At 47.0% G+C, this 288,358-nt stretch overlaps 4 protein-coding genes across 5 annotated transcripts; 2 read left to right on the top strand and 2 right to left on the bottom strand.

Moving 5' to 3' along the window:
• Window positions 1-70,830: 70,830 nt before the first annotated feature.
• LOC119457490 (uncharacterized) lies at window positions 70,831-141,440 on the top strand. The gene is made up of 15 exons (XM_049670879.1): window positions 70,831-71,584; window positions 74,677-74,859; window positions 79,511-79,666; window positions 84,390-84,499; window positions 85,919-86,019; window positions 89,148-89,264; window positions 91,999-92,056; window positions 97,220-97,312; window positions 106,075-106,236; window positions 108,347-108,598; window positions 121,404-121,527; window positions 124,852-124,977; window positions 131,114-131,371; window positions 133,077-133,276; window positions 138,575-141,440. The coding sequence occupies exons 1-15, from the start codon at window positions 71,524-71,526 to the stop codon at window positions 140,330-140,332; spliced, it is 3,759 nt and encodes a 1,252-aa protein (XP_049526836.1). The 5' UTR covers window positions 70,831-71,523; the 3' UTR covers window positions 140,333-141,440.
• A 3,051-nt stretch (window positions 141,441-144,491) lies between these two features.
• Window positions 144,492-149,770, bottom strand: LOC119457492 (protein yippee-like 5). Of its 2 annotated transcripts, none has more exons than XM_037719078.2 (3): window positions 149,638-149,770; window positions 149,204-149,370; window positions 144,492-148,578 (listed from the first exon to the last, which is right to left on the bottom strand). In XM_037719078.2, the coding sequence occupies exons 2-3, from the start codon at window positions 149,362-149,364 to the stop codon at window positions 148,383-148,385; spliced, it is 357 nt and encodes a 118-aa protein (XP_037575006.1). In that variant the 5' UTR covers window positions 149,365-149,370; window positions 149,638-149,770; the 3' UTR covers window positions 144,492-148,382. The 2 variants fall into 2 exon arrangements, with proteins under 2 accessions (XP_037575006.1, XP_049526081.1); XM_049670124.1 differs by having other exon boundaries at window positions 149,691-149,709.
• A 202-nt stretch (window positions 149,771-149,972) lies between these two features.
• LOC119457491 (eukaryotic initiation factor 4A-III) lies at window positions 149,973-213,633 on the top strand. Its single transcript, XM_037719077.2, has 10 exons — window positions 149,973-150,148; window positions 161,327-161,399; window positions 169,498-169,760; window positions 179,348-179,428; window positions 192,687-192,828; window positions 196,817-196,955; window positions 201,509-201,624; window positions 207,813-207,920; window positions 213,332-213,459; window positions 213,549-213,633. The coding sequence occupies exons 1-10, from the start codon at window positions 150,010-150,012 to the stop codon at window positions 213,563-213,565; spliced, it is 1,206 nt and encodes a 401-aa protein (XP_037575005.1). The 5' UTR covers window positions 149,973-150,009; the 3' UTR covers window positions 213,566-213,633.
• Window positions 213,634-249,676: 36,043 nt separating this feature from the next.
• LOC119458429 (uncharacterized) lies at window positions 249,677-259,259 on the bottom strand. Its single transcript, XM_049670878.1, has 4 exons — window positions 259,186-259,259; window positions 252,080-252,115; window positions 250,795-250,983; window positions 249,677-249,711 (listed from the first exon to the last, which is right to left on the bottom strand). The coding sequence occupies exons 1-4, from the start codon at window positions 259,244-259,246 to the stop codon at window positions 249,677-249,679; spliced, it is 321 nt and encodes a 106-aa protein (XP_049526835.1). The 5' UTR covers window positions 259,247-259,259.
• Window positions 259,260-288,358: the final 29,099 nt, after the last annotated feature.

Raw genomic sequence — 288,358 nt, 5'->3', positions numbered from 1 at the left:
AAGAATTAAAAATATGCAAATGCCACGCAGCCGGACAGAACCAAGGTAATGTCGTTTGCCGTCGCTAAGAGATACTCCGCTTTTTTTTTTTGCATTCCGCGTAGTTACATAATTAGTCTTAATTAATTGATAAACTTCTCAAATATTATTAGATTAAATGTGTGAGTGACAGAATTGTAGCGCAACGTGAAAAACTCCCGATACAGCTTTTTGTTGCTCAATACGTGCTACATCAAAGTGTTTTTCTGAGTGTGAAAGAAGCCCGCGAATACACGCAAGGTGCTTCGAGCGGCCAGTGAGCGGCAAGTGGGCGGCACGAAAAAACGAATTCTCCTTTCCCCTGTATTTAGATACGAGCCCCCGAGCTTCCCCTTAATATTTTGAACCTTTAGTGTCCCTTTAAGAAGGCCGCTATTGTTGAGAGGGTAGACTGAAACCAACCCAGGATCAGACCTTGCTCAGATCGTTAAAGAATTTAAGGGAATTGCTGCCGACATCCAGGACATTAGGAAAAAGTGACTCGTTGTTTTAGAACCCGAATTAGACGCGTTAATAATACTGGGAAGAAAACCTGACGCTTGCTAAAACGAGGTTATTAGTATGAATCGCAAGACTGAAACATTTCAAAGAAAAATCGATGACTTGGAGAATCGCAGTAGATATTTGATTGGCTAGGGTATCTCCGAGGTAGACGGGGGATACAGTTAGAAGATACAGTTAAAGAAAAAATAATTCATGACACGCTTGATGTGGAAGCTGCAACTATTGAACGCATTCACCATTTAGGCAAGTCTATCGAAGAAACCAGGTCAGGTCCGTTATTTCTAAGCGTCTGAATTGGCGTCAAGAACAAATTTAGTAAAGAGAATTTGGGCTAGTTGGTATTGAACAGAGAGATGGTGCCTGACCCCATTCTTAACTGATAGGTAATTTTCGTCTTTTCTTGGGGAGAATCTTTGTAGATATTTTCCAAGATATGCCTCTTGTACTCCTTGATTACGCATGACTGCTGGTATCTCTACTGAATCAAATGTCTTTTCATAATCTAGGAAAGCCGTATAGAGAGGTTTATTGTACTCCGCAGATTTCTCGATTACCTGATTGATGACACACATCATATATATTGTGAGACGACGCCCGGGACGAAGGCAGAGCTCTTATATTGACACACAGCGCGAGACAGCCCACGAACACCAACCCGACAAAATGATGATGATTACGAGGATGGGTATATACACATGAAGACGATGATGAACTGCACAGTTAGCGCTCACACTAGCTTCCCCCCCTCACGAAAGCGGCCGGTAAGGCAGCGAGTCAGAAACGGTCGGAACGCCGAAGATACGGCTTCAGGCGAGAGACGTGAACAATTTCAGTGCTGCGGCAACGGCGGTCAGTAACCGAGGTAACAGGAGCTACGCGATAGTTCACGGCAGATGTTCTTTCAAGCACGGTATATGGGCCGCGATACCTGTGAAGAAATTTTTCACAGAGCCCTGGCACTCGAACAGGTGTCCACAGGAGCACTTCGTCGCCTGGGCGGAACGACATGACACGACGGGTCGCATCACAACGGACTTTCCTCTTGTCCTGAATGGTCGCGGTGTGGGCGCGCGCAATTTCGCGGCAGTGGGCGACGCGGGCGGTGAACTCCTCTGGTAGAGATGTGGATGGACTAGAAGGCGTAGAGAGAAAAGTGGTGTCCAAAACGAAAGACGGTACACGGCCGTACACGAGGAAAAAGGGGCTGTAGTTTGTTGTGCGTTGAACGGCAGTATTATATACAAACATGACGAAAGGAAGTATAGTGTCCCAGTTTGTGTGGTCGGGTTTCACATACATGGAGATCATGTCGGACAGAGTTCGATGGAAACGCTCGGTAAGACCATTGGTCTGGGGATGGTACGCCGAGGTGGTCTTATGGATGGTGTTTGAGGCTTGCAGGACTTCAGCAAGAACATGGGAAAGAAATGTCTTGCCACGGTCACTTAGCAGAACACGAGGGGCACCGTGGCGCAAGATAATAGCTTGCAGGACAAACTCGGCCACCTCAGAGGCCGCACCAGAAGGAAGAGCTGCCGTCTCCGCGTAGCGAGTGAGATGATCCACGGCGGTGACAATCCAGCGGTGACCCACGGGTGTAAGCGGAAGGGGTCCGTATAAGTCAATTCCCACGAATTCAAAGGGAACGGACGGGCACGGCAATGGTTGTAAAGGGCCGGCGGGAAGAGAGGTCGAACGTTTGCGATGTTGGCATGACGCACACGAACTGACGTACTTGGCAACACTAGTAGACAGGCCAGGCCAGAAACAGCGAGTCTTAATGCGGTCGTAGGTTTTATGAAATACTAAGTGGCCAGCCGTTGCGTCGTCGTGAAAAGCTTGTAAAATTTGCAGTCGAAGTGCGCGAGGGACGACTGGGACCCATCGGTGACCGGTAGGGTGGTAAACTTGCCGCAATAATGAGCCATCATGAAGTTTAAACCGTGCCAGTTGTCGTCTTAAGCGGCTGTTGGGAGGACGGGATAAGCCAGTGAGCCGGTCGATAATTGTGCGGCAGTACGTATCTGCACGTTGGAGGGAGGTAAGGTCTTCGGAAGACAGAATGTCGACCGAGGTCACGAACCGTACCGGGGCCATGGTTGTGGTCGGTTGGCTGGGCGGTGCCGAACGGAGGGAAGGTGAGACATGGGCATTTGGCGACAGCGGGCAACGAGATAAAGCGTCAGCATCTTGATGTTGCCTGCCAGACCTATATGTGACAGTGTAGTCGTACTCCTTCAAACGCAGAACCCAACGGTCGAGGCGTCCGGACAAATTCTTCAGGGAGGACAACCAGCACAGAGCATGGTGGTCAGTCACAATTGTGAATTGGCGGCCATATAAATAGGAGCGAAACTTTTGTATGGACCATACGATGGCGAGGCATTCTTGTTCGGTGATAGTATAGTTTCGCTCAGCAGGAGAAAGAGTACGACTCGCGTAGGCCACGACTTGCTCTTCACAGGCGTGGTTCCGCTGCAGTAGGACAGCGCCTATTCCATGCCCACTTGCGTCAGTGTGGAGGATCGTAGAGGCTGTGGGATCTGTGGAGATGGGTTTGCACAAGGCTTACCCTACGAGCGACGGTCAGGAAAGGGCACGACGCTCCTCCACTCCGCAACGCACAAAGGCGCTACGGCAGGGTTCGTCGACTCTCCGACACGGCGCAGAGAAGGCTCCGGAGTCAGATCGCCAACAAACACGGGTTTATTCACCCAAGGTACAGCTCAGTGCTACAGTCACGGCGCTTACGGGCCAAGGCTCGCCGCAAGACCGATCGAGTACGCGCGCCCGCTGCGCTAGGGCTAACCGGGTAGCGGTCCGCCAAGCGCGATAACGAGGAGTCGCGAGAACAAAGGTCTCATGTAACCACCTCGTTGCGAGCCTGAGAGCCTCTCTCGCGGCGAGGAAGCGCTCAGCGGACGAGAGCTCGGGTGGAGAGGGTGCCCGGGGGCCGCCGCGCGGGAGGCCAATCAGGGCGCGTCCCAGTGACGTGTCTCGCGGGGCAAGTCCAATCCCGGGGGGGAGAAGCACGGTTTGCGCGGGAAAGTAAGTCCGGCGCGCTCGCCATGTCCGCCATGTTGCCGTTACGGCGGCAGTTCCCGGGGATCGAGCTAAGCGCCACGCGCGAGCTGGGGGACGAGGCGCGGGAAGGCACCTCGATCCCCACAGATCAAAGTGACGAAGCATTGGTCCTGATGTGAGGCATCGCTTGAGGGTCTGAAAGGCGGCTTCGCATTCATCCGTCCAGGTAAAGGGTGTGGTCGTGGTCAGGAGTTTATGAAGAGGAGCTGCGATAGTCCCGAAGCCATGGACAAAGCGGCGGAAGTACGACGCTAATCCGAGAAAGCTGCGAAGGTCTTTAGGTGTGGTTGGTGTTGGGAAATGCTGTACAGCAGCGACCTTGTCGGGATCTGGCTCAATGCAGTGCTTGCTGACCACGTGACCTAATACTTTGATGCTGCGGCTCGCAAATCGACATTTCTTAGTATTGAGCTGGAGACTGGCCTTGGCTAGACACGTGAGGACGTCGTCTAAGCGTTCTAGGTGCTGGGAGAAGCTGGATGAAAAGATGACAATGTCGTCCAGGTAACATAGGCAGGTTTTCCATTTGAGGCCGCGTAGTACGGTATCGATCATTCGTTCAAATGTGGCTGGCGCATTGCACAGACCAAAAGGCATTACGTTGAATTCGAAAAGGCCATCAGGTGTTGCAAACGCCGTTTTCTCTTTGTCGGGCTCATGCATCGGGATCTGCAAATATCCAGAACGCAAGTCGAGGCTCGAAAAGTATTCGGCACCTTGTAAGGTATCCAAAGCATCGTCAATACGGGGCATAGGATATACATCCTTACGGGTAATTTTGTTTAGTGCCCTATAATCGACGCAAAAGCGTACCGAACCGTCCTTTTTTTTTAACCAGGACAACAGGAGACGACCAAGGGCTTGCTGAAGGCCTTATAACGTTCCGTGCGAGCATGTCGTTGACTTGGTCTTCTATAACTTCCCGTTCAGCAGACGATACACGGTAAGGGCGGCGACGAATGACGCGGGATCCATCGGTTTCGATGTGATGAGTGGCCATGGTTGTTTTACCCAAGCCATCCGAACACACGTCAAAGCAAGGTTGGTGTTTCTTTAAGACGGTCAGCAAGGCATCAGTCTGAGTTGGGCTCAGATCTGAACTCACAGTGGCCCTGAGAGCACTGGGTGAACCGTCCGAGGGCGCACAGTCGGCGAAGGAGGAAAGAGGCGAAGCAGTGACGACACATAGTGGTGCTGCGTCGATAAGCATGGCAACAGTGGACCCCTCCGGCAGCAGAAGTGGCTCTGATGTCGTGTTGTAGGCGGTCAGACTGGCGCAGCCGCGTGAGAAACGCACTAGACAAGAAGCGATGGCGATTCCCCGAAAAATGCAGCGCTGAGAAGGGGAAACCACTGCGTCGCCGTCGATATTTTCGCTTGATCTAATGGTGAGAATGCGGGCTTGGCCGGGCGGAAGAACAAAATCTGCCGCTGTGACAAGGTGGGGCGGCGAGGTATCGGCAGCATCAGAGAGCTCGGTGTCCGTAATATGTATCAGTGGTTGTCCGCACGAAATGACAGCCGATGCAGCTGACAAGAATTCTTATCCCAGCCTAAAATGATCGGATGAGCGCACGACGAGAGCACAGTAAACTGTATATGATGGCGAATTCCGTCGATGAGGACACAGGCAGTACACTGTCCGGTAGGGTAAAACGGACTGTCATTGGCGCCACATAATACCGGACCAAAATACGGAGTTTGCACTTTTCGTAGACGGAAGCATAGTTCGCGATGAATAACAGAGATGGCGGCGCCAGTGTCAATAAAAGCGTCGACAGAAACACCTTCCACACAAACAGCGAGTAAATTAGTCGGGCGAGCAGGAGGAATTGGGACAGTTCGCAAACAAGCAGTTTCTCCTCCAAAAACTGCAGCGTCTAGTTTTCCGGATGGTTGTCGAAAGAAGTGGAGGCAGGACGCAGGGGCGATGAAGTACGGCGGAACGGAGACGGGGAACGACGACGGGGTGAGCGAGAAGACCGGGACATGTTTTGGGACAACGGAGGTGAGGGTGAGCGACGTGACGAGGATATATAGGGTCCTGGAACGTAGGCGTCCGATCTGGGCACATAGTCTCTCTCATAGGCGGAATAGCCACGTCGTTCATCGTGCTGGCGCCGGCGGCAGAAACGGGAGATATGACCACGTATGCCACAGTAGAAACATACTGGGCGGGAAGGGCACCAGGTAGAGTCGTATGGTTGCACGGGGGCCTTCGCTGCCATCGAGTCCAGGTGGTCGCGGACAGCGGTGGCAGGTGCAGACGGAACTGGGACCGCAGGCCGCGAAGCAATCTCGGCGTAAGAAGCTGCACAAACAGGCGCAGGGGACCGGGCATGTGTGACACTTGGCATGGACGCCAGTTCTTCTTTAATGATCTCGCGCAAACTGGGAGGAGGAGGAAGGCGCAAAGACGCAATGGCGGTGTTGGCCGGAGCATGGCCGTGAAGCTCCTCTCGCACAATGATGCGGATGAGCGCTCGCAATGCGTCGGTGTCGGTAAGGTGAGCGTCGCAGGAGGCGCGTGGAAGACGAAAGGAGCAGATCGTAGCAAGTCGTTGGCAAGTCGTGATGATGTCACTAACGGAAGTGGGGTTCTCAATAACAAGGGCGTGAAATGCAATGGAGTTGATGCCCTTCAGGATATGGCGGATACGTTTCGCTTCGGGTATGTCACTCTGAGCGCGACGGCAGAGGGCCAGAACGTCTTCAATGTAGGAGGTATAGGATTCCTCGGCTCCCTGGATGCGGGTAGCGAGCTTCTGTTTCGCTACTTCGGAGTGCCCAGCAGATGTGCCAAATATCTGTCGCAGCTGCGCAGTAAATGCTGACCAATCAGGGAAGTCGCGCTCATGGTTGAAAAACCAAGTTTGGGCGACCTGCCCCAGGTAGAAGGCAACATAGCGGAGCTTGTGTGACTCGTCCCAATGGTTGCAAGCGCTCACCCTGTCGTACTGGTCAAGCCAGTCTTCCACGTCTTCGCCGCGAAGTCCAGAAAAAAAACTGAGGGTCGCGTTGCGGTGCGGTGACGGACCAGATAGGCCCAGCTGGCGGAGCTGAGGTAGTGGCAGCAGTGGATGCGGTGGTTTGTGCCATGGCTGGTGTTGGCGAGCACAACCGTCGACCAGAGCGGAGCTCCAGGGGTGACCGGTAGAGCAAGAGGACGGGGATATCAACGCACGCTCCACCACTTGTGAGACGACGCCCGAGACGAAGGCAGAGCTCTTGTATTGTCGCACAGCGCGAGACAGCCCACGAACACCAACCCGACAAAATGATGATGATTATGAGGATGGGTATATACACATGAAGACGATGATGAACTGCACAGTTAGCGCTCAAAATATATATTTATATATATATGCGGAATGTGTAAACCTCGATATCATCGCTGGTTAGAGAGAGCATTGTGAACGTATTTCCTGCAAGAGGCGATTCCTCCGCTCGCTATAGGCACGTAATCTGGCGCTGTTGTCAGGTGGGAAAGCTTGTGCGTCCGGTGCTCATTGGTCCCTTACTCAGCACTGCTTAATTTCTGAACGGAAGCGCAAACCACATATGTACATGGAGAAGAAGGACCACGAAAACACGGCGCTCATCTCACAACTGAACTTTATTGGAAAAGAAGAACGCATAAGTACGCACCAAGAAGAAACCACGCATGCACGATGTAAGGCAGAAGAAACAAACAAAAGGGACGAAAGCAGCGATCAAAGCCTCGTCTCCAAGATATCAAACTAACACTCATAAAGCGTGATATGCTGATACAATTCTCTTTCTGTTCTCTAATGAAAAACGCTTCAGTCATTTCGCTTGTGAACTGATCTTTGTGCTGTTTTAATACCGATGTCTCACTGAATACTGGAGCGCACCCGCAACTTTGTTGCAGGGTGTTTGCAATGAAATAGGTATACCGGACGATTGGAAAGTTGCAAAAGTAATACCCATGCTCAAAACGGGAGACACGCCGTCAGGCCAACATTTTCAACAAGTACCTCCTTGCTCGGGCACATAACTATGAAACATATCACCTCGTCAAAAGGGTCTCCGTGGCTGTTTATGAGCCATTACGCATCTTGCTGAATTTAGTTCATGACCTTGGGATTGTATATATATATATAACCACAGTAAAATTGATAATGTTAATACTTGATCTTGCTAAGAGATTTCATTCTGTTTGCCACAAAAATGTAATAACGAAACAAGAAGCCGTGCTCGGTAACTGAGGAATAGCCACTTTGATTAAAGACATGTCATGTCAACCTGTACCAGTAACATCGGAAGTTCCGTAGAGATCTTTATTTGAGCCATTGTTACTCTCAATATTTTATTAGCGACGTGGCCACTAGCATAGAGAGAGAGGTTTTATTAGAGGAAACGTAAAGATGCCGGCCTGAGCTTAAGTATTCGAATTAGCTCTGGCCTGCTGCTCTGCACAGAGGAAGGAGGACAAAAAAGAGTGACGATGAGCACTTGGTTTCCTCAACGTCTCGAGTCTAGTCCGGTGCTATTCAAATAGTCCACAGCATACCCTTGTTCCCCGTGTTGTGTGTTCACACATTGCGGACAATGTTTGCCTTCCTGCCAGCGTAGAAGCGAGCGTCCTCCGCTGCGACACGTAGCGATGCTGTGCACACGGGATGAGATGGGCGGCCATTATATATATAGCATAGAGTATGATGTATAAACTTATTTGCTGATCATCGCACAATTTATAGAGAAGTTAACCGTCACGATGATTATCGAATACATAACATATTCCTTAGTACCCTAGGGCATTGTTGCAATAATTATCAGGTGTCAGTTAATAAAAATAATAAATAAAAAAATCCGTGACCATAGCAGTCTCAGCCTTGAAAGCAGCCGTCGGACATGTGATTTGTTTTTCTCTCTGTGCGACAATTTCCATGAGTTGTAGGAGCTTGGCGTTTTGACATCAGTGTGCAGCTGCGCAGCCGACAGCGGCTGGAATATACTTCCAAAGTGCAAAAAGTGGCTAAGAAAGCTTCACATTAAACGTTGACGGTCTTGCTTGCAGCCCCGAATCGTGTGTCCTCGCTTACAGATCACCAGTGTTCCGCTTTATTTGTGCATAGAACAAGCCTGGGATGGAACAGCCTGTCTGCTGCCAGCGTCTCCATCAGGTATGCTTTGTTTGATCACATTGTGCAACAACTGCTTATGTAAACTATCACTTCTTTATGTTAACCCGCTCCTCTCTGTAACGCCTTAGTGGCCCTGAGAGTAATAAAAGGACATGAAATGAGAGAATAACATTGTGAAAATGCTGTACCATGTTATCAACCGTGGTCGAGCAAGGAACGCTTCGATAGTTGTCGTCGTCAGGGTCCTGAGGAATGCATTATTGAAAACGATGGGTCCAGCCTGACATACGCCTTGTGTTGGACTGTCTTCCCGTGGTACCTCTCTCTTGTTTGGATATAAAATGGTGTATGCTTACAAATGTTAATCAATGGTGTGTTACAAAACACCAACGATTTACTATTGGCGTCTTCGAGAGGTATACGATGGTACAAAAGAAGGGCTTACCGTTTGGAAGGAAACACGCCCTCTCACTCTTTTTTGAGGACCCCTCTTTCACAGCCGTCTTGTTGTTCGCTTCATTTGAAGGAACCTCGTGAGTTCCGTTCGCTGCATCGCAGACAGTGATTGCGAACAGAAGGCTCAAGACGACGATCCTCATGGAGGCAGAAAAATGAGCGACGTTCGCGAAGCTTCAGGAACACTTGGTGCACTGAGCACTGAGCTCGCACAGAAGCCTTGCGCGGGTGTGGTGGTGGCCTTGAAACACAGGATTCGGTTGGACGTCGTTAACTTGCACGATGGTTGCCTTCAGGGGAGGGTAACCGGGACAGATGCGTTGTTTTCAGCATACGATTAACTCGAGCCACGCAGGCAACACGGTCTAATTGCGCCGAACAACGCGGGTTGTAAAGAGCATAACGCGATTCCTTCCTATTGTGTAACGCATCCATAAACCCACTTGCTAATGAACTTGGTACACGTATTGTGCCGCACATTAAAAACGGTTAACAAAGAAAGGTCTTTGTTCGCTTCATCATTAAATCGCTGGGCTTCTCTTTCGCCCGTTCTCGTGGTTGCAAATCGCGTGCTGCAAGGCACGTTCGTCCCTTGTATAACGCAACCACCTCAGAGATGTGCTGGCTCTACGAAATTACGCAGTGGAACAACAAACACTGCTGAATTGTATCCTCGCTGCAACGTCGTCAGGCGCACCATTTCTTTAAGAATATACCTTTCTGAAACGTTCGGCTATTCAATAACGTTGACATCGTACAAGAAGGGTAAATAGGGTGCCCAAACTGCACCACCAAATTATCACATTGACAACATCTAGCATGGCGTCAGATAGGTTTTTAAATGGCTGACGACATCCAGCCGAAGTGATGGGCATTTCACGTCGACAACTATGTACCTTTATCAAGCCGTAAAGTTATTATCACTACCACGATTCTGTAATAATCGTAGCGTTAGAGGGAGCTGAATTTCTCAATTACGTATGAAACTGAGTGCAGGAATTGGTAATTTCCAGTTTGAGAGATAAATTAAGTATATACTGTTAAACAGAACACGTCCACGTTGCTCTTCAAGTTAGTGTCAGTGAGGTCGTATTGCGTGACCACTGCTTGAGTTAAGCCAACCGTAGTTTTAAATGCAAGAGATCGCTTCGCATTTTGCCAGCGTCATGAAGGGAACGTACGCGCGGTGACCAAAACTGTCAGAAGCTTACGCGCTCCTCCATGCCATTTCTGAAATTGTTAGACGATACACTCAGTGAAAGATTCTTTGTTCATTTTATTCACAAACATGTACTATGCACGAAATTTTCCCAGTTGGGACAGAGTGAGCTTAATTATTTCTTCGGGCGGGGCTTCGAGGCTCTGAGAGAACCAGGGGACGTCTGGTGGTGCTGCCGAGTCCAGGAACGCTTTGGACCACACAGGAGCGACGGAAGCGGACTTGGAGTACTCCAGCAGGCCGTTCAGAGACAGCGATGGGTTCGCGGGAAGTGGTGCGCTGTACTGACCCTCCGGAGGAACGTAAACCAAGACTGCTGGCATGGCCGGAGTCCTCAGTCCTTGAACGTCGGTCACAGCGAACGGCTGGCCGAAGAGGGGTACGAAGTACCTTGGGACCGCGCTGGTTCTGCTGTATGGCCTCTGGTACTGCCTCTGCGACGGTCCTCCATTGTTGGCTCTCAGTTGAGGAACGCGAGACTGCAACGTCGGCGCAGTTCCTCGTCGGTTGGGCGGCACGTACACGAAGAAGGCCGGCTGGTCGTCCCTCACTGCTCCAGGAATCTTAGACTTGAAATAGGACTTGAGGTGGTTGGGCTTTTTCACGAGGGCGACGACGTAGCCGTGCGACACCGGCGTCTTCAGCGTCGTCTTGACCACCCGGTCGTCTTCGGGGCGACCATTGAACGTTTCCAGGACGGGTGGATCCGTTTCCGGCCCGGCAATGTCTTCGTCCGGCAGTCCAGGACCGACCACCTCATCTTGAGGAGGCACTGTAGGTCCTGGCTGTGGCTCGGGTTGCGGCTGAGGCTCCGGCTGAGGCTGCTGTTGCCCTTGTCCGGACTGGTCCGGTGGCCAGGTTATTGAGGCAGTGACGGTCCTAGACTGCGGGCTGCTGGCGCTGAACTGTTTTGGAGCGTCGACATTTGGCCCGTTGCCGCTGGCTTGTTGGTAGACCACCTGTTGCGGTGAGTTGTCCTGGTACGGCGTTGTGTACACTCGTCCGTTCTGTGACAGGCTCACGGACCTGGTCGACACGGGAACGAGCGGCGTCCAGCCGTACGTTGCGATGGGTGTGTCCAGTCTCTGGCTGAACTGGCCTCCGCTGGCGAAAGCCAGGACACTCAGCAAGGAGAGAGGGAATATGCAGGGGCCCATTGTGTGACTCTTTGCCGGAGAGGTTTGCCTGCGTACGACTGTGGTCAGTTCGTGTAATATCGAACTCGGCGCACGTGGTCCCTTCCTTGGTAATCTAAGACAACGTACCGGACATTCACTGACTTTTTTGTGCTTTACATCTGATAGATCCCGCACTTGACGGATGCTGTTGTGATGACCCCCTGCAAGCTCCATATGTGTACATTCATAAAATATATAAACGTGAAAATTTAAGGAAAAAAAAGCGCACTCAGTCCTGCTCAAACGTATACGCGGTATAGGGCCCGCGTGGCTGGACCCTTCTTGCTCCGTCTTGTACATGGGCTTACTCGCGGTGGTGCGCAGCTCCGATGATTCGGGAACAAAAATTGTGAGGCCTTCCTTATCTGATGTCCAGGAGAACGACTGGTGCACTGCAAGTGCTCAGCCTGTGTGCGCGTTGACCTGTTTATATATATATATATATATATATATATATATATATATATATATATATATATATATCGAGCTGGGCAGGTTATGTAATGCATAGGATGGATAACCGGTGGACCATTAGAGTTACAGATTGGATACCAAGAGAAGGGAAGCGCAGTAGAGGACGGCAGAAAACTAGGTGGGGTGATGAAGTTAGGAAATTTTCAGGCGCAAGTTGCAATCAGCTAGCGCAAGACAGGGGTAATTGGAGATCGCAGGGAGAGGCCTTCGTCCTGCAGTGGACATAAATATAGGCTGATTACGATTATATATATATATATATATATATATATATATATATATATATTGTGACAAGAGTATTCGGCAGGTAGACTTGACGCAGCTTGACGGTTAAAACAAGCTGCTTCGTTCGAAACCAACCTAGCGCGAACCACACGATCGTCAACGTCTTCTTCCACAGTGGCTGGCACAGAGCTGGTGCCGATGTGCTTCGGTACAATATATATATATATATATATATATATATATATAATATATATATTCAAAATACAGTTAATAACCCGATGATACGTATCGTCTAAGTGTAGTTGTAGAACTTCAGAGGGAACTTCTTTGATGCCCTGTGAAGGTGCAAAAGAGTTCGCAGAGAATATTCTCATTGCCACGTTACTTCGACCACCGTTATAAAAGCTATCTTATTATGGACCGAACGGTGCATTATACACGTTGGCCGATGGACTACGGATAATGTTGCGTGCACGAACAAAAGTGCGCCCGGATAGTTGCGTCTGACACCCATTTCGCAGCCTAATACGTTAGTGCGCAGTGTGGTTAGTTTCCTATAAGAACTAAAGATAATATTATAAAGCCTTGGTGTCGCACTTAACACACGATGCTACCGTCCACACTATCTGGGTTTTTATCGCAATATATTATACTGCAAGGAAGACAGCGAATGAGCTGACGGTACTCCAATGAAGTGCACCGATTTGGCTGCGAGTGTGCGAAAACTAAATAAACGACATATGCATTTCCTCCGCCCTTCGAGACCTAAGTAACCCATTTGTGCGCAGCAGGAACAGTTAATCAGGATTATGTCAAAGACTGGCATATAGTTAGCTCAGTAGAGATATGAGTTTAGCAAAAAAAGTAGTCGAAATAACCCCAAGACAAGCTATAGACGGCTAGAATAGCAAGTACCAGCGTAGGGAAGGACCCACCCTGTTCGAAACGGCGTACGCACCTTCGAAGTAAGTATCGCAGCTGCCCCGCTGCGAGTCTGGAGGTTATAAGGCACCCCGCTGTGCCACCGTTAAATATAAAGGGTCCCCGATTTGGGGTCTGTGTTTACTTGGCGCGCGATGCGCATCATCAGGAAGTTGTTCGGCTGTTCGTCGGCTTCTCCACCGCAGCAGAAGGCTCTCACGGGACGCGATACCTTCTGGGTGCGAGAGTGTGGTCGGGACCCTCGCCGCAACTTTTGTCGTCTGCTGCAAGAAAAAAAAAAAAAAAAAACTAGACCATATATAGTGAGAATGGGTGGGGCACTTTGTCCTTTCTCTTGACTCGAAACAAAGTGAACATAAAGGCAAACTTTATGCTTGTCTGTTTTTCTACACAAAATAAGGCACCAGCGACGCGAGAGTGTGGTCGTGATCCTCTCCACAACTTTTGTAGTCTCCAACAAAAAAAGAAGCAGAATCCAGTGGGCGAGAAAGGGCAAAGAACGTGCCGTCCATTCCTGCGCATCGAAATGGTGCGAAGGTGAAAAACGGAAAATTTTTATTTCGGACACGCCCGAGAGTTTTTGCGCCGCTATAGGCTGTCAGCAAGGTACAATGTCTATCAGCTGTTACTCGAGAAATCAAGGAGCATTACAGAAGACGCAGGCTGCGCCTTGTCTTTGCTGGAAAAGTGGTAAGAGAGTGTTTGGAAGATATCGGTCTGAAACAAACACGAAAAAGGAGGATCAATTTGCTGTAATCACATCCGGCATGTGGCGGAAGGCATCGAGTTAGGCCTGTGAGACTCGGCCAATGCCACGAATTAGTTTGCAGAATGAGTACTCCGAACGTTCAGCTACCACGGAAACGATGGCTAGTGCATGGTTTTGTCTAAACTCGATATTTCTGGCTTCACATGTTCTTGTGGCTTTATTTACTACGCTCTATCTACTTTTATAGGCTTAAATTTCTAAATAATCGCATTTTTGTAAATGAATGAAGGCAATAAGACTCTGCGCACATGCGTAAACATTGCATGTCGCTTCATGTAAACGTGACATTTTCTTTTAAAATAATAGATCTGCAAGGGCACACACGTTCAAAGCCAGAACGACCAAGTTTATCCATGTACTACTAATTCTCCGGTGATAATGTTGATTTTTATAGGCATCCCATTTGAAACGGAGCGGAGACAAGCATCCTGCTTGACTTGATAAGGTTTTACTACATTTATCGCAGTCCAACATTTCACCTCCGAGGCTGGATGAACAGCGATGCCAACTCCCGTTGACACTAGCGTCAGCGGTGAGTATTGTAGGATGGGCTCCGTTATCGTCGCGCCACTATAGGTCGAACGAAGCGCTTGGAGATTGCAGGCTATCTCGAGACGTCCGCATGCGCGGACAAGCCGTGCGTGATAAAAAAGACGGTTTCGAAAGGAGCTTCCATACGTGCCTCTTTGAAGAAAGCAGCACGCCGACCGCGCTTCTCTTCAGGAGCCATCGTCGAAGGGGGCGATGAGCGTCGGCGGTGTCGCTTGGTAGGGAGCTCACGATTTTGCCTTTGTGTTCGACACCGTCGCAGTCGGAGATTTGTGCTTTAATGGCCGCGCATCTTCTTCCTGATGGCCGGACCCGTTCGCAGGTTTGAGATAAGGACATCAATTCTCGTGCGTCTTTTTTTTTTTTTTTTCGTCGTTGTCATTCGGCTAGGCGCATAAAGAACTCTGGTATACAGCGTGTTCTGTCGATCCCAGGATGTGTTTGGAATCGGGGACGCACTTCTTCTGCGCGAAGAACTATAAAACTATTTGCTTCCTGTTGAACGTGCACACCGACGACTTGCGCGTGGATTCGCTGCGAAGTTCGACTGAGCCGTGCGAAGTCTTCCTTGTTTTGTTCGGATTTTCTGTCTAACGTTAACAAAAAGAAAGCACTGTACTGTGACCACAACATTAATAAAAATTATCTCTAATGTATAGTTTAAACATATAAGATAAGCGAATCAACAGCGGTTGGCATTGAAGAAAGACAAGGTCTTCTTGGGCGCATTAGTGTACCATCTAGTTTGTTGTTTAGACTGCACTACTTTCGGGATCGGCCAACATTTTTAGACTGCGCTATCTCCGAGATCGGCTCACATTTTTCGTTGAGTAAAGCCACCCTTCCGGATTCGCTTTACAGAGAAGCTGTACACCTCTCGTTGGTCGGAAAATTTCGTGGCGTAAACACAAAACTCCAGGTGAACAATTGAAGGCAAACGGCATATTTTTCTTTGCACACACATATATACAGTGACGCCTCCACGCTTTCATATATAAAAGGGAGACCCGTCTAGCAACTCGTTCAGTTCATTCTAAGACTGCCATGGGTAGACCACGGAAATTAAAGACACCAGAAGAACAGCGTGAATACAATGCTCGACCATGTGTGGTGTTCGATACAGCTTCGCTGGACATTCACGTTCGCGGGGCGGGATGGCGGCCAATTTTTTAAGTGCGCACAGTTTGAACGAGCGCGTCTGGGTTGAATTTCGGCCTTTCTTGCGTTAATTAAACATTATTGCTGCTCCTTACATCGCACTACGTTAACTTTGTGCGCATATTTTTCGTTCCAAGCTTCATTTTGACGCCTTTTTCGTTGTCCTTACGTGCACTAGAAGGCCTCAAGTGGCCTTTCTTTCGACGAGAAGGTAATCCACCAGCGCTTTTTCCGAGAGGGCGCCAGCCAGCAGCACTTTCGGGGAGAGTGCATGGTCGGAAAGTGGCACCCTATACGTCGGCAAAGAAGTCCCTGTCTTCAGAAGATCGAGTCATAGACGCATCCAGCTTCAATAACGAATTGAACTCGCGACCTTTTGAGTTGCATTTAAAGTTCCCCTGCGAGCATTTCCACTCGACGTAACTAATCGAGAGAGGGCGTATTTTGTAATGCATGGCTATGACCAATATTTTTCCGTTGTTACTGTGGAGCTTGCCACCAAGGTTCGTACCACCTCTGACGTCACCATTATAACTCGAAATCGTCATGTTGAATCGACAACACCATTTAGAACACCGTACTAACACATTCAAGTTTTCATTTTTTTCCACAAACGATTATAGACAGGAACGGTTTGCCGCTATGTATGCTTCGGAACAGTGACTCATTCGACGCATTAACGTCATAATATGAAACACTTTTTTCCTTCTTTTTTTCTCTTTTTTGTCGCGAACTCTAGCACTGTTTTTTTTTTTCCTAAACTTGCAATGTTTAAATTGTTTGGAACATTATTGTCACTGCAATAAGGTGCTCATTGAACTTCCACGTTATATCATCATCAACATCAGCCTACACTTATGTCCACTTCAGGACGTTATATATATATATATATATATATATATATATAATTTTTTACTCTCTTTATGATCTGTGATGAATTACTGTTTTGATGTTTGTACCAGTTCTTGTGTAAAACCTTTGATATCCTTCCTGCATGGGCCCTAACTTGGGCCTGCAGTATTTTGTAAATAAAAATAAAATAAAAAAAGGTACACGCTCGCCATCACACTTGACAATTTGGCATTCAGGGCGTGACAAGTTCGCCGTCAGGCCCAGCAAGCCACACATATTGCCTGGACATCTATGGCACGTTTCTCCTGGAAATTGTGAATATCTATAAGATATCCATAGAAATACATATTACCTATTATAGAAGTACCCACAACTATAAAAAAGCTCAACCGTGTTATGTTGCAGGTACGTTGCACGAGGAAGCTGATTGTACATATAATAGCCATAAATATAGATACCGCCGTTTAATAATACAAAAAAAAAAATACCACGCCTGCGCGGCACACGCAGCACAGTCACAGCGTAAGCTAGACGAGCGTTTCGACAGTACTACCTAGTAATTTGAGTGAATGTGTCAGGAACGCGCTTGGGACGCCATCGCGCGTGCAAGCCGACGCGTTCCATCGCCGATGGCTAGCGCTATTCGGCCCAGCCAAACGGCCGACAATGCAACTACGGCTGTCACATCACGGCCGGCCGTGGTCACCTTCGCTCCCATTGCAACGCGCCCGACCAACAACTCCTAGGTGGCGCTGGCCCGACGCGGCCTGCTTGGGACGCCGTCGTGCGTGCAAGCCGATGGCTAGCGCCGTTCGGCCCAGCAAAGCAAGCGCTTGCATGGCTCAGTGCTAGAGTATCCGCCTCCCATGCAGCGGGCCTGGGTTCGATCCCGGCGGAGAGCGGGTACTTTTTTTCCCATGCGATAGCGGCTACTGGGCGGCGGCGGCATCATCGCGACCCGAAACGGTGATTGGAATGGGCCCATACAGCTTACGCTGTAAAATGCGCAATAAATACGCTACCAGGATCAAATTCTGTATATTCCCCCTTAATGTGGGAGAATAGCTTTGTGCGGACAAAAAGTACAACCGCCCAAATCTTTAACTAGCGTGCGCGAGCGGTGACTTCCTGTGTGCCAGCACCTTAAATTAAGAACAAACTTGCGAATGACTGTGCTATCTGACTATGCTCACAAAGCTCGTGAAGATAGCGTAATCATTTGTAAGTTTGTTCCTAATTTAAGGTGCTGGCAGAAAGTCGCCGCTCGCGCTCGCTAAAAGATTTGGGCGGCTGTACATCGCCTATAGCATTTCAGTCACCTCACTGAGAAAAATGAAAAGCCGTGCGACTAGCCGGCATACATCAGGACCTCGTGCCGAGTGTTTGCTATGTTGAACATCCGCAGACGCAGGGGCTGAGCAGCAAAAGAGGCGCGTGCGCACATGCAGACGACGAGGAAGCGCAGTGAACATCCCGCTTGGCGCCACACTAAGTTAACGACAGGTTCGAATGTACCAGCAAATAAGCAGGCACGTATGAGAAGCAGTCGTGATCGCTTCGAACTATAACTTGATCATGGATTACCAACTGGCCCCATCTCTCACATTGCTAACTTATAACTTGAACAAATGAGAAAAATATAATTATGTCATAAGAGGGGAAAAAAAAGGCCTGTGTGGAAGACAAATCCTCATGTGTGTTCCGAAAAAAAAAAAGTCTATTTGTCATGCTGTTACAACATACATTTTAGGTGCAGTAGACTCCGCTTAAACGGAACTCGAAGGGACCGGAAATATAGTTCCATTTATTGGGAGTTTCGTTCATGCTTTCTTGGTGTTTGACTGCCGCCATCATGATTCACAAAGGAACGGGGACACTAGGCAACGTGAACGCTGCCACGCAGCCGCCGATTCCAGGCATTGTTCCAGGACAGCGCAAATGATTGGATCTTCTTGGCTATACGGCATCACCATTTCAAACTCTTGTCAACCTATATACTCTTTCATATGGAGCGTGACAACCGATGGGATAGGTGCCGTTTCTGCTTAACCGGAGCTCCCAAAAAGAAAAGAAAAAGCGTTTCGTGTAAATAAATTTGTTAACATTGTTGCTATGAGTGGCCAACCAATGTTAGTACCCTCGTCCCGTTTATCCGGCATTTCCGTTTACACTAGTTTCGTTTCTCCGGAGTCCACTGTATTGTGGTCAGAAGCGCAGCGTCACAGCGTCGGGCTCCCACATTTCCCAACGAAAGGGCAGTCTAACCTGAGCCTATGGTGCCGCATTTTACTTCGCCAAAATTTGAGTGCCACATTCAATGCGAATCCATTTCGTGCGCAATAAATGACGGAAAATTTAGTGTTTTCAAAGATCTAGTCTTATAAAAGTTTCATTAGAAAATTTTAAATTGCACCCCAACACATATGGCATTTTAAATAAATCTTCAAGAAAACTTAAAGTGCTGCCAAGATATATGACGTCAGTATGTAATGTCCATAAACAGTCTAACGCCACAGTAGAATGAAAGTCAATAAGACGTCTGCTATTTGATATTTACAAAACGCAAGTCAGCGTAAGACGCCCATTAGATGTTATAAGGAGACGTAGACGAATGGATCATACCTAGATGTTGATAATTGAGTAATTGGTGGTTCACTGGGGGTACATCCCCTCTCGGGCGTCTTGAAAACAAATATCACCGAAAGCACACTGACGTCTTCACTTTTCTGATCCAAGTACTGCGTTTTCTTTCTTTTTTTTTTTCGCGACACTTTATAGTGAGCGTTCAGCATAGCGCTATAACTGTGTACCGGTCGCCATGAGGCCCGATTATCACGTTTGAATCGCTGAGCCCTGTACAATTAAACCTCAATTTAATAATATCATTGGGACCCGAGAATTATTTTCCTAAATGAAGAACTTCATTAAATCGAAAACGCCTAAAACACTCATGCGAATAACCTTATATTTATTCAAGAGCAAAAAACAGGAATAATGCATGCCATGAGTGCGAACTTACCGTAGACCCCTGAGCCCGCTGAGTGCGTCTTGTGTTCCTTGGCTAAATCACCACATGAAAGCGGCAAACCATTTGAACACGTCAACGGCGTCTGCCACCATTTACCCATATTGTACCCATATCAACCCCCCCCCCCCTACCCCCACACACACACACTTTCATTTACGTCAAATCGGGCGACACGATCAGTTCATTGCTTCGAACTTGTCAACGCATTATAGGCTCTCTGAATATGTGTCGGGGAATGTAAAGCGAAAATCCCGTCAAGTGACAATCTCGTAAAATCGGTTATCCTTAAATCTAAAGTTCACTGTAGTATGGACTCACTATGGTGACTCTTGAATTTCATTCATTGTGTGAAGAATAGGAGCTGGTGTTGGAGTTACAATGACATAATTCCAGTGTTTCCTGGATCCAATTTGACAGTAGATCATGGTCCTGGACTTGGACATTGCAGGACCTGGATTTAAACCTGGATTTAGCCAATGCGCAAAATTTATAATTCGGGGTTCACACGTTTTAGAGCTTAGTCACCACTGGCCAATGATTCGTCGTGCTGGCCCTACAGTTATCAAGGGAAACCTCAGCTTGGAACCAATGCTCGACAACCCCTTTGTCAAAACGTTGGCTTCAGGCCTTGTTCGGCCACTGTTTTTAAATAATAATAATCAATCATTTTATTTACCGTGCCCAGGAATTGTTAGATGCGGCCCGCCGAGCGCCTGCTGCCGCTGCTTCTTGCTGTTGTGCCTGGCGATCCTTCTGGACAAAGGGTGCTTCACCGGCGATCGTGCAGCTATGGAATGTCATCCACGCTTCATTGTTTTTTCGACGCAATATATCTGGCGACGAAACCAGAGTCGCCGCAAAATAATTGACAAGGGATTATGTGTCGCGTCTTCGTCTGTTCGACGACCAGATCTAACGAACGAGACAAGTTCGTTGACCCCAAACTGCAATGTGTCATCGGCCATGTGCGTCTCTAAACGGCAACGCCAGTCTTTCACTCGAGGCACCAGCGCCCACCTGTACAAGGACGGGACCTGGCGCAGACTACGGACCAGCAGACAAGGAACCTCCCTTCAGGGTGACCACAACCGCCGCATTCTTTGGAAACGGTGGCGGCAGTCAAGCCAACAATGAGCCAACGCTTTCAGTGGAACAGCGTCGACCCCGGTTTCACCTGAAATTGCATCTTCATGCATTGCATCGAGGGCGGGTCGAAGGTTGGACACCACAGGTGGAGTCTGGCGAGGTGATGCGACACCATGGCCGAGAAAAGCACATTGAATTCCCTCGTCGAGCGAAAGAGGGGAACTGCACCAAAAGCCGCAGCGCGGAGGTGGGAGGAAGCCATCCTGAAACTTCTGAAGCCATTGCACATTTTGCTGTTGTCTCCCTTCATATTTATTTTTCTTCTTGGCCTAATGCCGAAAAAATGCGATATACACCCAGTCCTTCGCCAAGCGTGAGAACTCTTCAGCACGCAACATCTCTGGTTGGAGGGGGTCGGAGGTTTCCGGACACCGCGACCTGGCAGAGGGCCGCAGCACGGCCGCTGGATTGGCCGGAGCTACCGGGCGTCCCGGTGACGGAAATCCAACAACGCGTGCATTAAAAGAAACGGCGGGGGTATATATCAGTAATGAAAGCAATGAATAAAGAGAACAATCGTGAAAAGTCTACATACAACAAGGCGCAAAAGCAAAAAGAGGGGAAGGGCTGTTGAACAATTTGTGAAACTATGACACAACAACGCAAAGCTCGGAAACGAATAATGACAGCTAGTTGTGAAAAATATCAAGATCGTGAAAGTAAGTGTTATACAGACTGTATTCTGTGGACGGTTGAGTGTTGGTGATGACAGACAGAAGCATGGAAAGTTCACTGGTGATCTTGCGCGGAATACGAAACATGATACAACAGTTCGAGGCCGGTGAGGATACCGTGAAGAAGTTTGAAAGAAACAGAAGGTCAGCGCGATTACGTTGGCAGCGAAGTAAGGGCAATGACAATAACCCGACAGTGCTAGAGCAAGGTCCAGAGTCCGTGCTAGCAAAGCGGTTATATATATGCTTAGAAAATTTTCTGGACCCGATCTATATTGGACCTAGAAATGCCATTCCAGACACAACACCAACAACGACAACAACACCAACAACGACGACAACACCAACAACGACAACAGCACCAACAATTGTTGGTGCTAGAGGCCGGATCTTTAGGCATTAAAAAAGCGCGTTTTAGGCGCCAAAAATAGGCAGGCAAAACAACGTTTTAGACCTCCAACATCGTAAATACAGGCACAATAAATTTTTACATAAATGAAAATAATTTCAAACGAAAACGTGCGCGACCTTTATCTACGACAGGAAAACAAGAAATGCTATTGCTTATGATGGCACAAAAGCGCAAACAGTTGAATATAGCCGCGCAATTGTCCCATAAAACTGCTGGACTAATGACGATCATTTATCGTAATACAAGCACACTGCTCATATTCATGTTCAATGGCCACTGTACTCGAGCGTTGCATAAAGTGAAACAAGCATGAAAAAGAATACTTGAAAGCTGGGAATACTGATTAAAAAAAGCGCTACTTTATGTCTGCCTGACGCAATTAAATTAAGACACAACAAAAACAGACAAATAATAAATGCAAGAGAAACTACACTTTATTAAGAAATTAACATGTTCTTACATGAGGACTGTTAGCTACAACTCTGGCAATTTTCTCATATACAATGACATTATCGGAATTGTACAGGCAAAACGCCCCAACACTGCCAAATACACTTCCGCCCATTTGAAGTGCACGTGTTTGAAGAAATCTGTTTGGAGAACACGCGGAACTTAGTCTAAGAATCACTGTGAAGATTGTGGAAACAATAGCGAACTACCACCATCTCCAGATTTTTGGATTCAAAATGGTTCCTCTTGTCACTGAGAATGATCTTGTACGCTGAGAAGGAACGTTCGACAGCAGTGAACACATTAAAAAGTAAATCACAAACAAAACAAAAGCCGCGTGCACATTAAATTTTTTTCTTTCTTCTTTTGCTCTTTACTCTCCTTTCCCCTGACGGCTCTCCGCGGTTTCGCATTCGCCAACCGCGGCGCGTCCCATTTCACAGAAGCTAGGGGTTGTTTTCCGAAAGTTGCTTGAACTAGATGACTAGCTAGGATGAACCCCATAGAATTCCGAGCAGTCAATGTTGCTCGGTAACATGAATAATGGTCTCTAACTGCACTCGAAAGCGAAACTTGAGGCTAAATAGTGTTCATATAGGCGCCGATATTGAAAATAGCCATTTATAGGCATTTATAGGCATTTAGGCACAAACGCCAAAATAGGCATTTATAGGCACTATAAAAACACTATAAAAGCCCTTCTTAACCTCTAATTCATGCTCATATATCAAAATGGGGCGATAGGAGCGCAAGGAACAAAAAAGGCATTTGCCTAAAATCCGGTCTCTGATGATAACGGTCGCTTCTGATAACGGCGCGGCCGCTATGGATGAAAATGCAAGAGTGGCGGCTCAACTGCAAGCGGAGTCGAGGGCTCGCAAAGCTACTGCAGCACGGCGACGCAGACAGGAAGCGGACCCGGAGTCTAGGGCATGGAGGAAGGAAACAAAACAGGAGAGGCCCTGACGTCACTTTTTTGAAGCCGGAAGTGCAGCCATGTTGGTGTGCTACCTCTCTTTGCGCCTCCAATCAGGGGTTCTGCAGCTCACCGGAGCTGATGGGCGCGAACTTTGAACTTGAATTGTTACGAGCCGTCGGAAGTGTGTGCTGCTGACGCGCGTCAAAACAAAGCCTACAAAACCTCTGTAGCAGTTTTAGTGAAGCAGACGCGCTCCTGTGTTTTTCCGTGGCACGTTGAAGAAGACAGCGAAGACCCGCGCCCTGATTGCTTGAGTGTATTTATTGCTGGCCGACACTCATACTCACAGACCCAAAACACAACTTTCAAGCTTACACACCAAATCCCAAAGTCAGCTTTTCTCGCGAACAAAAGGTGCTGCGGGATAGACACCGGCGGAAAAATCTTATCTCACTTTTCAGAGACCGAGAGCAGCAGCGAAGCTTCAGGAACGCGGTTGTCATGGCAACGTTGACATTTGGGGTACCCGTCCCAGTGCTCCTTTGCGAAAAACAGCATGTGACTTCCGCCACACCTTCTCCAATACGCTCATGCTGGCCAGGGCCTCTCCTGGGGTTTCCTTCCTCCATGGTCTAGGGTGAGGGAAGCTGCAGCAAAACGGCAACGCCGGCAAGCGCACTTTGGCGCTGAGCCGTGCTCCCTCAAGGGCTGCAGAAGATAGCGCCAACCTTTCCCTTTCCCTCAAGAACCACTTATCATCATCAAGCGCACCCTGAGCTGAGGGCTCGCGAAGCTCGCGCTTGAACCGAGCATCGGCGCCACCAACCTCAGGTAGAGAACGCTTCCGGCGTTTTGCCGCCGCTTCCCGCGCTCTCGCATGTACGGGGGATTCACGGTTACCTGAATGATCCCCCGGCATCATCATTCACTTCGTGGATATGCGGTGATTTTTTTTTTATAGTCTACTGCTATGTTATGAACATGAAAAACAATTTCTTGAATTTATATACCACGCCAAAAACTGCGTCTCCTTGTAAGTGAACTATCTCCTCATCTCCTCGTGTTTGCTATGATATTGTGGGAAGACGTGATGACCCGGACGTCACCCCACAAATGGTGACCCGGACGTGATGACCCGGACTCGGATGTCCTCCCACAAATGGTGACCCGGCCACGGCGCTCACCAGGCCACGGCGCTCACCGACCACGATGCAGCACGCCGGCCACGGCACAGCACACCGCCCATTGTACGGCACCGGCCTCGGTACAGCACCGGCCATGGTAATAAGCAGGCGCGTTCATTTGCAAGCGTTGCATTGCATTGCAAGCCTACATGCAATCGCTTGCATGTATGTAGGCTCCCTACGAGCCATCGGCGTATTAATCAACGACAATGAAAGTGGTCGCAGTTTCACCTGAAAGGCGAAGCATCAATTGCGATAGCAAATTTTTAGAGAGCTATACGGAGTAATGATAGTAGCTTTATCAGCTGTATAAACTTGGACATGCAGCAGCACCGGCAACACGCAGAACTAATGTCGACGCCGTCGGTGTTTTGCCCGCGTTCGCACAAAATGCGTGAGACGTTGCCGACTGTTGCAGGAGCCTCTGTTATAAATAGGCACTTGGTGCCACAGCTAAACGTCACCTCCCTTCCCTCCCTCTCCCCCCCCCCCCCCCACCGCCTTTCGCGCGTCGGAAGAAGGTGCGTTTGCTCTACATATATGGTGATTGTAGAGGACGAAAGAGACGCGTACTTCTGCAGCCCTTAAGGGAACACAGCGGAGAACGCGCGTTTGTTCTCCGCCGTGCGTTCACTCCCCGTGAAAGCGCGCGTCCCTCGCGCCCTTTCACTCGCACATACAGCGTTCGGCGGCGCGCGGCGACGATTTCATCTCCATTGACGTCATACGGAACCTCACGGCAACGGCGACGGCGACGGCGACGGCAGAAATCTACTTTGGAGTGTCCATATAATTGCTATCGCAATGAAATGGCGCCAAGGCACACAGCTCCGGGCGCCGCGCGCTCGAGCCAGAGATCGAGCGAGGAACGATCGGGCCAGTGTGTGCGGTTATTTCGTCTGTGCTCGGCCGATGAGTATAACTATGTGGGAGATCATAAACCACACATCTTCCCACAATATAAACTGCATTTCATTGCAGAGATGAAGATGGAGCTGCGTGTAGTACATTGCCATGTTGCTGCCGCGTCCGGTATTTTCACGCAATCTCAGTGATTTCGAAACACACCTCAATGTTGCTTTAGGCCGTCTGGGACGGCACAGAGGTCTAGGTCAATTAAGTGCGAAACTCCTCGAAAGCAGATAAGAATGTGAGTGAACCACTTCTTTACAGGGGAAACAAGGGGAATGCGGGAGATGGCGATTCAAGACGATTAAAAAGAAATATAATGCACTATACTGATAGTCGGTGGAGGAGTTTGAGGCAGCGCCGTGTGTTAACAGGTTGACGTGTCATGGCAGGTTCCTCTTTTCATGCAAGGGGTCTGGACAAGGGGGGGGGGGGGGGGGGGGGGTCTGCTGGGCTGGAGGTCAGTGAACTATCGTGCCTGACAGGGAGAATAAAAGTAGTGGCGGAAAAAAAATGGTGTTCAGAGGCACACACACAAAAAAAATGGTTGAAAAATTTGCCTCTGAATAACACAATCCACGTTGTTCCTATATTTGCTATCGAGTCCTTTCGCGCTTTTGAGATATCGCTGTCTTATTTATTTATTTGTTAATATGTTTATTTATTTGGGCACCTGATAATTTTTACTCTATAATCCTTTGTTCTTCCTCCGGAAAATAAACGAAGCCAGTGGCATATGGAATGCTATGACATGTAATTAAACTATGGCGTTATGGAATCACATTATACTTATGCTAATAATTCTAGTCATAAGTTGTGCTCAGGAATGGTTATATATTGTTTCATGTTTATATATGTGATGTCTTATCTTCTCAATAACTGACCTTTCGTCAGGAAAAGATTTCTTGATTGTATCTTTTGTATTAAATGTTTTACAAGGCGTTACATTGCTTTTTCATAGATGTGTACTTGTGCGACTGAATACGCACAAGAGACATGTATCTCCCTAACATGCATGTCATGTCATTTATATGCATAAATATATCGAGTTAAAGAAAACGACCGTGACAGCATCATGGTATTCGTACCATTTATGTAATGACATACATGCTATGACAAGCATGTGATATCACTGATATCATGAAATGAAATGCACTTGTATGTCTTGTCATTCATGTCATGACGCACATGACATATCAAGAAACCCATGTCATTTATGCCATGACACGCATGTCATTCATGCCATGTCATGCGTGCATTTCATTCACATCCTGATAAGAGGGTGTCCCAACTATCATGCACCAAGATTTAGAGAGAGAGAAATTTATTTACAGAAAGGCAGAGAGGTCGGCCTGAGCTGTAACTTGCTCTGGCCTGCTACTCTACATAGGGGAAAAGGGACATATGCAAATGCTATACGTAACCGGACAGAACCAAGTTGATGTTGTTTGCCGTCGCTTGGAGATACTCAGATTATTTTTTGCATTCCGCCTAATTACATAATTAGTCCTAATTAATTAACTCCAATATTATAATTAGATGAAAAGTGTCAATGATATAATTGTAGAGCAACATGAAAAACTCCCGATACAGCTTTCTGTTGCTCAATACGTGCTACATAAAAGTGCTTTTCCGAGTGTGAAAGAAGCCCGCGAATACATGCAAAGTGCCTCGAGCGGCCAGTCGCGCGGCAATTTCGCGTGTATTCACGGTCTTCTTTCACACTCGGAAAAGCACTTTTACGTAGCCCGTATGCCTCTCAATTATCCCGCTTTTTTCTTTTCGTTCCTCCTGTCTCGCGTTCATTTCAAATGGACCACTGTACCCCAAAACGAGCGATAAAACTGTGCGCGGGGTAAGGCGGTGGTGGGCGACCCGGCGCGGTTCGCGACAAATGCCCGTCTGGAAGACAAAGCAGACGATATACGGGCGGCTTCCTTTCTGCTTGTCTGCTCGCTCGCCCTCAGGCCTCCGTGCCCTACACACGCTGACCTGCATGCACGAGTCATCTGGGGGGGCTGGTTCCCAGAGTCGAAAAGAAAGCGACGCAGCTAGGTTTCCGTGATACCGCGCCCCAAGTATCGATTCCTCCTCGATGGACTCTCGCATACCTCGTCCGTCAAGCAGCGTTTCGTCGCAGATCACGGAGTCCGATTAGAGGCCTTTCTCTTCGATACTTGCTCGTCTTCCGCAGTTTTCGTCTGGCACGCGAGCAGAAGGCCATCCTGTGTGCCGTGCTGTGCTCGACCTAACGGTCGTCTGTTTGCGTAGATATGGGACACGGACGATTTTTTTTTTTTAATGAAGCTGATTTTTAAAATAGAATTCAACTGATGCGAAAGTGTTTTCCTCACTCTAAACGTTCGTACCGCGCGCGGGAAGAATAATGCTTCATCTTTACAGTAATATTATGTGTGGGCGTCCGTGCCTGTGTGTCTGTGATGTTCATATGGCTAATTAAAAACAGTAATAATTACTTTTTGAATTATTCAATTTCCGGCGCGGTGACATCACATCTGCCTAGTACAAACACTAGTGCCACTTTCGAGATATCCGTCTCAAAAAAAAAAAAAAAATGCGTTGTCGCTGCAGTTAAAGTCATCCCGAATTGTTTGACGTACGCCTTTAGGAAACTGTTCTCACACTTTAAGCGCGGATATATCGAAAGTGGTGCTAGACATACAATTTGGGCTAAGAAAACTTAACTTCACTACTTCTCGACTTCAATTTCTCAATCGCAAGTTGTGCACAAGTGGATAAGGAAAAAAAATATTATTTGGCAATTTCTTTTTTAACTAGATATCTGGACTTTCCAAATTTTCATGCAGGCAATTTCCACCTCTTCGATAAATGCACCTGAAAAGGTGGAATAACACCGCCGCAGGTGATGATAAACAAAATTGTTTCGAACTAAAAAAGAAGAAAAGAAAAAGACAACGGGTGGTACATCTATCAAGGGGAACCGCAAAAGCCGAAGCCAAGTCGCCGCTGCTGCTGTAGGCGATAAACAAGTGAATGCCTCCTGTACGCACATATATGCACGTCTGTGAGCTAGAATCATTGGAATTCGCCGCACCGGGTTGGCACTCAATCTTGCTTCCTGAATCCTGTGAATGTTCCGCGTTCTTGTATACATTACTTTCTTTGTTCTTTTTTTCATTCTGGGTCATTATGCCGAGTCACACTTCGGGAATTGACCGACTTCTTAGAAAAGAAAAGAAAACTCTGTAGAAAACACATTCGAACTCGAGGAACCAAAACAAGAGAGAGTGGATTTTATTTCAGCATTTTAAACGAATTTAGTGTTACTGTTTAGCGGCCTCTATAAAGAAAAAATAGTGCATGATACAACAAACTATTTAGTGTCCTACTTCCTTTCCATATATGTTATGCGTTTAGTGAATAAATTCATCAGTCAATTAACCGAGAAAGGGAAGTTGTAGAATTTTCGCCTTTTTAATTGGACATCTTCAAGAGACGGACATTTGCTGCGGAATGTAAATAACAACGTGCGTACAAGACAAAGGTATTAAACTATGTTAGGACATCACAGGTCCCGACACAAATGATTATTGAAAAGACTATTGCGGCTGGTTTCCGTTACACTGGCGTAGTTGTTTAGGTTGGTTGCAGCGCGGCCTCTTCCTTATAGAATTTGTCGAGGGATCAAATACATGAATATTAACTGCATTGCCATTGTATATTAGATGCTGCAAACGAATTATTGAACGCTACGCACTGTGAATATAAGTAATGAATGTATATTTTTTCATGAAAAATATATTCGTATGTCCCCAAAATTGTGGCAGAAATAACTGATATCATTGCTTCCGCATTTTTTGTCTATTTAATAAGTACAGAAAATATCATGGGAACTTTAGAACTATATCAGTTGAAAACCAGCAACGCAGTGCATGCAGCTGATATGAAAAACGTAAAGGCCATAAAAATGAGCAAGTGGAGGACAAATATTTTGATGAATCTGTCATTCAAGAACCTTGTTTACATTTTTGTACATATGCAATGGCCAGGGAAAAACCTCAAAGACGCTGTCCTTCGTTGCAATGGATTGCGCAGGAGCAGCTGTTACCGGTCGTGTATTGTGAGTAATTGCACCGAAATTATAGTCGCAACAGTGAGTACATGTAAAAAGCAGGAGTTCTGCAAAATATACATTAGAAATGCGAAGATAGAATGGAATATACAAATGCAAAGATAAAGGGCAAAAAAGTGTCGCTGGAAAGAAAGTTCACTACTTGTATGCACAAAACCTCGCAAAAAGATATTTAAGTATACGCTTAAGTCTTCAATAAATCTACGTATCTAAGCAAACGTCACTGTATATAATGCGTCAAACAAGACAAATAAACATGCTGCTCAGTCACAGATAGTAAACTTTACGCATAGAAAGACAGACGATCCAGGCAAGAAGAAAACTATGATCGCAGAAATCGTGATATGTACTTGGGCCATGTGGCGGTCGCGACAGCACCATGTGGGTGGAATAATGGAGGAATAATGCAGAAAGCAGTACGAAAATGTGTAATTTAACTGCCTGCAGAGCAGCAACAAATATTCTACACACAAAATTAAAGAAGGGTATTGCTTCGGTTCAAAAAAGACGTAAAAGCAGGTAGCCAAAAAGGAAAGAAAATGACAAACGAAAGCCACAGATGATGCGGCAAGTTGAACTACCCAATAAAATGCTGCGTGGGCCGGGCTTTCAATGAGCAAGCTCGGTCAAAATTGGTTATTGTTGTCCTCGTAATTTTCGTATTCGCATTATAATTTTGATCGTGATGCTAACTATTACAATAAACGACGAAAATTTCTGCGGTTTTAAAAGCTAATGAACAGTCATACATTTTCATAATTACGAGTTCTGAAGACACAGAGCTTTTTGCTTGAATTGATTTTTGCTGCTTCGCTGCCTAAAGGACAAACTTCACTCGGCGGGGAAGTTTAGCGAAGCGGTCAATGACTTCGGACACGTTGATGCCGACGTCTCTGTGGGCGTATAAAAGATCCAGCCTAACCATGCATTCCTCAGACAATGCAGAGTGCAAGTAGTTGTTTAGTAATCTCATGTTTGAAAATATTTGCTCTGCACTGGCAGTGGTCACCAGAAGGGTGACTATAATCTTCAGCAGTTTGTACACATTTACACAGAACCTCCAGTCGCAATGAGAGAGGAATCTATTCCGGTACTTAAACCTAAATACACTTCTTCGATGTCGTTGGCATCCTTGTTTAGGTACCTTGCACAAACAGTAAGCTGTTCGATTCCAGCAATATACGTCGTTTCGTCAGCAAGTACGGAGAAGCAGCTGCAGCGTTTACTTTTGCATCTAGGCTTTCTTTGATAATTTCACCAAAAATTTCCATAATTTGGTTTTGTACATCTGGGCTAGGCTTGAATACGAGGCATTACTGGGGCAACTTTCAAAATGGTTCTTCGGATATGTATCTGCACAATCAGCTCGCATGCGAAGAAGCGCTTTGAAAATACCAGTATTTCCAGCCGGGGCTTTGCTTTAATCCATTGTACCACTGTTCCTATGGCCACGGAGAGCCAGACTTTGTCGCCCGCAAAAAAGAACTGTTTCAATAATAGGCATCTACCTTTCTTTTGCTGCTGTTTTCTCTTATTTTACTTTGCCTGCCCTGGTCCAGCTGATCGATCACACCGGGCGCACTTCCTGAAAATGTTTGGAGAAGTTTATCAGCTACCAGCTGACAGTCACGCTGATATTTAGTATTTCATGTATGGAAAATTGCGAGCGCGTGCTTCCATCTCTGGAACGGCGTGAATACGAGGGCTCCAGTGCACGCTTGTTGGCCCAAGTTTATAAGAACATTAAACCCGTAAAGTTCCAGAATTGAAAACCTGAAGCACGGATTTGGAAATTGTCAGTGAACTTTTCGCATCAAAAGTTAATGAGAATTTTATACCCACAAAGTTTGCAATTATAATCCATGCACACCGTAGATTCCACGGCCGCTGCGAGATGCCGCGACGCGCCCGCTCGCTATCGAAAAGCCCTTTTTTTTTTATTGATATGATAGGAGTAGATGTTGACGCACACGTAAGGCGCCGGCTACTCCTTAACTCTTGAATACGTCTAACCTACAACATACAGGGTTTAAAATAACCTTCTCATATAAGCAACGTTTGCACAGCAACACGGTGAGGGAAAAAAAAAGTGGTACATACAATGTAGAAGTTCAATCACTCCACTGCACTGGAGAAGAAAGTCTCAAGAATATAAACAATAATGGCACCTTACAATACAGTCTCTAGTCAGCGGGTGGTGCACACATCGTGTACATGCATTTTCACATATAGTCACATTTTCACATATATAGTCAGCACAGAATATAAACATAAATCACAAATTCACAAATCATAATCACAACACATACAATCAATCATACATACAACACAATCATAATCCACAAACACATACACAGCTACATTGAAATAAAAGAAACATTATAAGCGTTAATAACCGCCAACAATGCCGCTCTCTTCGAGAAATGTTGTTAACGCTTTTAGAGCGCTCTTTTGCAAGGCCGTTGTTGACCAAGGGCCCAAAAGTTTCCTTAAACTGAAAGGTCTGCAGTCTAATGCCAATAAAGATGATTTAAGTCGGCGTCTTGGTGTGTCGTGATGTGGACAATCTAAAAGGAGGTGATATACATCTTCATCTACAAATCCACAATCACATTCGGGAGTTTCCGCACGGCCAATTCTATGTAAGAAATGTTTTGTGTAGGCAGTGCCTAGTCGTAATCGATGAATAAGGGTTTCCATATTTCTGTCTAATGACAACGGAAATTTGAATTCAATAAGCGGATCAATATGGTATAAATCAGAGCTCTTCGAATTCTGGTCAAACCACGTATTTCTACACATTTTAAAAGATGTTGCCCTTATGATACAGCGTAATTCATTTTTTGATATTGGGAGCGAAATTGCATCATCTTTGAGGTGTGCTTGTCGTGCTGCTTCATCGGCGGCTGTGTTGCCAGGAATGTTACAATGTCCAGGTATTCACTGGAATCTTATTTCATGCTTCTCTTGGCTTGCCTTCGTGAGGTCTCTAAGACTCTAAGAGTTTCATATATTATATTATCACTGATTGTTTTTGATTTTGTGCTGCAGAGTGATATGAGTGCCGCCTGTGAATCGCTGAAAATTACCCATTTTTGCGCATCTCATACTGAAGTTATAAATTTTAACGCACATAGGATTGCGAACAGTTCAGCCGTTGTGGATGAAGTCGCGCGAGATAACTTAAACGATTCGTGTTTATTGAGGCGCGGTATATAGAATGCTGAAGTTGACGAGGTTGCTGTACTGGAGCCATCTGTATAGACGTGTACGTATCCTGAATACCGCATATAAATCTGGTAAAGTGCTAGTTGTTGAGCAGCTTGAATGCACATGTCTCTTTTTCTGAATATGCCATCTACTGACAATTCGATTTTTGGACGAGTAAGCAGCCATGGAGGATATTCGACATCTGAGTTCCAAAATTCATTTCTTGGCAATACATGAAGATTTTCCTCAATTTCTTTATTAACATAACATCTATCTCGTTTCATTATGTCTAGAGCCAATGGGTGGTTTTTATTCTGTGTTTGAAGACGAAAATAATGCCGGCATGTTTCTGTAGTTCTCATAACTGGAAACGGTGATTGGCGAGCCTCAGCTATTACAAGGCGGCTAGAAGTCACTCGTGGAACTCCTATACATAAGCGCAGTCCTCTAGCTGAAAGTCTTTGAAGTCGCTCTTCTGACGTGTGTGAAATTCCGTGCAAGATGGGCGCGGAATACGCAATTTTTTGTCGTATTAATGCATTGTAAACAGTTAGCATGGTCGATACTGATCCACCCCATGATGTGCCAGCAAGTCTGCGAAGTACATTCACTATCGCATTGACCTCGTTTTCGAGTTTTTTTTATGTGGGGTACCCAGGATAGTTGCCGATCAAGTATTATTCCAAGAAAACGATGCTGTTTGACTATCATGTCCTTCCAGATTAAGAGTGAAATTTTTTAACTGTCTCCGAGTGAAGGGCAATACAGCAGTCTTCGCATGTGATAGAACCATTCCTCTCTCTCTCTCAAAAAGCGGTTAATAATATTTATGCCGTCTTGTAACGCCATCTGAAGTAATTGAACATTAGTTCCAGATGTCCAAATGCACACATCATCTGCATACAGTGAGAATCTTAATTGTGATGGCAGTCTTCTCGCTAAATCAGCCATGACGCAGTTAAAAAGAAAAGGGCTGAGTACACTTCCCTGTGGTACTTGGGAGGGAAAAGCCCTTGAAACTTTGTGCTCGGATTCTTACGTTATGTGGCTCCAAGCGCAGAAGCGTTGCCACGAAATCCAGCCAGATTTCGCAATGTTCGTACCGAAATGTCTGTTCGAGCATGAAAAAGACATTGTAGACAAAATCCCTAATGATTCCCGGCGCCGGTGGTTGTTTAGGTGGGCGCCGGGAAAGCATGTCGGGGGGGGGGGGGGGGGGGGGGGATGATGAAGCTTCATCATCTCCCTTACCATACCCTCACACGCGCCGAAACCTCTCAGATGGATGCCAACTCTTCGCACGGCACTCATGGACTGCCACCGCACGCCTCCACTTACAAATTCCTCCAATGGGGAGGGGTGGGGGGGTACACAAAATGGATGAGCTCGTTCAATTGAGACCATCGCAATCCACCGACCACGGTACGCCGATCCGCCCTCTCACGACTCGCGGCTGCGTTCCCCATTCCGTTCACGAACCCCGCACACGCACGTGACGCCATCCGAATAGCCCCGATTCCTAAACACGTGCTCATTAGCCGACACATGGGCAGCAGACGCGCTCTCGCTCAAGCGATGATGCGGGTATGTTTGGATACGGCACCAGCGATGTACCCACTCTCAACCGGATGCAGCCCGCTATTCCCAACACAACGCCATGAGTGTAGTTGTCACTGACAACTCAGGCACACAGGCGCCAGCGCAGCCGAGGCAGGAGCCATTTCTCTGGCCTTCCCTCACGCCCACCCCATTGAGAGCCAGAGTCCTAAGCCGCATGCCACTCCTTGTCCATTCCCCTGCTGTTTACCCGCACACACGCTCCCACAACGTTGAGCATTGTCTTGGACATTAGGAGTGTTTGCTGTTGGGCAAGAAGTTGGCACATGATTCTGGAAAAACAAATTGCGGCAGAACCCATCTCACGATTACTGGCCACGGTAATGGGTTAGCACTGAATCAACATAGCCACAAAACGTATTGCCACCGCCGGAACGAGTAATGTGTCTACTGCAGCGGGACTGGCGCTTCCCAAAGAATCCGCGCCATCTAGCGCCGCCGCCATGAAGCCTGCATTGCGCGCCGGTGCGTGCGAACGCTGAGATCCTCTGTGGCATAGAGTTTCATATTACTATAAGCCGCACATAGTACTTAGTGAAAAGTTGGCGAGAGGTTCATTGAGAAAGATAGAGAATAAACTTTACGCAAAAGAGCACACGAGCGTAGGTAGCTCCTCCGCTCTGCAGTGGGCGGTCCCCTCAGTCCAGGAGTCCAGCGGGCCGCCCTTCTCGCTCGGTTGACCAGATTGAGCTGGTCGTCGAGTCGGAGCTGGACAGCGCTGCCTCCATTGCCGTGTGGTGGGGTGTGTTATGGGTGCGAGCTGTGGTGTGCTTGCGCAAGTTCATACCATGCGGTAAAGCGTTGCGCATTGATCGCAGTGTAGGCATTTATAGAAACACAGCGCAGGGTGTATGGCGTGGTAGAGACTCAAATGTGGATATGTGTTTGGAGTTTTCGCCATATTACGGCTTGCTCTCGCGTCAGAGCATCATGAGGCGGCGGTAGCGTTCATCGTGAAAGGCGATAGTGTTGTAGGATGTGCGTGCAGGTTAATGGTATGGGCTCGGGATGGAACCACTCGGCGAGGCCCTCTCGCGGCTCCCGGTGTGCATGCGCTCGGGCGTAGGCGTGTGCCTGCTGATTGCCGCGTAAAGACTCATGCACACGATTTGTATGTATGGTGGGAGCTGGTGCGCTCCACTCAGAATGCGATGTGCGGCCCTAGAAATTTTGTCCCTGGAAAAATTTCTGCATGCCGTCTGAGAGTGCGTCAGAACTATGACGCACTCCCAGTGTGGTCTCGTCGTGATGGCTAACGCTACCATACCCAGTGCATTCATAGTGCAGCTCGGTAGAGCGTTGGCGTGAAAGGCATTCTTTGAAAAGCGGCACCTACCCAGTGCATTTGTGACGCAGCCTCCTAATGCGTCGGCTCCTTGAGGAGCACCTATGACGTGGATTGGATTTCGCCGAGCATAGAAAAAATTTAAGGAACCTTTTTCGTCATTAAAGAGCAGCACATTCCCAGTGGCACATAATTAGTGACCCAAGTTGGCATCAAAGAGGTTCATAGAAGACCAGCACAGACAGTCCTCCAAGTCGGCGTCAAACAGTTTCTTCGAACAGGGGTATCTACCCAGTCCCGCATCTTACGTGGGTCCTATTCCGCTTAGCATCGAAGAAATTTAAGGGGGGACATAGGTTTCAAAATCAACGTCCTTTTTTTTTCATGGATTTTGACAAAAATAGGCACATATATTTAAAAATGTATTCCTGATGCTTCCATACAATTTTCAGAGTTATACCTTGAGAACATTTTATTCACAAGAATGTTTCTCCTTCGCATTTTCGGGAGGGCCTGGGGAGCTTAAAAATTCAATGCAAGGTTTCTTGAGTATTGAGTGCATAGCGAAATGAGTCGAAGGTCGTGACATTTTGGCTTTCGTTTTCAACACAGATTTTTTTGGATTGTCATTTTATGTTACCTTTTATGAACGAATAGCCACATCATAAATTTATAACAAGTCAAGATAAGAAGCGAGACTGTCACGACCTGCACTCTAGCCCAATGGGCATGACCAAAAAAAAAATGTCACAGTTTCGCCCTAAAGGCGAAGCAATGAATGCGATAGCAACACAGCAGTGTCATACGAAGTAAGGTGAGCGGCTTTGGTAGCAATATGAATTGTAGTAAACATGAGCTGATTAAGTAAGCAGGTGTGCTGCGGCGTAAGTAGACCGACATGAAGAGAGACTCGATGACCACGAGAAGGCGCGTGTGAAACGGTGGTGTTGATGAGAAGCGCTTCCCGTGGGCAGCGCGTGCGAAGGGACACACCTGTAGCGCTGCACTGCCGATCCGGGCAGCATTGCATGTGTAGCGTGCGTTGGAAAATGTGGCCCGACTATTACTAACTGTGGTGTGAGCGCGCACAAACAAACATGAATAGATCACACTGAGTGACGGCAGACAACGAGTGTCAAAACGCTGGCAGCAAGCGCCGCAGCGGGCGAAGGTACGTGCGGTCTATCGCTTCAACGGAAACTGAGCGGCGAATGCACAGCGCATAAAGGTCAGAGCCGTGTGGAGATAAGAGACGGTGCGAGCGAGCGACGAGCGCGGTTGTTGGCAGAGTAGAAATGCCCCCCCCCCCCCCCCCCCGCTCCCTCCGGCGCTCGCTTCCCGCTTCCTTGCTTGCGCGTGGAAGATTGAGTGCGTTCGCTCTCCGTGACAGCGTGCGTCCCCGCACGCTTCCGCTCGGGCATACGGCCCGCGGCGAAGATTTTATCTATACGGAACCTCACGGCGACGGCGACGCCGACGGCAGAAATCCGGTGGAAGTGTCCATATAATTGCTATCGCAATAAAAAAATGTCGCAGTTTCATCCGAAAGGCAAAGCATCAATTGCGATAGCAAATTAGTAGAGAGCTATACGGAATAAGGATAGTAGTTTTATCAGCTGTATAAACTTGGACATGCAGCAGCACCAGCAACGCGCAGAACTGTTGTCGACGCCGTCGGCGTTTTGCCCACGTTCGCACCGAACGCGCGCGGCGTTGATGACTGTAGCCGGTGCCTCTGGAGGTGGCTTGGAGGTTTTCGAGCTTGGGGCAATTATATGGACACTCAAAGCGGATTTCTGCCGTCGCCGTCGATGTCGGCGTGAGGTGCCATATGACGTCAAACAGCGATGAAATCCTCGCCGCGCGCCGTATGCTTTATGTACGAGTGAAAGCGCGCTATGACCATATGCACTCCTGTCAGTTTTGGTATGCCAGTTTTGGTACCTACCAAGTTAACGAAACGACCATGGGAGCACCAAGACGTACGCGGCTGTTTCATGACCTACATGACACGCATGTCATGACATTTATGTCGTGACATATCATTTATGTCCGTCATATACTCTTGTCATAGTATGCCAATTTTGGTACATAACAAGTTAACGAAACGACCATGAGAGTACGAAGACGTAGGCGGCTAGATAGATAGATAGATAGATAGATAGATAGATAGATAGATAGATAGATAGATAGATAGATAGATAGATAGATAGATAGATAGATACTGTCAAAGTAGCAAATGTTCGCCAAGAAATGCTTCGCATTTAAAATCACCAGCCCTTCCTCTATCGAGAAAAAAAAAAAGGGGGGGGGGGGTAAGCGAAGCTTGTCATGTGTGTACCTGACCTACTACTTTTCCGTAGTTACGAGGCGTGCACCACCGTTGTCGGTTCCTGAAGGGCAAGACAACGCTGCCGCAGGCGTTCCGCTTCGTTTGCCCTAAATTCAGTGTCGGCGATTGTTCGCCGACGTTTCACCTCAACATCGCGCTCCCACAACTCGGGGTCCGCGGCTTTCGCTGACGTTTCGCCTGGGCTTCGGAAGCCGTCACGCTATAGAATGGTCACGCCGACGACGAGCCCTTTCCCGAGTGAGTTCGCGGTGCCGTTGCTCAAACGCAGCCTGCTCCTTGGCGGAACGCACCACGCCTTTGGCGTTCCCAGCCGGTCGCCCAGACTGATCTGTGGCAAGGGAAGCCCGGCAGAGTGCACGCCAACCCTCTTTCCTCCCATTCCCTCCCCGCGACACACCAAACGACCCTTATTGGTCGTGCACGTCACGTGATCCGGCGCCGGTTCGCTTTCCCCGCACCTGCTCTACTCTGGGAGAAGAGAGTTTTTACAGCGAAGCTGTTTATGCGGACCCTGTGGCGTCGTTGTGGGACTTCGCTAAAAAGGGGCCACGTGACCTAGTGGGAGAGGAGAGGAAAAGAAGAGCTCAACAGGGGGAAAGGCGTTGGAGTGACCCCTTTCCCCTGTGAGAATGCTGTGAGAGGGTGCAGATGAAAAGGAGAACGGGGAGGGGGGTTGAAGTAAGTCGCGCCGTCTAATACTCGCGTTAGATGGGGAGAGCGTGAGGCGCGCCAACCAGTAGCGGAGCCGTGCTCCCTCAAGGGCTGCAGAAGATAGCGCCAACCTTTCCCTTTCCCTCAAGAACCACTTATCATAGGAAAAAAGTAGGTGACCGGAGGAGTGGGGTGTGAGAGGAGTTCGCGTTAGCGTTGGTTTATATGCGGAGTTGTGGATTAGTGGTTCCGCACAATCAATCCCAGCTACAACTATGGGAAGACCACGAGTAGTGCGTACTCCTGAGGAAGAAGCTGCCTACCGCGAGCGTCAGCGAGAGTTGGCTGGTGAACGGGCTCGTCGTCGTAGGGCCGACCCCGAGTTGCGCGCTAGAAATGCCGAGTTTAAACGGCAGCGCTGGGAGGCCAATCCCGAAGGGAGCTGCGCCCGAGGCGCGCAGCTCTCTCTGCTCGCGAAGTTTGACTGGCATGGTGTAACACTCGGTGTAAGGAACACAGCTTCGCTGTTCGACCATCTTCACGGAGTGAAAGGGGTGGTAACATTTTTTTTTAGGGGCGAAGCTCCTTAGGGTGTGGGTCTGTCCCTCCTCTGTAGTAGTAGTAGTAGTAGTAGTAGTAGTAGTAGTAGTAGTAGTCGTCGTAGTAGTAGGTAGCCACGTCTACTTTTATGAAAAAAAAAAACACCGCATATCCACGGGGTGAATGATGATGAGTGGGCGAAGCTCCGGAGGGAATCATCGGTAAACCGTGAATCTTCCGTGTAATTCGCCCAGTCTCGCCGCACTAAATCGACCGATTGACTTCCACCAATGACACGCGCCATATGTGACGTTATTCCTATTTTATAACAGCGCCCTTCATTATAATTGCACCATCTCCCGCTTAAGGGGACGCCAGCACAAACGCGTTAGAAACGTGCAGTACTCTCTAGTAAGGGGGAGAGGCCACAGCGTCTTACGCAGCCGTTTACATATGCCGGAACGTGCACCGCGTTTGCCGACGCCATCACATGACTGCTGAGAGAGTATAACCCCCGTATTCATAAACGCTCCTCGACTTGAACTTGACTTGCCACCGCCTTGGGCAGCGCGTTCGAAACGCGTTGAAGGCGGTGGCAAGTCAAGTTCAAGTCGAGGAGCGTTTATGAATACGGGGGTAAGGCGGAGAGGCCACAGCGTCTTACACCAGCTTCTTACACGGGCCGTAACGCGCTAGCACAAACGCGTTAGAAACGCGCAGTCTTTCGTTAATGTTGGGTATTTATTGTCATCGTGGTGCGTGAGTCCATGTGCGCTTCATTGCTTTATTCTTTGTCGTGATGCATTTTATTTTTGGGACATTTTACAAAGAACTATCAAAAAGGAATCTCCTCTAACACCTTACGGTATCCGGTTCCTTCCTTTCAAAAAGACAATCAGTAATGCACCATATGATTTGTTTATGTTATTAGGACTGTATTCATTATGGAGAAGCCGAATGATCGACAGACATGCCGAGCCTCCCCGCTCGACAAGGTCTGTCTTTCGAGAAGAGGCTGCTCAAGTGCAGAGTGTGGTTACAACCTTTGACCCCGTTCCGGAATGGATTTCGTATCTGGACGCTTGTGTTTGTTTACCCGATTTTTGAACTTTCATTGGACTGCCTAGCTTGTGTGAATTTGTTTTTCATGTATGTGTATATGTAACACAACTAATTTTCGCATATAACTACTAATATTTCCATGCAATAAATAAAAAAATGTGGTTGATCCCTCTTATATAGGAATCGGTATAGAACACGAAAGTGAAACGTGTCTTCACAGAAGTAGTGTAATGTTTATTGCACATTGATATATAATGTCTATTGGTGTTTTGTGGCTAAAGCGCCCTTAGGCGTTGATGCACCCACGCTGACGCCTGGTGGCACGTCTCCTCCATCACGACTACCAACGTCGATGACCATGAGCAACCGTCGTGCATATGGAAGCTGCACTACGCTGCACACGCTAGCACAACGCGAAAGACGAAGCACGTAACTGACACACTAATACAACGCGCAAGACAAAGCACGTAACTGAATCGTCACCGAGTCAAATCAGCGCGTACAGCGCGTCGTAATTGCAGCCTCCGCGATCAACTTCAGAAACATTTTCAGAGCTAATTGCGGAGGCCACGCTCCGCTGTGCTGAGTACGGTGAACGCCACCTAGGTGGCGTTGGTAGTGCTTCTTGATGCCAGCGTCCCTTCGAATGCTGGCATCGAGGCGTCGTAGTGCTGAGACCACCGAAGCGTTCACTGTCGGTGCGCGTTAGTGTCATAATGCAGTACTTCTCTTTTCTGCTCGTAGGCGGGCGGCACCGCCCCGAGCAAGAGCGCGGGTACACGGAGGAGTGTTAGATATATAAGGCGCGTCTGTGTAACTCTTGTGCAAATGCGTTTGTGGCGCAATGGGTTAAACGCTCGGCGATCTATCGTCGCGGACCGAGAGTCGTGGGTTCGATTTCCAAATTTTGCATGTTTGTGGAACTTTTTCTTCTGGTTTTTTCTTTGTATTATGTTCGTGTATGTTCGTGTGACGTATTTCCGTGACGGAAATACGTCAGTGAAGTCTTGGTGGACCCCGGCATAAAACACTTTCGTGGTAAAAAAACCGCTTCGTGGCGTAGTGGTTAGCGCCGCGCGTTTGGAAGCGACTCCGCTGTGCTGAGTACGGTGAACGCCACCTAGGTGGCGTTGGTAGTGCTTCTTGATGCCAGCGTCCCTTCGAATGCTGGCATCGAGGCGTCGTAGTACTGAGACCACCGAAGCGTTCACTGTCGGTGCGCGTTAAGGCCGGAATACATGGAGCGAATAACCGGCGTCCGAGCGAAGAACTTCGTCGGGCGGCGAACGTCCGACGGCCGGCGTCAAGAAATTTGCCGTCCGCAGCCGATCTGCCTGTCCAAACATTTTCGTCGGGCGAACGCCGCCGCCGGAAGCGTCTAGCGCGCAGCGGTGGACGACAGCCAATCAGGAGGCACTAGTTCCGGTCGCAATGCATGCTGGTGTTTCGCGCGCGCGCGCCTTTTCGCGTCGTCTGCAATCGCGTTGGTGTTGCCGTGTCTGCATGTCTCTGCACCGATTGAGTAGTTCCTAGTATGATCTCTCAGGAATCGCGTTGTATTTGTACATCCCATATCCGCTGATCTGCGAGGAAACAGACAAGCAGTGCAAGCTCTCTACAACAACCTTCAACAGAAATCTTCTGATCTCAGAGGCCACATGCTGTCGTCATGCCTATCTCCCGACTTCCCCGATAGATGGCGTTGGCATCGGATATTTCTTTCGCTAGGCTTAGACGCGTCGAAACGAGAAGCGATCTCGAAAACTACTCAAGTTATCCATAATACTCTGTCGTCGAAGCGGCCTGAGACTAAGCGAAAGCCGTTTACGCAGTCATTTGCTTCCAACTAAGTGAATTCTACAAGGACAACGCCAAATTCAGTTCGAAGCGGGCGGCCGGACCGCCGCCAACACGGCGGCCAACGCGCGGCGGCGTTCGCCGCATGTATTGCAACACACACATCCTGCGTCGTGTCGCCGCGTCGTTACTTGACGCGTGAAGTTCGTCGAGAAAGTTCGCTCCATGTATTTTAGTGTCATAATGCAGTACTTCTCTTTTCTGCTCATAGGCGGCGGCACCGCCCCGAGCAAGAGCGCGGGTACACGGAGGAGTGTTAGATATATAAGGCGCGTCTGTGTAACTCTGTGCAAATGCGTTTGTGGCGCAATGGGTTAAACGCTCGGCGATCTATCGTCGCGGACCGAGAGGTCGTGGGTTCGATTTCCAAATTTTGCATGTTTGTGGAACTTTTTCTTCTGGTTTTTTTCTTTGTATTATGTTCGTGTATGTTCGTGTGACGTATTTCCGTGACGGAAATACGTCAGTGAAGTCTTGGTGGACCCCGGCATAAAACACTTTCGTGTTAAAAAAACCGCTTCGTGGCGTAGTGGTTAGCGCCGCGCGTTTGGAAGCGAGGGGTCCCTGGTTCGATTCCGCGCTACGGACACAACTATCGGAATTTTTTTAGGGGCGAAGCTCCTTATAGCGGCACCCGTTCCGTCCCCGTCGTTGTAGTAGTGTGTAACCAGTCTGAGAAAAATGAGAAAAAAATTCCGAAGTTGTGTCCGTAGCGCGGAATCGAACCAGGGACCCCTCGCTTCCGAGCGCGCGGCGTTAGCCCACTACGCCACGAAGCGGACATTGACAAATGCACCACGATGGCTATAAATACCCAACATTAACGAAAGGCCGCGTTTCTAGCGCGTTTCTAACGCGTTTGTGCTAGCGCGTTACGGCCCGTGTAAGAAGCTGGTGTAAGACGCTGTGGCCTCTCCACCTTACCTTCAACGCGTTTCGAACGCGCTGCCCAAAGCGGTGGCAAGTCAAGTTCAAGTCGAGGAGCGTTTATGAATACGGGGGGTATACTCTCTCAGCAGTCATGTGATGGCGTCGGCAAACGCGGTGCACGTTCCGGCATGTGTAAATGGCTGCGTAAGACGCTGTGGCCGCTCCCCCTTACTAGAGAGTACTGCACGTTTCTAACGCGTTTGTGCTAGCGTCCCCTTAAGCGGGAGATCCGATGATTCCCTCCGGAGCTTCGCCCACTCATCATCATTCACCTCGTGGATCTGCTGTCATTTTTTTTTTTCATAAAAGTAGACGGGGCTACCTACTACGACGACTACTACTACAGAGGAGGGACAGACCCACACCCTAAGGAGCTTCGCCCCTAATAAAATTCCGAAAGTTGGGTCCGCAGCGCGGAATCGAACCAGGGACTCCTCGCTTCCGCACGCGCGGCGCTAACCACTACGCCAAAGCGCACATGGACACACGCACCACGACGACAATAAATACCCAACATTAACGAAAGACTGCGCGTTTCTAACGCGTTTGTGCTAGCGCGTTACGGCCTGTGTAAGAAGCTTGTGTAAGACGCTGTGGACTCTCCGCCTTACCCCCGTATTCATAAACGCTGATGGCGTCGGCAAACGCGGTGCACGTTCCGGCATGTGTAAACGGCTGCGTAAGACGCTGTGGCCTCTCCCCCTTACTAGAGAGTACTGCACGTTTCTAACGCGTTTGTGCTAGCGTCCCCTTAAGCGGGAGATGGTGCAATTATAATGAATGGCGCTGTTATAAAATAGGAATGACGTCACATATGACGCGTGTCATTGGTGGAAGTCAATCCGATTTAGTGCGGCGAGACTGGGCGAATTACACGGAAGATTCATGGTTTACCGATGATTCCCTCCGGAGCTTCGCCCACTCATCATCATTCACCCCGTGGATATGCGGTGTTTTTTTTTTTTTTTTTCGTGACGCTACCGACACTTGTGAGACAATACAAGGTTCGCTGCAAAATTGGCTGAGGTTTAACTCTTGTAAACCTAGTTATCACGAGCGAAAGGCTTTCTTGGCTTGGTTTTGCAAAAACTATGCACACAGTGTTTCATTAATGCACGCTTCTGCGCTTGGTAAGCTTCTCTATGACGTGCTAATCTGCCCCCCCCCCCCCCCCTTGCTCCCGTGTTTCAGCAGCTAACTTTGCCTTTGCGTGAGATTTCGCAGCCTGCCGTTAGCTTCATCTACTGGGTGATTGGATTGAGCCTGTCGCTTGCGCTGAAGCGCACGCACAAACGGGCCAGCCGGCGCGCATCCATGGCGAGACTGAGCGATCAAGCGCCGGCGAAGCAGCCGTTAAATCCTCACATAGTCACCTGGTACCGCAGCCGCGAAGCTCCGAGCGAGCGCAGCAGCGACGCCTCTCCGCAGCGGATCACGTGGCGTGACGTCACACTTACCACACTTGCGCTCCGGCGGCTCACGGTCATTGCGACGCGATGAATGACCTTGCGTGACATGGCGTAGTAGAGCTTTCGTTCTAATACCAAAGGTCTAAATTGTCACTGTCGACTGTACGGTCTAACTTCAATTCATGGACGTCCGCTCGCTACCCTCCACCACTCCTTTTCTTCGTGGTGGACACTGCTATTGCGAGCGCGTCCGACGTACCATCGGTTTCCTCACGAGCGGTTGCTCCCACGGCAACGGGAAATCTCAGCGCTTGGGGTGGCTAGACTCCTGCAGCCCAGGACCAGATGATCCGCTTTCTCTTCTCCGCAAGCCCGGCACTTCGCAGCCGGCACTTTCGTCTTCGGGTGCTAGCGCCGTCGATATGCAAGAGTGCGCAGTGCTCCTGCACGAATCTCGAAGAGAATACCACTGCCATTGCTTCTGACATATACGTTTTCCACTGCAATGATTGTTTTATGGGTTCTGTATAATTGCCGCGTTCGTGTAGGGAGCATGGCGGACTGCCATAGCTCCAAACTCATCCCTAACCCTCACTGTATACCTTCGCCCACTTGCATTCGCTGTCTTCCTGCACGGGACGAGCTAAGAAGCCAAACTTTCGCTGGAGAGTGTAGTAAAAGCGTCTACTCCACTGTGTTTGTACGCACTTGAGATGTAGGCATCTGAACACTCGTCGGGCCCACCTCTCGTCGTTCATTAGCCTTAGACGGCCGTCGAATGAAATCTTGCTGGTTGCTTCTCCATGCTACCTTGTTGTCATTGTTTGTTGGCTTCTTATGATATGATTATATATATATATATATATATATATATATATATATATATTGTGGGAGAACGCCTCGGTCCCGCGGTTCACGAAAGCAGGCTCCAGCCTCGGCCGGCCACGCCCCAGGGCGTCCAGCCGCAGCTCGCGCGTTCCTCGCACCACTGCTCGCGCGTCCGTCATCTTCCTCGTCCACAGTTGGCTCTTATGCCACTATTCACGTCAGCGTTCCCACACTGCCCCTCCCTCTGCGAGGGCGTTGACGGCACTGACTGGCAACATGGCGGTCGAACCCGGCGGTATATTGGGATGGCTATATGAGTGTAGCGAGCGTGGTGTTATTGCAGATTTAAATAACGTTTTTATTAGAACCTTGGAACACTTTACATGGCAGGCTTTTCGGTTGTCAGTATTGTTGTCAACATCATTGTTGGGATCGTGACACACTGTTAAATGCTTTGCGCAGTAAACTTAAAACATCGATGTATGGGCCGTACCCGAAGCAACTGACGGGACGAATAAAGGATCAGTATCTGCCCCTTTCTAAGCTCACAACTGCTATTTGCACTATTGTATTTGTACCTCGGCACGCCCAACGCCACGTACACCCGGCCGCAAAAGTTTACGGACCACGGGATCTCAGAAAACGTTCAATTCTCTAGCAGCCTCCAGCAGTAGCCAGCAACACTGTATGCATGTAGTCCTCCATCACTGTATACGTTGTTAGCATATTCTAGTCGAGGCCCGAAATACAAATTCCAGGCTGCGTTGTGAGGCTGTGGAGATATTCAGCTTTTTCTCAGATTTCACGGTCCGGGCGGGGTCCCACTTGCAGACCTCTGAGAAGTTTAACCCTCCTGCGGGCACACGCGCTGGGAGAACCTTCGTGGTGGACCCAGCTATGGTAACCAAACTATCGACCCACACCTTTCCCTTTGAAACGGGAAGCCGTTACTATGACGGTCGGGTCCATTCAAAAATAGGCACTATCCATGGCCTCTTTATTTCCTCTATGGCGCCATCCATGGAGGAAGGCCTGCATTGTACTTACATTATGCTTGCATGGCGCCATCCATGGAGTTACAGTGAGAAACTCTATGGAGTATAGTGAGAAACTCTATGACGCCATCCATGGAGGAAGGAAAATATTTTTCCATAGAGTTTCTCACTATAAGTATTTTCCTTCCTCCATGGTAGAGTGACCTAGAATATTGGAGAGTGTCCAAAGCGCCGCAAGAATACATGGGAGGAGCGAGGACCTTGTGAACTCCCGCGCCGCGGCGCTGCTGCACGGAACCGCTCCCTAGGACCCGTGTGCTTTCTCCGCTGCGGAAGCCGCGCCAAGGCGGCGGGCGTCTGCTACGAGCCTGATATTTTGGTTGATATTAGCCAACATCGCGATAATTTGGGAAATATCAAGTACCACGTCACCGAAAGGTAATACCGCAGTGACTCACCGCGCAGAAAACGCGCTTGCCGGCTGTGAATACGGGTTTTTTGTCTATATCTTTCTAGCTCGCTTGGTCCGCGCTTACGCGGCTGTTCAAGTAACACATTCCGCCCGCTTACTTCATTTAGTATGAGCAACGTGAACGTGCTGCAGAAGAAAATAAGCTGGAGATCGCGATGATAACCAGAAGAACGTGGCAGATATGGCTAGCTCATGCTAACGCTTTTACACCCTATCGTTTCCTTTCTTTTATTTCATGCTTTATTTCGTTTCCTTTCTTTTATTTCATGATTGTTTTTTTTTTACAAGACTGCCTCCCGCGCTCTGCTGTTACTGTATTCAGGCGAAATCCTTAACTGGCTCTTGGGAAGCGGAATGTGTCCGTCGGCGGGGCCGCGGTACCAAAACTAAATACAAACCGGGTAACTCTCGCGTCTCGTTCACTTGGTATATATACTAAAGTATAGCGTGGAAACGCACAAATGTGTGACTGAGATGACTGCTGATGGGTCATGCTATTAGTAACTTGACATACTTGCATTCACGTCGCGATTAACGACAACAATATGACGTGTGGTGTAAACCCGCATTTTGGGCCAGAAATCCCTCTGATGGTGTGAGTGTGACGATAAGAACGTGTTGAATGCCAATCTCGATCTCAACGTGTCGAACTCACCCATATTTCATGAAGAACTGATAGCATAGGTAAAGGGTAATAATAATAGTGCCATGGGAAACGGTATAAATGAAAATATATTTACAAAATTATACAGCGAGTTGTAGCACTGCCAAGATGGCGGAAAGACAATCTCTTCAATCGTCGTCTTCTTCACCCCAGTGGTCAACGTCATCTTTGTCCCATTGCTCGCAGTCTCGTAACATTAACCTCCGGCCGGAAAAGCGCCGACCCGGCGCCTAAGACATGGTGGTGGGCGCGAGGTATGGCTTGAGGCGGGCCACGTGCACGACGTCTGAGGAAGGAGAAGACTTGGTAGGATCGAGCGGGGCTATTTCGTCAATTCTGTCAATTGTCGCAGGACGTGATAGGGGCCAGAGTATCTCCAAAGTAGTTTTTCAGAAAGGCTAACACGCCGAGACGGGGACCAGACAAGGACAAGATCACCCGCACTGAAGCGGGCGTCCCGGTGGTGGGCGTCGTACAACAATCGTGACTGCGACGCAGAGAGGCGAAGACGGGCAATGTGACGTGCCTTTTCTGCTGTAGCAATGGCGTCGCGCGCGTATTCAGTAGGCATTGCGGCAGGGGTCGAAATAAGTGTGTCAAAAGGGAGCGTTGGTTCTCGTCCGCATAGAAGATAGAAGGGAGAGTAGCCGGCGGTGTCATGGCGTGAGGAGTTATACGCAAAGGTGATAAAAGGTAGCGCAGTGTCCCAGTCATGGTGATCAGACGAAACATACATAGAGAGCATATCAGTGATAGTGCGCGCGATTCAGACGTTCAGTAAGACCGTTCGTTTGGGGGTGGTACGCAGTCGTAAGTTTGTGTTTGGTGGCACAAGAACGAAGTAAGTCTCCAATGACTTCAGATCAGAAGTAGCGAGCCCGATCGGTGAGAAGCTGACGAGGAGCGCCGTGATGTAAAATTATGTCTTGCACCAAGAAGTCGGCGATGTCTGTAGCGCAACTGGTCGGGAGAGGTCTTGTGATAGCGTAACGGGTCGCATAATCCGTAGCAACGGCAATCCATTTATTGACAGCGGCGGAGAGAGGAAAGGGGCCGAGAAGGTCGAGGCCAACACGAAAAAATGGCTCAGCGGGTATGTCAATAGGCATCAGGAGCCCAGCTGGAGGAAAAGATGGCCTTTTCCGGCGTTGGCACGATGCGCAGGCAGCGACATAACGTTGAACAGAACGGTAGAGACCGGGCCAGAAAAAGCGCCGCCGTACACGGTCATACGTCCTGGAAACACCAAGGTGGCCGGCTGTTGGGACATCGTGCAGTTGCTCGAGTACGGTCGTCCGAAGATGTGCGGGAACGACGAGTAGTAGTTCCTGTCCCTCGGGGTGCATGTTATGGCAATATAATGTGCCGTTTACAATGATAAACAGGCGAAGTGACCGGTCCGACGAGCCAGACTGCAGGCGGTTGATGAGATCATTTAGAGACGTGTCCCGCCGTTGCTCGTCACCAATGGGGCTGAAAGCGGAGAGCGAGAAAAGGCCGGGCGGTGTATCCTCCGTGGTAGCTTCGGGGGCATCAACGGGGTGTCGAGACAAGCAGTCGGCGTCCTGGTGTAGTCGGCCAGACTTGTACACCACAGTGTACGTGAATTCCTGGAGACGCAGAGCCCAGCGACCTAGACGCCTAGTGGGGTCCTTAAGGCTCGAAAGCCAGCACAGAGCGTGGTAGTCAGTGTTAACAGTTAGAGGCCGCCCGTATAAGTAGGGGCGAAATTTGCTAACTGCCCAAACATGAGTGAGGCACTCACGCTCGGTAATGGAATAATTACGCTCGGCAGGGGAAAGAAGCCGGCTGGCGTACGCAATAACTCGACCACAGCCACGTTGGCATTGGGCTAAAACAGCACCAATGCCATAGCCACTCGCGTCTGTGCGTATTTCAATTAGAGCATTGGGATCAAAGTGGGCGAGAATGGGCGGGGTAGTGAGTAGCGTGATAAGGTGTGAAAAAGCTGTAGCTTGAGCTAAACCCCACGAAAACGGAGCGTCTTTCCTGAGAAGATCTGTTAGTGGACGGGCTATGTCTGCAAAATTTCTGACAAAGCGGCGGAAATACGAGCACAAGCCCACAAAGCTCCGAACATCCTTGGCACAAGTTGGTACAGGGAACTCGATGACAGCACGAACCTTGGCGGTGTCGGGACGGACGCCAGTTGAATCTACGAGATGCCCGAGGATGGTAATTTGGCGGCGACCGAAGAGGCATTTCGAAGAATTAAGTTGTAGCCCAGCCGCACGAAACACCGACAGGATGGATGAAAGACGTGTGAGGTGTGTGGCAGATGTCGGGGAGAACACGATCACGTCGTCCAGGTAGCACATGCAGGCAGATAGACCATTTAAAGCTGTGCAACAGCGTGTCCATCATTCGTTTGAATGTGGCCGGGGCATTCCACAAGCCAAATGGCATAACTTTGAACTGATAGAGGCCGTCAGCTGTAACAAATGCTGTCTTTTCACGGTCCCTGTCGTCCACGGCGATCTGCCAGTAACCAGAGGTCGATGGATGAAAAATAGATCGCGCCGTGAAGGCAATCTAGAGCGTCATCAATTCGTGGAAGAGGATATACATCCTTCTTGGTGATCTTATTGAGATGCCGATAATCAACGCAAAATCGCCAACTGTTGTCTTTCTTTTTAACTAAGACAACAGGGGAAGCCCATGGACTCGCGGACGGCTCAATAATGCCTTTTGAAAGCATCTTGTCAACCTCTTGTTGAATAACTTGGCGCTCGGATGGTGACACGCGATAAGGTCGCCGGTGAATCGGAGGCGCATCGCCAGTATGTATGCGATGTTTGACGAGAGAGGTTTGACCTAAGGGACGGCCGTCAAAGCCGAAGATGTCGGAGTATGTGATGAGCAAATGACGGAGGTCGTCTACTTGGGAGGGCAGAAGGTCCGGGGCAATCATCTTTGTGATAGCGCTCTGTACCGACGGAGAAGTGGGCGCATCGGCGGACAAAATTGCTGACGTAGGATCAGGTGACAGTGATGAAATCTGGCACTCATCTGATGGTGACAGGGTGGCCAAAACTATGCCTTGGGGAAGAACTTGAGGACAGAGTCCGAAGTTCAAGAGGGGCAGGCAAGTCTGGTTGGTCGCAACAGTCACAACAGTGTGGGGAAAGGAAATGTTGTGCGACAAAAGGACACTGGTAGACGGAGTAATCACATAGTCACCATCCGGTACACTGGGGCAAGGTACAGCGACAGGTGAGTGCTTGGGGCGGCAAACGAACAAACTCGGCACAAGAGAGCTGGCTCTGGACTACGTCAGGAGCGTCTAGTGAAGCGGGGAAGTAAAGTTGAACGACACCGGCCGAGCAGTCAATTACAGTGATGTGGTCAGTCAAGAAATTGAGTCCAAGGATTACGTCATGAGGGCAGTGGCGAAGAATATGAAATAACACGGAAGTGTGGCGGCCAGCGACGCTCACGCGTGCGGTGCACATTCCAAGCACGGCCGGAGTTCCGCCGTCAGCGACACGCATGACTCTTCAGGTGTTATCACTTTGTGTAAGCGTTCACGGAGATCAGAGCTCATGATACAAATATGTGCACCGGTGTCGATAAGGGCAGTAACGGGTAGGCCATCCACTTTTACGGCAAGTTGGTTTACGTGCGCGGGCAAGGTTAAAAGAGGCTTTGCAGGTCGTGGGTCTAATGCAGCGTCTCCTCCGGGAGCTGCACTGCTCAATTTTCCTGGGAAGAGCGGTCAGAGGGGTGCGGCGATGAATAGCGGCGGGGCAGAAGGGACCGGGAACGACGATCGTGCGGAGAAGGTGAACGGCTGGAGCTGCGGGTTGGTACAGGAGCGTCTCGGAGCGGTGAGTTGTTACGAGCGGGAAGAGAGAGAGAAACAACTTTTTAAGGGCGAGACACACGATGCGATTTTGCGTGCGATCCGTCGTACGACGCGCGGCATCGGCCACCGCACATAACAAGTTCTCAACGTATTCTGCTGCATGCGGCGGCGGATCGCCGCCGCCGCCGCATGCGACCAACATGTTGGATATAGTCGTACGACTCCCCGATCGGTCGGACGGCCGCGGCCAATGACAGCGCCGCCAGCGTGTACGTCATGGTGACGTGGTAGAGCCGGCGGGGCGGGGCCGGCGAGCAAGTGCTCCGATCGTCCCGGTGCTTTTTTTTTATTGCGATAGCAATTATATGGACACTTCAACCGGATTTCTGCCGTCGCCGTCGCCGTCGCCGTGAGGTTCCCTATAGATAAAATCTTCGCCGCGCGCCGTATGCCCGAGCGGAAGCGTGTGGGGTCGCGCGCTATCACGGAGAGCGAACGCACTCAATCACCCACGCGCAAGCAAGGAAGCGGGAAGCCAGCGCCGGAGGGAGCGCGCGGGGGGGGGGGGGGGGGCACTTCTACGCTGTCAACAACCGCGCTCGTCGCTCGCCTCTTCTCTCCACACGGCTCTGACCTTTATGCGCCTTCCATTCGCCGCTCAGTTTCCGTTGAAGCGATAGACCGCACGTACCTTCGCCCGCTGCGGCGTATGGGCTCGCTGCCAGCGTTTTGACAGCCGTTGTCTGCAGTCATTCAGTGTGATCTCTTTATGTTTGTTTGTGCGCGCTCACACCACGCTTGTTCATTCAGTTAGTAATAGTCGGGCCAAATCTTCTAACGCACGCTACACATGCAATGCTGCCCGGATCGGTAGTGCAGCACTACAGGTGTGTCCCTTCGCACGCGCTGCCCACGGGAAGCGCTTCTCATCAACACCACCGTTTCACACGCGCCTTCTCGTGGTCATCGAGTCTCTCTTCATGTCGGTCTACTTACGCCGCAGCACACCTGCTTACTTAATCAGCTCATGTTTACTACAATTGATATTGCTACCAAAGCCGCTCACCTTACTTCGTATGACATTGCTGTGTTGCTATCGCATTCATTGCTTCGCCCTTAGGGCGAAACTGTGACATTTTTTTTTCCCGGTCGAGATGCTGGCCTCTTTGCCGCTGACAGCGTCACAAAAATCGGGTACACTTTTTTTCTGACACGAAATAACCTATAGGATGAAGTGAACTCAAAGTTGTGTATGTTATAAAACGTTGCGCTAAGTAGTAAATCTTTGACGTGGTATCGATTCGGAAGCGGTCAGCGCAGACGCCGCAACAGTCGTCTATGCGAAGCGGCTCGCCTGACTGGCGTGTTTTCTCATCGCTACCAACGGCGTCGGGAAAACTAATTGTATTGTCACTTATGAGCGACATAAATGTTCAGACGTTGATTGCGTTGACGAATATGGGCGCTTTATAACGAGCTGCGGACGGATCGCAAGGGCTGTCGACCCCGGATCCGACGGCCAGCGAGCTAGGCCTATATACCGTCTCCCAGCGATCGCAAGCTCGCCTGGCTTGATCGTTCGCTTTTGTCCGCGCCGATAAAATCAAATGTATCGCCATTTAAGCGCGACATAACTGTGTGCACGTTGTGCTGACCGACGTAGGAGGTTTATTACGAGCTACAAGCGGTCGTGTCGCAAGCGACACCGGTCTCGGATTCGACGGCCCAGCGAGCTAGGCCTGGCAGCTCCTAGCCATCGACGGCGCCCACACTGCAGACGCGGCCTTGCGGAAACACGTCTACGCTGCTCGCACAGACCAGTTTTTATTGTGATCGTTTGTGCGAAACTAGAGAACTGTGCAAAGACGTTTGTTTTCACTTTGCGAAGTTCCGCAGTATTCCGAGCGTCCATGCAGGGCCGCCGCTTGTGGGCGGAGCTACGCACCGCACGTCGTTCGTACCATGTGTCCCGAATCGTCGTATGCGGCAAGTCGGACTCCGACGCGTCGTACGACGGATCGCACGCAAAATCGCACCGTGTGTCTTGCGCTTTATTTGAATAAAGATCGTGCTTGGTTACTGTGGGTGGAGCCCCTCTTCCAGGGCCCCACTGCAGGAGCGGGAAACCGCAAGGACCGATTGTCCTCGCGGCGAATGTCAAAAAAAAAAAAAAATGAGCGAGGGGAGGACGGTTGGCGATACCGTCAGTGACGGGAAATACGTCCAACGCCGTGGCAATGAAAACATATGGGCTTATCGTCCTGGGTTCTCCACTGGGCCGGATCACGATAGCGGCGCAACGTTGCTGTATTTCTGTGAGGCGGAAGAACAGAACTGACCCGAGGATGAGGAAGGGAGGCAACAGGCTGGAGTCGTACGTTATAGCCAGCTCTTCCTTCACGACGGCTTCGATTAAAGAGACTGTCGGTCGGGAATCGTCAGAAGGGCGTGCGAAATAGGAAGGTGGTGACGCCGCCTCAATTTCACGACGGTCGACGCGGACAAGGTTATCGGTGGTCGGTTGCTGATTGGGCGGCTGAACGTCCGCGCAGGATGATGTAGCGGCCGTGTTAGGAAGTCGCATGAATTGTTGGGCGATGCGGCGACTCTTCAGTGCTTCAAAACGCCGGCATTCCTTGATAATGTCTTCAACGGTCGAGCAGTCCTTAAAGACCAGCAAGTTGAAAGCATCATCAGCAATGCCTTTCAGGACGTGACTTACTTTGTCCGCCTCGGTCATGGCACGGCCGCTGGATAAAAAAAAAAAAAAAAAAGGAAAGGTGCGGCCTGCCGTGTGCATCGAAAACGGTGTGATCCGCCGCGGCGCCACACGTCGGGGGCTGTTGTCTGTTCATCGGCATAGCAAATGCGTCAGGAACGCGCTTGGAACGCCGTCGCGCGTGCCAGCCGACGGCGCGTTCCATCGCCGATGACTAGCGTATAAAGCCCCTATATAGGGGCTTTACTAGCGTAGAGTCACTGGCGCCGTTCGGCCCAGCCAAGCGGCCGACAATGCAACTACGTCTGTGCTACGGCTGTCACATTCGCACAACGCGCCCGACGTGGCAGGCCGCACCTTTTTTATCCAGCGGCCGTGGCCATGGTGGCATCACCTCGGCGGCAAAGGGCGATAACGTCAAGGATGTACGACACGTATACGACTCCGTGGGAGATTGGGCGCGACAATAGAGATCTTTCGAAGCGGCGCTCTGGTTTCTACCTCAGTGGCGCTGTCCCACTGAGGTAGAAACCGACATTAGCGAGTGTCGGGTCCCACCGATTGTTCGTTGCGACGCGCTCCCAATCCGGTCATCAACGTCGGCGTTGTCATTGCCGCAAAAAGAGCCTGGGTCGCGGGGTTGGATCGAGATCACTGGTGCCGGTGTTGCGGTTGACGCAATACTCCCGCCTGTTGACATGGTGTAACACTTCCGCTGCGGAGTTCCGTCTCGAGTAGTACCCCAGCACCTCCACCAAAATGCCACGGGAAATGGTATAAATGAAAATATATTTACAAAATATATACAGCGAGCTGTAGCACTGCCAAGATGGCGGAAAGACAATCTCTTCAATCGTCGTCTTCTTCACCCCAATGGTCAACGTTATCTTTGTCCCATTGCGCGCAGTCTCGTAACAATAGTAATTATAAATTCCGGGGTTTTACATCCAAAACTCACAATATGGCTGAGACGCCGTATTGGAGGGCTCCGGTAATTTCGACCACCTGGGGGTCTTTAACGTGCACCTATAATATCTATGTACACGGGTGTTTTATGCATTTTCCCTCCATCGAAATGTAAACCACCGTGACCGGGAATCGAATCCGCGTCCTCGAGCTTAGCAGTCCAACCTACCAAAGCCACTAAGCTACCACGGCGTGTAGGTAAAGGGTACGCGAGAAATATACGCAGCAAAAAACAAGACAAACCAAAATAAATGAAACGCTAACAGTGCAACATTGTGTACGTACGCCTCATTTCATAATTACGAGCGAACGTCAGAAAACGAACGTGATGCTTTACGGATGTGCAACTCGTCTTCCACCTTCCTGTGTTGCAAGAGCGCAAACACTAAGCGAATTTTAGCATGAAAGTAACTTTAGGATTATTTGTTGCGTATGCTCACTGGTTTGCACACAGCAAATATACTTACTGATAAATAACTACGTACTTGTAGTTACGTAACAAAAGAGGCAACTAATCACCAGAACATAAACGTTTCATGTTTTACTGATTGAAGGTAACTATTTTAGGGATATGTAAAATCAATAGCGATATTTGTAGCGCATCAAAGACAGTAATTTTCAAGATGATTTTCCACTCAATATAATGCAAGCACAAACATCCTCTTCTTCTTCTTTTCTGGAGTTTTACGTGCCAAAACCAGTTCTGATTATGAGGCACGCCGTAGTGGAGGGCTCCGGATTAATTTTGCCCACCTGGGGTTCTTTAACGTGCACTACAACGCAAGCACCCGCGGGCGTTTTTGCATTTCGCCTCCATCGAAATGCGGCCGGGATTCGATCCCGCGATCTCGTGCTCAGCAGCGCAACGCCTTAGCTAACTGAGCAACCGCGGCGGGTATCACAAACATCCTCACGCGTCATGAATGCTTGTGTTTACGTAAAAAATCACACGTTAAGCAATAACTGTGATATCACGAGAAGTTACTTGTTGGTAATTTCAGAGAGTATTCACGGATTATTAAAACAAGGTTATTGCAGCAATAACTTTTGCATAACAAATGAGTAAATGGTTAGGCCAGTAGTAGCTACCTATTAATTTCAATGTTGAAAAATATATATTTGTTTACCTTTTTTATATATTTGTTTATGTATTGGCTGAAATGGGTTTTCTTTCAAATGTCTGAATTTTAAACAAGCTTCGCTCACCGTGAACTTTAAGGTACATCGTGCGCGAAGTTTGCATTGAAGCGATAGAGTACAGCAAGAATTGTTCGCGTACGCTATCTCTGAAGCGAAATAGGCCAACAATATTGCTGCGTTAGGGCCGTCTCTGCTCCTTCTCTTGTTTCCCTTACACCTTCTCTGCGCTCTGTTCATAATAAAGTATTGTCGAGGCTAAAAAATTCATGAATAAATACGACGCAGCATATGGCTCTCAACCACTACTGACCGTGAGTGAAAAGCGCGTAGTGGTGAGCGAAGCGGTCCCTACACGTGCGTAACAATTTCACTTGACTTCGCAAGTAATTTACTTTTTTTCGTCACTTTTATTCTTGCAAGCATGGTGCTCTTGCCCGCGTACCCATGCGAATACCGTTTTTTTCGTTCATTCCCTGGCGGGCTCGTTTAGGGCGTTTCTACGCACGCACACTTATCGCATTACCGTTCCCGAACTCTAGCACCGGAGCTAGTCCGCGCTGATGAGTTTGACGCGTTAGTTTTTGCATTCTCTTGCTGCCCAAGCACCAAGACAACGCTCAAAGATGGGTAAGCTCCATGCAGCACCACATTGTTCAAGATAAATAGACTTAGGGTGCTTTGCGTGGAAACTGAACGCAAAAAACTACAGCGCGTAGCAGACGACCCTCGCTTGAGCGCGAAAAGCGGGTGCGACTGTTTTCACAACAAATCCGCGCAGGGGCGGGGCCTCGCCTTGATGACGTGACCGTATCACCATATTCTTTTTTTTTTTCCCTCTCTGTTTGGCGGCGCGGTCGATGTGCGGCGCCTCAGTTCGGATAAGCTTAGGGTGCCTCGAGGCACCCTAGATAAGCTTAGGGTTCCTAAAGCACCTTTATGGGCTTTAAGGGTTCCTCGATGCGTGCGCCCCCCTCCGCCGCCGTGGAGGGTGGAGACAACCGCCTCGTCTGCTACGGCGTCCGCCATTACGATGCAGCAAGCAGTACTTTGCGCAGCTGCACATAAAGTTCGTTATGTAAAACGTGTGACACTTTAACGATATGACGAGAACACAAAGTTTTCGCATCGGCAGTGTGAAGGTCTCCGATTTACGTTCTGTAATATTTATTTTTAGAGCGGAATTTGCAGCCGGTCTCACTGGCAGCGGAAGGCTACTATCCAAGCCAGCTGCGTAAACACCTGAAAAACGCGTCTTGTTGGGCTATATATTGGTTGAACGTGCGAAACACACACACACCACACACACACACACACACACACACACACACACACACACACACACACACACACACACACACACACACACACACACACACACACACACACACACACACACACACACACACACACACACACACACACACACACACACACACACAACACACACCACACACACACACACACACACACACACACACACACACAACACACACACACCACACACACACACACACCACACACACACACACACACACACACACACACACACACACACACACACACACACACAACACACACACACACACCACACACACACACACACACAACACACACACACACACACACACACACACACACACACACAGAGTCCCATCGCATTTCGTTGTGTCTGTGTTTTGTGCCTTCAACGAAATTGTAAAAAAAAAAAAAAACATTCGTGTTTTCGAATCAGTCATCACTCATCAGCTACCCCATTTACGGACTGCATGCTGCAACGCAGGGTATTCTGAATTTTTTTTTTTTTTTTGTTTCGTTTACCGTCCTGTAAATGTGCTGATGGGGAAAAATTGTTGAATACATGTGAGATGATGTGGTGCTCTACATATGGCTTTTGTGGCATTAAATCATGGCTCTCATGCAGGCATTGACTATGAAACCTTGTTGAGCATGTTTTCCGCAGCAATATAGCGTAAACCGGTAATTGTTATAAAGCGGCCGGTCATCGATATCGTTAATATAAAGCGGTCACACGGCTTCTCAACGTAGAGGAAACGAAATGCATTCAATACATATAGCGATTTTCATGTCGTAGATTGTTGATGTCATTAACGAAACGGCCAGGAGAGCACAAAGTCGTAGGCGGCTAGATAGATAGATAGATAGATAGATAGATAGATAGATAGATAGATAGATAGATAGATAGATAGATAGATAGATAGATAGATAGATAGATAGATAGATAGATAGATAGATAGATAGATAGATAGATAGATAGATAGATAGATAGATAGATAGATAGATAGATAGATAGATAGATAGATAGATAGATAGATAGATAGATAGATAGATAGATAGATAGATTAGATACGCTCAAGGTTCGCATTTAAAAGCGCACAACGTAGGCGCAGATCTTTACGCACTTGCAGCTCATGCACAACAAGCGTTTAAGAACAGCGCATTTTGTGCTATCCAGAAACGAACGAGTTAAACACGCACGTTTACATGCCAGATATCAAGACTACAATACGGACAAACGCTACGGGAAATAGCGTGCAAATTAACGACTATTATACACGATGCACTGGTGATTGCGATTAAGCCCGATCGGGATCTGATTTCTCAACAATGATCGGCTTCCTTCTGCAGCTTGCGCAAGACAGCTGATCAGGATCGAGAAATTCGATCAGGATCAGGCTCGATCGCGACCAAAAGTGCCCGTGTCACACAGCTTTAACTCCCCAAACACAGAAAGGGCATTCAATACAATTCAGAAATTCAGCATGCAAGCTAATTGTGACTTTAAAAAAATGAGAAAGTCTGCCCCTGTGCTATTTACATAAATGCTTCAGAGCTGCGCTTCAGAGCCACCCTACCTCTGCGCCTCCAATCAGGTACAGTTCATAATCAGAAGATTATGCTGCACAAACAGGAACGGTCCGTGGGTTGCCACTTGTTGCTCCTGATCTTTACCAGCCACAGGAGTCGCCTCTTCGGATCTTTCGGAAATCTGAACATCTTCCAGCCATTTCGCGAATGGTTTGTGCACTGTGGCACGCAACACCCGGGCATTTTGCCCTAGAAGACGCCGCACACGTGTCTCACTCAACCAGCCGCGACAATGCGTGGGGTGCGCAATGGCGGCCGCCGGTCGAAAGGCGGCATTCACCCCTTCACAGAATGACTCCACCCTCCACGGCGGCGGAGGAGGGAACCCTAGATAAGCTCATTCCATGTGAGCGAGAAGTTAGCGCGTATCATATTCGCGGCGTGCGTTTTTTTGTTTCGCTTGTGAAAGCGCGGAATGCAACAATGAGCGAGCCTTCTGACCGACAGAAGGTGATCGAAAAGTACCTCAAAAGGTTACATCATCATGAAGACGGCTACTCCCATGGCTATCTGAAGGATGTATCGACTGTTTCTTAATGTTTCGCTCTGCGCGTAGATTTATCATTGAAAAACGCAGTAGTAATTTTAACCAGGGACTCAACCCGGCAGAACGACTTGTTTTCAGTTGCGGTTAGTGCGCAACACTAGACAATTGACTTGACTTGATTCGCATTTTTGAAGATGGGGTTATCAATGTTCTGGTTACCGATTCAGAGTTACCCTGGCACCGATTTATTTCGGTGTTTGTGGAGTATTGTTCTGGTTACCACGACATGACCCAATCCTCAGAAATTTTTTTTATAAACGTAAAAATTACTGAACTCTTATTTTTCGGTTTCAGTCATGATTAGAACCGCGCATGCAAGCTAATTGTGACTTTAATTTAAAAAATGAGAAAGTCTGCCCCTGTGCTCTTTACATAAATGCTTCAGAGCTGCGCTTCAGAGCCACCCTACCTCTGCGCCTCCAATCAGGTACAGTGTACTAGAATACCTTGGGTAGTGGAAAGAGCGCGCGGCGCGGCTTATGGAAGAGCTGTTGCCACTTCTGTTAACCGCCGCGCGTGGCGCTGGCGATGAGACATGTGTCCAGATCCAGAGACCACTCAGCACATCCTAATGGAATGCGACGGGATCCACCCAGCGAGAACCGTAGGTAACGTGCAACTCCCAGAAGCGCTTGGGTTTAAAGTGGAAGGAAACATAAACAGATCAGCCGTAGAGATCAGCAAGAGACGATTAGAGTACTGGTGGAAAAAAAGCAGGGAAAAGATGGATACGACCTGATCTCTTAAAATCATAGGCAGCGGTACAAGGTAAATTTTTGAAAAAGAAAAGTAATGAGAGGTATACAAAAATGCTAGATAAAGAACATGTATAGTATACCTGATTAAATCAAGCAGGCTAGGTGACTATTTGTCGCCGCCCCGTTTCAAAGGGGATGCAAATAAATCATCACCATCATCATCGTGTATGCTGCAGTAAAGATCCAGAAACCACTCAGCACATTCTGATGGAATGCCACGGGATCCACTCAGCGAGAACCGTAGGTAACGTGCAACTCCCAGAAGCGCTTGGGTTTAAAGTGGAAGGAAACATAAACAGATCAGCCGTAGAGATCAGCAAGAGACGATTAGAGTACTGGTGGAAAAAAAGCAGGGAAAAGATGGATACGACCTGATCTCTTAAAATCATAGGCAGCGGTACAAGGTAAATTTTTGAAAAAGAAAAAAAAAATGAGAGGGTATACAAAAATGCTAGATAAAGAACATCTATAGTATACCTGATTAAATCAAGCAGGCTAGGTGACTATTTGTCGCCGCCCCGTTTCAAAGGGGATGCCAATAAATCATCATCGAGGAGATCGCGGCCGCAGTAGCGGCTGTCAGTGAGGTTCTGGACACAGTTTCTCCTTCTTTTACCACGTTTCCGACACGTTAGATTTTCTTGCGCTATCGCAAAGTTCCGCAAAATCTATTTTAACGCCGTCTTCCGATTTCCACTTTGTTTACCGTAGAACAATAATCGGTGTCAGTTTCCTTTACAAAATTGAGATGCCGTATACCGCCTCTAAATTTTTACTTACACAGGTCTCGTCTCGCTGTGTCACCTCTGTTCTTTTTGCAAAGTACCTGAATCCATTGATCACTTATTCTTTCCTCTTGTGCCGCCGAATTTTAAGACTCATAACACACTTAGAAATTCCATTTCGAAAGATTAAATTCGCCACCGATTCTCTCTTTTTGGGGTGACTTCACTGGGACAAAGCCACAAGGATGCTTTTCTTGGAGTTTACAATTTCATAAGAGGCACAAAAAGAGCACCTTGCTGGATTTCTAGAATTATGAATTATTCCTATTGTTTAACTTTATTATTATTATTATTTGGTTTGTGTACATATAATACAAGGACACGAAGGAAATAGGGAGAGAGCAAGCTGACAACTGCCACAGAGAGGGGCACAACGCCTGCCTACTCTTTCAGGAGGAGGGAATAGAGAAAATGAAAACATGAGGAAAGAGGAAATGAAGAAATGACGGGGACACAGACAGAACAAAACAAAATACAAATAATGTCTATAAACGGGAGGCCAAGTCAATGTCCTTAAGAAAAGTTAGCAAGGCTCGATGGGCCTGGTCACGTCGGGAAGCGCACCCTCTTGGAAAGAGGCAATCGTCAAGGGTCGCACATTGCAGTCCAATAAGTCCATATTCCTTAATTAGCAATGCGCGTTGCTCAACGAATGCGGGACACTCTAAAACGAGATGTTCAAGTGTCTCACAGGAGCCACAAAATGTACACGACGGGCTGTCCACACGTCCTTGTCGGTATAGGCGTTCGCGCACCAACACAGACCCAACCCTTAACTTATATAGGCTCCGTACAGTCGAGTTTGCGGCTGCTCTGGCGCCATCTGGCGCAGCGACGCAACAGTGTTGGGAAGTGGGCGCCGCAGCTCGGCCGGCTCGATGAGTGTTCTTTCCCGCGCGCTACATTTAGTCTCGGCCACGGTTGAAGCCGTTTTGCTTTGTTCACCAGCCTCCTTATTTTTTTATACGTCTTGCGACGGTGCAATGGCATGCGCTTCATCGACAAGCGTCGGAGGTGAAAAAAAAAAAAAAAAGGCAAGTGGAACCGGTGATACTGCTGCGTAAAGGGCTGTCACAACCACGAAGGCCAGCCCGGGATAAAGTTGTACAGGTTTCCTGGCAAATCTTATGAGATCGAACGGCGAAAGAAATGGGTCGCAGCTGTGAGGAGAGTAAAGTAAGTCAGCTTCTTTGATATTTGTGACAAGGTTTTGTTCTGTAAAGCGTGCTACACATGTGCGTTTCACAGCTCGTTGTGCGACGCCAGCGGCCATGGCCAGCTGCTGAACATTTAAAAGAAATTTGTCACGACTTTGCTGATTTGACGACTGCTTGCCGTTGTCTTAGCATTCGGTATGATCAGCATAGCACTGGCATGTGCGATGAGCAATATTTTATGCCAAGGAAGCCTATTTTGAGCTGGCGAGCACTAACTCGACGATCCTCGTTTCGGCCGCTGGCGCTTGAGAGGCGCGGTTTCACATGGTGCGATTTTTCTTGTGATATACATTTGCGATGTATCATTGTAAAAGCAAAGCGCGTATGCAAGGAAAGGAATTCGCATGCAATATCGTATCTCGTGAAAGGGGCCTAATGAGCCTCGATCATTGTACATGATGAAGAACGAACATTCGCGTCATGTAAATTAAGATCGCCTAGTTAATAAATCTCGTTTATCAGCGCAGCAGGTGGCTCCGACTGGGTCCCAAACGAGTCAACGAGGATAGCATGGTCACTGCCACACGATCCAACAATCCGAATCGTTTAGCTCACTCGACATGAATGTGCTGACGACAGCCTACGAGTGAGCGTGTAGCTGCACGCGGTCCAGATCGAGCTGTATGACAATCTAAAGTAACAGTGTGACAGGGGCATCAAATGATAGGCCGCGGCGTACAACGCGCCGGAGCGAAATGAGGCATGCATTGCCAACAGTGAGGCGTCGATTAAAAATCGGTTTCAGGGTGTCACGTTTTCATGGTGCCAGTTTAGTGACTTCAATTTTAGTATAACAGTAAGCTTAACTCACGTGAAGGATGACGTCGTATACTTGCTTTCCCTGTTGCGAATGGCACTTCGCGTGAACGTCCACGCCGTCTTTCACACAAGCAACATGCGAAGCAGCGTAGAGCTTGTCTCCGCTGGTTAACGCTGCACCGTGAAAGTAATCGTCTATTCCTTTAATAGGCCTGAACCCCGCAAAAACTATTTGTGCCATCACAGAGGGCCACGCTTGTACTTTCACGTACACACACGCACAAAAAAAGAAAGCGGATCGCGGATATACGTGCGGCTTTCGGAGGCGTGTATACGTAGTTCCGAAATCTCGCTGTCTTCCCCCCTTCCCAGGTTCGCGCCGCCCGCCACATGCGACGCTGAGCATCGCGCCACCGCTGCTGCGCAGCAGCGCCGCCTGTTCACTGTACGGAGCCTATAGCAGTGCTCTAGCACGACGGGGTAAGCCTCGACTACTAACACGGGGAGGGAACGATCCGTCTGCAACACGCCGGTCTAGGTGCTGCTTTAGGAGGTGTCGGCGTGTCAGAAGACGAGCGTTTTCAAGCATGCAGGAAATGTCAGGGCAGTCACATTCGTGGTGGGTACAACTTGAAGCCAGGCGATCAGCCTCTTCATTTCCAGAGTTGCCCAAATTATGTCAAAATTATTTTATCTTAAAATTCTTTATGGTATTTTTCTAATTGCTGCTATACAAATTTAGTTTTTGTTTAAATTCTAATAAACATAGTTGAAATCACCTGATTATTGGCCAATCCTTCGTAGTGGGTATGAGACAACATTTGGGAGATGAGGTTGCAAGAGCCGGTACCCAGGATTTCGTGAGCTAAATGAACGGACGTTGTCGTTGTTTAAAGCCCCGAAAGACGAAGCCCAACGAAAGCAGTGGAATAGGAATTTGCACCGCAAAGACGGCGCCGGGGGCCGCTGCACATGAGCGTGCTTGCTTGGTTTTCAGGGAACCTTACTCCGTTCCTTTAAGCTTTCGATCGTGTGAACAGTTTACGCACACCAGCTTTGAACAAATTGTGTTGTGATTATACCTGGTGCCAGTAGCGCACCCAGGATCTCTGCCAGGAGGGGGGGGGTTGACAGTTTGCCAATACCATCTACAAACAGCACTAATTTCAATTTCTTCACGTGAAATTGTAAAAAAATGCGCTTTGTGCGTACTCGAAGACGATTATGCCTCTTACATCTTAGTTTCAGTACTCAAAGGCGCAAGGAAAGAAAAGGGGTTATACAAAAGGGTGGGTTAACTCGGCCTCAGGGGGGGGGGGGGGGTTACAACCCCCGAACTCCCCCCCCCCCCCCCCCTCCCGTGGGTGCGCCACTGCCTGGTGCACATGTCTTGAACCAACGGATTTAAATAAACAGTTGGTCTGTAAAAAGTTTTTTTCCTTTAATTTTGCATTTTATATGCTTCAGTATTAAATGAAACGATAGCTTCGTCTTGTGTTTGAGGAACAAGAGAAAACCGTAACAAAAGAGGAGAGGTTGGCTACTCCAGGGACCGGATACTCCAAAACATTACGCTGCCGTGGTGGCGTAGGGGGCTTTGGTGCTGCGCTGCTAAGCCCGCGGTTGCGGGATCGAATTGGAACAGTTCCAACGTTTTCACTGCATTATTGGCGATGCTGTCTGTTAGTGCCGCAAAGGCGCGTGCCTGTGATAAGAGAACTGGCGGGAGTACGAAGTGCCCGGACCGTGCACTCGGAACGTGATGTGTGCATCTCACAGGGGCTGTTCGTATTAACACGCCAGTAAATTGACGCAGACGTCACCGTTCCACGCAAGATCTCTTAAAACGACTTCTTACTGTAAGCGCGAAGCTTCACGCACTTCGTCCCTTGGCGCCGTCTGCTTAGCGGAGGTAATCTGACGAAAGCTTAGCCCTGCTGAAGCCATATTGCTTTGATTAATTCGCTCATAAGCTAGCAATGACATTTGCAGCGCGAGTACTACGCATAACTGCAGTAATAGACAGTTTTAGTTTAGCGTTAGCGTAATAGCGGGGTTACGGGAAATAGCGTTACCGTTCCGCAAACGAACTTTGCAGAAAGAGAGTTTTAGTATAGCGTGATAGCGTAGTTTACGTGCGCGACGCTATTCCATTACGCTTTGAATTTCGCATAGATAGGGCACCTAAGATATGTTTGTGTGCATCCGGAAAGTGCGAGAGGCAGCGCAATGGAAGCCAGCAGCGCGTTGTATTTTTACTTGCCATGTCCGCCGATCTGCAGCGAAACAGACAAGCAGTACAAGCTGTCTACCATAGCCTCCGAAATTCTCCAATCTCAGAGGCCATATGCCGTCGTCGCGCCTATCTCCCGACTTTAGCGACAGATGGCGCTCGGATCTCAGAAAAAAATTTCTCTCGTTAGGTTTAGGCGCGTTCGAAACGAGAAGCGATCTCGAAAATTCCTCAAGATTAGCCATAACACTCTCTCGGCGAAGCGACATGAGACTAAGCAAAAGCCGTTTACGCAGTCATTTGCTACGAACGAAGTGAATTCTACAAAAACAACGCCAAATTCAGTTCGAAGCGGGCGACCGGGACCGCCGCCATGTTTTACGTACACTACGTACACCGCGGTAAATAGCGTGCGCACGGTAAACGGTATGGGTCGGTTAGCGTTCTGCGCATGCGCACTTCGATCCCGCTATTCCGGTACGCCCGCTATTCCGGTAAAACTCTAATAAAAGAAAACTTCCGTGCTTGCGGCTGCCTGACCGCTTTCGAGCGCTTGCACCAGTGGTGCTCGATGATGATGATGATGATGATCTATTGGCATCCCCTTTGAAACGGGGCGGCGACAAATAGTCACCTAGCCTGATTGATTTAATCAGGTATACTATACATGTTCTTTATCTTGCATTTTTGTATACCTATCATTATTTTTCTTTTTCAAAAATTTACCTTGTACCGCTGCCTATGATTTTAAGAGATCAGGTCGCATCCATCTTTTCCCTACTTTTTTTCCACCAGTACTCTAATCGTCTCTTGCTGATCTCTACGGCTGATCTGTTTATGTTTCCTTCCACTTTAAACCCAAGCGCTTCTGGGAGTTGCACGTTACCTACGGTTCTCGCTGGGTGGATCCCGTCGCATTCCATTAGGATGTGCTGAGTGGTCTCTGGATCTTTACTGCAGCATACACATGTCTCATCTAATTCCGAATATTTGTTCCGATATGTTTTCGTCCTTAGGCAACCGGCTCGAGCCTCAAATAGCAAGGCACTGCCCTTTGTGTTATCGTACAGATTTTCCCTTCTAATTTCTTTCTTCTCATTCTTGTAAATCTCCATTGTCCTTTTCGTTTCCATTCTTTGCATCCAATTCACGGTCTCTATTTCTCTCACTTTCTTTCTGATGACCCCTGGTTGTCTATTTACAGTTTCGATTATCCTGTACTTGGTTGCCAACTTCCTTGACCTCTTCCTCCATTCTGTGTCCACGCTTTTCATGTAGAGATACTTGTGCACTTTAGCCGCCCATTTATTTTCATCCATGTTCCTGAGCCTTTCTTCAAAACTAATTTTGCTTTGTGCTTCTCTGACTTCAAAAGAGGCCCAACCCATGTCTCCATGCACTGCCTCATTTGTCGTATTACCGTGTGCTCCCAAAGCCAACCGGCCTACTGATCTTTGGTTAACTTCCAAACCCGCCAATATATCCGATTTTAAGCATATAATGGCATTTGCGAATGTTAGCGCTGGCACCATTACTCCTTTCCAGATTCCACGCACCACCTCATACTTATTGTGGCCCCACAGTGCTCTGTGTTTCATTAATGCTGCATTCCGCTTCCCCTTTATTTTCAGATTATCTTGGTGGTTGCTTGAGTAATTCTTTCCTTCGTTTATGTGTACGCCGAGGTACTTATATTGCTTCACTATGGGTATTACTTGCTGTTGAATTGACACCACGAAGTTACTCGTGTGCTCATTAAAGATCATAATCCCTGATTTCTCTGTGCTAAACTTAAGGCCTAGATTTGTCGCTGCGTTCCCACAGATATTCGCAAGTATCTGTAAATCTTTTTTATTGTCCGCTAGTAGCACAATGCCGTCTGCGTACATCAGTCCAGGGATCTTCTGTTGCACCATTTGTCCATTACGCATGTAGGATAAATCAAAACCTAATTCGCTGTTTTCCAGTCGTCTTTCTATGCCCTTGACGTAAAGCGTGAACAACAATGGTGACAGAGGGCATCCTTGCTTCAATCCTTGGTGAATTCCCACCATTTCATTTCCTTTTCGGCCTTCCCATGCCACTTGTACTTGGTTGTCTCGATATATCTCCCTCAGCAGCTCCACGAAATCGTCATCTATGCCTTCGTATTGAAGAATATCCCACATCCTCGGTTAGGAGCCGCTGGCGCCACCTGGTAGCGTTAACATCAAGTGCCTCACGCGCTGCCCGCCGCTCTTTCCACTACCCAAGTATTCTATAATATATAGTACACTCTAAATCAGGGGTTAAAGGGAAACTGAGACATCCACCCAAATGTAGCAATTTGCTACAATGGAAACCCAACCGGGTTCCTCGAAAGAAAGCCACGCAGTTGAAGAAAAATTCGTCCTGGTCCGGGACTCGAACCCGGGACCACCGCCTTTCCGGGGCAGCCGCTCTACCATCTGAGCTAACCAGGCGGCTAGCAGATGGCAGGGCGAAGTCGAATTTGTCGACAACTCGAAGCAAAGGCAAGTATATGACGTAATAGTTCAGCGGAAATCCTCTAGGTGGAGATAAGTAATTAAATTAAATTAGATAATAGTTCAGCGGATTTCCGCTTAACTATTACGTCATATACTTGCCTTTGTTTCAAGTTGTCGACAAATTCGACTTCGCCCTGCCATCTGCTAGCCGCCTGGTTAGCTCAGATGGTAGAGCGGCTGCCCCGGAAAGGCGGTGGTCCCGGGTTCGAGTCCCGGACCAGGACGAATTTTTCTTCAACTGCGTGGCTTTCTTTCGAGGAACCCGGTTGGGTTTCCATTGTAGCAAATTGCTACATTTGGGTGGATGTCTCAGTTTCCCTTTAATTACTTATCTCCACCTAGCGGATTTCCGCTGAACTATTACGCCATCTAAATCAGGGTATAGTGAACTAGAATATACTAATCAGGGGTTCTGAAGCTCGCCGGAGCAGATGGGCGCGAACTTTGAACTTGCACTGTTGCCAGCCACCGGAAATGTGTGCTGCCGACGCGCATTAAAACAACGCCTACGAACTTCTGTAGCAGTTTTAGTGAAGCAGACGCGCTCCTGTGTTTTCCGCGGCACGTTGAAGAAGACGACGAAGACCCGCGCCGTCATTGTTGAGTGTGTTTGTTGCTGGCTGACACTCACAGTCACAGACCCAAAATACAACTTTCAAGCTTACACGCCACCATGCAAAGTCAGCTTTATTCGCGAACAAAAGGTGCTGTGAGAAAGACACCGGCGGAAAAATCTTATCTCACTTTTCAGAGGCTGATAGCAGCAGCGAAAGCTTCAGGAGCGCGGTTGCTATGGCAACGTTGACGTTTGGGGTACCCGTCCCAGTGCTCCTTTGCGAAAAACAGCACGTGACTTCCGCCACACTCTCTCTAATACACATGCTACAATACACGCTCCAATACGTCCGTGCTGGCCGGGGCCTCTCCTGGGTTTCCTTCGTCCATGGGCATTCCCATGGAGGAAGTATTTTTTACCTCCATGGGCATTCCCTTGCATACCACTGCGCAGCAGCGCCACATTTCCCTCTAGGTTTTATAGTGTGAAACTCTATGTCATCAAGGCGAGGCCCCGCCCTTGCATGGATTTGTTGTGAAAACAGTCGTCGCACCCGCACCTGTTTTGTACAGCGTGGCCAGGATGCCTTGCGCAAATGTGGATTAACGTGGAGAAATACGGCGAACACCCAGCACGGGTGTAACATTAAAGAAACCTCAACATACAGCCTTAATTAATTGATAAACAATAGTTATTTCAGGTCACAGCAGGCACAGCGCGTGTACTACATGCATCACGCTCTCGCTGCGTTCTTGTTCGTGTCTCGTCAACCCGTTACATTACACCCTAACTAAGTATATTCTAGGCACTATACCCTAACATAACATATCGTCCTGTCCGTCGTGCCTAGTGCGCTCACAACGCGGCAGAGCTTGACGCACTTCGTGTCGCCGCCGACAGGTGGCGCGGTTCGCAGCGTCACCTGAAACTTTCCTACGCGTCGCGGTAGAACAGCTATCGGGTGTTGCTGTTTTCACCATATAAAAGTAAAATGCACGACGTGCAGCGCACGAAAGTGCTTTTGGTGCACCTTCGCAGTGTGCAGTGAAATAAATTACTATTGTTCCGGCTGATCTACATAGGGTTGGCGTTGTTTTGAGCCGGAGGCACGGATGAACTAGCCTTGCTATTCATATGCTGTTCTGTTAAAGGCCTGATACGACCGCTGCAGTCACGGAATGGGCACTCGAGTTTTTTCTGCAGCTGATCGATATTTGATTTAAATGGTCAGTTTGGTTTCGCCACAACGACCGCACATAGGTGTTTCCAGCACCACCGCGCCGAATTTAACTACGACTTAATTTTTTTTTCGCAGGTAAAGCGTGCCGCGCCTTAGACATTTTCACGGTGCCCCATCTATTCACGAAATATTTAGGTATCACTGCTGCACAAGTTAAGCTGGTTAGCTGGTTATTTATGTATTGCATCTTTCGTAACGTTAATGCGATATGAAATCGAAAGGATGAAAATACCAGGTACACCCGTGAGCAAAAGTATACGGACCACAAGGTCACTGAAACAACTCAATTTCTTCGTAATAAACATGCGTAAATTGAAATTGACGAGTACACTGGAAAGCTCACAATGCCAAGATTAGACTGCAGTCCTAAATTTCAAGTTGCATTCGCCGGTAGTTGAAACAACGGCTTTATCGCGTAATCCCTGGTCCGTATACTTTTGCTCACGGGTGTACATTTATGCAATACCAATGTTTATTTACAACGAAATAAAGAATGATCCCGGAAGCGCCGGGAGCAGCCGGTGAAAACTCCGAATAGCTACTGTCTTGTGCGCTTCGGCTTTTCTTCGCGGGTGCTTCGTCCCTTTCACACCTTTTCCTTTTATTCCTGGGCTTAGGTGTCGTCTTCATCAGGTACTGTGGTAAATTCGGAAGAATCGTGGGAACAGCGTTTTCTGATTGCAGTGGCAATTGTCACGAGGAATGCACACCTCTTTGCATTATATAAGGTGCACAAGTCCCTAATGATGAATCGTGGTTCGAAGTGTAACTCACAGACCGCGCAAGATTCCTCCAGTGTCTTATCTGCACGGTTGAGGTTCCTCTCCCATTACTTTCGCCATTCTTCATCACGTGGAACGCTGAGCAAAGACGCCTTTGGTGCATTTTTCACGCGACTGTAGCCAGTTCTGCACTCGGGTGCAAAACAGTAATTTCGACGGCGGCTAGCCATTCTCACTCACTCAGAGTGCACATTGAGTATACAAAGCGTCAAGCACAGAGGATACTGCTGAAAACGCCGGCGGGACTTGCAGTCGAGAGCCGACAACGTCGATATTAAGTGGTTTGTTTTCAGTAAGGAAAGGTTGGCGCTATCTTCTGCAGCCCTTGAGGTAGAACGGTCAACGTCGCGATCCAACAGAACGCACTCGATCCATACCAAGCAAGGGAAGTTTTCAGGATGGATGGATGGATGGATGGATGAGGCTGAACCCTTTAAATCGGGCGGTGACATACGCCACCTAGCCATGACTATTAAGATTATTAGGAGAAACTGGCGGCAGCGCCTCTGGCGGGCGCCTGAGCAGTCGACGCTGAGTGCGCCGTGGCGCCGCGGCGCAGGGATACGGCAGTGAGCACACTGCCCCTATTCTAGTACACTGTAGTCGTGCCCAACCAGCGCCGTTGGCCCAACCTTACTCCTGGCGGCGGAAGGTGGAAGTTTGAGGTGGCCTTCGCCTCGGGGCCCGTTGGGGCAACGCGGTGTGCATAGCTGTCGCTGTGTGGTCAGCGCGGGCTCTGACGCTAGGAAAGTTTTTTTGGTGAGGCCGCTGGATAGGCGTCGATGCTGTCCATTCGTGCGGAATGAACGTTTTCGCCACTTTCGAGCCTCGTGCGCGGTTTTCGATCACTGCCGCGCCGCTGGCTACGTTCTCGCGTCCCGCACATGGCACAGCTGTGGCTGCGGCGGCCGTGGTGTGCGTGCCCCGAAGTTTTGTTCTTGGCTTCTTTCTTGTTTTTGTTTCGCACTCAGTGCGTTGCGCAAGAAAGCAGCGCCTTGTTGCTGTGTTTGCGGTGGGACGAAAGTGCTGCTTGTGATGAGGCGCGGCCTGTGCGCTCGCGAGACAGACAGCGCCGTGAAGTTCTTGTTTTCGCATCGGCCGAAACCTTGAGTGCGTGTGTGTGTGCGTGCACGCGGGGCCTTTGTGGACCCGTGGAGTGAAGGGGTTTGCAGCGCGGAGACGTTCCCGCACCGGCGGTCGCGAACGGTGGGGAATGGGGCCGATGGCTTTCGGGGCGAAGCTCGCCGTCGAAGATTCTCCCCGATTGACGTGGTGAGCTCGACACAGTTGAGAGGAAGACCCCGTTTTTTGGAGCATGGGCCGAGGCGACGCCCGTTCGGACTCGGACGAATCCGTGCAGTGGGAAGAGTTTTTCGGTAAGTGTGTGCTTTATGATCAGCATCATTGAACTTTGCGCCCTTTCGGCTGCGAAAGTGCGCTACCCGCTGCTCAAGTTGCTGAACTATGAACCTTTGAAAAAAAAAAAAAAAAAAAAAAAAAAAAAAAAAAAAACCAGAAGCACTCGCGGCCGCACAGAAAGCGTGCGGAGAGCGAAGCTCGACCGCGCCGTGAGTTTTGTACGCGTGCGCGTCGAAAACCCTTTCATTTTTCCTCTAAAAGGTCCTTGCGAGCGCTTCACACGAGGCGCGCCTTGCTGGCGCCGGGTGGCTTCTGCTCGAGTGAAGCGAGTATGAGCGCTCGCGGCCTTGACATCGCGAAACCTTTCGTCGCCCCCGGAAAAAAAACGAAAGCGAGTGATATGGAAAGCGGAACTACGATATCGGTTCGGCTCATCCGAGACGACAGAACTGCGCGATTCCGTCAGCCGTCGACAGGTTATCTTTGCAAGAAAGTCAATCCTAAAAGGTCGTTTCGGTGTGTTGCTTTAGGATGCAGCGAAAGACTTCCCACCCAATACGCCCGGACCAGCAAAGCAGGGGAGGTATTCTGTAAGAGTCCACCTAGTGGGCATGCCCCTTTCATCGGCTGCTGAAGTGCTGGTTGGCTGTGGCGACTGGCTCCTGCTGAAGCACACCCCAGCCCAGCCAATCAGAACTTCACCAGCAGATGAAATGGACATATCCACTAGGTGGACTCTTACAGAATACCTCCCCAGTAGTCTATTAACAGTACCTGTCACTGTCTCGTTGTAAGCATGTACTATCGATCAAAAAAGTTTACGGACCAAGGGATCTGACAAAAAGCTTAATATCTCCGCAGCCTCAAAATGCCCCAGCCTGGTATTCCCATTTCCAGCCTCTACTGGTATACGCAAACAACATTGTGATTTACGGTTTTACTGGCCACTTTTAAAGGCTGCTCGGATATTTAGCGTTTTCTGACATACCATGGTCCGTAAACTTTTTTTTAGTCGATAGTACATATATATTGCGCATGGTGCTATGCAGTGTGAAAGTTGTGGCTGATTTGCTCACGCGTACTTCTACAGAATGAAATAAATGTTGAGCACAACTACACTTCCAGACAGAATAATTTTGTGAACACCCATTTTATTTTTGTCTGCACTTCAACTCTGCTCAAGTTCAGTAATGGTGTTTGTGTTTACATAACCTAGCTTCTGAGAGACGCAGAAAGCAGTGAAACGAATTCCTGCAAAAGATGTAGCGCAATGTTAGTTAATGTTTGGGCCTATAAGTTTGGACTTTCTTTAACAAAGAAGTGTCGAAGTTTGGGTGGAAGTTTGTAACCAAACATGCTGTGAGTAGTAGTAGTAGTAGTAGTAGTAGAAGAAACCTTTATTTGATGCTGTGAGAAGCTTTAATTTTGCAGGTTTCTTTGTTCATACAACATGTCCAGTGAGTATAGCACCTAGTAAGGCCTTGTTCCCTTTATGGTCCTCTTGTCATCTTCGTATAATTAGTGTTATCAAAATTCATCTCCAGAACAATCAAACCCTTTATTAACAACAGGCAATGGGATTGCACAAGATGTCTTGGGCTGAATAGAGAACCATTGCGAGGTTGCTTTCAGCCCAATGTCTTTCTTGCCTGCAATATTTTGTAGTTTCACGATACTTGCACACGGGCTGTATCAAAGTGTAAATACTGGCACACGCTTGTGAAGATAAAAGTGGCCCACAGTGAGAAGTGAGGCAACAAATCAGGAAAGACAACAAAGCTAACCTAGATAGATAGTGGGTCAGAGAAAAATAGATAATCTCCCTGTTAAAGGCTGATAATGGCTGTTACTATGTTTTCCTTTCTTCATTGAATAAGAACAGGAAGAAATATAAAAATATCTACTGAAAGGCTTGTTGATGTTAATGCAGTCAAGTCCACTCCTTATCAGGTGTCTGTAGGCTGAATGAAAATTATGAGGAAGTGCTGCAAAACAAAATATGATAAACTGGAGATATAATATTTTTGCGATCGGGGGTGCCACGGTACACCTCAGAAGGTAGAGTTTAATGAGGTTTAATTGGTAGGGCCCCTCGTGCATGCAATGCTGAATGCTTAGAACATTGATTGCACATTTCTGCTAGTCATTGTGCACGACTAGCAGGAAACAAGGTTAACCCTTTAAGGGGTGAATTTTTTGTACACAGTGCGGGTGTTTGCTTACAAGGTTTTTCCAAAGACATGGTCTCGAATGTTTCCTGTAAAAATTTCATATTTTTTCACGTAACATTTGTGAAAGTACTGATGAAAAGTATTGTTCTCACAGCCCAGAAGGTGCAAAAAAAGAAAAAAAATGTGTCGTTTTTTTGTATTGCTCCAGAAAGTAGAGAACAATTGGGATGCCTTTCTGTGGCTTGGAGAGCAAGGAGAAAAAGTCTTGAAAACTCTTCACTTTCTGCCTGCACCTCAACCAAGTGACAAATAGTGATTCCAGTGATCTTGTCACACACATATTGCGGTTCGGAAGTATACTTCCACTGCCCATTAAATATGTGAATTTGCAACAATGCCTGGAAAACACAATTTTAGGGTGTGTATGCTACTGTGCTGTGGCAACAATTTGTCGTACAGGCACTGTTACATGTTTAGAAACCTTTGCTTAGCATATTTCTGCAACTCCACGTGCATATGCCTCGTTGGTTGTCATGAACTTTCCAAAAGTGTGCTTCATGCATTGGTTGTCGGAAATACCAACCAGCACAAGATTGCCTAAATACTTTGTTCTGGCAGACCCGTGCACAAGGATGCGGGGATGAAGAAAGGATAGACAACTCTTCACCTGTACCCGTCTTTTTCTTTTTTGTCCCTGTATTGTTGCGCACTGCTCTGCAAGAATGGAGTACAAACTTGCCCAATCTTTGACTTTATGAAGAGGAGATGATATTGGTTTTGGCATGGTAGAGGTTGCTCCTTGTGTCGCTCACATCTGTTTGCCTGCTCCATAATCCATCTCACAATCAACTTGCCCATCTCAACTGTTACATCTAATTCGTATAGTGCTTGCTGTTGGTGGATGATGCAGCTTTATCCCCATATCCTCTCTGTGGCAGGCCCATCGCTTGACATTAGCGGCTCCCTGCTTGCTATGTACGACAGCCTGGCATCTGAGCTACGCTCGGATGGGTCCTCCTGCCCGCCGCCGACTCGCCCACCGCCTGCAGCTCGTCGTCCTCTCAGTTCTAGCTCAGACTGTTCTTCATCCTCTTCCTCATCGTCATCGCTCTTGCCTCCTGGTGCGTGCTTGAAATGAAGTTACTTCTGTCAATTGCATGATATGTGTACAGTGTACTTACGGCTCTCAAGGTGGGAAGGTGAACAAATAGACAGGCAAAGTGCTATTTACAGTTGAACCTTGTTGTAACCAAGTCATGTTTGACACAACAATGCCTTCATTATTTGCTATATTTAATATAGGTAGCTTGCACGTGACGTCGCGGACACTGCTTCTCACTGTGCTAGTACCCAAAGAATGGTGGCCACAATGACTTTATTGTACCATTTCACCACGCGTACATCATTTTGCTTTTTAACAGTAGCCGTTTTTCACCGGATTATTACTGTTATCAATCTGGAGCGTGTCGTGCTGTCACGTTTCTCCTTTATGCAGCTTCTCGACATGCTGGTACCCACAGGTGGTGTTGCCAATGCAAACCATCTACTATAAGCACATACGCTGCTATCAGTGACAAAGAAATTGTGATAGAGGAAAAGCTAACAATAGTTTTATTTATTTATTTATTTATTATTTTTTTTTTATTAAGTTACACCTCTGGCCATCAGCAACTTGCTGTGCCAATACATGGCAGACCAACAGTGATAAATGATAAATATTAATATGCAATTAAGTGATCCCTGGGATCACAGAGGATCGGCACATTGGCTTGCGGGCCAGTTAAGTGAGGCCATTGGCCAAAATGCGCGCACTTATCCGGAATGTCCCATTTCCAAATTGCTCTTGCATAGTATTTCACATTTGTGCTGCCAGAATACAGGCATTTAGCTGCAGAGCAAGAACCTTGCACTCGGCCGTGCAACGCTTGAAACAGCGAAGCTGGGCAATCGTAGCCCAGCATTTTCCAGAAGTACGCGCGTCTCGGAATTACGGCCATCACGGCGCGTTGCATAGCGCAGCTTGCAACACCGACACCGCATTTCAATGCTGACACTGCGTTCCAGGAGACCCGCTCCGTGAATGCGTCTCTCTCTCTCTCTCTCTCTCGCTTGCTCTCATAGCGCGCAAAACCTCTTCACCTTGCAGAGCACGAGCGTGCGAATGCACCAGCTGTGGACGAAGACGACGCTCGAGCGTGGCTGTATAGCCTAGTGGTTACGACGCTCGCTTTGGGACCGGGATTACGCAGGTTCAAATCCCGGGCCTCGGCAAGAAGGTTTATTTTGTTTCTTGGTAGTTTCTGGATATGCACCACAAATTAAGGCTGGCTTAAACAGATTTGCTGTTAATAAATGTTTGTTTCGCTATAAAACATGTCTCAAATCATGCGTTTTTGGTTTCATTATAGCAGTAGAATACTCAGTGAAATAAGACATTGCCAACCAAATGTTAGATTTACCAGAGTTCAATAGCTCGTTATCTCAGCGTTTATTATGCTATCGAGGTTCGACTGTAGTAGTACAGTCAAATGCTTTTATAACGAAGAGCTTGGGACCTGCAAAATCCTTCGTTATACAGGTCACTTCGTTGTAAAGATCGCACTGCGTAGTACTCACAATAGAGCAGGCTAAGCACGTTCACCAAAAGAAATACATTTATTGAACATGGATTCAAGAGAGACTTCGCGAAATATAGGTCATTAATTTTTCTTTGCACACATTGTCTGATAGAATGTGCGACCGACTGCAGCCAATGTTATTGTACCAAAATTCATAGTATGCTCCGTGGCGAAGCGCAGGAGCTAAGCAAAATAAAGCTGCAGATTGTGGAATGCTGCTATCGCTTCCCTTGTTGTAAAAATTCTTGGTCTGTTTGCAGTATTTTTATTGCTGTTGCCTTCATTGGCATTTGCGTCCTTTCTGCTTTAGATGGCTTTGAAGACATTGTTGGTCCTCACTTATTATTACATCATGATGTCATCTTGAATTGCGACATATTTGTCAGCCGTACAATGTACCAGTGGATGCCTTACAAGTAGCGTATGAGTTGAGTGACTTCTGGAGATGTGCAGCAAGACTACTTCTGATATTGGCACTCTGGTCAATTGCTCTGGTCAAGCAATAAACCAGCCATCAGAGATGCCTAAATTCCTTCATTGTACAGGCAAATTCGTTGTAGTGGCCTTCGTTGTAGAGGTGTTCACAATACATATAAAATATAGGAATTTGGCTGGGACATAGTCAGTCTTTCGTTATACAGGCCATTTTGCTGTAGAGACGTTCTTTGTATAGGCGTTCGACTGTAGTAGCTGTAATAGATCTTATGGGGCAAAAAGAAACCAAGGACATACAGGTACGCACAATGTTTTGTGTGTCTTTATGTCCTAGTTTTTATTGCATCTATCATATCTGTGTAGCCCAAGCCTCAATACTATTGCAGTACAAGAAGGTTGATCAATTTTAGCTATTTTAGTGATTTTTGTCCATTTATTTCTTCTTACCTGTTGCACCTTGACAGCTATGCATCAACTAGCCCAACAGTGTACATTGCTGGCATTGTACAAGACGACATCCTGGTTTCAAAGACTGATGTGCCTACCTGTCGAGCATAGTTGCAGTTGTAGCAGTTGATTCAAAAAGCACTCTCTGGAAACTGAAAGACCAGCAACTTTAGCCATTAACTCTATAATGGTCGTAGTTTATGGTGACCTCTTTAGACAGTGCCTTGTCAATGCAAGCTTCAATGTGCCCACTGCTTGGACAGAGAGACAGTGGCATGATATGGTTGAGGTGTACAAAGACCATGTGCTGGAGCACCATGTGCTAGCGCCTGTGTTTGATAGTATACATATGGCGTTGATTCACCAAAGGTGTGATACCCGTAATGATGGCGTGTTGAAATGGTGGTTGCGAGTTGCCTTGTGATGTTTTTTAAGGTTTCTTAAGTTGCAGAAGTGCAGGATTAAATTGCTAACATCGCACAATACTGCCATAACCATTGTGTTTCTCCCCTGTGGGTGCAAAGTATTACAGATATGCCCAAATATGTTTTGCGTAGAGACACATCTGGCAGTTTTAGCATAGTGTGAACACCTACAGCTCCAACCCCAGCCATCTGCCATCTCTTATTCCGACAGCAATTATACAGACACTCCCGCTGCAGGGTGCTGTACTGGCCACATGCAGTCTGTTTCAGCTGGTGAAAGAGAATGCAGAACACTGTTAGACAATATACGCTATGCTGGAGCATGGGCACATAAATGCAGGATCGTAAAACAAAATAAAGGGCTTTTTGCAGCACAGGAGACACTGGCCACAGCATATGTGTAGCTGAAGGGAGTGGAGAGGCTAAGGACCAGCGGCCAAGTGCACTCCCACATGTCCGTACATCAAAGCACCCACACACAGCTAAGAGCATAGCATTGGCCAGCAGAGCTGACCAGTAAGTGTGCTCAGCATCTAAGCAGATCCAGCACGAAGTTTTTGCTTGATTTTCACAATCGTCTTCCAAATGTTCCTGCCAAAATCATTTTTAATTTTTTTTTCAGAAGATGGACAACCTCTTGGTGTACTGCGTAAAATTTGTATTTTGTAGACAAAAGGAGCTGGGAAATGAATCAGGATGTCATGATATTGTCATGTAGTGATTGTGAAGAACCAGACAATGGCCCAACGAAACGCTTTACAGGGCGATAGTGTGCCCACTAAAACAAACAGTACTCAAGGCACAACGATGGCTGCGAGCACAGCCAGTTGTCAAAATCTGATCTACGAGTCAAGTGCGTAGGCTATTTATACACAATTCATCGTACATTCCAGCGTAATCGCTGGCGCTTGCATACGTTCCAGAATGTACACGACTATTTGTGTTGCGCATGCAATCTGATTAGACAAGATGCTTCCTCTATAGAATCTGTGATAACATTCGAGAAAGTTCCAATACATGAAGGCACATCTTGTGCCAAACGGTAACTTTATAACAGTTGTTAGCTAAATGGTCTCCGGAAAAAGATAAACAATGTACGCGTGCAAATATTTTGCACGCGTACATTACTGAAGAGGCCTGGAAACTCGTTTTGAACATAGTAAGAAAATGTTGCCGATCTGTAGAAAAAACTCCTGTGAACATGTCAGCCAAATATTATTGCACTGCATGCAACAGGGAATTTACAATATCGTGTCAAAAACAATGAAAAATTGCTTGCTCTCGCCTTCGCAATGTCATCATCGCTAGAAGCGAAGCCCACCAACAGCTATTGGCTGATTTCGTGAATGTGAGAACATTCTCAGTAATACTACTATGATATTATTGCTAATTTTAATTTAAGTTAATGAAAAATATATTTGTCTGCAATCTCAAAAAGACAGAAAAAGCATCACATCTTTGCACTGCTGGTTTACGCACATGTTGCTGCTCGTAGCTGCATGGCCTCCGATATATCAGCGGTTTGCTGCGTAGCGTAGATACCGTGACAAGCCCTCTCACTGGTGAGACGCTCAACTTTTGGACAGAACCTTGCCCCCTAGCCTCTAGCTTCCAGCGTGCTAGTGGTGATGAAAGGAATGAAAAAGTCGCTCATCGGTGCAATAATTGCGTCTAACTACGCTTGTAGTTGTGGTGGAAGATTCGCTTGAAAGATTTTTGCGGTGGAAGATTCGTAGGACGACATTCTTTAATAGTGAGACCATTATGCGCTTGTATTTGTCCTTTCCCTAACCCTTTGTTAGAAAAGATTTTCAGGGTCCCCTTTTTAATGGTTCTGTACCTTCCAGGACTAGGTGGTGTGAAGAAGTCTTACCTGGCAAGCGTCGAGAGCCTGGAAGATGATGTTCCTGCAGCACTTCGTGGGAACCGAGCACTCTGTCGTACTACGTTCGCCGACAACAGTGCTGTGGCCATGCACAGAAGCCTGCTTAGCCATCCTCATGGTGTGTTGAGCTATGGTAGTATCTACCTTTATGCCATGCATCCTCATCATCATCATCATCCATGCATAAACTGGGACAAACCAATCACTATGATCTTAACATACAAGCATCATTCTTAGCAAAGGGAGCTGTTGGGTGAGTTAGTACATACTCACTTATAAAAAAAGGCATGAAAAGAAATTTATATAAGGAAGATGATATGAATCAGTGCTCATTTATATCTATAGTTCTTTATTCTGGAAGGCACTTCAGTATACAGTTTATCCTCAATATAATGAAGGAAATCTAACGTTTTCTCACAGATATCGGCATGGAGTAACAAATATACCGGGTGTTTCAGCGAACACTATCAAAAATGTTTAAAAATGACCTGTCGGAGATAACACAATTCTAGTCCATGAGCTGGTCTACTCGAAGCGGCGGACATTACTGGCACAAAAATTTAAATGCATAATCGACAAAGTAACAAGAGTTTACTAATTAAGTTTTTAACTAATTACAGTAAAATCTTGTTACTACGAAGCTCACATTAACACTTCAGATAAACAAACTTTTCAGAAATCCCCCGCTGACTTCTTATAGTTTCAATGCAAAAATATTTCAGTACTACGAACTTCAGAATGCTGAACTTTTTGGAATAACGATCGTTATTCAGTTTCCGTGTCCTGTTCACAACGCCTCAGTAATATGAACTAAAATTTTAAAAATCTGGGGATTCTTAGATTTTCGTGTATCCAGTCATGACACCCGAAACAGGAGGCTAGCAGACGACAAGGCGCGGAAAGCGGATGCCGTGGCGCTTGGGTTTGGAAAACCTGAGATGGCGCCTCAGGACATAAAAAAGTACGCTTGCACTGCGCCTACTGCCAATTCAGGACCTCCGAGAGCACAGGGCGCACATTCGTCGCCCCTGGGTGGCACAGACACGGAGTGGCCTTCGCTGCCCAGTCAATCCACGGGCACGATACCATGCCATAGTGTTCCTCTACGTCAAGAAGTGGATTCTAGGGCTAGTAGAGCCGATGACCCTTTAGGCAAGTAAGGAGCTGAAAAGAATGACAAAGAAAGCGTTGAACAAATGCTGAAACACCTGCTAGAATCAATGCGCGTGATTCTCTGTGGTCGCCAGACTCTGGCCGCTAAAAGCGCCGTGCATGTCCTCGCCGTACTGGAGCAGCTGATCGCTGCTCTTTACATATTTTAATTACCTTTCTTGGCACCTGTGCTGCTTACGCAGGAGAAGCCCATACACAAGCTTCTTCGCGGGAAGTTTTTGTGAACTTTCAATTGCATTCGTTACTCCGTCCATGCTCCGGAAGGTAGACGACACTCTCGAATGATCTTTTTGGACTTTGTCCATAGCCATGAGGATGCTGAACTTGCCTTGACCGTTGTACATCCTTCTTCTATGTCATCATCACCCCTCATCCGGCCTTTATGTCCCCCCTCCCCCTGTGCAGAGTAGCAGGCTATAGCATGCTAGCTCAGGCCGACCTCTCTGCCTTCCTTCAAATAAATTATCTCTCTCTCTCTCGCTTGCACGCAGCATTGGTGGCATCAGCACGTTGGAAAGCTGTGCGGCCGCCTCTTGAAAGGACAATTGCCCACGATAATCACTCTACGAGTTAAGAAAAAGCCTCGAAAACAGCGCGACGATCATGAGAATCAGTGACAGCGGCATGTCACAAGGGTAACGGTTGTCGTGCACGCACACAGGTTATTTCGGCGCGCATTGCAGTGGGTCCGTTCCCGGTTTAGGACAGCGTCCTTGCGCTCTACAGTGACGCAGTGTGCCCGAAGGCCCCATGTGGACTGATAATGCAACTGTGCAGCTCAGTAGAGCAGTGGGACCAGCGAGGCGAGAAGGTGCGCATCGTGTCAGGCATCACTGCAAAATACTTTCGCTCTCGAGTCGCACTTTTTCGTTCCAAGGCAAGGTAACAGTGTGTCAGCTGAACATTCAGGCTAGTTGTTCTTTCTGAAAAGGTCCCAAAGTGATGATTGCCACGCGCAGGACCGTTCGAACGAGGCGACGATGCATCAGGTTTTGCGAGCGCATGTTCTGCCCAGACAAGTGTCGCCTAGCAACGGAGGCACATCTCGTCCTTTCTTTCGCCGTTCTTTCAGTGCGCCTCTTTCGTGCTTCTTTCTGCGGCCGTACTAGCTACGCCGCTACACGCGCGGAGAAATGTAACCTCCATACTGGCAGGGTTGCCACACGGTCACACTTTGTACTTTCTGGGTGGTGTCATTTACGCGCGCTTGTGCTTTGAAATAGTTCAGGTGCCCATCTCGAGCGAGACAGTTGCAGTGTCCGCGGTAAGGAATGTTAAAAACAAACAAGCTTTGGAGGCGACAGGGAACCTCCTTTTTGCCGGTAGTTTTCTTGGCGTCAGCGTCTGTTTTGATCGCGTCACTCTTATTACATGGTGCTTTGGTGGTGTGTGGGGCCGGAATCTGTGGTAAATAGCAACAGCGCGGGCCGAGAGCCAACAGCAACGTCTTCGTGGATAGCTCATATGGTGGCAACTTATGAACTGATAGGTTAATGGGAGGAATGGTTAATTTTGGGGCTTTCACCATAACGACTTTTCAGAATAACGAACCATTTACCGCGGTCCCCCGAAGTTTGTTATATCGAGATTTCACTGTACCTTATGGCACATAATGCAATTTACAAAGTCTAGCTGGGGAGTTCGCAAGGCGATCCACTTGACCTTTTTTTTAGTTTATTTCATCATTCATCATTAGTACAGAAGGAGGTCCCGGAGTTACAAGAACTGTCAGGGGGACCACCTCCTATTCGTAATTTAACAATATAGTAGTTATTACATTATGGCAACATAGCAGCGACAGACATCAGAATACACAAAGTTAATGAAGCAAATAATCAAATACAAGAAAGGTGCTTACAATAATTGAAGTTAAGTAAATACAAGCAAATGAAATAGATACTGCGTATGAATAAAAAAGTATGTAGTAATTGACACGTTATGGAAACATAGGAATGACGAATTTCAAAGAACACGAGATTATTGTAGCAGATAATTAGAAACAAACATATGCTTACAATACGCGAAGTACAAGTGAAATATTGACTATGCGACAAAAAATTTTAAATGTCTAAAAAGAAGGAGAAAAGAAGAAGAAAATGGGAGATTGAGAATAAAAAAATAAAAGCGAATACTAGGCAAATACAGAAACATTGAAAACTGGAAAATAAATTTGTATACAATATATGCTCATAGTAATGAGTCTGTAGCCAGTAGTGTCGTTAGTAAATATCTCTCTTGAATGTTAATGTTGTGCGGCAGGCTTTAATATGGAATGGTAGTTCCAGTATTTGAGCGAGGAAGTTCATTAATGTACACCAGGAAAAGTAAAGGGCCTAAAGGGGAGCCTTGTGGGACACCGTTAATGACTGATTTAGTATGTGAGAGTGAACCTCCGAAATTTACAACTTGCGTTGCATTAGTCGAATAACTGCGGATGAGCGAAAGAGCTGGGCCACGAATGCCCAGAGCTTGTAACTTGTAAGAAAGAATGTTATGACAGATGGTGTCAAATGCTTTAATGAAGTCAGACAATAGACAAGACAATATGGCTGTTTTCAAGGGCATGTTTTATTTTGTCAGTGAATGATGTTATAGCTATTTCAGTCGAATAACCTTTACGAAACCCGTGTTGTTCAGGCGAGAGAAGATTAAATTTGTGCAAGTAGTTTGTTAAATGGTTTACAAGTAGTTTCTCAATGACTTTGCTAAAAAAAAGATAGCATGCAGATATGGCGATAGTTTGAAATGAATTCTTTGCCACCTTTTTTTTTATTATAGGAGTTATTTTACGATTTCTAATATAGGAGTTATTTGACGAATTCTCAGGATGACACCACTTTCGAGATATTAATTCCCAAACCTTGCGGAGAAATGCATTGGCGTTCCAGTTACTTATGTGCTTTGATGCATAAAATGACGTTTTGTTAAGAAAGTAAGTGAAACAACAGTGCATTTTTTACTGCAAGTTTGACGGCGCATATCTCGTAAATGGTGTCAACAACACAATTCTTTTCAAGTGGACATGCCTTGCAGTCTCACCCGCTAGAATGTGTAACTTGCAATATTTTCCATAAGGTAATTAGTTAAAAGCTTAATTAGCGATTTTTTGTTAATTAGTAGATTAGACATTTCCATTTTTTGTGCAAGTAATGACCGTCTCTTCGAGTAGACCAGCTTATGGACTAGAATTGTAGTATCTGCCACAGGCAGTTTTTAAACATTTTTAAAAGTGTTCGCTGAAACACCCTGTATGCTTACAATGAATATCAGACATAATTTTAGGTATTTTTATGTTACATGCGATATTGTTATAACGAGGCTTGACTATATGGTACAATACACTGGGACCCAGACAGGCACAGTTACATTGGTCAAATGACAACACACATGGCTGTTCAGGGGCCTAACATGAACACACTAACACAATGTTGACACTTGCTTCTTTGACCATATGGAAGACTACATCACTACAAACTTTTGTTCTTGCAGTTTAATCCTTCTTTTATATTTAAACGACATAAAGACGTCTCTGTGCAGTAACTATTGATGGGACCTCTTTCTACATTTTGACATCCTTGTAGATATGTAAATTTCTATTGGGAAGATAAAATTCTGGAGATACGAAATAATGCAAGTGCTTGTCTTGAGATGTGGTTGGCGTTTCGCAGGAGGCAATGCAGGCTGTGGCCCTGACCAGCCGAGCTACTTGGATCGCGTTCTGCTAGAAGTGGTGGACACCGAGAGGACATATGTGCGTGACATTGGGGCCATTGTAGAGGTCAGTACAGCCCTTCTGGAAACAAGTGTTCTTGTTCACGCTACTTCTGCATGTTTTAACATGAGTCACAACATTCTCAGAGGCTTAATATTGGTCTTCAGAATTCTGTTTTTTCAGTGTAGGTGTGGCACAGTGTCGGACCAACTTGATTTCACAAGTTCATTTTGCTTCTTGTAGAGGTGTTTATACGAGTGACATTTCTTCATCTAGTGACTTCGACATTTGGCTTTTTTATCAGCACTTTATAAATGACCTTCTTTCTAGCATCAGATGCATGAAATAACCCCCCTCCCCCCTGCCTCGCGCTCGCGAGATTGAGCTGCGATTGTTGGCTGACCCTCACAAGCTTTCACTCGCATATACAGTGTATAGCGCGCGGCGACAATGTAATTGCGTTTACACTTTACACGGAACATCGCGGCGACGGCAATGGCAAAAATGCGCTAGGAGTGTCCATATAATTGCTATCCCAATAAAGGTTTCACCAAACAGATCACTTGACATGAGCTTGGGAGAGCCTGGTGTTTGTTAGTGGTTACCTGTGAGGGGTATTTTAACTAGTGACCAGGGGGCAGTACTTGTTTGTACAGTCAAATCTCAAAATTCGAACTGCCGGTTTATTCGAACTGACGCTGTGTTCCCGTCAAAGTTATGTGTATTTCAATGGGTGAAAACGCGCGGTAATTCGAACATACCGTGGACCGACAATACTCTCAGCAGTGTGCCAAATAACGCGGCAACACCTCCGACCGGCATTGCTCCGACACCGCCATAGAGCAAAAGCTTAGGAGAGACCCCGTAATGCAGCGGCGGAGGCCCAGTCCGGTCAACGAAACTGCCCACGCCAGCAAAGGCTCGCTTCCCGATAACGACAGAAAACTAAACTTCAGGGAGCGGGGTAAGCTGGCGCCGGGCCGGCTGGCGGTGCTGGCACCCACGCCGGCAAACGCTCGTTTCCCCATATTGGCAGAAAACGAAACTTCAGGGCGCGGGCTTGGTCTGCACCGGGCCGGCTGTACCTATGGCGGGTGCGCACAGAGACAGTCGAAGGTAAGGGAGCTGCGAGGGAGTTGAGAGAGAGGGCGAGGGGAGCCACCGAAGCGGCGAAGTTGCCGAGGCCAAATCCGCTTCCCTGCCGCCCTCCGCCCTCACCTTCGATGGTCGTCGCGTGCACCCACCCGTCGCCATGGCGGCGCCGTCCGCTCCCTGAAGTTTCGTTTTCTGCCATTATCGGGAAGCGAGCGTTGGCCGGCGTGGGCGATTGCGCGCCGCAGTATTTCACGACTCGCATCGTGCTATGGTGCTCGAATACTTCAAAAATACGTCCTTCTTTTAATTCGAACAAATTGTCGGACTCCTTGGAGTTCAAATTATTGACTGTAGTACAGAGAGGATTGAAGCAAGATTGTTTCATTTCAGGGCTACCTGAAGCCATTGCCACTGCTGACTGACAGCAAGATAAAGCCAGAAGAGCTGAAGAGTCTATTTGGCAACATCGAGAGCATCTATGCATTCAACAGGTCAGCCAACCGTTGTAGATGTCCTTTGTGTTTGTAAACAAAAGTGCTATGACACCAACCAGCATGCAGTAGTACCTGCAGAAAGGCTGTCACCCTCCTTATGCCAGTCACACCTGTTCATTCTATAATCTGAGGTTTTGTAACTTGATTTGGTCTGTTTAATCTCTATATTAACATTGCCAAGGCACTTTTTTTTTTCTTGTCAGGCACTTTAAAAGGACACTAGAGAGAAAAATTACTTTAGCTGTTCTGGTGAAGTTCCTTTCCACAGTATCAAAAAAAGTTAGTCCTACCGTGAGAAGCTTGGTAAGCCAGAAAAGGCTGCAGGTGACATTGCCATGCAGTGTTCCGTGACGTCGGGGATTTTGATGGCGGCTGCTTGGAGCTAGTTAATGTTTTATTGGTAAACATGGACTAGATTGGTATTCTAAAGCAGCCAAAGAGTGAAGTGAGAGAGCTTTCACTCAGCCACAATGACCCAAATACCAAAAAATACGTTGAAATCCATGACATCGTTGATTTGCTGACTCGGGGGTTTGGTAGCGAAATTAAAGAAAATGGAACTTTGACCTTCATTTGTTTGTCTCATAATCAACCTATTACCATGAAATCAACAAAGATAGAGTTTTGAAAGAATTCTAGATTGGTCTCTTTGGGCGTCCTTTAAGTAGTAATGCATTGTTGACGTCATAATGCAGAACTACAGGTTCAGAATGGATGTTTTGAAGGCACCACATACTTTGCCAGTTGTAAGGCAAATTATTTAACAAGACATTGACAAACAGCGCACCAAGTAGGAGCCTGGCTTGGGTGACTAGTCTTCATCTCTACGTTGTCTTCATGCTTTACGTCATTTTGTTGTCCTCATTGCAAATATGCATACAGTGCAAACTGACAAGGACATAGGCGAGAACGAGATGGGACACAGCACTGTCTCATTCTCGCCTCAGTCCTTGTCTCTTTGCACTGTCTGTATCGGCAGTGCTTTCCACTGCATTGCCTTTCCATGGAGATTTAATGAGGTCACACAATATTTAGTTATTAGTGGTAGTATTGGTATTTTGCACTGACGAAAGTACACAGGCCACCTGACAGATTTCATGCTGGCAAAAGTTCTTGGAAGCATTTTTTTGTGAATAAAGTCATCAAGAGTTGAGTGTCATCAAGAGTTTGCTACCAATAATTTGGACTCGGCAGGGGCCATCCAAAAGTCAGAATCATCGGGAGTCTTAAATATTGGATTGGCCAAAATTAAGGGACTTTATTTCACTAATGGCCAAATGAAACTGCGGTCAATGTACTTATCAAATCTCCATCCTCTGTCAAACAGTGGTTGACTGCTTCGATAGCCAAATGACCATGAGTTTCTTCGCAGCAGTCATTATTAACTGATTCACTCCCCTCCTGGCACAGACATGAAAGGCTGAGGTGGCACCACTTGAAGCTACTTGATGATTCTGAGCGACAAAAATTTCTCATGGCAGTAAAATATGTCGCTAAGAATCGTGTAGAATGTAAATGACAAACTGCCAATGTAGCCTTTGCTAGCCTTCACAACTTAGTGACTTAGCTTGGCTTCCCGTGGTTTTGGCATGGTTGGTGACAACTGGATTGACTAGACTTCGCTACATTTGATTTTTAAATGGCACCTGTGATGTATCGAAACAAGAAAATTGCTCTTTCTGCTTGACTCGGTGGCCAAGTGGTCGTGCAGGCGGAGTCCCAATTGTTGAACGGCATGCTTGAAATGCTTCCAAAATTTTGGTCATCTATGAAACAAGTCGCGGCGCTGCAAAGCTATTCGAATAATCAAACATGTCCAAATTATTATGGGAATGTGAAAACGCTTATGTACTTGGATTTGGGTGCAACTTAAGAAACCTCAGGTGGTTGAAATTAATTTGGAGTCCTTCACTACAGCGTGCCTCATAATCAGATTGTGTTTTTGGCATGTAAAATTCATCAATTAAAAATATGCTACAGAAGTTCTGAAAATTGTCTACTAATGCATAAGGATTCTTTAGCTCGGCTGTTACTTCGCTTTTGCTTTCTTGCTTTTCCGAGTTTATGCATGTCTACCCATCGCTTTTCCGGTACTAAAGAATGCTTGCGCATTAGTAGACAATTGTCAGAATTTCTGTAGCATTTTTCTTGCTGTCATGTCTATCATGTCTATCCTGCTTAGACCATATCAGAACGTTCCAAACACAATTCCATTCTATAAAATCATGGGATTACTATCTTCTTTTATTCCTGCATTCTGTACATTTTTTTTTTAATTTTTTTTTGTGTGAATCAGGCTACCTGCATTTCTTCTGTGGAGGCTGGGAACCTGCTTCTCCTTAGCGTTGAATGTCTCGCTGTTCCTGTGTCGCTGTAGCTGCTTCATCTTCATCATCTTTTCTTTCTCTTCTGTGCTGGTCCGAGTACACAGTATTTTCTTTTTATTTATTTTCATTTTACGTTACGACGTGAGCACGGTGACGCCACCATTTTTTTAAGGCTACCAATCATCTACTATTACTCTGTTATCAAATCTACCAATCAGCTATTCCATCATTCTTTATACTCCGCAATCCCAAAGCAGGCTTCTTTGCACACACACCAGTGATGCAGAAAGTAAGCTTTCAAGGTTGCATGACGAGGAGGGTTACAGTGGAATCTCGTTGATACGATTCTGCATAATACGTTTTTTGGGATAATACGTTTCTTTTGTTTTCCCGATAATACAATTTGGTTGGATGATACGATTTTCGGATGATACGCTTTATTTTCTGGTTCCTGTGAAGGTCGTATCAACGAGATTCCACTTCTCTTTTCTCTTTCATTTTATGTTTCTTTTATTTATTTATTTTTTCATTTTCCATTCTTTCCTTCTCGATGCTAAAGCTACCAATAATCTACATTTACGCTATTATAATGATTAAATGTCTTCGCCAATTATGCATTTATTTTGCAGATAAAGGGTGTGACACTTTTCACGTTATGGACAGATTTTGCTGGGGTACCCGCCAAAGAATACTTACGCATAAAAAATTTCTTTTTGAATTTTCAGTGTCGAATTAATCAGATGGGGACTGTAGTAGGCCAGCAGGTGAATTATTTGACTACTTCTCTTTTTCCTGCAGTGGGTTCCTGGAGCAGCTCGAAAAGTGTGGCTTTGACCCGGTGTCCATCGCTCGGTGCTTTGTGGCCAACAGCAGTGGCTTTTCTGTATACACAGAGTTCTGCACAAGTTATCCAACGTGAGCAGCACATCAGTATTCGCATGAGGGTAGCGTGAAGCATGTCATACATACAAGGTCAAGTATAAAACTTTTTTCACCACATAAAAAGTCTGCTGTAAATATAGTGTACATACGAACCAGCCTGTGTGTAAAATTTACATTTGAAGTAAGAGTGGATGCATCACAATATATGTGCAAAACTCAAAAGCTTCAAAGCAAACCTTTCTTTATGCGTTAGGTAGCTAGCCAAAGTAAAATTTACATTTAAGCCATCTGTGTGTAGGCAGTGTAGGCTTAAGTCAGTCTGGTTGAGTTCAAGAGTTGCTTTAAAGAGTGCGCTTTGGGCAAAGGTCGAATATGTGTTGAATAATGGTCAGCTCCTTTAACCCTTTGAGGTTAGAATTTTTTCGCCAAATGCGACCCCGCAGGGTCGATTTTTTTTTTCGTTAATTTAATTTCTTCGAAACAACCTATTTCGAAAAAATATAGTCGTAATTTTTTAAAAATGACAGTAAAGTGAGGAAAAAATTGTTTGTGTTGTAAAATACACAATGTTTTTTCATGAATAAGAAGATAAGCGCACTGAGAAATGGTTGTGTGCACGTCCGGAAACCGAAACAAGTGAGAAGCCTTCGTCTTATCGCCAACAAGGTGCAGAGCTTTTGTGGTCTCCAAAAACGGAAACGCAAGAACGGCAGCATCGTTTGTGTATATACGCGCCTGCCTGGGAACAGGTGCAATTGCGCCGCGGTGGGCGATAAACGATCGAGTAACAAGCGGTCACCCTTTGAGAGATTTGAAACCAGATAGCCATCAGTTTAGCGCGTGCAACAAGTGGGATCCGCTGCAGGAGAAAACTGTAACTTGCTGCCGGTGCCGCACGCGCGCGCACGCAGATGCGCAAGCGATAGCCGACGCGCCGTTGCCATAAACAAAAAAAAAAACGAATGGAGAGGCATTGGCGCAAGTAAAAAATTTCACGTGTTCCCGTCAAGTGGCAGCACATACCAAGCGAAAAAGTGATAAAAAGAGGCGCGCTTTTTAAATGTACAAGCGATAACGTACATGTATGCCATTGACCATTTTGAGGGTGTTCGCGGAGGCCGTACATGTACGGTATTGACCCTGAAAGGGTAAGTTTCGCCCGAAAGCCAAAGCATCGATTGCAATAGCAAATTAGTAGACAGCTATACAATGTAAGGATAGTAGTTTTATCGTCCGTATAAACTTGTCAACATTCGCTTATAAACTATGTTAACAAGCATGGTGTCAGCGCCCACAGGCAAACATGAACACATCACACTCAGTGAGCGTGGACACGCGCTGTCAAACGCCTGGCGTGAGGAAACGCCGCTGCAGCGGCGAGCGAAATGACTTTCGTGCTGTTTTTTATCGCTTCAATGCAAACTGAGCACCGAGAACACACAGCACGCACAACGCTACGAGCTGTCAACGCAGCTACATTGCCTAGACTCTGCCCCCAACACAGATCGCTTTCAAGATACAGCCCGCGCACCGCCGCGCAGTATGCATTTGATGCTAGAGTACAACGCCGCTTGCTATCGCTTCCTCCCCCCCTCACTCCCTCGCCTGTGCCTCGAGCGCAACGGAAGAAGGTGTGCTCCCTCCCTGCTTTTCTTTCTTGCGCGCATGAGATTTAGACGCGGTCGTCGGCTCCCGTTGCATGCTTTTACTCGCACATGCGGCGCGCAGCGACGGCGTTATCGCCCTTGGACTTTATACGGAACGTCTATGTGCCAAAACTAATTTTTGGGCCACAACGTGTCATAGACACCATCTTTAGATAGCAAATAGGGATCTCAAAGGCCATACTTCTGCTGGCGGAAACTGAAAATATGTCATAGGTCTCGCCCCCGGCACTTTGGGCGGCCAATGCCATCGTCAAGCCACCAAGCCATGCGACATGAAAAGTCAAAATGGCCGCTCGGGCCGGTGCGGGATAGCAGTTCGCAACGTATGATGCGGGAACGGTCCCACAGTTGTGACGTAACAGCGGGGTTACCAATGCATTGGGTTCTATGGGAGCTGTGCAGGGACCGGCCGAGAACGACGTAACAGCCAGGAAAACGCAGCACCCGGGAATGTAACAGCGGGGTTCTGCTGTATATATATAGCAATGCTTTCTGAAAAGAAAATAAACTGTTGGAAGTCAGCGCTCTGTTCTCTCTTCCTCTGGTGTCCTTGTGCTGTTAATCAAACTTTGAAGCATGTTATAAATAGGTTGATCTGTATCACCTAATAGAATAGTGAACATTTGAATAACTCGATTCATGAATCGTAGAGACCCATGCAGTGTTGCGTGCGCCACGGAACACTTCTTGTGCTCCGTGGCCGCGGTCGCCTCTGTTGTTACAAGGTTCGGCGGCGTCGACAGGACCGATTGAAACGATAACGAGACGCGGACAGAGGGAACGGCAGCAAAAGCAGCACAATTTTGCAATATCAGCTGTAAAATTTGCACTCTTGTAAGTTAGCCTGCTTATCTGTGTTGTGCCACTTTTGAGCTGAAAGGCTGTCTAATTTGATGCTTGCTGTGGGAGAAACAAGCAAAATGTCAAGGTGAAAATTGCAAGAATTTGAATGAAGTTTGGTCAGATACCGGTGCATATGCTTTTGTGTGCATTTAACACCTGATAAAGATGCTGTAGCTTCATTGGTCTTGTTTGGTACGCAGTCAGTGAGTTCCAGTATTTCAGTTCGAGTTTCATGAGCTGGAAATAATTTTTTGCAGGATGGTTTCAACCCTGACAGAGCTAGTTGGTAAAGCAGAGACAGCGGAGATATTCAAGGCAAGTGTTTTCATCTTTACTATCCTATCTTTTCCTGCATTGCAAGTAAACAGTGGCTGCATTAAGTCCATTACTTCCTTATTACATCGCCCAGACTGCCTGACAGGGGAACAAGAACGAAAAAATGAAATCAGTTCAGAACCAGATTTTCTGTTGCAAGTGATAACACTACATGAGAGTTGGCGCTACGGCAGCGACCCAGAAACCAAACGGGCTTGAAGTCAGTGGAATCCCCACGAATCAGTACGACCCAAAAAGCAAGACATGTTTGCTCAAACGTCTAAAAAATACTGATCGCCTTTTCCGGTGTCCGGGGCATTGTCCATTGAGTTCGTCCCAGCTGGACAGATGGTTACAGTAGCTGACTGGTTTTCCGGACTTCGCGGGGACTGAAAATTAGTCTGAAAAATTGAGCAGTCCGAAAAACCGAACAGTCCGAAAAACTCGCCCCCCCCCCCCCCCCCCAATAGAAAAAAATTACGAGGCTTGGGGCGGCTTAAGAAAAATGTTGCAGTTTCGTGCAAAAGGCGGAGCATCGATTGCGATAGCAAATTAATAGACAGCGATACGAAGTAAGGATGTTGGTTTTATTGGCCGTATAAAGCTGTAAATATGCGCTTACTAACTAAATAAGCACAGTGTCACGCGTGCACAGGTTACATGAACACATCTCGCTTGATGACCGCAGGCAAATTGACCTTCGCGCTGTCTATTCTCTCGCTTCAATGCGAGCGTAGAAAAAAAAAACAAAAAAAAAAAACGGCGCATGCGAAGCTACTGGCACTCGGCGCACGCCCTTTGTACCCGTCGTAGATCGCGGGCGCACACTTCCGCCACATAGCAGATCGCTTTCAAGATACGGTGCCTGCGCGGCAGCTCCGTCGGCAGCAGCTGCAAGAGCTGAATTCAACTTCCCACCGTCTCCGCCGCCTTCTCCCCGTGCCGTCCGCGCGAGCCTCCGGCCGCCTTCCTCTCTCGCGTGCGTGAGATTAAATTGCGGTTGCCAGCTGACTCTCGCAAGCTTTCACCTGCACACAGCGTACGGCGCAACCAAAACTTAAAAACTGTTTCCGCTTAAGTGATATGACGATAGTGCCGAGCTGACCCCCCCCAAAAAAACAGAAAGAAAGCAAGTGCTGCTTTTTGCAACGTTTTGTCGGCCAAGGAAGAGCGGGCATGGCCTCGGAGACAAGAGGATAGTGTACATCTACTAATCTTGAAGGCTATACAGGAGGGCACTGGAAGCCAAGCGCGGCCAAGCCAGCGGAAAATCCAACACGGCGGCCTCCAAGATCAGGTAGCGTGGCTAGGAGAGAGCGATTTAGTCCGTAAAATCGAATATTGGCACCTAGATTCGTCCGAAAAATCGGTCACGAAAATGCATTAGCTCTATGGGAATTCTGCCGGTACATCTATGAGGTCCGGAATATCCAACGAGTCCGAATTTTTGGAATCCTAAACTTCGTCGGCTACTGTAATCAATAAATTTACCCAGGAGCTTTAAGGCGCCTGTGAGAGGACATCCGAAGGAAGTGACTAGATCAGTGGTGAGTGGTGCCTTCATCATGACAATGCACACACTGCCTCGCTGAGCGGGCATTGGCAGCATCGCAGCAACGGACAGTCATTCCCAACCCACCCTATCCCCTGGTCCTGGCACCCTGCAACTTTTTTTTTTATTTCCCAGGATCAAACGAAATTTGAAGGGGCAGTGTTCTGATATGTACTGGTCGTAAAAGCATCTTCAGAGGTGGCATTCTACAGCATCACAAACGAAGAGTTCCTAGGATGCATCGAACAGTGGAAAAAACGAATTGATAAGTGCATTGCAGCTTAAAGAGACTACTTCGAAGGCAACTATTATTATTATTTTTTTTTGTCTTGAAAGGGAGTAAAAATGTTTATTCCGAAAAGGTTTGGTTATTTTTGGGTCCCCCCTTGTACAAGGCTTTTCAATGGATGCATGTGGACACACATATCTCCTAACAGCAACGCCAGAAAAGGCTATTTCTTTCCAGCAACAAGTGCACAAAAGCAGAAGCCTGCAGGATCTTTGCTGGCAAGTTCACAAAGTGCTAATAACCCGTGTGATAGCTGGGAATACAAGAGCACGATGTGAAGCCTCGAAAGCTATTACTTAACCAAGCATCTGCAGCAGTTTACGGCAGTCGGGGTTAGGTGGCGTAGCACATACCGAAAGGCATACACTCCACTGTTTTCATTTCATTCTGGTGAGGAAGTTTGTGGCAGCACCATTTTTATTGACTGAGTTTGCAGCGTTTCTGAGAATGCAATGCCTGGCATAGTTGTACAGCACAATATTATACAGTTAAATTACAGTCGAATCCCCCTACAATGAATGCTGATACAACGAAATTTCCACCACAATGAAACTTTTCCGATTCCCCGTCAGCTGCCCATAGAAAGTAATACAAAAAAAGTATCTTCATAACGAAGGCGTTTTATTCGGTATTTCCGCTTCAACGAACTTTTTGAGAACGAAACTGGGACTGAATTGAAATTGGAACTACCGAGTAGTCAAATTAGAAGGCCCTTCCAAAGCTGTGACGATCGTATGTCCGCTTGAACGACTTTTTCGCGAACGAAATGAACTTCAGAGTACTTATTTACGCCACTGCAATCCTTAGCCCCGCGTGGTCATCACGCGCCTGCGCGAGACTGCACGGGATCACCACAATCGCCGCCGTTTTCTGTGGTGTGTGTCTGGTCGAAATGGCTACACCAACGAAGCAGCGTAAATTTCTCTCTCTCGAGAAGGCACATATGATCGCCGAGGCAGAAAGCTGAAGGAAAAAAGTTAGCAGTTTCGCCCGAAAGGCGAAGCATCGATTGCGATAGCAGATTAGTAGACAGCTATATGAACTAACGATTACAGTTTTATTGGCCGTATAAACTTGTAAACATTCTCTTACTAACTTAATTACTAAGCATGGTGTCATGTGCGCACAGGTAAACATGAACACGTCTCGCTCGACGACCGTGGAAACTCGGTGTCAACACGCTAGAATGAGAAGGCGCGGCAATAGCAGTGAGTGAATTGACCTCTGTGCCGTCTCTCGCTTCAACGCGAACTGAACGTCGAAAGCACAGCGCACACGACTCTACTGGCACTAGTTGCACTTTGCCCACATCGCAGATCCCTTTTAAGATGAGGACCGCGGGGGCGCGCACTTTGTGCACAGTGCAGATTGCTTTCAAGATACGGCGGCCGCGCCGCAGCCGCTATTGTCAACATGATGCCAACGTCTCGTCGTCTGGGGAAAATGACAAACCGCTAGACATCGACTCCGGTGACTGCTTTGAAAGTACCTTATAGTAATGGATGCTTTTGACCTCATCTTAAAGTTATCAGAGCCCACGACAATGACATTGCGATGGCTCTCTTAACGGACCGTGAGACTTGCGTAACGCCTTTGCTTGCCGTGAAGCGTAAGAAATCCAGGCTGACCCACTTCTGGAAATAAAACTTTCGGTAAGCGCAAGCTTGCTAAGTTTGCCAACTTTGTCATAAATATGCAATGAAATTGTGATAATTCAAACCGCTTCGTTGCGACGATGCATGTACCGCAAAATGAGTGTTTTGCGATCGGCCGGGCACGTGCGTTGGGTTAGGCGTCGGACGCAATGTACGAAAAATGCTGTAACAGCGACGCGAAATGCAGTCTCTCGTGAATTTGACACTTTATTGACCACTTTCGGTACGTCTAAATCTTTGCACCCACGCCATCGCGAAGATTTCCCGGACGATGGTTCCGGTTTCGTCCGCGACTTTGCCGTTTGGCGTATGTATATACATACTAATTTCGTGTCAACGAAGTTCCTTCACAACGAAATTTTTCGCGTGTCTTGTGAATTTCGTTGTACCGGGATTCGAGTGTATAACGAAGTCAGTAAAATCGGCAATTTGTTTTGTTATATAGAAATTATTTTCTATTGAAATTTGACTCTTTATACAAATAAGTACAGTCGCCAATCCATTTTTCTTACACAGAAGGGACCACAAAATATTTCGAATTATCGGGCAATTAAAAAATGAAGACTTGAATGAGAAGAAAAAGTAATTTTGTTTGATTTGAGAGTTGGCGATGAAACATACCGTTTCATGCCGTATTGACGATATCATCACGTCGGCTGTACCAATTAAGTGAAGTCAGCCATGCTTTCGCATCCACTCAGCTTCCGCGGCTGATAGCATCGCCTCCAGTGGGACAACACTGTCATGAAAATCGCCCGCAGTGGGGGAGCGAATGCCTGTCTGCTTCTTGCTTTAACATGTCTCCAAAGCTCAAGATTACACAACCTCCAGTACTAAATGCGCGGGAAGACAGCACACATTAGGCCATGTATGCCATCTCAGCATGCCCTCTCTTTGCACACGTGGCAGATTATCTTTAAAACAGGGCGGGTGGTGCGTATCCACTCAGCCACACTGCCAGCCATGTGCTGCCACGGCCATGCTAGAAAACGAGATGCACACTAACCTGCCCCCCACCCCCATCGCACACGCTTGATCGCGTTACCACGAGCTCGCACCCCTTCCCCCCGTATCCTCTTGCTCGTGCAGGAAGACTGCCCTCATCAAGCCACCATCCTTCTTGCCTCACCCTCGCACGCTTTCATTTGCACACAAAGCATACGGTGCCTCGGGTGTGATAGGATCTTATTGCACTTGGACTTAACATGGAACATGTTTCCATTTATTGTCTTGGTATTTCTTTGTGGCGGCAGTAAAACTTTGTTATATTGAAATAGTGTAAAAACATAGTTTGTTATATTGAGGTTCTAAATAATTGGTGTTCTAGGGACAAAAAGTTACGAAAAGTTATGCTTTATTATATTGAAAATTTTGTTATATTGGAAGTTCATTATATCGAGGTTTAACTGCATGTACACGTTATAGAACTGCAAGCGTGAAGTTTAGATTTTGTTTTTTATTTCAACAACATCAATGGCAAGTTGTATGGACAAAGCAAAGAAAGCCAGATGTATCACAGACGAAACTTTTTTTTTGCCTCATGATTCTTTTTGTGTTCAGGGGTGGCATGGTTTCAAAATACAGATTAGGCTGAGTGCTCTGTAAATCTGGGCTTTTCTTTTGTTGGCAAAGGGGATAGAAGACACATTTGTTTCAATCTTGTGCAGGCTCGCCAGACGTCACTTCACCACAGCCTGCCACTGGGATCCTACCTGCTCAAGCCTGTGCAGAGGATTCTCAAGTACCATCTGCTTCTTCAGGTGAACGTTATTCAGGCTGAAGAGACCAGGTTGAACAGGCTGAGCTGACATTACTAAGTGCACATTTCATATTACTGGTGATATTACATTCTCTTGGAGTAAAAATCTGGTCTAATGCTAAGACAGCATCGGTTATGGGGGAAGTATTGTGCTAAGTGCGCTTTGCATTTGAGCAGTTACATTGCAATAAAAGAATAAATAAAAAGCTTTTCTCAGTTCAGTAAAAGCTTGTTTATTGGAATTTCACGGAGGCACTCACTGAATTTGAATTAAATTAAATGTGAGCTCGAGAAAGTGGTAAACAGAAGAACATACTTGATTATGAAAAGAGTAGGAGCACCTCTGGAAGCATCACCTTTTATTTACGAAAGAAATCAGTGATCTCTAGTAGTAGTATGCTTTGTTTAAAACACATTTGCGCCACTAACATAGTATTAATGCGCCACCAGACGGCACCATCGAGTGACAATATTGGGTAGTGTATATATACTTGGAATAAAATATTGCAGCAGAACCCATCTCATGATAACCATCTACGATAATGCGTTAGCATAGAATGAGTATAGCCACCATCAAAACGAGTTATGTATGAGGCATGTACTGCAGCTGTCGTACTCCTCTGTCGTGCTTCCCCAAGAACACTCGGGGTCATCGAGAGCTGCTGCCGTGAAAACTGTGCATGGCCTGCGAAATGCATGGTGCTGAGATACATGAGCAGGCGGACTGTCCTCTCTCTCGCTTCTTTCTGGACATGCTGCACCATCTAGTGGCACTGCCAAGAAGTCTGCACATGTCCTCTGAGATGAGAAGCGTGGCCGCACACTCAGTGGCACATACTCAGTGACCCAAGCTGGCGAGAAGTTCATTGTAACGTGGCACGTACCCAGTGCATTAATGGCACAGCTTGCTAAAGCGTTTGCGTGAAAGGCGTGCATTGAAAAGCGGCATATACCCAGTGCGTTTGTGGCGCAGCCTGCTAATGTGTCGGGTTGCTATCCTTGAGGAACACTTGTGACGTGGGCTTGTTTCCACTCGGCATCAGAGAAATTTAAGGGATGTTTCGTCATTGTAGAGTGGCACATACTCGGTACTCCAAGTCGGCGTCAAAGTGTTTGTTCGAACAGCAGTACCTTCCCAGTCCAGTGTCTACAGTGACCCGTGGCAGCGTCAAAGAGGTTCGTTAAACAGCGGCACGTACATTCACGTTGCCACTCTTGACTCGGTGACCCAAGTTGGTCCGATGGTTGGTTTCGAACTCTGTTACCTCAGCAGAGCAGCTTAATACGCTACCCATTCGATCACTGACTATCCAGTTACCAAGGTAGGTGGGAAAATGGTTAGATGCAAACATACAAAATAACAAAAAACAAAACAAACAGCGCCGTAGTTTGACTGAAAACCCGGTGGCACGGCAAAGATGTCAACAGTTCAGCGACTACTGTTTTCCAATGGGCCTCCACCCTGCCAACAAAGAAATTCGCATCGGGACGCTGCATTACTGCTGGAGAACCAACACGTCGAACATTTTATTTTCATTTCAAGCGTGCAGCCAAGACTGCAATGTACAGCGTCATTATTGGCAAGCTCGATGGGTACCAGGGTTGCCACTGGTGGCTACTTTTCGCCAAATTGGCGAATTTGAGAGGCCCGTGGCGATAAAAAATTATGAATGGCGACATGGCGAATTTCTGGCAATTTTCGGCTAAGGTCTCGATCGAGTTATGGGTTTTAAGCTCAGTGTTTTCCAAGCAAACGGGCGACAACATTCTCTCTAGTTTTCATGGTTTTAGACCCACCAGTAATAAACGCTGCTGGTGTATGTCCCTTCCCAGCACTCGCCGCTGGAGCCATCAGGATCCTGACACTTCCGATCTCAAATGCCGAAGCGGAGAGAGTCTTTTCTCATGTAATGTTGACCAAAATGGAACTTCGTAATAAGATGAAGATGGACCTTTTGGAGTCCATCTTAAGGATCAAGTTTGGCCAGCGTCTGAAGCAAAAGACATCGTCAAACTACGGGGTTACGGAGGAAGTGCTTTGCAAAATGACTGCAAACTATTCTGGGGCTTGCAGTATATCTCATTAGTGGTCCTCCTATGAAACCAAGAAAGCGCTTCGCGGTCATGGGCGGATATTTACGGCTGAGAGGCTGATACACGGTGTGTGTATGCAATAAAAGTGACATTCTCAATTGTTTACCTTGCGTGCGTGCAATAAAAACAATTGCTTAAGACAATTTACATTGTTTACCAGTTCATTTATTATATGCCTCAGACGCATCAGATAGACACGTGTGGACAGTGGAGATTTCATGGATATTTTAGCACGGTGGAGCCGATGGTGATGGGGCTTCTCCCTTTGAAACGGGCGGACACGTCTTTACATGTCCTTAGAGTTACTGGAGCTGAATACAGTAACTCTAAGCCATATACGTGTCGTGGCATTACGGCGCCATCTAACGGCTAGTTAGATGGCGTACCACGCGTACCAAGCACTCCCATTGTGAAGCGGGCGATGCAACTGGCATTGAAAAATGTCAATATAATTTCAGGGTTTTGGATGGTACTGTATTCTACGGGGTTGTACAAAATTGGAAGCATTTATTAATAGGTATTGCCATACACATCTGGTGTGGTGACGTTTTTGGCGAAATTAAAAGAAAAATGGCTACTTTTGGCGACTTTTTGCTCGTCGTCTGGCGACATTGACTCAAAACTCAGTGGCAACCCTGATGGGTACTTCGTACACCCCACCAACAAGCTGTGCGAGGGTGCAATGTTCAACAGTCGGGCGAGTCGGCTGACGTGTTCTTGAACATGGTGAAGCATTGCAATTACTCTTCACGGAATGTAGAAGAGCGATTGGTTTGCCACCATTTTATTTTGCTGCTATCCGAAGTTCACGTTAGAGGAAGCGCTCATTTATGTTTGCCAGGATGAAGACGTAGAAAAGGATGGGCAGATCTTTCAGTGGGCTCGCCAGTGACAATAGTGCATCCCGCAGCGATAAACATTGATGCAATGGAGGTCATGCGGTACCACCCACAGCAGCAGGCACGTATCGCAACTTCCATACGTGCAAGCAGTGCAAGTACGTCTTCGCATTGTGGATTTTGCGGATGGTCTTCCGGTCCATTTCCAAATGTCCTGCATGTCAAGCAACCTGCAACAAATGCAGAAAGAAAAGTCATTTCACAGTGGTTTGCCGTTCAGGCAAAAAATTGTCACCTATGAAATTGAGTGCAGTTGGTCCAGGCATCAACAGAGTCCAGGAATTAGCGACATTGCCGAACAGCACTTCTAGCAGCCGCCCTTTCAAACATTCTCGTTTTCTGTGGGAAAGCGCCATTTTTTTGCATAACTATTCATAAAGGCCATCTTTCAAAAATCTCTGGAGAAAATTGGTACAGTGCAGACCACTTATAATGATACCACATATGACGATATATCGGTTATAACGATGGGTTGACTTAAGAGTATCAACTTATGCATTAGGGCTATGGAGAAAAAAAACCCATATGTGACGATGTGTTATTCACTGCTTATCGGATATAAGGATTGAAAATTTACTTCTGGGCGGCGTTTTTCATGCAGAATAATCATGAAATTTGCGTTCCTAAGTTGCCCTTAACCGGGATTGGGGCAAAAAAGATTGCGTACGCGAGTTCATATCTGCCGCTATTACCACGCAGCGCGTCCCACCCGCGCGCTGATTGGGAAAGCTATAGAGAGCATTGCAAGTTGACGCAGCATGCACAAGACGGCGCCAACAGCTTCGCGTCACCGGCAATCGTGCAAGCGTCCATAGAAGAGAAGGGGGGGGGGGGAATAAAAAAAAATGAGAAAGCGATATGCAAGCGATGCCTGCACTCCCTTTACAATCTTTCTCTCTCTCTCAGCGAGCTCGGAAATGCGCTGTGGAAGCAGCGGTAGGTGTGCCGACAAAGCGCAACGCTGTGTCGCTTAAGACGAAGCTGCAAATTTTCCAAGACTTGAAGAAGTACAAGCTTGCGCAGTCAGTGATATCGACGATTATAAAAACTGGGAGCGCCACGATCATGAAGGCTAGAAGCAGTGGCCATGCCGATGAACGGAAAAGGCGGACTTTGTGCGCCAGGACGAAACCCCCATGGGTGAAACCAACACGGTGGAAGCCGCTGACAGCATGTCGCTACTGACGATGAAATACGTGGTGCTTCGATGGAGGAGTTTCTGAGTGCAGATAGTGCTGCCTCCACAATGGCACCAAAGTGCTCGGCACAACATTGGCCCGAGGTCCCTGGCCAAGCTCGGCCCAAGGTCAGCTGCAAAGCGTGGTCCACATTTGGGAATTGACACTGGCCTCAAATTGACCGACATGAATGACTAACCTGGCCAACTGTTAGCCACTGCAGGACCACGTTTGGCCCGGTGGTAATTAGCAAAATTTGGTAGGTCGTTCGTTTTATATATGTATTTGTTTTTTATTTGTGTTTGTAACCCAACCGCACATGCACACTAGTGTAAAGTCAGCACACACAAGTACAAAATTCAGTGAATGCTTTTCATCCATTTATTCAACAAAATATGTAAACCATACGTGGTGGAAGCAGTCAAGCGGGTTGACATGTTTTATTGCATGTGACTAGACTAAAAACTGTACTGCATAAATAGGGAAACACATTATATATGGTAGGGACGCTGCCTTGAAAGCACCACTAAATATAAAATATTGGTCGATATATGTACTGTAAAAAGTCTATACACTGATAACATCAAAAATCAGTTCAGTAAACCTAAGCCAAGTCAGTTAGTTGCGCCCTGCTATAATGGTCCTGCCTGCATGCTGCCTGCCACCTCTGAGAGCATTGCCCATCTTTTTATCTTGGGTGCCGAAGATCCAGCGCGTCAGAGCGGAGCTCACACCTTGCAATGAGACTTCGGAGTGGTTTGCTGTACAAGCACTCCGAAAATCAAGAAGTAAAACAGCATTAGGAATCGTTTATGTCGAACTGCCAGGCCACATTATCCTACATTTCAGATGCTGAGGAGCTAAAGTGCATGTGTTTCAGGAACAGTCCTACACTGGAAGAACACGGAAGCAACGTTTACACTGGCGTCTCCAGCTCGGCTACAATAGGATGACGCGTGTGACCTTCCCCCTCGGGCAAATGAGAATTTTACTTTGTTTGCTAACACTCGAACATGTATTTTTCATTCAAGAGTACTTGCGTTTTCAATGGAAGAGAATAACAGCACGGAGCGACAAAAGAACAGAAGTGTCTATGATGCTGGCATGCTGGCTAACTGATCCAGCCACCGCTTCTGCCAAGCGGTTTCGCACTCCAGTTGCATCCGCCACTGTAGCACAGTAAAATAAAGTACAAAAATGAAGTTTGGCATTAAAATTCAAAGAAACAAAGCTTAGAAATCTCCAGAGACTAATCTCATGAAGAATTCACCCAATATACTGCCAGTTTATTTTGATATATGCTATTTCCCCCGTGCCAAGGAAAGTGTTGGCCTCGCACCTTAAAACAAGGTTTTTCTGACCTCGCATTACGACCTACGTGCCTTTCAGGTCTCAGATGATGTTTTGCGACCCTATTTAAATCATGTACCAGCATCTCGACGCACTAGCTTGCACGCCGGAGGTACGTGTCCGTGGCATGATGGTTAGAGTATTGGTCTTCATGTAGATGGTACAGTGTTCGAATCTGGCCACGGGGAACGTTTTTTATTTGCGAACTTATGCAATTGAAAAATTGTATAAGTTTGGAAATAAATGAAAACGTTCATGAATGGTGTGAACTAGCCCCCGACCTTGTAATGAGATTGGTGCATGCTCATTTACCGATCTGCGGCAGCAGCATATGGCCCCCTGTCACCCGAAGACGTTGGGCCAAGCAAGAGGCCTGACCTTCTGCTGAAGTGATCAATCGCCAGGCATGAGCAGACCTTGGCCCTCGCTTGTCTGGCTGACTAAATCGGCTGCCGACTATTTCCTGACTTGTTATCAACCGTTGGCCATTGGTCACCTCCCATTAGGTCGTTATGCGAAGAGATCTCCGATGGGGCACAACGCCGCAACAGACGGGGGCATTGTGCGGCAGAGGCGATGACAGCAGCAGCTGTGACAACAAGATTGACAATGGCCCATCTTTGACACAGACCGCGATGTTCAGTCAAAGTGCAATCTCGTCGATTGAGTCGCTCACTGATTTCATGCACGCTAAACTATAGTCGCCAGTGTTTGCGCAGCAGGCGGACTCGATGCACACCACGGTTGTGAACCTGAAACTTCCGCCAAAGCATATGCAGATTTCTGAGTATTTCAGCGTCACGCTGTCATGAAGTACTGTGTCATGAAGCGTCAAGAAGTACTGCAAACAAGGATGACCTCACAAGACTAAAAGTCATGAAGTACTGGAAATACCGCAGGGAGCTGAAGCTCTGCAATGGTCTGCTTCTCCAAGGTGAGTGCCTTGTGATCCCTGAGGCTCTACAGTGGGACATGTTTGGTTCTGTCCACAAGGGCCACTAGGGCGTGAACCGTTGCTAGGCATGCCACCCGTGACTGTTTGGTTCCCACACGTAGGCAAGCACATTAAGACCATAGTGGGTTCATGTAAACATTGCGCAACCACAAGGTCTCAGCAGGCCGAGCCTTTGCTTCTAACGCCTTCAATGGAGCAGCGTTGGCAAAAAGTGGCAGCAGATTTGTTTTAGAAGAAAGGTCTAGACTTTCATCTGCGTGTTCACCCGTATTCCTGCTACCCAGAAGTTATGATGCTTATGCAGCACTTCCAGCCCGGCGGTGAGTCTGGCTGTCAAGAGTGTCATGGCTTGCTTCAGCATACCAGAAGCACTCTGAATTCTCGTCGCACCAGTTTGCAAGGTTTTCCAAGAATTATGGGTTTAAACATGTTACTAGCAGCCCTAGGTATCCCCAGTCCAACGGCGCAGTGGAGCATTTGTTGAAGACTGTGGAAGATCTTTTCCGCAAGAGATTTCTTGGAACTGTTGGCATTTCGTGACACACCAGGCGAGACTGGCTACAGCCCGTCCCATGTGCTGATGGGTCGGTGGTTACAAACACGTGTACCCAGGGGCCAGGGCAAGCTGTTTCTGGAACTACCACCACCCAGCGACGACAAGCTAAGGACTTTAACCGTCGCCGCACTGTGTGCGAGCTTCGTGACCTTTGCCCAGGAGACGAGGTGTGGGTAACGGATGCCGAGTGTTGTGCATAATTTCTCAGCAGGGGCCCAGCAACCACGTTCATACATCGTGGAAATCCGAGAGAGTTATCGCTGGCGTTTGGATCGATGATGATGGAGATAAGTTCGTTGTGCTACCTGTTGCTCAGCTGGGAAATTGACCGCCAGTGTGAGCCAGGAGCCAGCCATGACGATGCGCAGTTCTAAATATCAGCGCTTGTCCTTTGTTTCTCCCTTGTCTGTGTTTATTTCGTGCTGTTTTTTCACCGATGGATTCTGATTATCTGTGGCAGTCCTAATTTATGTGTGAGAAAATTTGCTTTCTAAAAAAAATACATGGGGTTCTATGGAGCTTGGCCGGACTGTGCCATTTAGTGTGAATTAACCGAAATCTAGAACTAATGAGGTGCGAATTAAACGACCTTTTACGATACAAAAATGTGCTGAGCTTGCTGTGTCCTACTGCAATGTTACTGTATGCTGTTTGATAAGTATATGCATTTTCATATATCTTCTGTGCAATTCTCGTGAAAGCGATAAGGATTCCATGAGAACAATGCATTATTTCTATATGTACAGTGCAGAGAACATGCAGTAGGGCCTTAATCATACAAAACTGTAGCGCAAAAAGGTGGAGCACATAGGAGGAGGATATATACCGGGTGTTCAAAATTAAGCTTTACGGAATTTTTAGAAATTGCCTGTGGCAGGTAGCGGACATTAGTAGCACAAGAAATCGACACACATATTAAACTAATTAACAAAAAATCACTAAATAACTTCTTAGTCAATTACTTTACGTCACATATTGCAATTTACGAATTGTAGCTGGTGAGCTTGTCAAACGTATCCACTTGGAATGAACTTAAAGAATGACACCAGTTTGAAGATATGTGCATGAAACTCGCCATAAAAATTTACTGTTGTTCCACTTACTTTTTTTACCAAAATGCTGTTTTATACATTGAAGCACAAAACTGACGGGAACGTCCATGTATTTCGTCCCAAAATTTGGGAAATAATATCTTGAAACTGGTGTCATCCTGGAAATTCATTTCAAGTGGATGCGTCTTGCAAACTCACTGGCTACAATTCGTTAATTGCCATATGTGTCGTAAAAAAATTAACTAAGAAGTTAATTAGTGAATTTTTGTTAATTGATTGTGTGTTTCGATTTCCCGTGCTACTATGTCCGCCTCATCGAATAACCCAGTTAAATAATTATGCTACCTGCCACAGGCGATTTCTAAAAATTCCGTAACGCCTAATTTTGAACACCCTGTACAGAGATGTTTACAAAATATAAAATTGCAAAGATATGTGTCATATTTTAGTACACACCACCATCAATTCACTGTCATGGACAGTGAATCATCTGCGAAGCACCAGAATTAATTGCCCTAAATGTTGTGGATCATGTCACAATAAGCAGATACGAACTCAAAAATTGTGTCATAATGCACTTTAATGCTGCAATGCTATCGCATTCTCATATTAGACAAAAATTCTTGTAACAATTTTTTCACTTTTCTCATGGCGTGATTTTGGAATATCTTGTACACAGAACATAGTGAAGCACGTGGACAAGGAGAGCCCAGGTTACCCTGATGTGAAGAATGCCTTGTCTGTGATGACGGGCATAGCGTACCACATCAATGACATGAAACGGAGGCACGAGCATGCAGTACGAGTACAGGAGATACAGTCACTCCTTTACGGATGGCAGGTAAGCTATGATGATAAAAAGAAATGCTTAATGAATAAAGCTTCTCTAATAATTTCAAACAAAGTGAAAGTGATTGTGAAGAAGTCCTGATACAAGAGTTTGAAGAAAAAGGTGCCTTCATCGTTTATTTGTATACATATGTCCTCTCTTACTTGTCAAATTCAAATGTTCAGTGCATTCATAACCGTATTTGCAAATCTGGTGCTGAATCCGCAATGCTTTTCCTTGGTAAGATTGGTTATCATTGGTAGGATTGTGGGAATGTTCAATATTTTCGAAAATTCAATCAAATATTATGCTATTTGATATTTGCTTCGGCTTTAATTTCAGTGTTGAATGTATTTGATGTATTCGAAACGAACAAATATACGTATTGTTCCGCATATAAGCTGCACCCCCAATTACAACACCCTGGAAAAATAAAAATGATTCACGCATGTAATCTGCATTCATGGATGCATGAATCGTCCGCATCGTATATTGGGCTAGTGGCTCTGTTGATGCTGATGGTTTAGAACTTTGCCCTGAAGATGGTTTTATGGCAGTGTGGCCTGTGCTACCATGAAACCACACCTCAAGGCAAAAATTATATTGCTGGGAAGCCACACCTCATGTCGAAATTGGCATAAAACCCACACCTCAGTTTTACCATTAAAGTAAATTTTTCTCGCTGAGAACGGTAATCTCCGGGATTGCAACTTGCAGGTCATGCTCAGCCGGGCTTGCCCGTGTGAGCCACGGTCGCCTTCAATCACTTTTTGGTCGCCAGTCAGAAATGGTCGTGTGATTTTCTCAAGTCGCAGGTGTGATTGAGGCTTTAGGGTCACCATAGAGGTGAGGCGCGTGTATGCTGACTAGTATTAATAAGGTTAGTAAGAGGCGATTGGAGGTTTGGTCGCAGAAAAGTAGGGGAACCGTAAACAACGGAGGTGTACAAAAACACAGTTCCCGGTAGTGGTTGAGAAAGTTTGGTGCTGGGAATTCTTTGTGTGTGTGTTTCGAAAAGATAGGTAGGACATTACGCAAAATAAGAACAAGAGCTTGATGGCACAACCCACCACCCCATTTCAAAGGGGATGCTCATAGCATCCATCCAGCCATCTACTGGTCAAGTTTAAATTATCTGTCGAAGGCAAACTTTAAGACCGAAATAATGAAAGTTTTCGCCCACAGAAATTTATGGGCACGAGCCGGGAAATTTGGTTGGAATCGAGCTACTGAGAATTAATATACTTAAATACTGACAATTAACAGAAAAAGGTAATTAACTGGAGTCAAATTAACGGAACTATGCTGTGAGTCGTCGCTGAATTTCTCTTACACAAAAGTGGCTGTAAAATTTTACGAGTTATCGGCCAGTCGGAAAAAAACGTAATTAGAAAAAATACTGAGAATTTCTTTCTGTGCATCTGAGCAAGATGTTTTACTGCTGAAGTAAAAAAATTGGACGACATGATGTCTTGTAAGGAAGTAGATACATATTAAACAGAATAAACAGAATGCCGAACAAAATGATGTTGTCGAAGAAGTTGACGTTTCACTCCACACGAAAGCCTTGTTCACTTCCATGTGAACATGGAAGCTTTCTTTCTGTAAACTTTCTTTGTGAACAGCGACATGACAATTGGCCGTTACAATGATGCAAGATATATTTTACATATAATATAAAGTAATAACACATATTTTTAATCATCTTTCTTAATGAAACTGGCACATGATCATCTGTCGTCAGTGCCAATTGCTTGAAGATTTATGTCGCCATCTTGTGAGGCTGTTGCTTGGCTGTTACCTTCGCTATCTTTTGGCAAGTAGAGTGGATGTTTATGTTTTATACAGTCATAAACATTTTCTTAGCCACAGACTATCAAGGGTAGCTCTGGGAAATGTTTTCCCTTTTTTTGTTTTTGGGTGGCAGTGTCCAAGCTTGCTCCATGACAACTTTGTTGAAGCAAAAATAGGCCCATCACAGAATTTCTTTATGGTGGTATTTTCGATGCATTAAATTCTATGGGGAACAGGGAACAAAGAAAACTTAATTGTGCCAGAAATTGTGTTGAACCAGTATTTGTCATACAGGACTGTATGCTCACCGTTGTATGACTTGTGACAGGGTGAAGATCTCACTACCTTTGGCGAGCTGGTGGCCGAGGGCTGCTTCCGCATGCTGGGTGCCAAGGCCCTGCGGCACTTGTTCCTCTTTGACAAGATGCTGCTAGTGGCGAAGAAGCGTGAGCAGGGTATCCTACACTACAAGACGCACGTGGTGTGCTCCAACCTGATGCTCATTGAGAGTATCCAAGGGGAGCCTCTCTGCTTTCAGGTGGTGCCCTTCAACAGCCCTGACTACCAGTACTCCTTCCAGGTGGGTGCGGGCTGTGCAGCTGTCGTAGATACCATGCCTCCATGTTATACACAGCGGGCAATTCCGCAGCATAAGTAGGTGACACAAGTAGTGCGCTCATAGAAGTCTCACTCAGTGCATCAGTGCTGTGCAGTCATATTTGATCTGCGACGATTTCTGCAGAATAACTACCGCACATACTACAACTTCTGGATGCAAAGTTACACAGAATCACATATTATTTGTGCAACTTTGTGGTTCCTGTATCGTGGCTGCAAAAGCGTGACTAGACCTAAGAAAAAGGTGTGGGGACACCACACAGGTGCTGACTGTCAGCTGAAGTTTATTAACAGCAAAGCCGTTTAAGCCAGCCATAATTTGTGGTTCGTATCAAGAAACTGTCATCATCAGCAATGAAGAAAGAAATAAAAGAAAATAAACTTTCTTGCAGAGGCGGGATTTGAACCCGCGTACCAACGATCCCAGGGCGAGCGTCGTAACCACTAGGCTATACAGCCACGCTTGTGGAACATACACTAGAATAGACACAAGGCAGGTGATTGGAGATCATAGGGCCTACAGTGGAAGTAAATAGAATATGTATACTGTTCATCAAGAGTGCCTGCCAAGTTGGGCTAGTCGGTTGAGCAACATTCTGAGAAGAGCAGCGCAGCAACAGGACCACTAAGAGGCAAAAAAACACAGCCACCTGCATTATTCCACCTTTTAGGGATCGTGTTGCTGCGCCGCTTTTCTCAGAATGAAAATATAATGATGATGATAATATAGCAGACGACCCAGGGCCAGAGAGAAAGGTTGCTGCCCACACCAATCACTTGCCACGAGGCTCTCATGCCCCCGAGTCTTGTTAGATTGTTAAGAAATTAAATTCTGGGCTTTTATGTGCCTAAACCACAATATGATTATGAGGCACAGCGTAGTGGTGGGACTCCGGATTAATTTCAACCATGTGGGGTTCTTAAACAAGAGCCAAATGCATGATACACAGGCTTGTTTGCATTTCGCCCCTATTGAAATGCGGCCACTTTGCAACACCAAAACCACTACACCACCACTGCGGGTTTGTGAGATTGTTCTAGGCCACTGAATTCCCAGCCACTTTCAATTGGGATTGTGCTGCGCTAGTCTGTTCCCTCCTTGGCCATCTCCGCAGAAAAAATATATCCTGTTTTGCAGTGTGCCACGTCTTTTTTTGTTCACAGTGAAATGGCTATAATGGCATCAGAAAATTTGGCTGTGGAAGATGTGCGAGTGTAACTGAAAAAGACTTGTTGCTTGGCTAGTTGGTTTATTTTGACTTCCGGCCAGTCCCTGCGTTTTTCTGGCTTTTCTTGCCTTTCTCAGCGTGTGAGTGTACCACTGTTGCCATTGATGTTGAACTGTCTGGAGAACATTGATTTTGTTTTATCTGGTGTAGCGTCCTATAAGAAGAGACTGTGGGCACGATAGCTTCCTACTGCACACGTATGCCTCAGTGCTTCTATCCTATGTGACATACTGGCCTGTGGGCATAGGACATGACGGTTATGTGTAGCAATAACAGAGCCCACAGATCGTGTTTTTCATATAGCATATGCTAGAAAATGGCAGGCCAGAGGAAGGTGAGACAGAACACAGCTTGGGCCCATTCACCATGCTGCCATGGTTGCCTTCCGTGCCGTTACCTTTTCTTTTCTTGTGCGAGGCTGATTTCGACTGCTTCTGCCATCTTCTTTGAAGGCCACTCAGTTTACAGTGGAATCTCAGTGATACGATCACACCCGATACGAATTTCAGGTTGATACAAATTTTTGCAAAAGTCCCGGCCCAAGTTCATTAACTTACAACTTTTTAAATTTCAAATGTTGCGAACTACTTTTTGAAGGGTGGCAGATTATACAAACAATCGAGCCACCACGTTATACCCGGTGGAGCCAGCGAGGACGCCCCTGCGCTCTGGCAGCGCCACACGCTGGCTGTTGTCAGGCCGGCAGAGTGGCAGCATTGATGCACCGGTCGTTGCACCGGTCGATGCGTTGGTCGATGCGCCGGTTGTCACTCTGCTTTCGCTCCCCTTCCCCCCCCCCCCCCACCCCCCACCTAAAAGAAGAAAAAAGAAGCTTTTGCTCTGAGCAGTATTATGCAACCTGTTGGCAGTTTTCAAACGCCTTACGACTTTATCAGGAGCCAACAGTCACAAGCGACCATGGGTAGCCTTATCTCTGTATTTCACGCCTTTTGTTGTCTTTGGCACCCGATGACAATTCAAAACTTTTCTACCTTCGCACCCATAGATCACACGATACGAAGTAGCTTTGCTGCCCCAAAGAAAAGTAAACAGATTTGCTTATCTTGTGCAAGTCATGCCCTTTCACCATCAGGCAGCAGCTAGGATGCAGCAACCAAAAAAATTTGCCGTGGTTGAACGCGGTTTAACCAAGTTTCTTGAGCTATAGCACGGTCTTGCTTGCTTTGGGAAAGGACACAAACGCTACGCGGCGCCGTCAGCAACTACCGCATCTACAATTGCACCACAAGACAACACAGACGCTACGTTGCTTCAACGCGAACTAAGCGTCGAATGCACAGCGCATGCGAAACTACCAGCACTCGGCGCACTTTGACCACATCACAGATCGCTTTCAAGATATGGGCGCCCATGCGGCATACGCAGCAGCCGCTGATAGTGCCAGTTTGACCTTGGCTGAGTTTAAAAGTCAGATTTACGCAATCAGGCATTTTATGGGTTTGTACCTGAAGTAGTAGAGCTATCGCTCTAATAAACTCAAGATAACCAGGCAGATTTTGAAATGTCTGCTTCGGAACACATGAAGTGCTCAGCTTACTGCTGCCAAAACATGCGCAAAACAAGCGTCCCAGTGATTCTAATTCGCGTCAGCCAATTTATTTATTTATTTATTTATTTACGGAATACTGCCAGCTCCCTTTTGGCAGCCAAAGCTGGGAGGTGTCGCAAAACATTGAAACAAAAGAAATGAGAATGAAGCAACTAACAATGCGTGGGAATAAAAAACAAAACAAAACAAAAAACAAATACACAATCTGGTTCATTATACACAGCTAAATAAAACATGCATAAGCAAATAAAGGATGGGTCATAATACGCTGACACAAAACACAAGAAAGCTGTCACGAAAGACTCAACTGACAGAAGATAGGCTACGTCATGTGGCAGTTTATTGCTGTCTGGGACGGATCTCGGAAAAAAGAAGACTGGTAGGAGTGCTCCCTGCGTGCCACGTGACTGCAGTGATGTATCACATCGTTAGTTCTCCCTTTTCACACTCGCTTTTGTTGCTTTTATTTCTGATCTCTCATGTTTACGGCAATACCAAGATGCGTGGTGCTGTGACAACACAAAGCAGCGCTCGCGCGATCAGCGGTGTGATAGCAACTCCAGAAGCCCAATTTCGAAGACAACAGACTAAAAAAGTACAGTGGTTTTTAATTCTGCTGCATATTTCTTCCAAATTTTCACCATGAGATAAAGTAAGGTCTTATGATTGCGGAGAAAAATAAATTAAAACGTCAGAAATTTTGAGAAAGTCTTCCATTTTATTGCCGTGTACCCGCTTGACTTTTGATTTCTCTTTATGTTCTTGAGTGACATGAATTTCAAGTGATACAAATTTTTGCGCCACTTGAGAGATTGGTATCATCGAGATTCTACTGTATAAGACAGCAGTAGCACGAACAACTTGATGATTCCTGTAAAATGCAAAGTGTGCAACACCGACTTTGGAAATGCCTTGCGTGGCAAGAAAAGAGGGGAAGCACAATATAAACTGAACTTCGGAGTGTGAAATGCAGACATGACACGGCCCCTTTACATTGATATGAGAGATAAACTCCTCGGCAGCGCGGAGGGTAGTTTGCCGCCTCGTACTGTGGCTTCACAGCCTGTCAGTTACGGTCACTGCTAAGCTCTTCTTAAAACTTCTCGTGGTAACATGCTCCCTGGGCAGCACGTTACAACTTCTTGTTTACTGTCGAACCCACTTATAATGATCCAAGATATGACTATCTATCGGTTATAACGACCACATTTCATTGCATTTACGATTTTCCGATCCTGCCTATTGAAACTGCTTTCAGATATAAGGAACTTTTTTTTTTTCAATTGCTTCAAATCTGGTCATGCTTCGAATGCTTCGAACCTGGTCATGGTAAAAGGAGGGCGCACACGAAGTACCAAAGCATGGAAGCACATGCCCCGCTTCCAGTTCAGCCGCGACGATGATATGGTTTTCAAAATGAGCGAGCAAATGCTGAGCACGGATTTTGGAAAGTGCGAGGACGGTCACTCACTTTCAATGCAGGTGTGTACGGCATAAACAGCATGGTACGGGATGTGCACTGGCACGTGCGCTGATGCTATATCGATTGCGCACTCTTATTTTTGCGCAATTTTTTGGGTGGCACCAAGTGCATTACGCCTATTTTAACGATTTGGAACGACCATCTGTGTCCTTTTGGGATCAACGGCTGCTCAAGCCTTCCTGTCGTTACTGTTGATATTCACATGGCCCGAGTCGGCGAGAATGCTGCGGCTGCACCCGCTGGTTACGGTTTGCAGTGACATTCTATCTTTCGAACATTGCTTTTTTTTGTTTTCTCCGGAAGCGACATAGATAATGGCATTTTACAGCTCTTGTGTGGCTGATGTGCAGTAATGCCGAGACCATGATGTCTGAGACTGTCGCAGAATGGTGGCATGCCATAGTAGTTTCCGAAGTTTACACTTCCGACCAACTAGAATGCTTCACTCTCATGTGCAGAATACAGTCATGTCCTGCTAGTAGTAAAATATAGCACAAGCTATCAAACAAAAAATGGCGGCTGCACTTGCTGTTTCAAAATGACAGGTGATCGGAACCGGGGGCTGTTTTTAAAGAGCTATATGACGCTGCATTTCATTCTTTATATTGACGTTCCTAACAAAAACTTGCAGCTAGGTAACTTGCAGCACTTGCAGCAAACTTGTAGCAAAAATCACACTGAAAGTATTGTTTTTGCACCAAAGTGCTGCCGAATTGTAACTGGTGGTGCCAGCTTCACTGCAGTTACCTTTTGAGCGTTTGAAAGGGCGAGTCCATCTATAACGAACTACTGATATAATGACCACCTTTTGCGGAACTATCGAGTTCGTTGTGAACGGGTCCAACTGTATAATCAAAGTTTGTTATAGAGCCCAGAGAAAGCTCCTTTAAGAGGAAGCTTGTACCTCGGAGCCAACTCTGATTTCCCTATTCAAATTCGTGTAAAATGCATAAATGCTATCATTAGGCAACCACTGAACCCATTTTAATAAACGGTTTTCCATTTAAGAAAAAAAATTGAATTCTACTGATAGTAGGAAGCATAATTTTCTTTCAGGGCCTCAATATGTTTTTACAAACATTTCCTCAATTTCGTAAGTTAGAAAAACAAAGCAACGAAGTTAACAAATTCATTGTCCTGCACCAAAAACAGATATTGCAGTTTTGTAAATGGCATCTGTTACAGCATGTAAAGCAGACAAATTTCAATGTATGAGTTTACAGCTTAAATGAAATTGTTACAATGCCTACGAGGATTTTGCAGAAGTCCTATTCACAAATTTATTTATTTTATTTAAGAAAATACTGCCAGTCTCAATGCCAGACTTTAGGCAGGGGTGAGCAATACATTGAAAACAACACGACACAGAAAATACAGAAGTGAAAAGAAACAAAGTGAAATGTAGAGCCAATCCTACTGCAGTAAAATAAAAATAAAGTATAAATCCTATAGAATGAAAGCCCGAATTACACACAAATCAAAACAGTTATGAAATACTACAGCAACATCAATTACCACCACGTAAGCACCACAGTAGTAGCAATTGCCACTTATATAACGTAGTAAAAATGGCCGGAACAGATACATACGCTGCTCAAAACCTTATGTCTAACAATAAATAAACAACTTCGGAAGTTATGCTCGCAAACAAAAGCAATGCCAGATGCCACACACAATGCAAATAATGTCGAAAGCAATAGTATAAGTACAGACGGAGCATGTTTTAATTAAACACGTCAACAAGTTAAATAGCAATAAAAGAAGTCACTCTGAGTGCATGGGGGGTCAGAACAAAGTCCACTGTAAAAATAAATCAAATAGAATTGTCTGTAAGACAGTGCAGGCAATGAGCAGTTATTATTATTACAATTATTGGAGCAGTCGAACCCACTTATAATCCGCTTTTGACAATACAGTCGAATTCTGTTAGTTCGACCCTGACGGGACCAACAAAATCGATCTGGCAGGTCGAATTAAACGAGATGCAGAAAAACTGCCAAAACACACCTCTGATTCATTTGGCAGTATTTGCCTTACTTCAGCACGCCCCCAAATAAAACTCACTCCCATTTTCCTTTTGTCAGAAATAGAAAAATAATGTATAAATAACATTAAAGCTTCTAAACAAAGCAGAAATCTAACGCTTATCAGATTTCTTAACAAAAAAAATGGGCAAAGGTCTAATATGTGTTGCACATTGGTGGCTGGTTTCCTAAAGTCAGCTTTGCCACACAGTTTTTTGAAGAGCTTTTATGCAGTTAAGCATACGAACATCGCAAAGGCGGTTTTGGTTTCATGTGCGATTGCACCATGCAGGCAATTTTCGACCCAATTCTCCAGGTCAATACTGGTAATACAGTTAAACCAATATATAACGAAATTGACAAATTCCCGAAAAACTTCGTTATAAAAAGGATTTCGTTATATGCAGGTTCGGCACGAAAATTCTAAAAAGACACGCTTACTGTATTTACTCGATTCTAACGCTCCCTCGATTGTAACGTGCGCCCGTTTTTCATTTTCGTCGAAGCACTCATCCTTGGAATGTTACACCAGGTACTGGATGCGTGGACGCGTGTCGTTTCGCACAAACGCGAGGCGTCGGAAACGAAGAGCGAGCAACGCGATGGCGTCGTAGCGTCGTATAGTGTCAGCTAGTGTCAGGTTAGTGAAGTGAAGCGCAGAGACTTGCGAGTAACCAAAGAGTGGCACTGCCAGAACATTGAAAAAAAAATGTTTTTTTTTTTTCCCCCCTTCGGCAACATCAACTGAAAAAGGAGAGTGCCGGCTTGGCGGGCTAGGCCAGCCGCAGCAAGCGGCGGGATCAGGTTTGAATGAAGGGACGGGGAAAGGTCACGCCCGCGGCGGCAAGATCGCCGAGTCGAGGGATGCAGGCCCGCCTCGCGCTCGCTCTCGCCTCGCAGTCGCCGTGAATTCGAGCGCGCGCCGCCGCCGCTTCGCATTCCGTCGCGGCGGAGAAGGTGCTTCCGGTTGCTGCTCACGCAAAAATGACAAAATTTGGGGCGAAATCTCTAGGTTGTTGGCGGGGAAAATTCGTTATTTTGAGGGGGTCTCCCGCTGCCACTTCGTTACATAGAGATCTCAAATACATCTGCTTCTATGGAGTAACGGCGGGGAATAGAAAAACTTCATTATATCCAGGAATTCGTTATATGGAGGTTCGTTATAAGCAGGTTTAACTGTACAATCAAGTAAATACTGTAATCACACATTGTGAACTACGGTTATGCTTGAAAATCCTCCTGGGCAAGCTGAAAATGGGCATTTTCGACGGGAGATGACGTGTGTTGAGTGCGTTCAGTGTACCCTAAACTTTGCTGAGACAGATGCTGTTGCTAAATGGGCCACTAGTGGCAGTGTTTGAAGTGCTGCATTAATTGCTCCAAACTGTTCCGAACCTGCTCTGAAATGGCGCTGGGAAATTTGATCACATGGTGATTACCAACTGCTGCTGTGGCAACTGTATGTGACTGATTACTTTTGCATTGTGATGCTCAGCTTTATTGACTTTGATCACATTTCTGCCACAAGAACTGGCATTTTAAATATATAGCTCATTTAGCTGTATTTTTGAACTTGACATGCAGACTGTTTTGGTGGAATGTGAAAGGGACTGAGATTACTTCGATCTCATACTGATTATCAACTGCTGTTTTGGCAACAGGTATATTTGGTTGTGGTTACTTATATAATGTGGTGCTCAGCTTTACCGGTTTGATCTCATTTCTGCCACAAGTACTGGTATTTTAAATATACAGTCGAACCCACATAACAATATTCAAGTGCCATGAAAATTCCATTGTTATAACCAATAATTGTAATAACTGGTTTGCATGAAAAAAAAAATCAAGATAGGGGAATGGCAGAGCTGTTGTGAGAAAACTACAATGGCGGGGAGGCCAGTGCCCCTCCCGAACACCTTCCTCCATACAGCTGCTGATTATGTTGACTCGTTTAACTGTTTAACTCTGCTTTCTGCACGCTCTGATCCTGATCGCGTGTAACAATTCGCAGCTGTCGGCGTTCAAGAATGGCACTGCTATAGTAAAACCTCGTTAATTCGGATTTCACGGGATCAAAAAAATGTGCGAATTAACCGGATGTCGAATTATCGAGGGTATCAAGAAAACAATAAACAAATGCTTTTTACGTCAACACGTGTTTATTTACTGAATGAATCAGCAGAATCCTGTTTTATTTTGCACAAAAGCAAAATAAAGCAAAGTAAAGCAAAATAAAGCAAAAGCAAAAGTGCAGAAGTTGCAATTCTCGTCATCTCTTGACTGATTAGCGCTCGCAGCGGCGAAGGCCTCGCGACTTCTGTCACAGCATGGCCGTGGCGTGCGTCTTATCTGAGACACGCTTTTCACTCGATTATCCCGAGTATTTTTTCTCCCCTGTTGCCAGGTCGCCGCCCATCGCAATGTAGACAGTGCTCTTCATCCTTGACAGCTTTGCACTGAGTAAAACCGAAGCTATTGCTTGCCATGGCCGCTGTCGACGAGATCATGGACGGCGACCTTGCGGTTCCGAAGGCGGCGCACGGCCGACGCGCATACCGCTGCGAACGAAATCGCGGCTGCTATCGTCGCGATCATGGATGGCGACTACGCAGTCATGAATGCACGCAGCCAACGCGGTGCTATGTGCGGCTGTAAACGCAAAAATCAAGGCTTTAAAGGAACAAATAGGCACAAAGCGTTCCGGCGTTGCTGTCATTCCAGTACGATTTTCACTGATCACTATAGGCGATGCGTATTCCGTTGCTTTGTTACAGTGGACGCTAACGTCATTTTGGCTCTATTACGGCGCACATTTGTGGCGCTCCGCCAGCCCCAACGTTATCAGCGCAGTTGACGCGGTCCATTTGTGCTTCAGAGGGGTGGAAGGGCAATGGGACAGAAGCGCGCGAGGCTGACGATGCGGAGAAGGATGGGAAACAGCGCGCGGCGGCATGCAACGGCTGAAACAGACGCCGCCCACCTTGGACGATTTTAGTGTCTGCTCATTTCTCTAAATAATGTTTATTCCTCCTCCTCCTCTTTTCAAGAAGTTTGCATTCCATTCCCAGTTGGCATGGACACCCAGTAGTCAGACTTCATCGTTGTAACTGATAATGCGGCATGGGGGCATTGTAGTAAGCAGGTTGTTTCACCATAGAAAGCATACAAAAGTTGACAGTGCAGCAGCTTCTCATTCTTATAGCCGATATATTGTTAAAACCGGTATCGTTATAAGTGGGTTAGACTGTATAGCTCATTTTACTACGTGTTCGATAACCATCCCTTTTCATAATTGTTTGTTCCTTGCAATTTGCATTTATTATTGTATGTGCAATATGTTTCGTAATAAATATTAATATTTGTGAGACGCTTCGGTGATGCTTTTAACTCCAGGAGTCGAATGGCATGTTTTGCCATCTGCTCCGAAAACGCTTATGGCTGCTCCAAAGTGTCATTTTTCTGCTCCGAAATTTGCTCCAAAAAGTTAACTGTCAATTCCATCACTGTAATGGGGTCATCATAGGGGTCATGCGTGTGCATGCCGACTGGTCAAATTCGAATTATCCGGCAAATGTAAATTTTATGATCGAAATAACAAAAGTTTGCGCCCAAAAGTAGGCGCCAGCTGGGACCTTCGGTCGAGATCGAATTAACCGACAAATCGAATCGACGGAAGACTATTGTATATCGGATATAACAATGCGCAGTTGATGCACTGTCTACTTTTGCATGTGTTCTATGGCAAAACAAACCGCTTACTACGAGGACGATTCAGAAAGTAATGCCTCCAAGCCCACTGCTTGGCCAATAGCATTGCAAACATTTTGAACTCTTTATCATTAATGCACTGATGTTTAAGATATAGAATGTCACTTGCCTCACCTTTCCCATCTCTTCTCGTTCCAGAGTAATCGCGCAATCCATGGCTTCCAGTGGTGATGTCTGGTTGAAACTGCGGACTGTAATTGAATTTCTGACTGCAGAAGGTTGTGTGCCCATCAACATTCATCACCGTCCGACTGCAGTTTACGGGGATGGCTGTGTTGACGTCAGCACTGTACGGAGGTGGGCAAGGACTGTGAAAGACCAAAATCTGGCCGCATCAAATCTCCACACAAGCCACAACTTTCCGCAGTCAGAAATTCAATCACATCCCGCTGTTTCAACTGGACATCACCACTGGATGTCATGGATTGCTCGATTACAGTGGAACCTCATTGATGCAATCTTCACGAGAATCGGAAAATAAAGCGTATCATCCAAAAAACGTATTATGCAGAATCGTATCAGTGAGGTTCCACTGTACTCAGGAACGAGAAGAGATAGGAAGGTGAGGTAAGTGACATTCTATAGCTTGAACATCAGTGCATTAACGATAAAGAGTTAAAAATGTTTGCAGTAACATTGACATTGGCTTGCAGGCATTACTTTCTGAATTACCTTTGAACAGTGCTCCCATGCGGCGTTATGGGTTATAAGAAATAAATTCGGCCACCGTGTATGTGCACTGAAAGGAAAAAGAACCCAAAGTCTATTAAAAAAAAAAGATACGGGAGAAAAAGAACTGTAAGCTGCCATACCCGCCTGTGTGCTACCCGCTTTTGCCACACCTGCCTTTGTGCCGCACACCCCGCACTCCATGCCTTTGTCACATTGCCCTGCACATCACCAGCTGCGCACACCTCTCTCCTATCTTGATTCTACCCCTCTGCTGTCGGCGCAGCCGATTCGTTTATCAGAGATGTGGAAGGGAGAGGAGCACACGAGGCTGGTGGTGTGGCGAAGGCATGCCGTGTGAGGTGCGGCAGCTTGTTTTTTTTGTTTTTGTTTTTTTGTGTGTGTGTTCTTGTTCTTTCTGAATTTCGCATTCTTTTGCTTTTCAGCGCAGACACTCAGTAGCCAGATTTAATTGTTATAACCAGTGATGTGGTGTGAGAACATTATAGGTAGCAGTTTATTTTACCATAGAACGCACAAAATTTCACGGTGCCAGGGCTGCTCATTGTTACATCTTAATATTGTTAAAACCGGTTTGACTGTACTCCTTTCTGTCTAATTAAAATGTTTGGATGTTGGTAGCTTCTGCATTTTTCTTGAAACCTGGTTATTACAACTATCGGTTATAACAATGGGACTTTTCGGCACTTGAATATTGTTACTGTAAATGGGTTTGACTGAATACAGTAGAACCTCGTTCATACATTTTGGGGAAAAATGCGAGAAAATATGTACTAATCAAGAACGATCGGAAGTCACTAAAAAGTTTACACTCAACTGTAGTTGACATCTACGTAATGCGAACTGTTGCACCACGAGATGCCGACGCAAGCCAAGCTCAAATGGCCCCGAGACGCACATTGTCCTTACTGTGGCTTTGGCAAGCTTACGCTGTGAAGATGCTTATCACAGTAGGGTTGGCAGTGATAGCTGGGAATTCGGTGTGCGACAACCCAGGAGGAGATTTGCTGGTACCGGAATAAGAGACGGTGTGCGCCGACATTTTCATGTGAGACGAGTAGGCGAGTATTGCAGGAAACCTGCTGCCGCAGACTACTGTTCTCGATTGCGCACACGTTGCGCTTTTTGTTTACATGGGATCTAGTGGGCAGAAAACATATCATAAAGTCCAATTTGGCGATCTACTAAACGTTGGTGTCGAAAGATCGGCTTTCTGGGAATGATGAACCGGTACAAAATAAGCGTAACTGTATTGGGTCTTCTTTTTTCATTTTTCGTGTTCTCGATTGCAAACGTTGACGCCGGGAAATTGTACGTAACGGGATCGTATCAATGAGGTTCCACTGTATATATATATTTCAGAGTGGTCTATAATACATCAATTTTGTCTGTTTCAGATATCTCAATAGATGCAGTCTACAGAGTTGTGATGTCATTTTTAATTGCTGAGCTTGTAAGTTTGTAAGCAAGTGAAATAATTTCTCCATTGCCGGTGTATTTAGGTAAGAGTTCCTTGACCTTATGACCGCCAGTTTTTTTTTTTTTTTTTTGCCAACTGCTATATGTCCCTCGCTGTTTTTTTTTTTTTTTTTCGTGTTGGTTCAGTGGACATTTCATGCTAATAGAAACTGGTTCTCTGACGTTGGTTTCTTTCAATTTTAACTCATCAGGTGTTCATAAATTGATGCACCTGTCAAAGTGCGGACAGACTTGCCATGACTGCTCCATCTGCAGTAAGAAATTTAACTAACAAGGTTTTCGTCTGTTTAGATGACCTCTGCATAGATGGCACAATAGTTAGGCAATGTTATTTTTGCACAAGTTGCAGCAGGAGAGGCAGGGAGTGTGGTTTTCTTAAACCCCAAAACGAATATACTTGGAAGTGGCAGGGGCTTTGCCCGAGCTGTCTCGGGAGTAGCAGTCAAAGGCGGAGTTGACCGAGTGCTCTACACGTGATGCATTTCATAGATACTTATGTTTACTATGTTTCCATGTGTGCGCAGGCTCGCAATCTCGAGCAGAAGCGTGAGTGGTGCCTGCAGCTGAAGCGAGCCATCATTGAGAGCTTCAGCGCTGTCATTCCCAGTCACGCCAAGCAGCTGGTGTTGGAGCTCGGCCAAAATGACAGTATGTGTGTGTTGCCTACACCATACATGCATGAAAGATTTCACATGCATGAAAGATGCATGCCAGTGGCTTTAATATAAGTGAATCGTCCTTATAAGGGAGCCATAACCATGGTTTGACTGAAAAAGTGCAGGGAAGAAAATCACAGAAACACATTTATTTTTTTTTTTTTTTTGACAGATGCACATGCAGAGCACAGAGAACTGTTGCAGCTTGTCAAAGAAATGTGATCCGGGATTTGTCGTCAGGGTGGTACAAGCACCTAGTGCTAAGCAGGCTTCACAGGCAAATACAAACATTTTGGCGGCACATGATGACTGGCTCCATGCCTGGAACAGTCCTTGCTCAGTGCACACACACTGCCTTAAGAAGGCGGGGGGGGGACACGGGTCTTCGAGACCGAAAAATCGCAGGAAAATCACTTTTTTTTTAAAGCATTATTTTTGGATTCTACAGTGTCTGATGCATTATCTCAGGAATTTTCACCCATCTTGGACCAATATTTTGGTCGTAATGACGTTTTGTATCACGTCGGCGAGCTGCATTTTTACTGATGAACACGCAAAAAAGGGCGTTTTTCCGTGATGTGCAGCTGCCGTTCTAAGTGTCCGATCGCAACCATCTTGGTCTTGTTTGAAAAAGCCACTCTTCTTTAGTTTTCGCGTCACCGCTACTCTGCGCTCTGAATGGCTATGAAGAAAAAGCCTGCAATGAAGTTGTCCCAATGCACAATTCCATTTGTCGACTGAGACACGTGACCGTAAGCACGCCATGCCATTGGCGGATTTTTGCCGTCGTTTGCTCGGGCCGCTCAGGCGTGTGAAACTCGGCACGAAATGGTGGCAAATTCGGTTTGCTATACGCCGCGAACGGAAGAAACGAGGGGTGTTAAACTTTCGATAGTGCGCAGTAGCTTTGAAAGATGCGGTTTCACTGAAGCCTCCTCCTCGTGACTGCGAAATAGGCTTAGCAGATGAAACGGTTCTGGCAGGGGCCTGTGTTCATTCCAGTGGCATTCCAGCACAATTACTGCAACCCGACAATTTGGAGCAGGTGAAGAAAACTCAAGAAAAAAACTGCGAGGCTGATTCTACGCCGGCTACTAAGCGAAAATCGAATTTTCTCGCTCACACTGAAGCCGCCACACTGATGCCGCCGCAGCTGCCTTGGATGCGCTAGCTGGAGACATGCTTCGTTATCGTAAGCCTCGATTCTATAAGTACTCTGCTGTCTTGTGTAAAGTGCAGGTTTTGGTGCCGCAGTGGGCAAAGGTGAACGGGACAGCGGTCTCGTTTTAGCCATAGTCATCCCGTGTGCAATCTGCGGCGATGCCGCGTCGGCGCGGAGTTCACCGTGCATATGCAGCGGCCAAACGTGCCCGCCGTTCCTCGTGAACTATCTTGCTAAGCACGACACGCGGAGCACCAGTAATTGGCAAACGGCAATGACATTTTTTTGCGATTAAAAATGTTAATCTCGTGCGCAACCTACGCTGATGCCACGTCGACCAAACGTGCAACCGATCCCTCGTGAACAATCTCGCTGCGCGCGAAATGCGGTGCACCAGTAATCAAGAAACACCACCTTTTTATTTTTTTATTTTGCGATATGAAGCTAAATGCATATGCTTGAAGTGCTGCAAGCAGATTACTACGGCGCTTACTAATCAATTCTGAATGTAAACATGCAAATAGCCTTACTGTATTGCACCGAGTTTAGTGTGTTTCTTTTTTTTTTTTCATTTTTGTCAAAACATGGTTTTTGGTCACTTTGCTTGTTTGCTGCATCAATATCTTCGGACCTAGGACAGCTAGAGCTATTCTTTTTTTTTTTTTTTTGCAGCACAAAGCTAAATTTGTTGGGAAGGCAATGCTGAGAGCATATTTTTAATTTTCTTCAACACCAAAAATTTTTATTTACATCTACGTTTGCTCTTGTTATTGATACTGTGAACACATAACTTCAATGGCTGTAAAATGACGAATTATTGTTCAATTTCGAATCAGCTTGCAGCGTTGCTATCCTTATGCACTGTAGTATCCAACTACAGTTAAACCTGCTTATAATGAACCTCCATATAACGAATTCCTGGATATAACGGGTTTTTCTATTTCCCGCCATTACTCTATAGAAGCACATGTATTTGAGGCCTCTACATAACGAAGTGGTAGCGGGAGACCCCCTCGAAATAACGAATTTTCCCCGCCGACAACCTAGAGATTTCGCCCCAAATTTTGTCATTTTGTGCGCGAGCAGCAACTTGAAGCACCTTCTCCGCCGCGACGGAATGCAAGGCGACGGCGGCGCGCGTAGCGCGCTCAAATTTACGGCGATTGCGAGGCGAGAGCGAGCGCACGTGTGCGTGCGTGCGAGCGTGCACGAGGCGGGCCTGCATCCCTCGACCTGGCGATCTTGCCGCTGCGGGCGTGACCTTCCCCCTCCCTTCATTCAAACCTGATTTCGCCGCTTGCTGCAGCTGGCCTAGCCCGCCGAGCCGGCACTCTTTTTTTCAAGTTGATGTTGCAGAAGAAAAAAAAAACGTTCGTTTTATTTTTTTTTTTCAACACACTGGAAGCACCGCTCTTTGGTTACTGCGCAAGTCTCTGCACTTCACTTCACTGACCTGACACTACATGACACTATAGGGCTGTCTATAGTCCGACGTAACGCGCGCGCACGCTACGTCATGTTGGCGAAAACGACCCCCTCTATAGTCGAGTGCACCGGCGCAGCCAATGTAACTGGCGGCTTCCGACGCGCCCTGACGGGCCCGGCGCTGAATTGGCTCCTGACCCAGTCAGTCCACTGCGCCGACCCACAATGCCATTTCGCGCGAAGAAATAAAGGCGCCCACGCTGCTTCGCCGACGGTCGCAGACAGCCGTTCAAAGCGGCATGCGGGCTTAGGATTGTTCTGCGCATGCTCTGAAGATAACAGCCGACGGCGCGCACGTCGGAGTATAGAGGAGATGGCGTTTCGGCTGGCGCAGCGCAACCGGCGTAGCGTGACAGGCCGCAAACGACGCTAGTCTGCGGGCCGATAACGTCGGACTATAAACGGGTCTTATATGACGCTACGACGCCATCGGTAAGTGGTAAGAATCGAGTAAATACGGTAAGCGTTTCTTTTTCGAATTTTCGTGCCGAACCTGCATACAACGAAATACAGCAAACAGGCATGGAGCGACAATGGAAGACAATGGTGCGTGCATGCTAGGAGATGGCTGATGAGCGCAGACCTACATGTGTGCTCTCAAACGGCTGGCATATGTGCTCCCTTTGAGCCACACTTGCTGCTGCATTCTTGATGTTGGCTGCAATGCAGGAGGCCTGCTGTGTGAGAGAGGACCGGTGAAGAAGACACTTGGGGCACCGGAGTACTTGAAGAGACGCAGATACGACCGGCGCAAGTCAGAGAGCAGTCTGCACAGGGCTTTGCAGCTGTCACGAGGTGAGATTCTGCCACTACCTGAATGGCTCCAGCCATGGAGTTTCTCACAGAGGGAACTTTGGTACTACTGTCTGCAGAGGAGTTGAAAGTTTAATGGTAGCATGGTAATGACAGGTACTGTAGTGAAACGACCCCACTGATATGTCTTTTAGGGAGCCATGGAAAAAGAATGCATAGTCGGAAAAGAAAGGTCATGTGTAGGAATGTGCAAATATTAGAATTTTGAAATATTTTTCAAATAGTGTTTGCTATTTGATTCCCACCAAACCTTTACTATTCGAAGTATTCGAAGTTCCAGAAAACAATACAGTCAAGGACTGATTTTCCGGACGCCTGATTTTTCGGACATGCCCAGTCATTTGGACACTATCGTGAAACCGCCACATACCTTATAGAGTCAGTGTATAAGAACGTCTGAAATTTTGGATGCAAAAAACTTTCGCCGTCTGATTTTCTGGAATTTTTGCCATGCCCGCAGGTCTGAAATGGCATTAATCAAAGCCACCACCGCCGCCATTTTGTTTATCTTGCCGTCTCGAACCGTCTCTTTCGCACGCAGATCCGCTGGCAGTCGTAGCCACCACCGCGGCAATGCTAAGCCTATCTACTGCAACGTTCGCTACCGAGATTTTTGCTGTTCGGTGCCGTGTTTTTCATTAAAACAATTCATCGCTGTTGGCAATGGCGCCGACTCCAGCTTTGTAATCCTCGCCAATGGCATTGAAGCTCGGAAAGCATGGCGCGTTGCATAATGCTGTTTTCTGAACGTCAGCTTCGTCTCAATACAGCAGTGTTAGGCGGTATACATTGAGTGGGAAGGGACAATTGTCACGGGACATGGTATGTATACCTTAATTATATGTGCATGCACCCGCCATCTCCTATCACAGTACGAGCACCGATACACCTAACAAGTGTACTGGCAGGCCTTCAGAGCTATTTTATGCGTTCCTCTGGCGATTTGTGCCCTTGGGGGCAGTAAAAGGCATGCATTCATTTTTTGGGGCTGCCCGATTTTTCGGATGTTCTTGCAGTTCCTAGGGAGTCAGATCTGGTGTTGACTGTATAGTGATATCATTCGCTAAAAATCAAATCGCAGCGCGTCTAAATGAAACGCTCAAACCCAATTCTCCTTGCGGAATAATTTTGACACCCTTCTAAGCCAGCAACAGCATTCACAGCCACAAGCACAAGCAGAAAGGCGTACTTGCATGATGTGACTCTACACAGAAAGGAAGACCCGTGTCGCTGGTGGCAGGAGCAAGGCGCAAGAGCTTACCCTTTGCTGGCTTACCTTGCAAGGCAGTACCTGGCTATACCAGCCACAAGCGTGTCTAGCGAGCACATGTTCTCGTTGTTCGGTGCAGTTACTAGCAGGAGGGCTTGTGTACTTCTGGGACATGTTAAGCAGCTCGCTTTCCTCTATGACAACATTCAGTGATTCATCTTGTAGCTATCCATTATGTTGAACATCTGTATTGGACTGTTATTTTTTCGAGGGACATATATATGTGGGAGTACACTAGTTGTGCAATAAATTAGCTTTTTTGGCCGTGTTATGCAATGCATTTTTTTCACTAATTTATTACTTGGAAGTATTAGAAAAATATTCATTTCGCACTCAAGCTTTAATATTTGAATTCCCACAGCACCCAAAATTCGCGCAGCACTAGTTACATCTAATACGCAGTACTTGTGACTACACTATTTATGAGATGAAAAGCTACATTGATACAAAGCTTTAGTTGAAGCTCCAAAGAAAGTAGGGGTGTGTGAGTACTCGAATATCACCCAATCGGAATCAAACAGTGAATGTTCGAGTAATTCGATTTGTGAATTGAATATCTAATATATATTTTATTTTTGGAGCATTCAATATATTTGGCATAGAGATTCGTGCAGTGCCACATGTCGGGTGCGCTGAGGAGCCTCTCGTGCACGATGTAACCCAAGTGAGTGTTTCACTTTGCGTTCGGCATAAAAAGAGCGCCGAGCGCGGGCCGTTTTGGGCAGCGGACTTTGTCACTTTGAGAACGGCATGGTGTCGGCTGGATGCGCCTCTGTCAGTACAAGGTTCGTCCATGTTGACAGTACTAAGCGAAAATGGTAATGTGACGTAGATGGGGAGAACGGCAGCAAAAGCAGCGCATGTTTCATAAAGTCCGAAAGCATCTGTGAAGATTGGGCCGATTAGCCGCTGATAGGCACGCAGATCATGTTGAATACCATCTTTTTTCTTATATAACCCACCACCACGCATAACCTGCACTCCCATTTACAACAGCCTGGAAAAAAAAAAGTATGTGCGTATAAGCCTGCAGAAATAACTGCATACAACAATGCTCAAATATTTGCAAAAACACATTGGTGGTCCAACTGCGCCATTTTGCTACAATTATACTTGTCTGCGCCTTGCTGCGCCCACCGAAATGCAACTTGCGCCAAGTGCGCCAAAGCACCACCTTTGCATTGGGCGCTACGTGGACATGCAGTAGCGTGGCCGATCCCTCCGTTTGTGGACAGACACGCGGCTAAGCATTTCGAGCATCGGCGACGCAGACTTAGCAACCAAGCTTCGCGCATGGAATCCTCGATTGGACACACAGTCAAGCCTTTCAGCACTCGATGTTTCCGAATTCGCGACTAAGCACATCGAGCGTCGGCTTCTCGGGCCCGCGGCTAGGCACTTCGCCCATCGGCACTTGGCACTGCGCAACTAAGCACATCGAGCGTCAACTCCTCGGGCCCGCAGCTAGGCATTTCGCGCATCGGCACTTGGGACTGAGCGACTAAGCCCATAGAGCGTCGACTACTTGAGCCTGCGGCTAGGCATTTCGCGTATCGCCACTTGGAACTGCACGACTAAGCACATTGAGCGTCGGCTTCTCGGGCCCCCGGCTAGGCATTGTTGTTGCACAAAATTTTTTTTCTGCATTTCTAGTTGCTTTTGTATTATGTCTGATTGCATAAAACTATTCTCAGTAGTTTACAAGTGCTATTTGCATAGGCAAATAAAGTCTGTTTGCTACGTTTTCTGCTCTGGGCACGCGAGCTAAATTGCTGCATCAGTCTGTCTTGCTTGTGTCCATTTGCTCTAAAGAAGTACTTAACAATTGGGTAGTAGTAACTTGGAGGTTAACAAAGAAGCTCGAGAACAAGTTAAGGACTGCACAAAGAGCGATGGAACGAAAAATCTTAGGACTAACGTTAAGAGACGGGAAGAGAGCGGTGTGGATTAGAGAAAAAACGGGGATGGCCGATATTCTAGTTGACATTAAGCGCAAGAAATGGAGCTGGGCAGGCCATGTAATGCGTAGGATTGATAACCGGTGGACCATTAGGGTTACAGAATGGATACCAAGAGAAGGGAAGCGCAGTCGAGGTCGGCATAAAACCAGAAGGGATGATGAAGTTAGGAAAATTGCAGGCGCAAGTTGGAATACGCTAGCGCAAGACAGGGGTAATTGGAGATCGCAGGGAGACCCTTCGTCCTGCAGTGGACATAAAATATAGGCTACCGGTGCTACCGAATATAGGCTAATTTTGTGCTACTGAACTGCTACAAAATGCTAATGTGGCTGCTCCTAAATCGCTAGAAAACAGCTTTTTTCTGCTCCTAAAATTGCTCCAATTCTTAAACTGGCTGGACCAACACTGAAAAACAGTTTCGATTTGCTGGTGCACAGCGACTCTGTTTCCCCCCTTATTCGGCGATGCTGATAAAGCTCGATTCACATGACGGACGTGATCCCGGATGAATCAACTGCATGACATGTGACAGGAATCGGATCACTTCACAGCTAGCATTCACACAACAGAGGATGACGTGTGGGGACCGCACGTGCCCATCTTCTTCCGCGTACTCTCGTCGTCACTTACGCACGTTTCGCACGCCTCGGGAGCCAGCGCAGACACGAGAGAGAGGCACTTTGCCCTCTCCCGGTTCTAACCCGCCTCTCGTGACTCGCGTACTCTCGCGGGAAGAGGGTAGCTATCCAACGGGCGGGCGGACATTCTCTTCGCGAAAAGGTAAAAAGAGATAAAAGTGCGCGACCGGGAGAGACCCGCTCTCTCTGGCGTCTCTACCTCTAACCTGCCGGAGCGGATTTTACCTGCTGCAACCCATAAGTGGACCTCGCTTGCGTGACTACCACATGCAATGAGGCAAGCCTATTTATTCCTTATTACAGAGTGGACTTCCCTCTGCAAGTGTGTCGTATTGCCCGCAGCAATAAATGTTGTTGAGTTGATTCGCTCGTTGCCTTATTTGCCCGAACTCTACGTAGCTGCGATTGCACGCGCTACGGGTTGGGGATCGTACCCCCACAGACGGCACAGACTGAACCGTCCTCACACATGCAGCGGTGATGGAGCAAGCGTGACCGAGCCAAAAATCCCGACGGTAATTTGGCGCTCTGCTGTACCTGTACACCATTTTGTGCATTGCTCTCTGCTGTACACAAAATGGCGACCCGTAAAGAGGAGGAGAATGGGCGACCACGAAAAAAGGGAGAAGGGATCTTCAACATGCAGGGGTGGGGAGAGGACAGAGTTCCCTAGGAGAACTTTGCCTTGGGGTGTGACTTCATGGCATCGTGGTGCTAGGTTGAGGGTGGGGCTCTCTAGGGTACAGTGAGATAGTATACCTAGGAGACAACAACAGCAACGGAAATAACGGCAGCGCGCACTGCGCTGCTTTGAAGCCACACTTCTGAGCGAACTGCACATAAAGCCTAGTTTACTGGTAAATTATTGTAATTTACGGCACGGGATATATGCACGAAAATACGGTACGTGGTCACGAACTGCGCACCGCTTCCACAGCCATCAATCTAACTCGCACGCGTGATCTCTGGACCGATCACTCGTGGCACTGCACGGGTCTCCACATTGAATATATCGCATATTTGAAAAACTGAATAGTAGATATGGGATTCTCAAATTGAATTATTCGAACATTTACTATTCGATTCAGTGAGATCCGAGTTTTTCGGTGATATTAGACCAAAAATGGCAATATTTTCATTTTGATACGTCACTGGCTGTGTCGCCGGCATCTCAAAACCGAAATTAGCGAAGTCGACAGTGCCCAAATGACAGCACAAGCCAAGCCGCTAAGTCGTAAAGACTGTATTTGCGATTTGCCCATTTTGTCGTGCAAGTTCTGTTCTGCTCTTATCATCCACCGTTCATGGCTGGCTAATCCCGTTGTTAATGCGAGCAGAGTGTCACTCTGATCACTTACGAAGTGCGAAAAGTGTGAAAAGGAATAGCGTAAAGCATGGATCACTAGAAAATTCTGATCACGGACTGTATATGCCAAAGGCAAGCGTATGTGCGTGTAGGAACGCGTTGACACACTTGGGCCGTATTCTCGGACAATCTCTTTCTCGATATTTCGCGTGACTAGCACCGAATGCATCAATGGGTTGCAGCCTTTCCGTGCTGTAATAAGATAGCATACTTGGCAATGTGCCAAGAATGCCGTCGATCGTAGACACCAATGCGTCTTGCACTAGTCACGCAAAATTGGAAGGTATACCTGAAAGGTGACTACTATCCGAGAATACGGCACACCTTTTTTGGCCACTAGTAGAATAAAATCACTGATTTTCTGGCAAATTTGGTATTTCGGACTCCTGATTATTCGGACCTGTTTGCGGTCCCAGTCAAGTCTGAATTATCGGTTCGCAACTGTGTCAGCGTATTGCGTATGTTAATTCCAGGCTGAGTTGCGAATTTTGGAGGGAACTCTTTTTAGACTACTTTGAACAATCTTGCAATCAGGCCGGCGTACATCAGCATTTGAAACCAATAAACCAGTGCAAAACAAAGCTTATGAATGTTGAAAAAGAAGGGTATGGAATGGATCGACCGGTCTGCTTGATGGAACAAGTCCGTCTCTCTAGACAGAGAAGCTTACATGGGCATTTTTAAAATCAGTCATTGTTCTACAGCATTAGTCACATTAGGCACTTGCATTGCTGTTTTGGGGGATTTATTAAGAAAGATAAATTCTACCTGCAAGTCGAGCTTGTGTCTCATGCTATTGCGCCATGTTCTGCATTATTTACATTTGTTATAGCTTCCATAATTGTCCAGTATCACTCGAGAGCTTTCTTTTATCTCTCTGCAGGCTCAAGAAAGGTGAGATCAACCACATATGTCCAGAGCTGGTGGGGTGTTGCTCAGCTGCAATGGCATCTTCGGAGGAGGTGCCCTCCTTGCCTTGCTTCTCTCACATCTTCGACAAGGCTATTGTGGGATTCTCCCCCCCCCCCCCCCTTTTTCACTCTGTCTCGTATCGCGTTATCTGCTAAGCAAGGGAGTCACAATACTGGCTTTCAGGGGCTAACTCTTAAAATAGGGCGCAGGATTGAAAGGACACTGAATTGACGGAAATGTAAATGTTGGTGCTCATAGAGCTCGATATGGAAGCGTTATATATTAGTAATGGGATTTTTGCTTGTGTGAGTGTGAACGCATAAGCACTGCAGCACATTGCTGTCATTGAGAGCATCTTGTTTGTCATTTCAGAAACTTGATGGGCCAATTAAGTGTTTAGTAGAGTGATGGGTGTGGCTTAAAGAGAGAGAACAGCGGTGTGGATTAGAGAGCACACAGGGTAGCCAATATTCTTGTTGAGGTCAAAGGAAACAATGGAGTTGGGCAGGTTGTGTAATGCATTGAGCTGAGATAAACAGTGGGTCTGTAGGATTGACAGAATGGTTGCCAAGAGAAAGGAACTACAGTCGAAGACAGCAAAGATTTACATAGTGTGATTTGAAGATGGAAGAAGTGAAGATGGTGTCAGCTGACACAAAACAGGGGTAAAAGCCAATTAGGGTAGACATTACTGAGACAGGCTTTTGTCCTGCAGTAGGCATAGCATAAGATCATCATTCCAGAAGTATAAATTTATAGAAAGGTTTATCTTATAGAAAGGTTTATATTATAAAAAACTCTATCCCCGCCCTTATTTTTTATTTTTTTTCTAGTGCACACGAGGCAGGCTTATGGCTGGTCACCGAAGTTTCAAATTGTACTCCGACTGCTATGCAAAGTGCAACCCCCAGTGACTGACTGTCAACATATTACGGTTGCCGACTGAATTTTTTCGAGTATGAACAGGGCCACAAAAATGTTCGAATACAGTGGACTCTCTTTAAATGGAACCTCAAGGGACCAGTTTAATTGGTTCCATTTATCAGGAGACAAAGCTTTTACCATTGCATGAATACGAAACCAGCCAACCACGAAAATGGTGTTCCATTGAAGCGACAGTTTCATTTAAGCAATATCCATTTATCAAGGTTCCACTGTAATTGGGCAGTCATAAAAACAAAAGAGCAATAATAAAATTGATTTTTTTTTATTGTGCCAACACAGCGGGAAAACTCATTTACAGAAAACTCAGTGTTGTGCTCCATTAAAAGAACATTTATTTTAAATGGCCAAGGCCATGGTTGCATTTCGTGTTCACCCATCATGCAACCCGACATGCTTTACTGGTGCTCGTGAAGTGCAGATACAGAGCATGCAGCCTTGACTTCGCAACACTGTCACATGAGGCTGTGCTGCACAAAATAAGTTTGGAGGTTTATTGGCTTTATGACCACACACTAGCTTAAGCCATTCCGCCCAGAAAGTGCAAACGCTGATGTGGTCTACTCGTACGAATATTTCAAGGGCAAACTCCCCCGCAATGGATCGCAGCCTACCACACCCACTGACTAGGCCTAACCAGTGCAGTTTCATCGTACAGTGCATCTTGTGAAATAACCTCTTTGGGAACTCGGGGCAATCAGCTGCCGAAAGTTTTATTGAAAGTTGGAGACCAAAGATTGTGATTTTATGCCAAGTGTATCATATGGTGATTACTATAATGCCATCGTTGGCAGGACAACTAGTGCCACCTAATAACGGCATTCAGAAATTAATCAGCACGTGGGTATGTGTGTGACGCTTGTGAACCTTTTTGTTTCAAATTTTCACACTTCAAATGAAGGCAGGCCTTACACGAGTAAATATGCTATCATTGGAATAAGACTGCAATGACTGTTGGGGGTTCGGGTAGGTTGTGTATTGTGTGCAGTGAGCAAAAGTGAAACATGTAGTCCACAATATGAATGCTCGCAGAATGTACTTTACTGTTGCTCATGATGCATTGAAACGAAGCTGTGCGTGCTACAGAAATTGTGCCTTGCAGGCTCGCCTCACCAAGTCGTGCTCTTGCCAGCCTGTCTCATGCCAGAGGATCAGTACATTGGATCCTGCAGAGTTCCAGTGCTGCCCGGAGGTGTGTGTACTGAAAACGTCTATCCCTAGCAGTGTTGCTGACCTCTACAGATCTATGCATTTCATAATTTTGCAAAAAAATTTACTTTTCAGCGAAAGAGGCGCTGTGATGTACTGCTGTACACATGCCCACAGATGTTTCCGGAATGTGTAAACTGTGGAAAGGCAGTTTTTTTTAAAGCATACAGCCAGAAATTTGTAGTTATACTCTACTCTCTATAATATAGCTGCTGGCAGATAACACAAACTTTCCTTTTCCTCTGCAACTGGAGCCAGGGTTTCTCATTGAACGTGCCTAGATTGTGATAGCTTGCAGTCTTCTCAAAGCCACTGATCCCTGCTCTGTACAGCCCACAAATGCTAAACAAGGCTGCTAGAAGTCCATCTCATGTGCTAGGTTACATATGACACTAGGTGTAATCTGCACTCATGATTGTGAATGATGTGGTGGGTGTCTCACTCAATGCTACCTGCTTGAGCCACAAGAAAACTCCTGCATTCAAGAATCTCTTGTGTGTGCCAACACAGTTTTCTAAAACCTCAATAGAAAACAAGCTGAAACACATGATAAGGCACTTTGAAGACAAGGTCTTCTTAGTTAACTTCGCACAAGTTTTGCATGTCTGTGATCTGGGTAGCTTGTAACCACTTCCAGCAAAAGAATGGCCTTTTCGCACCTCCAGAGCGTCGTGGTGAATCACAAATGGCATCAAAATGTAGGGCTCAACAAGACAAAAAGCGAGAGCTATTTGTAGAGTAGGTAAAATTAACGATATGGGTGTAAATGCTGCCAATATATTTACCTTGCACTTTAATCCTGTACAGGGTGCACTGCCGTAGATATAGAGATGTTAAGGTGAAGCCACCTTACGGCACACTGTTCTGGTATGGAACGCGTTGGCTTGGACTTCACAGGGCTCGCTTGAAGCCCATGGTGTCTGGAATGCCATTTAGCCGGTGCCCACAAAAAGCGAGAATTAGCCACAGAGTAGGTAAAATTAACTGTATGGACATAGTTAGCACCAATATATTCGAAAATTAGACTGTAGACTGCACTATCTCTGGAATCGAACCACCTGGCCTTTTGGTCTGCTCGTGTTTGCTGTATTCACCTCGAGATGGCGCCCAAGGGTATTTGCATTAGCGTTAGCGTTTTACTCCATTCCACTATTCTAAAACACTACCTTGTGCCGCGCAGTGCAGCCTTTCTTTGTGTTAGCGTTGCGTCGCACGCTAACGCTGACGTAAGCGTTTTCCGCTATACTAAACCTCCATAGAGATACAGTTGATACTGGATACATCAAACTCGGATATATCAAATTGTTGTCTATATCGAACAGTTGTGAAATCCCCTTGAAAATCTCATGCGAAAGTATAATGATGTACTTCGCATGCATCAAACTCCCGTTCACTGCCACATTCAATATATCAAACATGGCACTGCACCTCTGCAAGTGCGCTTCTTCCCACAGAAACGTTCGTGAGCAAAAACTAAGTGAACTTTTGTGTGTTTGGAAAAGCAAATCGGTGAATTCCCACTATTCACGATCTCGGGAAACTGTCTAAGCTGTGCTGAGATCTCAGATAAGGTTCAGATAGGCATATGTTATATTTCGAAATATCGATATATCGAACTATTTCGTTATTGCCTTCAAGTTCGATATATCCGGGATCGACTGTGTTCCTTATTTCCCCGAATCTAACATGCACCTTGTTTTCAGAAAAAAATGGGTCCAAAACTTTGCCTGCGCGTTACAATCGGATACGAAACCAAAGCCACATTCGCAGTGTTGGCAACAGCCTACCGTCAAACAGCATCATTCCCATCACAAAATGGCAACAGTGCACATTTTTGTGAAGGTTGCCATTCATTTTGTGCTCTACTACAATCTAGAGCGGTATTCTTGGCCAATAATTTTCTGAGATACTATGATTTTCGAGAGATTTCGCAGGATTCGGCACCTGATGTGTCGGTGTAATCGGCAGCCAGTGTTTGTGGCGCTGTGCTAATCTTGCTATCTGCACACAGTTCCAGAAATGCTGTTGGACGCATACTTCCGCAAGTCCAATGCAGAGTCTCGCGAAAGTAATAGTATCTCTCAAAGTGATCGCTTGAGATTACTGCTTGTGTTCTTGGTGTATCTGTGGCCAATGAAGCACAAATGGCGACGACGCAGGACCTCTTTCAGCATGACAACTCATTAAAAAAAAAAAGTAAAGAAAGCCCATCTGTGAAGATAAATTCTGCACATCGAGTATTTTCTGATCGTGAGCGTTGGGGGCATGCGGTAATCTTCTTTTATGAATCAGTGGCATGTTACATTCATGTGGACATTTACTGTCTTACTTTAAGCCTGCAAAAATTGGATGCGAATAAGATTGAAGGGCGTGTTAACAGCAGGTAAATACAGTAATCAACATTTATTTATAGAATTATTTGAAACACCATGTACGTTGACAGTTGGTTGACCCTATCTTTTTTGATTTGGTTTGCACATATAGTTAATGTACCTAGTTAAGTTGCACGTGTATGTCAAATTCCTTGAAATAACGAACTTCAGTTTAACAAAATTCTCGATACAGTATAGACCACTTATAACGTAACCGCTTATAGTGCAGGACCGGATATAGTGCGGTCTTTCCAGACTCCCGTTAATTTTCCCATAGCACTCCATGTATACGCGTATCGCTTATAGTGCAGTTGCGGGAAACGAAATACCGGTTACAGTGCGGCTGCCTGGGAGTACGGAAGTCAGTGGAGACGGCGAACGCTCCCCTCAAATGGGCACCCCAAGGAGTGATCGAGGAAGAAAGAGACGAAGTGGAGGAGAAGGGCACGTGGTGCGAACGAACAGCCAGTGAGGCTGAAACCAGAATCTTGAGTGCGAGTCGAGTCATGAAATATCACGGCGCGCATAGCAAGCGAGGGCCACGAAACAGCCAACGCTCGCTTCACGATAACGGCAGTAAACGAAACTTCAGCGAGCGAGCGGGCGGCGCCGGCAGGGCACGGCGAAGGGCGCACGCGGAGACCGTGGAATGTGAGGGAGGAGGGCGGCAGGGAAACGGATTACGCCTTGGCAACTCCGCCGCTTCGGTGGCTCCCCTCGCCCTCTCTCGTAGCTCCCTCACTTTCGACTGTCACTGTGCGCGCCCGCCGCCATGCAGGCGCCGCCGCTACAGCCGGCCCGGCGCCAGCTCCCCGAAGTGTCGTTTTCTGCCGTTATCGGGAAGTGGGCGTTTGCCGGCATGGGCAGTTTCGTTGGCCGGGCTAGGACAGCGCCGCTGCTTCCCTCTGCGCCATAGCCGCAGCGTGCAAGGTCAACACGTGACTAGAAAGTAGAGGAAGCATAAAGGAGAAAGAAGGGTTCACTGCCATTTTATACGCGTGGCTATGGTAGCGTGGCTGAGACGTTGGCACGTGCACGTATGTTCCGGCGCAATGCAGAATCGGCGACCTTGCCATTTGAGAGAGGGTGAAATGTCCGCTGCATTTTTTTTTTTTTTTTTTTGTTCGCGCGCGACATTGAGGGGTCTCCCCTAAGCTTTTACTCTATGGCGGTGCCGGAGCAATGCTGGTCGGAGGTGCCACCGCGTGATTTGGTTCAAATTGACGAGATTCGACTGTAAATTGAATGTAAACGTTCTAGCCGCATTCGTTGACTGTCGCATACGCGTGGCGGCTCGGTGCACATGTTTTGCATATGTGCGGGCCTTGAAAATTGTTGCTTTGGTTATAGTGCGGATATTCGCGTCTCCGGCGACTTACGTTATAAGCGGTTTACACTGTATAATGAAGTTATTTAAAGGGTCCCTGAATCACCCCTGGGGCTTGATGAAAAAACACAGTCAGCAGATAGCATACGCTGCTGTGAACATCTTAGCCAAGTTCTGCAGTCATGCGCCCACAAGCGGAGAGCAAAGTCACCTTTCTCTAAATGCTCTCTTTTTAAGCACAAGCCTCGTCCTCATTCTTTTCTGGACGCTTTATTTCATAATAAAGCGTCCAGAAAATGCAGCTGCTATTGGCCAATAGCTGACATCAATCTAGAAGGGTGTTTGGATCAGTGCTCTTCTTCCTACTGTTACTGTGTATATTTATTCACGAAGTTTAATAAACAGGCTGAAGTAAGGGAAATCTGCTTTCGCATTTCGATAATAATTACGTAGTTCTGGAAGAAGCCAACTATCGTCGGCTCACGCTTGGCCGCGGCCGCCCGTGTAGGAATGAAACTTCGGCCACCCTGCTTATCAGTGTTGTAGCCATCGGGTCTCGCTAATTTCGACTAGTTTTGAACACTCAACTAGCCTCGAACCACGTGAAACATAAGGTCAGACCACATGTACGCTTGCCACCACAAAGGCATACGGAGACAATAAATGGAAACTTCTGCAGATGTACATGGTCAAATGGTTGAATTACATGTGGCTGCTTGCGAACGCACCTTTTAAATCGCATGCCTTTGAAGTAACGTCGTGTTCTGTATAAAGTCCAAGTGCGATAAGATCCTATCGCGCCTCGCACGCCGTATGCTTTAGGTGCGAGTAAAAGCTTGCAAGGGCAAGTCGAGAAGGATGGTGGCTAGCAGCAAGGGGAAAGGGTGGGAAGGTGAGGGGGGCAGGTTGGCGTGCGTTCCTTTTCTAGCGCAGCTGTGGCTGAGTGCACATACGCAGCCTTCGTGACCTGCCTTAGAGGTAATCTGCCGCTTGTGCAATGACTAGGTGAGCTGGGATGGCGTGGCATCGTGCGCTGTCTTCCCACACATATGTGCGGGAAGATGGTTGCATAATCTCATGTTTCGGAGATGCATTGAAGCGAGAGGCAGATGAAGCATTCGCTCCCTGCTGCCGACGCTTTTCGTGATAGCGTTTTCCCACTGCAGAAAACACTATCAACTGCTGGGGCATAGTGAACACAAAAGTGTGCCTGGCTTCGCACTACTGATGTGAATACATTGTTGACACAGCATGAAATCATATCTTTTGTCGCCGACTCTCAGATTCAACAAAATGATTTCTTTTCTCATTCAAATTTGCTTTCTCAGATTGCCCAATATAATTCGAAAAATTTTGCGGTCCCTTCTGTTAAAAAAAAAATTCATCGGCGACTGTGCTTATTTGCATAAAAGATTGACTTTCAATATAATGAAGCAAATCGCTGATTTTGTCGACTTCACTACAAAATGTGAGAGTGAGTTAGAACAAAATATTAACACCTCACCTGTTCACCACACTTATGTGCCTCCTCCCGTTGGTTGTATTGCTGAGGTCTTCTTGTTTCTTTTCTTTTACATTGCAGTACACCCAATCTGGTACAGCAACAACCAGCAGCCAGAACTTGGGTCCAAGCTCACCCACTTCACCGAGATCCGACACCTCATGCTATGCAGGCAAGCCAGAAGCAAGGACAGTAGAAAGACTCGAATCGAGAAGTTCCAGTGAGGAGCCGTGGCCGCCCTGGAAGCAGTGTCCGAGAACTAGTGTGGACACCAGTGACACAGAAAATGAAGATGGTGCCTGCATGGTAGACGTACGCAGACTCCTCCGCTACAGGCCGTCTGTGCGCTCGCCAAGCTACCACTCCGAGGAGATCCCGGGCGAGTACGTCACTTTTGAGTTTGCTAGTCGGCACATAAGCGAGCAGTCTTACGGTGCCACATACTGCACTTCTGCCGGTACCGACTTCACCGCACTCTGGGCAAGGCTCGGTGCCCATGCTGCTTCAATTCCATCTTCTAGTAAACTGGTCCAGAGGAGCCACTCTTTCAGCGAGGCAGCACTTCCCGAGACTGATTGCCCAGAAAGAAGCAAGGCGGCGGACCTTCGACGAGTCAAAAGGGAGAACAGTGTACCTGAAGACTGGTTGAACAGCCTCGAGGAACACCTCCCTCCAAATGCCTGCAAGCGGTGCGGCTCACTCCCGCGCAGTTTCCGTCACGGCACCCCAACATCACCCTCCTCCGAGACTGGCTCCAAGATGCACCAGCTCAGAGCTCGCATGGAGCGGCTGCGGCTGCAAGCCCCGGAGCAGCGACCTTTCACGATAGCATCTGACCAGCCTTCCCGAGCAGACTTCATCGATGGACCCGGAAGCTACATGCCTCAAGGAAACCACAGCAGCCAGTTCAGCAGCCAGGAGCTGAACCCTGTGGCCAGTGTGGAAAACCTGGCGTCCTCTGTGGTTCACCCCGAGCATCGAATATACCGCCGGGATACTCTGCACGGTGGCTCCTGGCGCAACACGCTCTTAGGCCTGGGCACAAAGTTGACGCGCGTCCTGTGGTCGCCTAACCTGAACAATGGCCCCGCACGCAACGCTGAAGGACAACTGAGCCACGGGTCAAGTCGAGACAGCGTACGCAGCAACGATTCTCGACTGGCCCAGCTTAAAGCTGTTGGCTCGTTTAGCCGAGCATGTGCCAGCGTTATACAGTCTAAGGCAAGGCACCTTCCGCGGTTTTCGAGTCTGCATGGTGTCCAGGGCAACTCCACGGCTGCGGCACGAATTGCTCGGCAGCGAGAGCCTGACTATTGCATTCCTCAGACCATCCTCGCCATATTGAACAAAAACGAAAGTGGTGGCAACACTGGCAATCTGCAGCCAGAAGCTGACAGCAGCCCCAAGCCTGTGCCATTGATTCCACACCTGGCCAACGCTGTCCTGGAACTGGATGATGACACCGACTCCGAGAACAGCGATTCCTCGGCGGACAGTTACTATGAAAGGAACTTCGAGGCCATCGAGGACGTCCTGGCTGATGACATGTTTCGCGACTCCGCAATCTACAGCGATCCGGAGGAGGTCAGTGGCAGCGAGCATGAGGTTGCAGTGAAACCAGGCCTGTTGGCACGTAGGGCTAATAGCAACAAGCTCCAAGCTGTTGCAGAGAAGCTGCCACCACACGAGGATTCGAGTCAAGCTGACCAGCAGCAAGCATCCGCAGAGTCTAGTTTGTGCACATCATCCCCTGGGCCCGCACCAGTGGCATGCCGCCAAAGAGGCTGGGTGAAGCACATTGTCGACAAGTTCCAGGCAAATATGGCATCCAACTCCTAGTCCCCTCCCCGTGCACGAGTGCCTTTGAATGCCCTTGGATGGCAAAGTCCAGTGCAACGTAAACCAGCAACCAAAGAAAGCAGGGTCTCACTCGGTGCATTGATACTTCCAGCTCAGACCCGACAGGTGTGGCTGTCCTTGGCCAGGAGATTTGACTGTGCTCCAGTATGGCTCTGAACTCCACACAGAATGCTGTTGGTGACACAACTCACTTTCGGCAGTGCAGGTCGACTCACTGTAGTTGCACGAGCAGATTTGTCCCACTAATGCAGGAAACATCGCATCAAAACGGAATGTGCTCAGTTGCATCGCTTAGCAGCACACCAGACTGTCGTCATTGCCGTTGTACATTGGGGCCATTCCATCAGGCTCTGCAAAGCAGAAGCCTTTTACTTCGCTCACAAATCATGCATGTCAATTCAGACAGGCTAGACATAAGATGTGGCAGAGCTGCACTACTGCGTTGAGTCAGTGAGTCAGTATGCATGAATAGCCTTCTTGCTTTCAGATGACTTGGAACAGCGATAGCGTTAACTTAGACTATGCCGGTTGGAAAGCCATAAAGATAGCATTCTCTGTTGCCGTACTAAGTCTCGCTGGTAGTATAGTTATTTTGTAATTGTTTCTTTGTTTACACTCCATACGTGTTGTATGGAGTAATTGATAAGTGTTCCTCTATTCCCTCATGTGCAGCTTTTGAGGCAAAGCATGTTTTAGAGAACCATTTTTGTTTTTCCAGATGTGTAGTTTTAAACCGTTGCTTTTAGTCTTTTTTTTTTTTTTTTTCGTGTGAAATTTGCTAATTGGTGTTGTCTGATTTATCGTGTGAACTGAGCAGGATTCTGTTGTCCTTACGAAGCTGCAATATTTGAATAGTCCTTTCCCTTTTGAGCAACGATAAGTGAGCACAAGAGACTTGGAAAAAGAGCAGCTGCAGGAGTATGAACTTAATTGTTTGCACGTACAGCACAATGTAGAAATGCTGCACCTGTAGCTACGTACCATGCTCTAAAAGGGTATTAAAGGCAAATGTTAAGTCTAGCTAGAGTGATAGATGGTGCTTCTCGATATCTCCCAGAATTTTATTTGTGCCAAGAAAAAATGTAATTTCCAAAAAAAAAATATGAGATGTTGCTAAGTAGAGGTGATCACATTACAACGTTGGCATTGATGTGTCACACCTTGGCACAATGTAGAAAACCTGTGACGTGCCATGTATCTCTGAGGTCATACTCTGACAGGCTGCATTGCCCTTGGCAAGTAATGTTCTGCACATAGATGGTGCCACATACCTGCATTTAGAACCAACAGAGCATTGTAAAGATTTTGCATCAGCAAGTTAATCTGCAAAAAAGAATTCAGTAGAATAGGCCCAACTGCTCTTTATTTCATGTCGAAATGCAACATGAGCATCCTTTTATTAATAATATTTAACTGCTATTTATTAACTACTGAAAAGAGGGCAATGACATCATCATAAAAAGCAGGTACTCTACTTTTAAGTGGTGATGACAATGCTGTCCTACAATTCATTTTATTATTTCTTTTATGAAACCAGTGTTTTCAGTAAAGTTGATGTGTTGGAGCACTAGTTTATCACTTAAGCTTGACTCGATGTCTGCCTTTGGTAATACCCCTCAATGTTTAATGTTTACCTTGTATTCAACCGCAAATTACTTATTCAAATGTTCACAGGGAATTGAGATGAAGTTCAATGTTTCAAATTCAAGTTCACTGTTTCAAAGTCAAATTGTTGTAGCACATAAATTTGCTTGTAATTGCTAGACTTTGAATTTTTTTTGACGAATAGTAAGAGCTGATATCAACATTTCATACACCTGCAAAATTAGATTGCTTGAAGCATAGACATCTTCAATGAGGTTAGATTGGGTATGTGAACAGTGCAGAGGATTTTCTATAAATTATGTGAGTTTCAAAATGTGTTCTCAATCTGAGTGTAATAAAATTTAATTTTTTGTCCCTTTCAAGCACAGTAAGTAGACCAAAACTTCATTGCTTCACTTCTTTTGTAACTTAAAGTTATAAACATACTATTTCAGATTTTGAGTTTCGTCAATATTTGATCAAAAATCATTGTTTTCAGATCAGAATTATGCTTCTCTCAATTGCAAGGATTGAACATACTGTAGATGTTACCAATTTAATCAAAACATCATTTGCCTAACAATGCTTCTGCATCCCCTGTGTTCATTGAATAAGGAAATGGGACAAGGTAAAGCTTTATATCAAGAGAAATAGATAACGTTAATGAGCAAAAGTATCAGGCTTGCTACACCTGCATTATGACAAGCACAATATTTTTTTACAGAAAATAATCACAATGCCCTCGATTATGGGCATTGAAAGTAATATATGTCACGTGCCAACATTTAGAAGTTATATATAGGTAAGTATATTCATAGGCTGTTTTCGCCTAATGACTCTGCATGTAAATAGATTCTCTCATACAACCTGATTGAACCCATATCACATACGAAGGCGGTCCGATATCCTTAATTCAGCATTCCGTCACTCAAAACTCATCTGCACTTTAGCTGCTTAAATTAAAATTGATCACAAATGTCGCAGCTTGGGAAAGTTGGTATTCCATGAAAAAATGAAGTGTGAACTGGACACAGTCAGAAAAAGGCACACACACATACAAACAAAAGCACCTTTTTTTTTCTGTCTTAGTTCAGTTCGTACTTCGTTATTCTTTCTTATAGAATGGACCAATGTACAAAGCATTTTGTGCCACGATTCAGTCCTCATCTAACAGCGCATTCCATTGGGCTCATCAAAGCATAGAAAATTGGGGTGGGGGGGGGGGGGGGGCATGGAACATGTTCACGATGGTTTTATATGGAACCCATGAACAAGGGTTGGTCATGGAACCCAGGTTCACAGAATTTCCATATGAAACCCACGAAAAAGGCCTGCATTCGACATCATGCCTGAAACTAGAAATGCATAAGTTAATTGGTTGGTGACACAACTTTCAGCTTCGCCAGAGAAAGAAAAAATATGTAACAGCACGGTGAAAATTCTCCCTGAAACAGTTCAAAGTTCTTCGTTTGCTGCCATTGTCGTGTTTTGCATTTACATGACTAGGAACTCATAAGTGGGCATTGTCTAGCCAGTAAGATTATTGCAGGAAGCCAGCTACTTAATGCTACCAAAAGCACGGAATGAAATCAAATTGGATGTGCTCTAAGACAGATCAAATCTTGCTCAAGTGCCCTTTGAGTCGGATCATGTTTTCCACAAATGCCAAATTGTACGACAACATTTCTGGATGATTTCTGCATTGCATGTGGAAATGATGCAAAAAGCATTGAGCTTGCTTAACTGGAATGTATCCAGTTAGCAGCAAATGTGGATGCACTTAGCATAACCGAGGCATTTAAGCACAATAGTGCAAGCGTAAATGTGATCTGCGATAAATATGGTTCAAAGGGAGGCAAAACATGCAATGAAATGAGCTTTTCTATTTTTGATAAAGGTAGTATTTTGAGACTACTAGCACACGCTACGAAGGGAAGAATTGACTAGGTGGCTTGTCCCACCACTTCATAGGGGATGTGCATATCATCACTCCAGCTTACTTGGGAGCATAGTGTTATGCCGTGCTGCAGACTTTCTTGTGTCAAGTGCTGCACGCTTCACGAATATGGCAGACATCGCATTCTGTCTAGAAACATCTAACAAAATTTATCCTAGGCTTCCTTCATTCCAGCTTAGTCTAAATGCAACCTGACATAGCGCACATTACCTCATCCAGTTTTTCATGGTCATCACTGTTGCATTTCATTACACACGGTAATTAAAATTTCATGCAAAAAGATCATTTCCATTTGGGCATGGTAGCTCGTGTTGCTAATCGTGCTAGTGACATTTAAGGGACTAGAACAGCAGAGAAGTGAAGACTAGATTCCCTAGCCGGCACATTCTCATTAAAAATGCTCATAGTACCTCAGTGAGTTTTTACCCTGATTACATTTAATCGTGATGTCATTTTCAGTGGGCCTTTCTTTTCCATGCATGCAGTGTGTGATGCATTGAGACCAATGGCACAGCTCACTCTTTCATACTTCCTGTGTGCTGGTCAATGTAGCGTGTATGTATTCGCAAGCTGGTGGTGCTTTTCTACAAAACTTGGTGAAACAATTCTGGCATACTTTATTTTCGCAAGCCTTTTACACTGAAAGAAAACGAAAAACAACAAAAACAGATGGCCCATGTGAAAAAGATTGAAAGACTACATATATATATATTTTTTTGCAAGACATTGAGCACTGATCTCAGTCGTTACTTTTACTGGCAATGTACAGAAAGCAGTGATTTTTTTATACGAACAACTTTTTACAGAACATCTGAATACACCGACACTTGTTACACGGCTGTTTGATGCACGCACACATTTGCCGGTGGCTGCTATGTAAAGGGATTCTTGTGCCTACTTTCATGCCGTTATGCGACACTTTCCTAAGGCTGTTCCTGTAGCATTTGAAAGCGTGTCGGAATACATGCAAGTTCCTGATGTTTGGAAGGAGTTGAAACATGCCTTCGCGCTCTACTCTCATAAAAAATGTAAATGTAGATTGCACTGATCACTCAAAAGAAAAGTGTATACTCTGCAGTGTCAGACAGGGAAGTTGTTGCCTTGCTGTTCTGTGCACTTTGTGTCTTTTTTTTGTGTGTTGGTGGAGAACTATGGAAAAATCTAGCGGAGCACCTGGGCCGGTACGATACAACAACTTATTTCGCTCTGTTTCTTTGTGTTATTGTACATTTCATTTCATGGCAGCAGTACGACACCACTGTAGCTAATGTGGCAAAAGAGCCCCATTTCTTCCAACACTAGACCTCACTTAGCGCAACGGAAGGCTGTGCCACGGAAGTGGTTATCGCACTCCTGTAACAGCCCCCACTGATTTGTGAGCTGCAATGCCTGAGCATATACTCGGAAGGTGCGTTTCTCAAGCAACTTGTCAACATGAGAATCACAGAGCAGAGTTACAAAAGGGTTGACTGCTTTTTGAGGGGCAGCGTAGCGTTCAGCTTGCAGAAGTATGTCTGATAGAGGAGCTACCACGCATTGTGTTGGCGACTGCTGGCATTTGTGGCTTCTAGTGAGCTAAATAGAGAGTTTCAGCTAAGCATTCACATTCCTCTCTGCCTGGATCAGTGTAGCCTATCAATTTTCACGCAGCAGGAATGCCAGCGTGTGTGCACACAACACTCGTGCCAGCAGCGGATCACGTGGCTTCTTTGTAATTTTGAAGCCAAGCTGACTGCAAGTCCCACACTTATCAATAATGTGAAATCCACACAGCTGTCTGCAGTGCTCAGGCATCTGAAACGTGAGCAGATGGAAGTGGTGCTCAGCTAATCTAATGACAGTTGTGTGAATACAATCCTTCTGGGTGTGCCAAGCTTGGTACTGAATTAAGGCTGTTGTATTATTCCAGCCGCCCAGTTTTTCTGCTCCTCCTTTGTTCCGGTGACTTCCAACTTGCAAGTAGCGTGGCAGAATATGAATGCCTTGCCAAAATGCAGTGGTTTGTAACATGTAGGCCTTTTGTAGTGCTTTACTTTGCCATATTTATTACATTATGCGATGGTTGAGCACAGACAAGCGTGCCTTCCCCTTCATGAGAGAGGGGAGTGCCACTGCCCAGCAATGTGCAGTAACTCGGGACATGTTACAGAACATAGGATGTGGAAAGTCTGTTTCAGTTGGGCAACTATTCTGAAATGTGCCCGAGCCACATTACCACAGTTTTTAAGAGTTCGATTTTATGCTTTATTGAGAGAACATTCAATTATGTGTTTTGTGTGCGGACAATTACACAATGTTTAAGCATACTAGCAGTCAAATTACAAGTGTGAGAGAATCAATGTGATCAACCTCGGGAATGTTGTATAAACAAAGGAATACGGGTATAAATTGCTCTTCAGGTTAACCTGCAGGCTCTGTTGGTCTTATTTCACACATAGGTAGCATTCTGCAGTGTATTAATATGGCTTGATGCAAAATTTGCTTGCTCTATTCGAAAATATGTGCAGTCTACAGCCAGCCAAATAACGCAATTTTCTCAGCACAGACTTTCTACTCCTCTGGTGGGATGTGACGTGCATATGGTTCCTTTCAATCACCCTGTATCACATTTAGTGTGTATATTCTGCTTGAAACAGAAAAGCACTGCACCTAACTATTACCATGTGAAAAATGGCTACCTCTTAGAAAATCGGAGTATGGAGCAGCAAATGGTTTATCTGGAAGAGCCTGTTCATACCCGTTTTCCTTGTTTAGATGACATTTACTATTCTTTCATGTTAAAAGAGGACAGGCAAGGTCTGTGTTCACAAAACTCCTCCAGTGTAAGTGCATTTCCATGCAGGTGCAGCCATTCATTACAGTGATTTCCGTGATAACTAGATGATTGCCATGACGATGGCCAGAAAATTAGATCGCAGGGCTTAACATCCTAAAATAAATAACAGGCCATGAGAGATGCCGTAGCTGGTGGGTTCCAGATTGACCATCTCGGAGTTATTTAACTCACAATCAAAGCACAGTACACAAGCAGTTGTGTACTCCAACATTGGAATACACGATAGCCAATCACAGATAGCACGTGAAGAGGAGTTTTGTGAATGCAAACCCCAACATGGCGTTGTCTTGTTAGTCAAACCACCCTTGCAGCACAAGTCCAACCCATGGTGAACATTATGGTGTGGCGTGCATTGTTTTGTAACATTTGCCTTTTACTCTGGAACAAATCTGATGGCAGCTTACTTTGCGTGCACTTGTTACACTGCCATGTGTCTGTTTTATGCAGGCTTTTCCTGTTAAAAGTGCGTGCCATTAAAATACTCATAGTAAGAAAGGTGTCAGTGAGTTCTTGATGATGTATGTGTGTGTGTACACAGACTGACGGAACAAGCAAAGTTGGTTTGTATCATCGGATGTTCAAGGCAACTTTCAGGGTGGCACTCAAAGATGACCAAATGAAAAAAAAAAAAAAAATTTAAGCTGGCTTCTATCAGTGGAATTCAACAGCAAATTCTGAGTTGACTGTGAAGATGGCTGTCCCACACCTCTGTAGAGGTGATACTGCAGAGTTTTTCAATGGACTTTATGGAAATTGACTTTTTCAGAAAGTGGTTGTTAGCGTTTCATCCTGCTAGCACTTCAGTTAGTGTACAAACAGTTTCCTCTATATTCAGCCGAGCAAATTAGCTTTTGATAGGTATAAAGTAAGTTGTTACATTCCAGATTTTTGCACTTGTAAAGATGGTAGTTCTAGACTCTGTGAGCGAACTGTATTGCCAACAATGTTGACAAATGTTAAACATCATAGTAGACTTTACACAGTCACTGATATTTTTTTTGCTTCTTCAGAAAGTCTAAACATTCGCTTTTATTTTGTCCAGCAATGTGAAACTAGCACTTCAATCAGTGTACCAATAGATTTGTCAGCCTTCAGCCAAAGAATTAAGCTTTCAAAAGATATGAATGTGTGCATGCTCTATTCCAACATGAAGTGTCAAAAAAAGTTGCATCCCCAACAAAAGCTTTATGTGGAAAAGTTGTATGTACAGAACAGCATGCGTGGTAAGTGATCCCTTTTCCACACTGACGTGGCTCGCAATACAGAGGCAGCAATTGGCACTGCACGCTTCCCCCCCCCCCCCCCCCCCATTCACTGCTGTGAGATGCCAGAACATCAACTGCTCGAATGAAACTGGTCCAAGACATCACCTTGTCTGCTGTCTTTAGACCAAAATACAGACATTTCTTGCTGCATACAGAACCACATGATAATGGTCATTACTAATCCTAATAAGTGAAGAAGCAGAGGTGAATGGAAGTATCTGTCCTCGGGCTCGGAACAATGTCTACTGCCAGCACACAGATTTCGTTTCCAGTGCCGCAGTGCCAATCTTTAAAATCGGGTGCCAATAGCAAGCAGTCTGGAGTCATTTCCAGCCGAGGCTTGCCACAGTTGCGCCGTCACGGCTAATAGGGCGGCGCAGAAGCGGGTCAGTTGCCCATGTGCTCCTCGATGCCATCGCTCTCGGTGACAAGTGCCCTCTCAAGGATGACTCGTCCCTCCTTGTACCGCTGGCCCTCCTCAGTGGCAAACTCGTACACCCAGCCGAGCTTGGTGTCGCAGTTCTTGCAGGACACGTCGCGTACCATGTGCCGGCCCGTCAGCATCACTCGGTCTTGCACCTCGCTGCGTGACAGTGGTTTGTCATTGAAGGTGAGGTATGATGGCAAAATGTAGGCTGTGGCTGCATTCTGGGTTGATCACATTTATTGAGCTCCAATTGAGGAAGCCTCTAGTAAGCCTTCACAGTGGGCGCTATGTCATGCAGAAGAAAAAGCACCCTCGAAAGCGGCTGACCAAGAATGCAGCCACAGATTAACTCTGTTGCTGTGCAAGCCAGGGAAACAATTGAGTATAGTTCCATTCAGGTTCAAGTAGATGAGGCAAGCAGAGATGTCCCAGAAGTACTGCAATTTAGGAACCGCCACAGGGAGACTAGAGTACGCAAAAAAGTGGAGATAGGTGGTAGAGAATGGTGATTACATCTGTCGGAGCATTACGCCTCTTGTTGAAGTGCAAAGAACACGTGTCAACACCTTAATACAATTCCTCGTCGTTGCGACGTGGATCGAAACTAACCGTGCGTTGAACAGTTTGCAATCGCTAATTTCTCAATGCTATATTCACTAGCGTGCCTCACGCAAAGTGCTTCGAAAAAGCTGCCACAGTCGTGAACGCGAGCGTCGCAATGCGTTTGCTCAAGGGGCCTTCTAGAGCGCCAACCAACAAGGCCACAGAGCGCAGGCATCACCTGTAATTGAGGTTGACCACTTTGTTGAAGAGGAATGCCCTTCCCGTGGCTCCAGTAAATCTTGTACTGATGAGCTCACTGCGATTTGTCAAAATGGTGTCGCAGCTCGCGCACGAAAACAGTCTGGAACCTCCAATATGATCGAGGAAGATGCGACCCATGCTGACCTGAAAGAGGAAAAGAGAAGCTACGTTTTACGCCGTGCACTCGAGATGTAGAACGGACAGACTGCTGTCGATAGTGCGCAGATCGCTTGTTTCGATAAGCGACGTCTCAACGCCATGCAAACACTTGGCTGAGAAAGCTCGAACATGCAGCAAGTCCTTAATTAGACAGCTACAGAAATTAAAACATACTGCGCAATAGGCCACCCAAAAGCGAATTTAGCCTTGAGGCATGGAAAGATTGGCAAGTATGTCTAAAAGGACACGTACTGGTTACAGCCGAGGCGCTGTTAGAGCACTAACTCATACAATAAAGAACCAACTTTGCTGTCGCCAATGCAGAACCTCCAACCTCGTTCAACAGCTGTAGCTGGCTCGACAACAAACCTGACATTACGTCACGTTACGTCATCGTAAACGTCACTAAAAGTGGCAAATTATTTTATTGTTATCACATGAATTTAACACAATAGTATAAATCTTGCTCTAGTTTATGTATTTTATTAAGAAGCTAGATTAGTATTTGTGAAAACAAGCCATAAGCTTCGCAGGCTTCGCGCCTGTCTTCGGCCTGTCTTTAGGGCTTTAGGCCATGCCTAGCCATGCCAAAGCAAGACTGCTTGGAACGCACACACGATCAAAATGGCAGCCCGACGCCGTGTTGTGCAGGCAGAAGATTTATCGAATGTTGAGTTTGAAACTAGTGAAGATGTGGAAGTGATACCAACGTTCGACGCTGTCGGCCTCAGAGAGGACCTTCTGCGAGGCATTTATGCATATGGTGAGTACACACACCGGCTGCCCTGGACTGTTTGGCTGTTGGGCCTAACTGTGGCTGCGCCTTCGTGAAAACTTAGTGCTCGTGAGCTAATTGGAAAGCTTGTTTGTGTACTTGCAGCTTTTGCACATTAATTTGATTACGTCGAAATATTTGGAATAAGTTGTTATTATTGCAACGGTGTGGTCTTCTCTCGCTTGGGAAACCGTCGTCATTGGTGCCCTGCGAAACGGAGGAACGTGGCTTTGACGCGATGTTGTTTTAACCCCTGTCAATCGGGCAAGTTAAGTGCACTGTGCACTTAGGGGCCTTTTGTGACACTTTAGGCTACGCGGTTCTAAACGGGAAAAAGAGAGCGCACTCGCAGTAAAATAAAATGGCGACAGACTACGAGCGCGTTTTGTGAAGATGTAGCGTAAAAAGAAAAGTACTTCACGCTTGCGACTGGCGACCAGAAAGCTACTCGTGACGAACGATGTTCACACTGACAAATGCAACTGACGAGTCGCTAAACCGAAATGTCTTACGATATACCGTTCACGTCTCCTTTAAATGTCATCGCCGCGTAAAATAAGCGTCAGCGTATACAGACGTCCCGTTCCTTCGCATCTGATTGGTCCAGTTGTTCTGCGACTGCGGCACGGAGTAAGATAAGACAGGAACGCCGACTCCGCTCGTCTGGAAGGGACACATTCTGCAACGCCGGCTCCTGCTTCACAGCGTGTTCGCCAGACGGCGCTACGAATGAAGAAAAACTAGGGTTCCTCGATGCGTGCGCCCCCCTCCGCCGCCGTGGAGGGTGGAGTCATTCTGTGAAGGGGTGAATGCCGCCTTTCGACCGGCGGCCGCCATTGCGCTCCCCACGCATCGTCGCGGCTGGTTGAGTGAGACACGTGTGCGGCGTCTTCTAGGGCAAAATGCCCAGGTGTTGCGTACCACAGTGCACAAACCATTCGCGAAATGGCTGGAAGATGTTCCGAAAGATCCGAAGAGGCGACTCCTGTGGCTCGTAAAGATCAGGCGCGACAAGTGGCAACCCACGGACCGTTCCTGTTTGTGCAGCGTATACGTTATTGCCTTTCTGTGTTTGGGGAGTTGAAGCTGTGTGACACTGGCACTTTTGATCGCGATCGAGCCTTATCCGGATCGAATTTCTCGATCGTCATCAGCTCCCTTGCCCAAGCTGCAGAAGGAACCTGATCATTGTTGAGAAATCAGATCCCGATCAGGCTTAATCGTAATCACCAGTGCACCGTGTGTAATAGTTCATTTGCACGCTATTTCCCGTAGCGTTTGTCCGTCTTGTAGTCTTGATATCTGGCATGTAAACGTGCCTGTTTAACTCGTTCGTTTCTGGATAGCACAACATGCGCTGTTCTTAAACGCTTGTTGTGCATGAGCTGCAAGTGCGTAAAGATCTGCGCCTACGTTGTGCGCTTTTAAATGCGAAGCATTTCTTAGCGCACTTCGGCGACATTGAGCATATCTATTTATCCATCTATCCATCTATCTATCTATCTATCTAGCCGCCTACGACTTTGGGCTCTCCTGGCCATTTCGTTAACGGGATGTATACGAAAATTGGTATGCCACAACATGACTGCATGACGAACATAAATGACAGGCCATAACATGAAAATCAAAGCATGAATGTCATGAGCGGCATGATTTACGTGCGACGGTCTTGGTGCTCTCCTAGCCCTTTCGTTAATGGGATGTATGCTAAAACTGGTATGGCACAACATGACTGCATGACGAACATAAATGACAGGTCATAACATGAAAATCATGACATGCATGTCATGAGCGGCATGATTTACGTGTCACGGTCTTGGTGCTTCCCTGGCCGTTTCGTTAATGGGATGAATACGAAAATTGGTATGCCACAAGATGACTGCATGACGAACATAAATGACAGGTTATAACATGAAAATCAAAGCATGAATGTCATGAGCGGCATGATTTGCGTGCCACGGTCTTGGTACTCTTGCGGACGTTTCGCTAACTTGATATATACCAAAATTGGTATGACGAGACAACAATGTCTGACGACCATGGGTGACACGTTCTAATAACATGAAAATCGTGACATGCATGTCGCGCCAGCTCGAAGCCACGAGAATCAGTGGGAGTGGAAGCAAGACATGCGCAGCAGTTAATTGCAGTGAGTTGTAGCGCTTGTTCTTGAAAAAATTCTCAACCAAATAAACAATCTACGACATGAGAAATCGCTATGTATTGAATGCATTTTGTTTCCTCTACGTTGAGAAGCCGTGTGGCCGCTTTATTTTAAAGATATCGATGACCGGCTGCTTTATAACAGTTACCGGTTTAAGCTATATTGCTGCGGAAAACATGCTCAACAAGGTTCCATAGTCAATGCCTGCATGAGAGCCATGATTTAATGCCACAAAAGCCATATGTAGAGCACCAAATCATCTGACATGTATTGAACAATTTTTACCCATCTGCACATTTACAGCACGGTAAACGAAATAAAAAAAAAATCAGAATACCCTGCGTTGCAGCATGCAGTCCATAAATGGGGTAGCTGATGACTGATTCGAAAACACGAATGTTTTTTACAATTTTGTTGAAGGCACAAAACACACACAACGAAATGCGATGGGAATCGCGCGCGCGCGCACGTGTGTGTGTGTGTGTGTGTGTGTGTGTGTGTGTGTGTGTGTGTGTGTGTGTGTGTTTCGCACGTTTAACCAATATATAGCCCAACAAGACGCTATCTTAAGGTGTTTACGCAGCTGGCGTGTATGGTAGCCTTCCGCTGCCAGCGAGACCGGCTGCAAATTCCGCTCTAAAAATAAAGATTACAGAACGTAAATCGGAGACCTTCACGCTGCCGATGCGAAAACTTTGTGTTCTCGTCATATCGTTAAAGTACCACACGTTTTACATAACGAAGTCTACGTGCAGCTGCGCAAAGTACCGCTTGCTGCCTATCCTGGCTATAGGCTGCCTGCGGAGAGGGCATCATAATGGCGGACGCCGTAGCAGACGACGTGGTTGTCTCCACCCTCCACGGCGGCGGAGGGGGGCGCACGCATCGAGGCACCCTAAGAAAAACTCTGCAGCGGAGAGGAGCAAAGACGCGGGGGCCGCGGCGCCTGCTTGCCTATCCGTTTTGTCGTCTGCTCCGCGCACGCCCTGACGCCTGTAGCGCGCGTAGCTCTTGCGGTTCACGGAGTGACGTTAGCAGGAGAAACAAGTCATGTATCATGTTATTTAATTTATTTTATACAGGCCAAATACAGGGCATTTGTCAGGTGGCCTACATGGAACTTTACAAGGCACAGGAACGGAAAATAAACAAAGATGGAAAGAAAAACTATAGCAAATGGTAAGGCGATATAATGGCAGTTCGGGTGGTCTCAAGCAATGAAAGACGACAGCGAAAAGAAGTTTTACGCAAAAGCTGACGTTTATCACTCTTTTTTTATTTGAGCACACATCAAGTGCTAAGATGCTTCGCTTGCTTCTTTGCTTCTCGTGGTGCTTTTCGTGTCGCCCGGTTCTCTTGCGAGCAGAATCGCCATTCTCTATAAACATAATAGTTGGGAATTCCTGCCAGTGTTTCCTGCTTATTATTTCACAAGAGAAGCTCTGATTATGTGTCTGCATAACTGGCGGAATCTTCTCGAAGGCAAGGCTGAGAATTTACAGGGTAGCCAGCCGGTATTTACACTGGCTAACCTCCTTGTCTTTCTTTACCTTTCTCTCTCTCTACATTACGGCATGTCTCTGGGCAAGGAAAGGCACCTTCACTGTGTGTAGTTGAAGAGAAATTTAAATTGAGCTCCTCCCGTCCTTCCGCATTGGCGTCTTCTGGTTCCTCCTGGCATTCAGCATCATTGAGCTACGCCAGTCTTTCCTAAACAAATTGAAGGCAGGAACTGCTCCGCTTCGAAGTCGAGGCACTTTCTTTAGATCTAGTAGGACATCACCTTTGTCTTTGCTGAAGTAACTATCAAAAATAAGCTGCTTCTCGAAGTGTCGCACACATATTTTGTCCATTGCTTTAAGCGCTCGCTTATTTGAGTCATTTTTTGACGCCACTGGTGGAGTAGTTGAAGATCAGATGTCGAAGCGAAGAGCGAAAACTTCTCGCGTCCTTTGCCATAACCAGATTTACAGCTGGGAACAAAACACTGTCCTGTTGCTCAGTCTCTTCACGCACAAGTATCAAGATACCTTGTTCCGTCAGGCGTGAATAAACATACTGCAGACATGGTAAACAAAGCGAGGAAGACGAAAATTTCGCACCTACGCTTCTGCGTAGACATAGCGTAGTGAAAAACAAGTACCTCTGTTGTGTCTTTTTGTACAGCATCATTTATCGTCTGTTCCCTGTAAAGACATCTAAAAATGTTTCGTATGCGTGCAAGAAAGCGCTACCGCGTGTTTATTTGCGCTTTTATTATTTGTGTGCATACATTTTTTGTGTTTCATTGCTGTCAAATTTAGACGGCCGAGGCTCCACGTTTGTAGCAGACGACACGCTCTGCGGGTGCCGCGCTGCCCGTTCTGCGCCGCCGTCGCCGCCGGTCTCCGCCACTCAGCGCACGCGCACATGGAAGCAAGCTGTTGAGTTTTCCACGCGCCTCGACAGATGGCGCTACGCGATGTATAGTTTGCGTTGCACGGTTTGTCCCGAGCGAATGCGCGTTGCGCGGCGGCGGAGTCGGCGCTCCTGTTTATCTTACTCTGTGGACTGCGGTCGCGCGACTGAAAAATTGAGCAGTGAGCGACTGGCCCGAAACAGTCGCATTTCGAGAAAAGCAACGATTTACGACTATTTGTGACTGGTCGCTTTGCGACTAACTTGCTCGCGCGACCTTGCCTAGTCGCAAGTGTGAATGGGCCCTTACAAATGAGACCGACGAGTCGATAAACCGAAATGTCAACCGAAATGTCTCGCGATATACCGTTCACGTCTGCTTGCAATGTCATCGCCACGTAAAATAAGCGTCAGCGTATACGGACGTCCTGTTCCTTCGCATCTGATTGGTTCAGTTGTTCTCCGACTGCGGTCGCGCGACTGAAAAATCGAGCAGCGAACGACTGGAATGAAATGGTCGCCTTTCGAGAAAAGCAACGATTTGCTACTATTTGCGACTGGTCGCTTTGCGAAACTTGGTCGCGCGACCTCGCCTAGTCGCAAGTGTGAGTGGGCCCTAAAAGTAGTTCTTTTACGTTGTGTTATTAATAAAAACAAACTTAATCTATGTTTTTTCAACAAAAAACGAAAAAAGTTTTTCTTATAAGAGTGTGGCAAGTCAATGCCGGCCAAGAAAAATGCCTAGCCAACCCAGAACGACATAGCGGCGTGAGATGGCATTTGATCCTGCTATAACAGGACATGAGCGTGTTTTAGGCTATTATCTGTGCTCAAGAGCTGGTCAACCACTAAAAGCTCATTCACAACGGCGACTGGCAGTGGTCGCGCGACCAAGTTGGTCGCAAAGCTGCTCAACCAATCAGCGCGCGCCGAAAGTGATGTTGTGATTTTATCTGGCGTCCTCCACGCCAAATGCAATGTCTACGCCACCATATGCAGACTATACAGGCCGGTATTGGTGTCTTGTGATGCTGGGACGCAGCAGTTGCAGCGTGTCGAATGTACGCGGGCGCATTCGCTGGAAGCTAAACAGCAGGAAAAAAAAGCACAACACAAACCCTTTTTCCAGCTGCCGTTCGTTGGATGAGCACGCCACCCAAAGGTGAACCGCTTTGCTTTAGTATTATGCACCGAATAACACGCAATGCGAGCTAGAAATTACAACTTGCTCTCGATAATACTCGTCATGCGCACAAAGTTCGGGCAGGAAGCGGCTTGCGTGGCCGGTCACTTCGCGCGAGCGGAGGCACGGGCGCACCCACGAGCGTCGCGTTTTCTTTGGAGGCTTCCGCGCTGCCACAGCTGACACCCCGGCGGAGCACATCATCACAGGGACGACGTCTTCCTGTTCGCTCGAATCAAAATCCATGGCTGTTGCTGGAACGTGAAACCAATTTACACAGTGCCAGCGAAGTGTGCGCTAACTGCGTAGATCCCTAGAATTCTCGCTGAAGAACGAGAATGTCCGGGATTGCGACTTGCAGGTCGCGCTCAGCCGGGCTTGCCGGTGTGAACATCAGTCGCCTTCGGTCGCTTTTTGTTCGCAAGTCGCAAATGGTCGCGCGACCTCCTCCAGTCGCCGGTGTGAATGAGCCTTAAGAGTGTGGCAAGTCAATGCCGGCCAAGAAAAATGCCTAGCCAACCCAGAACAACATAGCGGCGTGAGAGATGGCATTTGATCCTGCTAGAACAGGACATGAACGTGTTTTAGGCTATTATCTGTGCGCAAGAGCTGGTCAACCACTAAAGGCTCATTCACACCGGCGACTGGCAGTGGTCGCGCGACCAAGTTGGTCGCAAAGCGACCATTTTGGGCCAGTTGTACGACCGTGGTCGCAAAGCTGCTCAACCAATCAGCGCGCGCCAAAAGTGATGTTGTGTTTTTATCCGGCGTCCTCCACGCCAAATGCAACGTCTACGCCACCATATGCAGACTATACAGGCCGGTATTGGTGTCTTGTGATGCTGGGACGCAGCAGTTGCAGCAACGTGTCAAATGTACGCGGGCGCATTCACTGGAAGCTAAACAGCAGGAAAAGAAAGCACAACACGAACCCTTTTTCCAGCTGCCGTTCGTTGGATGAGCACGCCACCCAAAGGTGATACAGCGGGTGAACAGCTTCGCTTCATTATTATACACCAAATCTCACGCAATGCGAACTAGAAATTACAAGTTGCTCTCAATAATACTCGTTGCCATCCGCACAAAGTTCGGGCAGGAGGTGGCTTTCGTGGCCAGCCACTTAATGCGAGCGGAGGCACGGGCGCACCCACCAGCATCGCGTTTTCTTCGGAGGCTTCCGCGCTGCCACAGGGACGTCTTCCTGTTCGCTCGAATCAAAATCTATGGTTGTTGCTGGGACGCGAAACCAATTTACACAGTGCCAGCCAAGTGCGCGCAAATTGCATAGATTCCTTTGAGTTCTCGCTGAGAACGATACTCCAGGATTGCGACTTGCCGGTGTGAACACCAGTCGCTTTCGGTCGCTTTTTGGTCGTGAGGCGCAAATGGTTGCTCAACCTCCTGAAGTCGCCGGTGTGAATGAGCCTTAAAATGAACTTCTCTGTTTTTTTTTTACGCATTACAATTTGTACCATTGAAACCGCTGGCGGCGAGGCCGAGTGTGTTCCGTGAAGGCACTTCGACCGGAGTACACTCTTCTGCGAGTGACACTTCACTTGCGATGTTTAGATTTGGCAAAGTGCACTTGAACCGAAGGTCCATTCGATTTGCCTGCACCACTGTGAACCAGTTCACAGTGGTTCACGAGAAGTTCAGAATTTGTGCAGCTCGGCAAAGCGCGACACTCGAAACGAATGCCAAGGTGCAGGCGTTATGTCCGACTAATGTGCACGGAGTGCGCAAGTTTGAGAGGGCCTGAACTGCAGGTGTGATCAACTTCTGGGGCGTACATATACACCACACTTGCGTGGATACATCAGACGCGCATAAGCGGGGTTTTAACGGCGCTTGCGCCCGTGTGCTGCATCGTCTGCTGCGCTGCTTGCACCTGTACACCTGCACCAAGGTGGCACCGACAGGGGAGTGGGTGCAGCAAAATTATGAACCAGCCCTGCACCTTTTGAAACGAACGGCGTGGTTTAGCGGGCGCCATTGCTGCACCGCTGAAACGAATGGCAGGGTGCAGCACCTCGTGAACTAGTTCAGGCGGTGCAGGCGAATGGAACGTACCTCGAGTGACACTCTCCTTAAGTGCAATTAACTTGGCCGCTTGACAGGGGTATTACTTTTCTATGCTACTATAAGCTTATGTGCACCAATGTCGATCACTGTAATTCGAATCTCTCACGTTAATAATAACGCTTCAAATAGACAAACCTTCTCAATCTAGCTAAACTTGTGTGTGAGGGAATGCCGATACGCTGTCTGGTGCCTTGGTGCCGATCCTGATCACATTATTTGGTGGTGATTTTCGCTGCTTCTGAGCTCCAAGTATGTCTCAGAAAATTTTAAACATGTTTTCTTGCTATAAGGAGACCTTAAAAAATGACGTTCAGGTAAAGCGATTTGCATGGTGGAATTTCTGACGTTAGGAATTACGTTGAATGATTTGTTCCGTCTGCCAGAGATATATCTAGACGGTCATGCTGCGGAGTGGCCAGCGAAATATTTCGAAGAATGCCCACACAGTGTTACCGTGCGACTCTGTACGCGTGGACATGTTTCTCTTTTGTTAACAGGTTCTGTTTAGGCCATGGAAAAAGAAAAAGAAGCAACGGGATGTGTTGCGTGCCTCAGTGCACCAACCCGAGGGGCGAATGATGGGATAAAGGCCGTCCCACATTCAGTGTTTTCCCTGCGTTTTCTGGCGTTTCATCACCCGGCGCCGCTCAGCGTCGACGCTGAGGAAGGCGCCAAGCCGAAACGTCGTGCTCAAGACACACCAGAAATCTCGCCGCCGGTGCCGGAAGCGGCTCGATGAGCACCGACCAATCAGCGCGTGGCCGCGGCTGCACTGCTGGCAACTTTTGCAAGCTACTTCCGCAGCAACCAGTTCGCATGCGCGCCACCACGGAATGCCAGTGTTTCGTCAGCGAGGCCGCGTCGTCTGAGAAAGCAGCCGCTTGTACCTTTGGGGAAGGGGGGGGGGGGCACACTACCGTGAATATTTTTTTGTGTGCCGTAGAACTATAAACAAGGCATCAAATCCTTAATCAGGAACATTTCTCATAGTTCACTTGAATGACATTGCACACTGTTTCTGGTTAAATCTGTCTGGTCACATGGTACGACGCTGGACTGGTGCTGTTTGCGTGCGTCTCATGTGGCTGGGTGACCTCTCCGGCGCTGTTGATGCAACATTGCAGAGAGACGCAACAGCAGGTGATGCTGGTAAAAACGTCGAATGTGGGGCGGGCTTAAGGCTTCATTCGTTTCCGCTGGACGCATGCCTTAAAAAGAAGTGGGCGGTGAAGGTCTGGGTTGGCAAGCCTGAGGCACTGCCAATGAAGGTTTGCATTGCACGCTTTATCGCCAAAGTGTGCGGAGCAAACCTCTCCTGCCAACAATCTTCGCTTTTGTCTCAGTGGCAGGCAAGACACGGAAGCAAACAAAAAATTTGGGCTATACGCTGAAGCGCGTCATCGACCTCACCAGGCTCGTTGCATTGGAGCATAACTATGTCCGCGCCGATCGCTAGGTCTCTGGCATATTTGCTTGCACTGACCCTTTTCTATTCAAACCGACTTACTGACTTAAACCGATAACACTGCACTCTAGCCTAAGTGTTTGTTCTAGCTACACTTCACTTCGCATACATCCTTCAGAAAGGTTAAGGGCATCATTCGCTGTAGAATAACAAGCACGCATGCACTTCTGGTTATGCATGCTAGTCATCTATATTTATGCAGGGCGTGAATAATTGCATTCAAGGCTCATTTATATTTACAGGGCGCACACGCCGTGGCAATATGTGCAGCCACTGCGGCTGCAACACACAACAGTAAACTTGAGTATGGGACGTCCCTTGAACGTGGGACATCTGCACACACAGTCATTGAATTGTAACATGTCTTGATGCTGCAGTAAATGAGATGGCCAGCGTTCAAAACTTCTTCGAATAGACACCGGATATTTTTTCCGTAGGTTTGAAGGTGTCCCATAATCTCTCGCAAGACCGTAGAGGCTTGGGCTAGTCGGTACATACTCGAGAGGGAAACGGCGCGAAAAAACACAAGAAGAAGACAAGAAGGGAGACACACACCAGCGCTGGTGTGTGTCTCCCTTCTTGTCTTCTTGTCATGTTTTTTCTCGCTGTTTCCCTCCCCATAATCTCTCCTAGAGTGAGCTGCTTTGTAAAAGGGAGCAGCATTCCGCAGCCGATGAGAATAAACACTATAAAAATAAGAATACACTCAGCGTGCTACGAGAATGAGAAATAGTCTGGCATGCTATGACGCGAACGCGCAGTTAAGAATTCTGATATTCTGTCTGCCATCATGAATCACCTCGTGCGCCACCTATAGTCCGTGTCCATTGCGAATAGTTTCAAATCTTACTTAACTCACCTAGAGCCTCAACTTTTCTTTAAATCGGTCAGGCCAACTTCGTCAGAATGTTAAACTTGAATCTCATTCCGTACTAAGTCAAATAATCTGCTCCATCACCTTTTTTTCGCTAGTTATACAACTGTTGAGTACATTAAATAAGTGTCGAAGGGCTTTCTTTTATTGAAAATTTCAGTTTTTATATGTATGTACACTTGTGTGAGTCTTTGCTCACTGAATAGCGAGGCCAGATCTAAAAACCCTCAGTAATTGTTCCTGAATAATCTTCCTAAAGTACCGGAAAAGAAAGAACTGTTATTTGAGTTAAAGCTTAATAAGTAAAGCAATTGGTTTGCAGAACTATCCACAACTGGAAATCTGGCTCCAGTGTATCAAAAATATTGCTACAGGCTATGTGTTAAGTTTGCCGTGCCTAAAACAGCATTATGAATTATCGACCCCAACCTAGCATAAATTGAATGTTGGGGATCACAGGGCTTGTTAGCAAGCAGCTTTCTTCTGCTTGGCTTAATAGAGCAGTTGCTATGCACTGTGTGTGAAATGGTCTTCCAGTTTTATTCTGCCAGCAAGCATTTACTGTTGCTGGTATGGGGCATTACAAGGAGGTTTGCCAGCAAGGAGGATGTGTGCCAGCTCAATAGGCAAGTGCATGAGCATACGTTGGTAGGCTGGTAAAGGGATACCAAGTGCACAGGATAAGTGGAATTGAAAGCTAGATTTTCAGTTATTAGTAATGAGTAGTTCAATGTCCAAGTAGTAGTTTCAAATAAAGATGTGTTAATCCTACCAAATTGTTGCATTAGTACGGGTTTTAAAATGTCACGTATATCCTAAAGCTCTGTTAAAGTACTCTCTGTTGGTTTGGAGCATCTGTTTCACTTTTTATTATTAATTTGGTGTTGATTTTCAAATGTGTGAACTGTACTACCTCAGAATTGCCAGTTGCAATGCTTTCCAAGGACGATTGGTAAAATGTGACTGGCACTAAGTTCATTGGTCTATGTTCTGTGTTCCAGGTTTTGAGAAGCCATCTGCCATTCAGCAGCGCTCCATCAAGCCAGTCATCAAAGGCAGGGATGTGATTGCACAGTGAGTGCACTGCATTGCCCATGTTTGCTCAGCATGGTGGTGATGAAAATGGGTTGCTTTCATAAACTGCTCTGTTTCATTCTATAGCAATTTGTAAATGTTATTCTAGAACAACTCCGAGAATGCCTAATCCGATAAACTGTCGTGCAGCATAATTGATATTTGCATGTGGTGGACCATGGGACAGTGGGATTAGGTGTAAAAACAGTATAGTGGACAGAGTTATCGCAGGTGTCATAATATCCAGAACTATTACCCACCTCCTCTTTCTTTCAAAATATAATTTTCAAAATAATGCATAGGATTGCCCATCCTTGTAGAATCACAGCAGATCACATTACCTTGTGACTTACCAGTGCAAGCTAGGAGAAGGTTGTAAGGTTATGAAAACCGGCACACAAACACATGGACAGAAAGAGAAGATAGGTAGGGGAGGGGTTTGAAGTATTCAGCCCCTTGTAAGCTAGAAAAAAATATATGCAGCCTAATTCAAGAGAGCATATAGAGGCAGTGGTGAGGGCAAAAGGGCCCTGCAAGATTAACCACAAGTCTCAGTTTACTTCTTGCAATGTCGGGGTCTTTTATTTACTTCCTTTGACATGTGGCAATGCTTATATTGGCCAAAGTGGACGCTGTATCAATGAAAGATTAACACTTTCGTGACCACGGGAAAATCAGTAGTTTTCAGGTGGTCTAGGAAATTTTTTTTTTTCCCGTCACAGATAATGCTTGATGTAGTAGTTTGTGTATAGTGTCAAATTGTGGAGGAGGAAATTATCTGCCCAATGGTATTAATTTCGACCAGTGTGTGTACGAAAAATACTACAAAAAATTATCAAAACAAGAAATTGTAACAAGAACGAAGAAGTTAGACTAAAATATCAACGCTACTTCGCACATGATACATAAAAAAATATTTTAAAATATTCGAAATATACATTTTGAGCATAAAGGCAAATGCAATAATCCTGCAAATATAAGCTCTGTATGTACAAAATTGTTTTAGATACATAGGAAAACATTGGCCCTAGTGAATTGCTGCGCAGCACTCCGGAGCGCGGTGCCAAGGTCCACTCCCAGCTGTCTCCGTACACAACACTCCACTTTATGCGCGGCCGCCAGCTATTAATTTAGGTCTTCGGTCGCACCCGAACGACGTTGTTACCCTGCTGATAAGAACTGTGACCTTTAGAACACGCCGATATACTTAGAGCAATGCGCCGCCGCGATGAAGAATGCGAAAATCACCGGCGGGAGCTTGTTGACGTTCCGAGGCGGTTTGACGCACTTTCACTGTCCGTACTGAAGTCTGACAAATCGAAGCTGTCCTCCAAGTCTGTGCTGCTACCATAATCCAGAAATTCGAGCCCAGGTGCACCAGAATGCATCGAAATTCGCCGTTCAAGGACTAAAGGTGCTCTACAAATCCCGCTCAGTGGAAAAGAGAAACACGAAAGCAAAACTGATAAAATAGCTTCTCTTTAACCCATTCGGTGGCGCTAGCTGTCCAGAAAAACTTTGAGAGCGCCAAAATTAGAATTTGTACCTTCAATAACATACTATCGATGGGGATAGGCACGGTCACGAAAGTGTTAAAAGAGCATGCGCAGAATGTGAAAAAATGCAGTTGTGCAGCAGTGTTTCAAGACACTATGATGTTGTCAAAAAACAAAGATGAAGATACTCGCAAACATAAACATGTTTGCATAATAAGACTGGGTGATAAATGCGCTAGTAGGCCGTTGTTCAGTGCATACAAGAAATAATTTATATACAGTATTGACCCTTTTCACGGAGCAGTTTGTTTTAGAGAAACGAGATGGCGCTCACGGCGGCGCGCCATACCTCTCCTCAGCGACCGCGCACGAATACGAAACCATTACCGCTTCTACCTTGCTTCTGTGCTATCAGCTGTCGGAAATGCAACTGAGTTTTCGCTAACACATTGCATGTGCTCCAATCGTGCTAGATTGAATCATGTGGATTGAAGACATGTGCAGTAGTTGGCTGCAAAAGTAGTGACTGGCATGTTAAGGAATAGAATGAATATGTGTGGCGAAGTTCGTGGACCGCTGCTGCAACTGTCCGAACGTGTTACCGGCACTTTGTGATGTCCGGCTTTCCTGGAGGATACAGAAATTTGCTCATCCGCCAGCCTCGTATCGCTAACCTTTAAAGAAAGGGCGTCATCCCCAGAACGTCGGCAAGAGTGAGTACCGCTCGTTAAACAATGACAAAGGGAGTAGCGCCACTTCCTGTCATAGTAAGTTTCGCGCACGTTATCTATACGCATCTGTCCCAAATGGCAGGAAAACTTTCGCCCACTCTATCGCTGACGTGTCAAGAATAAGTGAATGGGCGCACACTTGAATATATGCGCACTGTATACGTACAATAAATGACGGACTGCACCGATGGCGCACGAATGGTCGAAGCTGAATGTTTCGTGACGGTCCACAGGAGTAAGCGAGTTACTATCAGTAATGTATATATTTGCTACAAGGTATTACAATGCACAAAACAGCTACGTTTCAAGCCTTGTGCGCAGCAAGAACAAATCTATCGGAACTGAGCACAACCGCGAGCGCTTAGGCAGAAAATAATCAGATAGTGGCCGCACCGAGAAACGTCACTGAGTCAGAAACTGGCAAGCCACTGCTTCAAAATGTTTGCCGAATTAAGAACAAAGAGCAAAACACACTAATCCTGACTGAATTCATGGGCGGAATGTTTGGCTAGCTTGGAATACATATTTAGCCCCGCTTTTAGAACAAGCACCATATACGCTGCTTGCGCCGTTTGCACATAGCTTAATCAGCTCCGAAAGCACTTTTGCATGTTCTCTGAAGCTGTGATCAAAGCTTCGTGTCGTCCACCTAGTCACCGTCTACGATATCTCCGAAAACAAGAGGTTTTCTAAGCTGCGGCGGCGTCATACACTTCCATTGTAAACAAGGAGGCAACGGATGCAGTTTAGGCAAGCAATGGACGCGTCACCACGTGATCAAACATGGCAGCGCCTACGGGATCGCTGCGCAAAGGGTCAATAGACCACTTATAACGTAACCGCTTATAGTGCAGGACCGGATATAGTGCGGTCTTTTCAGACTCCCGTTAATTTTCCCATAGCACCCCATGTATACACGTATCGATTATAGTGCAGTTGCGGGAAACGAAATACCGGTTACAGTGCGCCTGCCTGGGAGTACGGAAGTCAGTGGAGACGGCGAACGCTCCCCTCAAATGGGCACCCCAAGGAGTGATCGAGGAAGAAAGAGACGAAGTGGAGGAGAAGGGCACGTGGTGCTAACGAACAGCCAGTGAGGCTTAAACCAGAATCTTGAGTGCGAGTCGTGAAATTTCACTGCGCGCATAGCGAGCGAGGGCCACGAAACTGCCAAGGCCGGCCTAGCTCGCTTCACGATAACGGCAGTAAACGAAACTTCAGGGAGCGGGCGGCGCCGGCATGGCACGGGGAAGGGCGCACACAGAGATGTGGAATGTGAGGGAGGAGGGCGGCAGGGAAGCGGATTTCGCCTCAGCAACTCCGCCGCTTCGGTTGCACCCCTCGCCCTCCCTCGTACCTCCCTCACTTTCGACTGTCACCGTGCCGACCCGCCGCCGTGCAGGCGCCGCCGCTACAGCCGGCCCGGCGCTCCGAAGTTTCGTTTTCTGCCATTATCGGGAAGCGGGCGTTGGCCGGCCTGGGACAGCACTGCTGCTTCCCTCTGCACCGTAGCCACAGCGTGCAAGGTCAACATGTGACTGGAAAGTAGAGGAAGCATAAAGGAAAAAAAAGGGTTCACTGCCATTTTCTACGCGTGGCTACGGTAGCGTGGCTGAGACGTTGGCACGTACACGCATGTTCCAGCGCAACGCAGAATCGGCGACCTTGCCATTTGAGAGAGAATGAAATTTCCGCCGCTTTTATTTTTTTCTTTTTTCTTTTTTGTTTGCACGCAACATTGAGAGGTCTCTCCTAAGCTTTTACTCTATGACGGTGCCGGCGCAATGCCGGTCGGAGGCGCCGCCGCGTGATTTGGTTCGAATTAACGAGATTCGACTGTAAATTGAATGCAAACATTCTAGCCGCATTCCTCGACTGTCGCATATGCGTGGCGGCTCGGTGCACATGTTTTGCATATGTTCGGGCCTTGAAAATTGTTGGTTTGGTTATAGTGCGGATATTCGCGACTCCGGCGACTTACATTATAAGCGGTCTACACTGTACTTTAACAGGCTCCTCACCAGGCCCCATTGCAAATTTCGGTTATACACTGCAAGCTGTAAAACGGCATCTCAGGAGCATCTTACCGAAATAATTTTTCAAATTGGTTCATTATTGGAGGAGATAAAAGAAATAACTTTTCTGTTGTCGTGCGGCCAGGAAGCAAGCATCACTGCCAACCGAGGCACACTCTGCCCCTAATTGTGTTCAAGTTCTTTCTGTGAAAAGTTCAGCAAATGGATTGCACCAAGCAAATCAACGTGACGCAGAATCCAGAAGCTTCAAAGTGTCGTCGGGGCATCTCACTTTCCTCATCAGTGCGCGCTAGTGATGGCGACCGTTGCAATGGCGGGCTTGGCGTGTAGCGGAAGAAAGGCGATGGAAGTTGTGGAGACCAAGAAGCAGGAACCGCAGAAGGGCACCCGTTGGTGGAAGATTGTGCTCGGAAGGGCAGGCCAGGAGAGGGCAGCTTTGGAGGAGCAGCGACGTCGAAACTGGCAGCGAGGAGTTTACATGAAAGCGAGTGAAAGGAGTGACAGGGGGGGCGTCCAAACGGCTTGCAGACTGGAGAGCAAATGAGGAGGAAGGCAGTGGCTGCTTTTATAGGGGGGGTGCAAAGGTCACGGAAGACTACGAGAGTATCGCACTGGAAAGCGCCGCAAATGCCGTGCTCAAGTCTGAGGTTGTGTTTGTTGTGCTCATTGTGGGTTCGCAGCGCGATCGTGAAAACTGAACGTTTTTTCAGTAGGGGCTTTGCATGATCACCGGGCAATTTTTTCCCCGAAGTGTGCAGCCGTGAAGTTTGCAAAACGAGAGTTTTTCAGCGCACCATTGTCGACGGCACTGTGCTAATTCTACGGTTTTAGTGTCGGTGTTTGCGCACCGTCGTGATCGCGCCATTGACAAATGTCTAGGAACAAAATTCAGTGACCCTACCACGCATTTATACCCGTGCCACACGGGCAAAGTAAAGTTCACTTTGAGCGAGTGCACTTCAGCGTACTGAGTGTCACTTTGGCGGTGCGCTGCTTCACGAGAAAGAAAAGTGTTCTTTCAAATTGATGGCCATGGCGACCGGGAGTCAGACGGGAAAGCATATATTTATTAATAAAAAAATGTGTGCACGAAACCAGTTTATTATTGTTAGAAACAACATTTACAATCCACCTTTAAAAGCACCGGCAACGACGGCAACTTGACCAGTAACAGTCAAAACGACTCGATCCGCCCAACAACTGTGCACTCATTATTCGGCGTGGTCGTGAACAGCCCGAAAGCGAGAGTAGTTTTTTTTGCTGTTCTTGCTGTTTTTTGCGGTGTGGCACATTTTATTATCTTGTAACATTAGCAATTTAAAACAATGTTATTAAAAATTACTCCTGACTCTTCTTTCAATATAACTTTATGTAGCTTCTAAGCATTGCTAACGAGGCTACACACTTCGCCGCCGCGAAGTGAGTTCGCCGAACACACTCGCCGGCGAGTGCGCTCTGCAGTGAGTGTCGCTAAGCGTTCCCATGTGGCAGCCTGCGATTGGCACTAGCCGCGAAGTGCACTTGCTCAAAGTGCACTTTACTTTGCCCATGTGGCACGGGTATTAGACCGTTTGTCCTAAGTCGGATGGCATGAATCGAGCACGACCGGCTCAAGAAAATCGCCGGGGAAACACCAGCTTGCATTGACCCGTCGTGTTGACAGCCTGTCGCAGCTGGTGACACTCGGGATTTTTTGTGTTTTCAGCAAGGTTATCGCTCGATTTGCATTAATTTGCACCGTCAGGGGATGTGTACCGCGCAGTAACACAGCGAGAAAGAAAAAAAAAAGGAGACAGGGCCCATGACGTATGCTTCATGCAGTCTTCTAGCTCTGGTATGAGGGAATACAGAGAAGCAATTTTGTTTGCGGGAGGCTTGACGGGGGCTAATCAGTCAGTGGAGAGAGTGTCTATGTTGGCGGTGACGCTCGCTTCCTGAAATCATGGGTTCGAGGCACGGAAATACTTCTATCCCAGCTATTAATGAACCAATTTAAAAAATTCTTTCGGTAGAACACTCCCTAGAGGGCACGAACAGCATATAACCAAAATTAGCTATGTGGCCTGGTGAAGGGCCCTATAACCGGTCTTCTCCCATACCATAGCGGAGGGACGAACGGCGGTGTCAAGCCCCACCTTCTCTTTCTTTGTTGTGGCGTTGCGCCTTTTGTGTGTAGTCATAGTGAGTGACAATACACGCACTGTGAAGAGGCATTTGTGCATGTGACTGTGACTCACTGGCTAGGAGCAGGCTTCCTTGCAAGGAAAGGTGCGCAGCGATTATTTCGAAATTTTGGCTGTTCTCGCGGTGCTCCGCACCATATTACTTTGCAGGCACAATCGTCCGTGCGTTGTATGTATGAATGTATGTATGTAGAAAAATGAGAGGCACAACTTTGAGGTTATCTTAGGTTTATTTACCCAACAATTTCGGTTGGTGGACCTGACCTTTTTCAAGGGATCCCTTGAAAAAGGGATCGTGTAGTGGATCTGCGTGCTGCAACCACACTCGCACAAGCCAAGGCAGTGTTCAGTTCAAGCCTTGGAAATTATGCGATTGCGGCAGAGGAGAGCACTAAAGTAAATGTGCTACTCAGTGCACTTGGTACAAGAAAAAACTGCCAGGTGCAGCTATCAGAATACCGTAACACAGCAAATTGATGACCAATTGACCAGAAATTTGCATTGCCAACAGCGCCCGTTATTTTACACTGAAAGAGAAAACAACATTGAAGCGTTCACTGTAGGCGGGGCACAGTAACTGGCACTGCCCTGCACCTTCAAAACTGAGGCGGGGAGAAAGTGTGCCGTCTTCCGTCGTGCGCATGATACCTGGGGGAGGACAGGGTGGCTTCTATTCTGGCAGTGGCTGCGTATGGCGTGGCTGCACGGGCCGTATGTTGAAAGCGATTTGCGATGGGGACAGAGTTATTTAAGTTGTGAGCACAGTGAAGTGTTGTCCTCTTTTCTCTCTCCGTGTGTTTGTGCGCTGGTTTTCATGATACAATCATACCAACTTGCCCAGCTTACATTGCTCCTAAGATTGTAATGTTTCTGCAGACTAAAGAATATTTTTACCCTTTGGGGCTTATCTTGTTCGCAAACAACCATCATCTATCTTGCATGCATTTTAACACACTGAGCTTGTGCTTTAACGACCTCCAGATGACTAAAATTATTTCAGTGCCCTCTATTACAGCGTCTCATAATCCACGTGCTGCATAGGCCGTGGTAGCTTAGTGGCATTGCACTGCTGAGCTTGAGGCAGTGAGTCCAATCCTGGTGGCTGCATTTCGGTGAAGGCAAAACGAAGAAATGCTCGTGTATTTAGATTTAGGTGCACGTTATAGAACCTCAGCTGGTCAAAATTAATCTAGAGTTCCCCACTGCAGTGTGCCTCATAATCAGATTCTGGTTTTGGCACGTAACACTCCAGAATTTAATTAATTGAACATTTTGGAGACAATCATCTCTTTTGATTTAAATTAAAATGTTTTAGATATAGTAGAGTGTTCTTGCTCAAGCCATTTTGTTTTTCGCCTTCTCAAGCATGTAGCTACAGTGCTCAGCAATTCAAATGGGACAGTTGGCCTGCATGGCAGCTGGTGCTTTTTGCACCTCTGGTGAGCACTGGGTGATCGCTAGGGAACCATATGCAGTAACAATGTGTCCAAAGGCCCTTGCTGTCATCGTATACCACAGTGCTGCAGCTCGGTGTCCCCAGCGTCCACTGGTAGCACAAAAAGTACCAGCCAGTATGCAGGCTGATTATCGTGTTTGAATTGATGAACACTGTAAATGATTGAAACAACTTCACCTGCCACTCTTTCTGGCAGGGCCCAATCTGGTACAGGAAAGACGGCCACCTTCTCCATCGGGGTGCTGCAGACCATCGACACACAGGTTCGAGAGACACAGGCACTGATCCTGTCACCCACACGCGAGCTGGCTGTACAGATTCAGAAGGTCATTCTGGCATTGGGCGACTACATGAATGTCCAGTGCCATGCCTGCATTGGTGGTACCAACCTGGGTGAAGACATCCGCAAGCTGGACTATGGCCAGCACATAGTGTCCGGCACTCCTGGACGTGTCTTCGGTCAGTAACTTCTCCAATGGGATCCTAAGGGAGATGTATTAGAACCGGTAGGGGATCTGAAAACTGTTCGATACTGCATCCATAATTCGAGATATAAAATATGCCTCTCTCAAGCTTATCTGAAATCTCCGCACATTTCGGACAGTCTCCTAAAATCACGAAAGGCTGGAATTTACCGATTTGCTGCTCTAAGGCTGTCTCAATACACAATACAGTCGCCAACCGATTTTCCGGACTTTGCGGGGACCGAAAAATAGTCTGTAAAATCTAACAGTCCGAAAAACTCGCCCTAAAAAAAGAAAATTTATGAGGCTTAGAATGGCATAAAAAAAATGTTTAATAATGCCCTGCCCCATACGACGCTTGGAGGTGATTAGATTTGCATGGATGTGCGCAAGACTGACGTCGTCTCCGCATACAGTCGACAAGAGCGTCACCGCGTTGTGATCTCCGCTAGCAGAGATCGCCATTTAGATCGAATAAACGAGCCCCGTTACTTCGCACATAGCCTCCACAATCAGCTCCAGCAATGCGTCATTCGCTCTGACCTTCCCATTCGGCAGGACCTTGAATAAAGCTGATTTCATTAATTCATTCCCACTCGGCACGTAGCCCGTCAGAGAAGTGTAATCTTGCTAACTCTGTAACGACTCAGCAACGGTGCGCTGCCAGAGCTGATCCCGGAGGCTAGGCTTCGCACCACTTGGCTCTCGCGAAGGCACAGGAGGTGGCGCCAATCACACATGTACGAAGCTGCACACGTCTCCGAGGCGCGCACACTGCGCGCAACATAGTAACCGAACTTTAAAAAATAATATTAATAATAATAAACGGACGCAAAGTGATTACAGTGCAGTCCACGTATAACGATGCCACATATAACGATATATCGGTTATAACAATGAGTCGACCTAAGAGTATCAACTTATGCATTAGGGCTATGAGGGAAAAAAAAAGCATATATACTGATATATTATTCACCGCATATCGGATATAACGATCGAAATCATGCTTCTGGGCAGCGTTTTTCATGCAGAATAATCGCGAAATTTGCGTTCCTAAGTTGCCTGTTCCTAAGACAGGGCGAAAGTTTGCCTATGCGAGTTCGTATTTGCCGCCATTACCGCGCAGCGCATCCCGGCCTTGCGCCGACTGTGAACGAAAGCCACGGAGAGCATCGCAAGTTGGCGCAGCGTGCACAAGATGGCGCCAGCTGCTTCGCGTCCGCGGCGGCGGCGGTCGCGCGAGCGTTCAGAGGAGAGGAGAGGGGGGAAGGAATTAATAAGCGAGCGGCGCCTTCATGGCCTACCCTGCCTTTACAATCTCCCGTTCTCAGCGAGCGCGGAAATTCGCCGCGGAAGGAGCGGGGAGGTGCGCCGACAAAGCGCCAAGCCGTGTCTCTCGAGACGAAGCTGAAAATTTAGCAAGACTCGGAAGAAGTACGAGCTCGTGCAGTCGATGATATCGATGATTATGAAAACCGGGAGCGCCACGATCATGAAGGCAAGAAGCAGTGGCCATGCCGATGAACGGCAAAGGTGGGCTTTGTGCGCCAGGACGAAACCCTCATGGGTGAAACTAACACAGTGGAAGCCGCTGACATTACGGAGTCCGAAAATTCGGTTGGCGACTGTATTTTTTTTTAGGTCACTCGCACTGTAGTATGATCATTTATATACTGATGTGATTTAGACACCACTTATTGCAAATTTTGGTTTTGTACTTTGTTATGACACGAGTCATAAGATAATTAAGCTTTCTAGGGAAAAAGAAATTTAAAAAACTGAGTAATTTCAGTACATAGCTTTTTGGGCTCTGTAGAAACATTAAACAATATTGCTTTTGGTACCTTATCCATACCTGCCAAGTCTCCGGGACTGACCATTTCTTCCGTTTGTACGGTTGACAGGAAAATCTCCCGGAAATAGCAGTTGTGCCCCATTTCTATCCACATCCAGCGCTTTGTCTGTACATATTAGCAAAAAAAAAAAACTCAATTCTTTTGGAATTTCGTCGCGCAAGGAATTGTTTAGAAAGTAGTAGGGAAACCCTACATGCGTTATTTCGTTATCCGTAGTGCTGCTCTTTGCACTGAAGGGTTTGTTAGGTGTCTCAGTGGTCCTTGTCTCATTAAGCTGGGGAGCGAATGCCGCGTTCCGCAACCGGCAACGCTAGACTCTCCATCGCTCTTCACGGTGTCAGCCACTTGGCGTTGCATAGGTCAACTGTCAGTCATAGATTTAAGCGAGGAGCACGAGTGCAAAAAGTATCTCTACTACTTAACTGAAGTGAGGCTGTGTATTCTGTTGATACCACAGAGCAATGCTGAGTGTGAGGGGCAATTTAGCATAGTGAAAAAGGCAAGAACACAGCTCCGCTGTAATGTAAGCCCCCCCCCCCCCCCCCTCCTGACCTGTCCCGGTCAGAAAATCTCCAGGATTTGCTTTCTCCAAACTGGGCAGGTATGCTTATCTTACCTAACTTGATGCAGAGCAGCGAAGGCTTGTCTAAGCCAGGCAGTAATGAGAGCTGGCTCTGTGTTCCAGATAAAAGCGTAGGAATCACCCATTGTGTGCTACCAGTCCATCTGGGAAGCTTCCATCCATTCTTTGTCGAGGACACTCTGGATGTATTCCAAGACTCATCGCATACAGCTAAATAGACAGATAAGCGGACAGCGACCATTTTAATGCTTTCCTGCATGTAGGAAAAGCAGCAGTTTTTAGGTAGTCTAGTAAATACTCTTTTTCCTATCACACCGAGCATGCTTGATACTAAAGTGTGATACGATGGGACTACTAGTCCCAAACATGTTTATTACAAAGAATGCGAGAAACAATATCCGAACAAAAACTTTGTAGAAAGAAAAGCAGGTTATATAAAAACGTCATTGTTGCTTTGCTCGGAATAACCTTTAAAATATTTCGCAATATACATTTTCAATGCAATATTCTAGCAAATATCTTTGCATGTAAACGTTTCTTGAGATATAAAACAAAATGTTAACCCTAGTGACTAGCCCTAGTTTTGATGCCAAGGTTGGCTCTCGGCTGTCTTTTCACACGAAACTCTGCTTCCTGCGCAGCCGCCGGCACATTATCCAGACTGAAAGTCGTTAACACACTGCAGATAAGAAAATGCAGGACAGCTTTATATCAGCGCATCGCAGCTTTGAAACGGTTCGGCGAAGAAAGTGAAACTCCATTCTGAAATCTGTGTCTGTACTGCTTCCAAAGTCCAAGCTCTTGTGCAGATGCATTAGAATCGGTCGAGCAAAAAAGCGAGGGCAGCGTTCGCAAAATGAAAACAGCATTTATTGAACATGAACACGCCGAGCTCAATCTACGTCATTGCTGCTCACCTCGTCGCTATCTTCCTTATCGCTGTCATCTTCAAACAGTGCACTATATTCAGTACCATCAAGCGCATTACAGATGCTGCACTTTTTGAAGGAGCGCAATGGGTCAATGTCATCCTCGTTGCGGTGCACGCAAAAAGCATCGCCCGTTGCCCTCTCCAAAGACTGGACGCTTTTCTCATCAATGCCGAAGTCCCACCTGGCTTGAATATTTGACGATGTCTCTGCGGCTAGCACAACTTTTCGTTAGAAAGCAGCACTATGGTGGCATCACCTGTTTGGTGCCATTACGATAACGCGGCACTGCACGCCGCTACTACGACACCCATCGATGCTACACCATACTGATACTACCAATACGACACGGGCCAAATAGAGATGTTGCTCGTGTGCTTCAGTTGGCTACTGGCGTGGCTAGTAGCGGCTACGATGCTGATTTTTCTAGATGGCGCTAGCTATGCACCATATTTATCCATTTTTGGTAAAAACGCGCATTTAAAAAAATATCCTCGAATCTCAGCCGACCCTCGAGTTTAGTATATAATTATATGAAAAAAAAAAAAACTATCGGCCTAGATTCGAATAAGTACGGTAACATTACATATATGTGCGAGTTTTCAGCACTATACAGTAGAACCCCACTGTTACGTTCCTGGGTGCTGTGTTTTTCCGGCTGTGTCGTTTTCGGCTGGTCCCGGCACAGCTCCCATAGAACCCAATGCATTGGTAACCCCGCTGTTATGTCGCAACCGTTGGACCGTTCCCGCATCATACGTTGCGAACTGCCACCCCGTGCCGGCCCTAGCGGCCATTTTGACTTTTCATGTCGCTTGGCTTGGTTAGGGTGACTAGAATGGGGAGGTGTGAATACAGGTGGTGCAAACGTGGCCCCCCAGCGCCGATGCCGCGGGGCGGCTTTGTTGACCGAGGCGCGGTAAGGCACACAGCTGAAATGAGCGTTTCGCCAGCCTCGGGTATCGCACGCTTTCTGCGAGCGTCAAGGAATAAGTCTTTATCATGAAATCAACGCTTTATCAGCCCACGTCATTACTCCTGTAAAATTTTCTGGGCCCAGTTCGCATTGCGTCGATAGAATCAAACGCATTTTTTTTTCCCCCATCAGGATCATGGGGGGGGGGGCTTTGGAATAATTTCGACCACTTCGAGTTCTTTAACGCGCACTGACATCTTACAGTACACGGATGCCTTGCATTTCCACTTCCTCAATATGCGACCGTCGTCCTCGAGGTCAGCAGTAATCACCCTATGCGTGCCGTACGTACGACCTGTAAACTGCAGTCATTACCTGATTACTTCTCGACGTACAAACCACTTTTTGCTAGCACTTGCAGACCTGTAGCATATCCTTTCGACGCTCAAATAAACAATTTTCTATGATTGCAGGAAGCAACACATCTCGTCATGAAATCGTTTATTTAAGTGAGGAAAACAACTATATGAGAAAATTTGGTCTACAACACACAAGATTTCAGTGTTTTTAGTTTATTCTCACTGCCCTGCTGAGTGACACCTTTCAGCAAAAAATGAATCCTTGTGACGCAATAAAAACGTACAGCTGATGCTGTCAGGGCAGCAGAATGCTCTAGGCAACTAATTTTTGGCACATTACCAGTTGATCGACTGCATAAACTCTGCCACAGCTTTCGCATGCGAACTGAATGCACGAGTGAGTTTGTTTTCAAGGACATTGAACAGCTAGTAGAATGATTTTGATGGATATAAAAGGCCCCCAAGGTCCCTTCTGTTTGTTCTTTAGATTCCACAACGGTTTCCTTGTGAAGCTGCCCAGCCAAGTAGATGCTACAGCTGGCAGGTCCTTCTCCAATGAAGAACACTACCATTTTGGTTAACACAACAGGCGCGGCATTTCGTTCATTGCAAACTCTGCAGTCTGGTAATGAACAATGTTGTTTTGTTTAAACTTCTGCAGTGACCACAGTTCCGAAGGCCGCTTAAGCTCAAATATTCGAAAATGAACAATTCTTCTGCGACTGGATTGGGCATTCCATCCCGCTGTATATTTGCAGCCTCCACGTCTGCCGGTGGGCATTCCCCCGTCTTGTCAATAGACAAGCGTCGCTTCTCTTGTAAGGTAATAATAATAATAATAATAATAATAATAATAATAATAATAATAATACTTTATTCGTACTCAGAGTTGAATATGTAGTCCAGGCATACAGGATCACAGAAGGCGGAACTGCCTATACCGGAGTGGTTTGCATGCTGTTGTGTCTGGCGGACCTTCAGGACAAAGGAGGCCTCATCGACAGATATGAAGCTATCAAGTGCTCTTCACGCTTGTCATTTCTTGCGGCCGGGAAGTGTCACCGTCAGTCACCTGGGACTGATGGATGAGCAATTAGTTCCCAGACTGCAATGGGTTTTTGGCCTCGTGCGTAGCTAAAACAGCAACGATGCTCTTGGTGTGTTTTGTGAAGCACCAGCGCCCGCCCGAACTACGGCGAGGCCCGGCGCTGACTGTGACACGCCAACCTGGAGTCCCCTTCCGAGACAATAGCCACCGCCCTCCCTGGGAATGGTGGCTTCCGTGAACTGACCGCCACGGAGAGGCGACTGGTTCTTGCAAGGGGCCAGCGTCAAGCATTCCCGTGGGAACCACATCGTTTGGTTCCCAAGGTGTCAACCGTTGCCTATACGCGGGGGCGATCAGGCGACATTCGAGGCGGAACCCAGCGGGAAACAATGACACATCATGGGCGGGATGTGGCGAACTGGGCGAGGAGTGTCATTCGCTAAAGAAGAACTAAAGTGTATTCCCTCGTGGAGTGAAAGAGGGAAACGAAAGGGATAAAACAGCGGGTCTTGAGTGTTATGGAGGACGCTCGACCATGTAGACGCTCGGAGATGTAAACGCGAGAACATGCAAATATGTTAGAGCATGTAGACGGCTCCAATATCATGGAGCTTTTCTTGTAAAATGCCAACATGTGCTGTGTATATAAAATGTTTTTCTGATCTCACTGGACTTCTTCTCCCGGCACCTGGCACGGCACCATCCATGAAACCTTCGTGGCCGCTCGGACTTCATAACAGTGCCGAACCTGGGACCTGTGGAGCTTGTCAGACATCCCTTCTCTTCTCTTTCTTTCGTCAGAGTCTTGCTAATGTATTCTGGCAAGTTCGGAAGCACTGTGGGCACGGCATCTTCTGAGAGGGCAGGAATGCGACGTGGTATCAAGACTGCAGTTCCATTAATAAAGTCGCGAATGATAAACCTAGAGGAAAAAAAAAACTGACGGTGGTGATCAGATTGAGCTAGCGTGAAAGGCCTCGTGAATAATACTAGGATGGCAATGCCGCGACGGATGCTGTGCAACACGCTATGTATCGCGAGAAACATCCCAAAACGGGCGCCGAGACCAACTGACGGCGAAGGTACGGAGGCGAGGCCGGCAGGCCTAGGAAGGCCGGTGCGGCTAAGCTTACCGCGCCGCGAGCGGCAGCGCCACATTTCCCCTGGTGGCATCGGTGCCCAAGAGGGTCACACGCGCCTGAAGGAAAGCACCGCCGGTATTCACACCTCCCCATTCTAGCCACCCTAGCTTGGTTGTTTGACGATGGCATTGGCCGCCCAAAGTGAAGAAGGGGGCGACAATTATGACGTATTTTCGGTTTCCACCAGCAAAAGTATGCCCCTTGAGATCCGTATTTGCTATTTAAAGATGGTGTCTATGACGCTTTGCGGCCCTAAAATTGGTTTTGGCTCATAGATGTTCCGTATAAAGCCCAAGGCCGATAACGCCGCGCACCATATGCTATATGTGCTAGTGAAAGCGTGCGAGGGGAGTCTAAATCACGGTGTAAAAAAGGAAGGTGATCCGACGGCGGTGCAAGGTGCGGCCACTTAGTGTGACTCTACGCACGCCGCTGCCGCAAGGGGCAGCACCTGTTCTGAGGGCCACTTTTTCGCTCGCTTTGCTGACGCTTTTATGGGCACGCGCGGCAGAAGTGCTTTATTTCAATGAATATATGTCGTTCGCCTGCTTAAAACAACTCTACTTGGTTGGAGGAACATCCCTTTATATTTCTGCCGACATTCCGAATGACTCCGACACGGCGAGCAGCGGTGAGCGCAGCGCGCCGTCTGCACGAGCAGACGACGCGTCTCTCTCGTGTTCGAAATGACGGTATTTTGACTGTAAGTGGCATGAAACCTTCTACCTGCTCAAGATTTGGCGTCTAAATAACGAAAAATTGCATACCTTTGGGTATGGGTGTTTAAATGCTGACGGAGGTCGTAAATTATCCACTGTTGTGCCGCTTCTCCAAGGCCTCCTGAACACGTGCTGCCCCTAGCGGCGGCGCTCACTTCCGGTCACACGAAGTGGCCGCTTTCTCGCCCCAGCGCGGGCGCGCCGTCGGAACACCTATCTTCTTACACCGTGGTCTAAATCTTGCGCGCGAAAGAAACAAAAACGGGGAGGTAGCGCGCCTTCTTCCGTTGCGCTCGAGGCACAGGCGAGGATGCGAGGGGGGAGGGATAGCGGGCATCGTTGCGCTCTGGCATCAACTGCGTACTGCGCGGCGGCGCGCACGGTCCCGTGGGCCGTATCTTGAAAGCGATCTGCCTTGGGGGCAGAGGCAGCTCGTAGCTTTGCACATGCTGTGTGTTCTCGGCGCTCAGTTTGTGTTGAAGCGATAGACAACAGCACGAAGGTCACTTCGCTCGCTTCTGCTGCAGCGCTTAAATTCCTCACGCCAGCGTTTGACAGCGTGTGTCTGCGCTCATCAAATGTGATGTGTTCATGTTTGCCTGTGGGCGCTGACACCATGCTTGTTAATGTAGTTAATAAGCGAATGTTTACAAGTCTATACGGCCAATAAAACTACTATTCTTACTTTGTATAGCTGTCTACTAATTTGCTATCGCAATCGATACTTCGGCTGTCCGGCGAAAGTACAACTTCTTTTCACACGTAAGAATAAAATAATATTGTGTGCATTTCAGCACTACTCCCATTTCTCAATTTTTCCTGTTTCCTGGCTCTTTCGTTTCCCGGCTCCTACGTTTTTTTGTTTTTTTCGGTCCCCTGAAAAACGTATCAGCGGGGTTCAACTGTACCTCGAAGAATAAATACTTTTTTTAAATTTCGGTCTTAGACCCGCCTCCCCCCAAATCTCATTTCTATTCTGAAAAAGCTGACACAGGAGACAGCTTCGTCAAGACAGCATCGAAGTGAGAAAATGCAAGCTACTCTGCGGTCCAAACAAGATGTGGCCGAGCAGAAGGCTTGGAGACTCCACAGGAAAGTTGCCTGCTCACAGGGAAACATAGTCACGCTTTCTTACATGCCTTTAACCCCTTCAGGTACCAATTATTTCTGACGATTCAAAATTTAGTTTCAGTACAGTTCTTGCATCTTCAGAATCATGAAAAGTGTTCAGCTCCAGAACGAGTTCAGTATTCGGTACAGTGGAGTCTCGTTGATACTATTCTGAATAATACGTTTTTCGGGATAATACGTTTCTTTTATTTTTCTTGATAATACGGTTTGGTTGGATCATACGTTGTTGGATGATCCGATTTTTGGATGATACGCTTTATGTTCTGGTTACCATGAAGATTGTATAAATGACATTCCACTGTATTTGCAATTCCTCAGTGCATTTTGCGTCTTTACAGAAAGGGAGCTCTATGCGATAACTCTCCACAGGAATGTCAGATGTGAGAACATAAACTAATTCATGTGTAGCGTACCTGGAACAATCCTATCCAGCCACTTGAAAAATGTGCATGATGTTCTGCAGTTGTGAACAACAATGAGAGAAATGAACCCGCTATATGACGACATGCTGACACCGTGAGCAAGCATGCATCCTTCTAACTCATCTTACGGAAGAACTCTACACGTGCTATTCAAACTTGCAGCTCGTGTCCAATCAGAAGTGTTTTAGGGACATATGCAGGATGTTTTAAATTCCATTATTTTCATCAGTACCTTTAATTTTGATGTACTATCTTGACGTGCGCACAGTGCCTGGAGGGGTTAATAAAAGGTGGCGTCGCGCTGCCGAAGCACCTTCTAGGTGAGAGGCAGAGGTTCTCTGGTTGGCTGACGACGCGCACCAGCGTACCGAGTTGTTGGGCTAAGGGGGTATAGCATGTGCAGTGCAAGATGCTTCCCATAGTGTGATCGCCAGGTTGGCTCAACATGCATTTACTCCCCTATTTTTCTTCGTGCAGACATGATCAAAAGGCGGAACCTGCGCACTCGTGCCATCAAGATGCTGGTCCTCGACGAAGCTGATGAGATGCTGAACAAAGGTTGGTGCGGCAACATTTGTACTGTTGATTATACCATGGACATGGGCACAGTGAGGGCTGGTTGCTATAAAACTTGAGTTGCATCCACACCTAATTTTGCAGGAGAAAATTCATTACAGTAGAGTCTCAATGACATGAGAATGAATTATAGTTTAACCCCGCAATAATGAAATCGGTGGGGATACCGAAAAATTTCGAAATAACACTGTACAAATGAAGAAATGGTCAGCAAAACAAAAACTTAATGACAAAATTCAGAATAATGATCGTTATGTTTCCTTGTCATGCTAACAATGCCTCAGTACTACGAACTAATATTCCGAAATCTGGGGATTCTTAGATTTCCGTGTGTCAATCACGGCAGCCGAAACAGCAGGTTAGCAGACGACAAGGTGCAGAGAGCAGACGCCGCGGAGCATATGCGGAAAACCTGAGACGTCGCTCGAGAAAAAAAAACAAAACACACACACGCTGGCGAGAACTTTTTATCTATTGCAGAGGCGACGACGCGTCAGGTTTTGCAAGCGCATGCTCCACCCAGAACAGTGTCGCCTAGCAAAGGAGGCGCGTCTCTTCCTTCTTTCACCCTTCTTCCGGTGCAAGACTCTTTCTTTCACGCTTCTTTCTGCGGCCATTACTAACTACGTGTGCGGAGAAATGTAACCTCCGTTCTATGCCAGGGGCGTGCCACACGGTCGCACTTTGTATGTTTCGGACGGTGTTGTTTACGCGCGCTTGCACTTTGGCATAGTTCAGGTGTCTGCCTCGAGCTATACAGTTACGGTGTCCATGACAAGGAATGTGAAAAACAAACAGCAAGAAACATTGCGCTTTGGAGGCGACATGGAGCTACCTTTTCTTCAGTAGTTTTCTCGAAATCAGCATCTGATTTGTGCGGGTCGCTCTTATTAAACGGTTCTTCGGTGGTGCGTGGTGGCGGAATCTGCCAATAACAGGTCGATGGCGATGCGGCTGTACATTTATAAAAAAAAAACAAAAAAGAAAGGCAGTCTAAACAAGCAGCACGTTGGCCACGACAATCGTGCCATTTTTGTAAACAAAGATGAAGATGCCCACGCAAGCGCAATGTGGTGATACTTTACGCAATTTAAGTGTGAAGCAAGGGCATTTGAGCACATTTTGGAGTCTGCTAAACCTGCACAAGTAGGTAATGTGTGAAAAGATCTCCCGTCAATTTTCATTGTTGCGGGATTGCAGTTTAGCAACATTTCGTTGTCGAGAGGTACGAAAAGCATTGAATCCTATGGGCGTTTGCCGGGGATACGAAAATATTTCGTTGTCGCGACAATTTCGTAGTCGTGGGATTTTGTTATTGCGAGTTTCGACTGTAGTTACTTGTGCAGGGCATAAACATAGCGGGACTTTGCACTTTGCATATGTTGTAGATCATGGGTTCTCAAAGTGGGTTCCGCGGAACCTACGGGTTCCGCAGGCCCCTGCTCGGGGTTCCGCGAGCCACTGATAAATTTTCCCTGGTCCCGCTCCCGACAAGTGTCTAAAACGGCGAACACGAGGTGCGCTTGATCCAAAGAACCTCCATTACCCATGCCCGAGTGTCAAAAAGCACATCACAGTGCGTAACAGCAACGCGCGAACTGCGCAATAAATACGCAAGCAGCTTGTAGCCACCCAACCTCTGAGAACGGGCAGCGCGCCTAAGCTTTCGCACTTGAATCTCGGAGGCCGTAACTTACCACCATGCGCCTTTCTCCTATTTGTAGATAGGGTAGGTGCCGATAGCGTGCGCACTGACCTATACATTGATCGGGAAAAAAAAAAAAAACGCGGAGCACTGCAAATGCGCGCCGCAGAAGAGCAAGAACGGCGTAGCGTCCAACCGAAACGAAGCGGCGCAGTCCGCATCGCCGTGGTCCTCAGCGGCAATCGTACGCGGCACGTGACTGACAGCAACGCCGAAGCGCTTCGTGCCTAATTGTGCCTTTAAAGCCTTTATTCTTGCGTTTATCGCCGCGCGTAACACCGCGTTGGCGGCTAGCCGCGTGCCTCCGTAAGTGCGTAGTCGCTATCTCTCATCGCGTCGATAACCACCGCAGTTTCGTCCGCAGCGGTTGCGGCAAATAGTAGTTTCGTTTTCACTCGATGCGCGCGTCGGCTGCGTGCCTTCACAACTGCGTAGTCGCCTCCCATGGCAGCGTCGATAGCGACCGCAGTTTCGTCCGCACTTCTTGCAGCGAAAGGTAGTTTCGTTTTGACTTGGTGCGTGCGTCAGCCGCCTGCCTTCTGAACCGCACGATCGCCGTCCATGATCGCGTTGATAGCGGCGCGGGTTCGTCGACAGCGGTTGCGGCAAGCAGTAGTTTCGCTTTTACTCAGTGCAAAGCTGTCAAAGATAAAAGGCACCGGCTACATCGCGATGGACGGACAATTTGTTGGCGAGCAGCTGAGTGGCGAAAAAATAATCGGGATGTGCGCCCGTTGGTGCAAAGCGCGTCTCAGATGAAAACGCGCGCCGCGAAGGATGTCGCGAGGCCTTCGCCGCTGCTAGCGCTAATCAGTCATGAGATGAAGACAATTTCAGCTTCCGCACTGGTCTTGTGCTAAATAGAAACAAGATTTGACGATTCATTGAGTAAATAAAAGCGTGTTGACGTAGTGCAGCATTTGTTTGTTTTCTTGATACCCTCGATAATTCGGTGAAATCAAGGGGGGGGGGGGGTTCCTTGGCACTTTATGGAGCTTAGCAGGGTTCCCTGGGATGAACGTACCTGAGAACCCCTGTTGTAGATAACCACAACTGGACTCGTTGCACTTGTATAGGATTTATTACCCGCTTCAACAAAGCTTTGCTTCACAAAAATACCACCATGCACATTGAATCTGCATAATGGTTTTTCTTTTCCCCTCTGTAATCACGTCATGTGTATTTAGGGTGTCTAGCGACGGAGAGAACCGGGAAAAGTCAGGGAATTTAGAGCCTCCGGGAAAAGTGGGGAAATTGTCAGAGAATTCGTCAATGAAGTGATACAAGTCGGGGAACACATTTTTCTTGGGGCCTGCCCACACTAATGACTCGGAGAGGTCTCGCAAATTGTTTGCTTGGAAACGATCACTTTGGACGAAAAGCGAGTGTTACGGGAATAGCACTTCCATAGAGGGACGATAGATGGTGTCCAAATCCCACTCTCGGCACGCTTTTTTAGTAACGAATGTTGAAGGTAGGGCTTTCTTACAGCGTCACGAGCCAGAATTACATAATTGAAATGAAACACGGCATGTTTTAAGCGTCACCTATTTTTGCGCCATCAATTGCGCACACTGACCTCCACTAAAATTAGTTAGCACTTCCTGGCTGCAGAGGCAGGTTTACGTAGCATGTCGACCCGAGCCATGACAAGTTTACACACAATAAATCCAACATGGTGGCGTCCTTGTTCAGGTCTTTTGTTGTACACTGTGACTGGGGATGTGTGATTTGTGAGCGTCGCATTTTCCTGCCGTCCCCGCATAGTGCAAGTTGTGTGTGACGATGACGGCGACTAGGAGCTTCTGTCATTTGAGGTGAACATATCTGCATATTTTTGCTGACCAACATGGGTCACAGTAGTTCGGCTCTAGCAAGAAGCACATTGCTGCATTGAATTTTCTCAAAAATGCTCTCCAGCCAAAGTTATTCTTTAAGAGCCCGACGGACGCCTTGCCTGGCAGTAGTGCTGAATCTGTGCCTGCGGCTACCGAAGTTGCAGTGACCACAGCTCCTGTGCAAGTGTCAATGGGTGGTTTTACAGCGAAGCTGTACAGTAAAAACTTGTTAATTCACACCTCATTAATTTGAACTTTTGGATAATTCGAACTGGCTCTCACGATCCGGCCACGCAACATAGGCATCTATGGGTAAACGAACTCGTTATTTCACACGCGCATCAGCCTCCATCAATATTTCGAACTGCGCGCTGCCACGCGGTGATAAAAAAAAAGTAACCCGCAGTAAGTGATTATGGTGAAGTAGTGCTTACCGAAAAAAAGAAAGAAGCGGAAAAGGTGCCGTCCCCTGGAGCGTTTTGTCAGCCAAGGAAGAATGGGCATAGCCTTCGAGACGAGAGGTTGGTGCGCACTCTGTTGATAGCGTGTGCTCCCAATCTTGGAGGCCATAGAGCGGGCCACTGGAAGCCAAGCCAGCAGAAAATCCAACATAGTGGCCGCCAAGGCAGGATAGTGTGGCTCGGAACGAGCGATTTAGTCTGGAAAATCCAACTTTGAGGCCTAAATTCGTCCGAAAAATCGGTCGCAAAATTGCATTAGCTCTGTGGGAGCCCTGACGGTGCATATATGAAGTCCGGAATATCAATCAAGACCAAAAATCTGTCTGCTACTATAATGGAGGCGTTAGGTGCACTCTTTTTTGCGCAGTTGTCTATGCAACACCACGTGTATTATGCTTATTTCAGCAATTTGAATTAACCATCTATGTCCTTCCACCATGGGAACAACGGCTGTTCAAGCGTTGCCATCGTTACTGTCGATACTCTCGTGGCTCGAGTCGACGAGTACGTTGCCGCTGCATCACGCGCCACCACCATACAATCTTGCAAAGGGTTGCTGGTTACTACACTGTCATCAGAAGATCACGGTTCTTCGGCGCTTCGTTTATGCATTGCTGATTGCTGATACAGATGACACATATAGCGACACAGATAACATAACTACTATACAGCTCTTGTTTGGCTGATGGGCAGTCGCAACTCCGTGACTGTGATGTCTGAGACCTTTGCAGAATACCAGAGCAGTTCCTGAAGATTACGCTTCAGGCCAGCTAGAATGCTTCACTCTCGTGTGCAGAATACAGTCATGGCCCATTGGTAGTAAAATATATAACTGCTCGAATAAAAAAATGGCAGCTGCGCTTGCAATTCAGAAATAAACAAGACATCGAGCACCATTTTGCCATTTCGAGGTTTAGATGGACATTTCTAACGGAAATTTGCAGCTAGGTGTGGGAATGCATTAAAAATGACACTGAAAATCTGGTTTTCTGACCAAAGTGCTGCCGAATCGTAACTGCCAACACCAGCTTCAGTGCCATTAATTTTTTAATGTTCTTAAGGGCCAGTCCTAAACCTTGTCAATTCAACACTCGTTAATTCGGAAAATTAGATAACACGGACTCGTCTACTGGTCACAGCAGACGTGTGCATTATTTAATCCTTTCGAACTCTCGTTAATTCAGATGTACCGTCGCTTACCGATTTTCCGGGCCTCGCGAGGACCGAAATATATTCAGAAAAATCAGTCAGTCCGAAAAACTCGTTCAGCCAAGAAAAAAATCTTTATTAGGCTTAGAGTGGCTTCAAACAATCTCTAATAATGCCCTGCCTCATACTACGCTTGGAGGCAGTCAGATTTGCTTGGATTTGTGCAAGAGTGACGTCATCTCCATATACAGTCGACAAGAGCATGCCATCGCGTTGGCGACCTCCGCCAACTGAGTTCGCCATGGAGATTGAAGAAACGAGCCATGTTTCTTCACACCGCTTGGCTCTCTTGAAAGCACAGGACGTGGATCCAATCACACATATGCGAAGCCGCAAAAACACACAAACATGTGACGTCTCCAAGACACACCTGCCCTGTGGACTCACCACGTGCATAATAGCGACAAAACTTTAGATAGCTAGGGGCATAGAGTTTCACACTATAAAACCTAGAGGGAAATGTGGCGCTGCTGCGCTGTGGTATGCAAGGGAATGCAGGTATATTGTGGATTCGGATTGGCATCGTTCTTGGAGAGCCAGAACGCCTTGAAGACGCGCCTGGCTGGCACCGTTCCGTCTGTCACAATGATTCATTTCCTGCTAAAACAGGACGTAAAAAACTGCTTTAGCTTTATTATTATACAAAAACGTGCTTTGTTTAATTTTGAGGACATAATATTGGATGCACAATTCTATGAAACGTAAAAAGTATCAGCTGGCTGCTAAATTTGGAGGGTAGACGACAAGATTCTCACTCGCTTTGGAACAACTTGTCATCTGTTCTTGCTTTTCTTCGCTTGATGCTGCATTGTAGGTGAGTAAACTTTATTGAGAGATGTAATATGGGTGAATGAAAGCCTTTTATGGTAGATTTTATTTTAAGAACGCGTTATTTGTGTAGCCATATCCACGTTTTAGACGAAGCCTCATACAACACCAGCCAACACAAGCCTCGCAGACACATATCCCGTCATTCCCATGGGGGCACGGCAGCCCTTTAAGAAACTCGCATAGGACGGTGGCGCCAGTTTACCCTCTAGGTGTTGTGAGAAACTCTATGGCTAGGGGGGAAAAAATCCTGCATTAAGTGATGGTGATGGTAGTGCTAACCAAAAAAAAAAACGGAGAAAAATGCCGTCCCCTGGAGCGTTATGTCAGTCAAGGAAAAGCGTGGGCATAGCCTCCGAGACGGGAGCATGACGGGCACTCTCTTTTGATAGCGTGCACCTTCCAATTTTGGAGGGCCACTGGAAGCCAAGCCAGTGGATAATCCACCATGGTGGCCTCCAAGATCGGGTAGCGTGGGTTGGAACGAGCAATTCATTCCGGAAAATCTAACTTTGGGGCCTAAATAGGTCCGAAAATTAGGTCGCGAAAATGCATTAGCTTTATGGGAAATGGGTTAGCTCTATCGAAAGGCTTATCCGTGTTACCGAGGGTTCCACGCGTGAAGTGCTTGGTCGCGAAGTCCACGTCACCGATGCTCGGAATGCTTAGCTGCAGATCTGAGATGCACAGAAACAGAGGGATCGGCCTTGCTTCTGGGATGTCCGCGTCGTGCCCATTGTAGAGATCACGGTGGTCGATACATTGAGAGCTCGCGAGGTGCAAAAAGCAGACGATGCCCCTACGAACAAACACCATATCAGTGGCGAAACGCGCTGGAGTCACGTGGTGGGCACAGGCAGTTGGCGACTCCAGAACAACCTTCAATCATATGCTTTTTGTGCGCTTGTTTCTGTATGGCGGGGATAGCTGAAGTGGCAGACTTGGGACGGAGGAATTTGCTTACCGATCAGACCAAGATGACGGCACTTGGTTACGCTCTTTCTTTCCTGATTTCTGCAAACTTTTTCGCCAGCTTGCCTGATACAACAAACTTTTTAGAGCACTTCTAAGTTGTTTTCAGTGAAGATAAGTGAAGGAAACAAATAACTAATCAATAAAGCAGGCAAAACAAAACATGTACCCGGAACACTTTCATACTCGCACATATGCACAAAAACACTATCTTACTTTAGTGGGCGTATAGAGTTTGAAAATACATCGTTTGAGAGGATCGTTGTGACATCGGATGGTAACTTGTTCCATTGGCTTATGGTTCTGGGAAAAAATGACATTTTAAACGCTTCAGTTTTGCAGGCTATTTCTTTAACCTTATTTTCATGGTCCAGCCATTGAGAAACGTAGCCAGGCTTGGAAAAATATTTCCCGGGGTCTATGCCTGTTCGAGAGTGGAATATGTTGTGAAAAAGTTTCATTCTGAGATATTTCCTGCGTTGCTGTAGTGATTCCCGACCGAGGCTTTCTTTTGCTCTTGAAACACTAAAATTCCTGGCATAATTTGAACAAACAAAACGAGCGGCTATGTTTTGAATCCTTTATAAACTGTTCATGTCACGTGCCGACCACGGATCCCACACAGCACAAGCATAATCCAGAACAGATCGGACATTTGATTTGTACAGTAGAACCCCGCTGTTACGTTCCCGGGTGCTGCGTTTTCTCGGCTGTTACGTCGTTTTCGTCCGGTCCCGGCACAGCTCCCATAGAACCCAATGCATTGGTAACCCCGCTGTTACGTCGCAACTGTGGGACCGTTCCCGCATCATATGTTGCGAACTGCCACACCGAGCGGCCATTTTGACTTTTCATGTCGCTTGGCTTGGTTGCTTGACGATGGCATTGGCCGCCCAAAGTGCTGGGGGCGACATTTATTACGTATTTTCGGTTTCCGCCAGCAAAAGTATGGCCTTTGATATCCGCTTTTGCTATCTAAAGATGATGTCTATGACGCGTTGCGGCCCTAAAATTGGTTTTGGCTCATAGATGTTCCGTATAAAGTCCAAGGGCGATAACGCCGTCGCCGCGCGCCGTATGCTTTCTTTCGCGCGCGAGACGCAGTCGTCGGCTCTCCTCGCACGCTTTCACTCGCACATACAGCATATGTCGCCGCGCGACGTATGCTGTATGTGCGAGTGAAAGTGTGCGAGGGAAGCCGCCCGGCCGTATGCTCAATGTGCGAGTGAAAGCGCGCGAGGGGAGCCGACGACCGCGTCTCGCGCGCGAAAGAAGAGCAGGAAGGAAGCGCGCCTCCTTCCGTTGCGCTCGAGGCACCAGCGAGATTCTACTGAATCTACGACGCTGCCCGCTACCCCCCCCCCGAGGGGGGGGGGGGGGGGGTAGCGGGCAGCGTCGTGCTCTGGCATCATACTGCGCGGCGGCGCGCGCACGGTCCCGCGGGCCGTATCTTGAAAGCGATCTGCGTGGGGGCAGATTCTACGCAGTGTAGGTGTGTCGGCGGCTCGTGGCTTTGTGCGTGCTGCGTGTTCTCGGCGCTCAGTTTGGGTTGAAGCGATAGACAACAGCACGAAGGTCACTTCGCTCGCTTCTGCAGCGGCAGTTTGGGTTGAAGCGATAGACAACAGCACGAAGGTCACTTCGCTCGCTTCTAGCGGCGCTTAACTGCACGTGTCCGCGCTCATCGAGTGTGATGTGTTCATGTTTGCCTGTGGGCGCTGACACCATGTTTGTTAATTAGTTAATAACCGAATGTTTACAAGTTTATACAGACGATAAAACTACTATTCTTACTTTGTTTAGCTCATCGCAATCGATACTTCGGCTGTCGGGCGAAACTACTTTTTGTCGCACGTAAGAATTGAAATAATATTGTGTGCAGTTCAACACTACTCCCATTTCTAAATTTTTCCTGTTTCCTGGCTCTTGCGTTTCCCGGCTCTTAGTTTTTTTTTTAAGGTCCCGTGAAAAACCTAACAGCGGGGTTCTACTGTACAATGATACCTTTGTCTCCAGTGGCAACTTTTTTGCATTTCTGTGCAGGAAACCTAGAATGCGGCATGCTTTAGTTGTGATGTGATCAATGTGACGGCTCCAAGAAAGAACTGGTGTGAAATAAACGCCAAGATGTTTATGCTCCTGAACTGATAATATCGTGGTTGAATTTAAAGAGTAACAGAAGTCATGAGTTTTTCTTTTCCTCGAAAAACGCATATGAACGGTTGTTTTTTCAAGTTAATGAGCATGTGCCACTTATTGCACCACTGATTTATCTTGGACAGGTCATTTTGTAAAACATTGCAGTCATGGGTAGTATGAACAGTCCTGTACAAAACACAATCATCGGCTAATAGGCTCATTTGCGATGAAATTCCGGAGCAAATATCATTTATATAGATCACGCCAGAGGACACATCAACTTCACGGGATGTTTTGCCGTTAAGCACAACTTTCTGTCTTCTTAAATTTAGGTATTCTTTTATCCAGTTAACAACAGTACTGTTTATATTATACATTTCTAATTTTTCTATAAGAGTGAGGGACAACATCGAACGCCTTCTTGAAATCTAGAAACAGTCAACAGAAAAACTTTATCCAAAGCTCCTGCTAAATCGTGCGTCAACTCAAGCAACTGTGTTGTGCAGGAAAGTCCACCACGGAATTCATGCTGCTGGGGGCTGAGCAAAGAGTGCACGTTCATGTGGCTCATAACATTACTGTAAAGCACATGCTCAAGCATCTTACATGTAACGTTGGTAAGCGAGATAGGCTGGTAATTCCTTTATGCACACCTTTATCCACCTTTATGCACAGGGACAACATTGGCAAGTTTCCAGTCATCTGGTAAAGAGATTTCTAGTAGAGATTTAGTAAAGATTACACAAAAGTATTTGGACACTTACCATGGGCACAAAGAAAGCAGTGCCGGTGACAACGCATCAGGCCCAGTTGCTTTAGACGCATTCAGTGTATTGAGAGCGGCCTCTATTCCTTATTGGTCGATCATGATATCGTCAATGGGCTTACCCAATACTGGAAATTCTAGAAACTTTTTTTCTTGCTCACTTTAAGCGCAACATAACACCTATTCAACGGCTCAATGGTAGAAACGGGTTTACACCGTGACATAGGTACAGGTAAAGCCATTCTATGAAAAATTACTCATCCTAGTTTGGTCGTTTTTAGCCTGAATGTCGCATTGATGCGCACAAAGCTGGCTCCACTATATTTACTAATTTACTATTTTACATTTACATTTTTATTTACATTTTTACATTTACATTTACAAAAATTTACATTTTTCTCAATGAATGTTAGTAGGGATTGTGCCAAAAGTGATTGTCGCTGTGCCATGTCGGATATTCGCCTGAGCCGAAACGGACCAAGCAACAAATGAAACACAAGAATGAAAGCCTCCTTTCGTTGATGCTGTCTTGGTAGTAAAACTAAATACACAAACCTATAGCATGCCATCATCATCATCATTCTGGAAGTTAGTGGAGCGTGTGTAGCTATGGATATAGCCGATGCGGTTTTCGAGCTTTTCTTGTATTTCTTTCTGGCTGATGTTCCAATGTACTGCGCTGTACGGTCTCATTGCTTGTTTTGCAGTTTGGTATTCCTCATAGCTGCATGACACGGAGCTCACTCAAGGAGTTCGTATTCATGTTTGCAGTGCCCGACTTAACCCCTTCAGTCACGAATTATGATAGACTTTCGATAAATGTATGAAATTTACAAATATTTATGCCAAGGTACTGCATGCTCCATTGAAAGCAAATCTAGGTAGTGGAAGGACTCCTTGTGCATATTATGATGACTCATTATAATTATAGAGTTATCGAATATCTGCTTAGTGATCAGTCAGTCATACTACGTTTCTTCATAAAATAAATTTAGTAAACCGCTCGAATTACATACACAATTTAATTATTCGCTGCAAGCATTACTAGAAAGGAAAAAAAGTTATTTCACAGCTGCTACCAAACCGCTTCACGTCGAACAGCCCGTCAAACACGGTAGTGCCTTCACCAAAGCGGTCGTCTATAGTGACACATTGCACTCAGAAATAAAATGGAGGTGCGTTAGGGTAAGCGGAATTTTCAAGTTACTATAAGCTTAATGTTCGCGATCTATTCCATGACACCACTGCAGAGAAATTGCGAAAATAAGTCGCGTACACAAATGTGTACGCCGTGACTGAAGGGGTTAATAAACACTCGACCAGAAATAATGTAAACTCTCAAGGAGTGTGTTCGATCATAAAAAATCCTCGGATAATATCCGGTTGCACATTGCTTAGCATAATTGTTTCAAAGTAAAGTAAAACCTCGTTAATTTAGATTTCAAGGGACCAATAAAAATGTCCGAATTAACCGAATGTCGAATTATCAAGGGTATCACGAAAACAATACACAAGGGCTTACTATGTCAGCATGCTTTTATTCACTGAATGAATCAGCAAGTCCTGTTTCTATTTTGCACAAAAGCAGTGCGAAGGCTGCAATTCTCGTCCATCTCATGACTGATTAGCAATTGCAGCGGCGAAGGCCTTGCGACTTCATTCACAGCGCGGCTGCGACTCGCGCCTTCATTTGAGACACGTGTTTCACTACTGCGCGCACATCCTGATTATTTTTTTGCCAGTGTCGCCAGGACGCCGCCTATCACGATGTAGACAGTGCTGTTCATCTTCGACAACTTTGCACCGAGTAAAAACGAAACTACCGTTTGCCGCAAACGCTGTGGATGAAACCGCGGCCGCTGTAAATGCAATCATGAATGACGACTACGCAGTTACGAAGGCACACAGCCAACGCATGCACGGTGTCAAAACAAAACTAGTTTGCCGCAACCGCTGCGGAAGGAATCGCGGCCGCTATCGGCGAGATCATGGATGGCGACTGCGTAGTCTTGAAGGCACGCAGCCAACGCGGTGCTATGCGTGGCGGTAAACGCATGAATAAAGGCTTTCAAGGCATGAATAGGCACGAAGCGTTCTAGCGATTCTGTCATTCATGTACGATTTCTACTGATGGCTACGGCGATATGAACTCTGCCGCTTCGTTTCGGTGGATGCGCCGTATTTGCTCTTTTTCAGCGCTTGCCGAGCTCAGAGTGGTCCGAATTAACGAGAGTTTCATTGCATTAAATAATGCATACGCCTGCCGAGACCAAAGGACGGGGCCGAATTATTCTGTTTTTTGAATTAACGAGGGTCAAATTAACGAGGTTTTACTGTATCTTGTAATGCTTGTATTCAACTGCTGACATATGTATAATTTGTGTATGAGTTAGGACTTTCTTTGCAACCCTGCACAATTGTTGGAGCAGGTTCCGCGGTTTTAATTTAATAGCCTTTTGCATAGTCCATGGCACAGCTATTCTGGAGAGATTGTACACATTAGAAGAAACCTCCGGAACTTCAGTTTAGTCGTGCATTTCCTTGTCACATGCTCTAATCTCCAAAGTTTTTTTTTCTTGCTCAATTGAAGTGTGCCTAAAGTGTAAATCGTGAAAGCAGGGTTTTGTCACGTGATATACGTACATTGTAATAAAAATAATGAAACCAGGTTGGTAATTTTTAGTCCGTGTGCCTTATTGATGCAGGTAAAGCCAGCTCCACTGTATTGATTAACTATTTCAATCAAAATTGAGACCATATCCGGTATAGAAATGTATGTTGAACACTGCACCAAGAGTGCTTTTTGCTGCATCAACCAGACTTTTACCTTTACCAATAGGTCAAATGACCGTTCCACCACTGCTGCCTTTGTCAACCTTCACCTCAACGGCCTTGGTAACTTGGACAGTGTTTCACTTCCAAGCAGATCATTGCGTTGGTGGGGTGGCTACCATAGCAGCTACTGTGGCCCTCCGGCACAGAGGTCTTTGTTGTGGTGTTGACAAGCACTTCCTATGCGCATAGCATGCTCAGGGGTGGTTGCGAAGCACCTGCTGTGTGCATTAGTTGTAAAGCAACAAATCAACAGTTGGAGATGCCGAAATCTCTTCATCGTACAGGTAAATTTCTTGTAGTGGACTTAGCTGTAGAGGCATTCACAGTACATTTAAAAGATAGGAATTTAACCACGACTCAGAATACGCCATTATACTAGTCATTTCGTTGCAGAGGCATTGGACTGTGTATCTGGCTGCCCTCATTATTTTGGAGTAAGATTTGTAATGTGGCTCTGTTCAATTAATTGTGCCTGGCCTCATCGCAGGGTTCAAGGAGCAAATCTACGATGTGTACCGGTACCTGCCACCATGCACTCAGGTGGTGCTCATCTCTGCCACCCTTCCCCACGAAATCCTGGAGATGACCAGCAAGTTCATGACGGACCCTGTGCGCATTCTTGTTAAACGGTGGGTCGTCTTCGATTTGCTCTCTGTGACCTTTAGGGCAAGTCAGTTGTTGATTATCATGGGCAATCACTGCACGAATGAAATAGGCACAAGACGGGCTACAAGTCTGCTTTTTCCAATCCCCATTGTTTCCTCTCCATTAATTCTCTGACCATTATTGTGCATATGACACTCCACAAACAGCCAGCCGTTTCAGTTGAGATGAGGTGAAGAACTGCTACTGGCGTAAAGTAGCACCCAGTTATCATTGTTAGGTTTATTTTTTCTTTGTGTTGTTATGCTGTTCCTGGCTAACACGTTTTCTTTTGCTCATGAATGTGTTGCTGAAAAGAGGGATATGCAGGATATGGCATGCAAGATTTGCCCTATATTCTGTGACAATTGATTTTTTTTTTCTTAGGACAGTAACATGTCATCAAGGTATACAGTGAAATCATGATATAACGAGCTTCACTGGGCCGCAGCAAATTTTTTTTTAATTCTGAAAGGTCGTTATAGTGAAATCCCCAAAATTAACCATTTCACCCATCAACCCATTAGTTGCCACCGAATGAGCTATTTATGAAAACGTCACTGTTGGGTCTCGGCCCATGCTGCTCCATGGATTCCGCCCCCAAGCACCACCAAAGCACCATATGGTAAGAGTGGCACACGCAAAAGAGACGCTGGTGCCAAGAAAACCACCAACAAAGTGGAAGCTCCGTGTCACCTCTGAAGTGCAATGTTTATTTTGGTTAGTTTGGTTTTCACATTTCTTGCCATGGGACACTGCAGCCGTCTCACTCGAGGTGGATGCTTGAACTATTCCTAAGTGCAACTGTGTCTAAACGACATCATCCATATAGTGCGACAGTGTGGCATCGCCGCAAATACTACGGAGGTTACATTTCTCACTGCGCGTAGCTGGTACGACCGCAGAAAGAAGCGCAAAAGAAAAGAAAAAGGAAGAGACACACCTCTGTTGCTGAATGACACTTGTCTGGGCGGAGCACATGCTCACAGAACCAGAGGCGTCGTTGCCTTCTCAATGAAAAAATATCCCCCTCCCGCGTTCTCCTTCAGTGCCCAGGCACGCTTTCTGCATCTTATTGTCTGCTAACCTACTGTTTGACTTCCATGAAGGAAACATAGAAATCGAAGAATCCCCGGATTTTTAAATACAGTAAAAGCTCATTAATTCGTATTCCACGGGAATGCTCCAAAAATTCGAATTAAACAAAATTCAAACTAACGAAAGTCAGAGAAAAAATCGCTTGGTTGAGGCGCGGATATAGCACGATGTAGCGTGAGCGCGCGCGCAAGTGCTAGCGAGAGCAACAGTCTATACTTCGATCCACTGGCGCAGCCAACGTAACGGGACGCGGCCAACACAGTCTCACGTGCCCAACGTCGAGATGGCTCTTGCTCCGTCCCCATGTTCTTCGTGCCGACTGCGCCGACCCACAATGCATTGCGCGAAGAAAAAAGGTGCCCACGCCGCAACGCCGATGGTCGCAGACATCCGTTCAAAGCAGCGTGAAGGTCGGGGATCGTTCTGCAAATGCTCCAAAGAGAGCAGCCGACGGCGCTTCGGCTGGCGCTGCGCAAGTGGCATAGCATGACCGGCTGCGCTTTCCCGCACACCGCAAACGTCGGACTATAAACGCACCTTTTAGTCCTACGTTTTCGGCACACGGGCGAGCGTCGCTTGCGGCCAGTCACGCTACACTGCTTGCGCTGCGCCAGCCGAAATACCGTCCCCTCTATAGTGAGATCAGCGCGCCATAAGCTGCTCTTTTTGGAACATGTGCACAATCCCCAACTCGCCCACCGCTTTGAATGGCTGTCTGCGCCCGTTGGCAAAGCGGGGTGGGCGTGTTTTAGAGCGCTTGCCACGGGAGCGGGCCCAAGATGGAAAGAACAACGCGGTGCGGACCGCGCAGTGCAACCAGCATGGCCAACGTGCTCCCGCGCACTAGCACTGTCGCCATCCACGATGGCGCGGAGTTGGAATTATCGGTGGCGGTGTGGGTTTCAGTGTGAATTAGCAGGATGCATTACATATTACTTTCAATACATTGTTGGACGAACCGCGGCAGCTACTTCGAATTATCCAAAATTTTGAACGAGCTTTTACTGTATTCATTGTCGGGGTGCGCACAGGTCCTTGAAATCCTTGAAAACCCTTGAAATTGAAAGTTCTGTTTTCAAGACCTTGAAAGTCCTGGAATTTCTTTTCCGTCCTTGAGAACCCTTGAATTCGTTGGGTTTTCACGGGGTCTGACAGTGCGACTCACATTATATGGCGGTTGAGGGTGGTCCCGGCAAACTTCATTGCTTTCCGCAATGCCGGGACCACAAAGTCAAACTTCCTGCGCGAGGAAGGAGCGAGTGCGCGTCTGCCGCACATTTTTCTTTTTTCCCCTCTGGCTTGCTTCGACTTCGGGGTTGGCCAAAAGCCATAAGTTGCTGGCCACAATGAGGCTCAAGTTGTGCCATCATGCTTATTTGTAACGAAAAAGCAGTTACATGAATCTTAACAGTTTAATTTGGTAGTATTTCACTTTTTTTTGGGGGGGGGGGGGGGGGGGGTTCGCCTTGGGTAGGATTTATTGGCTACCCACTAAAAACAGGTACAGCCTCATAGCCTCACATACAGCATACTGCCCATGGCGATGATGTTATCGCCCTTGGACTTTATACGCAACATCTATGTGCCAAAACCAATTTTAGGGCCCCAGCGCATCATAGACACCAACTTTAGATAGCAAATGCAGATTTTAAAAGCTATGAGCTCTTTGTGTTCTGTGCTCTTTTGCTGACGAAAACCGAAAATATGTCGTAGGTGTCGCCCTAGCACTTTGGGTGGCTAATCCCGTCATCAAACCACGACGCCAAGCGACATGAAAAATAAACATGGCTGCTCGGGCCGGCGTGGGGTGGCAGTTCGCAACACATGGGAGTGGGAATGGTCTCACAGTTGCGACGCAACAGCAGGGTTCCCAGTGCATTGGGTCCTATGGGAGTGATGCCGGGACCGGTCAAAACGACGTAACAGCCAGGAAAACGCAGCACCCGGGAACATAACAGCGCCGTTCTACTGTCAAAAGGTTTCACTGTATATTTAGCAGGCTATGCCAGCCGTGCTGTGTTCGTGTGGATTTGAAAAATTTACCCTTTGAGCTTTGGTAAAACAGTCGTTTACATCTACAGGAGTTCTTCTGCAAGGTGTTCCTAAGTTCATTGAAACAAATTATCGTATTCAATCTATCCTTTCGCGCACCTTTTTTCCAAGGAAATGGGTCCAAAAAGTGCCTGCATGTCGAGATTGGATATGAAACCGAGACCGCATTCGTGACCTTGGCAACAACCTACTGTCGGAACAAATTCCATCGTCATTACGAGATTACAGCAGAACAAGTTTTTGCGTGTGCTAGGGGTGATGACGTGGCACTTTCATAACAAATGCTCATTCAGTAAGGAGAGGTATTTTATATGCTGTGCTGTGCTGGTGGCAACAGAGCTGCATCAGTTTTCCGTCGTGCGAGTCTTTTGTGCATCGTAGGACAAACTGGCAAATTGGTTAGTCTAGACGTGAGTCGCCATCCGGTTTGCGACGGTTGTGGAGTTCATGGGAAAACTTGATACCATACAGAGGATCTGAAGGTTTTACCCATAGCGAGAAGGAGCTGAGAGTGGTGATGATGCAACATTAAGTGTAATTGAATTTCCATTATCTTAAAGTAAATTTGGCAGGTTTCATCTTTTTCAAATTGTGCAAATGTAAGATTTGGGGTGTAGATTATTTTTTTTACTTTGAGCTGTGAAGAACTGGGCGTGCCTTAAATTCGGGGGCACATAAAAATAGGCAAATGCGGTACGAACGAAATTGCACTGAGCAGCATGTAATGTATCCATGAAATTAACATGCGATGCACCTTTTATTGTGTTGCATAACTCGTGTGTCAGCACCTGAGTTTATTAATTCTGTGCTCTTGTTTGGTTTTAGTGATGAGTTGACCCTGGAAGGCATCAAGCAGTTCTTTGTAGCTGTGGAGCGGGAGGAGTGGAAGTTTGACACACTGTGCGACTTGTATGACACGCTCACCATCACCCAGGCCGTCATCTTCTGCAACACCAAGAGAAAGGTAGGTTAGCCTGATAAGGAGTGGAGGTGGTGCCAGTGTTTTGTGGAGACAATTGTACCGGCTTCTACTGGTCAAACTTGTGAAATCTCTCCTTACAGGGGAGAGCCAAGAAAATATGTTGCAATTGGGAACAGGCATATTCATCTGGAAGTATGGCGACACATTGCTGATCTAGATAAATTTAAGCCTCGTTAATTTGGCCCCCGTTAATTTGGAAATTTGGAAACGGCGTCTGGTCCCATCAAACATGTGCATAAACCTATGACACGAAACTAGTCATATTTTGTCATACTTCAGTTTCGTATAGTTGGCGGAGCTCAAAGGTACGTGAGGCATATAATATCGCTTTTGGCGTTCGGCACTATCTCTGCATCACTATGGTTATCGGCCCGGTACTTACAGTCTATGCTAGCTACCCTATCTACCGTATTTATTCGAATCTAGGCCGATAGTTTTTTTCAAATAATCACATACGAAACTCTAGGGTCGGCTTAGATTCGAGGATTTTAAAAAACGCGCCAGTTTTTAACTGAAACTGATAAATATGGTGCATAGTTAGCGCCATCTAGAAAAGTCAGTATCGCAGCCGCAACTAGCCGCGCCAGTAGCCAGCTGAAGTACACGAGCGACGTCGCCATTTTGACCTGCGTCATATCGGTAGTATCTGTATGGTGCAGCATCGGCGCGCGGTGGGGCGTTATCGTAATGGCACCAAATGGGCGATGCCACTATAGGGCCGCTTTCTAAACCAATACTGTATTTACTCGAATCTAACGCGCACTTTCAACACGACCCTAAATCTGCGTCGGCATTTCAAAATGGCCGCCTCGCACGCGCGTCGTGCTAGCATGCGGAAGCTTCCTCCGTGTGCTGCAGTACACGTGCTTAGGCAATAGTCTACCGTCTGTCTTCACGTTCTCAGCGTCTGCTCTATCTATCAGCATGAAGTACCGAGTTCATCATGATGCCGCATTTAAAATGAAAGTGATCATCTGTGCGGAGACGGACGGAAATCGGGCCGCATCACGGGCGTTCGGAGAATCCGAAACTTGCGAGCGGGACTGGCGCAAACAGAAGGAGAGGATTTTCGCCAGCAAAGCTATGCGGAACGGTTTCAGTGGACCGAAGCAGGACGTAATCTGCGACGATCCACTCTGGCGATACGATCAGGCTTAGCCCTATCTTGAAAGCAACCTGCGACGGGTAAAGTCCGCCGCGCGCCGTGTTTTCGCCGCGTTGAAGCGAGAGGCATGCTAGCACGAAGGCGCGCTTCGTCTCCAGCGTTTGACAGTTCGTTTCCGCGGTCAACGAGCGAGATTTGTTCATGTTTGCTTGAGCGCGCGTGACACCGTGCTTGTTAATAGCGGTCTACTAATTTGCTACTGCATTCGATGCATCGCCTTTCGGGCGAAACTACGACTTTTTTTTTTATTCATCGCAACATCAGTGCATCGGGAGGAAATCTATTTTTCCAAATTTTTCCTCACGGAAAACGGGTGCGCATTACAATTGAGGAAGCGTGAGAATCGAGTAAATACGGTAGTTGTGCTAGCCGTAGAGGCATCGTCAAACGTTCAAGCCGGGCGGAACTTCGGCATCGGTCTGTCGTTGGAGGGGGCCACGGGAGATTGTTTTTGCGTGCGCCGCAACGTGCGCTCCTTCCAAAAATGCAGCATCTCTAATGCGCTGGATGGTACTGAATATAGCGCACTGTTTGAAGATATCAGCAGTAAGGAAGATAGCGACGAGGCTAGCAGCGATGGTGACATAGAGTGAGCTCGGCATGTTCAAATTTAATAAATGCTGTTTCATTTTGCGAATGCTGTCCTCGCTTTTTCGTTCGGCCTACATTCGAGGTAAGCTTTTTTTTTTTCGGACTTCGAACTTTTGGGGGGTCGGCTTAGAATCGGAGTCGGCCTAGATTCGAGTAAATACGGTATATATACTTCATTTAGAGTGCAGCTCTTAGGCACGGCGAGCGGCGGCGGTGACATAACCGAGCAAACAATCGCAGCGGGCGATGAAAGTGGAGAGGAGGGTGCAGCAGAACCATGAGGTGGAAAGCTGAGGAGGGTATGGCGAAAGTGCAACGACGATGCCTACGAGATGGCGCCAGAGTAGCGCGCATCTTCCGGTAAATTTGTCAGCGGTGGCTACTGTGAATTGCGCCCACGCATCACGCGCGCGCTGGCTCTCGCGATCTCTAGATTAGCGAGGCAGTTGCGCCATGCTTCACTCCGTTTGCAACGTTCCACACGAGACAGATTGCCTGCGCGAGCCAATATATCACGAAAGGAAAACACGTATACAGCTGTGCTCAAATTTCGCATTAGGGAGTATAGTAATTGTCAGTAAATTTTTTATCTTTGTCTTCCCCTCTGCCATTTTCGACATGTGTGGTTGCTGAGTTGTGCAGTCTTCTTTGGTTGTTGTTTTTATGATGTTTATCACTTTACGTCAGGTTCGTGTACAATGATTGCGTAACTTTTTTGTGTGTGTGTTACTTAAATTTTGTTTGCCTTTTTGCGTTTACACATTTGATTGATTTTGAGATCGTGTGTGTACCCGTCGTTTCGCTGCTTTGCCACACGAGCCGTGCCACCATGTGCTCGCGTGCCCCACCGAAGCGGGTGAAGTATGAGGTGAAGGATTTGGCAGAGAAGGTAGAAATATTGAAAGCCATGAAAACAGGGGTGCCTCAACAGCTATTAATGAATAAATTCAGCGTGAAGAGAAGCATTTGCAAAACGTACATGAAGAAGGAAGTGCAGATTCTGCAGGCGTACGACAGCGACCCGAAACTTGAAACATTGTTACGATGGATTGCCGATTTGTGCACAGGCAGAAAACTATGCGCTGAAGCTTGGCATTGAAGACTTCAAGGCATGGGAAGGCTGTCTCAACCGATTCAAGAAATGACACCATCTGGTCTTCCGAAGCTTGTGCAGTGAGAAGGGGATTGTCAATGAAGTGTAGTCTAAATTTGGAGGGCCGAATTACCCTAGCTGATTATGATGCCTGCAACAATAACGCAAATGACTTGGCCCTCTTCACACGCAGCTGTATTATCGTATGCCAGATCATACCGCTTCTCTCACTCTTTAGAGGCGGCCACAGGAAATAAATGGCTCAAAATTTTACCCCACCTATTGAACACACGCCCCAACTTTTCGCACATCTTTCAGGAAAAGGGAGTTCAAAATGCAAGTAGATGTGGTATATCAAACTATTTTGCGATTCCCTTAAAGTTTAATATATCTGGGATTGATTGTAATCAGGTGCATTGCGCCATCCAGGAGTCAGAGACCAGAAAGTTGTCACTGTTTGCAAATGGTGTACATTTCAGTCGTTAGCATATTACTTTTCAATTTTTTCTTTTTTTTGCAGAAGTTCCCTTGGAATTTACCCTGCATAATAAATGCAACCCCCCATCTTTTCTTCGGTTTTTTTGAAAAAAAGTTTGTTCATTATGCATGTGATAGAGTAATAACTACAGTAACAACTTTGTGTCAGCTTTATTGGTGTTTTGTTTTGGAGCAGCATGAACCCCCACTAGACATTGTTTTCGGGCACTACTTTGAGTGCTTGGTGTGCCTACTCCTATTTTCCCCAGTGGAAACTGGCATTGCATTGCTGAACCCCACTAGACATTGTTTTTGGGCACTACTTTGAGTGCTTGGTGTGCCTACTCCTATTTTCCCCAGTGGAAACTGGCATTGCATTGCGTGGAGAGGGGGGATGCAGAGGACAAACCCTGGCATCAACGAAGGCAGGGCCAATGTACGTGCTACAGTGGGACACACTGATCTTGCACATTACCATTGCGATAGCAATTATATGGACACTCCAAACCAGATTTCTGCCGTCGCCGTGAGGTTCCGTATGACGTCAAAGGTGATGAAATTGTCGCCGCGCGCCGAACGCTGTATGTGCGAGTGAAAGGGCGCGAGGGACGCGCACTGTCATGGGGAGTGAACGCACGGCGGAGAACAAACGCGCGTTCTGCGCCGTGCTCCCTTAAGGGCTGCAGAATTAAGCGTCTCTTTCCTCCTTTACAATCACCATATATGTAGAGCAAACGCGACTTCTTCAGACACACGAAAGGCCGTGGGGGGGGGAGGCTACGTTTAGCTGCGGCACAAAATGCCTATTTATCTACAAACGTTGTGAGGCGAGAAGGTGGTAAAGACTTCCGACGCTGCTCGACGAGTGTCCCGTTCTCATCTCGTCGAAAACCTCCGAGCCGCCCCCAGAGGCTTCGGCAACAGTCACCAACGCCTCACGCGTTTTGTGCGAACGCGGGCAAAACGCCGATGGCGTCGACAACAGTTCTGTGTGTTGCCGGTGCTGCGGCATGTCCAAGTTTGTACAGCTGATAAAAGTACTATCCTTACTCCGTATAGCTCTCTACAAATTTGCTATCGAAATTGATGCTTCGCCTTTCTGGTGAAACTGTGTCATTTTTGGTCCAGCATTGAGTCCACCTGCAATGTTACTACGAAAAGTGGTATTCATGGTTTTTACAGCTATTTCGCGGTGGTGTTTTTCTGCAGGTGGACTGGCTGAGTGAAAAAATGCGGGAAGCTAACTTCACCGTGTCATCCATGCACGGCGACATGCCTCAGAAGGAGCGAGACGCCATCATGAAGGAGTTTCGCTCTGGCCAGAGGTAAGTTGGCCTCAAGCTGGTCATAAGTTTAAATGTAATGGTTTTTGAATTCAGGCTCCAATTTGTCACTGAAAATTTTAACTACAATTGTGGCATGAGAACTTTGCTCTTTATGCAAAATCACACTTTGCATACAGGCAGGGGTGCAACAGCTGCGCCAATTGCGCCATTTTTATACAACTTCGTATTTTTGCGCCGAGCTGTGCCAAACCGTGATATATGTCGAAATTGCACCACGCTGCGCCAAAACGCCCGACCAGCCACGAAATTTCTCGGTTACGATGACATTGCAATGCTCTTTTAACGGACTGTGGGACTCGCGTAATGCCTTTGCTTGCCGTGAAGCGTAAGAAATCTAGGCTGACCGACTTCTGGAAATAAAAGTTCCGGTAAGCGCAAGCTTGCAGTGCTTGCCGACTTTGTCATAAATATGCAATGAAATTGAGAATTCAAACTGCTTCATTGCGACAGTGCATGTGCCACGAAGCGAGTGTTTCGCGATCGGCCGGGCATGCGCTTTGAGTTACGCGTCAGCTGCAATGCACGAAAAATGGTGTAACTGCGGCACGAAATGCATTCTCTCGAAAAGTTGACACTTCATTGACCGCCTTTAGTACGTCTCAACCGTTGCCCCCACGCCATCGCAAAGATTTCCCGGACAGTGGTTTCGGTTTCGCTCGCGGCTTTCGTTCGCTCGTATTACACTGTACCCGTATTTTGCGGGCTATAACTCCCAGCTTTGTATAAGTTGCCTCCTCCTAAAAACGGCAGTTCTTCCGAAAAAACAAAAAACATATACTATAAGTCGTACTGGTGTACAAGACGCACTTGTTCGTTCGGTATATGATTCTAAAAAATAAGTGATGTTTCACTCCGTAAACGCGGGTCACGTGCAAGCGTATGGGTGTCATTCCTACTTAATTGCGATAGCAATGATAAGGCACACCGGGCGCATTTTTGCAATCTTGGTCGCCACAATGTTCCGTATAAAGTCCAAAGGTGATAACATCGTCTTCGTGTGCCGTATGCCTTATGTGCGATTGAAAGCGTGCAACAGTGAGCCGAATCGCGCACAGAGGAGGAAAGTGGGGTGTTATCGCGGGAGGGAGGGGTTGGCTTGTACTCTGGTAGCAACTGCGAAGTTTGCGCAACGGCGCACGCAGTATCTTGAAAGCAATCTGTAAATGTGACAACTTCGGGGTCGGTTGATTCGCAGTCGGGAATTTTTCACGCATGCGGGAATTCGATAACGCGTACGGAACCCATAGCAATTAAGTGGCAGAGGAGGTCAACCCAGCGTGCTTTGCGTGGTCATAGCCTCCAATCCGATTTTGACGGCAGTTTTGCTGGGGTGGGAAACGTACACAAGTCGTTTCCTTCCCCAGCAATACTGCCACAACGTACACAAGAAATGTACCGGCGAAAAATTCACAAAGAAACCGCGACTTATACACCGGAAAATGCGGTATAAACATACTAATTTTGCGTCAATGAAGTTCCGCCACAAAGAAATTGTTCGCTTGTCCCGTGATTTTCGTTGTAGCGGTACCCGACTGTGTGTGTGTGTGTGTATATATATATATATATAGTCGACTCTCGTTACAACGGACTCTGATAATCCGCAAAAAAATTGTTTTATCCGAAGTCCATAGTATCCGAAACTGGAGGCCACCACCGAAACACCAAAAGATTGTCAAAGGGTTGCTGCATTTTTCGACTACCGCCGGAACGTCGCAACACGACAGAAAAAAAACGAAAAAAAAAAAACAACGAATGGAATCCACTCACGAAGAAGTGCATGTGTGCTTTCCACATGTTTGGCTGATAAAGTTGTGTGCAGTGCACTTCCGGGGCGTAATCGAGGTCGTTGTTCGGAGCGCGTTCAATTTCGCCATGCGCTGCCTAAGTCAACTGTGCATGGCGAAACTGAACGTGCGCTCCAAACGGCGATCTCCGATCGCGCCCCTGCCCTCGCCTACGCTGCTCGTGTGAATTACCGTATATACTCCCAGAAATCCAATGCAAAGTTGGGTGGTGCATTTATTATGCAGGGTAAATTTTAGGGTGTTTTATGAGTAAGCGTTCTTTGTGAAACTGCTCCAAATTTGGAATTTACTGCTCAAAAACAGAGGGTTTTTTTTTCCCGTAACCTGCTCCAAATTTGGATTTTCCTACTCCAAAAATTGCTTCAAATCCTATTTTGGCTGTTGCGCCACTGATACAGGGGGTAATTGAGGAAAGGGGGAGTCCGATTCCTACAATATGAAGCCAACAGATGAAGCCAAGGAAGGCATTAGGGAAATTATGTTTTAATTGAAATTTTAAAATTTTATAGTTAAGGGGGGAGGCTACCTCGGGTACCAACTTTTTTGTTTGATATATCCTAATGAGATTTTCAGGATAGACTCATAGCAAATGCATTAGTAGAACTACAAAATTTTATGCAGTTATGTTTACTGCTTCTCAAGTTACAGCAATATGTCAGAATGGTGCACATGGTTTTCTCATTCCAGGCCTGAAGAATTTTCAAAAGGTGCTGAAACTGTGAAATTCACTATGATGATTCCCACATGGATACTTCAGGGCAAGACAGAGCCCTTTTTTTAAATTTCCTTGCTGAAAAATTGTAGCAGACCACCGAATTTAGTATTGGTGATTAGGACTTCATCAATGAAATTTTGGTTAAATATCACAAATCACAGACACAATATATAAAAAATTGCCCGCAGAAATTTATTCAGATACACAATAAAGAAAATCTTGTGGAAATCTGATGAGCGATTCCGTAGATATACAGTCGCCGACGGATTTTTCGGACTCCATAAATTCGGACTTGTTGGATATTCCGGATTTCATAAATGCACCGTCAGGGTTCCCATAGAGCTAATGCATTTTCGCGACTGATTTTTCGGACGAATTTAGGCCCCAAAGTTCGATTTTTCGGACTAAATCACTCGTTCTGAGCCATGCTACGCGTTCTTGGAAGCCGCCATGTTGGATTTTCCGCTGGCTTGCCCAGGCTTGGCTTCCAGTGGCCCGCTCTATAGCCTCCAAGATTGCGATAGGCGCACCATCCTCTCGTCTCGGAGGCCATGCCCACTCTTCTTTAGCTGACATATCGTTCTAGGGGAGGACACTTCTTTCTTTTCTTTTTTCCGACAGCACTGCCGTCTTATTCACTTTGCGAAATTCGTTTTTTCATTTTTTAAAGTTCCGTTGCTATTTTTATTTTGCACATAGTGTGCGCGCCTCGGAGACGTGTGCGCCTTCTCATTTGTGTGATCGGCGCCACCGCCAGTGGCTTCGCGAGAGCCAAGTGGTGTGAAGCGTGGCCACCGCGATCAGCTCTGGCAGCACGCCGTCGCTGACCTCTTACAGAGCATTGCAGAGTTAGCAAGATTACACTTCTCCGCTGGGCTGCATGCCAAATAGAAAGGCCGGAGCGAACGCCACGCTGTTCGAACTGATTGCGGAGGCCACGTGTGAAGTAACAGGGCTTGTTCCTTCGATCTCCATGGCGATCTCCGCTAATGGAGATCACCACCGCGGTGACACTCTTGTCGACTATATGCAGAGGCGACGTCAGTCTGGCGGAAATACAAGCAAATCTGATCGCTTCCAATAGTAGTACGAGGCAGGGCATTATTAAATTTTTTTTATGCCACTCTAAGCCTAAAATTTTCCCTTCTAGGGTGAACGAGTTTTTCGGACTGTTCGATTTTTCGGACTATTTTCGTCCAGAAAATCGGTCGGCGACTGTAGCTGGAATAAGTAGCATCACCAGCCAAAAAGGTCATTTTGAAAGAATGAGGTTTGAAAGTTTTGAGCACATATATTAGTCTAACATGACCCTGCAGCGTAACTGGAGATGTCCTTAGGCACTCTTTTCCTTTGCCGCCTTTCTACCTTCTCTTGAGATCGCTTCTTGGCCTTTTTCAAAATTTTTCGCCTTCACTTGTTGCGGTGGCAGCTTCAGGATTCCTCTCCATTGCTTTAAATTTCCGCTCCATGGCCGGCATAGCGCCAAGTCCTCGTTGCACAGCAGTGCGCTTTTTATCCGCAGCCTCTTTCTCCTCACACGTCAGGAAACGTGTTTGCAAGTGCACATCCGAGGCACATGAGAGGATGTGGAAGCCGCTATGAGCACGAGACACCAGGCGCACTCATCACAGCAAATTCTCGCACCGTTGGAGCAGGAGTCAATTTGCTAGAAGCGCCGACGCAACCACTCTCTCGCATAGGTGAAGCAGAAGCTACCCCACAAAAACCATCGGTGCGATCATCGTCTGTGCACGGGTGGGCGGGGAGCTTGGCTATGCGGACGAGCTTCATAGAACGCTTCCTCGCACCGAACGCATGTAACGTCCTGAGTTTCATCGGGTGTATCGTGACCAACAACCGTCCAACAATCGGCAGGCTAAACGCAACAACGGTCTCGTAAAAACGGTAGAAACTTGGAAAATATGCAAACGGCTGCAAAGATAGACGATAGTGAGCGGAACGCACAAAGGTTGCTGGCGATGGAGGAGCCGAAGCAGACGACGACCGGACTCATTATGCAGGAGACCACTACGTCATCGCGCGCAGCAGCCAATGGGAGTCACGGGGTCCCCCACTACCTTGAGGAGCGCGTGCTTCGCCCAATCGCAGCTTCGCGTCTCGGCCACGGGAAGCTTGATGAAAGTTCTCGCGAGCCTCCAATCATGAGCGATTTACGCCTCTCCCGCGCCGCCACCGCGAGTGGCGGGGGAAAAAAAGCAAGAACGCATGAACGAAACAACACCAAAATTGTGGAGTGGTGGAGAAATGGCGCTCACGCGAAGTTAGGGGTTTTTGAGCGCTCACTCGCCACTCAAGGGCTGCTGCGTCTTGTTAAAAACTTTATTTGAAATAGTTTCGCGATAAATTAGACGTTGGTATTTCCAGAAATAGTAGTTTATAAGACATACTGCCCGAATATGTGGTTTTCCGAAAATTGACTTTTTCTCTATTTTCCGGTTTTCAAAGGCCGCGTTCCTCCTTAACCCTTTGAAGGTCGAATTATTTTGAAAAAAACTTTCCCAGATTGGTCAAATTACTTTATTGCGGATATTGAATGTAAAAAATGTATAAAGTCGGGAATAAATAGTGAAAAAAAATTAGAAACAGTATTTTGATGTCGGCATCACTCAGAACTCCAAATGTTCAATAATATTTCAGAGTGTGGTATTCCTTGAAACACGGTTCTACGCACAGCTCCTTATCGCGCCAATCAAGGTAGCGCCAATCAAAGAGCAGCGCCAATCAAGGTAGAAATCAAGGTAGAGATCATTCGGCGGAACCGAAACCGCGTAAGCGCGTTGCCGCAGAGAGCAAAAATACCTCGTGATCGGCGCTGATAAACAAGCTAAGACAGCGCTAATCAAGATAGAAATCAACTTCCGCCGCCCCTGCAAGAGAGTGCCGACAGAGAGAAAACTCACGTTTGGCGCGCCTCCGTTGCGATCACGCGGCGCAACCGAAACCGCATAAGCACGTTGCCGCAGAGAGCGAGAATACCTCGTGAGCGGCGCTGATAAACAAGCTAAGACAGCGCCAATCAAGATAGAGATGAACTTCCGCCGCCCCTGCAAGAGAGTGCCGACAGAGAGAAAACTAACGTTTGGCGCGCCTCCGTTGCGATCACGCGGCGCAACCGAAACCGCGTAAGCGCGTTGCCGCAGAGAGTGAGAATACCTCGTGAGCGGCGCTGATAAACAAGCTAAGACAGCGCCACGCAATATAGAAATCAACTTCAGCGCCACTGCAAGACAGTGCCGACAGTGAGAAAACTCACGTTTCGCGCGCCTCCGTTGCGATCACTGCGGCGGAACCGAAAGCGCGAAAGGGGTGTTGCCGCAGTCTGCGCGACGCATGCGCTGAAACTAGAAATCAGTTCTGTTTATCTCCGCAAGAAGGTAGCACAAATGTCAAACGCTTCTTGTAAGTCCTAAAAGGTGGCAGCACCTCCCGGTAAGCATGCATCGTCATTATGGCGCGAAATTTCAAACGGAGAATTGAAACCGTACCCGTCCGGCAAAGACCTTGCGGGACAGAAAATCGCCGCCGTACACATACGGCAAAAACCTTCAAAGGGTTAAGTCAAATGAAACTTTTCCTTTGTGCTTCTGTGTGTCGCCCACTAAGCAAGCTTCATTGATACCTTTCAGCCGAGTGCTCATCACAACAGACATTTGGGCTCGGGGCATTGACGTCCAACAGGTGTCCCTTGTCATCAACTATGACCTGCCCAACAACCGAGAGTTGTACATCCACAGGTGGGTACAGTGATACAGTTGATGCTGAATACAGTCGAGTCCATTTATAGTGATTGCAGTTATACAAATGCTTCGTTATTACAAACGGTGGTGGCACAATGGTTGTAATTTTAATGCTGTCTATGGCAACATGTTTCAGAACGAATATGTCGCGGCTGCTAGCTCCTTTAGAGTGAACGCAGTATTACAGCTGTAGAAATCACAAAGGTTACAAGGATTGGACAAAGGTTGCCACGCATTACATTAAACAAATGTTGCAGTTTCGCCTGAAAGGCGATATCAAAGTACCTGCCGCGGTGGCTTAGCAACTCTGGTGTTGCGCTGCTAAGCACGAGGTTGCTGGATCAAATCCCGACTGCCGCAGCCGCATTCGATTGGCACAAAATGTAAAAACTAAATATCCCCTGGCAGTCAAAATTAATCATGAGTGCCCCACTACGGCGTGCCTCACTATCAAATTGTGGTTTTAGCACATGAAGCCCCAGAATTCATTCATAACAATGTACAGTAGAACCCCGCTGATACATTTTTCACAGGACTGTAAAAAAAAGAAAAGAAAACGTAAGAGCTGGGAAACGCAAGTGCCGAGAAACCGGAAAAATTGAGAGAGTAGTAGATAATTGCACACAATTTTACTTTAATTCTCACGTTTGAAAAAAAGTCGCAGTTTTGCCCGAAAGCCGAAGCATCGATTGTGATGGCAAATTAGTAGTCAGCTATACAAAGTAAGGATAGTAGTTTTACCGTCCGTATAAACTTGTAAACATTCACTTATTAACTATATTAACAAGCACGGTGTCAGCGCGCACAGGCTAACATGAACACATCACACTTGATGAGCGTGGGCACTCGCTGTCGAAATGCTGGCATGAGGAAGCACGGCATCAGCAGCGAGCGATGTGACCTTCGTGCTGTCTATTGCTTCCGCACAAGCTAAGCGCCTAGAACACACAGCACGCACAAAGCTACAAGCCGCCGACGTACCTACATTGCCTAGACTCTGCCCCCAACGCAAATCACTTGCAAGATGCGGCCTGCGCCCTCCCTCGCAGTACACAGTTGATGCCAGAGTACAACACAGCCTGCTATCCCTCCTTCCCCCTCACCCCCCGTTGTTTCAAGCGCGACGGAAGAAGGCGAGCTTCCTCCCCGCTTTTCTTCCTTGCGCACGCGAGATTGTCACGGTCGTCTGCTCCCCTCATACGCTTTCACTCGCACATACAGCACACGGCGCGGCGATGGCGCGAGAAAGACGTGGATAGGGTGGACGAGCAAGAAATGACAAACGCATCGCCCGTGTTTGTAGCAAGAAACAACAAACACATTGCCCGTGTTTGTCATTTCTTGCTCATCCACATCTTTTTCACGCTAGTTTTTTTTTTTTTTTTTTTTTTTTTTTTTTTTTAATGTTGGAACCACACTCTGATGTTTATATGGCACATCTATGCGCCAAAACCAATCTTAGGGCCCCAACGCATCATAGACACCACCCTTAGATACCAAATACGGATCTCAAAGGCCGTACTTTTGCTGGCGGAAACCGAAAATATGTCATAGGTGTCGTCCCCGGCACTTTAGGCAGCCAATCCCATCGTCAAGCCACGAAGCCAAGCGACATGAAAAGTCAACGTGGCCGCTCAGGCCGTCGTGGGGTGGCAGTTCGCAACGCATGATGCAGGAACGGTCCCACAGTTGCGATGCAACAGCGAGGTGGGTTACCATTGCATTGGGTCCTATGGGAGCTATGCCAGGACCAGATGAAAACGACATACAGTAAAATGTTGTTACTGCGAACCCCACATTAACAAACTTTTCAGAAATCCCCTGCTGACTTCTTATAGTTTCAATGTAAAAATATTTCAGTACTACGAACTTCAGAATACCAAACTTTTCAGAATAACGATCGTTATTCAGTTTCCGTGTCATGTTAACAACCCCTCAGTACTACAAACTCGTATTCCAAAATTTGGGATTCTTAAATTTCCGTGTATCCAGTCATTGCAGCCGAAACAGGAAGCTAGCAGACAAGGCGCAGAAAGTGTACGCCGCGGCACATGGGTCTGGAAAACCTGAGACTGTGCCTGAGGGGTGGGGAACTACGCTGGCACGCAGCATCGACGCGTCTGAAAGCGGGGCGGCCGCCTCATGACAGGCCAATCGCCCACACACGATAATCACTCCACGAGTTCCAAAAAAGACTCGAAAGCAGCGCAACGATCACGCAAAATCGGTGACAGCGGCCTGTCACTAGGGAAGCGGCTGTGGATCGCGCGCGCCTTACAGGTTCTTTCGCGCAAGTCTTTTCCATACCACCCAGCCCTCAGATGACACGCCGGCGTGCATTGCAATGGATTCATCCCTGGTTTAGGACGGTGCCCTTGCGCTCTACAGCAGCGCAGTGTGCCCGAAGGCCCCGCGTGGACGGATATTCCAGCAGCGCAGCTCGGGAGAGCAGCGGGGCCAGAAAGCCTGCATCGAGTCGGGCATCACCGCAAAATACTTTGGCTCTCGACTCTCGCTTTTTCGTTCCAAGGCAGAGTAACAGTGGGTGAGCTGAACAGTCAGGCGAGCCGTTCTTTCTGAGAAGTTCCCGAAGTGTGCGATTGTCACGCGCAGGACCGTTCGAACACTAGCTGAGGGGATGACTCCTCAGGTTTTGTGAGCGCATGTTTCGCCAACAAGTGTCGCCCAGCAACGGAGGCGCGTCTCTTCCTTCTTTCGCCCTTCTTTCTGCTTGCCTCTTTCACACTTTCTGCGGCTGTAGTAGCTACGTGCGCGGAGAAATGTAACCTTCATACTCGTGGGGTTGCCACACGGTCACACTTCGTGCTTTCCGGGCTGTGTCAGCTACGCGCGCTTGCGCTTTTAAGTAGTTCTGGTGTCCGCCTCGAGCGAGACAGTTGCGGTGTCCACAGCAAGGATTGTGAAAATAAACAATAAACATTGCGCTTTGGAGGCGACACGGAGCTTCCTTTTTGTCTTTGTTGGTAGTTCTCTCGGCCTCAGCATCTGTTTTGAGCGCGTCACTCTTATTACACGGTGCTTGGGTGGTGCGTGGCGCCGGAATCTATGGCAAATAGCAACAGCGCGGGGCGAGAGCCAATAGCGACGTCTTCGTGGATAGCTCATATGATCTGATATGAACTGATAAGTTAATGTGTGGAATGCTTAATTTCGGGACTTTCACTATAACAACTTTTCAGAATAACAAACCATTTTCCACGGTCCCCTGAAATATAGAGATTTTACTGTAACAGCTGGGAAAACGCAGCACCCGGGAATGTAATAGCGGGGTTCTACTGTACCAGAGAAGTACACGAAGTAAAGTTATATTTTTTGTAGGTTTTACCGTATTTATTTGCATAATAGACGCACCCACACTTTTGCAGTCAAGTGTATTTTTTCTTTCCTTGCGTAATGAACGCACCCTTAACTTGCTGCCGTGAAGTAGAAGAGACACGGTACGGTTTGGCATCTCTGGTATAGTGTCTGCTGGGTACGATTGTATTGAACGCCGTATGAGACGCCGAATCGTATCGTGTGTCTCCTACTTTTATTGCGATAGCAATTATATGGACACTCCAGGCACCTTTTTGCCATCGGCGCTGATGATCGCACCGTAATCTCTCCCGCGTCCGAGGGAGGAAAGCGGGGAGGAAACATGCCGTATTCCATTGCACGCATGGCACTGTGAGGAGGGAGCGGCGCAGCAACTGTGCATTGTGCGGCCGCGCGCGCCTGATGGTTGCTGCGATGGGGCTTTTAGCTACGCTGCGCTCTGTGTTTGGCGACCCAGTCTAAAGGAGGAAGCCCAATCTCCATCACCGACATGGTGTCGTGAATACACGGCGTTGATCGATACCTCCAAGTACCGATTTAATTGTGGTTTCTGCGTTTTCTTTTTCAAAAGTGAAAAAAAAAAGCATTTGCAGCACAACATGCTGTTCACCTGTGGTACGCGCTAACCGGTACGCATTCTATGAGCCACTACACCGTAAACGGGCAGCCAATACGTTGGGTTTAATGGGGACTCGGCCGGGGAACTGTACTTACTACGTGTTAACCATAGCTATGTCGTCAGCGTGTATGTATTAACAAGATTTTACTGTATATAGGTGAGAAGTCTGAACTCTTTGAAGAAAAATAGTTATGATTAGAATTTGCTGTTACTATATCAATGCTTTAGTCCATCTCAGATCATTAGTTATCCCGAGACCTAAATATTTGTATTGCGTGACCTCTGAAATGATGAGCAGCACGAGAACAAGGTGAGAGCAGGAGCTCCTGCTCTTTGCTGGCTCCTGCTTTCACCTTGTTCTCATGTTGCTCATCATCTTGAATTTCAATCTCCTGCATTCTTAGTGTTTTCCTGTGACCTCTGAAAGTGATACATCGCAGGTACAATACAGGAACTTGAGAGGATGTTTCTTGTACGTAATGGACTTACAGACAATTCTTTTCTCAATACCATCAAAAATCTTTTTGGAATGCTTCACTTAACTGGGCTTCGTGAACAGGCTTTTTGAAATCCGAATAAATTGCACAGTCATTCGCCTACAACTTGATTTTTACTATAGTGTGTTCTACAATATCATGTATATAGATAACAAATAAAAAAAAGATAAATAAGTTGACTATGGCGCCCTGAAGGACGCCAGAGTCAACCTTTGATTACGTGCTGAAAACACTTATTAACATAGGATGACAACCAGGCTTATATGTAAGCCTTGGATTTTTTATAACCTGTTAAAACTGAACTATTTTTTTTTATAAAAGCCTTGTCGGAGGCCTTGGAAAAATTCATTAAAAAATTGCATCTGTTTGGGAACAATTATTTATTAAAATTGTGAAGTCATGCAGTCTGTTTTCTTCGACCACGTCACTGTTTCATCAGTTTCATGACGTTAAGATGGGCCAACTGGAAATGAATGACTGCCGTGGAAGGGAGCTATCGTAAAAGCAGTATTGTCAGGTGCTAAAATGTGCTGTGTTATGCATTCCAAAGATTCTTTTGCTCTTCTAAAAAAATTTTATGGCATACGTGACTGTGTATGTTGCGCAGGCACAACATCTTCTATGCAAATATTTAAAGTTGTGCACCCCATTGAGCATATATTGCCTTAAAGATCAAGAATGGATATAACGAAGTAATTTTGGCTGCCCCTTCAACAACGTTTAACGGGGTTTTACTTTATGTTCAGTTTTGAAGGTGTGCACCCCTTTTCTTTATGAGCTTGTTGGTAGCTGCTGAGAGGGGAAGTTAAATTTGACCATAAAGGGAATTGCTCTAGGTTATTTAAAAGGTCCTCTCTAAGGAAAGGTAATTTATCTCAAATAGCTGGGAATGGTGGCCTAATGCGTCATCTAGGCATAATACTTCTTTATGGACTGTTTCTTTTGTTTGTTTTCAGAATTGGACGGTCCGGTCGTTTTGGTAGGAAAGGTGTTGCCATCAATTTTGTCAAAAATGACGACATCCGCATCTTAAGAGACATTGAACAGTACTACAGTACCCAGATTGATGAAATGCCTATGAACGGTAAGACCTTTGCTGGTTTACCTTGGGCTTGTCGCTGCCAGGCACTGGTGCTTGTTATCTAACTGCAACTTATTTTCTTTTCTTTTCAGTTGCTGACCTCATCTGAAATCTTCACTCAAGCCAAGCACATCATTAATTCATGTACAAAGCTAAATAAAACATTTTTCCTGTCTTCACATGTGGCCTCTTATTTTTCTGTCGCATTAAACTTGCATTTTGGGACTCAAGTTCACCAACTGCGTGTTTGATCTCATGCACAAGTCAAGGTGATCAATTCACTGCTGTGAAATGATTTAGCTGCAATTATAAGCTTTCTTTCGACGTGTGTTTCTATATCTAAGTTTGACATGCTACCAACTGCGAGTTTGACGTCACGCACAAGTCAAGGTGAGCAATTGACTGCTTGGAAAATGGTTTGCCTCAGAAGTTGTTTCCAACATGTGTTTATATATGTAAGTTTGATATAACTTTGGTCCAAATCAGTCTAAAACTTTCATTCTTACAGCAGTTCACACTTTGATCATTCAACGTCATTTTGATATGCCTGTCTCCTTCATAAATACATCATTTCATAGAGAACATACCTCTGACTCACAAAATAACTTAACAGTTTTAATATTTTGAAAACTACTTGTTGCACAGGAAGATAAATTGCATATTTGAATGCTTGTCAAAATACATAATACAAGTTTGATCAAAATGTGCCCATAAATTGAAGAAACTTTTTTATGTGGAGTGTCCTTTCTAATCTCTAGTCTCCTGTCACAAGTCTTGTTTGTCACTGCTACTTCAAGGATAACAAGGTTTTTCGGGTACATCGCAAGCCAGGATTCCTGGCCGAGCAAAAAAGTAAAAGCTTGTAAGGGTGTTTTTCAGTGTTGCATCTAGGTTTGCTATACTCCTTCAGTGTTTTGAAGAAATTATGGGGTTCCTCTAATTGTGGCAAGGATCCTGTATGTAAAGCTTGCCAAGGATGACCGCTGTTGCCTTAACGAAGACGAGCTCCGCTTGTCTAGAATGTTGGCACCGGACTGAGGCATGCCCTTCCTTTGCTGCCTCATTTCACTAGCAGGCAGCAAAAAATTCCATATCAACATAGGTAAGGGGACGGCTCTGGTGCAGTTATGAAGCAGCCACTATGGAAGTCATGACTAGTGCATGGTTATGTCTTGCAGTTTGCCATGGTTCCATTGAGAGAGCACACTGCAGCTTCTCTAATTGTTCATTTTATAGTTCGGTTGAGTTGCGTGTTAGCCTTCTGTCTACTTGCCATCATTCTTGTTGACGCACTGCCCTAATAAGGTTGCTGCAACTGACGAAGTCTGTGTCGACAGTAACGCAGATATCCCTCTAGTTTTTAAACTTTCTGGTAGGCCCCCAGCTACATCTCGCAGCGTTTCTCACAACCACGTTTTTGAGACGCGTTTCCACTGCAGGCATGCATGCTTTGGGGTGTTGTGCAAAGTTAAATACAAATTTCTACAATACAAAGTTAAATACAAATTTACGTGGCATTCTGCGTGAAAAAATTTGCAGCGCATTGTACCTTCTTAGTAGCATCAGCCATGGTGGAACGACCAGTGCGGTAATGATTTGGAAGTAACGATAAAGTGCCGTCTTGCTTCATCCTAGTACTAGCTGTGCTGTTCTTGGCTTTCACGCATCAGATTTGATGTATAAAACTGCACTGATGTAATGTAGTTATTTATGAAGGCAACAACTGGCTAGCAAGTGGGAATGCAGTGAGGGATATATTGAGCATGACACTAAGCATTGGCGTCGTTACATTTGTGCCCCTTAGCTACGTCATGCATTTAGTTTAGCATGCACGATGCTTATACCTTATGTACACGAATTTCAGTTTTTTTTTTTTTTTTTGTATACATTTCGAGAGCATCTCTTGTATTTGGAACCAAGCTTAGCGTGCAATGCCTAACGACCAAGCAGTGGCGCACCGACGGGGTGAGCGGGGGGGGGGGGGGGGGCGATTTAACCCCCCCTTTTGTTTAACCCCTTTTCCTTCCTTGCACCTTTGAGTACTGCAACTAAGATGTAAGACGCGCAATCGTCTGCACACTCACAAACTTGCGCAAAAAGCACATTTTTTTGACAATTGCCCATGAAGAAATTAGTGCTGTTTAGATGGTATTGGCAAACTAAGGCAAACTGTCAACCCCCCCCCCCCCCCGGCAGAGATCCTGGGTGCGCTACTACGACCAAGTGCCTGAACAGACCCCAGGAATGTCAACCTTCCGAGAGTCTTATATGGACAGTGAAGGGACACACTGTATCAGTTTAAATTGATTAAGTATTCTTAATGAACTCTACTTTCGTTGATTTTATTTTATTATCTTGATTATAAGAAAGCAAACGATGGTCAAAGATTTTTTTTAATTTAGCTCTGAAACCCGAGGACCCATACGTAAGTGTGACGTTACTGATTGCAAAATGTTTTTCCACCTTTCGGCACTTGTAGTTCCACAAAACTTCTTAAGTTCAGTCTTTGGCTAGAAATAGTTTTAGGCACAAAATAAGACTTGGACAAAGAATAGACACGGGACATTTGCATGTCCTTGGCTTATTTTGCCCCTAAAACCATTTCTAGCCATGCATCAACTAGCCCGACAGCAGACGTTACTCTTTGGCTCTCATGGAGCACAATGTAGTACATTTTAACTATAACTAGGCCCAAGCAGACCGTGATAATCCATGATGTCGGGGTGAGCTAGTGGGGAAATTTCAAGGTCTTTGGCTTTTGTGTCTTTGAAAACATTAATATAACAGTTATACTGGCGTGCCCTCTAGACAATCTTAAGGTTGACACGTAATTGGGACCATTGAGGTATTCTTGTTTATTCCAGTTCTGTTATTAAAATTGTAAAAAAATTAATCGCAGATATTTTCTTAGTTATAGCAAAGCCCACCCGAGCACCTTCACCATCTGTGAATACCCTTTCGTAAAATCGGAATTGCTTGAGACAGAGTTAATTTCTGGTGGTGCACCAGTACCTCCACATATGTTTTCGTTGCTGGGTCCCAAGCCGCATATGTCTACTTGAGAATTTGGTGCACATTATTCTGTCATTCATAAGTGCACATTACTGCCATTTACCCACAAACAAAGCTTAACGAGCCACACCTGTGCAATTCTATCAATCATGCCACGTCTTACAAATACCTGGGTTTTGAGTGAGTGAGTACGAACTTTATTTAGGTCCTGAGGAGAAAGAATTAAAGCGGGGCCGGAGGCCCCGCCAATCTATCCGGTGGCTCCACCCAGGTCGGGGCCGGTAGACATAGTCCTTCGGCGACGGCCCGGGCCCTCTGGACAGCCTTGAGCTGAGCGATGAGCTCTGTACTTCTGAGCGCTGAGTCCCAGGAGGACTGGTCAGGAAAGTCCGTGCCCGCGTTGGCAGGGCACAGCCAGAGCATGTGTTCGAAGTTGTTGTATTCGTGGCCGCAGTGTGGGCATGCAGTAGGAAAGTCTGGATTGATCCTGCTTAGTGTTGTTGGTGTGATGTATGTCCTAGTCTGCAACTGTCTGTAAGTGACGGCCTGTGCTTTCTTGAGGTTTTGGTGAGGAGGAGGAAAAATTCTTCGTGCTAACCTATGATTTGAAATGATTTCGTGGTATGATACAAGCGGGTCTTTATTGTCTAAATCCCTCCAGGCTGGGTTGAAGCGAGGGGGCGGACCGCAGACGCGGAATGTGAGTTCTCGCGCCAGTTGGTGTGCCCGCTCATTCGGATTACAGTCGGGAGGTCCGGAAATGTTGCCCATGTGGGCCGGGAACCATGTGATGTGTGGGGACGTGAGGTTATCTCCTCCCGTTTCTTGGAAGATTTTGTTGACCACCGTAGCTGCTTTCCTAGAGGACGAGGGCCGCCGAGAAGGTTCTGATGGCTGTTCTTGAGTCCGAGTAAATGACGGAGGCTTCTTTGCAGCTTCGAAGGGCCACCGCGATGGCCATTTCTTCTGCTTCGTGAGTGAAGTTGGTAACCACCGTGGCTGCGTTGACGAGTGATCCATGGGCGTCCACCACAGAGACCGCGTATGCGCCTCGATTCCAATATCTGGCCGCGTCAACGAAGAGGACTTGCGTTTCGTTACGATTAATGTTGCGAAGGATTGCCTTCGCTCTCGCTTTTCTCCGCCCTTCGTTGTGGGTCGGGTGTATTTTTCTTGGGATTGCATCAACGGTTATTGACCTCTTGGCATTTATGCATAGTTGCGACTTCTCTGGTGGCATGAAGAGGGGCTGTATGTCTGCTTCTAGTAATATCTCGATGCCCGCCTTTGTGAGTGAGAGCCGACTAATTTGGGCGTTTCGCTGTGCTTCAAAGAGTTCTGTTGCCGTGTTGTGTAGCCCCAATTGAAGGAGTCGTTCCGTACTAGTGTTTCTAGGGAGGCTTAGGACCTTTTTCAATCCTGTTCTGATTAGTGTGTCGATTTTGTTCAGCTCCGTCTTCTTCCAGTTGAGGAAGGGAGCGGCGTAAGTTACGTGGCTGATGAGGAAAGCGTGAAATGCTTTCATGAGGTTGTCCTCTTTCAGTCCGTCCCTTTTGCTAGCGATCCGTGATATGACCCTGGTGAAATTGTGGGTGCTCTTTGTGATGCGTTTTAGTGCCTCCGCGTTGTCATTGCTGTAAGCCCCAATGACCATGCCCAGGACCTTAATTGTGTTACACCTGGGGATGTTTCCTCCGTCCCTGGTGTGTAGGTGAACGGGGAGGAAGCTAAGGGGCTGTCTCTGCCTGGGGCCTTGTTTGCACAGGAGGAGCTCTGATTTGCTGGGGGAGAGCTGCAGTCCCGTGTTTGTAAGGAAAGCTTCCGTGGTGTCCAGCGCTTGCTGTAGGTTCTGCTCCAGAGTGCCTAGCGGGCCGCTCGTGGACCAAATGGTGATGTCGTCCGCGTAAATCGCGTGCCCTACCCCCGAGACTTTCGAGAGTTTGTTTGCGAGATCGTGCATTGCGATGTTGAAAAGAAGCGGCGAAAGCACTGACCCTTGCGGGGTGCCGATGTTACCTAGCATGTGCTTTCTGCTTCTGATTTGTCCGACGTTTATGGTGGCCGTTCGGTTATCCAAAAACGATCTTACAAAATTGTGGAAATTTACTCCGAGATCTAAAGTGGAGATTTCGTTGAGGATGTGTTCGTGCCTGACCGTATCGAAGGCCTTTGTTAGGTCGAGCGCCAGGATGCCTTTTACATCCCTGGATTTGTTGTCTATGACGGCGCTCCTGATGAGTAGCATGGCGTCTTGCGTGGATAGGGATTTTCTGAAGCCTATAAGATTGTGGCGGAATAGACTGCTTTCTTCAATGTGCTCTCCAATTCTATTGTGGATGGCATGTTCCGCGACCTTCCCGAGGCACGACGTAAGGGAGATGGGCCTCAGATTCTCTACATGGAGTGGTTTTCCGGGTTTGGGGATGAGGACTACATTGGCAGTTCGCCATTCGTCCGGCACCCCGCCTTCAGCCCATACCTCGTTAATTTTGCTCGTAATAATTTGTATGGCTTTGTCATCTAGATTTCTGAGTAGTTTGTTTGTTATTCCGTCTGGGCCGGGGGCCGAGCGACCGTTTAGGTCGTGAAGGGCGTGCACAATCTCCGAAATTTCGAAAGGACGATCCAGCAAGAGTTGAGGTTTCCCCTTATACTCGCGTGTCGGGTCGTCCCACGGTACAGATTTGTGCTCTACTGGCAGGTAGATGTCTGCCAGGGTGTCAGCAAAGTCCCGCGGATTCGTGCCTTCTTTCGTATGAAGATGAATGAGCCTTTCGATCGTTAGTCGGGCATTACTCTTGGTCGGTTTGTTGCTGTCGGTGAAGAGGTTCTTGAGAAGGCTCCACTTGCTGCCCCTTCTCATTTTACCGTCCGCCTCATTACAAACCTCGTCCCATTGCTGCGCATTCAACTTTCTAGAGTGTTCTTCGATCTCTTTGTTGATTTTCGTTAATTTAGACCTCAGCCTCCTGTTTAGCTTCTGCTGTTTCCATCTTTGTCTTAGCGCGTTCTTGGCCTCCAGGAGGTGTGCGAGTCTGGAGTCCATGGCTGGTACCTCTAGGTCCGCGCTTATTTCTTTAGTGGCGTTGGCCACTGTAATTTTCAAATTTTCTAGTAGGTCCTCGAAGGTTTCTATTTGTCTGTCCTCATTAGCCCTCATTCTTCTGAATAGATCCCAGTCGACGTAGGTGTACGTCTTGGGAGGAGTGGGTGTGATGCGGACGTTGATTTCCAGGATGTAATGGTCACTTCCAAGGTCCTCTTGCAGGTTGTCCCACGACCCCTCAGCGTTTCCGAGGAACGTCAGGTCCGGGGTGGTGTCCCTCTGAACCGAGTTGCCTCTGCGCGACGGGAACCTTGAGTCCGTGATGAGTTGCATGCTTAGGGTGTCCGCGCACTCGGCAAGGTTAATCCCCTTCCTGTCATTGGTGGCGTAGCCCCAGACGGTGTTGTGCGCGTTGAAGTCTCCGGCAACGATCAGCGGCCTGTCCTTTGCTTGCGACGCGGCTGATGTGAGAAGTTTGTTAAAGTTCCTGAGTCTGTCAGTCGGGGAACTGTAGACGTTTAGTATGTAAAGGTTGGTCTTTAGGGCCCGACTGGGAATTATTTCTGTGAGCATGCATTCCAGGCCTTTCCTGTATGTCGGGGTGCCCCTTTCCACAAAGCTGACGTCTTTGCTGATGAGAGTGGCAATGCCCCTGGCTTGTTTGAACTCGGGGTCCAGGGTCGGCCTGGAAACCCTGTACCCCGAGAAGGACATGTTTTGAATGTTCTTTTCCGCCCTGCACTCTTGTAGGATGATGACGTGTGGCTTTTCTTTACATGCATTATCAAAACATACCTGGGTTTTGGAACGACATCGCCACTATCATGGACAGCATACTGACACCATCTGCTCTAATGCTTCTTGTACCCTTGGATATTTAAAATGTAACCTGAAAACCACATCGCCTGAAATGAAAAACATAGAGTACCCTTGTGTATGACATGTGAATTGACATCAGAATATGCGTCATCTTGCACCTTTCCCAATCGTATCTTACCTGGGACATAGAAGCAATACAAAATCACGCTGCTTGGTTTATAACTTCCGAATACTCTCAAGAAATCAGCATAACAGCACTAAAACCCAATGATAACAGCTTGCCTCCTGCCGGATTGTCTCTCAACTATGCTTGCTTCACACATTTTATTACCATGCTCACTCCAAGAATTACCTGTTCACCCTTACGTTCATGTTCCCGCTTAAACCAGTCGTTGCATAGCTCTCAATATCATCTGCCATGAACACTTCATTCTTCCTTGACGCAGTAACCCATTGGAACAGCCTACCAGAAAATGTATTCTCATGCACTGACCGTAAATCATTCATCAAAATGTTAAATAACCATCTTGCCTAATCTCTGAATTATACTCCTCTCCTACTCCAACTTTACCCTAGCTACACAATGTGTAAAGCATTCCACAAAATGTTAAATAACCATCTTGCCTAATCTCCGGGTTATATCCTCCCCTACTCCAACTTAACCCTAGCTACACAATGTTTCCCCCATTTTGCAACTGTTTTTTTTTTTCTTTTTTTAAAATCTTTTTGCTGTTCTGTTCATCCCTCTCTTATCTAATGCCTCCGGGGCTTTAAGGCGAATAAAAGAAATTAATTAGTTTTTATTTCACTTGATTAGTGCATGCAGAAAGTTTAGTTGTCAGAAATGTACTCGGTTGGCTTTCGCTGTCGCATACTGCATGTGAGCATTAGAGGACAAATTTTCTGCCAGAACTACACTTGTATATTCGTATTCTGATACAGCAGTCAGTGGTCTACCTTCCATCAGATATTCCGCTATAAAAGGTCGCTCTTACTTTGTAAAACAAATCACATTAAATCTTGAAATATTCATGTTCATGTGCCATACATTGCACCATGCGAGCATAGCATCAGTATCTTTTTGCACAATTTAGTATCAGTTGCCCAATTCACATCACGATAAATGCAACAGTAACCAGTGTACAACCAAGCAAGATAAGAAATGTGGTTGGTGAGGTCATTAATATAAATCAGAAGCCGACGTGGCTCCAGAACAAATCCCTGGAGAATGCCAGGAAAGATTGGCAAGAGTTGACGTCAGACCATCCAGGACAACACTACTTTCCAAGACTCCAACTTAGGAGGGTGCTGGGAATGTTCATCTCAGCTCTCTTATTGTAGGTTCAAGAACGTCATCACGGTCACCATGACTGGCAATGCTTCCACTTATTTGCTGGTAAGAATTGACTTTGTCTCTGCACCAATCCTTCTTTATTTCTCATGAGGAAAACAGCTATTTTGACTGCATTATAAAAAATTATACGCTATTCTGACGATATCAGTGGCTTTGTAGTAGTGCCAGTTGTTTCAACTTGTGTCCATCTAAGCTCTCTCATTGCAGAATCAAGGATGTCATCTATCACGGTCACCATGACTGGCAATGCTTCCACTTATTTGCTGGTAAGAATGGACTTTGTCTCTGCACCAATCAGGGGCGTAGCCAGGGGGGGTCAAACCCCCCCCCCCCCTACTTACCCATCCTTTGTTTTCGTCGCTTCGCGCTGACATAAGTCATGAAACCGGTGCTACTATCACAATTTAATTCCTGGGCGCTTCCGTTTGGGTTGGTAATTTACAGCGAATCGTGTCTGCATGTGGAAAAAACTGTCACGGTGTTTGTCAAGGCTTTGACACTCAGTGAATTTTTGGGCGAGAACGTGGCGGCCGCATTCTGAAGCAACAAATGCGCAACAAATGAAGCAACAAATGCGCAACAAATGAAGCAACAAATGCGGCAGCCGCATTTTAGATGATGGCGAAAAGGCTCGAGGCCCGTTTACTTAGATTTAGGTTGCACGTTAAAGACCGCAGGTGGTCGAAATCTCCGGTATACATTTCCACCGCTTCCCTTCAGGTGCCGGTTAGGCCGCGCTCGCGCAGGATCTTAGGCTACGTTCACACTTGGTCTCGAAGCTGTCGGAAGCGGAAAAATCTTGCAAAAATCCGCCCGGCTAGGCGGCAAAACAGGCAGAAAAAGTGGCTGCGAGCCAAATCGGTCTCGGGCCGATTTTTTCGCCATGGCGAAGCGGAAACGCGGCGGAAAGTCGTTCTGCTTCACTGGAAGCTACACTAGCATGTAAACAAGCGGTCGTAAAATTGAACATGGCACCAAAAGTGTAGGCTGTAACGCTGATCGACGCGATCAAGAACCAGCCCTTGCTCTACGACAAGAGTGACACTAAAACGTGCTGTCAGCAATACTCGCGATAGTATTCAACGTCGCGCGACCAGAGGTGCGGCAACGAAGCCTTGGCGTGAACCAACTTCTCGCGCTTTTGCAAAGCCAGGCGAACCCACCTCCGCCGTTTCCGAGGTGTCCGCGTCTTCCGTTTATTCATTGTCCATTTCTAGAAAACAAGTAGGTAGAAGTATAGAAGCATTTCTTCTTCCACTTCCATGGCAGACAACAGTTAGGCAGATTCCTCGTTTGCGCTCCATAATTCTCCTCGCACGTGTACGGTATGTTGCAGAAGTCGCGGGGTGCTTTTCTCGTCGCGACGATAGATTGGGAGCGTTATAGGTCTCACGTAGGACGTTGTGATGGGGGAAACACAACGACAAACTTGCCGGTGTTTCCAGTTGGGCCCAGGATCCTTTAATAATGACACGGCAGACGGGAGCTTGCTACACGAAACACAGACTTTAACAGACACGCTAGCACGATACAGACTATTTACATACAGACGATTTACATGTACGTGGACTAGAGTCCGCGAATCGTTTGTCCTATATAAACATGTGCCTAGCACTCATGCGTCACCACTCGCCCGTGTGCCTTGTCGCTGCGGTGCCCGTGACGGTGGTTGTGACGGTGGAGCGTCGTTGTGGCTACGTCGCTGCTGTCGCGCCGCACCTTGTCGCGACGTGGAAGCAGGAAGAAAACTGCAGGCCGGTAGAATACCAGGCCACTGCTGTAGCTGGCCAGTAACGCCTGGCCTGTCGCGCCTCGGCCGCTATAACGTCGGGCTCGGTCGGCGGACAGGTAGCTCAGGCACCCCGGTGGCCAGCAGGAAGCACTGCACCAGGCCGCTATATCACAGCAGGCCGCTGGTACACAAGAGAGCAGAGCCACGAGCGGGATCCACGACCAGGTCCGCACGGTAGCAGGACGCCCGGTCGCCAGTCCTCGGGCTCGCTCAGCAGGCTGGTAGCTCAGGCGTCCCGGTCCAAGCAGGAAGCACTGCACCAGGCCGCTATCACAGCAGGCCGCTGGCGCGCAGGAAAGCCCAGCCACGAGCTGGATCTCCGATCAGGTCCGCACGGTAGCAGGACACCCGGTCGCCGGTACCCGAGCCTGGAGCCGCCGTTTTGCGAGCTTGCGTTCGAGGCTGCCGCTCGCTCTCACGCTCTGCGTGCTCTCTTCGCTTCTTCGTTCGTGGCACGTGTCGTCATCTTCCATTACCAGCATCACCAATCCTCTTCTTGTAGCCACAACACAATCATCATTCGAAGCAGGAGTTCTTGCCACCGCACGCCACTATCCACATCATCACAGACGTGTAGGCTTTGGCGAGCCCCAACACAAGGGCCAGCCTGGGTTTTAGCTGTGGTGTTCCCTTTGTACCCTTTGGTGTCCTGGAGGCACCGACAATACGAAATGATGAAATGTTATTACAACTTGTAAATAAAAGCTATTAAAGAAATATTATCACGCCTAGGCACCAACCTGTGACTCAGCGCTACCGCGCCCGTGTGCGGAGAATTACGGAACGCCAACGAGGAATTTACCGAAGGTCGCAGATGACACGCGAAGTTGCGTAAATGATCACTTTTGATGACGGTACGTGGGTCAAAGAATGAACATACCGCTCGAAATAATGCGATAATGAGCGCCACCACGCCGACAAACGTACGCAGACTTGATGGATCTGGACGAAAACGGCAGCGGCGGCCGCGGCCATAGCAAAACAAATCTGAACTTGGACAGGCGCGGAAAAAATTTTCCGGCCGCTTTGGCCTTTCCGCCCGCTTGCCGCTTCCCAAGTGGCAACGTAGGCTTAGTCTGCGCGAGAAACGTCTCTTGTTTGCGATTGCACCCCTACGGAAGGCTGGTAATTACTGTTGTGTTGTTGAATCCCAAACCAGCAATTACGGAAGGCTGGTAGTGGCTGTTTTGTTGTGGAATCCCAAACCAGCAATGTACACACAAAGGGGTTGATGACAGCAGTGAAATTCCACCGACTCGCAATAGAATGCACGAAACAGACAGCCGACAAGCATGAATTACTGCTGTGCACAGTACAGCGTAAGTAAACTCTTGTTGCAGGCGCTGACAGTTCTCGTCAGAGTTCACGCGTCCTGAGAAATTGATTATGTGCACTATGCACTGAACAATACCGGAGTTCATTCCTGCATCACTAGCACACCAATCAGTCGAGATTCTGTGAGGTACAAGGCCGCTTCCTGTTTGCACCGGCGTAAGTGAAGCAGAAATGAGTTGCACGCACTACTTAAAATGCGTACACATGCCATATCTGTGCTGTGCGGTGAAATATTCTGTACAATTCTGAATCTGTTGACGTAAAGGCAAATGACGGCTGCACGCTCGCACACAGCCGAAGACACAGCGGCCCATGCACTTGCCGCAGGAAATGCAACCCTCTCATATGAGGGAGCAGGGCGACGAAAGCTTCGAAAAAAAAAAGCCTTACGCGTTTTTGCGCGTATTTAAGTTTTCTAGCGCAAAGACGCAGCAAACAAGCTATTGCCATGGGAGTAGGTATAGCTTGGTCACACGTGCATTTTCACGCATATAGCCGTCCTTGACTTGTGAAACGCACTTCGCCCCGACGAGGACGACGCCACCTTCGCTTAACGGAAATGAACCATTAACGATGTCTTCTCCGATCGGATGGGTCGTCTCAAGGATGCGTTTTCGAAGACTGGTCCGTTGAGTGGCGCTATGAGGGACCGTTGCTCCAAACGCCCACTGTACCTGTCGTACTTACTGTATTTACTGAGCTTACTTTACGTTTTACTTAATTTCTTCACAAGCACACGCACACGCGAGGGGTGGGGGGGGGGGGGCGGTCTCATGTCTTTGATATACATGTATAGAGCCTGCTTAAACTACCGCTATTTATTATCGATCACGTGATCTAGAGGAAAGCAGAAGCTTGCCCCCCCCCCCCGAAAAAAATTTCTGGCTACGCCCCTGGCACCAATCTTTCTTTATTTCTCATGAGGAAAACAGCTATTTTGACTGCATTATGAAAAATTATACGCTATTCTGAGTATATCGGTGGCTTTGTAGTAGTGCCAGCTGTTTCAACTTGTGTTCATCTAAGCTCTCTCATTGCAGGGTCAAGGGTGTCATCATCACGGTCACCATGATTGGCAATGCTTCCACTTATTCGCTGGTAAGAATGGACTTTGTCTCTGCACCAATCCTTCTTTATTTCTCATGAGGAAAACAGCTATATTGACTGCATTATGAAAAATTATACGCTATTCTGAGTATATCGGTGGCTTTGTAGTAGTGCCAGCTGTTTCAACTTGTGTTCATCTAAGCTCTCTCATTGCAGGGTCAAGGGTGTCATCATCACGGTCACCATGATTGGCAATGCTTCCACTTATTCGCTGGTAAGAATGGACTTTGTCTCTGCACCAATCCTTCTTTATTTCTCATGAGGAAAACAGCTATATTGATTGCATTATGAAAAATTATACGCTATTCTGAGGATATCGGTGGCTTTGTAGTAGTGCCAGCTGTTTCAACTTGTGTTCATCTAAGCTCTCTTATTGCAGGGTCAAGGGTGTCATCATCACGGTCACCATGATTGGCAATGCTTCCACTTATTCGCTGGTAAGAATGGACTTTGTCTCTGCACCAATCCTTCTTTATTTCTCATGAGGAAAACAGCTATATTGATTGCATTATGAAAAATTATACGCTATTCTGAGTATATCGGTGGCTTTGTAGTAGTGCCAGCTGTTTTAACTTGTGTTCATCTAAGCTCTCTCATTGCAGGGTCAAGGGTGTCATCATCACGGTCACCATGACTGGCAATGCTTCCACTTATTCGCTGGTAAGAATGGACTTTGTCTCTGCACCAATCCTTCTTTATTTCTCATGAGGAAAACAGCTATATTGATTGCATTATGAAAAATTATACGCTATTCTGAGTATATCGGTGGCTTTGTAGTAGTGCCAGCTGTTTCAACTTGTGTTCATCTAAGCTCTCTCATTGCAGGGTCAAGGGTGTCATCATCACGGTCACCATGATTGGCAATGCTTCCACTTATTCGCTGGTAAGAATGGACTTTGTCTCTGCACCAATCCTTCTTTATTTCTCATGAGGAAAACAGCTATATTGATTGCATTATGAAAAATTATACGCTATTCTGAGGATATCGGTGGCTTTGTAGTAGTGCCAGCTGTTTCAACTTGTGTTCATCTAAGCTCTCTCATTGCAGGGTCAAGGGTGTCATCATCACGGTCACCATGACTGGCAATGCTTCCACTTATTCGCTGGTAAGAATGGACTTTGTCTCTGCACCAATCCTTCTTTATTTCTCATGAGGAAAACAGCTATATTGACTGCATTATGAAAAATTATACGCTATTCTGAGTATATCGGTGGCTTTGTAGTAGTGCCAGCGGTTTCAACTTGTGTTCATCTAAGCTCTCTCATTGCAGGGTCAAGGGTGTCATCATCACGGTCACCATGATTGGCAATGCTTCCACTTATTCGCTGGTAAGAATGGACTTTGTCTCTGCACCAATCCTTCTTTATTTCTCATGAGGAAAACAGCTATATTGATTGCATTATGAAAAATTATACGCTATTCTGAGTATATCGGTGGCTTTGTAGTAGTGCCAGCTGTTTCAACTTGTGTTCATCTAAGCTCTCTCATTGCAGGGTCAAGGGTGTCATCATCACGGTCACCATGATTGGCAATGCTTCCACTTATTCGCTGGTAAGAATGGACTTTGTCTCTGCACCAATCCTTCTTTATTTCTCATGAGGAAAACAGCTATATTGACTGCATTATGAAAAATTATACGCTATTCTGAGTATATCGGTGGCTTTGTAGTAGTGCCAGCTGTTTCAACTTGTGTTCATCTAAGCTCTCTCATTGCAGGGTCAAGGGTGTCATCATCACGGTCACCATGATTGGCAATGCTTCCACTTATTCGCTGGTAAGAATGGACTTTGTCTCTGCACCAATCCTTCTTTATTTCTCATGAGGAAAACAGCTATATTGATTGCATTATGAAAAATTATACGCTATTCTGAGGATATCGGTGGCTTTGTAGTAGTGCCAGCTGTTTCAACTTGTGTTCATCTAAGATCTCTTATTTCAGGGTCAAGGGTGTCATCATCACGGTCACCATGATTGGCAATGCTTCCACTTATTCGCTGGTAAGAATGGACTTTGTCTCTGCACCAATCCTTCTTTATTTCTCATGAGGAAAACAGCTATATTGATTGCATTATGAAAAATTATACGCTATTCTGAGTATATCGGTGGCTTTGTAGTAGTGCCAGCTGTTTTAACTTGTGTTCATCTAAGCTCTCTCATTGCAGGGTCAAGGGTGTCATCATCACGGTCACCATGACTGGCAATGCTTCCACTTATTCGCTGGTAAGAATGGACTTTGTCTCTGCACCAATTCTTCTTTATTTCTCATGAGGAAAACAGCTATATTGATTGCATTATGAAAAATTATACGCTATTCTGAGTATATCGGTGGCTTTGTAGTAGTGCCAGCTGTTTCAACTTGTGTTCATCTAAGCTCTCTCATTGCAGGGTCAAGGGTGTCATCATCACGGTCACCATGATTGGCAATGCTTCCACTTATTCGCTGGTAAGAATGGACTTTGTCTCTGCACCAATCCTTCTTTATTTCTCATGAGGAAAACAGCTATATTGATTGCATTATGAAAAATTATACGCTATTCTGAGGATATCGGTGGCTTTGTAGTAGTGCCAGCTGTTTCAACTTGTGTTCATCTAAGCTCTCTCATTGCAGGGTCAAGGGTGTCATCATCACGGTCACCATGACTGGCAATGCTTCCACTTATTCGCTGGTAAGAATGGACTTTGTCTCTGCACCAATCCTTCTTTATTTCTCATGAGGAAAACAGCTATATTGACTGCATTATGAAAAATTATACGCTATTCTGAGTATATCGGTGGCTTTGTAGTAGTGCCAGCTGTTTCAACTTGTGTTCATCTAAGCTCTCTCATTGCAGGGTCAAGGGTGTCATCATCACGGTCACCATGATTGGCAATGCTTCCACTTATTCGCTGGTAAGAATGGACTTTGTCTCTGCACCAATCCTTCTTTATTTCTCATGAGGAAAACAGCTATATTGACTGCATTATGAAAAATTATACGCTATTCTGAGTATATCGGTGGCTTTGTAGTAGTGCCAGCTGTTTCAACTTGTGTTCATCTAAGCTCTCTCATTGCAGGGTCAAGGGTGTCATCATCACGGTCACCATGACTGGCAATGCTTCCACTTATTCGCTGGTAAGAATGGACTTTGTCTCTGCACCAATCCTTCTTTATTTCTCATGAGGAAAACAGCTATATTGACTGCATTATGAAAAATTATACGCTATTCTGAGTATATCGGTGGCTTTGTAGTAGTGCCAGCTGTTTCAACTTGTGTTCATCTAAGCTCTCTCATTGCAGGGTCAAGGGTGTCATCATCACGGTCACCATGATTGGCAATGCTTCCACTTATTCGCTGGTAAGAATGGACTTTGTCTCTGCACCAATCCTTCTTTATTTCTCATGAGGAAAACAGCTATATTGATTGCATTATGAAAAATTATACGCTATTCTGAGTATATCGGTGGCTTTGTAGTAGTGCCAGCTGTTTCAACTTGTGTTCATCTAAGCTCTCTCATTGCAGGGTCAAGGGTGTCATCATCACGGTCACCATGATTGGCAATGCTTCCACTTATTCGCTGGTAAGAATGGACTTTGTCTCTGCACCAATCCTTCTTTATTTCTCATGAGGAAAACAGCTATATTGACTGCATTATGAAAAATTATACGCTATTCTGAGTATATCGGTGGCTTTGTAGTAGTGCCAGCTGTTTCAACTTGTGTTCATCTAAGCTCTCTCATTGCAGGGTCAAGGGTGTCATCATCACGGTCACCATGATTGGCAATGCTTCCACTTATTCGCTGGTAAGAATGGACTTTGTCTCTGCACCAATCCTTCTTTATTTCTCATGAGGAAAACAGCTATATTGATTGCATTATGAAAAATTATACGCTATTCTGAGGATATCGGTGGCTTTGTAGTAGTGCCAGCTGTTTCAACTTGTGTTCATCTAAGATCTCTTATTGCAGGGTCAAGGGTGTCATCATCACGGTCACCATGATTGGCAATGCTTCCACTTATTCGCTGGTAAGAATGGACTTTGTCTCTGCACCAATCCTTCTTTATTTCTCATGAGGAAAACAGCTATATTGATTGCATTATGAAAAATTATACGCTATTCTGAGTATATCGGTGGCTTTGTAGTAGTGCCAGCTGTTTCAACTTGTGTTCATCTAAGCTCTCTCATTGCAGGGTCAAGGGTGTCATCATCACGGTCACCATGATTGGCAATGCTTCCACTTATTCGCTGGTAAGAATGGACTTTGTCTCTGCACCAATTCCTTCTTTATTTCTCATGAGGAAAACAGCTATATTGATTGCATTATGAAAAATTATACGCTATTCTGAGGATATCGGTGGCTTTGTAGTAGTGCCAGCTGTTTCAACTTGTGTTCATCTAAGCTCTCTCATTGCAGGGTCAAGGGTGTCATCATCACGGTCACCATGATTGGCAATGCTTCCACTTATTCGCTGGTAAGAATGGACTTTGTCTCTGCACCAATCCTTCTTTATTTCTCATGAGGAAAACAGCTATATTGATTGCATTATGAAAAATTATACGCTATTCTGAGTATATCGGTGGCTTTGTAGTAGTGCCAGCTGTTTCAACTTGTGTTCATCTAAGCTCTCTCATTGCAGGGTCAAGGGTGTCATCATCACGGTCACCATGACTGGCAATGCTTCCACTTATTCGCTGGTAAGAATGGACTTTGTCTCTGCACCAATCCTTCTTTATTTCTCATGAGGAAAACAGCTATATTGATTGCATTATGAAAAATTATACGCTATTCTGAGTATATCGGTGGCTTTGTAGTAGTGCCAGCTGTTTCAACTTGTGTTCATCTAAGCTCTCTCATTGCAGGGTCAAGGGTGTCATCATCACGGTCACCATGATTGGCAATGCTTCCACTTATTCGCTGGTAAGAATGGACTTTGTCTCTGCACCAATCCTTCTTTATTTCTCATGAGGAAAACAGCTATATTGATTGCATTATGAAAAATTATACGCTATTCTGAGTATATCGGTGGCTTTGTAGTAGTGCCAGCTGTTTCAACTTGTGTTCATCTAAGCTCTCTCATTGCAGGGTCAAGGGTGTCATCATCACGGTCACCATGATTGGCAATGCTTCCACTTATTCGCTGGTAAGAATGGACTTTGTCTCTGCACCAATCCTTCTTTATTTCTCATGAGGAAAACAGCTATATTGACTGCATTATGAAAAATTATACGCTATTCTGAGTATATCGGTGGCTTTGTAGTAGTGCCAGCTGTTTCAACTTGTGTTCATCTAAGCTCTCTCATTGCAGGGTCAAGGGTGTCATCATCACGGTCACCATGACTGGCAATGCTTCCACTTATTCGCTGGTAAGAATGGACTTTGTCTCTGCACCAATCCTTCTTTATTTCTCATGAGGAAAACAGCTATATTGACTGCATTATGAAAAATTATACGCTATTCTGAGTATATCGGTGGCTTTGTAGTAGTGCCAGCTGTTTCAACTTGTGTTCATCTAAGCTCTCTCATTGCAGGGTCAAGGGTGTCATCATCACGGTCACCATGACTGGCAATGCTTCCACTTATTCGCTGGTAAGAATGGACTTTGTCTCTGCACCAATCCTTCTTTATTTCTCATGAGGAAAACAGCTATATTGATTGCATTATGAAAAATTATACGCTATTCTGAGTATATCGGTGGCTTTGTAGTAGTGCCAGCTGTTTCAACTTGTGTTCATCTAAGCTCTCTCATTGCAGGGTCAAGGGTGTCATCATCACGGTCACCATGATTGGCAATGCTTCCACTTATTCGCTGGTAAGAATGGACTTTGTCTCTGCACCAATCCTTCTTTATTTCTCATGAGGAAAACAGCTATATTGATTGCATTATGAAAAATTATACGCTATTCTGAGTATATCGGTGGCTTTGTAGTAGTGCCAGCTGTTTCAACTTGTGTTCATCTAAGCTCTCTCATTGCAGGGTCAAGGGTGTCATCATCACGGTCACCATGACTGGCAATGCTTCCACTTATTCGCTGGTAAGAATGGACTTTGTCTCTGCACCAATCCTTCTTTATTTCTCATGAGGAAAACAGCTATATTGACTGCATTATGAAAAATTATACGCTATTCTGAGTATATCGGTGGCTTTGTAGTAGTGCCAGCTGTTTCAACTTGTGTTCATCTAAGCTCTCTCATTGCAGGGTCAAGGGTGTCATCATCACGGTCACCATGACTGGCAATGCTTCCACTTATTCGCTGGTAAGAATGGACTTTGTCTCTGCACCAATCCTTCTTTATTTCTCATGAGGAAAACAGCTATATTGACTGCATTATGAAAAATTATACGCTATTCTGAGTATATCGGTGGCTTTGTAGTAGTGCCAGCTGTTTCAACTTGTGTTCATCTAAGCTCTCTCATTGCAGGGTCAAGGGTGTCATCATCACGGTCACCATGATTGGCAATGCTTCCACTTATTCGCTGGTAAGAATGGACTTTGTCTCTGCACCAATCCTTCTTTATTTCTCATGAGGAAAACAGCTATATTGATTGCATTATGAAAAATTATACGCTATTCTGAGTATATCGGTGGTTTTGTAGTAGTGCCAGCTGTTTCAACTTGTGTTCATCTAAGCTCTCTCATTGCAGGGTCAAGGGTGTCATCATCACGGTCACCATGACTGGCAATGCTTCCACTTATTTGCTGGTAAGAATGGACTTTGTCTCTGCACCAATCCTTCTTTATTTCTCATGAGGAAAACAGCTATATTGACTGCATTATGAAAAATTATACGCTATTCTGAGTATATCGGTGGCTTTGTAGTAGTGCCAGCTGTTTCAACTTGTGTTCATCTAAGCTCTCTCATTGCAGGGTCAAGGGTGTCATCATCACGGTCACCATGACTGGCAATGCTTCCACTAATTCGCTGGTAAGAATGGACTTTGTCTCTGCACCAATCCTTCTTTATTTCTCATGAGGAAAACAGCTATATTGACTGCATTATGAAAAATTATACGCTATTCTGACGACATCAGTGGCTTTGTAGTAGTGCCAGCTGTTTCAACTTGTGTTCATCTAAGCTCTCTCATTGCAGGGTCAAGGGTGTCATCATCACGGTCACCATGACTGGCAATGCTTCCACTTATTCGCTGGTAAGAATGGACTTTGTCTCTGCACCAATCCTTCTTTATTTCTCATGAGGAAAACAGCTATTTTGACTGCATTATGAAAAATTATACGCTATTCTGACGACATCAGTGGCTTTGTAGTAGTGCCAGCTGTTTCAACTTGTGTTCATCTAAGCTCTCTTATTGCAGGGTCAAGGGTGTCATCATCACGGTCACCATGACTGGCAATGCTTCCACTTATTCGCTGGTAAGAATGGACTTTGTCTCTGCACCAATCCTTCTTTATTTCTCATGAGGAAAACAGCTATATTGACTGCATTATGAAAAATTATACGCTATTCTGACGACATCAGTGGCTTTGTAGTAGTGCCAGCTGTTTCAACTTGTGTTCATCTAAGCTCTCTTATTGCAGGGTCAAGGGTGTCATCATCACGGTCACCATGACTGGCAATGCTTCCACTTATTCGCTGGTAAGAATGGACTTTGTCTCTGCACCAATCCTTCTTTATTTCTCATGAGGAAAACAGCTATATTGATTGCATTATGAAAAATTATACGCTATTCTGAGTATATCGGTGGCTTTGTAGTAGTGCCAGCTGTTTCAACTTGTGTTCATCTAAGCTCTCTCATTGCAGGGTCAAGGGTGTCATCATCACGGTCACCATGATTGGCAATGCTTCCACTTATTCGCTGGTAAGAATGGACTTTGTCTCTGCACCAATCCTTCTTTATTTCTCATGAGGAAAACAGCTATATTGACTGCATTATGAAAAATTATACGCTATTCTGAGTATATCGGTGGCTTTGTAGTAGTGCCAGCTGTTTCAACTTGTGTTCATCTAAGCTCTCTCATTGCAGGGTCAAGGGTGTCATCATCACGGTCACCATGATTGGCAATGCTTCCACTTATTCGCTGGTAAGAATGCACTTTGTCTCTGCACCAGTCCTTCTTTATTTCTCATGAGGAAAACAGCTATATTGATTGCATTATGAAAAATTATACGCTATTCTGAGGATATCGGTGGCTTTGTAGTAGTGCCAGCTGTTTCAACTTGTGTTCATCTAAGCTCTCTCATTGCAGGGTCAAGGGTGTCATCATCACGGTCACCATGACTGGCAATGCTTCCACTTATTCGCTGGTAAGAATGGACTTTGTCTCTGCACCAATCCTTCTTTATTTCTCATGAGGAAAACAGCTATATTGACTGCATTATGAAAAATTATACGCTATTCTGAGTATATCGGTGGCTTTGTAGTAGTGCCAGCTGTTTCAACTTGTGTTCATCTAAGCTCTCTCATTGCAGGGTCAAGGGTGTCATCATCACGGTCACCATGATTGGCAATGCTTCCACTTATTCGCTGGTAAGAATGGACTTTGTCTCTGCACCAATCCTTCTTTATTTCTCATGAGGAAAACAGCTATATTGACTGCATTATGAAAAATTATACGCTATTCTGAGTATATCGGTGGCTTTGTAGTAGTGCCAGCTGTTTCAACTTGTGTTCATCTAAGCTCTCTCATTGCAGGGTCAAGGGTGTCATCATCACGGTCACCATGACTGGCAATGCTTCCACTTATTCGCTGGTAAGAATGGACTTTGTCTCTGCACCAATCCTTCTTTATTTCTCATGAGGAAAACAGCTATATTGACTGCATTATGAAAAATTATACGCTATTCTGAGTATATCGGTGGCTTTGTAGTAGTGCCAGCTGTTTCAACTTGTGTTCATCTAAGCTCTCTCATTGCAGGGTCAAGGGTGTCATCATCACGGTCACCATGATTGGCAATGCTTCCACTTATTCGCTGGTAAGAATGGACTTTGTCTCTGCACCAATCCTTCTTTATTTCTCATGAGGAAAACAGCTATATTGATTGCATTATGAAAAATTATACGCTATTCTGAGGATATCGGTGGCTTTGTAGTAGTGCCAGCTGTTTCAACTTGTGTTCATCTAAGCTCTCTCATTGCAGGGTCAAGGGTGTCATCATCACGGTCACCATGATTGGCAATGCTTCCACTTATTCGCTGGTAAGAATGGACTTTGTCTCTGCACCAATCCTTCTTTATTTCTCATGAGGAAAACAGCTATATTGATTGCATTATGAAAAATTATACGCTATTCTGAGTATATCGGTGGCTTTGTAGTAGTGCCAGCTGTTTCAACTTGTGTTCATCTAAGCTCTCTCATTGCAGGGTCAAGGGTGTCATCATCACGGTCGCCATGACTGGCATTGCTTCCACTAATTTGCTGGTAAGAACGGACTTTGTCTCTGCACCAATCCTTCTTTATTTCTCATGAGGAAAACAGCTATATTGACTGCATTATGAAAAATTATACGCTATTCTGAGTATATCGGTGGCTTTGTAGTAGTGCCAGCTGTTTCAACTTGTGTTCATCTAAGCTCTCTCATTGCAGGGTCAAGGGTGTCATCATCACGGTCACCATGACTGGCAATGCTTCCACTTATTCGCTGGTAAGAATGGACTTTGTCTCTGCACCAATCCTTCTTTATTTCTCATGAGGAAAACAGCTATATTGACTGCATTATGAAAAATTATACGCTATTCTGAGTATATCGGTGGCTTTGTAGTAGTGCCAGCTGTTTCAACTTGTGTTCATCTAAGCTCTCTCATTGCAGGGTCAAGGGTGTCATCATCACGGTCACCATGATTGGCAATGCTTCCACTTATTCGCTGGTAAGAATGGACTTTGTCTCTGCACCAATCCTTCTTTATTTCTCATGAGGAAAACAGCTATATTGATTGCATTATGAAAAATTATACGCTATTCTGAGGATATCGGTGGCTTTGTAGTAGTGCCAGCTGTTTCAACTTGTGTTCATCTAAGCTCTCTCATTGCAGGGTCAAGGGTGTCATCATCACGGTCACCATGATTGGCAATGCTTCCACTTATTCGCTGGTAAGAATGGACTTTGTCTCTGCACCAATCCTTCTTTATTTCTCATGAGGAAAACAGCTATATTGATTGCATTATGAAAAATTATACGCTATTCTGAGTATATCGGTGGCTTTGTAGTAGTGCCAGCTGTTTCAACTTGTGTTCATCTAAGCTCTCTCATTGCAGGGTCAAGGGTGTCATCATCACGGTCGCCATGACTGGCATTGCTTCCACTAATTTGCTGGTAAGAACGGACTTTGTCTCTGCACCAATCCTTCTTTATTTCTCATGAGGAAAACAGCTATATTGACTGCATTATGAAAAATTATACGCTATTCTGAGGATATCGGTGGCTTTGTAGTAGTGCCAGCTGTTTCAACTTGTGTTCATCTAAGCTCTCTCATTGCAGGGTCAAGGGTGTCATCATCACGGTCACCATGACTGGCAATGCTTCCACTTATTCGCTGGTAAGAATGGACTTTGTCTCTGCACCAATCCTTCTTTATTTCTCATGAGGAAAACAGCTATTTTGACTGCATTATGAAAAATTATACGCTATTCTGACGACATCAGTGGCTTTGTAGTAGTGCCAGCTGTTTCAACTTGTGTTCATCTAAGCTCTCTTATTGCAGGGTAAAGAGTGTCAGCATGATGGTCACCATGACTAGCAATGCTTCCACTTATTTGCTGGTAAGAATGGACTTTGTCTCTGCACCAATCCTTCTTTATTTCTCATGAGGAAAACAGTTTTTTTGACTGCATTATGAAAAATTATACACTGACGACATCAGTGGCTTTCTAGTAGTGCCAGCTGTTTCAACTTGTGTTCATCTAAGCTCTCTTATTGCAGGGTCAAGGGTGTCATCATCATGGTCACCATGACTGGCATTGCTTCCACTAATTTGCTGGTAAGAACGGACTTTGTCTCTGCACCAATCCTTCTTTATTTCTCATGAGGAAAACAGCTATATTGACTGCATTATGAAAAATTATACACTATTCTGACGACATCAGTGGCTTTGTAGTAGTGCCAGCTGTTTCAACTTGTGTTCATCTAAGCTCTCTTATTGCAGGGTCAAGGGTGTCATCATCACGGTCACCATGACTGGCAATGCTTCCACTTATTTGCTGGTAAGAATGGACTTTGTCTCTGCACCAATCCTTCTTTATTTCTCATGAGGAAAACAGCTATTTTGACTGCATTATGAAAAATTATACGCTATTCTGACGACATCAGTGGCTTTGTAGTAGTGCCAGCTGTTTCAACTTGTGTTCATCTAAGCTCTCTCATTGCAGGGTCAAGGGTGTCATCATCACGGTCACCATGACTGGCAATGCTTCCACTTATTCGCTGGTAAGAATGGACTTTGTCTCTGCACCAATCCTTCTTTATTTCTCATGAGGAAAACAGCTATTTTGACTGCATTATGAAAAATTATACGCTATTCTGACGACATCAGTGGCTTTGTAGTAGTGCCAGCTGTTTCAACTTGTGTTCATCTAAGCTCTCTTATTGCAGGGTAAAGAGTGTCAGCATGACGGTCACCATGACTAGCAATGCTTCCACTTATTTGCTGGTAAGAATGGACTTTGTCTCTGCACCAATCCTTCTTTATTTCTCATGAGGAAAACAGCTTTTTTGACTGCATTATGAAAAATTATACACTGACGACATCAGTGGCTTTCTAGTAGTGCCAGCTGTTTCAACTTGTGTTCATCTAAGCTCTCTTATTGCAGGGTCAAGGGTGTCATCATCACGGTCACCATGACTGGCAATGCTTCCACTAATTTGCTGGTAAGAACGGACTTTGTCTCTGCACCAATCCTTCTTTATTTCTCATGAGGAAAACAGCTATATTGACTGCATTATGAAAAATTATACGCTATTCTGACGACATCAGTGGCTTTGTAGTAGTGCCAGCTGTTTCAACTTGTGTTCATCTAAGCTCTCTTATTGCAGGGTCAAGGGTGTCATCATCACGGTCACCATGACTGGCAATGCTTCCACTTATTTGCTGGTAAGAATGGACTTTGTCTCTGCACCAATCCTTCTTTTTTTCTCATGAGGAAAACAGTTATTTTGACTGCATTATGAAAAATTATACGCTATTCTGACGACATCAGTGGCTTTGTAGTAGTGCCAGCTGTTTCAACTTGTGTTCATCTAAGCTCTCTTATTGCAGGGTCAAGGGTGTCATCATCACGGTCACCATGAAACCCGCCGGGGTGGCTCACTCATCTAAGGCGTTGCGCTTCTGAGCAAGAGGTCGCGGGATCGAATCCCGGCCGCAGCAGCCGCCTTTCGATTGAGGCTGTTGCAAAAACGCCCGTGTGCTTGTGTTGTGGTGCACGTTAAAGACCCCCAGATGGTCAAAATTAATCCGGAGGTCTCGACTACGGCGTGCCTCATTATTAAAACTGGTTTTGGCACGTAAAACCCCAGAAAGAAGAGAATATCTATTTTATTTCGCCAAGAATTTAGTCACACACATATGCCGATTTATAGACGAGCTATAAATCGGCTGTTTCAACCAAAATTTTCAAATGTAGGCCTTCAGAGATATCGCGATGGCTTCTGCAGCACAATATTACTTGCGCTGGCGGACATCAGAAATCATGTGAATAATGTCAGCTATAGTTAGCTGGTCAACTAACTCCTGAACTTTTTGGCTATTGCAGCTAGGCATCCGGTTGCAATCATAGATTGCTGGCCAGTTATTAATAATGTATTTAAGTGGTTTATTCAAAAATAATAAAACAGCGACCTTCGGCCTCCTTTGACAACCTCTTCTGCCCAACGTCCTCTTGTCATGCCAGCCATGAAGCTCGTCAATCTGCGATAATATCTTTATACTTAGTGCCTGCTGTCTTGTCTACTTGTGTCTAGGGATGGGCGAATAGTGAATTTGAGGTTGAAAGCAAATAGCGATTTCGTCAAATAATTTCCAATCGAATAGTTCGAATAGTATATATCACATATTACAGTAAAACCTAGTTAATTTGAATTTCACGGGACCGGAAAAAAAAAATGTCCGAATTAACCGAATGCCGAATTATCAGGGTATCCAGAAAACAATAAGCAAATGCTTACTACGTCGGCACGATTTTATTAGTGCAATGGATGCGCAAATCCTTTTGCTATTTTGCACAAAAGCAGTGCGGCCGGAAGCTGCAATTCTCGTCATCGCGTGACTGATTGGCTCTCGCAGCGGCGATCGAGGCCTCGCGACTTCCTTCGCAGAACGGCCGCGGCGCGCGCCATCATTTGCGACACGCTTTGCACAACCGCGCGCACATCCCGATTATTTTTTCGCCAGTAAGCTGACCGCCAACAGATCGCACGGCCATCGCGATGTAGCCGGTGCTCTTCACCCTCGACAGCTTTGCACCGAGTCAAACCGAAACTGTTTGTCGCAACCGCGGCCGCTATCGACGCAATTATGAACGGCGACTTCGCGGTGGGTGCGGCCACGCTAGCGGCAAGAAGGCGCGCGTCATGCCGCGCGCGGCGAGCGATGCTGTCGCGCGCGGCAAGATTCACGAAAAGCGGCAGCAACGCGCGGCATACGCTCGAATGGGTGCGAGACCCATTTTTTGCGGCAGCCGCAAAATGAGCACCAATCAGAAGCGAGCTGCGCAGTTGTGGCGCCACCTGTCGCACAAGCAAAGAATCATAATGCATGGGCTCTGAGGTCGAACAGTGACACGCACGCCGTAAAATCTCAGAGGCCATGTCCAGTCAAGGGGGCTGTTTTTGTTAAGCCTTCCCACACCGCCACCGAGACGTCGACGAAGAATTCGCCTCGCAATGGAGGCGTTTTTGGAAACCGTTCGCGGATATGCGTGCCTCTATGTCAAATCGAACGTCGATTTTAAGGACAAAGAGCTGTGTGCCAACCGCTGGCACATGCGGGAAAGCAGAGTGTGCGCCTGGCTCTCAGTGTCCCTGTACCGCCATATAGGGCGCACCCAAAACTTTCTCGTCCGCTTTCTGGCACGTCGACGTTGCACAAGTAAAGAACAAATATTATAGTGTTCACAGTCACCAGTAGCTCCGCGTCCGTATCCGACATGGCTGAGCGTGGCCGGAAGTGGCGTAAAGAAACACAGACACTTCCAATGGAACACGAAACCGGCAGAAAGAAGAGCGCGTTGTCACGAGAAGTATCGAATGGAACGAGACAACGCGGCACTCCACGCGCCGTCGCCGCGTGCCGCAAAACGCGAGTGTGGACTTGCCCGCGCGAGTCTGCCGCGCGGGCACTTGCCGCGTGCGGCGTGTCGCGCGCGTTTTTGTCGCTAGTGTGGACGTACCTTATAGGGTACGGCCACGCTAGCGGCAAAAACGCGCGTTTTTGCCGCTAGCGTGACAGTACCCATAGGGGGTTTTGCTGCGTGCCGCGCGAAATGGGTTCGAGATCCATTTCTGCGACAAATGCCGCGTGATGAATGACCAATCACGAGCGTCGAGGTTGACGTCACGGAGACATGGCAACCCGACCGCTGCCGCTCCGCACCGGCTTTCCGATCGGCGATCGTCTCTCGCAGTTACATGGAGGGATTTGTGGATGCTTTCCGATCGTGGCCTTTCCGCTCACGGTGATTACGCGTTCCGAAAGCGCGCGAGATATCGCGCTGCTGCGCGGCGAGACGCGCTTGCCACGGTAGCTTCGCGGCAAGGCGCTGACGCGCGCGCTTTTGCCGCTAGCGTGGCCGTACCCTACGCGGCCGACGCACGCACTGAGTCAGATCGAACTACCATTCGCTGCAACAACTGCAGACGAAATCGCGGTCGCTATCTATGCGATCATGTATGGCATACGCAGCTTTTATTGCGATAGCAATTATATGGACACTCAAAAGCAGATTTCTGCCGTCGCCGTAGCCGTCGCCGTCGCCGTGAGGTTCCGTATGACGTCATTTGGAGAAGAAATCGTCGCCGCGCGCCGAACGCTGTATGTGCGAGTGAAAGGGCGCGAGGGGCGCGTCTTTCACGGGGAGTGAACGCACGGCGGAGAACAAACGCGCGTTCCGCGCCGTGCTCGCTTAAGGGCTGCAGAAGTAGGCGTCTCTTTTCTCCTTTACAATCACCATATATGTAGAGCAAACGCACCTTCTTCCGACGCGCGAGAAGCCGTGGGGGAGGGGGAGGGAAGGGAGGCGACGTTTAGCTGCGGCATCAAGTGCCTATTTATATCAGAGGCTCCGGCAACAGTCACCAACGCCGCACGCATTTTGAGCGAACGCGGGCAAAACGCCGATGGCGTCGACAACAGTTCTGCGTGTTGCCGATGCTGCTGCATGTCCAAGTTTATACAGCTGATAAAGCTAATATCATTACTCCGTATAGCTCTCTACAAGTTTGCTATCGCAATTGATGCTTCGCCTTTCAGGTGAAACTGCGACCACTTTTTTAGGCACGCGGCCGACGTGCTTATTGAGTCAAAACGAAACTACTTTTTGCCGCAACCGCTGCGGAAGAAACCGCGGCAGCTATCGACGCGATCATAAATGGCGACTATGAAATCCCGCGGCCAACGCGTTGTTATGCGCGGCGGTAAACGCAATAAAGGCACAAATAGGCACGAAGCGTTCCGTCGTTGCTCTGCGCTGAGGCATTTTTTTTATTAAAAATCCAGGTGGCGCCACCATCACTTTCTCCCGAGCCGCGTTTACATGAACGCGACAACTGGCGCATCGCATCGCATCACATTAATTTTCTAGTGCATCGCATCCATGTAAACGGGGATAATGCGCTAGGAAAGCGCGTCGCATTAATGCGTCAGGCAGGGGTGGATTGAGACGCGTAAGTCGACTTTCGCAATGCATGTAAACGCGATTACAGCGCATTAGGAATTATAGGAAATACAATTTGCTGTGGATCTGCTGGGCGCTCGCCGAGCTGCTTCGTGGCGTGACGCCGGAAGCGTCTGCAAGCGCTGCTTTGCGTTCAATGTGCGTGTGCCGCCACCAGCGCACCAGGGGTGATGCGCTACATGTAAACGCTAGCGCATCGCATTACACGTGATGCGCTAGGAAATGTGATGCGCTACTGTCGCATTCTGTCGCATTCATGTAAACGCTGCTCCGAATGAGTCCGGCTCGCCGGCCGGACGCTGGCCGCGTCGGAGACCCTACCGCAGCTGCATGGAGCTTTGACAGGCGGATACTCGATCGCGGTAACACTGAAATTATTCCCCACCTATCTATTGTAAATGGAAAAAGAGCGACGGAAAGAACGCAAACGACGCAACAACGACGACAGCTACTCAGCCCGCGAGCTCACTTCAGCCTATAAACGCTGCCGAAACAGCCGGAGCCAACGTTTATTGACCAGAGATTTAGAATAAGGCGGCGGCAGCGCCGCCACATTTTCCGCGTTTTTCGCTTCACCCTCGGCGCTTGCTAAGGCGTCCGCTGGACCCACTCCCCCATTCTAATACACTCTACGCCAGCCTTACACCCATGGAGGTAAAAAGTTTTTTTCCTTCCTCCATGCTTACACCACTAGTGTAAGCTGCCCACATTTTTTCTTGTTGTCACTTCGCGTCGGTTGGAGGAAAAGGGGCACGCAACCACTGGACAGATGCTCTGACGCGCGCCGACGCTCGCTCCTCAGCTGCGGCGCGCTGTTGCTTGACCATTGTGTCTTCAACCGTCCAAGTCCGGCCTAAATCAGCCTGCTGCATGTAAACTGAGCTTGAAACAACAAGTTAGTGATCTGTATGCTATTTTAGATATAAATACACGTTTGATTAATGAATTTGCGCCTGCCGCAATAGTTTCTTTTTACCTTTGAAGTAACTAGTGCACAATATATCGACATCAGCGCTTGCGTTCGCATCGTCGTCTGCAAGATGCTTTGCAAACACCTGCACGACCATGCCATATCATATCAAAAGCTGTCGTATGATTTTATAATTTTTTGTAGTTCATTCGACAGCCAACTATGTAAGAATTAGGTGTACACAGTATCGTTGAGAAATCTGTATTAGAAATATAATTATGCTTCTCATTATGAAACTGCAGCGCACACACAAGAAACGAGGGCACAAGGCAAAGTCCTCGTTTCTTGTGTGCGCGCTGCAGTTTCATAATGAATAGCTACCAACTCGCAACTCGCCCAACTTTCAGTACTTTTATAATTATGCTTGTTGGTGTATTAAAGAAAAGCGAAAGTGGGTTCTGCGAAAATCGGCAAAAGAGAATTGAAACACCTGTAGCGCTAACAAAAAGACAGAGCAGCTAAAATTTACCTGTATCGTTGCTTGTATCGTGATTCTTGTTTCTGTCTAATCTTTGCCGTGGAGCATCTCATTTATTTTTCTAGGTTGTTTTGAAGCATCAACACCGCATGGGGAGGCCTTCACATTGAGCGACATTGAGTGTATTGCTAGAAAAGATTTCACTGTGTAAAGGCTTGCCGTTGGGTAAGCATAGAAATAAATGCTTACGCATTTAAAAGTATGCATGGCTAGGGGGGAGGGTAACTTCCGTAGCTCTTCGGTTCGGACAAATATTGTTGGCGCGTGGGTTACAGCTATGCGAACGCATTCGCATCTACAAAATTTGTGCGAACCGATTCAGGGACCATTTAAGGTTTGTCGCTTCGCAATGCATCTTCGGCGCTGTGCCAGTGGCACGGTGGTCGGCGACGGGAATACGTGTCACATAAGCACGCTGTGCGTATGTGCCGCCCAGCCATGAACAGCTGAACTTCAGTATAACCTGCAAATGAATATTTTACAATGTAACGAATTCACAGTACCAACGCGTCATTATTCGTTGGTCAGCAGCCGCTAAAGCGTCATCTATACCTAAGCACCCCTTGGCCCTCTGTGTCAGGCTTGGTGGCGAAGCATATATGTAGAGACTACAGAAGTCAAAGGGGGGAAATGATATATTACTGCAGAAACATAAGAAAAATAATTATAGGGATCCGTGGTGTTGATTGACGGTAATTGGCGGGGATGTTGACGGCGAATGGTCAAGTTATTCAGCGTTTAGTGAAATACGAGAGTGGCGAGTTGATGCTAAACGTTACCTTGCGTGCACCTCTTGTTCTACGTGCACAGAACACACAGCGAGAAGTCTTTGCTTGAGGCGTGCACTATTGTTCATAGTCTGCGAGAAGGTTAGCACTGTCATTGCCTCACACGGCGCATCGCATCGTGCACGGCAGAAGACTTTATTTAAATTATGGGGCTTTACGCGGACCAAACCTGATTGATTGATGATCTGATTATCATACACGATGTATACGACACGAGCGTTTTTTCTTTGTTTTGCATTTCACCCGTTGAAATGCGGCTGCCGCGGTCGCGATTGAACACGCGACCTCGAGCAACACCAAAGTTGCCGCTGCGGGTACAGATTTGAAGGGTGCACACTCCGTGCACGGTATCGTTTAGACAGACGCCCTGCGTCAATTGTCCGCTTGACAACATTGTGTAGTGGTTATTAAGGCGAAAGCCTTATATGACTCATCGTTCAGTCCACCTTCAAAGTCCTTGAGCGAATATGCATCGACTACACGAGAGGTACAAAAAGAGGTACAAAAAGTCACGTGGTCACAGAGACGCGCTCGTGCTACTGCTCGCGCGTTCGTCATCGTCGTTGTTTTCCACAGCTGGCTGCGATGCCGCTCATCATGCCAAAAAAAGGCTTAGTTAATTAAGATAGAGCTAATTCAGACACTCGAACCGAAGAGCTTTGGTGTTAATTAGGGCGAAGTTAATTAAGGCACATATAATTAAGGTAGCGTCAATTAAGGCACTAGAATCCGCGACCTTTGGTGGGAGAAAACAAGTAACAAAAAGTAACGCATTCGCATGAGAATGTCAAGTAATTTAATGAATGTCTCATGAGCGCGCAAGCTCTCGCCTTCATCCTCTTGTGCGTATGTTAAAGTTACGGGCATTTTTTTTTTTTTTTTTCAGAAATAGCAGAAACGTACCGTGCCGTACTTTGAATATAAATTTATCTAGCTTGTCCGCAACTGCTGACGTGTCTATTAGTAGTAGCGTCTCCTTGCTTTCTTACGTCGCCTTCTCCCACGCTCGCGTCCCCCCCTCCCATGTATGCGAGCTGCCCCGAGTGAAGAGTGACAAGTCTCTTATTCACTCCTTTCATGACTGCGTCGGTTCTACTCAGCTCCTATCTACCATTCTATCTACCTCTCCTCTGGACTGGTGTAAAGCTTTTGAAGTTTTTTTTTTTCTGGTTTTTTTTTTTTTTTTTTTCTAAGCCCAACTTCCCTCTTAAGTGCCATCGCTGTAACACGACATGCGCCAGTAATGGTTTATTCAACTGGAATATCAAGTATGTTCTAGTTCACTTGTCAAAACCACGGCTTGGTTATTTTTCCTCTTTCTTTCTAATTTTTTTTTTCACTGCGTTTATGTATTAGAGCACCAGGGTGAGTGTTCTGCAATATATTTGTTGTTCTGTTTTTCACTGCCTTTATGAATTACAGAGTGACACGCTGAGTGTTGTGCAATATCGTGGTCTGGGCGGGGATTGGCGCATTGTCAGGCGCATTCAGTTGCCTTCTCGCCACCCCTTCCCGCTGAACGAACCACTGGATTAGATATGTATGCTTGAATTGATGATGAAAAAATAAACTTCAAACAAAATTATGGGCGAGTTTGGACGAGCAGTCAAATATCGCTATTTGCGAATTGAAATTCGCCGATCATATATCTTATTGTGCACTCGGTCATCATGTAGGTACTGCATGCTCCGATGTGGTGGCTTGGGTAGCAGCGGCAGTGTGTTGATTTTCTCGCATCGTCCCGCAGCGTTTCTGGCAGGACGTCCACTCGGGGTGCGTGTTTGACGGGCACACAGAGACATTCCAGCGCCTGCAAGTGCGGCCGTCCCAGAAGACTCGGTGCCACCGATCCTTCCATCTGCAGGGCTGCGTGGACGCCGTCGTACCGCACCGTGCGCTCAGTCGACCTACGGTTTGACACCCGCCCAACCCCTGAGTGCCATCGCTATCTTAAGCCTCTTCTTTAGCCAGTTGTCACTATTTTCGTACGTGGAGGCTGAAAGGTAGATAGGAGAGCTGATATGTTGTTGCTCTGAGACTATACGTGTCTTAGGGCAACAACATATCAGCTCACCTATCCACCTTTCAGTCTCCAAGTACGTACGCTAGCCACTCAAAGTGTGAGTGCATCCTGCACTCAATAAACATTAAATTACGCAGTATTCGGGTAGTGCGCTGCGTGCTGAACTTTGCGACATCACATGAGAGACAATGCGCAACGACAACACTTCATTCAAGGACTCTTGGAGACGTCTGCTTCCACAAAAAGTCTCAACATTCGCAGAAGCAGAGTCATTTGAGTGCATTCAAAACAGCTAATGTCCACAAGACTGTGTCCATTTGTGTGCTGAGCGAGATAAGTGTGACGTTACATTGCTGATGTTAGTAGAAGTGAAACCCCACGTGTATGCTGACCGTTGGTGCCATGGCTGCCGCACTGGCGCTGGCAGTGAGCGAGCGTGTCGAATCCACGCGTCGGCCGAACCAGGCAGCGGCGGTCGGCTAGGCGGAGGCAGCCGCGACCTCTCCGGTGCACGTAGTTGGCCGTGCGGTAGTCGCCCCGGCACGGGCACGCCTCGGCTATGGCACACGGCTCACTGCCTGCGCAGCGCAGTGGTGGTGCGGTGACGTCTTAACGTATCCCTATATATACCGGGTGCGCAAGGTATTTAAGGACACGACTTGGAATTACCATAAACGCTAATATTCGAGTTCTATCTATCTAGGCGCTTTACTTCGTCCACATCAACCCCTCTGTCATCTATCCTTTTCACTCAACTCTTGACGTACTTGCTCTCACAGAAGTGAACGCTACATCGGATGCGTCATGACATTTCTTGCTACCGGGTTACCAAAGTTTTTCTTACCCTCGTCCACAAGGAAGAGGCGGAGGCATCGTACTCTTTGTTAAAAATACTTGGACCATATGTGAAGTTAGTATTTCTTTTACTCAGGCAGAAGTAGTTGCGCTGTACCTGAGTTCACCTTGGTTGTCGTTAGTTCTCCTTACAATTTACCGCCCTCCGTGTTGTAACAGACGAATATTTTGAGCTGAGCTTGATTCCGCGATATCGTCATTCTCCCGCGAAGAACATGTGTGCATAATCAGCAATTTGAATATTGACATTCTACAACCCACAGTGGCAATGGTCGCAGATTATCCGGACACAAAATGGGGACTAGAGACCAAAATCCATAGCCCAACACGTGAGGAATTCTTATCTCGGCAACTGGTTGCGTCTTGCATCGATCACATAAACGTGCCCTCTCAAAACCTGTCTATGCGGTCTGCTGTCGTTGAGGTTAAGCTTGCAGATCACTACTTTGTTTGCTGCTCGATAAAGGACGGGTCCAGCCGATTCGCATCTATGCGCAGCCAACAAATGATATCAGTACTTGATCATAAGCGCATAGATGAGCGCATAGCAAAGCACGATTAGAATTATTTAGTCGAGAATGTGTCCCCTGCTGACTTATATGATAGCTTCGTCGAAGTTTTTCGTTCACACAAAAATGATTCCTCACGCATGGTACTAGTTAAGCAACGAAATTTAGACAATATAAGTGGATGTCGCCCGTATTACTTGAGGCCATTAAAGAGAAAGATATCTGCTCTGGGCTAAATCAAGGCGTGCCCAAAACTGCTCTGAACTACGAGTGAAATTTAAATATGAACGAAATCGTGTAAATTCCATGATTCGTCTGGCTAAGCGCAACCATTTTCAGGCTAAATTTAATGATGCGCGTTTTAACAGCAAGAAAACATGGTTGTTGGTGAATAATCTGAAAGGAATGAGCGCTGCTATTTATAATGACACCTAATATATATTTCGTGAAGATGGACAGAACATAGCAAACGATTTTAACAACCTGTTCTCTCTGTCTCATGCCTCTCAGTGTGATGGAATTTGCTTTCCTCCCTGATGTAATCGAAAGCGATCTAAGGTTTATTCTTTTTAGTCTTAAAGGGCCCCTAACCCACCCAGAGGTCGAAATTTAGTTGTGGTGTTGCAGTTGTGCACGGGTCTACAACGAACACGTAGCCGCGAGAATTTTTCGAAATAGTTGCACGCGTTTGATGAGTTACACGCTGAGTTGCACGCGTTTGATGATCTAAACATGGCCCTCGCCCAAAGTAGGACGTAGTTCAGCCGGCGCACCGCCCGCAGCACGATCAACGGGCCAATCGACTGCGAAGCTGCGCGCTTCCGCCACCGGCGATGAAAACATCTGCTGCCGCTTCTGTTCCAAGCGAAATAATTTTCCCTAGATAAAGTGATGCGTAAATTGTACATTTTATCGGTTTATCGACCATCGACTGTCAAACGTTAAACATGAACGAGAGCTCCGATACTTGTCGAGCTCAGCTGCAGTGCACGGCTACCGACGGGAGACGAGCTGTGCTCGCATCGCAGCCGATGGCGCCGCTAATATACGCGTATTTTCTTCTTTGCAGTGGCGCACCGACGGGGGGTCTGGATAGGCCAACACTGTCGCACTCTGTTCGCTCAGCTAATCAGACCGCTAAGCACGACTGTGTTGGAACGCGAGCGATGTGGCACTTGCGTTGCGGGCTGTAATTACCGATTCGCAAGGGCGCACAAGCGAGCAACACGACGAGGAAGAGCACGGAGCGCGCGTACCTGCTAGCAGACAAACCGGATGTCGTAGGTCCTTGTTCGACCAATGGGCATCGTCACCGACGCTGACATCACTGACATCACCAGATTCACCCTGCTGTCATCGTGACTAAAGTCCCTAGCAGAAAATATAGGGACTTTAATCGTGACGACCACTGGGGATACCGGAAAGGCCAGGAGAGGAGGACGGCATTTCTTCTTTTTTTTTCTTTTTTTTTTCTTTTTGGCGCGCTCGCGGCGCGTAGCGATGCAGCGTTTGGCATCGTTGATCGTGACGGCATTCTCAACTCGATGCGCGTGTTTACTTCAAATGTATACCGTTGACTGTAGTCACCCATCGCCTCGTCCAGTAACCCGGATGGCTCCCAAATATGTGACCAATGGAGATCTCGCGCCAGCTCAGGGCGTATAAAATCAGCCCCGTACGGTCCCTGACAGCCCCATACTCTTCCCACTATCGGGACTTGACCTTGCCGAGATCCAACCAAAGACGCTGCGCGCTGAGCTAAGCAAGGCAGTGAACCTTACCGAATTTTAAACACAAACAACCACTGTGAACATCCAAACAGACAAGCACCTTGCAACAGTTCATCAAGTCCTCGTCGGTAACCCAGCAGCTCCCAACAAATTGAGAGCTTGCACCGTACAAGGCAAGTTGCAACTGGCTCGTATCTGATGTGGCACCTCCGCAGGACTCGTGCAAAGGCGTGATCGGCAATGTCGATCCGTGCACCGTAAGCGAAGATCTCGTGCGAGGTTTCTGGGACCTAAGCCAGAATGATGGGCAGCATTGCCACCACGCCACCATCACTTTCGAGGAATCGAATAAGTCTCCCGCTGGTTCAATTACTGCAGAGGAATGTATCGCTGCACGCTTTAATTTGTTTTTGTTTTGCTTTTTTTTTTTAGTTTTGCCATGTTCGCTCTACTATTCGCCACCGAGTCGGCATATGCCCTCGATCGGATGGCATCATGAATTGTAGGAAGCACGGGACCACCCTGGCTGTCCAACTCTGAGCAAGAGCATGCTTGTCGACTGACATGCCTCGGAAAATATCACTTTGCAGACGATCCAAACTGCGAAGCTCGAACTGAAAGTTGGGCGAGTTAGAAATGAACTACAGTGCGCACAAAAAAAAAAAAAGGGGGGGGGGGGGGGGGGACGCGGACACAGTTAACCAACAAAACGCTGTAGTCGCAAATCAGTTTATTTTGGGAAAACGTCGTGCATATATGCATCAGCTGACGCGAATGAGCATGTGCAGAACGATGCTTTATGATTAAATGAAAGTTTCATTGAATGATAGAGCATCATTCAGCACATGCTGTCAGCTAAACTGAGTGGCGAGTTCAGCACCTTGTTTGTTGACGAGGCCTTTTGTGCGCGCTGCAGTTCAACAATGCCAAGTCCCACTCGCTGCACCCTACGACAAGCAGAATACCAGATGAGTATAAAGCAAGGTATCGGGGCCCTCTTGGAAAACCACCAACAGCCATACGTATGCCAGAGGCAAGTCACTTGACAAGCGGCATCCAGCACCACAACGCGAAGCCGCAGCTGCAGAAAGTCAGGGAGGTCTATCTCCGTGGTCGAAACCACAGCCACGTCCCGAGGACGACCAACGGTGAGCCAGTCACTCGGCATAACCCTCTCCCCACTCATAACCGCCCATCAAAAGTATTAGAGGGCCCCTCACCGAGCCGCATAGCAAATTTTGTTTATGCGCTGGAAATTGTTACGTGCCCTATCTCTGGGGAGCGTTCTGTCGCAAATGTTTTTCGAGTTGGTTTATTATTAGCAGAGATAGGAAGTGTCGCGAACCCATGGTGTTCAGGAGGCGACCCAATATTCACTCTTGCCCCGTCTAGCCTCCGCAAGCGAAGTTCTCCCCTTCCGGCATGGCGAGTCTCGCGTCCCGGCCCGCTTCGGCTCGGACCTACATCGGCGGATTTTCAACGGCGGCGACGGACCGGGCCTCGTCTTGCCGCGGATGCTTCGCTCTAACATCGAAAACCCTCACCATAGAAGACGTTGGCGACTGGCTAACCATTCGGCGCCGCCGGCAGCGACCGAAAGACAACCCACAAACCCCACAGCAAGTTCCTGCCAAGCGCTCTTCAATAACCGCAACTTCGTCAAAAAAAGGCACTGTTAAAGGGGTGAACGCGCATACCGTTCTGGCAGGTGTGACGGCACTCGTCCATCGTAGCGAAGCGGGCGCCCCCTGCCAGGCAGTACTCCTCGGGATGCCACGGCTGGCACCCTCTGGTGAGTGTGCAACGGTAAGCCGTGGACCGGCAGTTGGTGAAGCTTCCCACGCAGATATCGTCCTCCACTGCGACCCGGCGATGGATCCAAGGCTCTGTGCGGTGGCGAAAGGAGTGTGCTGACTGCTGCTGTCGGCTCTGCCATTATAACCGCTCCGGCCATGTGCACGGCCTTGCGAAGCCGCGCAAAGTTGTCAGGCAGGGGCGTAGCCAGGGAAGGGTGCATTTATATTTGGCAAAAAACGATGTTCGACAACACCCGGCTGCCCCGCCCCGGGTAAAATCCCTGGCTCTACCACTGCTGCCAGGTAGCTGAATGATAGAGGGGTAGCGGTTGGCTAAAGCTCGTCTATCAAGATACCAGTGGAAGCCAAGCGTCTGCACCTTGGCGACCCAGGAACATTTCCAGGGCTTTGCGTATCAAAACCACTCTGCTATGAGGTGGGTGTCCGTTCTGCATGGTGCCTCTAACGGAGTGGTTTAGCATAGCATAACCGTAATACCGCTTAGACCGTGTGCTAGCATTGCGCGTGTCACGTGCAAAGCCACGCCGTTCATACTGCTGGTGTGTCTGAGCACATGCAAAGCAGCCAGGTAGTCGAAATGGTAGCGATTTTGTTAAAGCCCTAGTTGGTCAGACTTGTAGAGAATACATAACTGCACAGAATTCTCTCTCTGGTATTTGTTATTCAGAAGGGCGCTGACTACAATTATATGCAGACAAATAGGAGTTTTACCCGTTGTTTACCAGCGCCCGTAAGATAGGCTGTGAAACAGCACTGTGCTGGTGTGCACACTGGTAAACAGCAACTAATTTTTAGTTTATCATAATTGAAATTAGAAATAATCTGGCAAGACATCATCACGGAGGTATAACATTGATCGTTTTTGCCAGCTCCACAGAAACGTCTCGTAATGATCTCATTTACTACCTATTGGTCTCATGCTACTACAAAGGTTTCAAGTTAAAGCGCAGAAGAACGCAATGCATTGAATTATTAAGCAGTTAATAATTTTGTTTACAAGTTTTTACTTAAGGTGGATCGACTTGTAGTGTCCTGTATACGCTCACAAGGTTTCGTACTGTGCAATGCTTGTTTTAAACTGCGCTTTTTTTCTGTTTTCACCTATTTATTAGTTTATGTCGCGCGTTACTTGACGCTTCATGCTGTACGCGCTCAAATTACTCACTTGCAAAGATGCCTTCCTTCGAGTCCACGGTCAGATCTGCAAAGTGATTCGGCACCAGCGTGGTCAGGCATCGAGTAAATGTTTCACACAATAATATCGCCGGCCTTTATTTTATTGTTCGATCAATCAATCACCTTTGACGATTGCATCGACATGATAAAAACATCACTAAAGTAATAACAAGGGAGACCCCATCTCAGCCAAGGCTATTATAGTATAGTATATATTATATTATAGACCTTTGTCGAAAGTGTGTGCCTCTCGATCCTAATATTAATCAGATCTTTATTCCACAACGTAGGAACAAAATTAGCGTAGCTTGCACTGGAGGCGCAATGCTAAAGAGAAAGCGGAGCTGATGGACACTTAGCTAGTCCTGGCTTTTGGGCTAGGCTAAGCACTACCAAGTCATCTTCGGCGTTTTCCGGAATTTATTGATTATCGATCGATTATTGATTAGCTATTTATTGGCTATCGATTGGCTATGGCAAGGTATTTGGGCTAGGCTAAGCACGACCCAGTCATCCCCAGCATTTTCCGGAATTTATTGATTATGGATCAATTATCGATTGCTGTTAATTGACTTCGTATTTGGGCTAGGCTAAGCACTACCAAATCATCCCCAGCATTTTCCGGAATTTATTGATTATTGATCGATTATTGATTAGCTATTGATTGGCTATCAATGACTAAGCTTAAGTAGTCCTAACCATGCCTAACCAGCCTGAGCCAGACTTAACGAGGCTCAGCCTCACTAGTTCAGATGGGTCTGTACCATTGCGCTTGGACCCTTTCTGCACTACCGCCAGGATCGGTCCACATTTCTTGTCCGCGACAGCCGGACTAATGGCCGGCTTAAACAGCTCCTCTGTTAAAAAATAGCACGCAAAAACGTTCGTTCCAATAGCCTTTCTGGCTAATATATTGCCCAACACAGGAGATGTCAACTGAAGGTCAGTGGCAAGCCTATAAAAGAAAGTCGCAGTTTTTTTCCGATATGCGGGGCATCGATTGCGATAGCAAATTACTAGACAGCCATACGAAGTAAGGATAGTAGATTTATCGGCCGTATAAACTCGTAAACATTCGCTTACTAACAAAATTAACAAGCGTGTTGCCACGCGCCCACAGGAAAACAGCAACACATCTCACTCGAGGAGCGCTGACACTCGCTGTCAAAACGCTGGCGTGAGGCAGAGCGGCAGCAGCAGCGACCGAATTCTCCTTCGTGCTGCCTGTCGCTTCAACGCGAACTGCCCTATGCGGCGAGAAGACGGCGCACACGAAGCTATCACCATTGGCGCACCTAGACTTTGTACGTACTCGTCGCAGATCGCTTTCAAGATGGGGCCCGCGCGGCCGCGCCTAGCCGCTTCATACGCAGCCGCCGCCATAGTAGAATCCCCCCCCCCCTCCCCGGGTGTTTTGCGCGCGGTGGAATACGGCGTGCTTTCTCCCCGCCTTCCTCCCTTGCGCGCGGGAGATCAAGCCACCATCGGCCCACCCTCGCACCTACAGCATACGGCGCGCGGCCACGGTGTTATCGCACTTGGACTTTATACGGAACGTCACAGCGACGACGACGACGGAAATGCGCCTGGAGTGTCCATGCAATTGCTATCGCAATAATTCCGATGGCGCTAGGTTCAGCACTTTGAGACGAAGGTTTGTCAGTACAACATCTTTTGGGTGTTTGCCAACTTTCGTACTTTCTCAGTGTCACATTTTACGAGTGTGAAACGTATGATATAGAGTTTCTAGAAGTACGAAAATAGGGAGCTTAATATTTTGCGCATCCAAAGTCTGGGGGAGGCAAACTGCCTGGTTTACAATGGATGCAAAGACGTAGAAAGTAAAAGGGGTAAGCAGGGCGTGGGCTCTTTAGGTTTAATGTTTCTTTATGCTGGTAGCTGCTGGCGGACGCAAATGCAAAGCAAATTCCCCAAGAAGTGAGTAGCGCTACTATTCTTGAGACGTCATGTTGGTGCATGGAATACGCGCCAAGAAAACCCGCCGCGGTCGCTCAGTGGCTATGGTGTTGGGCTGCTGAGCACGAGGTCGTGGGATCGAATCCCGGCCACGGCGGCCGCATTTCGATGGGGGCGAAATGCGAAAACACCGCTGTACTTAGATTTAGGTGCGCGTTAAAGAACCCCAGGTGGTCCAAATTTCCGGAGTCCCCCACTACGGCGTACCTCATAATCAGATCGTGGTTTTGGCACGTAAAACCCCATAATATAATTTTAATTTTAATACGCGTCAAGAAAGGGCAGCCGCGACTGCATGCTAAGCTTGCGGTCACGTGTCCATGACTAGTCTCCTTCGGATGTTTGCCGACCTAGTCGTTACACGTGCCAGCGCCGCCTCTATTTTTTCAATGCCAGCCAGATGCGGCCGATCCAACGGTTCAGCACCCTTTCCTACTCTCTCCCGTCGGCTAGCACTCGCGCCTGCTTTACGGTCGTGGGGGAGGATCCTACTGGCGTCTTGATATAGAGGCTAGAAGGGTTCTTCTAGCCTCTATAGTCTTGCGCTGGAGTTTGATAGGGTGCCTCGATGCCAGCGCCGCCGTTGAACGGCGGCGCTGGCATCCAGGCACCTATTGAGGTATAGTAGCGGCGTCTGGTGGCGGCGAGAAAAGTTATATATGGGTATATACCAGCTTGGGTAGTATTGAGCCCTGGCTGTGGCGAAGCACGTTTCTGGCCCGAGTTTTTCGTCGATTCGCGCTTTTTTCTGCCGTGTTGCGAGTGCGAAAAGGCTCGTCACTTCTCACAGACCACGCTGTGAGCTGGCCGCAGCCTAGTTTAACGAAAACGGACTATCCGTGTGCCGTGGGACGTAATGCTGGAAGCAGAAGGAATCGGAGACACCGATCCGGAGGGACCTAGTTCAACCTCGAAAAAGCGTCACCGTCGTTACTGCTGCGTCGTGAGCTGTCACGAGCAAGAAGGCCTGAATCCCAACATCAGATTCTACTGTTTTCTATCAAGGTCTCACGAAGCGGAGCGTCGGGCGCGCTGGATAACGTCACTACCTAACTACGAGCAACACAGGTTTGAGAGTTAAATGTGCTCATCCTTGACCTCAAGTCAGCACGTTGAGGCAGCGCAGCAAGGCAGTATTGATTACAGCACATCGATGTTCGAGCGCTGTCTTGAAAAAGCTAGCTACATCAAGCGAGCAGCGCACGAGCTCGCGCTGCAGCGCGATTCGCACGTAGTACGTTACTGCGAGCTCATATGCATTGCATCAGTTATTTATCAGTTGCTAAAGGGACAGACGGCAGCTATGCAGTCGACAAAGATTGCAGGAGGCCCGCCGTTTCACGGCATGCTGAAAGAGCGCTGCCGTCGTGGCGCGTACGATCGTGCGCTCGAGCACTTCCGTACACATGATGTCTGCTTATCGCTGCTGTGAATTCATTTATAGGAAGCGTTTGCGCGCGTTTGTGCGCCTGAATATAGCAGCGTGCAAACCTTACCTGAAGTTGAACTTCGTACTCGACTCGCTTCACTTGCGATTGACACCGCGTTAAAACTTCGCCGCTTATTTCTTGAACGGCGTACACGTATTCGGCGTTGCATAATTTTTTGCTTTTACGTGGCGTGCCACCCCTGAAAAAAATCTTCGGCGGCCGATATTCGCTGCAGACCGTGGTACAACACAACCGAAAGTGGCGGGTCCATATTGTACACGCGCTTTCCGAAGCAGATGACCGAGCTTGGTACTGTATACCCAGTTTAGGACAGAGGGCGCTCTTTAGCACCATTTTCGCAGCGCCCCCTGGGCAAAGCAGGAGCCCCATAGGGACTCCGGAACGGCAGCGGCGCGCGCTCAGTGGCTCGAGACGCACGAGTGACGCAAGCAGTCGTACCAGGGGCGTAGCCAGAAATGTTTTTCGGGGGGGGTTCACCGGCCCGACCGGGGGGGGGGGGGGGGGGGGGCAAGCTTCCGCTTTCCTCTAGGTCACGTGATCGATAATAAATAGCGGTAGTGTAAGCAGACTCTAGACATGTATATCAAAGACATGGGACCGCCCCTACCTCCCCCCTCCCCCCCCCCTCGCGTGTGCGTGTGCTTGTGAAGATATTAAGTAAAAACTAAAGTAAGCTCATTAAATACAGTAAGTACGACAGGTACAGTGGGCGTTTGGAGCAACGGTCTCTCATCGCGCCACTGAATGGACCAGTCTTCGAAGACGCATCATTGACACCGTGCGATCGGAGAAGACATCATTAATTGTTAATTTCCGTTAAGCGTAGATGGCGTCGTCCTCGTCGGGGCGAAGTGCGTTTCACAAGTCAAGGACGGCTATACGCGTGAAAATGTACGTGTGACCAGGCTATACCTACTCCCATAGCAATAACTTGTTCGCTGCTGTCTTTGCGCTAGAAAACTTAAATACGCGCAAAAACGCGTAAGGCTTTATTTATTTTTTTTTTCGAAGCTTTCGTCGCCTCGCTCCCTCATACGAGAGGGTTGCATTTCCTGCGGCAAGTGCATGGGCCGCTGTGTCTTGCGCTGTGTGCGAGCGTGCAGCCGTCATTTGCCTTTACGTCAACAGATTCAGAATTGTACAGAATATTTCACCGCACAGCATAGATATGGCATGTGTACGCATTTAAAGTAGTGCGTGCAAGTCATTTCTGCTTCACTTACGCCGGTGCAAACAGGAAGCGGCCTTGTACCTCACAGAATCTCGACTGATTGGTGTACTAGCTATAGTGATGCAGGAATGAACTCCGGTAATTTCAGTTATTTTGCCGGAGGGGGCTGGGGCCCGACCAGCTTTCCGAAACCTACTCATATTTATATATATATATATATATATATATATATATATATATATATATATTTGTTTTATTCACAAGTTCTCCAGTTTGCTTACAGAAAACCAGAAGGGTCAGGACTGAGTCACAGTAGCGGTAGCGCTGAATAATAGCGGTAGCGCTGAGTCACAGGTTGGTGCCTAGGCGTGATATTTCTTCAATAGCTTTTATTTACAAGTTGTAATAACATTTCATCATTTCGTATTGTCGGCGCCTCCAGGACACCAAAGGGGCAACGGGAACACTACAGCTAAAACCTGGGCTGGCCCTTGTGTTGGGGCTCGCCAAAGCCTGCGCGTCCTACGTGAGACCTACGCTCCCAATCTATCGTCGCGACGAGAAAAGCACCCCGCGACTTCTGCAACATACCGTACACGTGCGAGGAGAATTATGGAGCGCCAACGAGGAATCTGCCTAACTATTGTCTGCCATGGAAGTGGAAGAAGAAATGGCTTTTATACTTCTACCTACTTGTTTTCTAGAAATGGACAATAAATAAACGGAAGACGCGGACACCTCGGAAACGGCGGTGGTGGGTTCGCCTGGCTTTGCAAAAGCGCGAGAAGTTGGGTCACGCCAAAAAGGCTTCGTTGCCGCACCTCCGGTCGCGCGACGTTGAATACTATCGCGAGTATTGCTGACAGTACGTTTTAGTGCCACTCTTGTCGTAGAGCAAGGGCTGGTTCTTGATCGCGTCGATCAGCATTACAGCCTACACTTTTGGTGCCATGGTTTTGGTGCCCGGTGCCATTTTACGACCTGGTCCGGTTGTTTACATGCTAGTGTAGCTTCCAGTGAAGCAGAACGACTTTCCGCCGCGTTTCCGTTTCGCCATGGCGAAAAAATCGGCCCGAGACCGATTTGGCTCGCAGCCTGTTTTTCTGCCTGTTTTGCCGCCTAGGTGAGATTTTGCCGCTTCCTACAGCTTCGAGACCAAGTGTGAACGTAGCCTAAAATCCTGCGCGAGCGCGGCCTAACCGGCACCTGAAGGGAAGCGGCGGAAATGTATACCGGAGATTTCGACCACCTGGGGTCTTTAACGTGCAGCCTAAATCTAAGTAAACGGGCGTCGAGCGTTTTCGCCATCATCTAAAATGCGGCTGCCGCATTTGTTGCTTCATTTGTTGCGCATTTGTTGCTTCAGAATGCGGCCGCCACATTCTCGCCCAAAACTTCACAGAGTGTGCAAGCCTTGACAAACACCGTGACAGTTTTTTTCCATATGCAGACATGATTCGCTGTAAATTACCAACCCAAACGGAAGCGCCCAGGAATTAAATTGTGATAGTAGCACCGGTTTCATGAATTATGTCAGCGCGAAGCGACGAAAACAAAGTGTGGGTTAGTAGGGGGGGGGGGGGGGGGTTGCTGAAAAAATTTCGGGGGGGGTTTGAACCCCCCCAACCCCCCCCCCCCCCCCCTGGCTACGCCACTGAGTCGTACTATATAGAGTAACTGTATAGGCTCCCTTCAGGGAGCTCCCTAAAGAGAGCCTATACAGTCGTACCCTCTGGGTAGCGTCACATCGCGGAAACTCACTGAACTAAGGCGGACGAGCGGCTCCCATTGCGGAGCGGGCGATTGCACTGGCATTGAAAAAATAGAGGCGCTGCAGGTGCGGTACGTTTCCGAGGATTTTCCGGATCCATCGGAGGCGTCATCGGCGTCCGCAGTGATCGGCGGTGATGGGAACCACATGAAGCTTCCTTCCGACTCATTTTCGGCGTGGCATCTGTACCGGTACCGGCGCCGGCGGCGCGACCTTAAGCTGCGCCCTGACTATATGTTCTGCGTATATTGCATGGTACGCATTTCGGCCATGATGACCTGTAACGAACCTAAGCCTTCTCCAGCCGAATTCGTTCCGTCTGATTGACGCATTACGTGCGACCTCATGTAAATTATTGTTGGCATGCATATTTTCCGCGGCAAGTCAGTATACCGCGGGTTATCCACTCTAATTCGGCTAAACCACACGGAACACATTTCGGTGTTAATCACATCGCGCGATGTGGACGTTCCGGTGCCGTGCGAAGCTGCGCTGGGTGGTGCCCGTGCTTGGAAACTATATATATTCTAATGTGAACACAGTACAAGAGAGCAGCGGGCAGCGTTGGCAGCGTGTCTCAACCAGAGCGGCTCAGGCAATCTCGAGCTCGCGCTTCCCGGATGACTGGCGATGTGGCTGCAGCGCCGGGCATTCGTCTTCACTACAATATATATATATATATATATATATATATATATATATAATGTGAAAGTGTAAACTTATACCTTGCCGAGTGGCCAGAACCACGAGTGTTGTCTCCGGCTTCTCAGTCAGGTGGCGCATCATTGGACCTGCAAGGGGAACCCGTCGCAGTTTGTTCCACCAGTGGCTTGCGAGACAGACGCGCTATCCGAGGCACCTCAGCCGCCGCGTGCTTTTCCTCGGTGCGACGGCGCGTCGGGTGTCATGCAATCGAGCCGGGTAGGCTGCCTAGAGCCCTGCGCTCCAAGTGGTCTGCTGGGCTTTGGAGGCAATCAAATGTCAATGGGAGCGGCAGCGCGGAACGTTCGCTTTGCGACCCGCGAGTCCTCTCTACGGCGAGTCCTCGCCCACATAGAACCAAGTGCGTTGCTCATGCGGAAGTATATAGAGGTGTTGGCACCACTTGTGTTTGGTTAGCTAATGTCTACTGGAATTTATGGTGCCCATAAAACTACGAATTCGTGCAATACGCTGTTAGCGCGGTCAGTGCGTCGACATTTTGGAGATACAGTGACCTCTTTTTTTTCGATTAGAATTTTTTTCTGTAAGCAAAGCACTGCAATACTTGAAATTCTTAATGTGATTTGCTGTGTTTAATGATGTTGAGCTTGATGGGTCTATATACAAGGTGTCCCAACTATCATGCACCAAGGTTAAAAAATATGCAAATGCCACGTAGCTGGACAGAACCAAGGTAATGTTGTTTGCTGTCGCTTGGAGATATTCAGATTATTTGTGCATTCCGACTAACTACATTAGTCCTAATTAATTAATCAATTTCTCAAACATTATAGATTAAAAGTGTCAATGAGAAAATTGTAGAGCAACATGAAAAACTCCCGATACAGCTTTATGTTGCTCAATACGTGCTACATAAAAGTGTTTTTTCTGAGCGTAAAAGAAGCTCGCGAATAGACGCTTTAAGTGCCTCGAGCGGCCAGTCGCGCGGCAATATTGCGTGTATTCGCGGGCTGCTTTCACGCTCGGAAAAACACTTTTATATATTGAGCAACATAAAGCTGTATCGGGAGTTTTTCATGTTGCTCTACAATTTTCTCATTGACACTTTTTAGCAAATTATAATATTTGAGAATTTGCTTAATTAACACTAATTATGTAATTCGGCGGGATGCAAGAAATAATCTGAGTATCTCCAAGTGACGGCAAGCATCATTACCTAGCTTGGTTCTGTCCATGCAGCTACGCGGCATTTGCATATTTTTAAATCTTGGTGCGTGATAGTTGGGACACCCTGTATAATGCACCGAAGCTCGCGATGTGTATAATGCAGCCATCCTTTTCGCTCTCGGTTGTATTCTTTTCTCACACCCACGGTCGGCCGATTGCTGTCATGACGCAGGCGGATATGCGCAGTTTGCGTCAAGCTAATGGAGCGTGGAAGGGCAAAGAATTGGGATGAGACATTATCGCGGCCAAGTTCTAATGTGTGGTAGCCTCGTGCCTCACCGGTAATGAGGTAGAAAGCCACGGCCAGGACAACGATGCTGAACAGGATCACAATGATGGCCACGGCACGACGCTTCCAGTAGCTCCACATCATCGTCGTCGTGCTGCGCGCACATGTCGGCCTCATTGGTCTTCACATATATAGTATGCTCGCACTGGACACCCAAAATAACTCACAGACACGGCGCTATGTTCGTGTTCTCTCCTGTGTCCTTGTCTTACTCGCGGTACACCTAGTATATTCCAAGATGACATACCAATAAGCCCGCATTGCGATACAAGAATGAATGGACAGCACCAATGACCTCCCCACCTTCGCCACTATGTTTGGTAGGGACAGGCTTGTGAGGACACATATAAAGAAGAGCTTTAAAGGGACGCTAGTGAGGAACGAGGTGTATTAATCACGCTTCTGCCAGTGCAAAACGACCACTGCATACCGCTAGCGAAGGCGTGGTATTGAAAATTAGGAAAGACACACCAACGAAATACGGGGGGGTGCTATTAGTCCGGATGTTTATGCACTAGCTCGCCGTGACGTCATCAATTCTGGCAACGTCGTCGTGCTTATCGATAAACAAGGACGGTATTGCATTCAGAAAAAAAAAAAGATTAGAAGTTTCCACGACGTTTCCTCAGATTTGTTTCCGTCATTTGTTTCCGTGTGAATGCAAACACGACACTTATATATATTGTTACGGGAAAGAGGTCTAAAATATATTTACAGGGATATTTACAATGCCGCCACTGGCATACAAAACATACAAGATGGCAAAACCAATCCGCGCGACATTAGAGAGCGTCGTCGTCTTCCGTACTGTCTTCAGCTTCGCCTCGAGCAGCGCTTGGTAACATGACCCCCGGCGGCGAAGGCGCCGTCCCGGTGCTGGCTAGATCGTCCGAGTTGTATCGCTTGAGGCGGGTGACGTGTACGACATCGGTGGAAGGTCGACACGGGGTGGAATCGAGGGGCGTGATTTCATATGTGACGTCGGTCACTTAGCGCAAGATCCGGTTAGGGCCAGAGTAAGGGGAAATCAACTTTTCGCAAAGGCCAACTCGCCGTGACGGTGTCCGAAGATCACTAGGGTTGAAGTGGGCGTCGCGGTGACGGGCATCATAGAAGAGTCGTTGCTTGTCCTGCGAAGCGGTAAAGCGCAGGCGTGCAATCGGGCGTGCCTCTACGGCTCTGAAGATGGCGTCACGGGCGTATTCGGATGACGAGTCGAGAACGGCGGGAATGAGGGTGTCAAATGGCAGCGTGGGATTTATTCCGTACAAGAGGTGAAACGGAGAAAAACCAGCAGAGTCATGTCGGGAGGAATTATAAGCAAATGTTACGAAGAGCAAAGCGGCGTCCCAGTCATGATGGTAGGCGGAAACATACATAGCAAGCATGTCTTTGATAGTTCTATTAAGACGCTCTGTGAGGCCGTTGGTCTGAGGGGTGGTACGCCGTTGTCAATTTGTGCTTTGTAGCGCAGGAGTGCAAGAGGTCCTTGACAATCTTCGAAATGAAATAGCGGCCCCGGTCTGTGAGGAGCTGTCGAGGAGCGTCGAGGTGAAGTATAACGTCTTCGAGCAAGAAGTCCGCGACGTCGGTTGCACAGCTGGTTGGAAGCGCCCGAGTGACCGCGTACCGGGTCGTGTAGTCGGTATCGACTGCTATCCACTTATTTCCGCAGGTAAATAGCGGGAAGGGGCCAAGAAGGTCAAGGCCAACCCGAAAGACCGGCTCCGATGGCACGTCAAGGGGTTGAAGGCGGCCAGCTGGGAGTACTGCTAGTTTCTTGTGGCGCTGGCACTTTTCACAGGAAGCGACGTAACGGCAGACGGAACGGTAAATACCGGGCCAAAAGAAACGATGCCGAACACGGTCATGCGTCCTAGAGACTCCGAGGTGACCCGCGGTAGGCACATCATGTAGCTGTGTGAGGACAGTTTGACGCATATGTGTAGGAATAACCAAGAGCAGTTCAGGACCGTCAGGGTGCATAATGTAGCGGTACAAGACGCCATCCTGCAGCACAAACATATGCAGAGAAGGAGAAGGTGTCTCAGAAGTCAGCCGAAGAATGACGTCTCGCAAGTAGGGGTCACGGCGTTGCTCATCTCCGATGTTCTGAAACGCAGTAAGCGACAGCACGCAGGTATACTCGAAGCTGTCGGAAGCTCCGGTGGGTCTACTGGATGGCGCGACAAGCAATCGGCATCTTCATGCAATCGACCGCTCTTGTGCAGAATATTGGGAGTCGTAGCGCCCACCGACCGAGACGCCCAGTATTTAGGGATGAAAGCCAGCATAAAGCATGATTGTCGGTGATAACTGTGAACGGCCGGCCGTACATGTAGGGGCGAAATTTAACCACTGCCCAAACGAGAGCAAGGCACTCGCGTTCAGTAATGGAGTAATTACGCTCCGCTTGGGACAGAAAACAGCTAGCGTACGCAATAACACGGTCGTAACCTTGCTGGCGCTGAGCCAAAACAGCGCCGATTCCATAACCGCTGGCATCGGTTCGAACTTCCTTGGAGCGGTCACGTCAAAATGGGCTAGAACTGGCGGTGAAGTGAGCCGCATGGTAAGCTCAGCGAACGCAGTAGCTTGTTCCGGACCCCAGACGAAAACCGCGTCTTAATTTCTTGAGAAGTTCTGTGAGAGGGCGCGCAACGTTAGCGAAATTGCGTACGAACCGGCGGAAGTATGAGCAGAGGCCCACAAAACTCCAAACGTCGTTGGCACAGGTCGGCACGTGGAAAATCTTGACGGCGCGAACTTTCCCAGGATCGGGGCGGACACCGGAAGAATCGACGAGGTGTCCGAGGACATTAAGTTTCCGGCAGCCGAAGTGACATTTTTATTGATTGACCTGAAGCCCATCCTTGCGGAAAACAGAAATAATGGTCGAAAGACGTTTGAGGTGCGTGAAAAATGTTGGTGAAAAGACAATAATATCGTCGAGGTACCACAGGCATATTGACGATTTAAAACCGTGAAGGAGCTAGAGCGTCCATCATACGTTCAAATGTAACCGGGCCATTACATAACCCGAACGGCATCACTTTAAACTGATAGAGACCATCAGGTGTAATAAATGCGGTCTTTTCACGGTCCTAGTCGTTAACTGCAATCTACCAGTATCCGGAGCGAAGGTCTATCGAAGAAAAATATTTTGCACAATGTAAACGACCGAGGGCGTCATCTATCCGCGGAAGGGGATACACGTCTTTCTTTGTTACTTTGTTCAGATGGCGATAGTCGACACAGAAGCGCCAGCTGTCATCCTTCTTTCTCACGAGAACGACCGGGGAAGCCCAAGGGCTACAAGAAGGCTCAATGATATCTCGGGCAAGCATCTTGTTGACTTCCTTCTGTATGACTTGGCGCTCAGTAGGGGAGACGCGATAGGGCCGTCGGTGGATCGGGCTGGCGTCGCGGGTGTGTATCCGATGTTTCACAATGGACGTTTGACCCAGTGGCCGGTCATCGAGATCGAAAATGTCCCGGTACGAGGCGAGAAGGCAATGAAGTGCGTCCGCATGGTGGGCCGGAAGGTCAGGAGCGATCATTGTCGAGAAAGGTTCTAATGCTCTGGTTGTAGGGTCCGAACCAGCAGAGGTGGAGGACGCAGTATCACCAATCAAGGCAGAAATGTGGTAGTCGGAAGCCGGGGTCAAGGTTGCAAGATATATGCCCTGAGGTAGCACTTGAGGACAGCTAGAGGCCGAAATTCACCACAGGAAGACAGGTGGCATTGTCTTTATGCGGACTACCGTGTGGGGGAATGCGACGTTCTGCGCCAGGAGGACGGTGGCTTTGGGCGACACGACGTAACAGCCGTTGGCGACAGGTGGATCGGGTGAAACGGCAATATAGGTCACGGCTCAGGGAGGTAGGTGAACGTAATCGGTGGAGCATAGTCAACTCGGCGTAGGGGCCGGAGGGTCAACGGCACATGGTAGTGCGAGTTGGACAACACCCACAGAGCAATCAATAACGGCCGAAAGTGCCGACAGAAAATCAAGGCCTAAGATTTGTGTGGGTACTGCTCCAAAACGTAAAACAGAACAGAAGTATGGTGTCCGGCTACAGTGACACGGGCGGCACACATCCCAGTGACAGCTGGAGTTCCACCGTCGGCTACGCGGATGACAGCGAGCGGGGCTGGAGTGAGGAGTTTATTTAGGCGCGTACGGAGGTTCGAGTTCATAACCGATATGTGTGCTCCTGTGTCAATCAGTGCTGTCACAGCTATACCGCCCACGTCCACGTTGATAAGGTTGTGATGGCCAGGTAGTGTAAGCAGGGGAATTTCGGGTCGGGTCGTCATGGCAGGCTCACCTCTCGGAGCTGCACCCGTTAGTTTTCCGAGGAGCGGCGGGAGTGAGGGGACGGAGAGCGACGATGCAGAGGCGAGCGGGAAACACATGAGCGTCGCGAAGGGGAACGGTTTTGTCGTGCGGGCAGAGATGTTGGAGCGGTGCCTTCTTTAATGCGTGGCGGCGGGCTGGGTCTGCCAGGCGGGCGTCGAGCATTGCGATAGCTCTTCCAAGGCTGCGTGTTCCAAGAGCGGCGACAATGGCGAGAAATATACCCAACGCGTCCACAGCAGAAACATATAGGCCTATCATCAGAAGTTCGCCATTCCTCCGGGTTCCGATAACGAGGACAAGAGTACGAACTTCGTGGTAGATCGGGTACGCCGGGTAAGTGGTGTAGTCGGGTCTCTGGGCTGGGCTCAGTGACTGCAGTCCGACATTGGCCAACTTTTGCCGTACAACGGTCTGGGTTATGGATATTGTTGCGTGGGAGTCGTATGGGCCGTGAACCTGGGTAGGAACAGGAGATGCAGCTTCAATCTGCCGGCGGACGATGCGCATAATACTGTCGGATGCAGGCGGCACAGGTGGAAAACGGAGGTCCTCGCACGTACATGTTGCAGCCGTATTAGGAAGGCGAGAAAAGTTCTGAGCAATACGATGGCTTTTGGCTTCTACGAATCGGCGGCATTGAGCAATGATGTCCTGCACTGTCGAAGAGTTCTTGAAAACGAGGAGCGTAAACGCGTCATCCGCGATTCCTTTGAGGATGTGCGTGACCTTTCCCGCTTCTGGCATCTTCTCGTCAGCCTTGCGACAAAGAGCAAGCACGTCATGAATATATGTCACATAGGACTCAGTGCACGTCTGAGCTAGGCACGCAAGGTCTTTGTGCGCGGCACGCCGGCGGCCACAATCAGTGAGCCGGCGACTCACAAATCAGCGAGCTTTTGCTTGCACAGGTCCCAGCTGGTGAGTTCCTGTTCGTGGGTCTCGAACCAGATGCGTGCGGTTCCCACAAGGTAAGATAGCAGGTTAGCGAGCATGACGGTCTGGTCCCAATGATTGCTCGCGCTCACCCGTTTGTAGAGTTGAAGCCAGTCTTCAACGTCGGTGTTGTCTGTGCCGGAAAAGGTACCAGGGTCGCGCGGTTGTGCCAGGATGACGGTGGGCGCGGTTTTCGACGCGCCCGAAGCATTCTCGTTTGGAGCTGGCATTGTCAATGCAACCAAGGAGCGCCCGCTGCGTAAATCCGTTGTGCTTCTTGGAGTATCCCGCACCTCCACCAAAATGTTACGGCGAAAGAGGTTTAAAATATATTTACAGGGATATTTACAATGCCGCCACTGGCATACAAAACATACAAGATGGCAAAACCAATCCGTACGACATTAGAGAGCGTCGTCGTCTTCCGTACTGTCTTCAGCTTCGTCTCGAGCAGCGCTTGGTAACTCATATATATATATATATATATATATATATATATATATATATATATATATTCACAATACCTCCAAAGGCCCTAATTAGGAGGGTATTACATGGGAGGGGGGGGATCACATGCGCACAGGCACTGGTTCCAGATTGTACTTATACATCATAATAACAACAAAAGAATATACAAAAGTTATAATAGAGTGAAACACATAGGTAATGCACAAGATAAGTCACAATTATTGCAGAGAAAACATTAGTACATATTAGGTGAACATAAGGCAACTGCAATGAAAAGCAAACAGCAACAAACATAGAAAACTCTGTAAAGTGCAATAATAATAATAATAATAATAATAATAATAATAATAATAATAATAATAATAATAATAATAATAATAATAATAATAATAATAATAATAATAATATTATGTGGCAAGTCGTGAGCGAATTAGATCTTGAAACTTCCGGTTGCGTGGCAATGTCTCATGGTAAGGCGTTCCATTTAGTTATTGTGCGCGGTAAGAACGAATATACATAATGGGATGACTGGCAGTTAATGCGTTTCACTTTGTATGGATGGTCACGACGTGGAAAGATAACTTGTGGTGACTGAAATAAATCATCATGAAGTCATGGGTGGTGATAAAGCTTATGGAAAAGTTACAGGCGAGAAATTTTACGGCGAAGTGCTAAGTTGTGCAACTCAGCTTTATTGTTTAAAGAGGTGACGCTGGTGTCAGGTGAATAATCTGAAAGAATAAATCGCGCAGCACGGTTTTGCAAGGCTTCGATGTTACTGATGATATAGGTTTGTTCGGGATCCCGAACAAACAATATATATATTCTAGAATATACATATTCATTTAAGAGCTGAGAGGTCATGACGCCAAATGTGATTGTCTGGGGTCAGGTGAATAATCTGAAAGAATAAATCGCGCAGCACGGTTTTGCAAGGCTTCGATGTTACTGATGATATAGGTTTGTTCGGGATCCCGAACAAACAATATATATATTCTAGAATATACATATTCATTTAAGAGCTGAGAGGTCATGACGCCAAATGTGATTGTCTGGGACGTTATAGCTGAAAAATTTAGAAGGGACAAATAACGCAGTGACAGCACTGCGCAAATATATATTTTACTTTTAGGTGCGTATCCATCGTAATATTGCAAATCATAAAAATTCAATTTTGTAAAGGCATATTATATAGCTCTTAAGGTCGACTAAAAAAAGAAATAAGTAGTGCGGTGTACACTTCGTATGACATTTCTGGCGGGTTTAGTTGAGATCCCGAACGAATACAACTTTTGTGGCATTCCATAACGATGCGTGCGTCACCCTGGCGTTCTCCGGAGCGCCAGGGTGACAGTACTTTGCCTCGGAGACAAAAAGGAATGCCACTTAAATGTTATAGATAGAGCCTGCAATTACATAAGTTTGCGATATTGCTTCTTAATATTCAAACACCTCTTCATTGAGTTGCCACCGTCTGCGCTTGCCGTGGAGAATTTCCACGAAGCTCTAATCGTGCACCAGTAGTCACTGAGGGTACAGCGCGAACTGCAAGACGCGTGTAGGACAGCGCGCTATAACTACTCATGTACACAACAGATACCCGCAGTATATCTATACCTATGGGCTCGACCATATTTGATCACGTGACAGCGCCCGCCATTGAGCACCCTTTGAGAGACGTTTGCTCTCTAGTTTACAATGGGCCCGGCTCAGACACAGCCGGCCAACACGTTGAGCAGTAGACGGCACAAGACTTTGGGCAAAGCTGCAGAGGTAGTATATCATTTATTTATCCGTTCTGCCGGCACTGCACTCTTATCGTGTGCAAAATTAGCGGCTGAAGGCGACGAGTGTAGCAGCCTTAGATTCGCTTTTACCCTTTAATAAATATTCTGCTCTTTACAGCCGTAAATTTGTAGGTCTCTTACGACCGTGTGCCCGTTGTCGTCGATAGCTGTATATGTGCAACAACGTCGTTCGGGATTAGGCTTGTGTGTGCGCGCAGAAAATGCCTTTGTTTGCGGTCTGCTCCGACCAGGGTGGCTGGGTCCATGTAATTCTTGTCGCCAGCGCTGATCAGATAACTTTGGAATGCGTTTCTGATTGTTTACAGTGCGATTAAAATGTATTCGCGTCCGCGTGGACAAAAATGTTGCAAATGGCCGAGCGATCGCTGTTTGATTCCCCGCGCAGAAAGAAAACTCGCGGTGCCCGCCTATTATTCCACGTTTTACTTGGCTGTTATGTAAAGTGAAGTCGCTCGAGTCATAGTCGCACTTTCGTGGAGAGGACGTGACTTGCATGCGTATCGAAATTCAACGTTCTGTGATATTTTGTGCCAGAGATGGCGGAAACGCTGTGTTGCTGAATATGGTGTTAGCCTGGCAATCATTGCCGGTAATTTCCGGGAATTGGCGAGCTGGCGTATAGATCTTGTGGTTCTCGCCTTGCGGAAAGGTCTGTATGACGAACAGGCGTAAATACTCCTGTGCAGCTGAGGCCGGATACCACACATTCGACTTCTTGCAGTTCAACACTTCCACATTCCAGATGAAAAAAAGTATGCTAAGCGATTCCCGGTGGAACCTTGCCATGGAGCGGCTTTCGTTCAATGGCCTGTGGCCGCCTCGGGTGCGCGGTTCGCAGACTGCTCGCTTTGAAAGGTCTATCGAGTTGAGCTCACCGTGAGTGCAGTCATGACTGCTTCCGATGCAACACTCCGCGCGCTGCGTCGAATTGGCGCTAAAAGCGTCGTCTGCTCTTCCGTAATTTCAGCAACGACGACCCTGGGCTGAACCTGCGGTTGAACTCGTTCGGTTTGGGTTCGTTACTAAGATGGCGGAAACAATATTGGTTTGGTTCAGTTCCCGTTCAACTGAAAATAACTGTTCAGCTCTTTTTTCGGTTCAGTCGTGGTTCGGTTCGACATGGGTTATACATGCTGAGTGTCACCTTTTTCCGGGTCAGAAGCGTGTGGTGGAGTTTGTGCAGCTTTGAAAACATGCATCTGCCATTACTCCTATAAACGCCACAATTTGATTCAGCTATTTTTTTTTCTAACTTCATTCAACTTGGTTCAGCCTTTTCGATCCCGAGGTCACCTTTACTGAATAGGGAAATCGGAGTTGGTTCAGAGTTCTTATTCCCAAATTATCATTGCTAAAGACAGGGAAACCTAGGTAGACTTTCTCACACAATATGGTGCGCAGGCAGCGCCACTGCAGGAAATTCAAAATGCCCTCTGCATCCTATAGCCAGTCGCGCGAGACGCCCTTCGTGCAGTTTTTTCATACGTGTCGGGACGGTGCCGCGATGCTCACCTTGGCGTCGCCGCGTCTTCTTCCCTCCATGCCCTAATGTCCGACCGGTACGGGTTCTGCACCAGCCCCCATCCTGTGCGATCCCGAGAGACAAACGTTGTGCCATTTCACCCCATTTCACTCTTGGTGTACAGTCAACCGCAACAGTTTACTGACGGCGGGATCTGAAAAAAAAAAAAAAAAAAAATCCGAGTATCTCAGCAGCCTCACTACGCCGCCTGGTATTCTCACATGTGCGAACAACATTGTGAGGTACGGTTTTACTGACTACTGTTACAGGCCACTCCGAAATTCAACGTTTTCTGAGATCCTGTTGTCCGTAAACTTTTGCGGTCGACGGTACATGCGCGCGTTTTGTTTCTGTAATTTTGTCCAGCAAGGAAAACAAAGAACTGCACCTACCCAATTTGGCACCGTTTCAATTCAGTGGGCAGACTTTTGCTATGTTGAAGCTGCTCATGCACTTGACAAGATGTCGACGTGCCGCGTCGCATTCTGTCGGCAATATCGAAGGCGTAGTATTTTCTTCCTCACAATGTTTGTAGTCAATTAACAACTAAGCGAGTGATTTCAAATCTATGAAAAAGAAGAACACGACATGACCGGCTCCAATATAATGTCACATTTAATTACTCCATAATTGCCAAGATTCGCTAATAAGTGCACAAGGAATCATTGTATCATATTAACTTCCTTTTTTGATGAAGGATGAAGCACATTAGAATAAAATTATGAAACTCTGACGCATTCTACATAAGCTGTAAACAAGGTATATTTGTCCCCTTCAGATGCTCTAAGTGATTCAGTTGACAGAACTGTGATGTCCGTTTTTAATGCAAAGTTGCATATTTAAAAACTCTGTGCTTCCATTTTTTTTTTCACAGCAACAATTTCTGGCACTTTTTGTGAAAATCTTGATGCCCTAAACAAAAATTCTGCTTCAGAAATCGGTAGAATTTCGGTCGTATTAGGACCCCTTTTATTTTTGATCTATATTAATGATACAATAGATGAAATCCCCGATGATGTGCATGTTAATTTATTTGCAGATGACTGTGTCATATTTAAAAAAATAGCTTCACGGAACGATCACGCATGCTTGCAGAAGTCAGTTATTGCAATTTCCGATTGGTGTAAACTTTGGGGCATGGAAATAAATGTACATAAAACAGTCTTGCTGCGAGTAACACGGAAAAAGGAACCTAGTATATTTTCTTATGTTCTAAACGATACAAAAATAACTGATGTTGAAAAATACAAATACTTAGGCGTCACATTCACTAACAGATTCTCCTGGTCAGACCATATTTCCCTTACATGTTCAGCAGCTTTGCGCAAATTATGGTTCTTGAAAAGGAAACTTAAAAATGCGCCGGTAAACACCAATATTTTAGCATATAACACATTCGTGCGATCGAAACTTGAATACGCGGCGGTTGTATGGGATCCTCATACCAAGAAGGACATCATGAGTTTGGAACGTGTACAAAGGAAGGCCGTTAGATTTATCTTTGGAAAATATAAAAGAGAGGATTCCCCGTCCCTACTAATGCTTAGAAATAAAATCAGTTCACTAGTACACAGGCGTAAAGTTAGTCGTCTCCAGTTTTTACCAGTTTTTACATGACATCATAAATGGAAAAATCGGGCTTCAATTGCCTCCTTATGTAACGCCTCTTAATGCTCGAACAACAAGACATAGACACAACCTTTCCCTTACGCCAGTATGTGCTCAAACAAAATCTCACATGAATAGTTTTTATCCGCGTACTATAAACGAATGGAATTCCCTCCCTGTTGATGTACTACAATCAGCGAACTTCACAAATGAGTTAGAAAACTATTTGTCCCATAAATTATTACAACCATAAGCAGTATTTGTACCTATTTTCTCGTTTATTTATGTGAAATTTCGTGTATTTAGTTATGTCTAGTGCCCGATTGTTGTTGGCACAGCTTTTTTTTTTTTTTTTCGTTCACGTATAAATTCAAATGTACGGTTCTTTTTCTTGTAGTTACATATTACATTTTGATTTTATAACGTGGCCATGGGCTGCATCCTTTTCATGCACTGTTTAAATTTTCCTATTTTTTTTGTCATTTCTTGTCAACTGTATTGCCCCTCCTGCATGGGCCAGTATGTTGGCCTGCGGTATGAATAAATAAATAAATAAAATTTGCCTGTTTCTCAAATGCAACAAATTTTATTCAAATCGATTCAGTGGTCGTCTATTGAGAGTGTTTCACATGCAGTAAAAGAGGAATGCTGTTGGTTCATTGCTAAATCAATTAGGTCGTATTGGATAGACTAACTGCATGGAGGTCAGTTATGCATGGTGCCTTCAAGAGTTCGACACGAACCGACAACTAAAACTACATATATGTGCTGCATAAGACGTCTCGCATGCATCATTTTTTTTTATTTGCTTGGTCAGAGTCTTTGTCAAGCCAATTAGTTGCTTTTTGACTGTGCCCATAACCTCACGTATGTGTGATGTAATGTGGAAAAAAACAATACTCGATTTGATGCAAATGTACGCTATTCTCTATATGCAGTTGTGATAGGCTGGGCCTTGAACGTGTATCACTCACATGTGCATATAGTGGCTGCTAGGTTTCAGCTTATACTGTGCTCTTTTTACATTACTTGTTTACCTCTCATGGCGTACTCTGGCGTGCTTTCAAGCTTTCGCTGTGTTTTTAATAGTTTCTTAGTATTTGCTGCCGTTATCTTTTAGCTCACCGCTCAGAAATTTATGTATATCATTAGAACCTGTGTTTGCTGTTTTATATTCACGGATAACCTTCTGCGACGAAGAAGAAAAAAAAAAACCTACATGGACACAGTTTCTAGACATGTCTCACTGCGTCCGGCCAAGTTTGGCATGCGCTTTCTGTTTTAGTTTCTCAGAGCAGATACTAAATCAGCTTAGCTTGCTGCTACTTGCGACGATCTCGCATTCGCCAAGACGCGGGAGCGAAAAAATAACATTTGATACGCGTGCTGTAGTAGGTAACCCTTCATTGCCACAGAAAGTTTGGGATCCCACATCCTCCAGCAGCCGCCCGTGCCAAATGCTAGTCAGTATATGAATTGTATAAACAAATAACTAAGTAAATGTCTCTGTGGTAGTTTCATTTCGCTTGAGGCTCAAGGGAGGCTAAAGGCAAACACGGAACTTATCCCTTATATCATTATATTGATTAAATATTGAGGGTCGACTTTGAGCGTAGATGATTGAAAGTAGGCGCACGTGTTGGCAGGCTGCAGTTGCGAAACGAAACTTTTACCGGATGGCCTCCTGGACTTGTTACCCTGTTGCTGGTTAAGCTCCCAGACCGGTGGCAATGGCCTGACGACGGCGGCCACGGACGGCTTCCGGGACAATTCGCGCCTCGGCGGGGGACCGGGCGCTAACGCCATGTCCTGAAACAAAGCGCTCAGTGAATTATATAAATGGCGTTGTTTTTATTGCTCTTATCTTTTTCCGTTATCTTCTCTCTCCCTTGTTTCGTTTTGTTATGCTTCTGCTTACGTCATTCGAGATTGCCTTTTCATTTCTTGGGATCAGGTCGTTGACTAACTGTTGACTGCGTTTTGCTGTTGCTTTTTTAAAGCAAAGCTGTCTCTTACTATCCCCTCGGGGTTGTTTCGTATCAGTAAGTACGCGAGTAACGTTTCTCACCGAACAGGCGAGTTAAGCAGCGTTAAAGGTTGACCGACATAGTAGTATCAGTGAGCGCGCACATCTGTTCCAGTGCGTAATCACAGTGCCGCACTTCTCTGTGCATCTAATCAGCATTTTTTTCGTCGACGAGCATCACACATGGCCTTCCTCGTGACACAGACAGCCAACCGCTAAGTTCTGGCGTTTTACGGGCCAAAACCACGATCCGGTTATCAACAGCAACTACAGGCGATAAGGCTGTGTTTGTGTCATACCCTACTACTGCTGTCTCCTTAACTGAAACAAGCTTCGCTTAATTTATACTCGCGGGCAGAGAGAGAATAACATTTTATTGAATGAGAAGGAAAGGGGTGATGGGAACGGGTGGGTGGGTCCCTATTCCGAGACTCCACTGGCCAGAGCTACTCGCCGGGCCTGGTCGAGTAGACCCCTCTGGGTCTCGAAGTCCGCGCCGGCGAGGATGGTCGCCAACTGCTCCCTATTTGTGAATTTGGATCCAAACAGGTGGGAATTGAATTTTGGAGGTCTACTCGTGCATTCCTACGTTACGTGGGCGAGAGTTGGCTTCCCCCAGTACCACGGGCAGTGGCCTGGATAGGCCGTAGGCCAAATGGCGTGCCACTGCCTGAGGTGCGGGTAGGTATTTGTCTGAATTAGCCTCATATCCCGGGCACCCACTCCGCTCAGACTCGGGTGGAGCCCCGCGTATGTATTGCGTCCCAAACGCCGATGCACAAGGATGTCGCGTGGAGACGTCAAAGGACCCGATCGAGGTGTCTCGGGCTACACTCTTGCTCGGCAAGCCAATTCTCGAGCGAGATCATCTGCCCTTTCATTTCCCGCAAACCCCGCGTGGCCCGGGCACCAGATGACACTGTGCGTTTCTCGGAGCGTGTGACCTAGTATGCGTAGGGCACACGCCGGTACTCCATAGAGAAAAATACTTTATGGGTACTCTGCCTTGCATGAACAGGCGACAAGCCACCTATGGGTCCGTGAGGATCACAGATGACTTGCCGGCTGTGTCTTTGGCATAGGTCGGCAGTGTGGGAGAACACTCACTCACACTCACTCACCATATTTTTTTCCAGGCCCCGCACTCACTCACGTTCACACTCACCTCCACTCACACTCACAGCACTCACTCGCACTCACTTCCACTCACACTCACTGGCACTCACTCGCACTCACCTCCACTCACACTCACAGACACTCACTCGCACTCGCACTCACTTCCACTCACACTCACTGGCGCTCACTCGCACTCGCACTCACCTCCACTCACACTCACAGACACTCACTCGCACTCGCACTCACTTCCACTCACACTCACTGGCGCTCACTCGCACTCGCACTCACCTCCACTCACAGACACTCACTCGCACTCGCACTCACTTCCACTCACACTCACTGGCGCTCACTCGCACTCGCACTCACCAAAATTCACGCGGGCAAAACGCCGATGGCGTCGACAACAGTTCTGCGTGTTGTTGCTACCAAAGCCGCTCACCTTACTTCGTATGACATTGCTGTGTTGCTATCGCATTCATTGCTTCACCCTTAGGGCGAAACTGTGACATTTTTCTTATGTTTACCGCTTTTTATTATTTCTTGCTTTGTATATGCGTATGTTCATTTATATGTCTGTCTGCTTTATTAGTGTCGGCGTTAATGACTGTACAATTGATTTACTGTAACCCCCCCCCCCCCCCCCCTTGTGTAATGCCCGGAAGAGGCCTCTAGGGTATGTGAATAAAAAAAGCATGGTAAAGAACCCTAGGCTGTTGAAATTAATCGGGAGCCCTCCAATTGGCGCCATAACCCACTATGCAGTTTCATGGGGTTAACCTCTTCCTCCTCCCCCAAATAATTAACATTACTGGGGTTCTTGCTTGATTAGGTTTTCGTTGGTTGGGTTCTCGTTGACAGCTGTGTGCACGTTTCTTAATTTTTTTTTTCTTTTTCGAGCTAGCATTGGATACGAGAACCTGAAAAAATTTTTAACATGTAAAGAAGTTCTAATCTACAAGATAGCTTCTAAAGGAGTTCTATACTCGCTGATGTTTTTTATGTCTTACAAATTCTATACTTCTAGAAATTCTTAAGAAAAACTTCGAAAACGTACGAAAGACATTGTATAAAATAAATATCTGTTAACAGCATATAAAAGTCTTCTAAATTAGAAAAGAAATTCTGCACTCTACGTTCTTTGTACCCCCAGAAGTTATAGTTAAGAAGTTCTTTAGAAAAGATGCAGAAGTCTAGTGTTACCTAGAAGTTCTATTTCTAGACGTTCTTTAGAAGACCTCTAAACTAGAACTTATAAATAGGTGTGTGCGAATACCGAATGGCAGATTTCGAATCGAATATCGAATCGAATCGAGAAGTTCGAGACGCTTCACTTCGCGAACGCCGGTAGCGCTAGCGTATGGACGCACACGGAGCTATCGGCCCTCGGTGCGCTACACTCTGTCCGCATCACAGATCGCTTTCAAGATAGGGCTCGCGCGGCCGCGCTATCAACCATTTTCGCGGAGCAGTTTGTTCTAGAGAAACGAGATGGCGCTATCGGCGCCGCGCCGCGAGCCTCACACCAGCGCCTATAGATGGCACCACGCTACCGCTAGCGCTTGGCTTCTCCCCCCCCCCCCCTCCCCACGTTCCATCTAGCGGTGGCGGCGGTGGCCAAGTGGCCACAACTACAGTGCATATTCTAGGCACTGTAGCTTTACTAAGGATGTCGAGCCGAGTTTCGCCGTCGCCAGCAATTTGACCTTCATTTGACCGCAGCTGCGCCGTAGCCTTGGCAACGCATCACGTGACTCGCCGCGCCGAGGTCCACTGCCGCCGCCGGCTAGGCGCATGCGCTCTCCGCAGCTGGGTCGCCGCCTGACCACATGACTCGCCGTGCGCCTGGCCGTGCCCCCCTCCCCCCCCCCCCCCCCCCGCCACGCCTCGTCGGTGATGGCGGCGTGATCGGGGGGGGGGGGGGAGGCGTACTCTGTAAGAGTAGAGTGTCCACTTCGGCTGTCGCCATTGGCTGCCGCTTCACGAGCGCGAAGGTGCCAGCCAGTCTCCTTCGCGCTCGTGAAGCGGCAGCCAATGGCGACAGCCGAGGTGGACTTACAGAATAACCCCCCCCCCCCCCCCCTGGTGTGTGTTGAGCACGGCGTTTCGCCTTGGTGCCTCCCTCAGCGTCGACGATGAGCGACGCCGGGGGACGAAAGGCCATTAAACGCAGGGAAAACGCTGAATGTCGAGTGGCCTTACGAGAGCGATGCCGGGCCGTCTTCTGTGAGCGTTGCGCGGGAGCGGTAGGCTTTCAGCGGTAGTCAGCAACTGGTGTCTGACCACCCCGCGGATATGGCCTGGCGAGCTGCTTCACTGGAAAGGCTCCGGAATGCCAAGCGCGAGAAGCTAGCGTCGCAGCAGAGATTCCGAAACTTTAGGAGGGTGCGGACGAATCTCACTTGCGCTCCGTATCTTTTTGAACTTTTTTGAGCAGCTGCTCTATGTACAACTTCTAATTTCGCTATGGACTTTCGGTAGGACACCATGCACCCGCACGGACCATCGGAGGAACCGGCAAGTCACGATTTTCTTGGCATTTAGCCGTTTTCACGCGTACCACACTGTTCTGCCGCTGGGCCAATTGAGGCATAGCTCAACTACGGACCTTGCATCTGCCCGGAGGCGACAGTTGGGCCTAACCAGCCCAGCCCGAGAAGACAAACATGGTATACTCCGTTAAAGGCGATAATATTGACCTTGCGGAGTTCAACGATGGAACGTGGCAACACCCACGAGGCTCGTCCGACCCGCTCGACCTGCAGAAACGTTGCGGCCGCAATAAAGCTGACCGTCCCAAGAACGCCGAAGAAGCAAACAGTGAAGGCGCTACCACTCTGACCAAGCGCAAGGCACGCCCGCCGCGTCTACCACGACGCAGACCCATGCCTCGCCTACCCGAAGACGACTATAATATTGTGCTATGCTGACTTGTGGCATTGGGATAATACGCTAGCAAGCTTGAGTCGCATTCTGCGAAACGCACTATATAGCCATGTTTGCGCCAACGCGACAGTGGCGCATCGCATCCATTTAAACGGCGATAATGCTTGAGGAGAGGGCAAATGGGTGGACGTAAATCGCATCCAGGAAAAGAGGAAAAGCGAGACCGGCGATGTGCTCTTGTGCGGCGTCTGGCTTGTTTCGGACAAAGGAGGACGGGCCGCGTTGTATGGCTAGAGTATACGATGCGCAACCGTCGCAGTCATGTAAACGCGGCTATAAACGTAGCTGTGAGCCAAATAAGACGCGAATAACAGAGCTTTGGGCTCGTGCGTCAGTGTGTTTTGCTTTTCGTTATATCTGGCAAACACTTCGAAGCAGGGGCCTGTCATGTTTCTGACTGAGTATAGTTTCTTGGTGCCGTCACTATTGGATTGTTTATTTTATGCCTAACCACTCGCGGTTGTGCTAAGTTTCGATAGATTTCTTCTTTCTGCGCACAAGGCTTGGAACGTAGATGTTCTATACTTTGTCATAGTTTGTAGCAAAAACTTATTATGGCTAGTCACTCAATTACTGCGTGGACCATTCGAGTTACAGAATGGATACCAATAGAAGGGAAGGGACGCCTGAGAACTAGGTGGGGTGATGAAGTTAGGAAATTTGCAGGCACGAGTTAGAATCAGCTAGTGCAAGACAGCGGTAATTGGAGATCACAGGGAGAAGCCTTCGTCCTGCAGTGGACACAAATATAGGCTGATGATGATGATTGCACGCGTCTTCCCTCTACTGTCCCACATTTTGCAACATGAATGGAGCACAATGCGTTAACGAACACCCAGTTGGATTTCCGACAGCTGATCGCACAGTATAGCAGGGCAGCAACGGTAATGGTTTCGTATTCGTGCGCATTCCCTGAGGCACGCACCGCCCAAATCGCCGTCTCCTATACCTCTAGAGCAAACTGCTCCGCTAGAAGGGTCTTCTATATACTCGCGTTTACTTGAACGCACGATGGTATAGTGCATCGTGCATCTATGTATAGTGTGTGCCATGTAAACCGGCATAATGCGCCCCAAGAAGGGGGCACCGATTTCATACGAGACCAGGGTGGATGGCAGCAGTCGCATTTGGCTATGCCATCACCCTGCACGTCGGAACAAGATGATGCGCTATAGAAAATGCGATGCGTCGCTGCCGCACTCGTGTAAACACGCATTTTGTGACATCATCACGTATACGTTAGGGCCCGCTTCATACCTGTGCCATTTTCGGTAATCGTCAGGTAGACGGTGACGCCTGCTAGGGCAGCGACTGCGAAACCCACTTCTTCTTCCTCTTACCCTGCACCTCAGAGCACCTGCAAGCACGCGCAATGTCGGGTTCCACTGCGCTGATCACCCGCTACGACAGCGCCACGTTCTGCGGTGTCCGATTCCGCACTTAATTATGAGGAAGCTTTACCGGAGGAGCTACTATCTATAAAAATAAAGTATTCCCAGATCCCACCCATCAGAAATTGGTTAAAGCGAAGCTTTCATTTGTATTTACGAAGCGCGCTGTTATTGATTACCGACCGAGCGTCGGTCGTTAGTGAAGCCCCTCTATACACGTTTTTGCCGACCATGCAAATCAATATCGGCGATGGCGCGTCGATGGAGGCGGGGCTTTAGGAGGTAAGGCATACGGGGCCGAAATTTCCCGGGAAGCGCACCGCTGAGTATATATGAGGGCTAACATGGTATGCGCTCCCCATACCTGATTAAATCAAGCAGGCCCCGTTTCAAAGGGGATGCCAATAAATCATCATCTCATCGTTTGGCGGCGGGCGCTCAAATAAAGCGCCGCTCGGGCGCCCTTCTAAACGTTTCGCTGTGTCCCTTCAAAGCGAGGCAAGCAAGCAACTGCAAAATGGCTAGTCCACGGAGAACTGCGTACATGGAACGCTTTGCACACACCTTAAATTCACAGTGCAATGCGCGACCACCGAATGCAGTCGTTGTGTAGTGGAGTCCGCCGAGCTCGAAGGAAACACTCAGATAGATTCATGTATCCTGTCCATAAGACAGCAGCCGATTTCTGCTGAATACAGCGACCGCATGTATTCTTAAGGAACGGTTGCACGTGCGCGTGTATGTTATCGCGCGATGTTTCCATTTCTCGGCGAGCGGCACCACCTGCGCTCCGTTTATTGTTAATTCGTTATCATTCGGGGAGTGTAGAAGTGGACAAACGTGTGTGTGTGCGTGTGTGTCGAGGCCGCCTGTTCGCCAGCCTTCTCCGCGACTCCTTCCAACCGCCTGCAACCACGATTGCGATGATTCAGGCCGTTGTCAGACAAGAATTTCAGAACATGAGTCTGAACTCCGTGTGTTCATCGACTCAACGCAGCGTTCCCCAGCCCTCCTCGTCCCCGGCAGTTCTTTTGTCACGTATCGCAACCCGTCCGAATGGCGTACCCCTAATGACAAGCATATCTGCTCCCACTGCTGTCGCATCGGCCACGTCGCTCGTCACTGCCGCAACCAATGGCCACCGCCGCCTCGGACATACGCCGGCTCTTATACCCGCGCCTTTGGACCTGCTGCTCCGTATGCCACCCGCCATGAACCAGCCGACCTTCGCTACAGTCGCTCGTCCTCGCCTCGACGCCATCAGTCTCGTTCGCCCCAACCCCGTCGATCCAGCCGGAAAACTAGGCACTGCAGCTTCTGGAGGTGAAGCTGCGTTGTCGACCCTGCCCTCAAACCTTGTGCTCATGTTACTTACGAACCAAAACCTTCTTGACTCTACACTGATCGTCACGTCACTACACGTCACTAAACTACACTACACGTCACTACACTGATCGATACAAGCGCCCATCTTTCCATTATGAGTGCTGCCTTCCGACAACGACTCAGAAAGCCCCTCACCCCAGCGTCGGCACGCGTCGTCCGCGTTGCGGATGGCGGTACTGTCCATACATCGTCGGCATGTGTACGGCACGGGTCAGCATCACCGGCCGCCATACTCCTGTCCTCGTCACCGTGATTGATCATTGCCCCCACGACCCATTTCTCGGACTCTGCGCATTCTGCTCTTATTGACTGCTCTGCCAGTGCCCTTCGCCTTGAGTTGCCGATTCTCGCAGAACCTTCTGGCGCAGCCCAGTGCCGCTTACGCCCTACCGGCTTTATACGCCTGCCACCAAAGTCAATAGACTATATTGATCTGTCGTCTTCCCCACCTTTTCCTGGCGGCAAGTACCTCATCACTCCTCTGCAGTATGGCGTCACCGTGCCTCACAGTGTTCTTACTATTACTGCTAACCGCACTCGCATGCCTGTCTTTAACTTTGGATTGGCAAAGCAAATTCTACCGCAAGGTATTTACCTTGCCAACGTTGATTGTCTCGGCGACCATCAAGTGTCAGCTTTACCAACCGATGGTTCTTCCTAGCTTAGCAGGCCCCTCGCGCCAGCCTCAGGCGCCAATCCCAACATACACAAAATGGTTGCGGAGGGCCTGTCCTCTGCGCAGGCTGAAGACCTTTGCCAAGTTTTATCGTCCTACCGAGGCATATTCGACTTCTACGATCGCCCTTTAGTCCAGACGCTCGCGGTCAAGCATCGCATTCTTACTGGCGATGCTACGTCCGTTCACCGACGACGATATCGCGTTTCTGCGTCGGAACGCCGAGTAATTCAAAATTAAGTGAACAACATGCTCGATAAAAACATCAATGAGCCTTCTTCGAGTCCCTTGGCATCAGCTGTGGTGTTGGTTAAGAAGAAGGACGTGACGTGGCGCTTCTGTGTAGACTACCGTCATCTGAACAATATTACTAAGGAGGACGTCTACCCGCTGCCACGTATACGCGACGCCCTTGACTGCCTCCACAGTTCCAACTATTTCTCTTCTTTTGATCTTCGTTCTGGATAGTGGCAAATTGCTGTTGATGATATGGACGGAGAGAAAAACGCGTTCATAACACCCGAGGGCCTATACGAATTTAAAGTAATGCACCTTGGATTATGCAACACTCCTGCCGCCTTTGAGCGTATGATGGGCTCCTTGCTCCAAGGTTTTAGATGGTCCACATGGCTCTACTACCTCGACGACGTCATCGTGTTCTCACCATAAGTTCTACACTCACATTGAGCGTCTAACAACTATACTTGATGTACTTCGAAAGGCGAAGCTGCAACTCAACTCGTCAAAATGACGTTTTCGCTGCCGCCAAATTCCTGTCCTGGGCCAACTCGTCGACGCTTCCGGAGTACAGCCTGATCCCGACAAAACTCGCGCTGTCCGCGACTTTCCGGCGGAATTAGGCGGAATGCAAAAAATAATCTCAGCATCTCCAAAGGACGGCAAACAACATTACCTTGGTTCTGTCCAGCTACGTGGCATTTGGATAGTTTTAATGTTTGGCTAAAGTTACGTGGGACACCCTGAAGACAGTTATGTCTGTCGTACTTTCAGATGCTAAATACGGATATTTTGCACTGATAGAACGAGGCTGAAAACTGCAAGTTACCTGGTCAGTGTGTCTTAAAATAAACAAATGAGAGTTCCGTTCGTGAGTCGAGATGCACCTTTCTCTTTATAGTTAGCTGACACGTGTGACAAAGGTCGTCTGCGTCCGGTGACGGAGTTTCGAGAGAGGGGAGGAGGTTCTTTAATAACTATAGGGGTATAGGGGTATGTTGCTCCAGATGAGTATGATGAAAAATGAAATGTTTTAATGCACAGTGCACGGCACAGATAGACAACGTACACAAAACACCACCGCCACAGCACTCATCACTAAAGTATCTCATCGAGACCACAAGTGCATGCGCGTTCATGCACACTGCTTCTGCGGTGCCGAATGGCGAACCAGTTTCGCAATCCGGATGTTGGCTGCAAATATAGGCTTGAAAGCAGCTCGTGAACGAAAGAGACCGCGTGGTCGCCGTTACTCCCAGAGCCGCCGGCTATGCGTCATTAAAACTGTGCACCGCGCTTGAAGCCGTAGACTCGGTTAGCGTCAGTGCAGCGAACGCTTACAAGAGTGACGGTTCAGAGAGTTCCATGACTGCATGCTGACATTAGAACGACACAGAATGAGTGAAAGAAAAGGAGACAAGAAGAGACAGGTGTTGTGCTAGAGTACCAGTTCAGCGTTACGCTTTAAGTTTATGTTAGCTAATTTTGAGGTCACTCATACGTGATAAGAGTTGTATTGGATTCTCTCAATGCGATAGGGTGGTGACTACTCCCCGAAGAACCCATTTCACGATGAATGTCGATTAGCATTGAAGCAATGTAGCGACACTCCACCGCCGAAGCGAGTTGTGTATGAGCCGTGTTTACTGCATAGCGGGCTAACGATTCCCAATGGTTGCGGCAGGGAAAAAGTTAAATAAGCGGGGCCATCAGTGCGGCAGCTAGAAGGGAGCCTTGCCTTCTCCCTCCTTTACTCAGAGAGACGTGCGTCCCTACTTCGCACTGCTATGTTAGGAGTCCGTACTGGTACGAACCACCTTTCAGTGTCAATATATGTGGAAACCGTCCAGTGTCACTCAAACTCGCGCCTTTCGTCGAACAGAGTGGCCTTTACTCGTGCTCCAAAAGAGGGCAGCACAAGTCACCTTCAGCGCCTGATATAAACAAACAATTTGGCGGCAACCAACTCGCACTACGCGTGGCGACCAAGGCGTAAGTTTTTCAAATTTTCGGAATTTTCTTGTATATGGAATACAGCGGGACATGGCACTGTCCTTTGTGACTCACTTATGTTTCAATGCCGGCTGACGGTCAAATCTAGGAAATGGGACGTTAGGATGCTCACACATTTTCTCGACATTGCTGTCTGCATTGGGTGGGTCGAATACCGTCGCGACGCAACAGCTTTGCACCTACAACAAAAAGAGGTGCAGTCTCTCCTGTCTTTCAAGCAGGATGTAGCCGAAACATTAACCAGATCTAACCCAAATCGAGATGGTAGCAGGGAATAAACGTACAAAAGTAGACCAGCAGATCCAGAGACTGGACCAGCCGAGCTTCCAGACGGCGACACGAGAAAATGGTTTTGACCACTTCCCAGAATTTTGTAAAATTGAAAATGCAGTACGATGCAGGAACAAAAATTACAAAGCAAGGTCGAGAGTTTTGTACATGAAATGCAATGTTTTCTTGTTCCTGCAAGAGTAAAATTGTTTGTTTTATTTTTACCCTGCCTACAACTAATGTCCACATTTGTGGACACTCATTTGTACCATTTGAAAATGAATTTTTTTTTCACGATTTTTTTCTATGCACTTCTGAAACCATTTCAAGTAAAATGTAGAAAATGTTTGTTTTATCGCGATTGCATTTATATGGACACTCCAAACAGATTTCTGTCGTCGCCGTGAGGTTCCGTATAGAGTCCAACGGCGATGAAATCGTCGCCGCGAGCCGTATGCTGTATGTGCGTGTGAAAGCGCGCGAGGGACGCGCGCTTTCACGGGGAGCGAATGCACGGTGGAGAATAAACGCGACTTATTCCGTCGCGCTAAAGGCCGTGGTGGGGACGGGAGGGAGGGAGGGGAGGCGATGTTTAGCTGCGGCACCAAATGCGTATTTATATAAAAACGCTGCGAGGCGAGAAGGTGGTAAAGACTTCCGACGCTGCTCGGCGAGTTTCCCGTTCTGAATCTGATCTCGTCGAAAACCTCCGAGCCGCCCCCAGAGGCACCGGCAACAGTCACCAACGCCGCGCGCGTTCGGTGCGAACGCGGGCAAAACGCCGACGGCGTCGACAACAGTTCTGCGCGTTGCTGGTGCTGCTGCATGTCCAAGTTTATGCAGCTGATAAAACTACTATCCTTGCTATCGCAATTGATGCTTCGCCTTTCGGGTGAAACTGCGACATATTTTTTTTCCTTGCCTGATGATGATGATGATGATGATGATGATGATGATGATGAAATGAACTTTAATTTTCGAGACGGTGTTCCCGAGCGTTTGAGCTGTGGATCACTCTAGGTGGGAGGGTCCCTCATTCCAGGAATCCTCTGGCCGCGATTGCATCCCGGGCTCTGGCGACAAGACGTCGTTGTTCGTCCAGGGCCGGGGTGGAGATCTTGGCCTCCCACGTCTCGGCGAGGAGGTTCACGTCTTCGGACGTTCTATGTTTGGTATGTAGTTTTCTTGCCTACATTTTTTTTCGGTAGTGAAGAGGTTAAGTGCGATTTGTACCTCGCTTCTCTGTCTCCTTACAGCTTACTGTGAAGCATGAAGCGGACGAGTTCTAGAACGATCGACAGTTTCTTCAGTCCAGTAGCCAAGATAACTGTCCAAGTTTCCGTTCAAACCAGTCGTACGGAGAGGTCATTTCCAGCCCGTTCTTTGCTACGCCTAGATGAGAATGATGTGAATGCTGACTGCATGCAGAATGCCGAATATGAAAGCGAAAGATCGGGCGCCACGCTGTTGACAGACAGGCACTTCCTTAGTGGCGGGTTCATTGGACATTGGAAACTTTGCAGAAAAGCAAGTTGACAACTTCTCTAAGAGGCGCTTGTTGGAGCCCCATTGGCAGCCGCCAGAAAATTATAGCTTCCCACACTCCGCCCACAAGAAAGGCGGTAAAGAGGAGAAGAGATACTTGAGCCACTCGCATTTGCTTAAATTTAAGTGGCTTGTTCTATCAAACAGTCAAAGAGGTCTCTATTGCAAATACTGCGCGTTGTTCGCAACGGCCAGCGTAGGAGGAGGCTACCAAAAAAATTGTCCTCTTCAAAAACTTGGGACGAGGCCGCTCAAAACATTTGCGAGGCTACTAGACAAGGATGGTAAACTTCCTCTGCATGAAGCCAGCAGATACCGCAAGGAAGCAGTGGAGGCCGGAAAGAACTTTCTTGCGTGTGCTGATGCACCAGAAAAAAAAAAAAGGGGGGGGGGGGGGGAAATGTCGCCAACCAAGTTCCCAACCAGCGTATTTTCCAAGTGACTGAGAACAGAGACTGCCTGCTACCTATCGTAAAATCCATCATATTTCTAGGGCGTCAGGGCATACCGCTTCGTGGACATAGAGACGGTGGCACTTACGCAGGAACCCTTGCCCAATTACGGCAGGACCCATCTCCCGATGACTGTCGACGGTATAATGCGACTAGCATTCAAGCAATGCAGCGACACATCACAATACTGAGCTCACGTTTATAAACTATAAAATACTTGGTGGTCATTCTGATACTTCGGCTATTTGCGACACACACTGTCTTCGATACCGCCCCGCTTTACTATGCTACACGCTCGCCATGGTCGCCCATGAGCAGGGCGGTATGGCGAAGGCTGGCCTCTTCGTCGGCGCACTGTGGCTCGTCACATCTCCGCGGTGCGCGGCCGCCCGAAACGTGTTCACTAAGGCAATACGATTCCTAAAGCACCGACCAGCATTTGTTCTCATAAACTGCAGATGGGCTATGCAGCTATAGGTTGATGTGTCCTGATGTGCGTAAAGTGGATTTTTTTTTTAATTGTTGGGTATTACGTGCCAATTCGCGGAAAGGAATAGGCTCCGAATAATGAATACCTTCTTCAGGAAGCGCAGCAACAGGAAGTGGACCTGGAAAAGTCCTAATGGAGAAATAATACTTTCTGCCGATCCCAGCATAGTGCAGGATGTAGAAGTGTTAGGTAGGGTAAAGTGCAGTGACCATAGGTTAGTGAGGTCTAGGATTTCTGTCAATTTGAAGAGAGAAAAAAAAATTAGTCAAGAAGAAAAAGGCCAACCTAGACGCAGTAAGGCTAAAAACAGACCAATTCAGGCTGGTCCTCGCAAACAAATATGCAGCTTTAGAACAGGAAGATAAAGACAGCATAGAGGTAACAAATCAAACCGTAACTAGGCTGATCTCAGCAGCAACTATTGAAGTGGGAGTTAAGGCACCAATGCAACCAGCAGGTAAGCTCTCCCAAGTAACAAAGGACCTAATAAAGAAACTAGAAAACATGAGAGTGTCCAACTCGAGAGACCAGATAGAATTCGCTGAACTGTCAAAACTGATCGAAAAGAAGAAAATAAGGGATATTCGAAATTATAACGTGGGAAAAATTGAGGAAGCAGTAAATTAAGGACGCAGCATTAAATCAGTAATAAGAAAACTTGGCATAGGACGACGCAAGATGTATGCACTGAAAGATAAGCAGGGTAATATGATCAGTAATTTCGATGACATAATAAAAGCAGCGAAAGAATTCTACACTGACCTGTACAATACCCAGAGCAGCAAAGCTACTTTCTTTCGAAGTAGTGGTGAACAGGATACAGAGGCTCCTTCTATAACTAGCGATGGAGTTAGAAGGGCTTTGCAAGACATGAGCAGGAGAAAAGCTGCTGGAGAAGATGGAATAAGAGTAAATTTAATCAAAGATGGAGGAGATATCATGCTTGAAAAGCTTGCGGCCCTTTATACGCAATGCCTCACAACTTCAAGTGTACCAGAGAGCTGGAAGAACGCCAACATTATACTAATCCATAAGAAGGAGACGTTGAAGAACTGAAGAATTATAGACCCATTAGCTTGCTTTCAGAATTGTATAAAATATTCATCAAGATAATTTCCAATAGAATCAGGGCAACACTTGACTTCAGCCAACCAAGAGAACAGGCTGGCTTTAGGAAGGGATATTCTACGATGGATCATCTCCATTCAATTCAATTCAAGTTTATTATCCATGTCATCAATCAGGTAATAGAGAAATCTGCGGAGTTCAATCAACCTCTCTATATGTTTTCATAGATTATGAAAAGACATTTGATTCAGTAGAGATACCAGCAGTCATAGAGGCATTGCGTAATCAAGGAGTACAGGAGGCATGCGTGAATATCTTAGCAAACATCTACAAAAATTCCACAGCTACCTTGGTTCTCCACAAGAAAAATAGAAAGTTACCTATCAAGAAAGGGGTCAGGCAAGGAGACACAATCTCTCCAATGCTGATCATATATTCGCCGTTGATCAACGGCGAATATCTCAGTAACCTTCGGTTTGTAGATGACATTGTCCTATTCAGCAACAATGGGGACGAATTAAAACAAATGGTTGAGGACCTTAACCGAGAAAGTGTAAGAGTGGGGTGTACGTTGAAGATTAATATACAAAAGACAAAGCTAATATTCAATAGCCTGGCATGGGAACAAGAATTCAGGGTCGCCAGCTGCAGCCTCTAGGGTCTGTAAAGGAGCACGTTAATCTAGGTCAATTACTCACAGGGGACCCTGATCGGGAGAAGGAAATTTACAGAAGAATAAAATTGGCTTGAAGTGCATACGGCAGGCATTACCAAGTCCTGACTGGAAGCTTACCACTGTCGTTGAAAGGACAAGTGTACAATCATTGCATTCTACCGGTGCTAACATATGGGGCAGAAACTTGGAGGTTAACAAAGAAGCTCGAGAACAAGTTAAGGACCGCACAAAGAGCGGTGTAACGAAAAATGTTAGGCCTAGACAGGAAGAGACAGGAAGAGAGCGGTGTGGATCAGATAGCAAACGGGGATAGCTGATACTCTAGTTGACATTAAGAGGGGGAAAATGGAGCTGGGCAGACCATGTATCTTAGGATGGATAGCCAGTGGACCATTAGAGTTACAGAATGGCTACCAAGAGAAGGGAAGCGCAATCGAGGACGGCAGAAAACTAGGTGGGCTGATGAAGTTAGGAAATTTGCAGGCGCAAGTTGGAATCAGCTAGCGCAAGACAGGGTTAATTGGAGATCGCAGGGAGAGGTCTTTGTCCTGCAGTGGACATAGGCTGATGATGATGATGATAATTTGCCAAAATCAGTTCTGATTATGAGGCGCGCCGGGTTAGGATTAATTTTGACCACCTGGGGCTATTTAAGGCGCACTACAAGTCAAGCACACGGGCTTTTTTGCATTTTGCCTCCATCGAAATGAGGGCTGCCGGGATTCGA

This window comes from Dermacentor silvarum, chromosome 7, assembly GCF_013339745.2.
Source record: "Dermacentor silvarum isolate Dsil-2018 chromosome 7, BIME_Dsil_1.4, whole genome shotgun sequence".
Classification (NCBI taxonomy): Eukaryota; Metazoa; Arthropoda; class Arachnida; order Ixodida; family Ixodidae; genus Dermacentor; species Dermacentor silvarum.
The sequence above is the reverse complement of the archived record's forward strand: the minus strand, read 5'-3'. Positions and strand labels throughout refer to the sequence as shown.

Excerpts from the sequence above, each read along its gene's own strand:
- LOC119457490 (XM_049670879.1), top strand. The coding sequence starts at position 71,524 with ATGGGCCGAGGCGACGCCCGTTCGGACTCGGACGAATCCGTGCAGTGG. Across the intron at positions 92,057-97,219 it reads AGACAGCGGAGATATTCAAG|GCTCGCCAGACGTCACTTCA; the intron begins GCAAGTGTTTTC and ends AATCTTGTGCAG. Across the intron at positions 108,599-121,403 it reads ACTACCAGTACTCCTTCCAG|GCTCGCAATCTCGAGCAGAA; the intron begins GTGGGTGCGGGC and ends ATGTGTGCGCAG.
- LOC119457491 (XM_037719077.2), top strand. The coding sequence starts at position 150,010 with ATGGCAGCCCGACGCCGTGTTGTGCAGGCAGAAGATTTATCGAATGTT. Across the intron at positions 196,956-201,508 it reads TCTGCAACACCAAGAGAAAG|GTGGACTGGCTGAGTGAAAA; the intron begins GTAGGTTAGCCT and ends GTTTTTCTGCAG. Across the intron at positions 207,921-213,331 it reads CGAGAGTTGTACATCCACAG|AATTGGACGGTCCGGTCGTT; the intron begins GTGGGTACAGTG and ends GTTTGTTTTCAG.
- LOC119458429 (XM_049670878.1), bottom strand. The coding sequence starts at position 259,246 with ATGATGCGCCACCTGACTGAGAAGCCGGAGACAACACTCGTGGTTCTG. Across the intron at positions 250,984-252,079 it reads GAAGGAAGGCATCTTTGCAA|AGCCTTGGATCCATCGCCGG; the intron begins GTGAGTAATTTG and ends GCCACCGCACAG. Across the intron at positions 249,712-250,794 it reads CCGTCACACCTGCCAGAACG|TTCGAGCTTCGCAGTTTGGA; the intron begins GTATGCGCGTTC and ends CCCAACTTTCAG.
- LOC119457492 (XM_037719078.2), bottom strand. The coding sequence starts at position 149,364 with ATGGGTCGCATCTTCCTCGATCATATTGGAGGTTCCAGACTGTTTTCG. Across the intron at positions 148,579-149,203 it reads GTGGTCAACCTCAATTACAG|CGAGGTGCAAGACCGAGTGA; the intron begins GTGATGCCTGCG and ends ACTGTCACGCAG.